The following is a 235,723-nucleotide window of genomic DNA, read 5'->3' as shown; positions in this document are numbered from 1 at the left end:
TCTTAATGCATCGTGTTTCGTGTTTGATAAAAATGGATCTCAAAATCATACAGCCACTGTTGGAAAGGGTTCAAATATGCAAAAAAAAAAAATGCTTAAAAACTGAAGAATCTGCAGGACCTGGAGATTTTTTCTGAAGAACAGAGCTCAGTTTAACTGCTCAGGACAAACAAGAGACTCATGAACAACCATCACAAAACAAACAAACCGTGGATCATGCAGGTAACCACACACAGTATTGAGAACCAATGGTTCACATACTTTTGAATGGGGTTATTTTAATAAATTCTGCTTTTTTTTTTCTTGTGGACTACATAAAATATCTTACTCAGGACAGTACTAAACAACAACAACAACAAAAAAAAAAACATGCATTTTGTATGATCTCTCTTATTTTGTTAAAATTTTGCACATTTTCACAGATTCTGCAAGTGGTTCACAAACCTTTTCTTACAACTGTAGATTCAAAATTACTTAGTTTTAAAAAATAACAGTTTAACAATTTAACTGGGGCACATGAATAAACGTCCTTGTTTAAAAATAATAAAAAACAATATAGCTTCTGTTGCAACAAAGAATACTACATTTACAAGCAAGTCAAAGCACATTGCAATAAACACAATTTCAATATAGTACAAAGACACGGCAAAATGAGAAGTTGGATGAAATACTGTCACTTTGCAAGTTTTTAGATTACTGTAAGCAATATATATATACCTTTATTGCTTATTTATAGCACATAATATAAGCCATGTTTGGATGTCAGGTAGGCCTACTAGGCAATGGCGTAAATGAACCAATGAATCGTTGTTAACCAGCTCATTGAAAAACACCATTTGAAAGAACCGATTCGCAGAAATGAGTCGGACTTCCCATCACTACTCTCCTCCCTTCCAGATGTCGAGCGCAGTCTTCCAATCCGCGTCTCCCCGGAAGGCAGCGGACCAATCAGCCAGCGGGCCACAGGAAACACATTCCCGGAGAGAAGAGAGAGCGTGACGGAAAGTTTGGAGAATGGGAGAGAGAACCTTACACAATTTAAACTGGAGCAAATGTACCGCTTAAAACAGAAACTGTCCGAAATAATAATAATAATAATTCAGTTCTGATAATAAATATAGTGCGCTAAGATTTTTTTCTTTTAGTTTTATAGTGCATTTAACTCGAACACTTAAGTGCGTTATCAATCAACATATCATGTTTGTAAATTAACCTGAAATAAAATAAAGATCCTATAACGTTAATAAGATCGGTTGAAATTAATTTATACTGTTTGTAGTTTGTCTAATTAATGAATGGATTTCAGCAAAGATCCTATAACCCCCATTTTAATGAGTTTGCATGAGATGAGCATTAAAGCAGCTGTCCAGTGTCTAGACTGCTATATTAGCTATTCTGTTACATCATCTTCCTCAGGAAAAGAAGGCACAGGAGGAGAGCGAGAAGCTTGTAGTTATGCATGTTAAACAAGATAGCCATTAACCATCTGTGCTTCGACTGTGTGTGTGTGTGTGGGATAGGGGGAGGGTGCAGACTTTTGGTGTGAACTTTGACCCGACAGACTGTGGCAGGCAGTTCATTCGACACTCCAGGGTAAATTGAATTCTTGAGGCCTTCTCCTCTGTCTGAACTAGAGTATATGTGTTTTACACTGAGAAAATTATTTTAAAAAAATCAGTTTAGATGTTATGAAACACATATAAACTAACATGGTTTTGTTGTGTTGTAGTGAATAGGTAGGTAAAGGATTTTTTTGTTGATTCAACCCATCTTTTGATTTTCTTTTGAAGTGGTTGCATGGAGAAGCTGCAGAAACAACAAAAGGCATATGTGTCCTGAAAGCACACGCTCAGACATGCTGTCCCAAGCGACCCAGGGGTCAACCTCCTCCTCAAAGTAGCACCCGTGCCAAGAACAGGACAGAGCCGAGTTGTTTGCATTCTAAAGAGCAGAGCCGTGAATGAAACATTTCAGAGTTAATCGTAAACCTAAATGCGTGCAGATTCACTTTTAAGCTCCAAGTGTTTTATGATTTGCGTACAATATGAAACACAATGATAAAGAGACTGTCAGCATCAATTAGCTTAAACATACACAAGCTATTCAAGTTTACTGTCTATATGATTTTTTAAAATCTTTTTGAAAGAAGTCTCTTTTGCTCACCAAGGCTGTATTTATTTGATCAAAAATACAGTAGTGTTGTGAAAAAATATTACAATTTAAAATAAGTTTTCGATTTTATTTTTAATATATTTTAAAGTGCAGTTTATTCCTGTGATAGCAAAGCCTAATTTTCAGCAGCCAATTCATTGTCCATTTGCTGAAAACAGTTGTGCTGCTTAATATTTTTATGGAAACAGTAATACTTTTTTCAGGATTCTTTAAGAACAGCATTTGTGTGCAATAGAAATATTGTTACATTATAATTGTCTTTATACTCAAATAAATCCATAATTGCTGGATAAAATATCTTCCTGACCCTAAACATTTAAACAGTATATTTTGTATATTACAGTGTATTATTATATTATTAGCACCATATACATACACTCAGCACAGTGCAATCCTCCAGAGTGGTCTATCAGATCTTAGATCAAATGAAGATCCATGCTACGTTTTGGATCTTTTCCACAAACTACCAAAACATAAAGTGTTAGAAGAGTTGGGAAAATACATGAAAGCAGAGGAAAAAAGGTAATTGCATTTAGACTTGAATTTAATTTTTGATTTATTGAACTTTCTGTTGAATACTGTAGTCACAATGACATCACATTTTCCAACAACTGGTTTAGCTCCTTTAGATATCATCAGATATCATTTTCTGTAAATGCTGGACATCATGACAGGGAATTCTGTGCAACTGAAGGTTTATTTTAAAGGGATCAAACTAGAAACATTGTCCGTGTTTTTCCTCTTCTTTGTGCATTCTAACATATCCGCTGTAAGCTCAAAGTGGAACGTTGTGTCGTGTGTCTATGTGAGTGCATGATTTCTGATCATTACTGCCAATCACGTGTGTACTTAGCAACAGCCAACTGCTTAAAGGACACTTTAGTATTCACTTTAAGAGTCAATGACATCAACAAGACTGTAAATGCAGCAAAGAACTTGTGAAAAGCCTGTTTTAGATGTCAACATGCAGGTTGGACTTAGTGATATGAATATACCTTCACATACAGGATGATGTCTATATCATTGTCGATTATGTAGAGTCTCATACTTTAAGCCTTGTCGCTCATGTATCTCGGCCCATCAAGCTGTTGATGGTAGCAGATGGGTGCAAGGATACTATTCTTTACTTTTGGTAAAGAATATAGCGCCCCCTAGTGGCACTACAGAGAATGCATTTTGAACTGCCATTGTAGGTGTAACATCAGAGGGAATTTTCTTTACCTCAACTGTCTTCGCAGAAAGAACCTGATAGCCACATTCAGTGGTAACTAGCTGTGAAACTTTGCTGAATGCCGATGATAAACATTTTAAACCGGGGGTGAAATCTTTGGTGTTTATGTTGCTTACAGTGACTGACAACTTCTTAAACTCCAATATCCTCCCAAAACATGTGCAAATAAATTACCGCTGATTCATGATGATTCATCTCTTATGAGCCCTCTATTGATTTTTGAGTCCTCTCCCAGTCTAAGAGACTAACGTACAATAATAAGCCCTGGGGAAGTTGTGTAAACACTTTCTTTTTGTTTTACTCTTCAGAGCATTAATATTATAACCATTATTATTGTCACATTGAAGCACAATATAATTATTTTAAGGCATCTGCACAGCACTGTGCAATAAAATAATAAACCAGTAGAAAACAAAAAATTCACTATGTACATTGAGTCTGATCAAGTGCTACTCCACTTGTGGTCCACAGAGCAAGAGGGAGGAGAGTTTGTGTGGGTACGTGTACGTGTGTGTGTGCGTGTGCGTGCACGTGTTAGGCAGTCTCGCCACTCTCGCTATCTCGACTGAAGTAATAGCGCACTGGGGGACCGGGCAGATCTTCGTCACCATCCACATCAGGGGCAAATGACACGGTAAGGTCAACATACTTCCTGCCTGATGAAGGTTTGATCAGTTTATGCATTCTGTAAGGAGAAGAGAAATAGGGATATAGTTATGGAAATACATAAGAGAACCTCAAAGCATTTTATCTTGAAGCTGAATTGTGTATTATTTTTGCAACTGCATTTGATGATGGTCGTCGGACAGAAATGATACACTTTAAAGGTGCTCTAGAACCAGTTTTTACAAGATGTAATATAAGTCTAAGGTGCCCCCTGAATGTGTCTGTGAAGTTTCAGCTCAAAATACCCCATAGATTTTTTTTAATTAATTTTTTTAACTGACTATTTTGGGGCATCATTAACTATGCACCGATTCAGCGCGTGGCCCCTTTAAATCGCGTGGCATATGCAAATATTGGGGTCATACATATTAATGATCCTGACTGTTACGTAACAGTCGGTGTTATGTTGAGATTCGCCTGTTTTTCGAAGGTCTTTTAAACAAATGAGATTTACATAAGAAGGAGGAAGCAATAGAGTTTGAAACTCAATGTATGTCTTTTCCATGTACTGAACTCTTGTTATTCAACTATGCCAAGGTAAATTCAATTTTTGATTCTAAGGCACCTTTAACTGAAAGACAGAAGATTTTACAGGGTAAGATTAAATTTATAATCAAAGTAAAATAGGTCATTTTACAGTTGGGCCTTACGTCAGTTTGAGTCTTTTGTTATGGCCCGGCATAACCGGCACATACAGCATCTTCACTCCGTGAACAACCATAGTGGGCTCAATTCCGTACTTCTCCTGAAATGAAGCATAAAGCATTTTCCTATGTAGTAAGCAATAATGCAAAAAAATAAAATAAAAAATACAGCATATTAACCCTCAGTAACTCATGCATTACTGATGTTTTTTGTTGTTGCTTTTACATATCTTAAATGTGTTTAGGAAGCCACTGATTAAAAAAAATATATATGTTTATGTACGTTTTATATTTACCAAGGATGCATTTATTTGATCAAAACAGTAAAAACAGTACTATTGTGAAATACTATTACAATTTTAAAAACATTTTCTGTTTGAACATATTTTAAAATGTAATTTATTCCTGTGGTGGCAAAGTTGAATTTTCAGCATCATTACTCCAGTCTTCAGTGTCGCATGATCCTTCAGAAATCATTCTATATGCTGCGCTCAAGAAAAAGTAATTTTTCTTATTATTATCAATGTTGAAAACAGATGTGCTGCTTAATATTTTTGTGAACAGTAGAGTATATTTTATTTTAGGTGAAGTTCAGAAACATGTTTTAAAATTACAGTTACATTGCCATTTTTCTGTTTCAATGAAGTTCAGGTTTTTTAATTATCTGTAAAATATATTGTATTATTTCTATCACATTAAGAATTATGAAAAAAGTGTGGTTAAAATTTGTCAGCAGACGATGTTGGGATACATTCTGGGAGTTTCCAATTTTATATATTTTCCTTCCAAACTTGCTGCCATTATACATTCAGACTGTAAGCAGCTGTTTAATCCATAGTTGGTGAAAATCATGATTAAATGTTGGTATTATCTACTTCCAAAAAGTAATTTTTTTGTACAGATGGTCTCGGAAGGTTAAAGTGCCCTTGACATTATTGATCTTCAGGCTCAAGTGCTACTCACCCTTACTGCACTGATGAAATCAGACAAGGTAAAGTCCTCGTGACCAAAGATAGTCCAACGGTCCCAGATAGAAAAGGAGATATCATCTCTGGTCACCACAAAAAGATCAAATTATATGAAGATAAGAAACAGATATCTGTGCCAATCTGTGCATGAGTGTTGCCGTTACCTGATCTGGGTTCTCTTGACTGGAGCGGTTTCTGTAAGCACCATGACTGGAATTGCCAGGTTGAAGAAACAGTTTTTAAACAACTCAAATCCATAACCACCAACAACTTTTATCATCTCCATTGACACCTACAAAAAATGAATAACACCACATTCATAAATACACAAAGAAAAGGACTAAACACAACAGGAATCATCATAGAAAATGATTTCCTTTAGGAATAGCTTTTTTTCTCTCACCAGTCCTGCGACGGCAGCTGTAGATGTGGCGATAGCAGGGATGATTTTACCAGCAATTCGTTTGGTTTGTAGTCTGTCAGCAGCCTCAATGGCGTACATTTGAGCTCGCAGAGCCGACGCTGACGCTACAAAATCCATGTGTCCGTTTGAGTCATCATCCTTTTCAAAGAACTGTGGAGTCATATGTAGCCTCTCTAAAGACAAAAGAAGAAAGGAAAAAGAGACATAAAATAAGAGGGAAAGTATATGGAAATGTTGAGTATCATGGTTTTGCTTATATAGCTGTTGTGTATGAGTGTATGTGGATGAGTTTTAACAAACCAGGTGTTATAAAGCTGGAGTTGATGGCATCCTGTAGCTGTGAGATCGCTTCTCTCTCCTCTTCACTGCTCACTGTCATTTTCAAATGATCAGGCTTCTTAACGGTCTCATCTGTCTCTATATGCTGATACAAATACAGACCCTTAGTTACTTTCTTAAAGGGGAAGTGAGTAATTTCTGCAACTCTAGTGCCATTTGTCTAGCAAATTTTTAAATTGTTTGTCTATTAATACATGCATTCTGCAACATAAGTGATGCTTTTTTACGATGCCATGTCAACTATAAGGGGAAGAAATCAGCAGAGACCTAGCAATGATTTGAAATCAATATTTAGTTCACAATACAATAATAATGCAATTCTATAATCAGAGAATCACAAACTTTTTTTATTCAGCCAAACCCCTTTGACCTAAAATATTTACTTAAAGTACCTCCTGAAATTTTAATTTAATATTTCAATAATTTAACAACACATTCACATATTCACGATCTCTAATGACAGTTAATGGTCACATGACATGTAGGTAAACAAATAATTATTTTCAATGTTTTATTTTATATATAATAATTTATTCCAATTTCATACTTTTTTAATGATTTAATTATTAGCTTTTAAATCAACCCAATTTTCGGAAACCCTGCTTTATGTACACAACCATACAAAGGTTTAGGGTCATTAAGATTTTTTTAATGTTTATGAAAGAAGTCCGTTTTTAGTGGTTGTTGAATACTAAATACATACATAACTGGTGAAAGAACACATACCTTTTCAGCTGGTTTGTATTCGGGAACCTCCACTTCAGCTAAAACACTTTGAACAGCCTCATAGGAAAGTTTCTATGAATTGTTCAACAGCACATAACAAAAAATAAACAACAAAACATTACAGGAATTAATTCAAGAATTGTATTCAGGTACCACACAAGTAAAAAAAAAGAAAGAAACAGACCCAGATTGAGGTGTTAATTTTTTGTTTTACCTCTTCTGAATATGGAATCTTATAAATTCCAGCAAAAAGGCGAGCTGCGCTGACAACAAAACCAAAATGCCTGATGGAGGACAAAGACATTTTTTCATGAACTTCCACACATCACATCTTTTTAAAAGGTTAGTTCACCCAAAAATGAAAGTTATCCCATGATTTACTCAGCCTTAAGCCATCCTGGGTGTATGTGACTATCTTCTTTCAGATGAACACAATCTGAGATATATTTAAAAATATCCTTGCTCTTCCAAGCTTTATAATGGTTGTGAAGGAGGGGCAGATTTTGAAGCCAAAAAAAAAAAAAAAAAAAGCATCCATCCCTCATAATCCATATGGCTCCAAGAGGTTAAAGGTGCCCTAGATTCAAAAATTGAATTTACCTTGGCATAGTTAAATAACAAGAGTTCAGTACATGGAAAAGACATACAGTGAGTCTCAAACCCCATTATTTCCTCCATCTTATATAAATCACATTTGTTTAAACGACCTCCGAAGAACAGGCGAATCTCAACATAACACCGACTGTTACGTAACAGTCGGGGTGTACGCCCCAATATTTGCATAATGCCAGCCCATGTTCCCAACATTATGAAAGGGATTACACAAGGGCAGCCAGTTAACGTCCGGAGCTGCACACAGCCGAATCATCAGACTAGGTAAGCAAGAACAACAGCGAAAAATGGCAGATGGAGCAATAATAACTGACATAATCCATGATAGCATGATATTTTTACTGATATTTGTAAATTGTCTTTCTAAATGTTTCGTTAGCATTTTGCTAATGTACTGTTAAATGTGGTTAAAGTTACCATCGTTTCTTACTGTATTCACGGAGACAAGAGAGCCGTCGCTATTTTCATTTTTTAAACACTTGCAGTCTGTATAATTCATAAACACAACTTCATTCTTTATAAATCTCTCCAACAGTGTAGCATTAGCCGCTAGCCACGGAGGACAGCCTCAAATTCACTCAGAATAAAACTTTAATATCCAAATAAATACTTTACTCACATAATTCGAAGCATGCATACAGCGTGCATGACGAACATCTTGTAAAGATCCATTTGAGGGTTATATTAGCTGTGTGAACTTTGTAAATGCGCTGTAATATAGTCGACAGCTCATGTGGCAGGGAGCACGCGATTTAAGGGGGCGGCGCCGAGTGTAAATCAGTGCATTGTTAATGATGCCCCAAAATAGGCAGTTAAAAAAATTAATTTAAAAAAATCTATGGGGTATTTTGAGCTGAAACTTCACAGACACATTCAGGGGACACCTTAGACTTATATTACATCTTGTGAAAAAGCATTCTTGGGCACCTTTAATAAAGGCCTTCTGAAGTGAAGTGATAGGTTTTTGTAAGAAAAATATCCATATTTAAAACTTTATTAACTATAATAACTAGCTTCCGGCAGACAGCCGTATGCATCGATTTGCAGCGGAAGAGTATCCTCTAACCCAACACATGACGTAATGACGAATGCGGAAGCACAGAGGATAGAGCAAAATAAAACACCAGTCACAAATTAGAAGTCTAAAATGATAATTTTTAAAGAGACATGTCAGAGGATTTTGATATAAGAGAAGAGGAGTTTGTTGCACAGCCCTATTTTTTTGAACCGCGAGAGGCATCTCAGCTTACAATACTCCTACATCCTGCATCATACATCGCATCTGGGGTTACTCTTGTGGTGCAAATCGACTTGCACAGTATGAGTACAGCTGTCGCTTCACTTCAAAAGGCCTTTATTAACCCCCTGGAGCCGTATAGATTGTTTTTTTTATAATGGATGGTTGAATTTTTGGGGGCTTTAAAGGTGCCACAGAACGTCTTTTTAAAAGATGTAATACAAGTCTAAGGTGTCCCCTGAATGTGTCTGAAGTTTCAGCTCAAAATACCCCATAGATTTTTATTTATTCATTTTTTAATTGCCTGTTTTGGGGCATCATTAAATATGCGCCGATTCAGGCTGCGGCCCCTTTAAATCTTATGTTCCCCCCCCCCGGAGCTCGCGCTTGCCTTAACCAGCATAAACAAAGTTCACACAGCTAATATAACCCTCAATATGGATCTTTACAAAGTGTTCGTCATGCAGCATGTCTAATCGTGTAAGTATGGTATTTATTTGGATGTTTACATTTGATTCAGATTTTTCACTATTGTCCTTGCTTGCTTACCTAGTCTGATGATTCAGCTGTGCACAGATCCAGACGTTAATACTGCCTGCCCTTGTGAAATGCCTTCAACATGGGCTGGCATATGCAAATATTGGGGGCGTACACCCCGACTGTTACGTAACAGTCGCTGTTATGTTGAGATTCGCCTGTTCTTCGGAGGTCTTTTAAACAAATGAGATTTATATAAGGAGGAGAAAACAATGGAGTTTGAGACTCACTGTATGTAATTTCCATGTACTGAACTCTTGTTATTTAACTATGCCAAGATAAATTCAATTTTTAATTCTAGGGCACCTTTAAAATGTGGCCCCCTCTTCACTACCATTATAAGGCTTGGGAGAGCAAAGATATTTTTAAAAATATCTCTGATTGTGTTCGTCTGAAAGAAGATATACACCTAGGATGGCTTGAGGGTGAGTAAATCATGGAATAATTTTCATTTTTGGGTGAACTATCCCTTTAATCACTTTTCTCTCTGTCACTGTGAGAAGCAGTCTATAAATAGAATATTTACTCATATACTCACAGAGGGTCACTGAGATCAAACTCTATAGGAGAAGGCGGTCGTTTGGGAGACTGCCAGAATAGACCTGAAAACAGAGGAAAACACTTCAGCTGGGCAAAGACGTGACCGTTGGCTTTTAATACAGTTTCTCTGCACGAGTGAGCAACGGATGTGACTTACTGCCGTCTTTTAGCCGTGTGTCCAGTGGAAATGAGTGCAGTAGTTGTAATGCCTGAAATATTAAAGTAAAAATGGGATGTTGTAAACACATTCTACAAACACACTTTATTTTCAATGAGAAATGTATTACTACTATAAAATAAGAATTTCTGCAAAACAGTTCAAGTACCTTTCTTTTGAAATACTTATCAAATTTGAGCCGAGCGAGAGATAGACAGTGATCCCATTGAGTGGGTCTCCGACTCAACAACTTGATGACCTGAAATGATCCTTCCATACTCTCCCCAGCCATCATCCTCTGCACACACAAGCAATGAAATGAAACTACACCAACAAGGCTAAATTAGTGTGTTTAGGTAAGCATATAGTATACATCCTCACCTGTAACACATCCTGAGGTGATGGATGACTCTGCCAGAACATGTTGTAAATGGAGGGTTTGTGGGAGAAAGAACTCTCAAACTATACACAACAAAAACAAGATCACAAATCAGAACACTCACAGTATTTCCAAGTACTATTAGGAGCTCAAAGGTGATCTGGTCAAACTCATTATATCTAAGCTTTTTTTTTTTTTAGTAATTTTTTAGTCATTCATTTTATTAAAAAGAGTTCTTCAAAACTTGGTGACCTTTTTAAATGTACAATCTGAAAAAAAAAAAAAAAAAAAAATGGATTTCATATAATGAGTCTAAGTTGTCATAAAAGTCACACCTTGGCTGTTTGAGGTGAAAATTGACCAACCATTGGAAATGAAAGAAAAATATGCTTAAACGGAGCAATTATTTTTTTAATAAGTGTTGAATAAAATCACACAGAAAGTGCAAAAGATTCACAAAGAAGGTTCAATGGGGAATTTTTAATTGGAGGTACTTCTGACTACACCTTGAAAATGAAAACTACATCTACATTAAAACATTTATCACATGTCCTAGAATAAAGATCTGATCATGTCCCTGATCATAGGGCTGTCAAACGATTAATCGCAATTAATTGCATACAAAATAAAAGTTTGAGTTTGCCTAATATATGTGTGAGTACTGTGTGTAATTATTATGTATATATAAATACAAACACATTCATTTGAGAAATATTTACAAGCATATGTATTTATTTATATTTTTTATATATATATATATATATATATATATATATATATATATATATATATATATTTATATATATATTTGTTCATAAATAAGATATTTCTCTTAACTATATACATTAATTTGTTTGTATATATATATATATATATATATATATATATATATATATATATATATATATATATATATATATATATATATATATACATAATAATTACACACAGTACTCAAACATATATTAGGCAAACTCAAACTTTTATTTTGTATGCAGTTAATCGCGATTAATCGTTTGACAGCCCTACCTGATCAGCCTTCAAGTGGATTTTGGTATTGGTAATGGTAATGACATTTTTCACTTTTTGGAGAAAAAGTTGGTTAAGCCTTGAACATACTGACACAACAAGTCAGATAGCAGTCAATTAACTTTAAAACAGCTGTAAACCTACAAAGAAATGTATGGTTTCTGAATTAAAATTCGCAAAAAATATTACAATGAAATTGTATTTCTTGCCTTCAAAATGTCACACTACTCTCCTATCACCTCTAATTTCAATGATAATCAAACATATACTTGGAAGAAAAAAAAAAACTGAACTGTCCTCCAAAATACATGCCATGATGGTAATTACAGAAGTAATGTGTACAGCAATTCTTTGTTATAAATAAAATAAAATATAAAAGCACACAAACACCAAATAAATTTAAAGAGGAAGCTTAAACATTTATTTTAAATGTTCCTACTTTTGTTTACATGCATCAAATGTCAAAAAAAAAAAAAAATACTTTAATTTTCTCAAAATATACATTGTACATCACCTAATTTCTCAAAAGCTGTGTCTCATTTCGAAGGCCGCATCCTCCGGAAGTTGCATTTGTCGGTCACATACGTCACTGAAGCTGCTTCATTTCAGTAAACGGACAACTACATTCTAAATTCATTAAGAAATTACAACAATTTACAGTTCACTAGGAATAACGGTCAATTTTACAATGGTTACTGTTCTGAAATAAGACTTCCTTTATGACGTATGCGGCCGACAAATGCAACAAATGCGGAGGACGCAGTCTTTGAAATGAGACACAGCCAAAGAGTCTGAAAATGGACCGTTTGAAGAGTCAGCCAGCCAGCCTACTCTGCTCTGATTGGTCAGATGGCCCAGTCTGCTGTAATTGGTCTACGTGTCAGAAATGAAAAGCCTATTACCATATCTGAATTTTAGCTTCCTCAGTGCTTGCGGCATTTTTCCGTATCAATTCCAGCACGTGTCCTCAACCTTTCGAGGTGCATGCAGTGGAATCACAGTGCTGAAAATAGCATCTGAACAACACAAACCAAACTCTTCCAGGCCTGTGATACAACTACAGTGTTTGAGGGTGGGTCAAAGTGGATGTCGTTCACGGGCAGCCAACGAAGAACGTAGGCTAGCATTATGCAAATTTGTTACTTTGATAAGTAGGTAAGTAACAGCAAGTGAGACTGATGATTCGTTTCAGCAGTTTAAATCAAATCTTTCTTTTAGGAGACAATAATTTTATACATCGTGCACTTTGATCATTCAAATTTTACATTCTCAAACAGCTAAATCACGCACTGCATGAAAGATAATATTTGAAAAGGCATAATATAGACACTTTAAAAAGACAATTGTTCAAATCATCCTAAGAGACAAAAGTTCCACTCACTGAAAAATCAGCCTAATATTTACACCTAGCATTGTGTGTAAAAGTTGTGTGTTACTGACCTTGTCTCTGGCCCACTGTATGGTGTGTTCAATGACAGCAGGAAAAGACTTTAGAGTGCAAAACGGAATCTCCTCCTCCGGTGGGTCTCTCTAAGAAACACAATCACAGTTGGAAAAAAAATATATATATAATTAAACTATAAGGCTATAATTAAACTCGCCTATATGAACACGTATACACACTCACATGGCTGTTGTACGACTCAGTGAGGTTTGGGATGATGATCTCGGTGTGCCCTTTCGTACCCATGGTACCCGAGTCTAACAGAGCTTTCTGATTGGATACGCTCCGACTGTGAGTTCACAAAAGAAGCAAATATTAGTGAAAAAGCAGACATTATACATGGAAAAAAATAATTTCTGCTGTTAATCACGGATTACCTATCCACATATCTCCGAGCCTCCACGTTGTCCAGTGCGGTGACCACCAGGTTGAGGCGGGAGAAGAAAGCATCACTATAAATGTCCTCTGTAGCAGGATACACTTTATTTAAATGAGCATCTATTTGCAGCTCTGGGTTTATGTCTAATGTAGCTGCTGCTGCTGTAGTGCTCTTTGGCTTCTACAGAGAGGGAAGAAAATGGGCAAAAAGAAATGAGAAAAGTAATTTATGAATGAAAGTGTGAAAACTTATCAAATTAATATGATACCTGTATATGCTGTGGTCTGAAGAGAAACTGCCGGTTGAGGTTGGATTTCTCAATCAAATCTGGATCAGTAATGCAAATCTAGGAATAAAAAACATTCTAAGAATTGTACCAACTTCCCATTACTCAAGTAAGTGAGAAGAAAAAAATGAAGAGTCCTATCAGATGTATATCATCCCCACCTCTCCTGAGCATCTGTTCAATCCCACACCCAAAAGTGCCAAATTCTTCAGCATCTCACAGCCAATAGCACCACAGCCCACCATAAAGACCCGACACTTGTGCAGTGTCGAACACAGTGACTCGCCGATACACGCCCTCAATGCATCGTACCGATCACCCCTACAAGCATACATCAAAAACAACACATAAAGTAGTGATCCTCAACTTTTTTGACTCAAAGATCCTCATTGTCCACAACAATATTTTTTGAAGGCCCCATGATTTTTCCAGTGGCTCAAGATTTACTGGATAAAGATTAAGGATACATTATTTTAAAAATACTTTTTACTCACAATTTCTAACTGGCATAAGAAAAAAAAAAGTTAATTCATTATAAAAATGCCCATGGAGGTAAAAGATTTTATTTAATTAAAAATGACTTTTCCAGATCTAGAAATCACACAAAATTAGGCTACCTTACATTTCCAGTGAGAACCATGGTTCTTCAACAACAACAACAACAACAACAACAACAAAAAAGGTTGTTGAGGAGTTGATGGTGGTGTTTTAATGCTTTTGTCTTATTTAAAATCATTTAAATAATTTTGAGGCCTCTTGTAAGTTTGCTGAGGCCCCCTGGTTAAGAACCACTGATGTAAAAGAATGTGTAAATGACAGAATTTGCATTTTTGGGTGAACTATTCTTTTAAGGCAATTTATGAATTAAAATGGAAGTGCTTGTAGGTCAGAAAGAACAAAAGTAAGTTCAGAAATACTACTGCATTCTCAAAATGCAGTAACAAAATACGATAGTGGAGCTCAATACTTGGCGTCATGCTCACCTTGGGGCAAATTCCTCGGCAGAAAGAGATTGGAGGGGCTGAACCACCTCAACTGCATCAAGATAAAACTGTATAAATACACATATAAGAAAGAATGAATATCATGTCTTCATATAAATGTCATACATACACTACCATTAAAAAGCTTGGAGTCAGTAAGATTTTTTTGTTGTTGTTGGCTTCTTTCAAAAACATTAAAAATCTTTCAGACCCCAAACTTTTGAATGGTAGTGTACTTGAAAGTAGGGCTGCACGATATATCGCATGAGATTGTCACGCGCATTTCGTCAGATCACTGAAAAGCCACGCAATATCGCGTTCATTATCGAAGGCGATTCATCTGCGATATGAACGTGATATTGCGTGGCTTTTCAGTGATCTACGGTTCTGTCTATTAAATGGCGCTCCATTTGAAAGCAGGTGATGGCGATTTAGCGGTAATCAGGGAACCGGCCTTACTGACGAAATGCGCGTGACAATCTCATGCGATATATCGTGCAGCCCTACTTGAAAGACAAAAGAACATCTGACCTTTGACTTACCCATTGCTGGAGCGGAGAAAACTTTCCAGTGAGAGCTTTTAAAACCTCCTGACTAGCGATTCCACCCACCGCTGCCGCTAGAGGAGAGAGACATCCCCTCGCACAGCGCGACACGCACCTCACCAGCTCCTGGTTTATGCATACCTGACACCACACATTTTAAATTAAAAGACGGAAGCGTGAAGATGTGCAAAATAGGATGTGACTGTTTGTAAAAAACTGACTTTGTTTTTAAGTGTTTTGCTGATCTCCTCTGTGAACTTCAGGAGCAACTCAGCATCCTGCAAACAACTACACACAGAAGAGGGAAATAATCCATCACAATTTTAATTATCCATGTCAACCATAATCAGATAGAGAGAAAAAGAGAGAAGTTAAATATGCAACATGCAATTTGTCTGTCCACAGACAATGAGAAATAATTAACTAAATGGTAATTGAGGTTGGGTAATTGCACTCCGTATGCCATTGAGGGAGCCGTCTTAAACCATAAATCCAGAAAAATTAAAACAGACAACACAGAATTCCAGAAAAAAAAAAAAACATTTCATAGGTCCCTATAAAATTTGTATTAATTTTATTATTATTTAATTTTTAATTTATTAAAAAGTTTTATGAATTCAATTGACCCTTCGCTAAGCCACGCCCGAAAACTGCCACAGGCCAATCGTGGTTTAACAACCGTTACTAGGCGTGGGAGGTCTGTCAAGCTTTCGAGTGAGGGAACATGTTGTGCCTATGGATTGTGTTAACCTGATACCCGGTATCCTAAAAGTTTGGACGGGGTGGTGGAATTTTTTTTCTCTTCCCGAAACCTAAAACCCAAGGGGAGAAATGCCGGTGTTCTGACAATTTGTGCTACCCTGTCAGATTTTGCTACCTCCCATTGAAACAGTAGGTAACGTTAGCAAAATCTGAAAAAATGCTAACGTTACCTATCAGATTGTGTTTCCAGCGTGATATTAACGTGGTCTATGGCTTTATTAACATCTACACCTACCCCAACACTAAACCTATCCTTATAATAATGCATATACAGTAATTTTGTGTTATTTATCATGACAACAATGATGTAATATGGATGTATGCATATGCAGTAAGCCCAGGTAGGACAATCTGACTGGTAGGTTAGCTAGCTAGCTAACTCAGCACATCATTGCTTGGAAATAATGACGGTTCTTTGTTCATAATACATATATTTGAACGTGAAATAAAATGATTAAAGGCAAGACGGAGTTACGTTAGCCTGGCGTGCTAAAATATAAGCGGGAGAATGTTATCATTGCAAAGTGGTCAGGCTAACATCTTGTGTTTATTCCAGACTTATGGATAAGCTGTTTGATTTATAATTATTAGGTTATTTTCACAAATTTCACTTAACCTGCTGTGGATGAACAAAGCTTTTCCTCAATAAATGGTGTGTTTCCCATTTGAATGGTCAGCGTATGAGGCGGCTGCTGCTCGCGTTGGGAGCTTTAGCTTAAATTTTGATCAAATTATTTTCTAATCGGTTGCATATTATGTTGTGAATATATCCCTTGAATGTATACTCCAGTCCCTTTTGTCTTGCTCTCTCAGATATTTCACCTGTTCGCCAAAAATGACTAATTATCTTCTTGAAAATGTCTGACACCGGTGCATACATACTGTAAATCACTTGCCAGACACGAAAGCTTGACAGGCGTAGCAACAGTAACTAAGGAGGGCGGGGCTTAGCGAAGGGTCCATTGATTAGACATGCTTTTGGTTATTAAAACATTAAAACAGTATATGGGAAAAGATTAAATGGGATATGGAAAAAAAATAGATTTAATTTGGCCCTGTATATTCATGTTGTGAGCATGAAATAGACGCTGACATCTGAAAAATGCTAACTGTTTCCGTCAATGATTTTGGCCCTCCAAAATCCTTCAGCTGCTGAAATTTTGGTGCATCACTAATATAAACCAAACCTTTTCGCCCTGGTTGCTTTATCGTGCCATGTCTAGTGTAGGTCAAAACCTATTCAAAACATAGTGATCTGCTGTTCGCCAGGTTTTGAAATGCAGCTTGAAAGAGGGAAAAAAAAAAAAAAGTTATTTACCCGATGTTGGGGAGTCTAGCATGCTGTTCCAGGAAAGCATCCAAAGACAACATGATAGTATGGAGCTGCAGAGGGACCTGATTGGATAGGGCACATTTATTAAGACAAAAAGTGACTGAATCTCATGTCAATAACAATAAATGGACTCCAACAAATGAGACAGCCTGTGTTTCTGACCTCGGGTTTACTGAAGTCTGGAGTAAGGAGCCGAGGATCAGATAACTGCTGCTCCATCGTCTCCTAAACAGACCACAGATAGAGGAAACAGTTACTAGTTATATTTTACAACTATTAAACAGACCAACTGAAGTTGATGTTAACATACAAAGCTGAAGGTTTTGGGGATCTTGACCAGGCGGAAGATTCCTCCATGAGCATATGGCTGGAATGATGAGGTATCTCCAATTGCAAAACTGTAGGGAGACAGAACTAAACACGCATACAGACAAGAGTGTTAAGTATGCCAGTAGAGTGCATCCTTGACCATGATGAAGGTAGAGTTTGTGTTTGTACCTGTAACTTGGTGTGTGGAACCATTGAGTTCACTCATGCCATTGATCTCTTTAAAGCACACACTCTGCCCTGTCTGGAGGCCATGTGTTCGGCTGTCCATACATGTCACAACACCAGGGCTCCCCTGTGATTAAATGTCAAGCAGGAAGTTAAAAAACGACCTGAAGTGTGAACTTCCATTCAAATTGGTGCGCACCAAACGAGTGGACTGTCTTGTCTCAGTCCACTTCAAAAGGAACTCTGGTGTGATTCAACTAAAAAATATGAATCTAGCACAGACCAAAAACAGCTAAACAAACCAAAAACAGGACATGTCACAAGATGCAAACCTAAAAAGGACAGAATGCTCAAGCATACTTGGTTCTACTCATCGTATGTTGTCCATGACAGTTCGGTACAGGTGTCAGAACTGGAACTGGTGCTGTTTTGACTCCTTTACACATTTTATAAGCTCTTCATGAGTTCTTAGCTGGTATACGTCATAACACACGTTTTTTTTGTTTTACATATTTAGGTTCAGTGTTAAAAATGACAGAGTGAGTGCTAAGCGAACCAGGACCAAATGTATAATTTTCTTTTTTTGGTCTAGAACAAAAGAACTAAGAGAATCGAACTACAAGTGTGAACACACCCTAAATGTGACAAAAGAAAGGATCACATGCCAAGAGAAATGTGAAGGCAATACAGTGAGTTTCTTTTATTACCTGGCTGATGTTTTGGATGAAGACTTCTTTTGGTTCTTCTCCAGTAGGGTCAGACACCTCAAATGTCTCCCCAAAATCACAGAACACTCGCGAGCAGATCCCAAATATATCACAGCCAATGAACTGCACCAAAAAAGCATTTTAAAACATCCAAACAGAGAGTTATAGCTATGTGCAAGTATGTCTGGGAATATCTGTACCTTAATAGGAGGCTGCTGAGAGTGGCAGAAATGGTTGATTCGTTTCTGTAAGCTCAGTCTTGTTTCCGTTAGTACTACACACTAGAGAAATAAATAAAAGAACAGCCACATTAAGTATGATATGAACAAAGTATAATCTAATTAATAATCTAATCGGAATAATGGTAAATAATGTTAAATGCTTGTTGCACTTTGAACTTGAGCTGTTTTCATAGAGACTGACCTGGTATCTCTTCAAGAAGCTGAGGTCAGTGCTTTCATCCAGGACATCAGTGGACACACTGACCTGAACATATGGGTTTAACTCAGCCACTCGCGAATGGACAGCCTCCACCCTTAGAGAGAGAGAAAATCATTGTGATCACGGCACAGCTTTATAGAAATAAATAAAATAAACAAACTAGTATCGGATAAGGCCACAGAGACACTCATGTAGGGTCGTAACTTTATTAAAGGTGCTAAAGAGGATGTTTTGTTTTATACATTTTTGCAATATTACTTGAAACTGTCTTTACTAACTGATAAAAGATATTTATTATTATCTGTGCATGAGGTAGGGCCTTAAAAACATCAGCCAACCGTTTACGCGATCATCGCGTAAACGATTGGCTCTCTGGCTTGTCAATCACTGCCATGACGTTCCTTGTGAGAGATGTGCGCGGCTGCACGCTCCAGTAACTTTCCACACTCTACAGGCTCCGCATGCAATGTTTTTGTCAGGAGACAGGAGTAACAACTGCAGATTATGAGTTACCTGCGGTGAGTCCGACATAATGAATCCACTAACACGACACAGCGAATGCCGGTGGTAAACACTCGTGTTCCAATACTCGTGCACGAGTTTTGGGAGGCGTTCCCTCGAAATGAGCTGTGAAGGAGGGCGGTTGTTCTTACGCATGCGCTCATTTCAAAAACTCACTAACAGTCTTTGGTTTCTCAGTCGACGAAAAAATCCTCTTTAGCACCTTTAAGGGTGGATGATATGAAAAAAAATCATGGTTGTATCATCCCTGTAACAAATGTAACTACAGTGCACCTTTTCTTCTGGCTATGCACATCCTCTTCTCTGATGAAGAAGTTGGTGCCCAGATCCCAAACTTCACATCGCTTACAGTCATGAAGGGTTACTGCCTACAAATATACATGTGCAAATCTCATAACACAGTCATAACACAACTGAAAAGTAACTGATCAGCAAATAGTCCACGTCGCCTATAACAGTAAAAAGTGAGTACACAGTATACTATAGATAACAGGTGTTCAATATTAATATTAATCTCTATACACTACCGTTCAAAAGTTTGGGGTTAGTTTTTAGAAAGAAATGATTACCTTTATTCAGCAAAGATGCATTAAATTGATCAAAAGTGACAGTAAAGATATTTATAATGATACAAAAGATGTTCTTGTTTTCAACATTTAACATAAGATATGTTTCTTGAGCACCAAATCAGCATATTACAATGATTTCTGAAGGATCATGTGACACTGAGTAATGACTAATGAATCATTTTCAGGCTAATGCTGAAAATTTAGCTTTCCATCACAGGAATAAATTAAATTTTAAAATACATTAAAATAAAAAACAATTATTTCAAATTGTAATAATATTTCACAATATTAGTGTTTTTTCAGTATCTATATGTAAAATAAAAGCAGCCTTGGTAAGCATTAGAGACTAAAAAATATTATCAACCTTTAACTTTTGAATGGTAGTGCATTGCATAAAAAAAACAAAAAAAAACAAAACAATTTAGCCATGATATTTTGTATGCCAAGAAAACAAACATTTTTCCATAAAAGTTTATATAGAGAAACAAAGAAAGAAATTAAGTCTAGACATTTATCTTACCTTCACTCCTGCCAGAACAATGTTTTTTGCTGCACATGATGAGAAATTTTTGATTAGAACTTAAGTGATGTGAATTACAGCACTAAACACAAATGACCCAAAAAAAAAAAAAAAAAAAAAGTTCAATCAAGACTGTAGATGAGGTACATGGTATGGAATTTATAACTCATTGAATAAAGAAGGAAAGAGCTTATTGAAGGAAAGACATATCAGATCATGACATACTAGAAACTAGATGCTTTCAATACTCTTGTACTAATTATAGCTATTTACAGTTTCTAGAGATTTAAAGTTGGCATGAATTGGAAGTTGCGATAGTTTTTTCTTCAATATTGTGATGTATACGAGTGAAATCAAAAGACTTCTTGGACAAAATGTAGGGTGGGACTTGATTTTGTCCAAATTGGATTGTTGTGGTTTTAGTGGTTATAGCTGAGATGTCATGTGAGTGACAGGTTGTCCTGCCCTCATGCTGGTAAACACATCATCAGAGAAGAGAACTCATTGAAAGGTAGAGAGGAAGTTATTTTGATTACGAGAGCACATGCATTAAAAAATAATGATGTGGACAAATAAATCATTTATAATAAATACTGCAATATTCAAAAAATATATATAAGAATTGTCAAATATGATTTCATGATGACTTTAAAAGCATGTAAATAGGAAAAAAATGAAAACCCAAATATGAAAAAAAAGTACTGGAGTGGTGTATGAATGGACATAATGGCACCTCTCACCTATTTCCACTCCAAGAGCTCCCATTCCACTGACAAGCACAGTGGACTGAGCCATCTGCTGCATAGCACTGTCCCCCAGCACATACCGCTGCCGACTGCACACACACACACACACACACACACACACACACGATTAGAAGCAGCAAAGTTGGACTGAATCTGATTTTAACTAATTAGATTCTGTACATGACAGAGAGCAAAGCCTTCTATCTCAGAGGCCCTGTTTAAACCTGGTATTAAGATGCGTTTTGGTCGATCGGATCACAAGTAGACGAGGGAGACACATACCTGTTTTAACCTGGTATTTTAATTCATCTCTTTTCTCCACTTTCAACTACTTCTGTCCTGATTTCTTCGAGTGGAGGGTCTATGGGTGGGTAAATGTATGTTCTTTCAATCTAATGGACAAAATAAGCTCACATAACTTACATATGAACATTACCGGAGACGACGGAAAAACATACGAGAGCAGCAGCTTTCGTTTCTGCTCTGATAGCTGCAAGACTACACCAAACTCGGAGAGAGAGTGTTAGAAATCAGGAATGGTGAGAGAACATTGTGCTTGGTACATTTTTTTTAATCTTCTAACTAAATTTGGGTCTTCAGCTGACAAAGTTCAAATCCTGTCTGGCTAGCGAGCTTCCCTTGTTTTTCATAGCGAGCAGGCGGTCTTTATCGACTGTTCAAATGCTTTCGACCACAGGAGTGTCTCCACTACGAAAGCAGTGCGGTCGAATGCGTTTCAACTACCTCTAGAAGTGGTCGAAAGAGAACAAGCTCAAAACATTTTAGACCCCGTTTGCGTCTACACCTGTATTTAGCGTCGTTCACTTGTGATCCCTTCAACCAAAATGCATCTTAAAGGGATAGTTCACCCAGACACGAAACGATCGGTTTGTGCAATAAACCGAACAGTATTTATATCATTTTTTAACTCTAATACACCACTATGTCCAACTGCATTCATCACTCGATTCGTTTGGTCTGATCGCGCTCTGACAGCGGCAGTGATGTCTCGCGTATATACTTCAATGAGAGCGAGACATCACTGCCGTTGTCAGAGCACGATCAGACCTTACTAACGAGTGCTGCACGCGGTTGGACATAGTGGTGTATTAGAGTTAAAAAATGATATAAATACTGTTCGGTTTATCGCACAAAGCGATCGTTTCGTGTCTTAGGACATCAATGTGTCGTCACGAGCCGCAGGGTTTAATTTGGACTTGTCTATGCAAGTTTTATTTACTCTTATAGTAGAAGTTCCCATCCACTAGCATTATTTGACTGACAGACGGCAACGGTTGGAGTTAAAAATCATCATTTGTGTTCTACTGAGGAAACAAAGTCACCTACATCTTGGATGCACTGGGGGTAAGCAGATAAACATCAAATTTTCATTTTTGGGTGAACTATCCCTTTAATACCAGGTGGAAACAGAGCCAGAGTGATTCAGCTTCAGCATTTACAGTGTACCTGTACAGAGAGTCATCTATATCCATGGAGTCAGCCATAGTGGGAAGGGGAGAGGGGGTGTCCAGGTGTTCCTCTGTAAGATTCTGTAGGAGAGACAAAGAGAATCTTTTCCATTTTAGTGATTATACACATTACCAGTATTTACGAATTCAGTGCAGAAAGTTTAGAGCTGCAAACTTCCTTATGTCAAAGATCTGGGTGTTATGCATGTAACTTTTCAGACATAATCTACAGTAGCCCAACATCAACTTGACCTGCTCACGAGCACCTGTAAACCGGTTCGACTGATTCATTCAAAAGAACCGACTCAAAAGAATGATTCATTGACAAATCTCTATGGTTTGATGACATTTTTTTTTTTTATAAAAAAATATACTCACAACTGAAAGAATGAATTTTTAAAATATATTTAATTATAAAACTTTTTTCAGGCTTTAAATGACACAATTTTAAAATCTCCTGTCCCGGTTTTCCTTGAGCAGTTTAGCCATGAATGACTTGACAATTAATTCTGCCTGCAGTGCCAGGTCGTTTTTATGCATTGTCACGTTTCACATAACATACATATACTTATCAAATGATCAACACATTATGACTTTCTAAAAAAGCAATCTGTTTGAGACTTGAAACACGAAATAACACATATTACGTGTATAATATCCTCCATATAAAGACGACAGGCTTTAAATGAAGATCTAAAACACAATATAAATCACACAATCACAAAAACATTTCATATTTAATCGAAGATCGTTAAACATGTCATAGAATCATTAATTTATCATATTGCTTACTCATATCAATGTATCATTAGCACACAGGCTAACTGAGCTGTTCACAAAATTAGCCTATCTGTTTAACTATATACAGATCAATCAAATCTGCAGGTACGACTCTGCTTAATGCGCCTTTACGGCTGTGATGGCTTGATTTCAGTGAGTCGTAGTTTAAAGTAATGTCTGTAGCATAGAAAGAGAGCTGTGAATTAGCTACCTGTCAATGTGCGCGAGGAACGGGAGCAGCACACTTCTTCTACTGCGCGTGTGCGGTGGGGTTTCATGATGGGAAACTATCTACCGCCACCTAGTGGAATGAATTACTCAGAATCATTACTTGACAAATATTTATGTACAGTACACCACTGATCTATATAAATGACATGTCAGATCAGTGGTGTACACACATAAAAAGAATTTGCCTTGGTGACAGAAGAAGCTTCCAGTGCACAGAAACAACAACAATACACAGCTTGTAAAAAATAAAGATAAGTGAATAAAGAATTTGTCTATGTTTATCTTAGTTTTTGATTCACAATGATTGATGGTTGCCTTTTATGTAATAATTCTTCAAAATTGTACAATTAAAAAAAAAAAAGAAATAAAGAAAACAGTCATTTAAAAATAGCTCAGTATTCTGATCAAATATTCAAGCCTCTTATATTTTTTCCTTATACACTTCTTTAAATATCGAATTGGTCAGATGATTTTGTGAAACGGCAGTACCACTGATATTCATGTTGTTTAAAGGTGAAATATATGTAATATTTTCTGTCCGCTAGAGGTCGCTAGAAGCTTATTCAAAACAAAGGCGTAGCTTGACGATGCCAAGTTTGAGTGCAGAATCTTGGGACATGTGGTCTGTACCTCACAACGGGTGGAAATAATCGGGATAGGACTCGGGAAGAAATCATGTTCATGGATGCAATTATTAACATTACTGTAGTATGAAGTAGAGCAAGGCCGAGTGTTGTGGGAGCTGAACGAGGCCGCTGGAGCGATTGCGCAACATCAAGCCTTACGAGCAGCGGAACTTTTATTATCTCACAGTCGCTGGTGCCGCTTCCACTTTTTTTTTCCGCAATTCATTTGAAAACGTATTGAATGATGGAGAAAATTCTGTATTACTGTTAATAAAAATAAAGCTGCATCTGATTATGCTATGTTAGCTATTTGACAAAATAGTGTTTTTCTCTGAGGCATGGTAAAGCATGGTAACGTTACTCGCAAAAAAATCTAGAAAATTAGATTTAAACAATAAGACTAAACGTTATATAACAATAATTAGTTTTCTGTCTATAAATATATCAAAACAGTTGTACACTTGTCTATTAAAACGCATAATATATTAGAGCGTCTTTGGTGTTTCCATGGTTACTACAAAATAAAACCGGAAACCGAGGGTAACGCGGGTATGACGCAATTGACACGCGACTCCTCACACATCTCGGAGCCTTGGTTAAAATTGCCATTTTCTCACGATTTACAAATAGTTGGAAACATTTGGGATATTGTAAGTACTCAAGTGAACAAAATATATAACACTGGCCTAGTCGTTTTTGGATATTTTACTGCAAAAATATTACATATTGCACCTTTAATATAGAGTTGGGATGTTTGATGTGCGTTAATGTATAGGCCTACTCAATATCCGGTGTTTCAGCACGAGACCGCCTAGTTCAGGAACGGACAAAAAATGTGTGTTTGACCTATCAACCATTGACCAGAAACATATGAACACACACACACACCAACTCAGAAGGTGCATAGAAGTGGAGCAGCCTTGAACTGTCAGCCACTCCAGAAAATTATATTCAAAATCAGATCTTGCACCAGTGATTTTAACACATAGGCCTACAGTAACACACACATAAAACTATTTGACTTCTTTCTCTCTTTTTTTGTCATTTTGACATATGTGCTTATAAGTTAATGTCTATATATAAATAGACATTAACTTTTCAAAATTTCAATCTTTTTTCTATTTCTTTTTCAATAAGATCTATTTGGTTAAAGTGTATTTCAGCATTCATTGCTTTTCATGAATTAGCCTACATTACACATTTGCTTTTGACCCTGATTAATGATTGACTGAAACAAAATCAATAGCCATTGATACCAGAAATTGAGACATACACTGCGCTTAGTGGTTAGTTATGGTACTTTGGAATGTAAAACAAATAAACAAACAAAAAACATTTTTATCTTACATATTTGCTCTCTGGCTCAACTCATGTTGTGTGGAGAGACTGAGACTGACACACACACCACCCATTCGTTTCCTCCCCCTAAACTGTCCACACACTGCACTTGCTGCCTCTTCCAGCTTCTGTCTTTAGTTTACCAAATATTGCTCGTAATGTGGTGCAGCAGAACAGCGCTCGGGAGACTGCAGAAGATCGCCCCGTGTACCGTCTCCGGATTTCATCGCGCGATGTCCATGTTACCCAAAGTTTATGTGACGCGCAAGGTGCCGCCGGACGGACTGGACATTCTCCGCAAATCCGGACAGTAGGTTGAAGCAGTCACCATACACCAATTAGCTTCGTAAAACCTGTTTTTAATTCCACGCTGATTATATTTATTTTTATTTTTTGCGTAAAATGTAGGTTATTATAGGCCTATTTAGACCCTTTTTTCTGGCCGCAAAGTTTATAAATAAATAGGCTAAATAATATATTTTTTAAATAACCTATTGATTGAGCAACACAACGTCAAAAATGTTATTTTTAATCCTGATTCAAATGGGCAGCCTAACACTTTACAATAAGGTTTCATTAGTTACATTAGTGAACATAAAGTAACAATGAACAATCCTTCTAGCATTTATTATTCTTAGTTAATGTTAATTTCAACATTTACTAATAGGCTTCAATTTAGATCAAAAGCAGGCCTAGCTGTTAACATCGCAACTGAACAATTGCACTTTTTTTTACTAACATTAACAATGGTCAATAAATGCTATGGAAATATTGCTAATTGCTGTTACCGTATTAACAAATGTTAACAAATTAGACCTTATTGTAAAGTGTTACCAATAGCTTTATCTAAAAATGAAGGTGTAGTGACATTTTAACATTGTTCGGCGAACTTGTTTTGACCGTGACTTTTGTGTGAGCTGTGCTTCATATATCACTAAACTATAGACAATGGACGTTTTTGCCCGCGAAATTTCACCATAACTGTGTATTTAAGTGGCCTTTTTGACCATAGAATATCTTTGGCCCAACATCAAGGTACTCTTCACACCAACACATAATATTTTTTCGCTTATTCAGAGTTACTGAAAAACTATTGATCATCTTGAATAAAACGCTGTACCCTAGAAATGTAATTAATTATATTTACGTGTAGGCCTATGAAACATGGAGACGGCCAAGTTTAGCTCACTAAAGCAGTAATAAGGTACATATTTTCCAAACCAAACACTTGTTCAACATTTGTCAACTGGAAACTCTGCTAAGTTAAAGATAAGTAGACTAACTGAGGGAGAAAAAGTTAATACAAAACCAACTAGCTGAGCATTCTCATTCTGAACATTACTCACAGACTCATTTCTATTTTTGGGCTCAAGAAAACAAAAAATATCATCTTTTGACAATCTGCCATTTCAGTCTGTTCAACTTTGTTTTGAGGATCAGTTTTGATCAGTTTATGGAGATTTAATTGAGCCAAATCAATGAACTGCTCTCTTCTCATTTCTCACTCTTCATAACCTTCTCTCAATTCTACCCACACAATCCCAGGGTGCAGTTTGAGATGTGGGACTCTGATGACCCTGTGCCCCGAGTGGAGCTGCTGAAGAAGGTCAAAGGTTGCGATGGAATACTGTGTGTACTCACAGAGAAGATTGATGCACAGCTATTGGACGCTGCAGGTTAGCTTGCAATGCATGATCATTAGGTTGGAACAAAAACGGACAAATTCAGAGACGTGTGTGTTTCAATAATGCAGGTCCAAATCTAAAAGTCCTCAGCACCATGTCAGTGGGCTTTGATCATCTTTCTCTGGATGAACTCAAGAAAAGGTCAGTTGTGTGAGTAAATTTGGATATGAATTTCTTAAAATGTGCTTTGTTTATGTGGGCTTGTGTGTTTCCAGGGGAATCCGTGTAGGATATACTCCGGATGTACTGACTGACGCTGTGGCTGAACTGACTGTTGCCCTGTTACTCGCTACATCCAGAAGACTCATTGAGGCCACACATGAGGCTAAAACGTACTAAAACTAAAAGCACTCACACATTTGATGGTTAATCATGCACTGATCCATACTGATTTATACTTGTGTTTAGGGGTGGCTGGGGTACTTGGAGAACTTTATGGCTGTGTGGGCATGAACTAGCAAACAGCACAGTTGGCATTTTGGGACTTGGGAGGATTGGTAAGGAATAGAGTGGCCTTATGACTCCATATAATTTTTGAATGATTTATTAGTTCAGGGTGTTGGTTAAACTGAGGTTGTGTGGTGTATATTTGTGTGTAGGTGTGGCTATCGCCGAGCGTCTGAAGCCATTTAAGGTGAAGAAGTTCATCTACACAGATGTAGAGCCGAGACCTGAGCTCGCAAAAATGATAGAGGCAGAATATGGTAGGAAGATCTCAGAACCTTCACAAAACCTTCATGAGAGTTTGTGATACAAGGTAGAAAACAAATGAACGTGTGTGTGTGTGTGTGTGTGTGTGCGATCAGTCTCTTTAGATGAGTTGGCCAAGCAGTCTGATTTCCTGGCCATATGCTGTGCTCTGACTCCAGAGACTCATGGGATCTGCAATTGGAATCTCTTCTCCAAGATGAAGAAAAATGCCATCTTCATCAATACAAGCAGGTAATGCTACTGTAATACACCCCAATTATTTTCGTTATTTATTTACCATTATATAGTATTTATTAATATTTTGAATTATCTTTTATCGTTATATTTGTTATATAACTTTTAGTAATCTTTATGTGCTTTTATCATTTTTTATTAGTTTATTTTTATATTTCTATTTAGCTTTAATTATTTTTATTTCAGTTTTAATAATTTTAGTACTTCAACCTCATTTCAGTTAGTTGCCATGTTTTTAAAGTTTAAGTGTCATCTAATATTTATATTTTATTTCAACTTTATTTCAATGAACTAAAGTGATTTTAGTTTTAGTCAACAATAACAATACTGATTCTTTCTACATTTCTAATACAAATTTGAAGTTTTATAAATTGACAATAACGTATTATGAACAAACATTAATTAACAATGAACAATAGTATATTTAAAAGTTAATATTAAATCGTCAGGATATATAAATGCAAGGTCTAATAAACTGATCAACACACTGTTTACATGTTAAGCTGCCCTACTGCTGTCTTGCAGTGAATATCACTGGAAAGTGAGCATTTGTATGGCCTACTCATGTGCACAAGTCAAAATGTACACTTCTTGTTTTGTTTTTTATGGAATATTGCAGTATTTATAAATGATTTATCCCTGCAAATATATTTTTTAATGTGCCCTCATAATCTTTAAAATAAATCCCTTCCCATTTGCAGCAACATTTCATCTCTTCTTTGAAGACGCATTTACTGGCACAAGGGCGGGAAAACCTGTCACTCATATGAGATCACAGCAATAGCAAGCATTCCAACAATCCAATCAATTCCTGATAGACAAAAACAAGTCCTGCCCTACATATATTTTCTTGTTCATGAAACCATTTCACTCTGATATACAATGGGGAGGAGAAGACTATTGCAACTTCCTTTTCATGCCGACTTTAAAGTAAGCACTGGTGAATGGTGCATGACATATGGGCATCTTTAATACACCCTGTATAAAGACATACATCACTGCCACTTTTGGAATAGTACCCTCAAAAATGAAAGCATCAAAATTAACTAATTTATAGAATTTTTAAGCATTCACTTCAAAGTAACATAACCACAGTACTGGTGTATAACAGTATTTTCAGAAAGGCCCTTGACTGCATGACTCTGTGTTGTTCTTGTAAAGAGGGGGAGTGGTCAATCAGGAGGATCTGTATGAAGCCCTGTCCACTGGTCTGATTGCTGGAGCCGGGCTTGATGTCACCACACCTGAACCGCTGCCCACACACCATCCTCTCTTCACACTCAAAAACTGTGGTGAGCATGCCTGTGTGCATGTATGTATTTTATTGAAGTATTTGATGCAGGTCTTCTCTGAAAACATTCGAGTATTCTGTGTTTATGTTTGTATTTGCAGTGATTCTTCCCCACATTGCCAGTGCTTCCTATACGACACGGAATGCCATGTCTGCTCTTGCTGCCAATAACCTGCTGGCTGGACTCAGAGGAGAACCCATGCCTAAAGAACTTAAACTGTAGAAAGAGACACCATAGAACCAGTTAAGGGAATAGTTCTTGCCAGAGTGAAAATTGTGTCTTTATTTACTCGCCTTCCTGTTGTTCCAAACCTGTATGCTATTGTTTTTTCAAGGAATTTTTGAAAAATCTTCACAGCTCTTTTCTAAACAACAGTATACAGTGACCATAGCTCCAAAAAAAGCCAAATTAATTACTTTCATATTAAGGCCTATAACTGATAAATGGCCTATATTAAAATCCTATTTTATTTTGTCTAAGTGGATTAAAAATAATACACTAACAATTTAAACTAAATGCTTTAAATGTGTTTATATATATAAATAATTGTGATGCTCATTATATATCCCTACAAAAAAAAAAAAAAATCACAACAAATTTAGCCCATAAATGTCACAAGTAGGGCATAAATGTCATATAAATAAGAAGCTACCTGGACATAGTTTACTAGACATAACATAACTGGACATAACAGCAAATGGGTTAAGTATATAGAGACCGAATTGTCATTTTGTGTGAACTTTCCCTTTAAAATAACAATGCAGAACCCACGTTTGTGTTCTAACATCAAAAGACCAGTGTTTGAGAGTACACAGACAAGGTTCACAGTCTGAGATCAATGATCTACAAAGAGCAAACTCAGCAAAGACCAGCAAGATCCATGCAAGTCTTTAGGTTCTTAAATATTTTGCAAGTTTAGTACTTTTTAGTCTTTCCTTTTCAAACCGGACAAAAACAAACACATTAATGAAAACACAGAGAGAATGTCTAGTATTCTTCATGATTTTATTTACCTAATTTTTTTAAACCAGTACAAAAAAGGAGTGTTCTAACAATGTGCGATTAATAGCCATTACACAAACTCACATTAATTCCTTCACTTTTGGCATCTCTAGATCTGAAGAAAAAAAAAATCATTGTGATTTGTGATTCAATTAATTTAAAGGAACAGTCATCTATGACTACTGTTACAGTTAACACATGATATGTACATACATTTAAGGTCATCTTTTTTGTGACAAATAATGTGTAAACTGAAAGTTTAAACTGGTTTTGAATTTCTGATATCCCTAGTATATTTTGATTATACTAGAAATGATGTAACAGAACTGTTGCATAAACACTCATGTTTTAAGATTCATGTAAAAAAATAAAAATAAAAAAAATTACACAATTTCAATAATTTGAAAAAATAAAAGTACAATAATTTATAAACTTAAATGTGTCCATTTTGTTTTAGATTAATGTGCAGTCTTCAGTAAGGGGTTAGGTTATGATTTTCCATATTCAGTCCCTTCGAGTTAATCCAATCAAACAAGATTTCATATAGGGGCAATATTTAGCATAAAAGCATTACCATATTACCATACCAAGCATTACCATAAAAGGCATTACTATGGTCAAATAAAAGATGGCATAAATAAAATGCAAAAATCTACAGTAAGATAGCTTATTTACAGGTTGGAATGTGTTTATAAAAGCAGCTTTTAAATCTTAATGGTTATACTTAAGAGTATTTAAGGACTCCTCTCAGTACAGCATCAAACACATGACAGAAGACAACACTTCTCACAAAATACTAGGACAAGACCATAATATAATATTAACTCTTAACAGTATCCATAAACAACCACTAATACAAAGACTGAACATCTATTTTTATTTACAGCAAATTACGGATCGATTTTAAAATCCTATGATTACTTACTCCACAAACCATAAAACATTACAGCCTTAAAGACTGAAGGTGCAATTTTTACATAAAAGTTCATTTTCTTTCACTAACATTCGCTCTGTGCTCTGGAAGGTCAAAAGAGGCACATGAATGTATTAACACCCTTTTCTAAAGTGACAACCTGACTAATAGCTACCACTTGATTTTGCTCAAATTCTTTAAAATGAACGTAACCACCAAGCATGTGCTTGAGCTAATATGGAAAATGAGTAGCCATAAACATTGTAGTCTATTCTCTCAGCACTAATAGCAGTTTCAGCCACAGAGGCATCAATGTAAGCTTTACCAGAAGCGAAACACGCTGAAAGTCCATCTATGCAATGCTTTGTTTATGCTTTCTATCTGCACAGCCTTTATCAATATAAGAACATCTGAATACAATAGAAAAAGGCACAAATACACAGTGCTATAAGTCAAAATGTTCCTACATTCACCTCTTCTGTGCAAAAGGAAATAGCCTTAATTTTGATCATAATACCACATTTTCACAATATTTTCAAAAATACAAGATAATAATTGTGGTCCATAGAAAACACCAAATAGTGTTTAATCATTAGGTGTTAGTATGAGTTAGGTGTTAATTAGTTTAGAGACATCTGGGCAACAAGGCTTTCGTCACTTTTGATTTATTTCCACATATGGTCAGCCTTACTTGTTTCACATTTTGCCTTATAATAGAAGGCATTTTATTTGACCTTTTAACCGTAAAAGTGTACCAGTAGTGTTTCTGGTAGGCTACTCATCTATTAAACCATTTGCTACATATCAGCGGTGTTCCAAAACCTTGCAAGCTTACAACCTAGACAGTTTTTTAAGGCAGTTTCTTAATGTGAAGGCTGATGATTCTGCCCAAATTCTAAAGCAGAATCACATGAATCCTGCACGACAAAGGCAATACCAGAATGCATTGCGCCAAGCTCACTGGAAGAAAATGCATCCAAAACAGATGCGTGATTATAGATATACTGAAAAAATACTGATTAAAATATATTTAAAAAAAAATGCTATTTAGCAACATTCTAACATCAAACCAAGATGATGTACTCATATTACTATGAACGAGAGAAAGTGCAATGCAAAATATGATGGAATAAGTCCCATCCTTCTAAATAAAAGACCCAGTCGGCAATCGGCTTAGAATAGACCATGCGCACTGGTACCAACCTGAAATCTTTTTTGAAACTTTTTAGCGCTATTTTAGCATAAGAAACAACATTTGGACAGATTCTGTAAAACATATGAATTATTTAAATGTGAGGGGACATCAAGTTGACAGGACTTGATCTAGGAAAATAGCTGCCAAATATAGCTGCTGAGTGAACTGACTTTTAAAGGGTCTTCTAACTTAAAAGAGGACTTTACATCAAAAGTTGACTCCAGTGGACTTTAAGTTATACACAGCCCCTAAAGGGACATGGTAATAGGGGAAAATTAAATAGGAGGAAAAATTATATTTCAGTGCTTTCGTGTTAGCTCACAAAAACTTTTGCGTTCCTCCAAGAAACTTTGCATTCTCTCGCAAAAAGTTTCTGTTTGCCTGAGAAACTTTGCATTAGCGGACACAAATGCATTGAAATATAAGTTTGCAAGTAAATGCAAAGTTTCTCAGGGGAATGAAATGAAAACTTTTGCAAGAACACCACATTTTTGCAAGAGAATCCAAACGTTTTGTGCGAAAATGCAACATTTTTTTTTTTTTTTTTTTTTTGCAGGGGCAAAAAAAAGTTTCACGTGTGAATGTAAGCAGCACTTAAATATTTTTTCCTCCCATCACCATTTCACTTTAGTGCAAGGATGGGCAACTCCGGTCCTGAAAGTCTTCGGGATTACAAGAAAATTACAGGCAGGGGTGTTTGATTAGGGATAGAGCTAAACTGGCTAGTGGCCCTCAAGGACTGGAGCTGCTCATTCCTGCCTTTGGAGCTCTGAAACGTTAGTCGTTATGTGTGGCGCACAAAGCAACTGTCTATGTCCCAATGTGAGGTTCCATTTCAGTTAGGATGCTGCCTTAGAAGACAGTGGACAGCCAGGCAGCTCGCTTGGTTTTGGAACACCGCTTGAAGCAGTGGTTCTCATCTTTTTAGACAATTTTTGAAGGCCCACCTATTTAAGCTGACATGTACTTCTATACTAATAAAGTAAAAAATTAAAGTTTAATGTTGTACATCTTTATTCTAAGTATCTAAGTATCACGATTGTTAATATAACTCAATTTCAATCATTTTAAGGGTTTCCCGGAAGTTTGCAAATTCACCCCGGCTCCCTGGTTGAGAACCACTGGCCTAATGGTAAACAGAAGCAAAAATACTTCAACAATACACAGCTGACAATACAACAATAACTTCCATAGAGGGACTGAAACTCAAAGCTTCTGATCATCATGATCCAGGATTCAGCTACTAAGGTTCTGTCTGACATCTGCTTGCAATGCTTAGAGCAGACCTCTCCATTACCATTCTTTTAAAAAAAAAAAAAATTCACAGTGAACCTAACGGGATAGTACACACAAAAATGAAAATTCTCATGTTGTTCCAAACCTGTATGAATTTCTTTCTTCAGCTGAACACAAAAGATGATATTTTGAAAAACGATTCAACTGTATTTGTCCATAATATTAAAACTGATGTTTACTGTATGGACCAAAAAGAAAAACACTCATACACACTTTTTTTTTTTTTTTTTTTTTTTAAATCTGTGTTCTGCAGAAGTAAGTAAGTCAGGTTAGTTTTGATTTTTGGGTGAGCTATCCATTTAATTTGTACCATCAACGGCATGTTAATTGGAAGCATGTTAACAACATACAACAGTGTTGAAACACTTAAAAAAGTTACTAGAGCTACTGTAATGGTGGATGTGAGATTATGGTGTACAGGTCTGCCCACACAAAAGAGAAACTGACTGGTGGCAACCAGTCATCCTTGTATGGCATCTTTGGAGTGACTGCGAATGTGATGAATTAGAGCAGGGCATTAGACATATCACTGTTCTGCCATCGTAAGCAGGTTGTTTTTGAGTGCTTGTACAAGTGACTAGACTGACTAAAGCGTTTGCCACATTTCAGACAGGCATATGGGCGCTCTCCCGTATGAACTCTGATGTGTTTCTTACAGTCTGTCAGAGTGAGGAACGTCTTACAGCAGATCTTGCAGGCATACTTCCTGGCGCCTTCCACCACTAGCACGTTGTGCTCGGATAGTGCCTTTTTACACTTTGACAGAACATCTGCAGAGGCTCTTGTCAACTGGGGTAGAGGGTTCAAGTTGGAGCTGCCACCGTTTTGACCCACATTGACAGAACCCTCAAAGTTTACTCCATTAAGAAGCATTGAGGAGGATGAGGACGAGGAAGCAACGTCAAGTTGCTGAGGGCCATCTGTAAGCGTTGAAGCACCCCCTGGCGGAACTTTGGGAGCGATGCGCCGGTATGAGTGGCACCCTGCAGCGCCACCCCTGGATGAACGAGAGAACGTCTGTAATCCCAAAATGTTGCGCTGGAACTCGAGCGCAAGCTGGTCCACCGATCCACCACGTGACGGCGTTAACAAAGAGGATGATGCTATTCCATCATGCAGTGGCCGTAGAAGGAGGGACTCTGGCTGCAAGTCAGAGCAGACCTGCGACTCGCCTGGAAGAAGGTGCAGAGAGGAAGATGCAGTGTTGATGGAATCAGTAGGGAGGAAGAAGCGAGCAGAATCGTGGTCTGCTTGAAACTCTCCGGTTGTAGTGTTGGGAACATTATCAACACTATGGGCGAGGTTGGATGATGGCCCTCTGCCAGCAAAGGCCTTTGTGCTGAGGAAACTGGAGATATGCAATCCGGAAGAGGGCTCCAGAGCATCACTGCAGGAGAGGTCCTCTCCTCTTCCTCTGTCTTCCGCTGCTCCTAATCCCTTGTTCCCTTTAATCAATAGCTCAGAGCTGGGCTGGGGATCGGAGAAGCTGCGCTCGCTGCCCTCTGGACTCAGCTCCAGCTTTTCTCCAACTGGCTCCACCTGAGGAAACATCACATTATTACTAAGTAGGGGTGGACAATATGATGAAAATTTTATATCATGATACAAGTAATTTTATTTCACGGTAATATATATCACAATATAGTTATTTTTGCTTTAAATAAGGTTATATCAAAATTGTTTTTGCTTTTTCTTTACCATTGAAATTTTATAATTCTTGTCACCATTTCCAATATCACAAAAATCGAATACTACCCTAAGTAAAAAAAAAAAAACTAAACTCGAGCTTACTGAAGACAAGTAAACAGTGATAAAGAAAGAACAAAAAAAAACTAATAATTACAACCATACAGGAAAACTACAATAGAACAAAGACACAAATGAAATAGACCTGCCTGAAAAACTTCAAGCACTAGATAGGCCTATATAGAAATACCACATAAATTGTTTAAAGTAATCAAATGTATGTATGTATGTATGTATGTATGTATGTATGTATGTATGTATGTGTGTGTATATATAAAATAAAACACTGTAAATTAAATATACATTTATTCCTATTAAAGTTACAAAAGTGATTCAGTCAAGAGCAGTGAGAAATTTTCTCTTTTTTGTTGCTTGATTAACATCAATAACAACAGCAGGTACATTTGGATGCTATCACTTTAAGACCGACTGCACGGATCCAATATACTCGTGTTTTTGTTCTCAACTGTTTACATTCACTAATACATAAATGACTGTATTTACTTGCAAAGACATGGTCACTTTGACATACAAGTGTTTGTGTTTGACTGTTCAAGGCCAATTAGTTGTCAAAAAGCACTCAGTTCAGTTCTCACACGCGGCTTTGTGTGTGCGCGTCTCTCAGACGTCGCTGAGAAACTCTCTGACAGCACGTGCATATAGCGAAATGAGTTGTCTTTTGCTGCTTACTGTGCTTCAATGGTTTAAAATCACTTGTTTTTAAACTGAAATACTTTAAAACGCATGTAAACGATAAGCTTTTGTGACTGCGTACTAGCACAGCAACGTCACGTGAGTGTAACCGCAATAAATAAGACAGTCCAAAATCTCTACTAATAAATCTATTAATCGTGTCTAATCTGTTTCAGTTTATCGCCCACCCAAACTACTTAATAATACTAAGTATTATTTACAAAGTACTAATACTTACTAATACTAAGTATTTACTAAGTAAGTACTAGTATTTACTAAATATTTACCAAGTCCATCTTGGTAACACCCTGGCAACTATTTTCTAAGTAGGCAATACACATAGAAGTATAGCTCCTATCTACTAGAATGGTCAAAAAAAAAAAAAAAAAAAAAAAGTCAAAAACAGTAAAATTGTGAAATAATATTATTAATAATAACTGTTTTCTATTTTAATATATTTTAAAATGTAATTTATTTTTGCGATGGCAATTTTCAGCTCCAGTCTTCAGTGCCACATGATCCTTCAGAAATCATTCTATGTCGCTTTGCTGCTCAAGAAACATATCTTATTATCATGTTGAAAAAAAAAGTAATGCTGGTCTTCTTTACTGTGACTTTTGATCAACTTCATGTGTCCTTGTTGAATAAAAAGGTATTCATTTCTTTCAAAAAGAAAAAATTTACTGACCCTGAACTTTTGAATGGTAGTGTATATATTTTTTTCAGGAACAATATATGAAGAAAATCATAAATTACAGCATTTCCTTTTGAAAATGGTTATAGATCTACAATGAATATTACTTTTTCTAATATGGAAAGGTATGCAGTTTGTTTCATGAGGAAATTCAGGAACCAAAATAGAAAATACTAACTTAGCCTGGACAATTTGGCAAAACACTCACAAATCATGTGTGCCTAAAAATCCAGTAACAAAATATGTTACAGTCCCACTAGCTTAGTATCAAAAACAATTACCTGGTCACTCCCTTCTGCCTGAGAGGTAACATCGCTAGTCTCATCGACAGCCTCGGGAGAACTCAGTGGCTCACTCTTCACCACAACCTGCATGTGCTGCTGCTGCTCCTCTTCTTCCTCACCTCCAGTCTTTATCTTTATCCCCTCGCTATGGTGATGGCTCGCATCAGGGTACTCCTCTTTATGCGGCAACAGCAACGTTTTTTCCGGTCCTGCTCCCCTGCCTCCATCTGACTGACTGGGAAGTTGCATGTCTTCATGGGTCAGTCCCCTTCGGTACTCATCTTGCTCTAGTAAACCTCCATCATCCCCCGGAATGACCCCAGCAATGACCTCATCCACCATCTTACTGTGGGAATCTGGAGACAGAAGCTCCTCTCCACCCTCTCGGCCCTCCGATTCCCCCACAATCCCCTCCATCTGTGAGGAGAGGCGCGGCCTCCCTCGCTCCGGAGCGATCATAGACAAGGGCTGTTTGCGCTTCAGGAAGCGGCGTGTCGGGTGAGAACCATGCTGATCCACTAACCCGCTACCGCACCCTGAACCCGTTCTCCTCCCGGTCCCTGTTCCCCCATCTTCAGCCCCACTCAGGGCAGAACTGACCAAGCTCAAACCGAGCTGTTGCAGCAGAAATGAGCGCTGGAGATGAGAGTTTGCAGCCGCTGCTGCTTGTTGCTGCTCAGCGTGATGCTGACCACCACGGTCTGCCGGAGGAGACATGGGCAGAGTGCGAGTCGTAAGGTAGTGCTTACAGGCTTTCACCACAGCATTTAGATGCAGATGAGAAGCAGCCAACAAGACATCCATAACGTTACTCTCTCCTAGCATCAGCGTGGATGTGTACATCATGTCCATGAGAGCAGCAAATGCTTCAGCCGTCACCACCTCTGAGTCCAGGTGGATCATCCTCGTGCTGGCGTCTCCCTCGGCAGCAGTGAACAGGGCTCGGAAATGCGTACTGCAGGCGGAAAGCACAGCGCGGTGGGCCTTGAAATGACGGCTGCCTACCATGATCACACAGTCACACAGCTGTCCATGCAGCCGCTGGTAGTTCAACTGCTGGAAGATCTGCTCAAAGTGCCCCGGGAAATCCATGACCTGAGAACAAATAAGGAATAGATATGTAAGAGAAATGTTTGAGGTTGTAAATAAAAAAGGATTATTGGAGTATGTCTTGCAAAAAAGTACTTCAGATTTTTACTTCACAATTTCACGTTTAATTTAATGTGTTACTTGCCTTTTGTTTTGTAATTATTTGAAATTTACTAGCAAAATTGTTGAAAATTGTTTCTTCACTGCAATTTTTCAGTGCAGACATAATCCAGCATAGTGTATACAGAATCAGACTTCTAAGCATACCTGTCAACCTTCCTGTTTTTTCCCCAGGATTCTCCCGTATTTTACCATTCTATCCCGTCATCATCCTGTTTAAATATTTTCCCGTATTTCTCCCGTATTTTTAATCTTTCTATAAAAAAAAAAATCCCACTGGGTGTGTTTGATATGTTTGCTACATTTCCCTCCGGTAAAGCAGGTGGCAGTATATAGAACATTAGCTGTTTTATTTAAACACATTTAAAAACGGCCACAGGCTGACCAAAGTGCTGTACAACAATAAGAAAAAGATATACATAAATTATGCAAGAAACAATTAAAAACAACAAAAAAAAACAGAGAAATATACACACATATATACACACACATACAAGCATATATATATATATATATATATATATATATATATATATATATATATTACAAAATGCAAGTGAGAAAAGATGAGTTCAGGCATGATTTGAACTCAGATAAACTGGAAGCCATTCTAATAGAATTAGGAAGATTGTTCCAAAGTGGTGGGCCAGCCACTTCAAAAGCTCGACTACCCCTTGTCTTTAGGCGGGTTCTGGGGATCTTAAGGAGTAATTTGCCATCCGATCTTAGTCCTCTCACCGGAGTGTAAGGGTGAAGTAGGTTAGTCAGATAAGAAGGAGTTAGATTATTTAAAGATTTATAAACAAGTTGTAAGATTTTATCCTCAATTCTGTAATGGGTAGGCAACCAGTGTAGAGATCTCAAGAGGGGCGTAATGTGATCGATTTTTTTACGTCCCTTCAGAAATCATTTTGAAACACTTGTAATCTAGAAATTTGGGTCTTTGAGATACCGTAATACAGGGAGTTGCAATAGTCCAGCCTTGATGTAATGAAGGCATGGACTGCAATCTCTAAAGAGCCCTCCGAAAGGAAAGATTTCATTTTCGAAAGAGAACGAAGATAGAAAAAACTTGAACCAACAACAGTGCTGATTTGTTTGTCAAATTTCAAGCAGTTGTCAATTACCACACCCAGATTTCTCATATGGGGAGAGATAAATGAATTTAATGACTCAAGATCAATTTGATTTTGTGTTCTGGAGTCAGAAGGGCTGAAGACAGTAACGTTCCCTTTCGATACTACACTCCATACTGCATCGTCTGCCGTTTAGGCAAGACGCAACGGGGAAACTCATGTTTTCACAGATTCTGAAGCCTTTTTTAATCAAGCAGTGAAAACTGCATGGCCATTGGTTCGTGGAGTTTAAGAAAAGTACTCAGGTGAGACTCATGGAATATATTAACTCTGAAAACATATTTCTCTGGTGTTTGTTGTTAAATGCCGAACCTCTGAGCGTTTCGCTTGCTGGCCCCACAAGCCGCGTTCATTGACAACGAGCGCTCTCACTATGAGAGCGCGAGCCTCGCCGCATTCACAAACTGCTTTTTCTAAAAAGCAGCTCCTTCCCTCGTTTTCCACTGTTCTCTTCTCTCAAGCCGAGATGAGAAACAAAGGGTTACAGGGCCAGTGAATGGAACTAAGTGAGTTCTCGACGGTCTAGATCCCACGTGTCTCCCTTTTCCTGCAGCAGGGGATTTCCCGGTGCAATAGTCCAGCCGTCCAGCCGGTCACACGCTGTTTAGGGTTCAGCTGAGTGCAGCACTAACAGCATTATTTCATGACAATCTCCCCTGTAACTATTAGGTGAGACTCATGGAATAAGCTTCTTATAAAATAACAATTTCATTGGTGTTTGTGGTAAAATGCAGAATTTCTGAGTGCGTCACTTGCCGGCCAAGCCCCCGCAAGCCGCCTCCTTTGAAGATGGACGCTCTCACCGCGCGGCATTCACAGACCGTTTCTCTGAAGACGGCTCTTCCCCTTGACCTCCACTGTTCTTTTTATCTCTGGCTTGAGACAAAAGATCAATGCTATCACAAAACTGATTGAAAGGGGCTAGGTGAGCTCATGCCGGTCTATTCCCGCATCTCATCCTCCCGGCAGCAAGGGGATTCCCCATCTATGCACGCTATGAGAGCAAACATAGCACTGACAGCACTCAGCTGAATGCAGTGCTAAAAGCTCGTTAATGTATGCAGTGCTAACAGCTCGTTCTCCCTTATTACTAAATGGAGACTCATAACTATTTTGTCTAAAGAGCTTTATTCATGAATATTTATGCCACCCATCACCCCGTTCTGTTCCGAGTGCTGGAGCATCTGTTTGTTACAGATGGCCTATGGGCCTACAATGCCCCATAGGTCTTAGAGCACACTCCACAAGGGGCATGGCCTCTTCTTGGGCATGGTCCACTGGCGTGTCCATTGCGGAAATTTGTGAGGTGGCTGGCTGGGCCTCGCCATCCACCTTTGTCAGATTTTATAATCTAGTGTCCCTGCATTACAAACGCAGGTTCTCTCTGCATAAGCCTCACCAATGTGACCAGCTTATGTGTACCCGTTTATGGCCCTGATCAAAGTCCAGGTAATAACGTATTTTTCCCATTCCCTATATATGCTCTAGGCCCCAAGGGGCTCCAAGAATATATAGAAATGGGAGGACGACTACAGAGTCCTCCTCAGTGCAAGCCCTCCTCAGTGCTCTGCTCGGATGCTCTGTCAAAGACCCCGGCCATTTTGGCGGGGCTAAGCGGGCTCGCACGACTCCCGGCTGGAGTTTTCTTAAACTCCACGAACCAATGGCCGTGCAGTTTTTCACTGCGTGATTAAAAAAAGGCCTCAGTTTCCCCATTGCGTCTTGCCTAAACGGCAGACGACACAGTACTCCATTCTGTATCTAAGGGAACCGAGGTTACGTTAGTAACAGAGTACGTTTTATCTGAATTCAGGAGAAGAAAATTTTTGGAAATCCATGATTTCACATCATCCAGACACGCTGATAGAGTATGTAGAGCACACTTATCTTTCCTCGGTACAGGCGGCAAACGTCAGAAAACATCCAGTGAAGTAATTAGCCATTTCTCAATATGTGCAATCATTGAAGATAATCAATGAACGCGTTGCCTGAACCACATTTGTGAGGCTATTAATGTTTTCTTTTTGTTTTTTTAATAAAACGAAAAGAGGCAGAGTGGTGTTTTATAACTAATTTTGTTTTATTGTTGCCTAAAATATACATACCGAGATAACCGGAGAAGCCAGAGCGAGCTGAGTGACGTTATCAAGTACGCTGCTTTGCAATTTGCAGAATCACGGCAGTTCGTTCTCCTGATTCGAACTTGCCAAGTCCGAACTTTGCGAACTTGGTATTGAGAAACGCCTCTTAGCTGCGTCTGAAACCGCTCACTCGTTCACTAATCCCTATATAGTGTATGGCATTTGAGTGCACTATATCTGCAAGGAGTGAACAAAATGAAGTGAGTAAATTCGAATGCTAACGTATACACTGTGCGTCAGAGAACTGGAGAAAATTTCCCTTATTTACAAATCCCAATGTTGACAGGTATGCTTCTAAGGGTTTGTGGACTAAAGTGCTAACACAATGGTGAGTAGAAAAAAAACATTAACAGGGAATCCTTTTCATTTTGGCTTATTCATATTGGTTTATTATTGGTTTTCTACAGACATAAATATAAAATGTAAAAAAATAGTGCTTAATATGCAAGCAAACGAGAAATATTTCCAAAAAATCCAAATAAAGACTTAAACGTAGCAATATTGTAAAAAAAACAACAGACAATATATCAAATAATCTTACATTTTATACATGCAACAAACACCAACACATTTCCTGTCCTGTTGTAGCAAACACACTAAATCTGATTAAACCACATAATACAGTAAATAGCAAATGACTCAAAACAATCAATGGTTTACTGAAAGATTATTCAGTTTAACTAACCACACTCCTCATTCTCCTAAAAGGGAGAAGAGAGAAAAAAACAACTACATATGGAACACCAGTCTGGATTTCCTATAGTGTCCTACAGTACATAATGATAATGATTTCTAAAAGAAATTTAAAAGTGTGCAGACATGGTTGACTCAGAAAAAGTGTCTGTGATGCAGATCGAGCAATTTCAGAAAATTCATTCATAAACCAACACTTCAAGCAGTCATGCAATAATAACCTTTTATTAACCTTCTACCATTTGTCACAACTACTAATTATGTGAGACTGTCTAACCTGACTGCCTGTGCTTCTGGTTATTATTTGTCTGACACACTGAAAGTTGTATTTTGAAATAAAGGAATGTTACAGAGATGCAATAAGAATTACAACAATTATTGTTATTATTAGGGGCCAAGCACCGAAGGTGCAAAGACACCTGTTCTTGTTATTCTTCCTTCTTTCGCTCTTGAAGTCTATGGCAGCCCATAGAACCACCTCCGGGAAAATGATGAAATTTGGCACACAAGATAGTTGGCAGACTGAACATTAACCACAGCAAATTAGGAGTCTCTAATACTGGCATTGCCATTATTTTTAAAGGTCCCGTTATTCGTGGTTTTTTGAAGCTTTGATTGTGTTTATAGTGTGCAATATAACATGTGTTCATGTTTCGCGTGTAAAAAAACACAGTATTTTTCACATAATTTACTTATCTGTATACCGCTGTTTCCACTGTCATAAAAACGGGCTGATGACTTCCTTGTTCTATGAAGTCCCTCCTTCAGAAATACGTAACGAGTTCTGATTGTGCCAGCGGTTCCTGTGTTGTGATTCGACAGCAGTTTAGCGCATCTTGCCCGGAAAGGTCACGCCTCTTACCATAACGTGGAGATGCACGCGCTCAGTGTTATTGTAAACATGTCTTTAATTTTACCCTATCAATTTGAGCCGGAATCAGACCCGGTGATTGGACTGCGGGATGAAAATAACAGCGTTTCGACGACATGGCGACAAACACACTCTACAAACGCAACTCTTGTGTATTCCTGTGGGCGGAGGTTAGTCAAAAAACTGTTTTAGTGACGTCATTAAAGAAGGAAGTAGAGGGATGTAGTCCAAACTGGCCGTTCGATGTAGGCGACTTCTGTTAAATAAAATATCTCGCTTGGCATTGAACTTTGAGCTTTAAAATTTTACAGATTTTATTTATACTCTAACAACAACATTACACACCAACTAAAGTTTGAAACATGGGATCACGAAGAACGGGACCTTTAACCTTTAGTATTGCCATTCTATCATAGCACCAATATACCGTGCAACCCTACAGTCCACCATTTTGAATTTCATTGAAAACCTACTTTTTCAAACTCCTCCGAGACTGTTGGTCTGATTTCAACCATAATCGGCTTTTATCATCTTCAGACCATGCCAGCAAAAAGTTATTATAAGCTTCTTGATTGACCAAGCTGTTCTCAAATAGCACATCAACAAATTTGATGGCATGGTGCCAAGCTGATTCTGAGGCTGTAAAGGCCCATGTAGACTGCATTTTCTGCAGGCAGTCTGGCGGAAGCTAGTTTTTTTTACTTTATAACGTGTTAAATATGAATATTTTTCTTACACAAATGCATCGCTTCTCTTCAGAAGGCCTTTATTAATCCCCCAGAGCCATGTGGAGTACATTTATGATGGATGGATGTACTTTTTTGAGTTTCAAACAGGTGGTTTCCAAGTACTGCCATTATAAAGCTTAGGAGCATCAGGGTGATTATTAATAATTAATTGTATTAATATTAATTGTATTCGTCTGAACGAAGAAAGTCATATACACCTAGAATGGCTTGAGGGTGAGTAAATCATGGAGTAATTTTAATTTTGACATATCGACACCATAGACTGATTGACACCAAACTCCTCAGACTGACCACACAACATCAATTTGGTAACAACGCCACCTATTGGTCAAAAGTGATAAGCAATTTAATCATATTTCAAGTGATTGTATTTGTTATTTTTCAGTCATTTTGACTAATATAATCTAAAAATGTTGGAGTAGTTGTTGCAGTTGCTCTGAAGCTCCCATGCATGCTTGCTTTTTTTGTGCATGGTCCAATAATTGCTGCTTACAACTATATTTATTATCGTTATTATATTATTATTATTATTTATTATTGAATGTTCCATAAAAGAAAAACAGTATAATGGTAACTAACAATAGTTTACAGCAAAATACCACATTTACTACAATCTACAGTAAACCTACTACACAATATGATGTCTCCACCTTATCATCACATTAAAAACAGTAAGAATCTTTCAGAATCTCTCTGCCATCTTGTTTGATTTGTTTTATGGCAGTAACTGTACAGAGGAAGCTATGGTTACCATGGTGAATTCTGCAAGTGGTAAAGTTATCAGCACATCTACTGACCATCATCAGTAGTTTGCGTTAAACTAAATCAAAGAGCGAAACATTTGCGTCAAAACTCTAGTATGACACAAAAATGTCATTTACATCCTTTTCAAACATAAAGTCACTAGTTAACACAATAAATCCGAACGTTCCGCAAAATAAGACAAAGAACGACTTTAATGTAAAGCTTGTTTGGGTGTCCTATTAACACATTTTATGTGTACAAAAGGAAAACGATTCATATGCAGAGATGCGATCTGACTGATAGCAGCTCATAGTTTAAAGGTGCAATTAACAAATTAAGCAAGTAGTTATGCTGGAGGATCGATGCTACTCTGTTAGCTGCTAGCTCAGTTATCTCACATAGTCCAGAAACACACTTACTTTTCACGTCTATCTCAGGCGTCTTCAGAGAGTCCGGGTTTGTCCTCTTGTTACCATCCAAAAATACATGCAAAAACTGCCCATGATAGTTAGCCTATGGAGTTAGACATACAATAAAGACAGGTCAGGGGAGACCGCATCAGCTGCCCAGGCGCGTCTTCATATCTAGGAGCAACATGAACACGAATCTCATTCCGCCACCTACTGTACTGGAGAGGGTCTGAATAGAGCTCCTGTGATTTTTTTTAAAGAAATAGTTTACCAAAAATGAAAATTCTGCCATCATTTACTCACCCTCATGTAGTTTTCATACCTGTATGACTTTCTACCTTCTGCAAGAAGATATTTTGAAGATTGTTGGTATACAAAAATTTTGGTTACCACTGACTTCGACTGTATAGCCTACACGGAATTTTAATAAGTCAGTCATACTACATAGGCTACTGAAGTCCCTGTTCATTCATTCATAAACTCCTAATTCACACTGTCATTATTTATAAATGATTTTAAAATGTCACATTTGTGTATTTTACTATCATAAAATGCAAAAATCCATCGTTTACATAAAGAAGTAGAAGTATAGAAACTGCCACTGGTAATAATACTCATCTAAACTTTGTCAGTTACACATGCATAATGTAAATATCTCGTTCTACCACATCACAAATATAGGCTACTCTTTTGGATTGAGATCAGGGGCCAGTTGTTCAAAAGTAATCTGATTGGATTTTGGCTATCGAATTGGATTAAATCTTGAAAATGGGTTGTTCAAAAAGATAAAGGGATTCTGAAATCAGATTAAATCACAAAATCCAATCTTGGTTTTGATCTGGATAAAATCATCAGTTTGTGTTGTTCAAATTTTTTTTAGCAAGATTGGGATACATTTGATCAAAAAAAAAAAAAAAATCTGGATTAGACTGATCCCACCAGAAGGGTGGATTTCAGGAACAAAAATGTTATAAAACTTTAAAACTGTATTTTTATCATGTAATATAGCCTACATACTTTATTTTGCTCTTGATTAGTTAAACTGTTAAAGTATAATTAGAATAGACATCAGGCTACATATTTAGCCTTTCGGTAACCTACTGTTTTTGGTGCCATAAAATAACCCTCAAACAGCTGTAAACATCAAACAGAGATATTATATTTGACTCAAAGTGTTTTTAATCACGGTTTGTAAACTACATTGGTGTATGGCGCAATCATAGGAGATGAGACAGTCAAAAGTTCTAAACTCCACGTCATAACGTCACAACGTCACAGGCAGAATCCTGTATAACAGCGAGTGAAACTCTCTCGTGCTCAGAGTTTAACCAGCTTTATACGGTGTCACTTCAATCCTGGTCTTGGGGCACGGCTCTGCACATTTTCTGTCTCTCTTATCTGACAGACTCAGTTCAGTTCATGGAGCATTTAACGAGCTGGGACCAGGATTGAAAACCAATGTCTTCCACTGAAGCACCCGAAGCGACAAGCTGCTATATCTTCTCCACAGCAGTTAAGATCGCCAGAAGAGCAAGAAAAGTTTGCTCAGAGGGTGATGGAGGGTCTCTGTGTTCTGCTCTCTCACGGATAGCTCTTTTGGACGGTGCTAGGTGGTGTCGGGAGGTGTCTATGGGAATGACCCACGGCGTCAGGTGGTGTGGCGCTCTCACTCCCTCAGCACCTTTAACCAGGTGAAGCACTCTTACTCTTACAGCGAAACCCTGCTTTATATCTCTCACAGCAGTGAAGATCAATAGTGTAAGCTTCGCTAGGTGGGTGTCGGATGGGGTCCACTTCAGCTTCCCGTGAGTTGTAGACGCGAGTCCCTCCCTGGCTGTGGTGAGATGGACGCTGGCCCAGGTGATGCTCACTGCATGAATAAAGTTTGGTGCTGTGTGTGTGTTTTTTTAGGGGGGCGGGGGGCAGCAGTAAATGAATAAAGTTTGGTGGTGTGCGTGGGGTGGGGGATTAAAATGTATTTGAAATCTAAAGATGCAGATAAATAAAGTGCAATAAAATAATTGGCAATAAAATTTTTGGGATGTTTTCTTTCCACTAGTCTGAAAATAGACATGTTATGGAAACAAAATAGGTAACACTGACCAGTGCATGATATTGTCTACTGTCTTGCCTTAATCAAATTGTCTAGTGAATGAAATATGATTAGTACACAAGTGAAGTTAACGAACGATTCATTCACTTAAAAGATCAAGAAAGCTTAAACATCTTTATATAAAGTTAAGAGGGTGCTATCATAACCCAATATCAAATCGGATCATGCAAAAGAAGAAGATATACAACTACAAAATACAGAGTTGTTCAGTTCCTGGCAATTTGTTTATTCATCACTAGTTCAGTTCATATCAACATCCTATTGTCACAGACAAAATACTCAACCACATTCAACCTGAAGTATAAACACCATGCAGGCAACAGACAAAAATGAAAACAAGAGACTACTGAAAGTGGCCAAACCTTAGTGTTCAAAAAAAAAAAAAAAAAATTGTAAAAGATCTGTTTTAATCCAAAATACAAGCACTGCATTCTTGATGTGTGATACTAACTGATCAAACCAATAAATCCAGATCAGGCCACTTTCAGATCTTTTATTTGAGGTAGAGTATTCTGTGAAAATATAAAAAATAATCATATTTCTCTAGCTCTTTAAAATGGAACAATAAACAACAACAATAAAAAAAAAAAAAAGTATTTTCAATTTCTTGCGTCACAAACTTCTATTAGGGTTCTATTGCTGTGGAATACACCACTGAAAGAAATATAAATCATTCACAAGGACAGAGCGTAAAAGTGTGCATGTGCTTTAGTAAGCCTTTGACATAATAGTAGCACCAGATTAATACTGTAATCCACAATCCATGGACTGTCCAGTAATGAACATTTACACAATTTAATATCACACTCAAGTCTACTCCTCTTTCCAGTATGTAAACATTCTCTCATCTTTCAGAGATTAAAGCAAACACAGTTTTCTGGAGAACATGGACTATGAAAAATACTTCAATTGCAGATTAAACGAAAACTGTGAAAACTGATTGATTTGATCAAAATCCAACATAAGGAACTAAATGCTGCTGTGACTTACATTGTCAAATTATTCTTCAGGACCAAACTAATGCTTTTCTTGAATGAAATTCCAGAAATTCATTGAAAATGTCCTTTTGTTGTGTGCTTGCACCATTTGTTTGGAATTTAACGGTTTAAAGGGACAGATCACCCAAAAGGTGATTTACCCTCATGTTGTTCTAAACCCACATGACTGACAAACCAAAAATGTGACATTTTTGAAGATTATCCTGGCTGTTATTTTCCATTTGATGACAGTCTTTTAGGACTGTCAAGCTCTAAAATGTCAAAAAAGTTCAAAAAACGAGTCTTGACTTTAGAAGATAGAATATAATTTTATGGACCATAAAAATTTTATGGTATTTTTTGTCATTTTGCTGCAGTCCCCATCTAATTTCACTTTTATTATATGGAAAAGAGTTATTCTTCAAACAGAAAAAAGTCCTGCAAATTTGGACGAGGGTGAGTAAATTGGCAGAATCATTATTTTTGGGTCAGCCATGTCTCAAGAATTCTACAAAATGTGGCTCCTGATGTAAACTAATGTGCTTCACAGAGAAACATTGTTATAGTTATGCTCTCATCTTTAGAGGGATGGTCTACAAAAAAAAAAAATCTTTTTTTTTCAGCAGGAGAAAGAAATACGTACAGGTTTGGAACGATATGAAAGTAAAAAAATAATGACAATTTTTCGGGGAGGACTATCCTTTTAATTAACTACACTATTGTGCCTTCAGATATATAGCGTTGAGCCATCATTGTATGGAAGGGTAAATTGTAGAGGCTTTTCCGTATTCTTGGCCTTAGTGATGTTTTCCACCAATAATCTTTGCGGTATCCAGTCTTCCCTTTCATTTAAGACTTGAAAAGACGCAAGATAACATATGGAGAGCATTAACAAGGGTCCCTTGTATGGTGCCCGATTCAGTCTATAGATAGTTAGTTAGATGCACACTCGTACGTACATACACAGACTGTCAGCTGTACAAACAAGGCATTCTGATTGGTAAATTAAGGCTGGGTGTCGGCTCTGAAAGGTTGTCGAGCACAGTGCATCTTGATTGGTGTGGTCATCTGATATGATCAGATCCTTGCTGGTCCATGCAGAACAGGAACACATTCTGATTGGTCCGTAACGTGAAATGAATCTTGCTTGGTCTTTTTAAAGAAGGATCTGAGCCACGTAGGGTGAGTGTGTGCTGGCCACTGCTGCAAGCAATGGAATGTCACTGGACTCAATCCTGGGAAAGAAAAAAAAAATTATACATTTGACTATATGCAGTTTTATTCTCACACTGTCTGCATTTAGAATACCATAATGTAGCCTATACCTTAAGTGAAAGATTAGTGTCAATTGCTGCGTTCATGCCATGTCGTAATTATTGTAGTCTTGAGATGATAACATGTGAAGTTCTGTTCGGAGTTGTTCACATCCTCTGACTGGGAATTACATGTTTCTATGGCAACACTATCAACACCTGAATGAATCGGCAGCAGTCAGGTGGTACAAGTAGGAGAAGATGTGAATGCTTTTTTCAAGTTGAAATCTCGTAATTGCGGTAATTACAACATGGCGTGAACGCACCTAATAAGTGTGATCTTACCCCAGTGCCAGCCCCAGTTCTTTTACATGGACCCTGGTTTGTCCTCTCAGATATTCTGCTAAGGATCGACTCTTAAAATACACCTCCTGTAACCGGTCCTCCAGATGCATCACACACTGTTTGCATATACACACACAAATCAGAATCTACACTACTGATCAAAAGAAGAATTATTTTATGTCCACCAAGGCTGCATTTATTTGATTAAAAAATAAAAAAAAATAAAAAAAAGGAAGGTAAAAAAAAAAGTTTTAAAAGTAAAAACAAGAATAATGTGAATCATTATTATTATAAATTTAAATTTATATTTTAATTATTTTTTCCATTTTCTATTTATTTTAAAATGTAATTTATTTCTGTCAAAGCCAAATTTTCAGCATCACATGATCCTTCAGAAATCATTATGCTTATATATATATGTATGATATAATATAATAATATGCTTTTTTGGTGCTCAGGAAATATTTCTCATTATCTGTGTTGAAAAAGGTTGTGCTGCTTAATATTTTTGTGGAAACTGTGGTATATTTTTTCAGGATTCTTTGATGAATAGAAAGTTCAAAAGAACAGCATGTGTTTGAAATTTTTCTATCAATGTAAAAGTCCTTAGATCAATTTAATGCATAAAAGTATTAATTAAAACAGTAGTGTGGATAAACATACTGAACACTGCATGTAAAAAAAATGTGAATATGTTTGTATGTGTATGTTAAGGAGACTTACAAAATCGGTTGCGATGTTGAGTGCATATAGCTGCAGAACTGATGTGATGAGCGTGTGTATGAGGTTGGACACCATCACATCCCTGCCCATCCGCCCGCCCTCACACACGCGCCTTTGACTCGTCACCACCTGCACACTCATTCGGTCTGTATCTGCCACAATGCACAGAGCCTCGGCCACTGGTTCATCCAGCGCCGGATGCTGCACACACACAAAGGTACACACTTTTTCCTAATGTCTGGGATAGATCTTAGTCAGATTAGATGACATATTGAATTTAACATAGATGAAAACCAGGCTGTGAGGGATAGATTAAAGGCCCTTTCACACCAAGGATGATAACTATAAAGATTATGATAAATATATAGTTCTAAAAATCTTTCTAAATATAAAAGAATAGCAAAGTCCACACCACAAATATAATGATTATGATAATATAGTTATCTGTACATTTATCATTCTTGTGAACGGGCCTTTACAGTCTTTACAAGCACCGTATATAGGTCATTTATCATGTAACTTTCAAAGCTATTTTATTAAATTTTTGTCTACTGACAAAAAGATGTTTTGTTTTTCTGAAAGATGTTTTGTCAGCTGAACAATCTGTATGTTGTTAAACAACAGCAAAATTCATTGAAAGCACTGTACTTCAATCCCACATTTTCCTCATATTCATTTCTGTCAAAAATGAAATATGGCACTACCCTGATCAAGGTCTATTCGAAAAGCTAAAATTCAAACCTTAAACTAACTAAAAGACAAAACACTGGTGCAAATATTGTCATATGATTGATTGTGACACTTGAAACATGAATCATTTACTGTATGCAGTAATAACTGTAAAATGTAATTGTACTTACGAGAACAGTGTGTTCCAGGTCAGCCATAAGGCACTGTTTGAGCCTGAGATCAGAACTGATGCCATGCAAGGCAAAGTCAGGCATGTACTGAGGACAGTAACCACCCAGCAAAGAACGGCCAAAATGATTAACACTGGCTCGACTCTCTACCTGATAACTACACAGAAACAAAACGCAAATTATTGCAGCCTTCCTTGCAAATGTGCCAAAACCTTTTACTATGAATAGAGCCAAAAGAAAATCGAACTTGATTGAGAGCTATGGGCCAAAAATAAATATTGCATTAAATTCAAACTATATTATATTAAATTTTACTTAAAAAACAAACAAACAAAAAAACACTTTTCTACATTTTAATGAAAAAATAAAGCAAAAACAAAAATGTTAAAACAAAAAGATAAATTAACGTCGTGTTAATATTTTTGATTTGCAATTTTCTCTACTTTCAAAAAGGTCATATCTTTCATTTAATTTCCACTAAAAATGTTATGTTTCTGTTAAAAGCAGGGCAGGGCCGATAGCCATGGGAATGGAGCGAGGTTGGTGGCATGAGTGCTAATGAGCGTCGACTGTGCGCCACACCGGTCTTGAGTCTCGTGGAGGAGCTCCAGAAGGATAAAAGGAGGAGAGAGGACCAGGCCTGGACTTTATGTTGTTGTTTTGTTTTAGTTTATGCGGGAGTTGTTTGTGAGGGGCTGCCGCTTTACTTTCATTTTGTAGTGTTTATTTATTTTGTAAGATACTTTGATCCTTTGCCTGTTCCTGCCTCCTTCATCCCTGAACTTAAACTTTGTTACATTGGTGCCAAAACCTGGCAGGAAGGAGGAATCCGTTGTCACCGCTATGAGGAAATAAATGGTCCAATCAAGCAGGGCTCAGCAAAGTCTGCCGCCATGGACACTCATTGGCACTCGTGCCACCGGCCTCGCTCCATTCCCACGGCTCTTGGCCCCGCCCTGCTTGCCGCACTGTGCCTTTAAGACACCTTTGTAAATGTAAAATGATACAGCACTGTACTGCACTTGCAAGCTGTGTCATTTTTTACCTCTAATATACCACTATGTCCAACTGCCTTGAGCGCAATGAGTAACAATGAGTGATGTATACGCGCGAGAGATCACTTCCAGCGCTTGCGTAAACTACGCCAGAGCGCATACACACCTCACGCACTGGATGCCGTGTGCACGCTCAAGGAAGTTGGACATAGTGGTGTATTAGAGGTAAAAAAATATATAAATACTGTCCGGTTTCTCGCACAAACCGATCGTTTCGTGTCTTAGGACATCAATGTGTTGTCACAAGCCGCAGGGTTTAATTTGGATTTGTATGTGCATGTTTTTTTACTCTCATAGATTTTGTTACCATTGCCATGCATTATACGACTGACAGACTGCTATGGTTGGAGTTAAAAATCATCATTTGTGTTCTACTGAAGAAACAAAGTCACCTACATCTTGGATGCCCTGGGGGTAAACAGATAAACATCAAATTTTCATTTTTGGGTGAACTATCCCTTTAATTAATAAGAGTTTCTAACCTACTTCATCATAACTGGGTGGACCACGTTTGTGAACACTGAATAGGGAAAAATGAGGTGTAGATGTAAACCGTCATGTGTTCAAATGCATTTATCTGTCTGGCATCAAAAAAATTGCAGATGTTTGCAAAAACACAAACAAACAAAAAAAACTCTACGGTGTGTTTTCAAAGTACAACGACTTTCAAAAGGTCAAATACAATTTTATGTCTCATGATAAAACCCCTTAAAATTAAGAGAGTGAAATTAGTTTGCACTTACTTTGGCAGTGGTAACTCATACTCCTTTTGTTCTGTAGCCACGTACAGTTCATGCGGTGATATTTCCTCATCATCACTGTCACCCAAAGCACTATCTGAGCTCTCGTTCCTTCGTATGTCACTCAAAATCCTTTGATGCAACTTCCTGTCCAATCCCCGCCCACACCCCGCCCCAGTAAGACCGCTGGCTTGTCCGTCATTCTCTGCCTCCCTGGGACTGCCAATGTGAAACTGCACCCTATGCAGAAGAGGACTTTGATTGGCCAAAATGTGCTCTAATCCACCCCCAACAGAGTCACTGTCTTCCCCAAAACATTCCTGTCCCATTTCTGTACATTCAGGCCTGGCAGTGGTTGATTCCAAACTGGGAGATGGATTAATTGATTTTGTATCAGTCAAAAGCGTCTGATCATTTTGTTCTACAAAATGGGCATTGCCCAAGCCAGAGTTCAGTGCTTTTTCACTGGTTTCGATAACACTAAGAGAGGGCTTTAATGGGTCTGGTTTTAGGGGAAATGTTTTTTCATTGGTCCTTTCACTTCCAGAGGTGGGGTCAGTTGTTTGAGAGGTGCAGGGATTGGCTGGATTGTTCATTTGTCCTTGAGGTTGTACATGCTCCTGCAGGTCTGAGCAGCGAATGAAGTAGGATAGAACATACAAGACTCGCTGTACCAGCTCCCTCCTGCGTCCCACGACCACCGTTCGACACACTCTCACTGGAGAGCCCAAAGCACCATACAGATCACCTAAACAACACACAACAAACAATATAATACATTAACAAAACTGGTTATTAGTTGCAAATGAAAACAACTGTAGGACTTCCAAATTTTCTTTTTAAAAGACAAATATAACAACATGTCCTTTTTTTATGACGGCTCAACAAAGTCAAGTTATTTTATGGAAATAAAGAGAATGCAAGTATACCATTGGTCTTCAACAGAGGATTGGGGAATTATTCTTTGATCTCAAACAAATTTTTGTGAAAAAAAATGGAAAATATGCATTAAAAAAATACAATATTAAATGAAACTCAACAAAAGTTAAAGTTAAGAAACTAAAGTTAAAAATTAGTAAAAATTAATATTTAACAATAAAGCATATGACATATGAATTGTTTTAATGATGTATGAGAATCATAACGTATGCATATTTTGTTTAAATAGAATTATATCAGATTATACAGAATTCAATTGATGTGCAGAGACAGATGTTGAAATTGCTTCATACTTGGCTCATCCAATCAGAATTATAAATCTGTTTTATAATAATATTATTTTTATTGTTTTTTAAAAGTATTTTTAACTCAAGTGATAATATGATATGAAGCCGTTTTTGCATTGCTGTCACACTTACGCTTCATTTAATGTGAACAATATTATATTTTAGTTCATATCCATCATAAACAGATAAAATAATCAATTGAGTTACTTGCCTTAGTTAAGTTTTCAATTCATGGGATGAACCACATGGTTATTTGAAGAGGTCATATTATGCCCTTTAACAAACTCTTGATTTTGTTTTTGGAGTCTACTAGAATAGGTTTTCATGCTTGAATGTTAAAAAAAAAAAAAGCAGAGCAATGTGCTCTGATTGGTTGGCTGGATCAAAAGGCCTTTATTAACCCATTAACCCACTGGAGCTGTATGGATTACTTTTTTTGTTGTTCAAAATGCAGGCCCCCATTCACTACCATTATAAACCTTGGAGGACTAAGGATATTTTTTAAATATATTTCAGATTGTGTTCATCTGAAAGAAGATAGTCATATACATCTAGGATGACTTGAGGGTGAGTAAATCATGGGATGATTTTCATTTTAGGGGGATTTTTCATTGATGTGTTCATTCCCGGAAGAAAACAATCGAGGCGTTTCAGGGAGTTCAGAAACAGTGCTTATTGATATAGAGAATAACTCCCTTTGGAGTGACTTTGTAACTTTGCAGACTTATGCTCAAACAGCAACATGACACACTAAAGAAAGTTGAAAATGTAAAAAAAGAAGCATAATAGGTCCTCTTTCATTTATAAAACAATTAATTTGTTAAAATTCTAGCTAAAATAACTATGTTGTGATTTGTACAGTTACTGAGACCAATTATTCAAGATTTTGATCATACCACCCACCTGTGCTAATGTGATGTCCAGAGTGAATTGTATGAATATTTGTAGGAGTATATATATTTATGTTTTGAGTGAATTTTTACCTAATTGAGCCCACAGCGGGTTGTATGGGTGAGATTTTGCCAACAGATCCACTGTCTGTGAGGCAGGTTTCTGGCAGGCAGGTTTGATTGGCGGCAGGTTGCTGGGCATCACAGTGGGAACCCAGGCTAAGTGATGCGTAAGAACAGCAGTAAGGAGAGCTGAGAGAAACCTAGACAAAAATGAAAGGAATAGTTCACAAAGGTCCCACCAGAAATCAATATAATAAGGCAATCAAGAGGAAATCACTCATGACTGACTGCCGCACAGACACACCTTGCCAATTGTGTTTCCTGACACGCTTAGGATCAGTGATGGTGATGGAAACAAATAATTGATTTTCCAAATATCCCTTTGATTACACAGTACTAGTAAAAGAACAGGGTTAAAGATTTGAAGTAATATGTTTAGTTGAAAGGTTAAAGATCACTGACTGGCTCTTGGCTCCATGTTCCATCAGCAAACTCATCTCCTTCAGGAAGCGCTGACACAGCAGGTTTCGCTCGGTACTTTGGGATATCATGGACAGCCAGACTGGCTCGCTGATGCGAGGAGCCATGTACAGGTTCCACACCGTCATCCTACAAACCAATAGAGAACCAGATGAGACTAACGCAAATCAATGTTCAAGCTGAAGGATCTCAAACTAACAATATCTTCTGCATCAAGTTGGTCATGAAACAAAGAATGTTTAATACTGTAGGGGGCATCAAGATTCAAAAGGGGCGTTCACATTTGTTCTGTAGTTTTAAAGAGGCAGAAAAAGAAGCCTGAAAATACATTAAAGCATTACTGTAAATTTAAGTACCATGGTCAATTTAGTCATTATATTCACTGCTACAAAAATAGTACATTGAACATTAGTGTTGTCAAAAGTTCCAACTTCGGTAGCAAGTCGGTACTGAAATTTTAAAAATGTAACAATATCAGCATTTCCCCTAAGCATTTTGAGTGACAAAGATGTCTATTTACAACATGTTTTTGGAAGCGTTGATCATTGTAGCCAATCACAGACATATCTGTTGAGTGCTTGAACATAATGACCAATCAGAGGTGTTTAAGAATCTACTTAACAGCACTCAAAATGCTAGGGGGAAATGCTGGTATCGTTACATTTTTTAAATTTCAGTACCGACTTGGTACCGAAGTCAGTACTTTTGACAGCACTATTGTACATGAAGAATATAACACCAAAAATATAATGTAATGCCACTGTCGCCTTTGGCTTGCTTAGTTGGGGACACTTGACATTTGACTTGACATTTGATATTCAACAGTATTCTTGACATTTATTCAACAGTGCTTTGATCTGCCTGCATTGACACTATTCTTGAAGAGCTGCTGTGCAGCAAAAATTATGTACCAGTTATCAATGTAAAGCTGCTTTGATACAATCTGCATTGTAAAAAGCGCTATATAAATAAAGGTGACTTGACTTGATGTAATGATATCAGCACCACATCCCTCTCACTTTCACCTGAATTCTCCCAGTGCTTCCATCACTCGACACAGATAGACCTGCACTCGCTGACTAGACTCTGCTATCCTTCTGCACAAAATCATTGCCTGAAAAACAAATCACACACAGTTTGAACTTTGAAGTACAGTTTAAATATATATAATTTAAAAAAAAAAAAAAAGTAATACTTTTACGCAGCAAGTATGTGAAAAATTCTCAAAAGTGGCAGTAAAAACTTTTACATTGTTAAAGAAAATTCTATTTCGAATAAATCTTGAACTTTCTACTCATCTTCTTTCTACGCGGAAGACTGGAGTAATAGCTGCTGAAAATCCAGCTTTACCACCAGAGAAATAATTACATTTGAATATATATATAACAGTTATTTTAAATAGTAAAAATATTTTACAGTATTACTGTTTTACTGTATTTTTGTTCAAATAAATGAAATCTTGGTAAGCAATGTATAAAACATAAATCTAGGCACCTTGCAGTTGACCTTTGATTCAGGGAGTTACAATCCTATTCAGAATATATTCTCCATACATTTCAATTTTAAAGCAACACCACTTGATTGATATAAGTAACACTTAAATTAGTTTACTCTGATCCACCCATCGAAACTAAACAAGCTGGCATAATAAACCAGTATCAGTCTATTTAGTTGTTTTCTTTGGTCTGTAAATAAAGATTGTTCAGCCCTTTTGCCCTATTTCTGTAATGTTTTTCTTAAAAAAAAAAAAATTATATATATATATATATATATATATATATATATATATATATATATATATATATATATATATATATATATATATATATATATATATATATATAAAAAAAATACATCTTAAATTATGATGATACATTTTTCCATTTTTTGTGCCCTGTCCCTACTTTAAATGTTACTATAACAAATAACTCGCCTGCACTATCACACTTACCCTCTCGATGGCAGTCTTGAGTTTGTTCATGTGAGACTCAAACAAAGGAAAATGGGAGAAGAAAAACTCCTGAAAATTGTGGTTTTCCTCTTCTCTCTCTGGCAGGCTTATAATGATGCTGATGGCGATCTTCTTCCTCCGGATCATCGCAGAGTTGGAGCTGCAGCTCTCGTCAGACAGGTTGAACATTTCTTCAGTGCTCCTGATGCACAGATGTACACAAATTCATCTAACTTATCTGTCCTCTGTATCTTCTGATTTCTTACTTGTGGAACATAAATTCAGGCTTACCAGCGAGGCATGGGGCCATGCTGAAGACTGGTGGCCTGGCTACGGAGCCATCGCCGCTGGTAACTGCTGGCACAGCCGCTGCTGAAGGAGGAACCAGGTGAGGGTAGGGGAGTGGCCAATAAACTGCTCAGAGATGCTGGAGAAAAGGAAAGGGGAGTTCACAGGTACATTTACATTATAGCAAGACTGCATTAAGGATGTTCTGACTTTATAGAACTTTCTAAATGTGTGCATACCTGAGCGAGCAATGCCACTGTCTCCATCCTCACTGTGTCCTCTGCTTGGCATGTCCACTGGATTACTGTGGGCTGGAAAAAGAGAGTCATTACACATTCCCTCACATTCAGCTGCATTCTGAAGAATGTAAAGAAGCGTGTCCGCATTGCTTCATGTTGTGGGTGATTAGGTGGAAGTGTTGGGTTCCCAAGCCCGTTTCGAGAGAGCATGCAGATTAGTATCTCTCACACACACACACACACACACACACACACAAACAACACCTGCAAAAGTGTGATGTACCCATCTGAAAGCGTGTAGTTAACCCCCATAACCTAGAAATCGTGCAGTCTCATCTGTAACTATGGAGCTGACCCACAATGACACTGTTCACACTTGGTATTTGCATCCATTTTAGTGATTCAATCACAACTGTACAGCAGTAAATACATAAATATTTTGTGATCCAATCACAAACCAAATTGTGGTCACAGGAGATGCATATTAGTATCAGGCATAAATAGCATTCTGTCTCAGCTGTTGTGATTGCATCACTTAAGTTTTGTTAATACCAGGTGTAACCCAGTGCCAAAGGCAGAGGAAGTGCATTAAGTGAGGAGCCTAAAATCAATCAAAAGCTAAATAGTCAGAAAGAGCACACAGCAGATAATAATACATAGGTGTGTGCATGTGAGATCAACACATGCTCACGCTGCTTCAGCATTCCACACAAACCTGCAAAGAAAGATGCGCTCCGAGCGAGGCAGAGCAGAGGAGCGCTAGGTACACGGCAAACTCCTAAAAAGAGGAGTGGTATATGGCCATGTTGAGAAACAGTATGTTTGGGTGAAAATCAGAGAAAGATTTATAGAAAGAAAAAAAAAAAAAGAAAAAAAACAGGTGAAAGTGCTGTTCCGAAACCCTGAGCTGCCATGCTGCCTACATATGCAGCTGCTTTCAGCATCTCTACTGAAATGGAACCTCATTTGTGACCAATTTGGAACAATGCATGCTCCAAGTTCACAAATGACTTCAAAAGAGTGCAACAGTCAGGTTCTGGAAATAAAAACATTTATTTTCTCCATAGGGAAACTGATTTTTAATGATAACCCTTTAAACAGTTAGTTCAAAAATTAAATTTATGTCATTAATTACTCACGCTGATGTCGTTCCAAACCTGTAAGACCTTCATTCATCTTCGGAACATAAATTACGATATTTTTTGATGAAATCCACGTTTTTTAATGCCCCACAGAAAGCAATATAAATACCATACTTCAAGGTCCAGAAAAGTAGTAAAGACATTATTAAAATAGTCCATGTGACTACAGTGGTTCAACCTTAATGTTATGAAGCGATGAGAATGCTTTTTGTGTGCAAAAAAAAAACCAAAAACAAAAATAACGACTTTATTCAACTATTTCTTTTCTACCCTGTCAGTCTCGTACACAGTTGACGCAGTGAACGCAGTTCAGCACTTCTGTGTTTACGTTTGAACGCCGGCTCAGTATTGGCTGAGACTGTTCATGTGAGCACCACGACACATGCGTGTGATGCTGACACAGGGGCTGCCAATACTGAGCCGGCATTCGGACGTAAACACAGAAGCACTGAACTGCGTCAAAGTCCCTTTAAGACAAGTCATTTCACTCGGCGGCCATCTTTGAAACGCCTCTCGGGCATCCTGGGCATCATGCAGCTCCTATCTCTTTGAATGGGGAAACATCAAATTCTCCAAAACTGTTCGCCAACCTTACGATTAAATTTCATATTTGAAATCACCAATGAAATCTAACAACAACCAGCTCATAAATTTAGTTTCTAAACGCTCGAATCATGACAAAAAAAAAAAACTGTATTTTTCAGGCTGGATCAAGCAAATGCGCATGCGCAGACTTAAATGCGGGTCTCTTCGGAGGCACGCGTCTGACTGTTTCTATAGAAACCGGTGATTCTAACGGCCGCTGAAGTGACGCGATGACTTTACCAGTCGGCAATTGGCTCTTGGCTTTAGAAGGCGGGACTTATTCCGCCATATTGCGCGTTACACTTTCTCACATTCAAAACAATACGAGTGACACGTCTTGTGTTATTCTATAGTCTTTGACTGCGTTCACTGCATACGAGTCTGACAGGGTAGAGAAAAAATTGTTGAATAAAGTTATTTTTTTTCCGTTATTGCACACAAAAAGTATTCTCATCACTTCGTAACATTAAGGTTGAACCACTGTAGTTACGCTGACTATTTAAACGATGTCTTTAATACCTTTCTGGACCTTGAATGACGGGAGTTGCTTTGCTTTCTATGGGTTAAAAAAAAAGATGAATGAAGGTCTTGCGGGTTTGGAACGACACGAGGGTGAGTACTTAATGACAGAAATTTCATTTTTGGGTGAAGTAACCCTTTAAAGGGATAGTTCACCCAAAAATGAAAATACTGTCAATATTTACTCACCCTTGTGTCATTCCAAATCTGTATGAATTTCTTTCTTCTGTTGAACACAAACAAAGATACTTGGAAGAATGTCAGTAACCAAACAGATCTCACCCCCCATGTACTACCAAAGTAGGAAAAATAAATACTATGGTAGTCAATGGGGGGGCGAGATCTGTTTGGTTACAAACCTTCTTCCAAATATCTTCCTTTGTGTTCAGCAGAACAAAGAAACTCATACAGGTTTGGAACTACTTGAGGGTGAGTAAATGATGACAGAATTTTCATTTTTGGGTGAACTATCCCTTTAAATGGTTGCTTTGTTACGAAGCGACGAGAATACTTATTGTGCGCAAAAACAAAACAGAAATAACGACTTTATTCGACAATTTCTTCTCTACCCTGTCATTTTTAAAGTACTTTGAGAGTGTAGGGAGACCATTACGTCATTCACAATGCTTCATGGGTGCAAACGGTTGCTTAAGACTATTGGGTGCGATTCTGATTGTCACGATTCTCTGATTGTTTGAGATTTCTTTGCACTGTTAAAAAGGATTACTTATATTGAAATAAGTTGAAATAATGCAAGCTGGTGGCCTTAAAGGATTAGTTCACTTTCAAATTAAAATTTCCTGATAATTTACTCACCCCCATGTCATCCAAGATGTCCATGTCTTTCTTTCTTCAGTCGAAAAGAAATTAAGGTTTTTGATGAAAATATTCCAGGGTTTTCTCCATATAGTGGACTTTAATGGACCCCAAACGGTTGAAGGTTAAAATTAAAGTTTCATTGCAGCTTCAAAGCATTCTACGTGATCCCAGATGAGGAATAAGAGTCTTATCTAGAGAAACCATCACTCATTTTTTTTTAAAAATTAAAAATTATATATGTTTGAACCATAAATGCTCATCTTGAACTAGCTCTCTTCTTCTTCTCTATTAGAATTCCGGCAGTGTAGACACTGCTAAGGGTATTACTGCCCTCCACAGGTTAAAGTTTGAACTAATTGTTAAATACTTGCACTAGCATATTGTATATGACAATTTAGTTCAAACTTTGACCTGTGGAGGGCAGTAATACACTTAGCAGTGTCTACACTGCCAGAATTCTAATAGAGAAGAAGAAGAAGAGAGCTAGTTCAAGATGAACATTTATGGTTAAAATGTATAAAATTGTAATTTTTTATTTTAGAAAATGAGCGATGGTTTCTCTAGATAAGACCCTTATTTCTCATCTGGGATCACGTAGAACGCTTTGAAGCTGCAGTGAAACTGTAATTTTGACCTTCAACTGTTTGGAGCCCATTGAAGTCCACTATAAGGAGAAAAATCCTGGAATGTTTTCATCAAAAAACTTTCATTTCTTTTCGACTGAAGAAAGAAAGACATGAACATCTTTGATGACATGGGGGTGAGTAAATTATCAGGAAATTTTCATTTGAAAGTGAACTAATCCTTTAATAAAAGCATATATAAGTTATTGTTAAAAATATGTTCCCCTGTGGAGAATGAGATTTTACAGTCGGGGGCCAGAACTCCCTCCCCCCACCCAACTATAGACTTTGATGTTAGAAAGCCAACTGCTCAATACTCTAAGCATAAAAATACATAACACAGAGAAATGTTGGGTAAAAATAATCCTTCTTAATTACACTGAAGCAGCATAAATACAACACCTACCTTTTGGAACAGCCTTTGTGTCTGGAGCAAACATATAGATTGCTGCCTATGTAGGCACTCTGTAGCTCACTAGGTTTTGGAACAGAGTGTGACACAATGACAAAGAAAGAAGAAGTGTTTGTATTCATCTTACCTATGCTGCTGGTGTGACTAGGAAAAGTTTGGCTCATTGACTCAAAACTGTCTTGCAGCCTTCAAAAAAATAAATAAATAAAAAATAGAGACAATGAGTGATAGAGAGCAGATTAGCAGCAGATTACAGGTGAGAGAAAAGACACGTACGTATTTGTACTTCCAGTGCTGCTGCCAAACCGGGTAGAAAAAACCTTACTGACCATCAGCTGCGGTGGAGACCTGTCACATACACAGTGTTATTGCATAGACACCGCTAAGGCCCTGATTCCTGTGAAATATATTACGTTTACATAAAATACTCACCGAATGTGGTGAATTTTAAGAGTTGAACCCTTGTAGCTCATGGAAACTGAGCCAAACATCATCTCTCCAAGCATGTTCACGTCTGAAGCCGGTCTGGTATACTGAACATACATACACAAGTCAAACATGACAAAGTATTCTGTGTAGCCATAAATACACAGTGCATGTTGGAATTTTATGATTAGAATTTATAGAAGAAATTTGACTAATGGATTTTCATGATACTGACTTAATGCCTGAGCATAAATGTTTTTTCTACGCAAACCTGATATGTAGGAGGCTTGTCTTTCTCACTTGTTTGGCCTCCGATATGGCAAGCACCACTCCGATTGGGGGGAGTTTTGGTTTCATCAGCAGTCTGTAAGATGAATGAAACAATTGGCCACATCACACTGTGCCTCTCAATCTTCAAGGTCATCATAGAATCAAGGGGATTTTCGCTACAAAAATGGGTACTATGTATGCATATTAGAGATGCACCGATGTATCCAGAACGGGCCAGTGCTACATCTTTGTGAAGGTTTATCCTTTGCATGTGGTTTTAAGCCCTACGAATTTAAATATTCAAGCGCAAGAAGACACGAAAAACAACTTAATTCTACTCACTGTGTGAGAAGTTCGCACACATCCATAGCACGAGCCTGGAAAGCGTTTCAGACAGCACGCAAATACTGAACTTGGCTTCTACTAATTCACACAAAATTATATCAAAACGGCTGTCTTGGTGAGTATTTTTGTAAACATAGTTGGTTATGTCTTAAATGAATGTAAACAGCTGTGAAATAAAATGCTTGTGTAACAGTATATTGGATCCGTGCAGCTCTTAAAGTGACAGCAGCCTAATATTCCTGCTGCGCTGCTGTCTGCGTTTTAAAACTTCGAATGAGTGACAAATATCGGTATCGGCCAATAATTTTTAAAATCAGTATCGCCCCAAAAAAATCCTATCGGTGCATGCCAAATGCATATTAAGGAGTTATGTACACTACTATTCAAAATAAGATTTTTTTAAAATTAATTATTACAATTTAATAATTCATTGAATTATTACAATTAGGCTATGAGTGACAAGTACGATCACAGCGGAACATTCAAATCTGAAGTCAGTGCGTTCACGCTGCCGCTGAGCCAAAGAATGAATGAAACAGCTTTTCAACCACACATTATCATTATTTCTGTTACAATAATTCAAATAATCACAGAAGAACTGTCTGGGACAAAAGCTTCAGATGTACACACTGATGTCTACAGTAACAATCAAAAAGATTGTATCAATTACATTGTTACACCAGTAGGTGGCGGCAAGTGACTTAAATTTATTTGTCATTGAATCATTCATTCAAAAGATTCAAAAATGCTGTGTGAAGTCTTTATGAGGGAGTCATTAAATCATTAATTCAAACCGATATGGCATTTTTTAAATAGACTGCAGCAATTAACATTTTGTCAGAACCTCTAGTAAATTATGTTATTTTGTTTAGTTGTCTATTCAAAATAATGTGAGAATCGTGACCGCTATTTTAAACAAACAACAAAATCATGAATTTATCCAGTGCAGTTCTAAAAGAAATAATATTTCTCACAGATATTATGTTGTGCAATGATGTGGGGATAAAATAAAACAAGGAAAAAAATTATGATATGAAAGTGTCTTTCAGTGCAATATTCCACCATAAGAGACAATTCAATAGAAATACACAAGCGCACACACACTGTTATTCTGTCTCTCTCTTTGTGACAAAAGCTGAAGAGCTGAATAAACAGACCAATCATGTGACAACTTACTGACAATAAATCACACTCTGTTCAGAGAGAGTCAGAGACATTCAATAACAACTGTCTAGATGCATGAGTATAGATGGGTTGGCATAAAAAATATAATAAAACTCAATATTACAACAGTGAAAATAAAGTATGCATATTGTGATGAAAAATCAGTTTACACATCAGTTCAAACTTTTGCAGTAAATTAAAGTCTAATTAATTTTTTTTCCTTTTTTGCCAAAAGTTAACTTTTCATGTTTTCTGACCATTGTTCTTTTCATGTGAAATAAGCATCTTTTTCTTTGTTAATAACCTCTTTGCAAAGCCCATGATACATTGTAACATTCTTCTAAAACAATCTGTGCAGAAAAGTGCTGCACAAACTCTTAAGGTCAGAGTAAGACTGATGTGATCAGGGACATTTCAGTGATATCTTTCCTCTTACCCTGAATGTATCATAAAAATAAAATTATAAATAAATTACTTAACATTATCCCATTAAAACATTCTTGACGTGAAAAGTGTATAATTTACAAAAAAAAAAAAAATCTAAATCTAAATTATACCAAAACTTAATTTTAAATCAAAAGTCAGTAAACAGTAATACTAATCCAAGATACAACCCATACACTCACTCTCATGAGTGTAAAACGCTTTGACCCAGTTAGCTGAGCAGTCACACCTGTCATGAGATCCAAGCAAGCTGGATTACAGAGCATGTGACTCCTCCCAAAACAGTGCTCATAGACCCCCCCCACCCCACACACACACACACACACACACACACACACACTAGCAACTTACCGGCTCGGATGCGTCCAGTTTATGTATTGCTTTGGAGTCAAAGAGAACCTGGCGTCCTCTTCTCTCACAGTCTTGATACACAATCAACCTGATCTGAGCTAGATCAAACTCTGCAGATGCCCAACTAAAAAAAAAGAGAGAAACAGAGGACATTCTGGTCAAACATTCAAAAACAGAAAATAATACTTACTGTACAATTTCTACAGACCATTGCAAAAGCCAAAAAAAGAAAAAAAAGAAAAAAAAAATTCAATTCTTAAACAAATAACTGGAAATAGTTAAGTTGAAATGAACTTATTTATTTACAAAGTTAAAGCGACTTTTAAATGAATAACTTACACTACTGTTTAAAAGCTAGGTCATTAAGATTAGGTCATTATTAATGACCTAACCTGTAAAACAGTAAAATTATGAAATATTATTTTTCTATTGTAATATATATTAAAATGTAATTTATTCCTGTGATGCAAAGCTGATTTTTAGCATCATAACTCCAGTCTTCAGTGTCACATGATCCTTCAGAAATCATTCTTATATGGTGATTTGGTGTTCAAGAAACATTTCTTATTATTATCAATGTTGAAAACAGTTGTACTGCCTAATATGTTTGTGGAAACAGTGATACCTTTTCTCTGGATTCTTTGATTAATAGAAAGTTCAGCAGCATTTATTTGAAATAGTTTTTCATAACAATATAAAAGTTTTTACCATCACTTTTGATCTATTTAATGCATCCTTGCTGAATAAAAGTATTAATTTTTCTAAAAAAAACAAAAACAAACAAAAAACATTGCACTGACCCAAAACTTCAGAATGGTAGTGAACATTTTGTTTTTTTCCCCTCACAAAACGCTATTGTATGGCTTCAGAACACTCAGAATATACCATATAAGTCATTTGGACTACTTTTAAGGTGCTATACTTGTCTTCTTTTTTCACTTATTCAGTCATTCACTTAATTCACATTGGAAAAGAGAAGCGTGAACATTCTTCAAAATTTTTCCTTTTGTGTTTTTGTGAAAACACATTTTCCTTTTGTGTTGCTCAGAAAAAGTTTCAAAGTAAATAATTACAACTTTCATTTTTGGGTGAACTATTCTTTTCATTTAAACCATAAAACTGCAAGAACTTTCAATAAAGCATTTAATTGCACCATACCTAAATGAGCAAAAATACATTTTATTCACACAAATACACACACCCTACCTGCTTTCCATCCTGGTGTATGATATCAGACACTCATTTCCAGCCTCCAAGCACTACATTCACATCCAAAATAGATATGAATAACAACCACAAGATGCCCGAAACTGGCCAAGAGAGCAGCTGATGGCACGGAAAGTGGACCATTCACATAGTTGCATGTTTCTTCTATTAAACATCAGAAGATCACCACAGTCTAACAACGGAAAACACAGGCACACCGTCTCCATCTCCGCTTGTCCGGGCTCTGAGTGCACAAGTCACACGAAACCAAACACACACACACACACACACACACACACACACACACACACACACACACACACAGAGTGTGTGGTGTCGGCAGCACCCCTTCTCTCTGGCTGCGTAGACGATGCAGTGTGTTTGTTATATCAGTGTCCATGTGTGAGTTGGCAATCACTATGTGTCTGTTTGCGCTGAGCTTACGGACTTTGTATATGGACTGCTTAGTGTTAACGCGAGTGTGTATGTGCGTGTTAGACGATACATTGCTCAGTCCTTTCTAGCCCAGCTGCTGAACAATACACTGCTATGCACAGGCCCCCTTTATCCTTCACACACACGGAGGGCACAGGCTCTCTTTATCCTCTCCTACTGAGACTTTGCCTGAGTGTGTGTGTGCCAGTATATAAGAGAGAGACAGAGGGATGGAGGGAAAGAGAGAGAGAAAAACACTTGCTTGGGGTGGTACTGCCACTACGCATTCACACAAACACACACACACACACACACACACACACACACACACACACACACACACAGACCCTAGAAGTTATATTAGTAACACTCCTCATAGATGCAATGGGTTTCATACTAAGATAATACCAAATCATAAACCTAACTCTCACAGATACCTGTTTACATTATTAGATTTAAAGCAAAAATCATGTATGAGCCTTTCAAATAGTGAAAAAACACTTCAAATGTCATGACAAGTCTGTTTCGACAAGTTTCACTATGGTTGTGAGGACATTTTCAACCATTTGGCCCTCACGAGTGTGCTAAACCCATACACACACAAACATCTAACTGACAGTGATTCACTTTTAAAAAGAACAATGCCTCATAATAAATTAGCCTTGACACATCCTTTTTGGGATTTTCCTCATACTTCAGATCACATGATCAGCAACCGCTGTGTCACATGATCTGTAGTACACACAAACACACACTGAGACCTCACTGATTGACAGCTAGAACCATTTCAGATTGGCTGAATGAAATCTGTCTGTGTCTATAAGGCTGAACTGGAACATTCGTTCACAAATTCTATATATCCGCCATCCCTTGCGTGTTTGTTGATTAAATATTTTGACTAATTTGATCATGCTTTCACCAAGCACTAACAGTCTAGAATTCTTAAATCCATTTACCATGTTTACTGCTACCAAAAAAAAGTCCAACAAGTTAAATGCATCAACATTACTGCTTCAAGATCAAGCATAAAAGATGGATTAATACAGCACATTTGAAGTGCAGATATATACCACAAAAGACCCATTTACCCAGACAGTTTAATGCTGCACAGAGGCGGCACAAGAAATGCAAGATGTTGCAGTTGAAAAAGATGTTCATAAAATGAATGTTTTAAATGTGAATTATAAAACTAGATTCAACTACAAATTATAAGCTATGAATATATAAACATGAAAATGAATATGAAAACAAAATAAAAATATAAAAACGATTTAATCTATTATTTATACATGTTTAAATATTTATACACTACCAGATTGCAAAATTAAATATAGTTTGCTGCTCTAATGCTGCATTTCATTTAGGTAGAAGCAAAGCAGCATCATCACAGATTCGGATATTAGGGGCTGAGGTGGGTCAAAGCTGCATTTTTTACATTGTTTAGATTTTTTGTTTGTTTTTTAATTTATTTTTAACAGAAGTTGAGAAGTCATAGAGTCTACTCAAAGCAGCCTTAACTCTGCTGTGTAACAATGCCTTAAGAATGTACTACATGTTTCACGCATGCACATGCAAGCTAAACTGGCTAGGTGTCAACCAAAGGTAAAAAAAAAAAAAGATTTGGACCAGATTCCTTTCATAAGCAAACAAAGATGTTACAATATTTGTTTAGTGGCCGAAAAAGCGCACACACACACACACACACACACACACTTAGTGTACCTGTTCCGTGAAGCATCCTCTGGAATGAACAACCACCTTGAGGTGGTTTTCTTGAGACTCTTAATCTTCATCTTCAAAGGTATTCCACTCGTTACACTACAGAGAGTGTGTGTGTGCATACATGCATGCGTAAACTCATCCGGTTCTCCTAAAAAAATGACTTCTTACTTTGTGTAGAAATAAGTTCTCCAAATCAAACGGCATTTATGAAATTAAAAGAAGATGAATTCGAATAGCGGGAAGATTCAGATGGAGAGACAAAAAAAAAAAGAGAGAGATATTTTTGGGTATCATGTGTTCAGAGACTGAGGGGTTTCTACTCTATCTATCTGATGTCAGATTGAATACAGCTCTAAAGTCACATGACTGTCATACACACACTCACACACCCACAAAGCATGTGATCCAAACACAGTCATAGGACACTCTCACTGTCCAAAGTTGCAAACCTCAGCAAACAAACTAACATGTACCCTTTGCTAACACTAAGAATGCATGTTGCAACACATATTCAGTCAGTCATATGCTTCACCCCCACACAAAGAGAGAGTAATCTTTTTCAAAATGTAAAGGTTCACTGTGGAATTTTTCCGGCAAAATAAATAAATAAATAAATAAATAAATAAAGATCATATAAGTAGCCTATTAAAAGCAGTTTTTTACATGGATTGGGTCTCCTCATGGAGGCAGACATTTTGAAATCACATGACGAGCAGAATAATACTTTATCCAATAACAGTGTGTTATGGAGATACTTTCACTCACAGAATAAACAGCGCATTTCTACTGTGGCATCAGGAATTAAAACTTTTGCACTATCAACACCTATAGGTGCACTGTTGTGATTGCTAACTAAAGCAATTAAAATTGAAATGAAGCTGAAATAATAATAAAAAAATATATATATTGTATTGTGAAAAGCGCTATACAAATACAGGTGCTGGTCATATAATTAGAATATCATCAAAAAGTTGATTTATTTCACTAATTCCATTCAAAAAGTGAAACTTGTATATTATATTCATTCATTACACACAGACTGATATATTTCAAATGTTTATTTCTTTTAATTTTGATGATTATAATTGACAACTAAGGAAAATCCCAAATTCAGTATCTCAGAAAATTAGAATATTACTTAAGACCAATACAAAGAAAGGATTTTTAGAAATCTTGGTCAACTGAAAAGTATGAACATGAAAAGTATGAGCATGTACAGCACTCAATACTTAGTTGGGGCTCCTTTTGCCTGAATTACTGCAGTCAATCAGTTTGTGGCACTGCTCAGGTGTTATGAGAGCCCAGGTTGCTCTGATAGTGGCCTTCAGCTCTTCTGCATTGTTGGGTATGGCATATCGCATCTTCCTCTTCACAATACCCCATAGATTTTCTATGGGGTTAAGGTCAGGTGAGTTTGCTGACCAATTAAGAACAGGGATACCATGGTCCTTAAACCAGGTACTGGTAGCTTTGGCACTGTGTGCAGGTGCCAAGTCCTGTTGGAAAATGAAATCTGCATCTCCATAAAGTTGGTCAGCAGCAGGAAGCATGAAGTGCTCTAAAACTTCCTGGTATACGGCTGCGTTGACCTTGGACCTCAGAAAACACAGTGGACCAACACCAGCAGATGACATGGCACCCCAAACCATCACTGACTGTGGAAACTTTATACTGGACCTCAAGCAACGTGGATTGTGTGCCTCTCCTCTCTTCCTCGAGACTCTGGGACACTGATTTCCAAAGGAAATGCAAAATTTACTTTCATCAGAGAACATAACTTTGGACCACTCAGCAGCAGTCCAGTCCTTTTTGTCTTTAGCCAGGCGAGACGCTTCTGACGCTGTCTGTTGTTCAAGAGTGGCTTGACACAAGGAATGCGACAGCTGAAACCCATGTCTTGCATACATCTGTGCGTAGTGGTTCTTGAAGCACTGACTCCAGCTGTAGTCCACTCTTTGTGAATCTCCCCCACATTTTTGAATGGGCTTTGTTTCACAATCCTCTCCAGAGTGCAGTTATCCCTATTGCTTGTACACTTTTTTTCTACCACATCTTTTCCTTCCCTTCGCCTCTCTATTAATGTGCTTGGACACAGAGCTCTGTGAACAGCCAGCCTCTTTTGCAATGACCTTTTGTGTCTTGCCCTCCTTGTGCAAGGTGTCAATGGTCGTCTTTTTGACAACTGTCAAGTCAGCAGTCTTCCCCATGATTGTGTAGCATACAGAACTAGACTGAGAGACCATTTAAAGGCCTTTGCAGGTGTTTTGAGTTAATTAGCTGATTAGAGTGTGGCACCAGGTGTCTTCAATATTGAACCTTTTCACAATATTCTAATTTTCTGAGATACTGAATTTGGGATTTTCCTTAGTTGTCAGTTATAATCATCAAAATTAAAAGAAATAAACATTTGAAATATATCAGTCTGTGTGTAATGAATGAATATAATATACAAGTTTCACTTTTTGAATGGAATTAGTTAAATAAATCAACTTTTTGATGATATTCTAATTATATGACCGGCACCTGTAAATGTCACCTGTCACTTGCCCGTGCCTGTCTCATCCTATCTGTAAACAGAAAAAATGTACTTACATTATCCCAGATGTTTCCAAGAATGTTTAAATCCAGAGAAATAAGCAGTTCAACAAAATATATAACACTGTTCTAGTGGTTTTTGGATATTTTAATCCAGAAATCTTACATATTGTGCCTTTAATCCAATGATTCTTACCTAAATCAATTCTACAAATAGGCAAATCTTGAGCAGTGGCTGTGGAAGTAAATGGAAGGTGATTACATTAGTGGGAGATTCCTTCAAACTTGTTTTTTGTTTTTGTAGACCTACAAATTAACACTGGGATCAGGGTTTTATGTATTATCAGTGAGTACCTATGGAATACCAAAGCTGTTGAAATAATAGATAAATAAAAAAATAAAAAAATAAATAAATATAAAAAAAATAAAATAAATGTCTATTTATATATTTCTTTGCTCATTTATGTATAATTGTATTTTTTTAAACATTTATTTCCACATTTATTTATGTATTTATATCTACATTTATTTATTTCCACATGTACTTATTTATACATTTATTTATTTATTTTAACATTTATTTATAGTTTTTTTTTTGTCCATATGCTAATGAGGGGGGCGTGTTTTACCTCAAACAGAGAAATGAAGCTCAGAGCAACAAGGGAAAAGCTTTGAGGCCACAGTGACACCTTGTGGTGTAACCAAAACAAAATGTAAGAGGTGTGTGGACACCTCTATGCATCCCCCTTTTTTCTGATCTGTCAACCTTTTCTCCTGTCCTCTATACTGCAACGCGGTACATGGCAACTGTGAACTCACAAATTATTTCCAAGAATTTGCTTACAGTGCAAGATAAAAAAAAAAAAATCTATCTTTTCAAGGCTGCTGCTTGTCAATGACAAATCAGAGATTTCTTTATTCATACTAACCATTAAAACTGCAGTTGCCTTTTATGTGATCTAAAACAACTCAGAGGAAAATATGATTCTTGCTTTGATTAGGCCTAACCATTTTAAAACACTTAACGTGGCTTAATGTATGATACAAACTTCAGGCAAGCAGATGAGCCCAGAATATGAATGAAATGTGCTAAGCGATTTGCATTCATATTCTGGGGTCATCTGCTTTCCTGTATAGTTGGCTTATATCTTATATACTTAATTCGGGACTTCATAGGGCTGCACGATTTGGGGATAAATCTAATTGCGATTTTTCTGGTTAAAATTGTGATTTGCTATTTAAACGCAATTTTTAAAACAAAACAATATGAAAAACACCAGGTTTGTTGTACCTGCTTGTAGGGTTGCACAATTTGGCCCAAATAAAAATAAAAAATAAATAAAAATAATTATTACCATTGTAATAACACTTTTTATTAACAAATTAAAAAATACAATATTTAAAAAAATATATATAATGATATAATAATTAAAATAATAATTTTTAATTCTGTTAACATGCAGGCAGTCTATAACTATAAACCATTGGAAAGAAACATTTCAGTACACTACACTGGAGAAAAAATATGGATTATCATGTTTATTTCAAATTTCTTTAGAGAGAAGTATCATTTTTCATATTTTTACCCAAAATAGTGTGAGCATGATTCTTTTTTTTTTTTTTTACATTTCTTTGTTAATTTATTTATGTATTTATTTCTTATTTCTGCAGTACACAGGATCACTTCTTGCTAAGAAACTGTGCAGAATTGTCATGTGACAATGCATTTGGAAAGAGTCCATAATATTGCATTACTGCTTAAAAACATATGTTAGCCAATTGCCAGTGTATAAAATAATGCCAATTTTTTTTTTTTTTTTTTTTGGGCTGAAGGCTAAAGCTTAACATTATCAAATTATAATTGTAGTTTAAAGTGAGGAATTAGTTTTACTAAAAACAATTGACGGCTTTTCATTCACATGCAAGTACTACTATATCCTGGTCTCACTGACCCAGTGGACCTAATTTCTTATAAGATCCAAGGGATCTCATGGAGGCTTTAAGTTGCCATGAATAGGAAATTGCAATAGTCTTTTCTTCCATATTGTGACATATTTCTGACTGAAACGGCTTCTGGAACAACAACAACAAAAAAAGGCAGGACTTGATTTCTTGATCACTGTCCTGAAAATAATTTGATTAAAGATTACAAGGGCAGTTAGGGCACATGCAGTTTCAAAAAATAATGATATGAACGGAGAAGTTGTTTATAATAAATCCTGCAATATTCCATAAAAACCTATTTTGATTTCATGGTGATTTTAAAATTTTAACATTTAACTAAAATGTGTAAATGTAACATTTTTTAGATTTTTCATCATCCCCAGGTGTCACTAGACTACTTATTTTTTCTGAGAACTTTCTATGGCCCTTTGATACATTGTTTTCCTCTAATTTCAGTTGACAGCAGATGCCCAGAAATACGAGAGATTTACCTGTCTGCTTTCTACTTAGTAACCATAAAACCCCTTTAATTGACAACATATTGAATTGAATGTAATATAATATACATTAAAACGTGCGAGAATATAAAATAGTAATTTGTATCAAAAATTACACTAATAAACATTCCTACTTTCTACCCATAACAACCCCTCTCCATCTACTCTGACTATAATAAAGCAACAAAGAGAAAACACAAAGCAGATCCCATAAATGCCAAATAAATGCAATCAGGGCAAAGAAACCTGTCAAATCTTGCAAGTATTGTGCAAGCATAAATGCACCGGAAAAGTTACATAACGCATGGACTCGCGATCAGCTGACTGGACGCGCGCTGCGCACAACTCATGTGTGTGACTCCACAACACCTCTGACACATATAGATCAAGTAACACTACGGCCTGCAATTGATGCCACAAAAAAAATGATGATCATAAATTCGTACATATTTGCACAAACCTCTACTCTTTATTGCAAACGAAACAGCTATGTGCTGCAGAGAGGTCAGCTGACAAGTGTAATATAATAAAACGCTCAGACTGGGACGCGCAGGTGTGAAGAGCGCGTGACTGTATATGCATAGGTGTAGTATCTGCGCGTGCTAATGGTCTTACCACTGCTCCGCTCCCCTCGAGCAGTCCCGGGCGCTGCCGTTACCGACGGCTCTCTTGCTGAAAAGCTTCTGCAGCAGCGTCGGCATGCTCGCCATCTATTCAAAAACACACAATCTGGGATTCCCGTTTCCCCATCATGCTGCTGGAGTCATGTGACATATGCACCAGCTCAGCTGCGACACCAAGTAGACCGCCAATACCCCACGAGCGCTCTCTACTGAGTGGACACGGATTCACAGGCGGCACGTGCAGAACGTGCTTAACGTGCCAACGTGTTTTCCTCTTTTTTTACCCTCTTTTTGATCATTTGCACATAAATTAGTTATTTCTATTAGAAATACATATTAACTTTATTAAATTAAATGATGATATCAATAGAGGACATGAGAACATTTATTCAATACCTTGTAATATTGTTCTCTCTCTGAAAAAAAAAATGGAATTATAACCTCTATAACTAGAAAAAAACATGAATAAAGTGACGAAATGAAATTTAAATAATAAAGAAAAATAAAAAAATATATATAAAGAGAAAGGTGAAGGAAAGCAGATTAAAAAGCTAAAGTGTACAAAAAATGAATATAAAATAGTTATCTGTATCAAAGCAAAACCATCAAAAATATTTTTTTAAGTATGTAAGAAACACATATAAAAAAAATACTACAGCATTGATCATTTTATCGTGTGAATATAGAATCTTAATATATGAAATGATATACCGGCGGAACTCAAATGTATGTAATACACGGAACAAAAATACTGTCGAACCGTTTCAGCGGTCCTTCCCTTAAACCTTTCCCCCATACGTCACACGTGTGAAAGATAGACATTCATATATCAGCCGATATGGTAAGTTTTTAATTAAAATATTTGTTTAATTAAGATTTACTTTTGAATTGTGTCTTTAACAAGCTAATTTCAGCCGAAGGCCGCGAAAGGAAAGGGACAGGTGGAGAAAAAGGTTATTCACCCATACAGCAGAAAAGCTGGATATATGGCAAGAGCTGCCATCAAACAAGAGAAGAAAGAAAAGTAAGTGTATTTCCTTTAAAGAAAAATAAAAAATATTTTGTGTTGCCAAGGTTACTTTTTATAATGTTACACCTGTAAATGTAATATTTGTAAAATCACTTCTAGGTTAAAGGGTGAGAAGGCACGGCGTTTAAATTTGATTGGTAAGTTTGCGTTTGTTTTTTTTTTGTTTTTAAATGACATTGAATAATTGTCAGTATTCCTGTGTTATACCCCAGCTAACAAAATTGTTCTAAGAACGTTTTGCTAACGTTCCCATCAAGCTATGAAAACAGTATTTCTGAACGTTCTCGCTACGTTCAAAACGTCCAGTTTTTAAAATTTAAAGTTTTATTTCGTGGTCATGTGAACGTCAGAGAAAACGAAATTTTGCAAACATTATATAAGCGTTACTTCTAAATGTTCCTTTAGTGATGTATAAATAACGTATTTGTCCCAACGTTTAGAGAACGTTATTAAAGACCAGATAACTTTGAGCGGAGGCTCTATTAACATTACTGGAAGAACGTTTGTTAATAATAACTTTCAGAGAAAACTGCCAGAACTTTAGCCAAAGATCTTTGAACATTCCCTGTTTGCTGCTACATGTCTTTACTTATCTTCTGCAGGTGAAAAACTTTTGTGGTTCCAAAGCCAGCTGGACCCTGACAAGTCAGAATACACCAAACATGATGCTTGTCAAATAATTGAGAGGTACAACAACTCCCAAGCAAACATTCTGTTATAACTTGTAAAGTAATGCATAAACAGCACTATCTTGGGTTTAGAAATGTTAGCTGTACTTTGAGAATGATCTTGGTTCATATAAGATGTCGTCCTTCTCAGGTACCTTCACCGGTTTGATGGAGAGCTGGAGCAGATTGAGTTGGCGAACAGTATTAAAGGACGACAGGGTCGTCAGCATGGCTCTAGAGAAGCTATCATCAATCAGACAGTAGAGCGAGAGAGAGCTCTGTATGAAGGCAGTGGCTTTGGTAAGTTTCCTATTCTCATGAACTTTTGTGTAGGTTTCTTGCCTTGACTTTTATTGGGAGCAATGTTAAAACTGCTTGAATAAATTGGTTTCTTGCATTAGTTGGACAATATTTTTCAAAAACAAGAGTTTAAAATATTTAGTAAAATAATTCAAAACAAAATTGACAATAATTATGCTAATGCTTGTCTAAGGTCAGTACTTAAGAGCAAAAAAGTGCATCCTCCTCAAACAATGCATGGAAAAGACTTTTGGTTTATTCGAAGTCAACCCTTGGTTTTTAAAGTTGGCATAAAATAAAAGTTAAATTATTATATCATTATATGATTAAATATTACAAGGGCACACAAATTAAAAAAATTATCTGCATGGATAAATTATAATAAATTATGCAATATTCCATAGAAAAATAAGAATTGTGAACTTCGATTTCATGGTGACTAACTTTTATTGCCATCCTGTATACATCTTGTGCTTCTAAAGTAATACACATCTTTATGACACTCTAAAAAAAAAAAAAAAAAACTAATCAAATTTACATGGTAAAATATCGTTTTCCATTGAAACAGTAATAAACCATAAAAACAATACATTCTGGGTAATATTTGTCATTTTAAGAAAAGAGGCCTATAGGCTACTCAAACTGGGTAATTTTTCTTGAAATTACGCAGAATGTATTGTAATATACAGAATGCATTGTAATATACAGAAGTAATATACGTAATATACTGTAAAACAGTGTATTCTGGGTAATATTTGTCATTTTTGAGAAAGTAGCCTATAGGTTTTTACGTTATATTACTGTTTCAGTGGAAAACGGTATTTTACTATGTAAATTTGTTGAATTTTTTTTCTTTCTTTTTTAAAGAGTATACGCTTTGGCAACATAATGCTCTGGAGGGTTAAAAATTTTCTTTCTTTTTTCACTTTACAGAAATCCCTGACATTATCAACTCTAAGCATCTGAAAATATTCAGGTAATTATTACATAAAAACATTCTTTTTGTTAAACACTTTTATAGCAAATCATCAGATTTCTGGCACAAAGCTATGTATGTAAAGTTCAACCCAAATTGTAACCTTGTCAAATTCGTTTAACTTTGAGCCACATTTGTTTAACAGAGAGTGGAACGGTGACCTCAAGAAACTTCCCAACATTAAGTGGAGAAAGGTTTCATCCAAAGGCTCTGAGAGCACACCGTCTGCAGTTTCACAAGATAAACACATGGAGGAAGAAAATGAGGAAGATGCATCTCTGAATTCTGATACTGACCTATAGTACTGTGAAATCCTGCAGCTTTAATACAGTACAGATTACTGTAGAGGAATGGACAACACGCTGTGTATTAAGGACAGAAAGAGCAAGACATTGCGTTTTGTGCTGCTAGTGCTTTTTACTAGTAGCCATAGTGTACTGGGTCTCTTGCAAAAATGTCTTGTTTTGAAGAAGAGAGTTGCTCGGATAACACAGTATTATTAATACGTAAATAAACAAACAGAGACTTTGAAATAGTTTGATACATTCACTGGTTTATTGCACTGGCTGATTTTTGCATGTTTCCTTTATAATGTGCATTTGAGTTATGAACACTGATGTTGATCACTAAATCTGACTTGATCCTGATATGCCCCTGGGGGTGTTTAATTATATATATATATTTATTTTAATATATCAAGATCATCACTGCAGGAAATCACAAAATACAAAAATGTTGAATTCTTTCTGAATAACACTCAGCAAAACATGATCACCTCTTAACCTGCATATTAACAAATCTATTTCTTATAAATAAATCAACATTATTCTCCTTCATACACTTCAAAACATACCTCCCCAAAAGCTGCATTAGTTTTTAAAAAGAGCAAAGTTGAAAAAACCCCCCAAAAAACAGTATAGATACAATATATAATGCTTAACTAGGCTATCAGTAAATGATGCATGGAGGAAAACAAATCTCAGTTACCATATGTAACCATTCATTTCTCATAGATTGAGCTGTTTTAGACTGAAAAACATTTTAAAAGTTGCACACAATTACTTTTTTGGCAAGTCCGATAAAGCAAGAATGGGTCCTTTTTATGGGTCCTTTATGAATTTTAGGGTCCTTGTTACATGTACTTATTAATAATATACTGTTATTACTATAATAATTACATGCAACTAACCCCTAACCAAACCCTACTCTTAAGCCTAACCCAATAGTTAATTAATTTTACTTAGATGTATTAAATGACACTATAACAATAAAACAACCTTGAACTAATGTGTAACCCAAGAATGTTTGTTTGAATTGCTTGTATCCACTGCATTCTTATGGATGCTTATTTTATTCAAGTGACTGCAGTAAAATACATTTCACCCACAGAAATGAAAAGGAAACTATGTTAACCAGGATATGAATGGATGGTGCCTTCCTTGCCAACTGTAAACAAACTATAAAACTATAAACAAAATAAATATATCTAGAAAAAATAATACACATCACAGAATCGGTCAATAATTTACAACCGGTCTATACACAGATCACCGAAAACCAAATAAATGTGTTAACATGATAAAAGGATACAAGCTATTTATCTGTTCCCTAGTTTGTAACATATCTTTGGTTCATTTAGGTTCTTTCAAGACTTTTAATGAATTTAACTCTAAGGTGACTCCCTGATCCAAGAGTTCAACAGATGGAGGAAAGACAGCTGAGGTGAGAGCCAAATAGAGGATTGGCTTAAGACAGGTTCCTTGATTTGAATAATCGCTGCTTGTAACTGCCATGTTCACCTCTGGTTCCCTATCACATTCAGAGGTCACAGAGTTCTCACTAATCTACGGTGCAGAGGAGAACAGGTAATCCACTTCAGAACAAGGTACGAATGTAAGAATTTCATTCTCTATTTTGATTGAATCTCACCAGTAATAGTATATGTAGGCTATAGGACAGGGCTGCCAATTGATTAGACATTTGAATCAACTTAGGACACTTTTTTTTTAATACGTCTGTGACTTTTTCAAAAGTCTTCACACGGTGAACACAACAGCAGTCTATGTGGGCTAAGCGCTGGACCAGTTATCATTGCTTTGGTGCAAAATGCATTCAGCGACTGCATCTTTCAAATTACATGAATTCTTTTTTCCCTCAGACACAACCACCGCCAAAACTCTATATATACCTACATAATACAAAACTAAAATAAACAGTAATATGCAGTGTTGTGTTACTCCCTAAAAAAGTATCTAATTGCATTACTTAGTTAATTTTTATGTAAAGTAATGTGTTACGTTGCGTTTGCGTTACTTTTTCCTTATCTGGGCTGGGCTGTTTGGTTGTATAACAACAAAAAATTTCTATCTTTGGCAAATGTAAAGGCCCTTTCACACCAAAACTGAAATGAATAAGCCTCCGGCTGAAGGAAATGCAAATTCACGCCTGTACTGTAGAGGGCACAGTTCAAACAAACAAGACTTTCAGCTGTGCTGCCATTCTGGATTTAAAGGGTTAGTTCAACCAAAAATGAAAATTCTGTCATTTATTACTCACCCTCATGCCGTTAATCTTCAGAACACAAATTAAGATATTTTAGTTGAAATCCGATGGCTAAGTGAGGCCTTCATAGGGAGCAATGGAAACTTATATAAAGGTACATAAAGGTACTAAAAATATATTTAAAACGGTTCATGTGAGTACAGTGGTTCAATATTAATATTATAAAGCGACGAGAATATTTTTGGAGCGCCAAAAAAAAAAAAACTAAATAACGACTTATTTAGTGATGGCCGATTTCAAAACAATGCTTCAGGAAGCATCGGAGCACAGATGAATCAGTGTGTCGAATCTGCTGTTCGGAGCGCCAAAGTCACGTGATTTCAGCCGTTGGCAGTTTGACACGCGATCTGAATCTTGATTCGACACACTGATTCATTTTTGCTCCGATGCTTCATGAAGCAGTGTTTTGAAATCGGCCATCACTAAATAAGTCGTTATTTTGTTTTTTTGGCGCTCCAAAAATATTCTCGTCGCTTTATAATATTAATATTGAACCACTGTACTCACATGAACCGATTTAAATATGTTTTTAGTACCTTTATGGATCTTGACAGAGGAAGTGTATGGCGTTATTTTACTGTCTAATGTCGAGAGCACATTATTGTGACGCGAGAGCATATCAATGTAATGCGCGAGCGCAAATCTGTCCGCTCGCGCGCGGATTTCCTTTGCTCTCGCGCAAATCTGTCCGCTCGCGCGCGGATTTCCTATGCTCTCGCGCAAAACTGGACGCGCGCTCTCAAATATACAGGGCTCTCTCATGAACTGCCTCTCCTCTAGCTCAGATATTGCGTGTGCACACTCAAACTGTTTCCTGCGTGCTCAAACGTGACCTGCGCGCTGAAACTGCACACGTGCGCTCACGAATCTCTCCGTGCTCTTGCAGAAATTAATTTGCTTTTGGATTAAACGCTGTCAAAAGTTATCAACCAATCAGAAGAGACGACTGATCCATGTAAATGATACGTGGAATCTTATTGGCTGAGAGTGAACTGCGCCTGGAATTCTTTCGACAAAAATGGATATTTCATAATATTTATCAAATGTAACCTAGTAACTGCATCACATTACAGGTCAAACCCCAATTTATCTAAACAAACAAACAAAAAATGTTTCTTAAAGTTATTGTGGTCATACGTTTTGTGTTGAAATTTATATAAAAAATAGGTAACATTTTACAATAAGGTTTTTATTTGTTAACATTAGTTAAATGTATTATCTAACATAAACTAACAATGTGCAATACATTACTGTAATTATTAATCTTTGTTAAGGTTAAAAATACAGCTGTTTGTTGGTTGTTTACTTCACAGTGCATTTACTAATGTTAACAAATACAACTTTTGATTTTAATAATGTATTAGTAAATGTTGAAATTAACATGAACAAATATTAATAAATGCTGTAGAAGTGCAGTTCATTATTAGTTAATGTTAACTAATGCAGTTAAATAATGTTAATGAAACCTTATTGTAAAGTATTACCAACAAATATCTTCTGATTTAAGACCGAACAAGATCAGGTCAGATCATCATTCCCTTAATACTTAAAATGTGGAGATCACATATACCACCATAGTCAATTTCTTTTGAGGTCGGGTATAAAACATGACATACAAAAATACTTAAGCTCGTATGTATGCATGATTAATCAAAATAAAACGATCTTATTCCTAAATGACAATGATTCGGTTATGTCTATTAAACCTTTGAAATTACGAACATATTGGAATATTTAAACCTGGTTTTGCATTGCCGCTGAAAGCAGTGGTCATAAACTATATGTTTTAAACAGCTTCACAAAGCGTTTTCAACAACACACTATTGCTACTTCTGTGTTGCAAACATTAAATAATAATGCAAGTATTGCAATAACAATTTATAGTCCGAATATACACTGATTTTAGCAATAAATGACCTTTGAAACTAATGTTATTACACTGTTCTGCCAGTAGGTGGTGACCAGTGACTGTTAAAATGTATTTGATGATCAGAATTATTAATTCAAGAAATTCATTTAAAAACACTGGACGAATCATATCTTCATTAATTTCAAACGATATTGTAATGAATTCATTTAAATTAATACATATTTTTAAATAGGCTTTATAACATTTTACACATTTCTAAATAGACTGATTTATAACATTATTAGTTGTTTAATCTTTTGTTTTTAATTAATGTTTAATTTAATGTTTTGGTCCATGATATTGGCTAATATGATGGTTTTTGATAAATCGTTCAGTGGGGTTTGACCTGTAATGTGATAGCTTATTAATATAGAAAACATCCAAGCGCCCCATTCCAAGCCATTTCTAAGATATGTCCTGCATTTTGATTAATATTATTAAATATTATTAAATTGTAAAGAAATGAAATATCCATTTTTGTAGAAAGAATTCCAGGCGCAATTCAATCTCAGCCAATAAGATTCCACGTATCATTTTCATGGATCAATCGTCTCTTCTGATTGGTTGATAACTTTTGACAGCGTTTAATCCAAAAGCAAATTAATTTCTGGAAGAGCACGGAAAGATTCGTGAGCGCACATGTGCAGTTTGAGCACGCAGGAAACAGTTTGAGTGTGCACACGCATCTGAGCGAGAGGAGAGGCAGTTCATAAGAGAGCACTGTATATTTAAGAGCACGCGTCCAGTTTTGCGCGAGAGCATAGGAAATCCGCGCGCGAGCGGACAGATTTGCGCAAGAGCAAAGGATATCCGCGCGCGAGCGGACAGATTTGCGCTCGCGCATTACATTGATATGCTCTCGCGTCACAATAATGTGCTCTCGACATTAGACAGTAAAATAACGCCATAGAAGTGTCCATTGCTCCTTATGGAGGACTCACGGAGCTATCGGATTTCAACTAAAATATTTTGTGTTCTGAAGATTAACGAAGGTCTTATGGGTGTGGAACGGCATGAGGGTAAGTAATAAATGACAGAATTTTCATTTTTGGGTGAACTAACCCTTTAAGAAGAATAGGATGCAGGAGAAGTAAACAAGTAAATGTATGCTCACATTTAGTCTAGAACTTGTCTAGAATAACCATAACATACACAGCGCACACAACGCCTCTGCATTTACTCCAGATTTCTCTCAATATGGGGACAGGAGAGCTGTCAGTCAATAAATTGGAAAACAAAGTAACTTGCATTACTTATTTGAAAATGTAACTCAGATATTTTGTTGTAAATTTAAAAATAATTTGTTACTTTACTAGTTACTTGAAAAAAGTAATCTGATTATGTAACTCACATTACTTATAATGTGTTACTGGTAATATGCTACATTTCTACACTAATACAATATTGAAATATATTCTGAATCTAAAAAACGAAGTACTATAAAAAATTTGATGTAGCTGAGGTGTTAGTGTTTCAATTTCACATATACATACTGCAGTGAATTCTAAACAGTAGAGAGTGTCATTCTTGATTGTAAAGAAATTTAACCAAGAAATTTTTTTTTTAAGGTTGTTTGAGTGACAAAGTATGTTTGTTGGGTGACAACATTTGCTAGTGACATGGAAGAATGGCTTGATTGAGACGTGTTTTTGTAGTTTTAGTGCATTTTGAACATGAAATTAACTGCTGTGCCAAACTGAAAGTTGGTTTGGAGAATTGTGAAGAGTTTTGAAAAAGTGACCAAAGTATATAAAAACTGTAATGACATATGACTGCGGACTTGCAAAATAAATGAAACGCTAGGGAAGTCCCTTATTACACTATTTAATTATAGATTGGGGGTATGATTATATGTAATAATGTTTTTACACCTTGATTTGGACAATAAATTGCACACAATTAATGTTTTAATTTTATAAACCTCTATGAAAGTCTATACATATAAGGTTATCCACCATCAGATAAACCTACAGGGAAAATAAAAAGTGCTTTTGTTTTATGTAAATCACATCACTTTGGTCAAATACACCTAGAGGAGCCCTTTACTAGACTTTTCTAGGGGTTCAGAACACCAAGCATCCACGGTCAAACAGGAGCCACCTCCACACCTCCTGTGTTTGTTTGTGTCTGAGGTGCGGGAACCTCCACCGCCCCGTGCGTGCCGTTGCTCTGGGTGACCTGGGGTGGCCTGTTCTCTCCGTTGCGGACAGTGTCGGGGCAGTTCTGTACAAAGATGATCCTGTTGAAAGCCTTCAGCCTCCTCCAAAGCTGCAGGTAGACTTTGCACTGAATGTACATGAAGATGAGTCCTCCAGTAAAGCCAACCGCCACCACAATGAGCTTAGTCCAGAACGACCACTCCAGCACCCCTACGGCATTGAGAGGGGACAAACGCAGCAACGCTGTGTGTGCAATGAGAGTATAGCATGGCATTACAGCACAGTATCATTATATTACCATCCATCTACTCTGAAGAAGAATCACATTCTACACTCCTACAGTCTGGGGCTTCCACTGACACATTCAAGCATTACAGTACTATATCACTGCATTAACAGGCTCATAAAGGCCCGGTTTCACAGACAGGGCTTAGCCTAAGCCAGGATTAGGCCTTAGTTCAATTAAAATATTTATCTTTTATAAACGTACACTAGAAAAAAACATTACTGGTGTGCATCTTGAGACAAAACAATGACACTCACAAATTTTAAGATATGTCAGTACAAGTTGCTTTCAGTTAAAACAGCTCAAATATGCATTTTAGTCTAGGACTAGCTTAAGCCTTGTCAGGGGTAAATGTTTTATGATTCCTTGGCTCTTAGTTGCCCCAGTTGTTTTGACCTTTATACACAAACTGGCCCAGATTAAATCATTTTTTGTTTATATATCGCTGCTTCTTCACATTCAATAGCTGTTCAGTTTTTTAGGTTTATGAGACTTGTCCACCTTTTTCCTAGCATACTGTGTTTGATTATGGGAGGCAATTCCGGTTTGGGGAACTTCCACTCAAAAAGACTGAAACAAATCATTTAAAATCATAGTTGAGGTACAGATTATACTACAGATAATCGGTTTGACTGAATGAGCTGTAAAATTTCCTTCATGTTTTATTTTTAGATGTCAGGAGAATAACGTAACGCTTTGTATTTTAAAGGATTAGTTCACTTTCAAATAAAATTTTCCTGATCATTTACTCACCCTCATGTCATCCAAGATGTTCATGTCTTTCTTTCTTCAGTCGCAAAGAAATTAAGGTTTTTGATGAAAACATTCCAGGATTTTTCTCCATATAGTGGACTTCAATGGCCTCCAGACGGTTGAAGGTCAAAATTACAGTTTCAGTGCAGCTTCAAAGGGCTTTAAACGATACCAGACGAGGAATAAGGGTCTTATCTAGTGAAACGATTGGTCATTTTCTACAAAAATACAACTGTATATGTTTTATAAACACAAATAATCGCCTTGCAAGTGCTTCTGCTTTCCGTACTCTTCAAAAAGCTTACGCTGTATGTCCTACGCCTTCCCTATTCAACTTACCGAATGAACACGGCGCCAGTTCTGTTTTTTTCCGTAAGTAGAATAGGGAAGGCGTAGGACATACAGCGTAAGCTTTTTGAAGAATACTGAAAGTAGAAGCACTTGCAAGGCGATCATTTGTGTTTATAAAGCATATACAGTTGTATTTTTTTAGAAAATGACCAATCGTTTCGCTAGATAAGACTCTTATTCCTCGTCTGGTATTGTTTAAAGCCCTTTGAAGCTGCACTGAAACTGTAATTTTGACCTTCAACCGTCTGGAGGCCATTGAAGTCCACTATATGGAGAAAAATCCTGGAATGTTTTCATCAAAAACCTTAATTTCTTTGCGACTGAAGAAAGAAAGACATGAACTTCTTGGATGACATGGGAGTGAGTAAATTATCATGAAATTTTCATTCAGAAGTGAACTAATCCTTTAATGTGACATTGTATAACAAGAATATCTATGGCAGGGGTGCCCAACCCTGTTCCTGGAGATCTACCTTTCTGCAGAGTTCAGCTCCAGCCCTGCTCAACACACCTGTCTGTAATTATCAATTGCTCCTGAAAATCTTAATTGGGTGTGTTTTATCAGGGTTGGTGTTAAACTTTGCAGGTAGGTAGATCTCCAGGAAGATCTATGGCAAGAGCTCTGTTCAGATGCTGCATTTTTTTCCCTTCTGATTATTTTCTTTTGTCTTTTGTATTCCGCTGTAGCAGTATGAAAAAGGACAACATATACTTGCATTTGTGGCCTGCTCTCCTAAAGTAATTTACAGTATATCCCGTGAATAATTCACTTGAATGCACTAAGAATCTCTCGTTTTTCTCCCCAAATCCTCACATCTCTTTCCAGGTTTGTTTTCACATGGATGCTTTGAAATTGTCTCCTACTAAAATTGTCTTCTAATCCCTTTAGCAGTGTTTACTGGAATGTTTCTAAAGCAGGTAAATACAATACTGTCTGTCAAAATGACAGAAATCTCTTTTGAAATATTATCACTCAATGTTCCAGTTAATGAACATTTTTGATTAAGGCAACATGTTACATAATACAGACATATATTACTACAGTGATATTTAACACGTCCGTTATATTGCTTCGGAAATAATTGGGGGTTATTCATATTCTGTGGTAGTAATTTGTTAAAGGGTTAACGTTAGTTCACCCAAAAATGAAAATTCTGTCATTTATTACTCACCCTCATGCCGTTTCACACCCGTAAGACCTTCATTAATCTTCGGAACACAAATTGAGATATTTTAGTTCAAATCCGATGGCTCCGTGAGGCCTTCATAGGGAGTAATGTCACTTCCTCTGTCAAGATCCATAAAGGTACTAAAAACATATTTAAATCAGTTCATGTGAGTACAGTGGTTCAATATTAATATTATAAACCGACGAGAATATTTTTGGTGCGGCAAAAAAACAAAATAACGACTTATTTAGTGATGACCGATTTCAAAACACTGCTTCAGGAAGCATCGGAGCATTATGAATTAGTGTATCGAATCATGAATCGGATCGCGGTTCAAACCCGCCAAACGGCTGAAATCACGTGACTTTGGCGCTCCGAACTGCAGATTCGATACACAGAAACGGCATGAAACGGCATGAGGGTGAGTAATAAATGACAGAATTTTCATTTTTGTGTGAACTAACCCTTTAATGTTTTTACACTTTTAAATGTGCATTTAATGATCGATGGTTGAGTGGTGAATAGGATAATGGCATTTCATCACATCCAGTTTTTGAAAATGCTTATTATTGCACTCATAGAACAAAGCTTGCAGACAGTTTAATGGAAGTTACTCCCATAATTTGCACAAAGCGTCATAGGGCATAGGAAAAAAGGTGGATAGAGATGAATCAGTTTTGTTCTTGAACAAAAATCACATGCAGTCAAATTACACCTAAAATCTACATTTTGCAAGTGCAAGTTGTGCGTTAAATCGTGTTTAAAAGGAGTGAACCTATGGTCAAATACTCTTCTGAGTCGGCCTACAAACTGATGTCATAACTGAACAGCTCTTTACATGACCATTTATCAAAAAAGGACACTCTTACATTTAGTCCAAATGACATTTCAGCCATTTTGGTGCTCTAGAAAGGCGATATGCAAATTAACATGTTATTATTATAGTAATATTTCTGGTTAAACAATGAGATCAGAGTTGTTATTATTATGGTTAACTAAAACTAAAACCATAAAAAAAAAAGATTCTGTTACTTGAAATTAAATAAGAGGGTGACCTTATTTCCAATTAAATAACTTCTTTTTTTTTTTACCACGGTTAATTTAATACTATTTAAATACTATTACAGTATTTATTCATATTTTTAATTAGATTTTTTCATGGAAGTTTTAGAAGTTTTAATTTTAGTTTAATATTTATATAGCTTTCATTTTAGTAAGTTTAGTACTTGCTACTTAAACTTTTTTTCATCTCTCTCTCTCTCTCTCTCTCTCTCTATATATATATATATATATATATATATATAAATTTTTTTTTTTTTTACTTTTCAATTTCAATTACGAAAACATATTTAACACATATGACAAGTTATTTTTTTCAGTTTTTTTTTTTTCTCATTTCTTGTGAGTGTACATAATTTTAAACTTACTTTGTCAAAAATACTGATCATTCTTTTGGACTAACTTAAAAAATTTTTTTTTTTAATGAGCCTAATCAAAGCTACTTTACAACACCGCATTTCCCCACTATATAATCACTAATAAAACTAGATGCTAATTGTTCAATGCAACATTCCAGCTGTACTAAACTAAATTACATGGTAATAGTGGATCACACTGGAACCTGAATAACACTGCATTGGACCTCTTGCAAACATTTATACTTCTCCATAAGAATATTAGCTATTGTGTAAGTTGTGCATGTGACTGTTTACCATTGTTCTTGCCTTGTCGGATCTCTTCAGCCGTGCGGTCAATCAGAACGTAGAGCGACCAGATGACACACACCACAGCCGCCAGGTGAAAGGTCACAGAGCAGAAGATCTTCCGTCGCTCGCTCGTAGACATCTGTAGCTTCTCCCACTAAAGAAGAGACAGAGAACCAGGGTTCATAACTTCTATGAATATAATTATACTTTTCTTCCTGAAATAATTTTTTTAGCCACAATGTGGCAGCACTAGGATATGTGTGTGTGCTCTAAAAATCACAATATTTCCACATTCAGACAAATCTGCACAATAACCCTTGAGGTTATTTTATTAGCAGTGTTTGCTAAGGCCAGCATCATTATTATTACTCCTCATACTAAGGGAATTTTTTTTAACAACCCCTAACCGTTAAACGTTCGTGTGTAACTCGCTCATCATTTGAGCTATGGGCAAAAATGATCTAGTTTTCTTTTTTGATTTTGATGATTTCTTTGTGTTCCATAAATATGCTTAAAAATGATGCAAGTCAGTGAAAGAAATTGCACTGCCATACACATCACATGTCGCTATGGAAGCACAGCAAGCTTGGGAGCTTGGGAGTGTAAATTATATGTGCTTTTTCAAAATACATTGATATTTTGAAGTTCTGAAATGTCCACTGGAAGCTGGGGTCTTTAACATTTTTCAAGCCAAAGACCAATTGGTGTGGGACAGAGGACTGTTACACATTGCATTAAACTGAGTTTGCATTTTAATCCTGCCCTATAATAACATGCTTATATAACCAATAATGCTTATAAATGCTTATATATTATTATATAACCAACAATGCTTATAAATGCTTATATATTATTAATTTATTTACATATTATGATGCTTACACCATTAAAATAACCATTAATGATGTACAGAATCAATTCACTTATTGTGACGTAAGGAATACTGTTTCTGGGTCCAAACCTCTACTTGTTTCACTTGAGAATTCGATTGCAACAGCCTTCATGAGCACTATTTATTCATATTACACATTTAAGCTAAGCATTTAAAAATTTACGGTGTACATTACAGTCTCCATGCTCACGGCATCGCGGACACAAATATTTTAACAAATAATAAAAGATGAATCACTGTCTGGCCATCTGGGATTTCAGTAAGGAGATAAAGGATAGGATCATGATTTTTCATAGTATTACATCACAACGTGAGTGTATATTAGCACCGTTGACTGTTTTCTTTTGGCATCTGAAAGAGCGTTTGGACCCTGAAACGGTGACGCAGAACATCAGACTTAACAAGCTGATTTCTTGTACATTTTAATTTTGCGTAGTATACTATATTGAATACTTATGTTCACCGAGGCTGCATTTATTTGATCAAAAATACAGTAATATTGTGAAATATTATTACAATTTAAAATAACTGTTTTCTATTGGAATATTATTCCTGTGATGCAAGGCTGAACTCTTTAGCAGCCATTGCTGCAGTCTTCAGTATCACATGATCATTCTAAAATGCTTATTTGGTGTTCAAGAAACATTTCTTATTATCAATGTTGAAAACAGTTGTGCTCCTTAATATTTTTATGGATTTTTTTTTTTTGGATAAAGTTCAAAAGAACAGCATTTATTTGAAATGGAAAACTTTTATAGCATTATAAATGTCTACTGTTAATTGTGATCCATTTAATGTGCCTTTTCTGCATGAAAGCATTAATTTCTTAATTTCTTTTTTGTTGTTATTGTTTTTTTTTTTTTTACTTATTTGAACTTTAGCTTCGGTTAATGTTATTATGATACTGTATTATTGTTTAATACATATTTTTATATTTTCACAAAATTTGTGAAGAGGCATATGTCAGACAACTGGAAGCTGGGCTTCTCTATTTGATAATTGGATGATCTCTCAGAGGGGAGGGACTTTATAACCAAGGCAATAATTGAAATTCAAAGGCATAGAGTCACACAGCTAATCGAAATAAGCAAAATAAATTTCTAGTATATTGTAATTTGTATATATTATATTACATTTATACATATAACATATATTCCCCACCCTTGAAAAACACCAGCTGCCACTGGTGTTCAATAAAACAGGATTTGAGCTGTTCACAGAATTGTGTGTTACCTTGCGCAAAGGTTTGAGGTGTGTCTCCATGATGAAGTCATATTTGCACAGCTCACAGCAGCGTGTGTCGGAGCTCTTGATCCACTGGTGCAGGCAGGCCTGGTGCACAAAACGCAAACTTCCGGTACAGTGACACGGGGTGATGAGCGGAAACTCCTCATCACCTTCACAGTGACAGATCCTGCACAAACAAAAACAAATGAACTTCTCACTCGATCCACCTCTCTTTTACATCCATCTCAATTTCATTCAATTTTTCCGTTTAAAAGTACTTTACTGGCATGATTGTGTTTACATATAATATTACCGAAGCATTACACTGTGTACAGAATTATTAGGCAAGTTGATTTTCTGATCATATTTTTTTTTCCAAGCACATTTTACCAATTCCAATCCACATCAATCTTAATAACTACTATTAATATTGTTTTTAATCATTTATAAGTGATATATAATTGTTCATGAAGGCTGGAAATGAAAAATGCCTTATATTCAGGTGTGCAGAATTATTAGGCAGGTTTTCTTTTACAGGCAAAATGAGCCAAAAAAGAGATTTAACTCAGACTGAAAAGTCAAAAATTATTAAATACTCATGAGAAGGACGCAATACTAATGCAATACTAGAAATTGCAAAGTTAAAGCATGACCAAGGGACAGCAAAATGCTCATTGGGTCAGCGGGGTCAGACAAAAACAGGTGGAAAAGAAAAGACACATGTTAACTGCAAAATAATTAAGAATTAAGTGTGAAACCATCAGGAACCCTTTAGTCTCCAGCGCCACCATTTTCCAGAACTGCAACCTACCTGGAGTCTCCAGAAGTGCAAGGTCTCAGGATCTCAGAGACTTAGGTTAGCTAAAGAATCCTAAAAAATGACCCGCACTTGATAAGAATCACAAGCTGAAGTGTTATAAAATACATGAAGACTGGGTTTTTATAGGCCTTATAAACAGACAGCTTGAGAGTGACTCCTGAAGGACCAGCACCACATCCTCTTGTACCACTGTTTGAAGAATTTATCTTCCAGAATCTGGCAGTAAGTTTTGGAAGATCATTTTTAGTCCATCTCTGCAAGACAGACATTTCAGGATAAGAGATGGACTAAAAGTGAACTCAAACACCTTACTGCCAGATTCTGGATAAATTCTGCAAACACTTCAAGCTGTCTGTCTATAAGGCCTATAAAAACCCAGTCTTCATGTATTTTATAACACTTCAGCTTGTGATTCTTATCAAGTGCGGGTCATTTTTTAGGATTCTTTAGCTAACCTAAGTCTCTGAGATCCTGACACCTCACACTTCTGGAGACTCCAGGTAGGTTGCAGTTCTGGAAAATGGTGGCGCTGGAGACTAAAGGGTTCCTGATGGTTTCACACTTAATTCTTCACCTTAATTCTTAATTATTTTGCAGTTAACATGTGTCTTTTCTTTTCCACCTGTTTTTGTCTGACCCCGCTGACCCAATGAGCATTTTGCTGTCCCTTGGTCATGCTTTAACTTTGCAATTTCTAGTATTGCATTAGTATTGCGTCCTTCTCATGAGTATTTAATAATTTTTGACTTTTCAGTCTGAGTTAAATCTCTTTTTTGGCTCATTTTGCCTGTAAAAGAAAACCTGCCTAATAATTCTGCACACCTAAATATAAGGCATTTTTCATTTCCAGCCTATATGAACAATTATATATCACTTATAAATGATTAAAAACAATATTAATAGTAGTTATTAAGATTGATGTGGATTGGAATTGGTAAAATGTGCTTGGGAAAAAAATATGATCAGAAAATCAACTTGCCTAATAATTCTGCACACACTGTATACACAGAACAAGTAATGACAAGAAAAAGAAATATACGACAATAATAAATAACGCTAAAAATATAACAATAGTATTAAAACAAGGTGCTAAGTAATGAATATAAATAACATAAAAAATCATAAATATATTATAAATAATTTAAAATGGACATTTATACTGTAATACAGGGGTTTTCAATATTTTAGATGCCTTGGATACCCAAATATGATCGTCCCCATCCTAAAATATAGAATGGATCCATCTTTTATAAACATCCAATTTATACACTGAAAAAGTAATAAAATGAATCTAAAATTAGTTTTTATTAAGTTACATTATTATATATATTTTTTCTGCTCACTATAGTAATTTACTGTTAAATGTACTATTTAATTTTAAACTATTTTTTATTTATTTATATTGATTAAAATTTGTATTTATTTTAATTTAATTTATTCTTTCACTACTTTTTTATTTTAATCACATTTTTTATTCATCTATTTATTGATTTATTTATTTATTTACATCTAAAGCCCTGTTTCCACTGCAGGATCTTTCCCCAGGAACTAGGGACTTTGGGATGGTACTCAGTATGTTTCGACCGCAGGAACCAGTGTCTAAATGCAGTTCCAGGGAAAGATTTCCCCCTCAGAAAGTATCTGCTCAAGGGGTAGTACTTTTTCAAAGTTCAGGAAATTTCAGGGGTGGGACTTGGGTGCTGAACATGCTGATTGGTTGAGTTCACGCAGCATTTTGATTGGTTGACTCCACGCAGCATTTTATTTCAACCACCATTTTTAAAAGTTGCAGTGCGTGCAGTAAGAGCGGTATGCTATTCGAATCACTGATGGAGTTTAAGAAATACGATTGATGGGCCGACAACGAGGTTTAGGCTTTATTAAGCTTATATGCGGAGGACGAAAACGGGAAAGTCGTGCACAGTCTTATGTCACCGGTCTTATTCTTCATGGTACTTTAGACTGCGATGGTAACGCAGACAGCAATAGGTCTGGGGGAAAAATGTTCCTAGGAAAAAGTTCCTGGGACAAATTGTTCTGGGTAATTTTCTGTAGACTTTTCCACGGAACCCCTGTCACTCGCTTGCGGCCCACTGGGGGTCCCAGTTTGAAAACCCCTGCTGTAACATATGACCATGGATGGTCTTTGATTATATTGATCAAGTATTTGTTTTCTGAGGGTTTGCAGCTCTCTCTTGCTCTTTCTCACCTGCACACCTCTAGTTCATCATCAGTGCATGCATGTTGCATGGTGCCATTTTGATTGGTGGGATTAGTGCATTTACAGGTGGACGGGACAGACATATCTGGGTCTCCTGAACCTCGCTCCTCATATGTCTTTGTAATAGGTTCCTCCTCTTCACTTCCACTCCTACTAGTACCATGATCCCTCCCTTTCCTGTGATTGGCTGCCTGACTTTGACCCCCACGCTCCTTTTTTAACAACTTTTTGTGGGCCTTGGTATTGGGACCCTTGCACAGTGGTGGCTGGTTCTCTTTCTGTCCCTCGTCAGAGTTGACAGACATGAGCTCAATGGCGTCCCGTTCCTCACGGGGATGCGCTTGTGTGTGTCGGCTGCCACTGCGTCTCCGTCTCGCTTTCTCGCGGCTCCAAGAGCGAGCTTCTCTCCAGCGTTGCTCGTCCTCTGAGGATGAGTCAGAGTGTGTGTGCACTTGCTTATGCGATCGTGAATGTTTCGTCTGGTCCACGCACTCCTTGGCACACCCAACTGTCCCGGTGCTCTCCCGTCGCCGTCGAATACGCCGCTTGACTTGCCTCTTCGTGGTGGGGGCGGGATCGGAGGCGGGGTTTATGGGCATGACGGGTGTTGTCTGATCTGAGCCATCTACTTCAAGTTTAGCGTAACCACTAGAGCTGCACAACACACACAAACACACACAAACAGACACACACATACATAGAAAAACAAAAGGGATGAAGAAGACACAACAGGGCATGAAATGATTGATGAGTGAAAAACATAATGGACAAATAATAAGTGAATTTCTTTTGAACTGTGGATTTTTTCCCTCAGTTTCTCCTTGCAATTCACTCTTCAATAATTATTTTTTAATATAGAACCCCAGAAAGAAAATGTGGCATTCAAAACACATATATGCATTTATATACAAAGCCTGAGACTGCAAGTTAAACTTTAATTTAAAGAAAATTTTAATTTCATTTAATACAAAAATGTAATAATCTATATTTTTCTATTTTGCATTCTTAATGTAATTTAATACAAACTATTTTTAAACTATATCATTCTATTTTGTATTCTTAATTTAATTTACTTTAAATTCATAATTTAATACAAAAATACAGTATTAAGAAATTAATATAATTAATAAATTATACTATTCTATTTTGCATTCTTAATTTAATGCAAAATGTTTTATAAATTATATTATTCTATTTTGCATTCAAACTTCATAATTTAACACAAAATGTTTCATAAATTATATTTCTTTATTTTGTGTTTTTAATTTAATACATGTTTTATAAATTATATTCTATTTTGCATTCAAACTTCATAATTTAATACAAAATGTTTAATAAATTATATTCTATTTTGCATTAATTTAATTTAATACGTTTTATAAATTATATTATTCTATTTTTAATTTAAATTATATAAATTATATTATTCTATTTTGTGTTTTTAATTTAATACAAAATGTTTCATAAATTATATTATTCTATTTTGCATTCATAATTTAATTAATTACAAACGGTTTTATAAATTATAATATTCTATTTTAGATTAGTAATTTAATACAAAATGTTTTATAAATTATATTATTCTATTTTTAATTCAATTTATATAAAATGAAATTAGAATCTTTTATTACAAACTATATTATCAACAGAAAACATTTCCTTACAAATTACGAATTTGATTAGTGACCAACAAACGACCAAGCCGAATGCTAAATATTTGTATTCATTGTTCAAAATCTACTTATTTTATGGTTTAAATAGAAAAAGAGATGCAGTGTAAGTTTTTAATTGCAAACTTGTGGTCTCAGACTTTTGGACTACACTGACATTCCAGAACTTATTTCATAAAATCACAATGATGTGCAAACATGAGATGAGCAAAGCACCAATCATATACATGGTCACCCCTGTATCCCACAGCAACGGTCTATGACCACACTCACCTGCATATGTCCTGGGAGGAGGGTGTAACTGATGTTTGAGAGATACTGTTCAGCACGGGTCCCTGGGTGGAACTGCTGGCCTGAAACATCAGGACACAAAAGTGCAAAATAATATACACTTACTTTGTTGTCATTGGTGTTGCTTTGAATAAAGATGGTTTGGGTGTGTGTGTTACCTTAGATATATTGCTGGATCGACTTCCTGATCGCCCGGGTGCCTTCTCACCCTAAAGGAAACAAAGAGGATTAATGGAATGTGCTCTCTCTCTCCCTCATCCACATTAAGGCCATACCTTTATATATATATCATACTACAAACTTAAAGTGTTCAATCAACTGTGACCCCTGTGGCACTTTCACATTTATAATATTCATTTAGCAATGAATGAGTTAAATGAGTTAAAAAACTGAGCATTCTGCCACAACAACAGAGGCTCAACCAATAGCATGAGTTTGTCTGTTGGTCTATTTGACCAATGGCAGACAGGGGGAGTATATGCAAAACCTGTTTAGTACTTTTGCAGTTCAGTTTGGTGAAGCTAGTAGAGCAGAAATTACAAGCACTCTCACACATTACACACAAATAAAAAAAAAAAAAGGCTTTTAAAGCAGGGTTTCTGTCACATGTTTGAACAGATCTTTAATGTGACTGCAGCTTTAAGACGAACCAATCCTATTACTAAAAATAACAGCAGCATCGTAAGACCGTTTGCGTGCACACACATATGTGTGCGTGTTCATGGTAACTAATCAACACAAAGACTTATTTTTTGACAATTTTTCTTGAAAACGTCACCCATTTTCTCACAACTTTAAACACAAAAACAAATATTCAAACTACATTCACAAAACCACTGACTCTTCTGGCAAACTAAAATAATTGCCTCAAAACCATTTCACCTGTTCTCAAAATCAAATAAAGCTTTCAGATCATGCACACATCAGTCAATATATAAACCCTATAGAGAATTCATTAGACACTACATCAGGAAATGTAGAACACAGCATCCAGAGCATGTAGTTACATTAAAAAATAGTATACAGTAAACAAATTTTGCAATTACGTAAAAAAAGTATTGTAATCGCAACTAAGGGGAATATATTGTATACTGTACGTACTGCAATGTACTATTAGTATTGAATTTCTGTATATTCAGCACCTGCATACTGCAAAAATGCAGTAGTCCAACTGCAAAAGCCCAAAAGCATGTTACAGTACACTCAAAAAGTTGTTCCACTGCAAAATCAAAGTCATTGAGAGATCAGCATCATGTCTTCATGTTGTGTCCAGCCTGAGGACATTGTCCACATCACAGGCAATGTTGTCTCTTGCCAGGCAAGCCTTGACAACAGATCCAGCCTTGACAATATTCCACACCTTGCTCTTTTTCATCCTTCTCATCCACCACCTTTTACACATACTCTTCCTCCTTTCCCTCTCAGATTGTTTCCATCCAACATTCAGTTCATCTGTGCACTCTGAACCAGCTCATATTTTGTACAGTTGGTTTAATCACATCATTAGAAACAAGTTTGAATCAGTGTGTATAAACGATGACAACTGTGTTGTCGTTGTGTTTAACTTTTGCCCCTTGTGTTTACCGTTTTCCATCATAAATGCATCACATGCAAAATGTGTTTTAGTGAATGTATTTAGAATTTTGCAAAAAGAATGCATGAATATTCCAAATAGTGTCTTAACTACCTGAACTTCTTTAAGGTTTTGCCAATAGAGTGATTTATTTGACAAATAAGTTTAGGCCACTGAGCATTTGGTTCAGAGAATGGGGTTAGTTTCAGCAAATCAAGATAAACTTCAAGTCCCTGGGTTAGATGATGGTTTAAAAAAAAAAGAAAAAAAAGAGGAGGAATCATTCAGGTCTTCATTCATTCAACTGTATAGAGCTCTTTTTAACGTCAGCATGAAAACCTGTTTACTTAAAGCACATTCCTGGTCTGATTGTGAACAATTAATCCTCTGAACTGGACATATAAGCAGATTACAGCTTTTTCTTTTTAGCAAAAATACAGTAAATGTCTTGAAAATAAAAATATTGTGTGATATTACAATTTAAAATTTATTATCAATGTTGAAAACATATCTTTTGGAAACCATTATGCATTTTTCTGGACTCTCTGATGCATAGAAACTTCAAAAGAAAAAAATCTTACTGACCCCAAATTCTAAAAGGTAGTATATAAACAAAGACTTTCGGTCCCACTTTATAATTAGGTGGCTTTATCTATTATGTATTACATTGCACTTATTGTGTACATACATGTTTTGTACTTTAACTTTAAAAATACCTGCATGCAACTACAGCTGTAATTAATTCCATAATTGTTGACCCTTCCCTTGCACCTTAGCTCAGCCTTAAACCCACCCAAACCACCAAACCTGACCCTAACCTTACCCTAACCTTACCCGTATCCCACCTCAATAGCAGCAAAAGTGTTTTGCAATACAAAATGAACACATTAAGTACATTGTACTTATTTTTTAATGTAACTACACCTAATATAAAGTGTGACCAGACTTTCTTCTGCACAGTTCTGGTTTGGCTACAATGAGTTTAAAATCAATTTAAAGCTCAAATGGCACAAAGGGAATTGTTGACCTTTGATTTTTATTTTTGAAAATGCTGAATGCTTTGTTTTGCCAGGCGTTTGTGAAAACTAAGCTTTATTAGCATTTATTGCTTCCATGTGCCTCAGGCAGAGCTGATTCCTCCTGGGCTTTTGGTGGGTCCACCTTTGCCTCTGGTCCACCCCTGGCCCATTATTAACTTAACTATTTTTCCTTCAAGCTAACATACAACAACACAAACACAAATGATCCACTGGGGATCAATTTAAGAACATGCATTTAAGGAGTTGCAAGCACACACACAACATTTATTTACAAATTAGGCTTATACAGAAAAATAAAGTCAGACTATCATGATTGTAACTTTCAACAACAACAAACAAAGTATTTTTTTACAATAGACCTACAGCTGATGAATGTAACAACTTTAAATTTGTTATTAAGCAAAAAGTTCCAATACGTTGCTATTGTTTTGAATAAAAAAGAAAAAGTCTGTGTTGTTCAGCTGCTGTTAGTAAAGCTAGTATTGAGCTCTGTTCTCTCTCTCCTGGAGCGACACTATATCGCTCTGAATTATTGATGTGAAAGTCGACAGACACCAACATCTGATCAGCTCATAAATATTTTATTCACCCGCACTGTATCTTTAGAGAGAATGCAGGTGCAACTGCATCCTTTGAGAGAAAATGATATTATTATAAACATGTTCTGTGATTGTTTAAAGGGTTAGTTCACCCAAAAATGAAAATGCTGTCATTTATTACTCACCCTCATGTCGTTCCACACCCGTAAGACCTTCGTTCATCTTCGGAACACAAATTAAGATATTTTTGATAAAATCCGATGGCTCAGTTGAGGCCTGCATCACCAGCAATAACACTCCCTTTTTCAATGCCCAGAAAGCTACTAAAAACATATTTAAAACAGTTCATGTGAGTACAGTGGTTCAACCTTAATATTATAAACTAGAATACTTTTTGTGCACCAAAAAATAACAAAATAGCAACTTTATTCAACAATATCTAGTGATGGGCGATTTCAAAACACTGCTTCATGAAGCTTCGAAGCTTTAGAATCTTTTATTTCGAATCAGTGGTTCGGAGTGCGTATCAAACTGCCAGAGTCACGTGAACTATTGAAGTTTCAAAACACTTATGATGTAACGAAGCCTCATTTACTGAAATCATGGGATTTTGGCACTCTAAACCACTGATTGATGATGAACGAAGGTCTTACGTGTGTGGAATGACATGAGAGTGAGTAATTAATGACATAATTTTCATTTTTGGGTGAACTAACCCTTTAACATCAGCACCATATGATGATCATGTTTGCATTCACACCTGAACTACAGCCACCGCATTCCCAGAGGCCCATATAGAGTTCACGCAGAATGCACCACTCAACCAAACATAGTTTTCACCTCACACTTGCAATTACAGGCCATAGAAAAGAAAATCACACTTGAGTTCTCTTTAATATCGTGATTGTTTCTCCGAAACAAGACTGAATGGAGAGCAAATGGAGACTTCAGTTTCCTGCTTCTCCTGAGTAAAAGACCACAGTAATCTCACATCTATCTTCTCGGAAACTTTAAACTTTGCTCAGATTTGCCAAGAAACAGAAGTGTGCAAGTGAAAGTCAGAGATTTCAACAAAAACACAGAGTGCACATTCATTTTATAGCTCTATATTGCTACTCCATCAACTGTTGTCTCTTGTATGTGTCTGTTTTTATTTTTCCTAAGGTATTTTTCGGAGAACCATCTTAAATGAAGCTGACGCTTGAATGAAACATAACTAAAAACTCCATTACGCCCCCATGCTTTGAAAGAACAACATCTGAGCAAATAAAATTACTCCCTCTGGATGCTTTCCACAGGCTTTAGAATTATATTCAAGGCACATGCTGTGGTGTGTAATGCACATAATGGATTCTCTTTCTGCATAAAAGCCTTCTAATCTTCACAGCTTCTATTCTGAATGATGACACTGCTTCCTCGCTGGAAAAACAGTGCTCATTTATCCAGTCTAGAATTTCTATACTCTGACCACACATGTAAAATTACCTTTTTATTGATACTTTCTCCTTATCTATGCAGGATCACAGTTCTTCTGATTGTTTGAATTCACAAATGACAGATTTTCTCTTTCATTCAGAACAGCATATATGGTTGCTTATTACAGAGCTCTATTAAAAAATGTACCTTAATATAAATCTCATTGACCTTAATGTCCCCTTACTATTAGTCAAATCTCTACTACTGCTTCTACATCTGAGAACAAACCTGAGAAATATAATGTACCTATCTTGACTTTGAATAACTTACAGAATCCAGGTCACAGTAAAGTCTGATTAGATTGAAACTACTATAACATTAAGACTAAAATCTCTGTAAAGGTCTAGTGTATGAAACATAGAAAGACCTAATAGGGAGGGACACATATTTTTAGCCTTGACCCTTAAATAGTTAGGCTCAAAGATCAAGTCATTGTTTCTAGATCAAGGTTCATAGGTCATTACTACTTTTAGTCTCTCCAGTCAGTTCTCAAATTTAAATCGAAATGCATCTTTGGTTAAAACAACAACATAAAATAAAAAGTCATTTTGAATTTCAATGAATATTGAAATTGGTAATTGATGTCCCATAAGGATGTTTTGTTTGTTTGTTTTAAGTTTTTTTTATTTACTTTTCTTCTTTTTTATTCTAAGAAATAGATATTTCAACAGATTGGGGTCAGTAAGACTTTTTTTTTTTCAAAGAATGTATCAATTTATAAATTTATCAAAAGTGACAGTACAGACTTACTGTCACGATCACCAGTGAGAGTGCCCGTCATTGCCATCAGAGGGCACTCCAACCCGGACTACTATTATTGTCAAAGACTCCATTACCCATAACCCACTGCCTGGTCTATCAGCCATGATTATTCACAGCTATCTGTCATTAACCTCATTAGCCCTGTCTATGTAAGCCTGTTTTACCATGCGTCTCCCTGTGAGGTTTTGTTAAGCCGAGTTCAGACTGCACGATTTTAGCCCCGATTTTGCCTCGCCGACAGGTTTTGAGAAATCGCCGACAAATGCCCGAAATCACAGGCAAATCGGTGCTCGTTCACGCGAGTGACAATCACGCAGTGTGAATGAGCAAAGACGCGATCTGAGAGAGTCACCGACGCCCGTGAGATATTTGGCATGCTAAATATCTGGACCTGTCGGCGATTCAAACTCCTGCTGTGTGAAAAGTGTTCTGACTGAAAACTACATCAGCGATGACCGACAGCCAATGAGAGAGCAAGATACAGAGCAGCGGGGAGTTCGGGGAGGAGTTATAGACCACAACATCAGCCAGCATGGCTTCATTCACATAAACATTAGTCTACAATTCTATCAAACGGAAACAAAACACAAACATTTGCTTGACCATCCGCAACAGCAGCACATTGAAAAGTTATGTATTTACCTCAAACTCTCGTTGCAGAACACACAATCCACAGTCTACCCAACCATTTCCTCCTCCATATTTTTCTTTTCTTTTTCTTATATTTGCTGCAAATCAGTGCACAGGCAACTCGTATTGCAAGCTTCTTGCGGGCTACCGTTTTTAATAATAATAATAACTCCGGTCCTGCACGCGGGATATCGCGTTGTTTCCTTTTCACATCTCGCGTGTGTTTGGTTGTGAAACGTAGTTTGCGTGCCAGACAGAGTTTTCGGCGATTCTTCCTATTGTAAAGTCATGCAGTGTGAAACCCTCTGTCGCCGATCCATCGTGCAGTTTGAACACAGCAGCGACTGAATGCTGGCCAAGATAGTCATGCAGTGTGAAAAGAACAGTGACCCGACTATTTTGAAAATCGTGCAGTCTGAACTCGGCTTAAGTTGTTACACTGCAGCTCTGAGCATTCTAATCTGGGTTCATGTCTCTTGGTTTTTGGATTTCTTGCCTGTCTTCTGGATTACCCTTTTGCCTGTGTTCCCTGATTTGTTTGCCTGTTTGGATTGCCTGCCTGGATATTGACCTATTGCCTGTTATGGATTGTCCCTTTATTAAAGCTGCATTTGGATCTTCACTCAGTCTCGGAGCAGTTTCATAACACTTAAATTGTTACAAACATTTCTCTTTCAAATAAATGCTCTTTTAAACTTTCATGCATTTAAACTTAAATTCATTAGTTCAAAAAAAGTATCACAGTTTCCACAAACTAAGCAGCAGAAACTATCAGCAGCCATTACGCCAGTCTTCAGTGTCACATGATCCTTCGGAAATCATTCTAATATGCTGATTTGGTGCTCAAGAAAGATTTCTTATTATTCTCAATCAGTTGTGCTGACTAATATTTTTGTGTAATTTACAAATTATTTGTAACATTATAATTGTCTTTACTGTTACTTTTGATTAATGTCCGCTTGCTGAAAACAATTATTTAAAAAAAAAAAAAAATCTGAATAAAACATCTGAAAAAATATCTACATACATGTACATATATAAAAAGTTTTGGGGAACTTTTAAATGGTAGAATGTGTCGCTTTATACAAGTACATATATCCAAAAAAAAAAAAAAAAAGTTGGATATACATTTAGTAGTTAATAAATGCAGTTAGTCATTTGTTTTGCAAACCCCAAGGATTAAAATGCATATCGGGAACCTAAGCAGTTTAACCGAGAAGTTAATTGAAAGCCATGCCATACTTTTATCATTAGAGCCCTAGGCAAGTATAATAAGGTATATAATTTTTAAAAACTCATCTCCATCACATGTACAATCATTAAAAAAAAAAAAAATGTAGAATCATACAACTAGAAACATCCAAACTGACATTCACTTACCCATAAATTCACCCCTGTATGTTCAATGAGCTATCAAATTGCCAATCAGCTCTGCTTGATCCAAAGGCCGATGCATGTACAGTAAGAGCTCACATATGCATGTTTATGTGCTAGGCAGGGCTGGATTAGCTCGAGCTGCTTCTCTGAGGTATAATCTGTAAGTGGTTGGTCTATCTCTGGTCGTGCATTCATTTAGATACACACAGAAATAGGCTAACACATGGTTTCAGTTTTAGATTTACTTGTATTTTTCTGATGTCTGAGGTATTGATTTCTAGCTATACTATCTGAGGTTCTGCCTAGTTTTGACTTCAGTTATTTTACATAAACCTGTCAGTGTTAGATTCATACACACTTACTGTATGTATGCAAGTGCACATACATTGGTGACGATCCCTTGTGATTTGTATTTGTTTAAGAGGCAATGTGCCTGCAGCCAATCACTGACCAAGATTAAAGCTCCGGCTGGCATTCAAAAGCTAACTATAGACACTGGTGCATTATGGGATAATGTGCTGATGGGATACACCTGGTCAAAACTAGTACTCGCGCAGAATCACAAGCATCTACCCGTAGATGGTAGCACACAGATGCAATATTTTGCTGATCCAGGTACATTTTGGAATGGTTAACAAAGTAAACTCTTTAAATTAAAGTTAATAGAGTTGATGTCTCAGTGTGATGAGTAAACTGTTTCTGTGTTCATCATCAGATAATAAACAATCAGATTCTATGATGATCAATACTACCAACAAAACTGTTTTACCAATAATCTGTTTCATTTTGAATTTTTTGTAACACCTGTAACATGCAGAAGTGCCCAATATGATAAACCTAAAGCAGAATCTATGTATTAATATCTTTGCATTCATCAATCGCAGTACAAACCAACAGCTGGCAATAAGCATGTCGGAAGCTGGCAATAAGCATGTCAGAGCCACAACACTGCACCTATTGTATTCGGAACACAAATTAAGATATTTTTGATAAAATCTGATGGCTCAGTGAGGCCTCTATTTCCAGCAAGATAATTTACACTTAAGGTGCCATCGAACGTTTTTTTACAAGATGTAATATAAGTCTAAGGTGTCCCCTGAATGTGTCTGTGAAGTTTCAGCTCAAAATACCCCATACATTTTTTTTAATAAATTTTTTTAACTGCCTATTTTGGGGCATCATTAACTATGCACCGATTCAGGGGCTGCTGGCCCTTTAAATCTCATGCTCCCTGCCCATCGAGCTCGCGACACTATAATACAGTGTATTTACAAAGTTCACACAGCTAATATAACCCTCAAATGGATCTTTACAAGATGTTTGTCATGTATGCTGCATGCATGCTTCGGGTCATGTGAGTATAGTATTTATTTGGGTGTTTATATTTGATTCTGAACGAGTTTGATAGTGCTCCGTGGCTAAAGCTAACATTACACACTGTTGGAGAGATTTATAAAGAATGAAGTTGTGTTTATGCATTATACAGACTGCAAGTGTTTAAAAATTAAAATAGTGACGGCTCTTGTCTCCGTGAATACAGTAATAAACGATGGTAACTTTAACCAACAGTAGCCTACATTAGCAACATGCTAACGAAACATTTAGAAAGACAATTTACAAATATCACTAAAAATATCATGATATCATGGATCATGTCAGTTATTATTGCTCCATCTGCCATTTTTCGCTGTTGTTATTGCTTGCTTACTGAATCTGATGATTCAGCTGTGCACATCCAGACGTTACTGGCTGCCCTTGTCTAATGCCTTCCATAATGTTGGGAACATGGGCTGGCAAATGCAAATATTGGGGCGTACACCCCGACTGTTACGTAACAATTGGCATTATGTTGAGATTTGCCTGTTCTTCGGAGGTCTTTTAAACAAATGAGATTTATATAAGAAGGAGGAAACAATGGAGTTTGAAACTCAGTGTATGTCTTTTCCATATACTGAACTCTTGTTATTCAACTATGCCAAGGTAAATTCAATTTTTAATTCTAGGGTACCTTTACAGATGTCCAGAAAGCTACTAAAGACATATTTAAATTAGTTCATGTCACTACAGTGGTTCAACCTTAATGTTATGAAGCGACAAGAATACTTTTTGTCTGCCAAAAAAACTAAATAATGACTTTATTCAACAATATCTAGTGATGGGTGATATCAAAACACTGCTTCATGAAGCTTCGATGCTTTACGAATCTTTTGTTTTCGAATCAGTGGTTCGAAGCGTTGTCAAACTGCCAAAGTCACGCCCCCCAGTGGTAAACTATTGAAATTTCAAAACACTTATGATGTAACAAAGCCTCATTTACTAAAATCACGTGACTGTGGCAGTTTGATATACAATTGTATACAATGTATGGACAGAAAAGATAGCATCGATTTTACCGTATCAATCCGAGCCCGAGTGTGACAATGAAACGTCTGAAGTAATGGATCAACCAGAAACTGATTCACAATCATGACTGGAGTACGATGTTTCTCTATGGTAAGTGTCACCTTAGTTATTTATAAGACGTAATAGCAGTGTCACTGTTATACTTTATGTAGGTGCACCTGTGGGAACTGGATCAGAATGCCAAGAGAAGCTGAAAACCTCTTACATAAGATAAACATTTAGGCCAGATGTGTACAGACTTTTTCGTCATAACTATTAACAAAGAAAAATGGCTATATCATTGTTTGACATTACAATGGGTGTTTACTGTTAACAGAGAGAATGCTTCAACAAGTTAGTGTAGACTAGCATCTTAACATCCTATTACAATACAGATAGAGCTCCACTCTACTGTAATAATAAAAACGCAGAGGAAAAAAACTGTTCGTCAAGTGTTCGTCGTGCAACATGTCTAATCGCGTAAGTATAGTATTTATTTGGATGTTTACATTTGATTCTGAATGAGTTCGATAGTGCTTGGTGGCTAAAGCTAACATTACACACTATTGGAGAGATTTATAAAGAATGAAGTTGTGTTTATGCATTATGCAGACTGCAAGTGTTTAAAAAATGAAAATAACGACAGTCTTGTCTCCGTGAATACAGTAAGAAACGATGATAACTTTAACCACATTTAACAGTGCATTAGCAACATGCTAACGAAACATTTAGAAAGACAATTTACAAATATCACTAAAAATATCATGATATCATGGATCACGTCAGTTATTATTGCTCCATCTGCCATTTTTTGCTATTGTCCTTGCTTGCTTACCTAGTCTGATGATTCAGCTGTGCACATCCAGACATCCTGCCCTTGTGTAATGCATTGAACATGGGCTGGCATATGCAAATATTGGGGGCGTACACCCCGACTGTTACGTAACAGTCGGTGTTATGTTGAGATTCGCCTGTTCCTCGGAGGTCGTTTAAACAAATGAAATTTATATAAGAAGGAGGAAACAATGGAGTTTGAGACTCACTGTATGTCATTTCCATGTACTGAACTCTTGTTATTCAACTATGCTGAGGTAAATTCAATTTTTGAATCTAGGGCACCTTTAAGACCAAGCGTTTTGTGCATTAAACTCCCCAAGGTTTGAGAAGCGGTCATCAGTAAAATGACAGGAACACAACAAAAGATTGTACTGCTGTGGTATTGTTGAAAAAATGAATTTTCCCTGGCTTCTACGTGCGCAGGCAATATACTAATGTTTCGTTGTGACATCACAACGAAACGGCTTGGGATTCGTTTTACAAACGACTCATTTAATTGACTCAGAGTCGACTCTTACTTTTAAAGACAATAACTTTATATACGATGTACTTTCAGATTTAAAACTTTGCAGTTTTCATTCACTTAGAGCTATGTTACACACTACATGAAAGGTAATTTTCAAAAATCCATAATGGGGGCACTTTAATATAATATTTCACAATATTACTGTTTGGACTAGTAATCTGATTTATCATAACTAGTAGACACAATTTTGTCTGTGTATCGAACTATGTAGAATCCAATTGTAAAGAGCAAGGGTCATGACAGGCCGCCTAGGGAGCCCATTTAGTACCCATCATGGTGCCAAGAGAATGTGCTTATGTGTGTTAGTGAGTGATCACAGGTGGCAGCTCCAGCAGAGAGCACAGTGGATTAGATGCCCGCTAGAGAGAAAAAGAGCAGCTAATTCAAAGAAATGGAACACGTGAAATGCACATCACACACTTGGCTTCCACACACACACACGCACAAATACACCTACAACATATGGAAGGTCTGAGAGTCTCTATATTAAGCAAAACCATATTATAAAGAAAATAATAACTAAAGTGTTTGCTCAGTGCTCAGTTCTTGGTAGGTGATAATGCTTTCAAGAATTCAGATAGCCGCATCATTATTATAGTGCCTGCAAGGCATCACTGTTATGTTGTACCTTATGTTTAGGGTTAAGGATTTACATAAACCCCTAACCTTAAGCAAAAAAGTTCAGCACATACCTTGTTCTACACCATTTGTGCTACTGACATGAATGATAGAAGAAAACTGCTGCATGCTGAGGATAGGTGTCCTAATACTTTTTAGGATTTCTGCCTGTCGGTGGGTTATGTCTTTTGACTCAGGTGCCTACTAAAATATATATAGGGCCCAGAATATCATAGAGACTTGCTCTTTTGACATAGGACCAGTAAGCAACCACCTAGCAACCATTAACTTTGAATGATGAACATTTTTCATTAACTTTGAATGATGGCTTCACAAAGCCTTGTTGGATCTGTCGATCTGAATAGACTTTTCTTCCCTATTTTGATGTGTATGCAAGTTAAACGGCTTCTTAAACAAGAAAAAAAAAATGCAGGATGGGACTTGATTTTGTCCAAGAGGAATTAATTGGATCGTTAGGTCATTGTGGTTTGCCTTTGCTGTGATCTCAGGTGAGTGACAGGTTGTCCTGCCCTCACACCAGTAAACATGTGAAGAGAAGAGAAGAGAAGAGAAGAGAAGAGAAGAGAAGAGAAGAGAAGAGAAGAGAAGAGAAGAGAAGAGAAGAGAAGAGAAGAGAAGAGAAGAGAAGAGAAGAGAAGAGAAGAGAAGAGAAGAGAAGAGAAATTTTGATTACATCAACACACAAGGGTTCAGGTCAATAGGACAAGACCATCTTTAGTGCATCTTAGAAGGCAAAAGACCACTGGGTGACCAACAGGTTTACACAAGATACAACCAATTTTTTTTGTTTTTTGCATAGGACTGTTCAGCAAATGCACTCTAGTCTAGGCAATCCAACAACATACTGATGTTTGCAACAAATGTCCAAAATGTGTTCATTCAATGGCTAAATTATTTGTGGATAATGCAGCCAAAATATACTGAAGATAGCTGTGCTTAACCAGACATTTATACAACATGACCAAATGTCACACTTGAGTAACCAAACGAAGAGAGGATCTATAGCAGTACTCCAAACAAGATAAGAATCTACACAGGGGACCTCTGGAGAACATGTAACAGGGGTACAACGCAAGACAAAGAACTGAACAAACTGAGGCCTGTATATACACACACACACACAAGCAAACAAAAAGGAGCTCAATGAAACGCAGGTGAACTTAGTGACTAACAGGCACACATTAGGAAACTAGGCCAATTAACAATGACAGGGAATATCCTTGCGCCGTAACAGTCCAACTGAGGAGGGAGGGTGGGGGCTCTGGAGGATGTGAAGCAGGCAAATGGCAGAAAACAGGAGAAGGTGCTGGGAGAAACCAGGGCAGTGATGATGGTGGGAGGAGCCAGGGAGAAGAGCAGAGCAGTAGTAGCCAGACAGGGACCCCATGGCAGAGTCGAGGGAGGGAGGAGCCATGGTCGAGACTTGGCTGACAACACCAGGGGGAAGACTGACGGAGACTGAACCGATGGAGGTGGAGACCCACGCAGAGATGAAGAGCCAATGAGACCACACAACACAGATGGTTCGGGAGACAGAGGCAGAGCCACAGTGATAAGCGATGAGCATCTGAGGGAGAGCCAGGGTGCCAGAGGACTGAGGCAGAGCCAGTAGGATTAAGGACCAAGGCGAAGCTGGAGGGAAGGCGGAGCCTGATGGAGCCGAAGGGGTGGAGGGACAAAGAGCAGCTGAAGGCCTGGAAGTCCATGGCACATGCAGAACAAAGTCTGACCAAGGCAGAGCCAGAGAGACGAGGGAGCCCGGTGGAGCCGCAAGGACAATGGTCCCAGGTAGAGCCAATGGAGGGAGGAGCCAAGGTGGAGCCACCTGCTTGACGAGCCAAGGTGGAGTGATGGGCTCGGTGGCTAGAGGCAGAGCCAGGGATCCTCTTGCCAAAGCAGAGCTGGTGACTAGGAGATCTGAGGCATATCCATGCAGCATAGTGGAGTAAACAAAGGAGAAGCTGAGGAGCTGAAGGGAACCAGCAGGACAGATGGACTGGATAGATTTGGAAGGGGAGGTGGGAGGGGGAGGCTGGGTGGGACCATAGGAGATGCAGGAGTCTTGGAGCTGGGCAGGACTAGCAGAGATACTGGAGACTTGGAGCTGGACAGGATCAGCAGAGACACAAGAGACTTGGACTTATTGTCTCTTCTAAATCCTCATATAATTCCACAGAAACCTTGCACAGCTCACCCTCAGCAACGGGAGTATGGATGGGGCTCCAATCCATTCCCTCGAACTCCAAGATGACACCCACTGGTACTGAACGTATTGCCGGCTCACGCACCCGATCAGACGTAATGTTGGACTTAGGCTCCAGGACGAAGTATGGCTCATGTGTTGGCTCTGGCACTCTTCACAGTGGGCTCTGCGGTGGACTCAGGCATAATGTCAATGTTGGGTGTTGTTGGTGGCTGGCTGGAGTGGGGCTGGCATTGTCCTCATCCACGAGGCAGACAGTCATAGGGTAGTAGTTGTTCGCTAACACCCACGCCACAAAAGCAGGAAATGAGGACCTTTATAGGGCAAGCATGGTCCACTCATTGAGGCAAGTATAGTAAAACACAGAGAGAGAGCGGTCTGAATATTGTCAGGCATGCCAGGTCTAAAAAATTCCTTGTGTGGTCCTCGAGGGCACAATCCTCTTGGTCAAGGCAGAGAAGTTGTACTGCAGGTAGATCCATCCTTTAAATCTTTTCTAGGTCTTGCATTTCTGTCAAAGAGTTGAGTCACCAAATAAAGAGGAGAGGGATCTATAGCAGTACATTTTTTAATAAACACAAAACAATGAAGATAATCCAAACAAGGGAAGATCATCTACACAGGGGAACTCTGAAGAACACATAACAGAGGTACAATGCAAGACAAAGAACTGAACAGACTGAGGGCTATATTATACACACAGGCAAACAAAAGGAGCTAAATGAAACACAGGTGAACTTAATTGTTAACAGGCACACACTAGGAAACTAGGTCAATTAACAATTGCTGCATCCCAATTCGCCTACTTATACTATACCCTAAAAGTATGTACTCTTTTTGTGATGGCCTAACAGATCTTTATAGAAGTCCACATTGTTGTTGCAGATGAAATATATCACAGATAACTGTAAATAAATATTTTTATCAGGTTAAATTTTAATTATTAGTCACTCAACCCCTTTTATCTAAACCTCTCTACTTAACCATTGGTCGTGCACACCTGCCATGTTTGTAGTTTTTTAACACTCTTTTACATGTTTGTAGTTCTGAACAGAAACCTCCATAGCGCAATGGGTTGTGGGCAATATTAGCCGTTATAGGGTGCATGGATACCTCGGTCGCACACACCTGCCATGCTTGTAGTTTTTTAACACTATTGGTGTTTGTAGTTCTGAACCGAATCCTCCTCCAAACTACAATGGGTTGTGGGCAATATTAGCTGTTATAGAGTGCACAGATCCACACTTTGACAATCTACTGGAAATAGATGCTTTGGAACACACTTATTGTACATAATATTTAGGATGGATAGTATACACATTGGGACGCAGGAATTTACAGGGAACACAGGCAAACAGGAACAGGGAAAACCAAACTAAAACACCATGAATCTAAGCCAAAACAGAACTACACATTACACTAATGAGTTTGCTTTACTTTTTCATGATGTTTAGGAGGCAAGTTTATCTGAAATAGTTGATATCAACTGTGGGAATTGATATAGAGATGTAACTTAAAACCAAATTGTAATTTACAATTCTGCTCATGGAGTAAGTAAGTGTACTACTAAGTGTCCAAAACAAAACTCTAAATATATTTCAGATTTGATGCCACAAACCTGGAAATATAATAATAAGCTGGCAAATCTAATGATTAGTTGCTCAAAAGGACTGGAGCTGGTGATTTTAGCCATCATTTTTGTGTGTGATTTGCATCAGGAGATCAGCGAATGGACTGTGTATGTGCCATCTGTGCATCATACATCTAATAAATGTCCTGGATATTACAAACATTCACACAGCTGAAACAAATGCATACATGCTGAAGCAATGTGATAGAAGAGCATATTTGATTTAGAAGATACTTGAAAGAAATGTCAATGACCCTGGTGAGGCTGAAATCTATGTAACACTGTCTTACGGTTCTATTTATAGCAGCAATTTCTTTTCCAATACAACACAGTCCAGCTCCTGCTCTAGGCTATATTTCTGTTTACATAAGATTGAGTCATTTTTTATCCTCACTTCTGTAAATTAAATCTGAAGGATTTGCTTACATTGGCACTTAAATCTCACAGATTTATGCAAACTAAATATTAGAAATCTTTTTGCAGGACAATATTCACAACTGACAAATGGACGCCAACCTAAAGAGTTAACCCTAATGAAAATGTACCATTGCCCCACAGAATCCATCAAAATACCAATAGTATTTTCAGACTATAGTAACCACATGGAAAACCATGGATGGCTACCTCTACCTTCAATGTAACTAATTGCTATGAAACAAACTATGGTATTTGTTATGAAAACTCCACATACATTACATATTCTCTATGTTAATTGTAATCACATGTAATGCGTACTTGCCTCATTCTCTTTACTCTTGTCTCTATTCCGGCTGGAGCTGTTGGCATTCTCCTTAGTGATAGGTACAACCGAAATCTGATGCACAGGCATGCTAGCAGTGCTCAGGACTGCGGGATACCTCGCTGCCTTCAGCCCACCAAAGACAACGGACTCACATCATCCTGTGGGTCGGCATGGAAACAAAGAATATGACCCGCTCCAGAGCTCGTATCCGTTGTCCTACAGAGAAATGCATGAAATCAGGTTAAGTATCCAGGTTGAAATCTTAGACTTCAGCTGCAACAGAGGGAAACATCCAAAGAGCTGGTCGTCACATCCCCCCCAAAAAAGCTTAAGCCAACCTCTCTCGTTCTACCTGTGTGATCTGTGACAGGGAGAGAGAGACAGACAGCAAGAGCTCATTTAAATTCTACTCTACCTGAGAGCTGCAATGATGCCTCAGTTTGTGGATGTGTGTGTGTGCGTCTGTTAACCTGACCTGTAAACAAGTTGCTGAGAGGACTTAGGGGTTATTTTAGCTCCAAATCTCCTCCCTCCAGGAGCAGCGTGGGATGGAGCAGCAAGCTAATCAGCTTACAACCCTAGGGGCTTCACAACCTCGGCTACTGGAAAACACACACATGCTCACACGAACATAGGAAGACACACTGGATCAAACAAACTAGCTGGTAACATTTAAACTGTTAAACATTTCATTCATACAAACAGTTGAGGAGAGCTTGTATAGACTCATTATGCAGCAAAACTAAATTATACTGGAAGGACTAGTGTATTAACAACAGACAACCAATCGTAAATGAAACAATGGTTGCCTCATTAAATATTCATGAGCTTTTTGCAACTGCAGAAATTCACTTATCTACAACCCCAAATCAAGAAAAGTTGGGAGATTTTGTAAAACACAATAAAATCAAGAAGCTGTGATCTGTTAATTCTCTTGAACCTTTATTTAACTGACAAAAGTACAAAGAAATGTTTTCAATGGCTGCAACACTCCAAAAAAGTTGAGACAGAGGCAAAATAGTGAAAAGACTACAGAATATCCCAGTTAAATAGTTTTGAAACAGTCCGCAATTAGCAGGGGAATTGGTGATAGGTGAGGGTATCGTGATTGGGTATAAAAAGAGCATCCACCAAAGACTCGGTTTTGCAAGAAAAGATGGGTCATGGCTCACCTTTTTGTGCCAGATTTCATGAGAGAATTGTCAAACCATTCAAAAGTCAGATTACAAATTCCACTTGCAAAACTGCAATTAGTATCCTCAATTAGTATGCTCAATTCCCAAATGACTAAAAAGTGTAATTACAAGGAAAGGTGATGTGACACAGTGGAAAACATGCCTCTGTCCCAAATTTTTTCAAGTGTGTTGCAGCTATCAAAATCAAAATTTGTTTATATTTACGAAATACAATTAATTTGGCCAGTGAAAATCTTTTCTTTATACTTTTGGCAGTTAAATAAAGGTTCAAGAGAATTAACAAATCACAGATTCTTGATTTTATTGTTTTACCAAATCTCCCAACTTTTCTTGATTTGGGGTTGTACTACCATTCAACATTTTGAACACTTACTCCTTATTTTACTTAAAATATTCTACATTTTAGAATAATAGTGAAGTCACCATTCCTAAGTTTGGGAATTATGTATGTGGACAAATCAGACCATTTTAACAGACCAAAATTACCTTAGCATTTTACTTATGCAAATAAGAATATTAAACTACGGTTTACAAATGTACAGTGTGAATCTCAGAACCTGACTACCTATGACTGATTAGTACTAACTCAAAGCACAAACAGTCAAGCATAAACAAATAACCCATGATTATGTTAACCCAGGGTTAAAAATGACCCAATTTTCAAGCTCAAAAGCCCATAAGCCCATGCTATGTTTCAAGTAAATAGCTAGTGTAATCAAACTAATCTAAAAGTGAATTTAGCTGACAAAGTCAATAGTGAAATAAAAATGCCTAGTCTTTTTCATTGCAGCGTCAAAAGAAGCAAGACAATGTTGTCGAAATTAGCGCTGAATACTTGAGGTAATTTTTATGTTACACGGTTTGCTAGCCTGACATAATGATCTCATCGTTAATACTTTTCACCCTTTATTCCGAGCGTACGACCGATTGTTTTCCATATATCCATTTCTTTAAATTATCCTTGAAAAGGGTTGACTTATCAAAAAGTGGTGGCTTTTTCGGCAATTAACTTCTCCGCAATGTCATCTGCCATTTTAAATGCACGAATGGATTCTGATTGGCTGTCAGTGTTTTATGGTTCAACAGCTGGAAAAAATTGTTCTGAAAGTGATCCCAACGATATCGTTTCTCTATATCGTTATCGTTATAGCTGTGGTGTGGATATTTAGAATGATTTTTAGAAACATATCTTTATCATTATCTTTATACTTATCGTTCTTGTGCCCCGTTTACACTAGTGCGTTTTTGTTTTAAAATGCACAAGTTTTGCTACAGTTACGCCTGTCATTTACACTACGCCAGTGTTTTCGAACCTTGAAAATGGAGACTTTTGAAGACGCAGCAGAGAACGTTTTAGTTTGAAAACGCCGGAGTTGTATTTCAATGTAAACATACCAAAACGATGGCGTGGTTGCCCACATTCTGGGCTCTGCGTATCCTTGACGACCGTGTAAACAATAACAAGGAGACTGGACTGCAATCTTTGCTGGTTTTGTTGTAATTTTTTAGCAGCCATTGTGCAGATAAACTGCATTTTTTAATACTGCAGCTACCTACGTGTGCAAGAGGCAATTGTTTACACTTGTATACTCATGCCCAGTGTGCATAAACGGTCATGTGACATGCATTTTCGGCCATGTAGTGTAGACGGAGATCGTTTCTGAAACACTGTGGAAATGCCAGTGTAGATGAGGATCGTTTTCATTTTAAAACACTGTTTTAAAATAAAAACGCACTAGTGTAAATGGGGCCTTAGTCTGTTTTCATTAGTTTCTGTTGTCTTTTGTTTAGTTTCCTGACACTATTAGTTACTATGGAGATTCATTAATGATCACAGGTGTTTGTCATTATTTCTCTCATTTGCTTTGTATTTAAGTTCCAGTCTTTTTAGTGTTCATTTGTCCATTCACATTGTGCTTTGGTTGTGTTTATTTGCCTGTGTTATTTGGAGTTACCTTCTGAGTGGATTATTAAAGACTTTTAACATATTCTTCCTTCATTGTCTGTTTCCTGCAACTGAGCGTGACAGCATGTGAGTTCTGTGAAAGAGATAATATTTTTTTCATTTATTTAAAAGCATTGTTTTTGGTCATCCAAAATTTGATAAAATAAATCTTATTTTTATTCTAATGAATTTATTCTAATGATAACATACTTCTTAATATAGGCCTACAATAATATCCTGAAAAAACGAGAAGCCAGATCCATCTACAGACTATTTTCAAGTTCTAAATAAAGGGTGTTCACTCTTTCTCCTGGGAACTCAGGAAAGTCAAGGTCTTCAGATTCAATTGAAAGTTACAGTAGGGGTGAGAGCAAGGACTGTGCACCCTGATAAATGTGCTAAAGGCCTAACTCTATAAACTTCTAGTAAGAACACTTAATCAGTTCTTACCACCACAAAAGCTCATCTGTAAAACAAGGTGTTTATCAAAAATAAACAAACCCAAACCAAAACAATTTTTTTAAATGTAATATTTTAGTATGAATGGTAATTAAGGATGAGTGAGTTAAAGATGAGAATAGAGATATTTTGATATAAGATTTGGAACATGATTACATTACCTGGCAATCATGTATGAAAAGTGTGGGGTTTAGTTGGCACATGAAGATTAACATAAGAAAAACTGATAACTGATAAATGAAAACAAATAAAGAATGTAAGACTGGTTCAAATAAACACAGAAATCATGCCTTAATGATATTAACCATCAAAGCATTATCTATTACAAATTTGTTTTGAGTGTTTGGTTGAAAAAATACAATTCCACAACATAAATTTAGACATGCTTTATCAAAATTAAGGAAATACCTTGTGACGTGAATGAGCTTTAAGAGCTATACAGTCAGTCATTGTTCAGTGACGGATGGTGAGTTAGCTTGCACAAGAGTATTTTGAATTTCTGACCAATTTTATCAAACAAAATGAATTGTAAATTTTATGTAGCCTGCTTAATACTATGATGTTAAGTAAACAACCAGCAAGAAATAAATTAATATATTTAAATGTACACATAAATTTAAAATAAACTTTTTTTATTGTCAAATATATAGCCTAATTCATGAGCCTAAATGTGCTTATTCCCCTTGTGGTGGTGTATGTTCCTCAACTTAGATTTATGCAACACTTTATTCAGTCATGTAAAATTTTAATAATGAAAAATCTAAAACCTTAGTGAATTACTAGTATGATGTTTTCAAATCTCTTCTGAACGTTTTTTTTTTCTTTTTTCAGAGACAGGTGTAATGTCAAACAAAAGAAAGAGAATATGAGAATAAATCCTAACGGTTAATCTTTTGAGCTTTGCTGGAAAAACAAAATATCCTGATGAGCTGAGCCTGTTAAACCTGTTGAGGCTGGCCAGCAGATCTTAACCAGCATATCCATGTTTGTAATACCATCTTGTCCATCAAAATCTTGTTGCTTCTCTGGTTTAACCAGCAGGACCACCCTGGCCAACTAGCTTTGCCAAAAAGATCAAGCTGGTCAGCTACAACCAAAACAGACTAGCCAGCATAAAGCAGCATTAACCAACAAAGACATTTGGTTTTCTCACCAAGGAAATACTAGTGGGGTCAAACTGAATAGTCAAGTAAATTTATGCGAGACAAGTGGTATCCATAGTACGTTTTCCATGCTATGGAAGTCAATGGTGCCCCACAACTGTTTTGTTACAAACATTCTTCAAAATATCTTCCTTTGTGTTCAGCAGCACAAATAAATTTATCCAGGTTTGGAACTTGAGGGTAAGTAAATGATGACATTTTTGGGTGAACTATCCCTTTAAACTCTACTTGCATTTGTATCTGGTATCCAGGCTAGAACCGTAGTTAGTTAATCTCACCATGCAATATGAGCCACTCATTGTGGTTACCCCCTCATCATATTACATTATCGACTGTATACAAACAAGTGCACACGCACAACCTAATAAAAACTAATGTACAGCACCAGTGACTTCAATGTGGATGCCTGTTTGTGCGGCAGTCCATGTAAGTAAGTGGTTTTATAAGTAAATATGTGTATTTTGCATCCCTGGTCATGTGTTGTTGTAATCCAAACATTTGTACAAGTGCTGGAGTGTTTTGATTTCGGCAGTGTTGCTAATTTAAATCTGTCCAGTTTGAGTTCAGATGAATAAGATGATGTCAGTGGTGTTGCTATAGTATTTCTGCTGCAGTGGTGCTGAGGTATCAGCGATGCCCTGACTTTGCAATAAGTTTGTGTTTGCTCGTTTAGCCGAAGCAGATGGCCTCTCCCTTCACTGAGATGGAGTGGTATACTATTCTCTTCTCTCTGGTAGTGTTCGGTCTTTTTACCCTGCATGGCCTAATACAAGAGAGATATGTGCACACTACAGGTATGAACAATACACATAAACAATACTATTAAATCTGTTTCATTAATGCTCCTGTTGTGTTAAAAAAACTGTATAACTTTTGTGTTGTGGGTCAAATAGACCTGCATTGGTTTCCATTCAATTTGCCAAAAAAACAATTCTATGAAAAACACTAAAGACAGAAACCCATTGTAGCTTGTCAGTGACTAAAAAAATCTAAAATATGTGAGGAATAATTCCCATCTATTTATTTCTATTGTGTTAGGTGTTTTATATTTCTTCAAAATTAGCTGCACAGACAAAAAAAAAATAGATTTTTTTTTTGTTATGACTATTTGTAGTGACAGGATAATAATATTGCCCAGCCCTAATTTTGAAATTTATCATGAAAAATGCTCAAAATTAAAATCAAAGAAAGAGTACAAGAAAAATTAAAAGGTAGTGAATGAAGAGGAATAAAATACAGATAAAATAATGTGCATATGTTACATATAAACAAGTCTAGCTAAAATTATCAAAATAAAATTTAAAACAGAATAAATAAAAATAGTTTACTAAGGCACATTATGAGAATAACGCAGCTGTCAGCTATTATTAGATGGGGCAGGGGGAAATTGGGCTTGTTTTCATTCCTTTTGGGCGGGTTTTAAATGAGCTTTGGGCTGGAAATTTTTCTGGGACCTGGCAACCCTGCACGTCTGTTTCACGCGCAAGGTCCCACCGGCACTCGTTCATTGAAGTCTGCTAAGTTTGTTGTCAGAATATGCAAAATTGAAATACTTGCGGTACTTTCTAAAATTTACAGTTAAATATATAACCATAAAATGTAAGTTATGTACTGAGTAATGTCAGAGGCATTAAACAGCACACCCATCTGTCAACGGCAGACAGGATGATGTGGTAAACGCTTTGTTTGAAGCACTTAAAGGGTTAGCTCACCCAAAAATGAAAATTATGTCATTAATGACTCACCCTCATGACAAGACCTCCGTTCATCTTCAGAACACAGTTTAAGATATTTTAGATTCAGTCCGAGAGCTTTCTGTCCCTCCATTGTAAATGTATGTACAGTAGACTGTCCATGTCCAGAAAGGTAATAAAAACATCATCAAAGTAGTCCATGTGACATCAGTGGGTTAGTTAGAAGTTTTTGAAGCATCGAAAATACATTTTGGTCCAAAAATAACAAAAACTATGACTTTATTCAGCATTGTATTCTCTTCCGGGTCTGTTGTCAATCCGGGTTCACGACTCCGTTATCTAGTGCGCCTGAGCTTCGTTTACAGTCTGAGGGAGACGCACGCTGTATTCAAGCTATTCTACATTGTTTGTATTTTGGTATTGCTATATTTTTTAAAATGGTGCATAAGTGTGCATGTCGCGGATGTCCTAATCGCCAAAAACAACGACGTCAAAGTGCATTACCAACGCCGACAGATGAAAGGATTCAATAGAATCAATTCAATGGAATCAATTCAATGGAAAGGATTCCGGAAGAGAATACAATGCTGAATAAAGTCGTAGTTTTTGTTATTTTTGGACCAAAATGTATTTTCGATGCTTCAAAAACTTCTAACTAACCCACTGATGTCACATGGACTACTTTGATGATGTTTTTATTACCTTTCTGGACATGGACAGTCTACCGTACATAGATTTACAATGGAGGGACAGAAAGCTCTGGGACTAAATCTAAAATATCTTAAACTGTGTTCCGAAGATGAATGGAGGTCTTACCGGTTTGGAACGACATGAGGGTGAGTCATTAATGACATAATTTTCATTTTTGGGTGAACTAACCCTTTAAAGGTGATAGAGAGGATTTTTTCGTCGACTGAGAATCCAAAGACTGTTACTGAGTTTTTGAAATGAGCGCATGCGTAAGAACAACCCCCCTCCTTCACAACACATTTCAAAGGAACGCCTCCCAAAACTCGTAAACACTCGTATTGGAACACGAGTGTTTACCACCGGCATTCGTGTTTTTTGGATTCATTATGTCGGACTCACCGCAGGTAACTCATAATCTGCAGTTGTTACTCCTGTCTCCTGACAAAAACATTGCATGCGGCGCCTGTAGAGTGTGGAAAGTTACTGGAGAGCGCAGCCGCGCACGTCTCTCACAAGGAACGTCACGGCAGTGATTAACAAGCCAGAGGGCCAATCGTTTACGCGATGATCGCGTTAACGATTGGCTGATGTTTTTAAGGCCCTACCTCGTGCACAGATGATGTATATTAATATTATTACTGTCAGTGCACCTAATAAATAGTCTTTTATCAGTTAGTAAAGACAGTTTTAAGTAATATTGCAAAAATGTATAAAACAAAACATCCTCTTTAGCACCTTTAAGTTAAATATAAAACAAAAACATTCTCATGTTTCGGGCAACTTGGATCATATACCTTTCATGTGTCTTTCAGCTCACTCTGTGTCCTCCGCAATTTTCCATATGCGTTTTGTCCACAGAATGTTATTTTATTCACTACTGTAAAGCAACGTGACTGATGGTTTTCGAGCACCGCGCGCAGACGCGACTAATCGATAATCATTCGTTGTCGATTATTTTCAATAATGATAATAATCGATTTTATGGGTTAGTCGTTGCAGTCCTACCAACATTATTGAGACAGTCATGCCTATTCCTTTTAGATGTTTCTTTTTCAAAAACGTTGATGATATTTCTAATAATGCAACAGCAGTATTATTTTTTCTCATATTTTTTCAACAGTAGGCCAATTAAAATCGCTTCTCATCATGGCTTCAAACAAAACATCAATCAGCCATACCATTATAATAATAACACTATAATGTTGTGAATTTATTTATTTATTTATTGTCATATAGAACATGCTTCGGTTTACTTGTGTTCGTTCAGTCATTCATCTTCACCTCATGCAGATATTAGATGTTTCATTTTCGAAACATTGTATTATTGACAATCTAGCTGTTATTTTTTCTAATTATATTTCATATTTTGATAGAGATATTTTCATGTCATATTTTTATTTGTCAACATTAATTTTCGTTGCAGTGTTTTAACTAAAATATTTTCATTAACGCCATGACGAACACGCCCCGCCCCCGAGTAGGCTCGTTTTTTTTTGAGACCTATCAGTATCTTAAATGAAAAATTAACAAAAATGCCCATCCCTAACAAGTATTGCAAATATTTGCATTTAGCCTATAATTGCACTATCAGTACAAAAACGGGTTCAACTGGTTTCAAATGTGACGTGGCATTCTTCGTTTGTTCTCTTCCAACTAAAAAGACAGCGAAGACATCAAAGAAAGACTTGAGGAGCCACTCATCGTTTGAGTCCACCTGCAGGCCTCTACTCAAGACTGATTTCATGCAACATGGTCTATCCAGGATCCAACACGAGTGCGTTGCACACAACCTGACCTGTATGCTACCTTTATTGCGCTTGAAACCTCATCACCTGGACTGGATCCGGCTCCAAACTCAGGTAAACAATAAAGACAGCAAGTGAATGTCTGTAGGTAGGCCTACCTTAAGTATGAAAAGTGGGTTTATAGCCAGCAGTAAGGAAGCAGGAAGAAGTGGACTTTGATTGCTCTGTGTGAGAAGCTTGTAAAAGACGTACAAGCATGTTTCATGCACTCTGTGTGTGGTATTAATGGAATGAGGTACTACTGATGGGTTGAATCTTGTTGAAAGCTAGCAAAACAAGGTATTTATATCCATTTATCTCTCTCTACACACAATGTTAAGTAAATGCTAACTGTAAAATAATAAATTTTGCATTTTACTATGCAATAACCAAATAAAAGTCTATGAAATATATGTTTTATATATAATAATATATATAACACCATAATAATATATAATAATATAATATATGACACCATTTAGAGTACTGATATCATTGAGATACTGTTACAGATTTTATAAATATTTTTAATTAATTTTATTTTCAATTTTAGTTAAAGTTTTAGTAATTTTGTTGTTTTTCACACTTTTTAATATGTCTATATAGTTTTATTGATTTAAATAATGTTTAAAAGTTAAATTAAATAAAATTAGAAATTTTGCCTTGACATCTAGATGAATAAAATGTTTTAATATTTTTTTAATATTTTATTTTATATCATATATTTTATATATAGTAAGGTGTAAGTTTAAAAAAATTGTTTTAGTTAATAACCCTGGATAATACTGTAATTTAAGTTTATGGATGTTTCATATCCAAATGTATGATCTGTTATAATCATGTAATATTATTTTTCACCAAATTTGGAAACATATTACTAACATTAACAATCATTATCTCTTATATAGTGTTGCATTAATTGGTAGGCTTTTTTTAGCTGTATCTTAAAAGCTCTTATACAGTTTATTGCTTTATTCATCAGCACAACTGCACAGCTAAATGTAGTTTATTGATTCTGAGTACATGCAGCTTGTTAATGGATTTTCTCTCTACAGTCAGTCTTGCATTTAAGTGTTCAGGGCCCTGTATATCGCAGCTGCTTCAATCTTTCACACTTATTGTTTTTCTACATTCACTTTTAATACTTTTCAAACCTTTTTGAGAGAAATAACTGTTTAACGCTCTGAAATCATATTTTATATAATGCCTTTATCTCTGTGTGTGTATGTATGTGTGTGTAGGGGTGGAAGTGTGTGTGTGTGTGTCTTTGTTATGGATCTTCTGTTTTCAGGGTTTGAGTTGGTCTTCATCATCATTGCTTTTACTATCATGTGCTTATTTGGCCTGGCTGCAGTCTACATACATAATACAGATCATCAAGGTAAACTAACTTTCTTTATCCACTCACCCAAACACTGAAATGACTAAATCAAAATGTCACCTAACGTCTATATGTGTGTCCTATAGATGACTACATTCAGACAGAACAGAAGATAACACAACAAAAGAAAAACTCAAAGAAAAAAAGAGTTGTCACCAAAACCAATCAAGACATGAACACACAAACATGAACACATTTGATAGAAAAACAGAATCTCTCCATTGGTGCTCATTGGATAAAAGGACTAGCGCACCAAATGCAGTTAACCAGCAGACAAACTGTGCCTGAAGATCTCTGAGACTGAAAATAGACTTATCAAACTCATCTTTTAGCTCACCCTCAAGACACATGCGTTTTCTCTCAGCTGTCTCTGATTGACTTGAATGTCTGATCCCAGTAAGTAATTAACCATTGAAGAAAGGTAAAGAGGATTTATTGAAATCAAAGCCCCTCCCCTTTCCCCATCTAAATCCGCTTAACATTTGTAATGTAACGATTTAAAACCTTTCTGGAGGAGCCTTAATTTTTCACACATATTATGCTTTTGGGGCAAACTACATCTAAAGTCTCTGGGTGGTGGTAGGCTATGGCAGTAAAAATAGGAAAATATATTGCTGAATGTATATTGTGAAGAAAAAAAATATTATATACAATATTTTATGTATTGCATTTTTGGTTGTAATTTATTTATTTATTTTTCCACAAATATTTTATATATTTCAAAATAAAAATTAGAATATTATCTCACACGCATGTTGGGTTTGGATTTTTATACTGTACAAACTCCCTTATCCCTAAACCTACAAATCACAGAAGACTTATTGCATTTTTACATTTTCAAAAAAACATAATTTAGCATCATTTATAAGCTGTTTTCCTCATGGGGACCAAAAAAATGTCCCCACAAGGTGAGAAGATTCTGGTATTGCCATCCTTGTTGGGATCCTAGTGTTTTGATCATTTTTATTGCTCCCCATGGAACATTTTAAAATATATTGGAAACATAGTGTAAATAAGTCACAAACAAAATTCATTTTATGTAGTCAACCATGCTGTTTGCAACTTATATTTACTCCGTGTTTCAAGTATGTTTTGCCCAGTAATAAAATATCATTTTCAGTATGAAAGAGTTGCACTGAACATTTCTACTAAATTGTTGGTTCAGTTAATATGACCCATTACTGTGCCCTTAAGCAAGGCAGTTAACACCACTGTGCTGCAGGACAACTACCCCTGTAATTAGTCTTGTGTAAGTCTCTTTGGATATAAAGATCTGCTAACTAACTGCTAACTCTGGATTATGGCCATTGAAGGATCTTGAAAATGACCGTACATTCTCTCAGTACATTCCTATATGCACTTAATCTTAAAATGTTTACATGACATTAAAATCCACTCATCTAGATTACATTGTCTCAAATTATAGGCCTATATGGAAAGTGAGGTTACATAGTGTCCGGTTTTATGACCGCGTGCGCTTCATGTTACTACAGCTACTCGAGACGCTGCAGGTCAATTTCAAGTGCAACACTTGAGAACAATTTGGAAGGAAATAAAGTTCACAATATATAATTTTATATAATACCCCTATTTAAATCATACTGTGTTGAATTTCATGCAGTTTATTAACCTTTATTGATAAGACAATGCTGCAAAAAAGTGAGGCGTTCATCGTCTTTCCTGTTGTAAACACAGTAAGAGAATATGGGGCGCCCTCTAATGGTAAAAAAAAAAAGGTAAGCAAAAATGTTTTAGCTCTCTATACAACGACTGTTTACTTCAATAAGCCAACCATGCAGGTACTAATTCTCAAGACGTTCTTAAAATTCTTTCCATTCTTACTTTTCCTTAACAGTGATATGCCTTCATGCAGCAAAATACAGATATGTCTCTAAGATTCAGTAACCAATTTAAGACAAAATGTAAAGAAGGCCTACAACCTACTTTCCAAATGAGGCTTTTTCTTGTCTTTGGTCTACAAATTTTTTTAAAATGTTTGTATTTTTAAAAAGGGGAACTGTTGTCTGTATATTCTAAATATATCTGTATATAGCCCATATATGAGGAACCTACATGGGTAAGTTGGAGGAAGGGAGTATGTTGGGGGAGTAGTTTGGGTATGCGCTTCCTGGCAGTAACTACTTGGAGTTGTAAACTGCAGAAGGGGGTATTGTCTCTCGGTGTGTGTGTGTGTGTGTGTGTGTGTGTGTGTTAAAGGGAGGGTAGTAATCTAGTTTTGGAGGAAGAAAGGTTATGGGGAATGCCACTCTTATCTGCTATTGCAACAGTCAACAAAGCTACACACTGATAACACTTCCTGTTACACTGAACCAATCATATACAAACGCACTTGGCACAAACAATCACACTCTCACTTTGAACTCAGCGCTGGGGTAAAAACATGCTTACTGCAAGAAAAAAACGTTATATTTGCTTTTCAAATATCCTGATTATAATCTATTAATATAATACATTTATAAAAAGAACTGAACACAACAGAAATTTTCTCTGAAAAAAAAAGGCCTGCTTTCATTCAATATGTTGCTTTCTTTTTTTGAAGTCCCCTGAACACCATGTTTTTTACAGAGGTGTTCAGATGTTTTGGGTTGGGGGTGCATTATGATTTCTTGTAGAATTTTAATAAGGCTATTAAGGAGGTATTATTGCATGCAGGAAATCAATAATAAATAAAAAAAAGTCTTGTGCCTACCTTACAGACTCAAGTCATGTCTTAATTAGTGAGTCATTAGATAATTCATTCAAATCAATTCAATTCGTTCTGAAACGCTGATTCATTTAAAAACAAAAAAAATGTTGCTCAGAGACGTGAAACATTTCTGATGTGGCTTTGGAACTATTTTCTTTGAAGAAGCAAACAGACAAAAGGTTTCAACATTATTTAATATAAACTTCGTTCAATGATCTGGTCTATAAAATCAATTTCACAATATGCTATTCATGGATAAACACTCTTCTTTGTGTGATATTGTTTAAATATCGTTATAAATACAAAAAAAATCAGGAACTCAGAACTTATTGGGGCTATTTTTTGCCCCAATAATTATATATTACTATTTTTTAACTTGAGTTGTGGAGACATTTTTGTTCATTTTATTAACATTTTTGCCACAAGCCCCTGTTAAGTTCAGACCCATGGTGTGTATCAATCAAGATCAAAGAAGAATTAAATAATAGACAAATTCAGTTTCAAGAAAGTAAATGTAAAATGAAAACAATCTAGTAAGTGCAAAGGTTTGTAGCCCACTATACACTTCACAGTTAAATTCCTTACAGAAGGTTTTCTGATTTAGAATGTATTAATTTCTTTATAAAACAAATGCGTTTATAAACCTTCCCACACCCCTTTGTTATAATATTTCAGAGCCTGACAGAAAGTTTCACAAAAGTTTCTCACTGCCCTTCCAGACCTTTTTATGTGTGCATCAATCTGCTGATTGACACATCATGTGCTCTTGCTCCTGAAAGATGGACTCGACCTCTGCCTGCTGGGACAGGGGTGTTTTTAAGGTCAGTGTGTGTCTGTGTGTGTAAAGATCAAGCAGCATGCTTCATACGAGAATTTTTCCTCTGTTCCGCAGAGATTGTCAATATTTACAAGTTTACATGTAGCATGTCTATACCTTTATGTAGCTATACTTGTCGCTTTGTCTTTGATATATAAAAAAAATTGCACCAGTTACACCAGAATAACACAATTTTAAAATGATACTTTAAGGCATTTAAATTTCTTCCTCAAGATTGTGTGTGTGTCGGTACAGCGGGTGGAGTCAGTAACACACGTCTCTAAGCAGAGGGATTATTTAAGCAGGCAGGTTAATCCAAGTAATGACATCTAATCCCCAATAAAGCAAACGTTACGACGCACACAGACATACACCCACCCAGACCAAGCTGCGTCTGTGATTTCATTACGAGTCATTGAGCATACTGACCCCGACATCTTCTCCGAGCCTGTGTTTTCATGCATGCGATGCATGCGCTCTAGTCTATAGGTATCAGTCTCCATGGATGCCAGGTGGCTCCGAATAAGAATGCAACTTCATTAGCATATTCAGACTGAGGAATAAGGTGCAGGGGGCAATGTGAATCACCAGGGAGAATTAAAAGACAGAATGCATGGCGCTGGTGAGGAACATTTTTGCAAACGCTATAAAGCAATTAATAAAGGTATCTGCATACATCAACACACATGCACACACACTCGGATGGGGTCAAAAGCTGGACTGAAGTGTTGTCCATTAGTTACATGCTGGGTTTTAATCCTAAGTGACATGAAAAAAGCTCATAGGATGTGTAGTCACACACACAGTTGGCACAAATGGATGTTTAATAAGGATGGGCAGCGTTCGTGACAGCTGCAGTATATCAGACCAACCTAAAACACACACTAAAACTCCATGACAGGCCCAGTATATCAAAGAAGAATTGAGATAAATGGTCACACTCATGAGAAAGGTCAAAGAGTGGACACACATATGGCTCACACACTCGGTTTGCACACATATGCACTTCATTATGGACACAAACACACACTTACACTCCAAGAGGTCAACTAAGGCACACTCACACACTCATTCTATCTCTAAATCTCTCTCTACACACTTTATTAAATTACTTTTTAGTATTATTTATGTACTATTATAGTTTTTATTCATATTTTGAATTAGCTTTATTTTAAATTAGAATTTTGCTGTATGTTTTTTTCACATACACATTATGGGGACTTTTCATAGACATAATGATTTTTATACTGTACAAACTGTATATTCTGTCTCCCTACACTAACCCTACCCCTAAACCTACCCATCACAGAAAGTCAAAAAACTTCATTTTGTATGATTTATAAGCTGTTTTCCTCATGGGGACCAAAAAATGTCCTCATAAGGTCAAAATTCACTGGTATTACTATCTTTGTGGTTCCCATAACATAGGGAATACCAGGTAAACACACACATACGACAAGATTTAGCTGAGATACAACTATTTGAAAATCTGGAATCTGAGGGTGCAAAAAAATCAAAATATTTGAAAATCGCTTTTAAAGTTGTCCAAATGAAGTCCTTAGCAATGCATATCCACTCACAAAAACAAATTTTTGATGTATTTACGGTAGGAAATTTACAAAATATCTTCATGGAACATGATCTTTACTTAAAATCCTAATGATTTTTGGCATAAAAGAAAAATCGATAATTTTGACCCATACTGTTGGCTATTGCTACAAATATACCTGTGCGACTCATGACTGTTTTCGTGGTAAAGAGTCTATATATAGTATTATTTATTTTTATTTCAGTTTTAGTTTTTATTTATTTCCATTTTCAGTAATTAGTGCTTCATCTTAAACCTATTTCAGTTACTAGCAAAGGCAACATTTCTAATTTTCATTTACTTTACATTTCTCATCTAATAAATTGTATTTTATTTCAGCTTTATTTCAATTAGCAAAAATGTTTTTAATAATCTTGGTTAACGATAATAACCCTGCTTCATTTACATAAATACTCCTACAAATGATCTGATATTTACTGTCATTTGTTTGCTTGATGGAGCTGCTACGTTATTTGCATATTGTACTAGTTTTAAGCATTGTCTTGCACAGTCAAGCCATTCGCGACTCCAGCTCATTATAACAACGCACATGCGCACAGAGACACATGGGGTATCTGTAAATCTAATAACATTACCATACTGGACCCATAACACACTGGGGTATCTGTCCAGTTTAGTATCACATCACTGAACAGTACAATAGCATGCACACAAAGAAAAGCCATTCTGAGCTACAACTCCCTCTTTCTGTCCATCAGAAAGTGACTCTTACATTATTCAGTCTGTTTTGGGGTAAACAGTCATTGCAACTTTGTCTCCGACAAAAATTTTCCACACTTGTACTTGAGCTCAAGGGAGCCAATGTAGACATCATTCAACGCAATGTTTACATGCAAATGATACATGGGGGTGTCCCTGAATTAACACTGGATCCCTTTAAATCCTAGCTTAACCCCTAATGTAAACTATATTTGTCTTTGTGTGATGAATTATAATTCTAATGCTCTGCCATTATGAGTTGTCTTTTCACTCCATTCCTTGGTTATTTCCACCATGATTTACTAACATTTTATGTTTGCAAAAGTCGAGCTTGATGAGTATTAGACCATGTAAATCTATACTTTTGATGAAAAAGGTGGACATTAGCTCTAACAGACTTTGGCCAGTGTGTAAGTGTGTGTCAGGCTGGCTCTCCTGTTGTGAGGTTTTGTTCTAGGTAGTGAAGTACAATAGTAGCTCATTAGTAAAGAGAGAGCTCATAGATCCAACACTATAATCAGCACTTCACAGCTCGTTCACACACACACACACACACACACACACACCTAACTGACCAGGGCAGCCAATAATTCACACTCCTCTTTGACCAGTGTTAATCTCTAACCAAAAACAGACACACAGCACATATATTATCACAGACCATAAGTGAATATATATTTTTATCCACATAAATCTGATATTTTTCTCTGAAGTTAAAGCTGAAAATAGTCTGAATATACTGCTGTGCACTTATTTGTACTTTTGTGTTTTTGTTGGCATAATAGCATTGTTTTTCTATACTTGTCTGATTAAAAATATTTTTGCTAATTGAAATAAAGCTGAAATAAAATATAATAAATATTAGATGAGAAATATAAAACGTAATTGAAAATTAGAAATGTTGCATTTGCTAGTAACTGGAATAAGTTTAAGATGAAGCACTAATATTACTGAAAATAAAACTGAAATAAATAAATAAATATATATATATATATATATATATATATATATATATATATATATATATATATATATATATATATATATATATATATATATATAATATTTGTAATATGTTTAAATGTTTAAATGATTGGAAAAACATTTTTAATATTATTAAAAATAAATATTATAAAATAATTAAAATAATACAAACTTTTTTCCTAAAACATTTATTTACTTACGTATGTATTAATCAATTATTTTATGTATGTACTAATCAATTATCTATCTATCTATCTATCTATCTATCTATCTATCTATCTATCTATCTATCTATCTATCTATCTATCTATCCTTAATAGTATTTTGGCTAAAAAGATGACATTTCGAAATTTGCCTACATTTTAATACTGATAATATTGTTGATAATATTGAATGAGCAAAGAAAAAAAAGCATTTTGACTAGTAGACTGAGACTCTTTAGACTCCTGTGCACAACAAATAAATTCTTCACACATAAAGTATGATTTCCAAACACTTATTTCAAACTTATTGTTTAGAGTGGTTCTTTCAGCCAGCTCTAATACCAAATTCATGTGGAGTCAATATGTGCAATTCAGTGTGTGTGTGTGTGTGTGTGTGTGTGTGATGTCCCATGTCCCCACCCAGTTTTAGGTCTTCCATACCCCTCCTTCTGTTGTACCCTCTCCTCCCCCTTTCTCTTGTCTGTATAAAGAGGGGGTGAAGCTACATTGTCTCGACTGGACATTTCCACTCATCAGGTCATCGATCTAGCCAGCCTATCCATCCCTCTGAGGAGAGAGAAGAAAGTGAATATCGCTATCTGAAACTTTGGAAAAGTTGGAGAGCGTGAAAATTGACTTCAGCTGCGCATCGACTATAAAACAGCATCTTATACGAGCTCCGAGAAAAAAAATACTGAGACTGAAAGACACTTAAAAGGATTTCTACAGTCCGTTATCTGCATATTCGCAGAATTTGCCCTCGGAGGTACCGGACACATCTGAGGAGAGTCGGGTCTGCGCAGCGGACCAAACCTCACACAGCATCACCATGAGATTCTTCCATCCTCTGTATCTCCTTCTGCTGCTGCTGACAGTCCTGTTCATCACCAGCGCCGAGAAACAAGGTACAAAACCAAAGGAACTTGTTTTTGGGGTAAAGAATATATGAATTCAGCTAGTTTAAATATTTTAATATCGACAAAAAATGATGTTATGCAAAAGGTCAAGTCTGTTGTGTGGTGCAGCACTGGATCAAAACACTTGCAACAAACCCATATACATTAAGAAAAAAGTAACAAGTTAACAAATTATTATTTAATTTTTGTTTTATGTGCTTTTGTTGACTACTGTAGGCTACCTGAAATTTTTAATTTAAAACTTAGGCCTTTTTATCCGATTTTTGCTCAAAATATCAATTCAACTTTATTTAGATAAATCCCTATAATAATAATAATAAGATACTTAAATAGCATAGTAGTGAATCACTACTAAATTTGAATTAGGTCTAAACCAAGTGCGAACTGAATTATTGTGAAGCACCGCACCAAGCCACGGCAATAAACAATTTACTCGAGATTAATGATTAAAAAAAAAAGATTTAAAAAAAAGTTTATAGTGAAACAAAATTATTAAGTTGCGGACAGCACGCAAATAAATAAATAACTAAATTTAAAATTAACATTTAAAAATCTGTGATTCACAGATTCACGAGCAAATGACTCTTATGAACAGGTTCTTTGAATGGTTTGAATCAGTCTGACGAATTGCACCATCAATGAACTCACTGAATCAACATCTGATTCACTCATTAAACTGAGTAAAACAAATAGGTCTATCATTACTGACTGGTTGTTTACAGGGTGTAGTTAAAGATAAATTACTTTTTTTGTGATAATTTTTAATCTAAATGCATATGTAGGTATTCTAACTTTTTTTTATATATATAGCCTAGGCCTATTCGGGTAGCTATACCTGAAAGTTTGTATAGGATTAAACCTCACAAAATTAAATGTATTTATTCATTCACCTATCCATCTGTTTTGCCGTGAGCCACTTTGGATAAACATCACCTCATTAGTAAATTAAGATCTTGTTGGCATATTTAGGTCTGTCCTGGTGGTCATGGCTGATTTAGGGTCACTGCTTTGAGTGGATTTTAAGTGGTGCTTGACGCTTCTGAAAAGTTCAGAGTCTTAACTCCAGAAACGAGCTTGGGTTTCACAAAGACTCCACTTGACCCTTGACTTGGAAATAAATGTTATTTTTTGGCAATTCTTTATTAAATAGGCCTTTATAAATATATCCTACACTTTATGTTATCGCAAAGTTGGAAATGAACCGCAATTACGCGCGAGACCAAGCTATTTTTACACTGTTTACGTAGTTTAACGACGATCTAAACGCTGAGGAATAGCCTATTCGTTTACTGTAACAGTTACTAAATGTAATTTAGCCTACGTGTATACACTCTAATCTCCCGCTGCTGTGGCGGCTATGCGCAATTAATCTGGAGCCCGTGGGCGATCAAGCACCGGCGTTCATTGTTAGTCATGATGTTGAGAACAATAGATATAATGCATTAGCATAGGGTTACTGCGGTGAAAGAGAAAAAGAGAGGGAGGTACATGGAGTTCGCATAGCTTTAGTCAAAGGCAGATATAAAAGCGCCCGGTTCTCCTCCCGTGCGCACCGTGCCATTGTCCCTGCGCCTCTGGGAGAGGATCTAATAGCTGCTTATGGAGGGAAGTGACATGAGCGTTATCACAAGAACCTCTGATTGTTATATTGCCTTCCAGATTGTTTGTTACCAACTGGGGAGACCATTCATTTTGATTTTATTTCAGGTAACACCCCAATTTGGGGAGAGGGTTGGGGGTGTGGGGGGCTGGGATTGGTGTGCACATCTCCCCAACCCCCCCAAAATATCAAATTGTCAAGATTACAATCAATATTGTAATGAAAAGAGTTGATCTCTCTTGAAATGCTGATCTTCAGATTCACACTGAACTAAATTCAACATTTAACATAAAATCAACATTGAACTAACCCAGCTAAAAACACATGCTAGACAAACATCCAACTAACATGGTTCATGAATGATGTATATATTTTTGTGCTAAAGTTTTGAGAACATTATTAAAGACTAGATAACTTTGAATGAACGTTTTATTAACTTTAAGAGAACCTTCCCAGAACGTTAGCCAAAATTCTGAGAATGTTCTCTGTTAACTGGGAAGTTGAGCTGAATAATGACACTATTGTCTTTTTAGAGCTGCCTTACAGCTAAAATTGTATTATTTTTATAATTAAACGATATTAATACTGTTATTTTCTTGTTTATTACCTTGAAGCTGCATTAAAACAATCTGCATAGCCCTATATAAATAAATGTGACTTGACTTAGCATGAGATATAACTGTTCGTAGCCCTGACAAGTGTTTTATTTTCCTCCCTTTCCAGATTTTCTCAACCTGAGGCGGAAATATCGCAGACACAACTGTCCAAAGAAGCGTTGTCTACCTCTTCACTCCAGAGTACCATTCCCTTGAGGTGAGACTTTAGTTCACATGCAGGCTATTTATTCCCTTTTATTACTCTGAGGAATGGGCAAATATTGAAAAAGAGCTATCAAAGGGGAGCATCATTAGCAAATCCAAATTCTGACATTCCTTGCAAGTATTTGCTGACAAATAATCGTGAAATACCTTGAATTACTTTTGTGACTCCTTGACAACACAAAATGATTCCTGACTAACAAGTGCGTGCACTTCATTTAAGAATGGTGTTTACCACTCCATTGTGATCTGTGGGTTTGTGTTCTGGAGAAAAGACGGCCAGATTAATTAACAAACTGTCTGCCGGATCTCTGGTGGCCTAAGCCACAACAGAAACAGACGGAGATACTTTGGGTAAATACCCTGTACTAAATGAGCTGGGACATTATTGGATCTTTATAGCTGTGTGACTTTCTCTCGGACCGGGAGTAAACACAAACACTCCACACCCACACACACACACACACACACACACAAAAGAGTGGAAACCTACATAGCCCGAGCAGAGAACACAGACAGACGAGAAAAGCCCTACCCCCTATAAATTCAACCCATTTTAACTATCTGCCACACACACTGTAAAACTTGGGTGGGACGCCTAGTAATGCCAGTCCTCAGAAACACCTGGTGGCCTTTTCAGTGAAGGGAGTACAGTTTTGAAATGGTTTACCAATAGAATTTTAGACAGAATTGGGGAAAATAAAAAAATGCAGCTTTTGTGATCATTAATTTAATGATTTTTTTAAAAAAATATTTAAATATTCTCTCTCCATGTTTTAAATGTTAGATTGTTGTAGGTTTTTAATAAAAGCCTAACCAGGGACAAGTGCTAATTAGTGCAAATTAGATATCAGCTAAAGCATGAAGTACATCTGAGGCTCAGTGCTGTGAAGTAATGCTATTCAGTATTGTCCCTGTTAAATACATAGTAAATAAAATAAAAAATAAAATAAAAGTCAGACTGAAGAGAAAATACTAAATGATGAGTATCAAATGTACAAATACCACACAAGGGGGGAATGAAGTTTGTTTGTGTGTTTGTGTGTGTGTGGTTCAGGTATATCCTATGTTTTGGGGAGAAAATGTCCCTACAAAGACAGCAATATCAGAAATCCTTTTTTGGTCCCCATGAGGAAAACAGCTGATAAATCATACTAAGTGATGTTTTTTGAAAATGTAAAAATGCAGAAAGTTTTCTGTGATGGATAGGTTTAAGGTTAGCGGATAAAATATAATCATATGTCTAAAAATCATTATGTCTATGGAAAATCCCCATAAAACATGAAAACACAAAGGGCCTTTTTGTTACTTAAAGAGCAAAGCTAAAAAGGTACCAAGTCATAAAGTGGATGTCAAGTACAGCTTGGACTTGGTTCTTTCATAACAATTCATGCGACCCCTCAAAATGATTTATAATTCTTTACTAATACTTGTAACAAAATGTCTTGATATTACATTGGACAGTTTACCTTTCAACATCATAAAATATTTAAAATAACTTTTTACCTGGTTACACCACATACGTCATTAAATGTAAACTTCTGTTGAACATGGCATAAAAGTTTTCCAAAACCATTTGTAACCAACATTAATACAAAGAGTAAATTTAAACTACTTTTTTATCTAGTAAATTATATTGTATTAATGTATTATATTGTAATATGTATTATATTGTACATTACAATACATATTAGTTTTCATTATCTTGACATGATCGTCGAACCATGAGCACATGGTGTTAATGTTGAAATGTGTGTGTGATGTGACACTGTATCTGTGGGGACACACATTCACTGTGACAGCCTACCGGAGCCGCCTACTGTTTTCAGACACTCTGGAGAGGTTGTCACCTTTAACCTTTACTCTGTGACCCCCACACAATGAGCCAGAGCTAGTCTGGAGTTAACAAAACACACAAACAGACACACACACACACACACACATATATATATATATATATATATATATATATATATATATATATATATATATATATAGAAACAATGTCTTAAAGAAAAACCGTACAAAGATCCCACCAAGAACAATAAATATCCATTCCATGGCCTTGCATTGTGGATTAAAACTGTTTCTGTTTTCTTCTCCACCAGGTTTCATAACTCTAGAGGAACCTCTATGCAACTATCCTTATGGTGCTTCGTCAAGCATTAGGAAAACCAAAGACCAGCAATAGATGGAAAAAGTTTCATATCAGACTCCCTGAGGACTGTTCATTCGCCTATATATTGTACCAAAGCCATGTTAGTCACTTCTGTATAGAGGGAGTGTATTGTTTTATGAATGTTAGTGATCATGGGGAGATCCACTGCAACCTGCTGAAAACTCATCGCTCAATCAGTTTGAGTTTGTCAGAATCATTGTAAATAGTAAGAACTGAATGAAATGTTTATATGTAAGTTATGCACTTCAAATGTTTTATTATTATCCTGATTAAATAAAAAGTGTATTGTCTTTTCACCTGGGCTCAACGTGTTTTATAATCCATACGGCTTGTCTTAGAAGTCTTTGAAATTTACAAGCTGCTATTGTATGAAGAGGAAAAAGCGCATGTTATACTGGGATCACTAGACTGCCTGGTTTGACAAATTGCAATTGTTTGAATAGTGGTGATAAAATAATAATGGTGAATTATTTTAGCCTCTTTTGACATGGATCCATAGACGATTTCCAACTATGATTCTTAAAAACAGATTTTCATGTTCAGTAACAATTCGTTGAACAATTATATCCCAACTTTCATGTCACTAAAACTGACCCCTGCAGACCTTCATGACTATATGTCAAGGTCATTAAGTCTTTCCAATTATTAGAATTTTACCTTTTCTTTTAATAGTAAAATGTCATGTGGTGCAACCTGTCAAATATGATTCACAATTATAATATTCATAAATATTTAAGAAAATATCTGATTATAACATGGAAAAGTTTACCTTTCACCATCATAAAAATGTTTAAAAACTTTTCAAATTAATAATTAAGATGTGTACACTTACCTTTATTCACATTCATTCATATAAAAAAAAAAAAAAAAAAAAAAATATATATATATATATATATATATATATATATATATATATATACAGTACAGTCCAAAAGTTTGGAACCACTAAGATTTTTAATGTTTTTAAAAGAAGTTTCGTCTGTTCACCAAGGCTACATTTATTTAATATTTATTTAAAAATACAGTAAAAAACAGTAATATTGTGAAATATTATTACAATTTAAAATAACTGTTTTCTATTTAAATATATTTGACAAAGTTATTTATTCCTGTGATGCAAATCTGAATTTTCAGCATCGTTACTCCAGTCTTCAGTGTCACATGATCCTTCAGAAATCATTCTAATATGCTGATTTGCTGCTCAATAAACATTTATGATTATTTTTAATGTTGAAAACAGTTGTGTACTTTTTTTTTCAGGATTCCTTGATGAATAGAAAGGTCAAAAGAACAGCATTTATCTGAAATACAAAACTTCTGTAGCATTATACACTACCGTTCAAAAGTTTGGGGTCAGTAAGAATTTTTATTTTTATTTTTTTGAAAAGAAATTAAAGAAATGAATACTTTTATTCAGCAAGGATGCATTAAATCAATCAAAAGTGGCAGTAAAGACATTTATAATGTTACAAAAGATTAGATTTCAGATAAACACTGTTCTTTTGAACTTTCTATTCATCAAATAATCCTGAAAAAAAATATTGTACACAAATATTTTGTACAATTGTACACATTAAATGTTTCTTGAGCAGCAGATCAGCATATTAGAATGATTTCTGAAGGATCATGTGACACTGAAGACTGGAGTAATGATGCTGAAAATTCAGCTTTGCCATCACAGGAATAAATTACTTTGTCAAATATATTTAAATAGAAAACAGTTATTTTAAATTGTAATAATATTTCACAATATTACTGTTTTTTACTGTATTTTTAATTAAATAAATGTAGCCTTGGTGAGCAGACGAAACTTCTTTTAAAAACATTAAAAATCTTAGTGGTTCCAAACTTTTGGACTGTTATATATATATATATATTTATTTATTTATTTATTTATTTATTTATTTTTTACTAAGTTACACCACACGTCATTAAATGTAAACTTTTGTTGTTCATGGCATAAAAGTTTTCCAAAACCATTAATAACCAACAAAGAACTACATTTTCTATCTAGTATTATCTTTTCTCTTTTCTTTATCTTGACACGAACATTGAACCATGAGCACATTTGATTCAATAAAATGTGTTAATTTTATTCCCAAAACATTTCAATCAATTTTATTCACAGCGTTTTACATAAAAAGACAGTAGTTCAAAACATGTGTGACATTAAGCATCAGGACTAAAAAGGTCAGTATGTAAGATTTCTGAATGGCTCCAACACATACACACACACACACACCACCAGAAACATTGTTCCAACACATTTCTTTCACACAAAAGCAGCACTGACCCACAAAGCCAAATGATACCCTAAAGAAGCCAAATTAAGTACACAATTAACTCTATCACTGTACCCTCTTACTCCTGCTCTCAGACAAATGCACACAGAGAAACCTAAGTTACACAAAGCTTTTAATTTGATAAGATCACGCTATCCCACAAACTCACGATGAGCATCTTTACAGAACAGAACCTCTGCAGCAGAGGTTTTTGACTTCCTAATTGTGGCCATTGTCTACTCAGACTTGTCGTCATGGAAACACGAGCGTCGTTAGAGAGGTTACCAAGGTTCGTTTCCCACCAAAAGTCTTCTGATCAGTGAGCCATGGCTGCCGATGCCATTAAAGATAGGTGCGCTTGAACAAACTCACACGCAACGCTTCAGACCCCATCATAAGCACAAACAGTCCTGAGTCACTCTCTCTGTTTGCATGTGTCAGGCTCTGATCTGCTGGTCGGTCAGCGTGAGGATCCTCCTGCTCAGAACGCTGTTGTGCTGTTTGAGGTAATCAATCAGGTCCGCCTGCTTTTCCACCACATCCTCCAGACTGGAGCCGTCCCTGTGAGACAAACCACAGAACACATGTGCACCTGTTTGACCTGTCCACAGCACATGGGCTTGAAATGTGAGTGTGTCTCTAAGAAAACACTAGTCACACACACAAAAAAAAACTGAACATTTAGGGATGCCCCAATATGGTCTGTTTTGTCCAATACAGATAACTATATATTGTTCAGTATAAGAGATCAATGTGCATTTTGCGAAACACGAAACATCTACAGTGGAAAACTGCTCTCATTTTAAACAGGTGCAAGTGCAGTAAACAATCTTTCTTATACTACAATCATTTAACTAATTTAGACCTACTACGAACCGCTGGAATAAAAAAAAAAAGATACATGCCTACAGCCCAACTTCCAAAAAAGAAGACCCCCTGTGGTGAAAATCAAGTTTTTAATGTTGTTTATATGTCTATGTGGTGTTTTTAATATGCTTTAAGACAAACCGTGTGTAAATTCATGTCAACACCATTGCAGAGTATTTTCTTCTTAAAACTGAAGTAAACCAAAAACAGTCGCTGAAATGGCTGGTTTTTCTGATGTCACAAAGTACCTTGTAACCAATTACGTCAATGTTCCGGAGGACTTCAGCATATCGTTAAAAGCAAACTAGCAGGGGACTCGAGAGAAGCCAGGTTATCCCGGTATATTTTTCTGTTTATATAAAAAATCTTGTAGATTTAGCAATATGGTGCGTGTATGATGTATATTATGATGTTATGATGAACTATATGCCTTTATCCACCAACGTTCTGAGTTGTTCAAAGTGTTTCTATGGAAAGTAGGAAGTAGGAAGGTAGCTGTCCGACTCTGACATGACGAAAGAGAACATGGTTTGTGTAACATTAGCAACACATTATTAGCTGTTTGGTAACGTAGTCAAGCAAAAGGTTAATCATATTAATTACCGTCATGTGTCCAATGTTGTAAAGAGCGATACCATTGTGCAGCGTTTACCTCAGTAAGTTGACCGAGTGGATCTCTGAGCTGGCGCGAGTGAGTGGAGGCGGGGCTAATTTGCATATTAATTGATCCATGTATACTTAATGAGGAAAGGGTGTAGAGTTACATGCAAGCTATTTTAAGGCATGAAGACATTTTTTTTTCACAGGAAAAAACGTTTAAAGGTGCCCTAGAACTTTTTTTAAAAAGATGTAATATAAGTCTAAGGTGTCCCCTGAATGTGTCTGTGAAGTTTCAGCTCAAAGTACCCCATAGATTTTTTTTTTTTTATTAATTTTTTTAACTGCCTATTTTGGGGCATAATTAGAAATGAGCCGATTCAGGGTGTGTGGCCCTTTAAATCTGGTGCTCCACGCCCCAAGAGCTCGTGCTTGCCTTAAACAACATAAAAAAAAGTTCAAACAGCTAATATAACCCTCATAATAGACCTTTACAAACTGTTCGTCATGCAGCATGTCTAATCGCGTAAGTACAGTGTTTATTTTGATGTTTACATTGATTCTGAATGAGTTTGAGGCTATGCTCCGTGGCTAACAGCTAATGCTACACTGTTGGAGAGATTTATAAAGAATGAAGTTGTGTTTATGAATTATACAGACTGCAAGTGTTTAAAAATGAAAATAGCGACGGCTCTTGTCTCCGCGAATACAGTTATAAACGATGGTAACTAACCACATTTAACAGTACATTAGCAACATGCTAACAAAACATTTAGAAAGACAATTTACAAATATCACTAAAAATATCATGATATTATGGATCATGTCAGTTATTATTGCTCCATCTGCCATTTTTTGCTGTTGTTATTGCTTGCTTACCAAGTCTGATGATTCAGCTGTCCACAGATCCAGACGTTCTGCCCTTGTCTAATGCCTTTCATAATGTTGGGAACATGGGCTGGCATATGCAAATATTGGGGGCGTACACCCCGACTGTTACGTAACAGTCGGTGTTATGTTGAGATTCGCCTGTTCTTCTGAGGTTTTTTAAACAAATGAGATTTATATAAGAAGGAGGAAACAATGGAGTTTGAGACTCACTGTATGTCATTTCCATGTACTGAACTCTTGTTATTTAACTATGCCGAGGTAAATTCAATTTTTGAATCTAGGGCACCTTTAAATATGTCATTTTGGTGATCAAAGATGAGGTTTGAGGGATACAATTATTGACTACAGGGGGACTTTAACTTGAACAATTCAGGATTTCTGCAGGGCACTGCATTTAAGACTTTTTAAAGACCTATTTAAGACTAAGTCAAGAAAATTTAAGGAATAAATTGAAGGGAACACAATGCGTAAATATATTCTCTAAATGTAAATGTTTAAGGAGAAACACAATGAGTTCTATTAGCAACACTTCAGAGTTTGAAAATATAACTTCCAACAGATATCCATTACTTTTTAATTCATCTTACAAAAAAGTAGCTTAAATCGCTCTGCTCTCAAACACTAGAATAATAAGATATATTTTACAGTACCTTCTGATCACACTGCAAAAAAAGTGATGTTCTTCCTCTGTATTTTTGTCTTGCTTTCCATTGCAATTGTCTAAAGATTCTTAAATCAAGATGCAAAATGACATTAAATTTGAATTAGTTTATTCTTAAAACAACAACAAATATCTGCCAATGGGATCACATGAACCTTCCGAAATCATTCCAATATTCTGATTTGGTGTTCAAGAAATGAACAGCAAAAGAACAACATATATTTGAAATCTTTTTCTTTTTTTGGTAACTTTACTGTCAGTTAAGATCTATTTAATGTGCCCTTACTGAATATTAAAATATATTATATTTATATCTTACTGACCATTTTATATTATATATATTCATATTCCAATGGCTTAAGAACTTTCTGCTATTGTATTGGTTTTAAAATGAAGAGCCGTTTCCACTGTACAATAAGTAAATAGGGTAGTAATTATTTATATTACTCATTTTATAATAAACTAATTATATGAATAGCCATCAGTGTTACTGAAATTTTACTTACTAGACCAATATCATAAAAAAAAAGACATTTATCAAATGATATCTTTAAAAAATATTCTTTGATCATTTACTATGTAAAATTTTTGAGTGCGCTACTGGTCGACCGATATGGGTTTTTCTATGCCCAATATGGAGATGCAAATGCTGAAATTAAATACTTATTTACTCAATACTTACTCAAAATGAAAAAGAAAAAAAAAAAACATTACAATGGACAAAAATTCACATTATCCACTTACAATGGCTGTTGGTTTACTTTTAACTAATACTTCTGCAAAGCGGCTTCTCATGATGGTCAAATATAAGCTGATTAATGTGTCTGGTCAATATATTGGTTCATCATCAATGTGTGTTACCTGAAACCTGTCTCGGTGTGCGCTTCGCTGGAGCAGCCATGAGATCGCTCCTGTTCAGTTATATCAGGATGGGGCTTCTTGCTATTAAACTTCAGCACATGTACTGAAACACACAGAATACAAAGAGATAAATATACAAACAATAACACAGGTGAAGTTTTCTCATTTGTTTTCTCCAACCCCCTCTCATTCTTCTTTCCTTCCAATAAGACTGAATATACAGCGGGGTCCAAATGTCTAAGACCACAATGGCTCCTCCTTTAACATGATAAACAGGGAGAGTATTCACCACCACCAAAATGAGACAAGTAAAACTGAGCCAGACAGAAATGTTGATAGCTGTAGTGTGCGTCTGATGGTGCAACGTGAGCTAGGTGTGTGAAGACACACGTTCAGTGTGTGTGAGCAGGAGTCACGTTCAGCGCGGATACTCTTCACCACAAGGTGTGCTAGTAGACGCGTGGCTAGTGTGTGTTTTGGGAGCGTGAGAACGCAGGGCAACTGTGGGATTTCACACGTCACTTCCCTCCTCTCTCGCACCTTTAATGGGTCTCTCAATCAGCAAACTTTTACTTCCTACACTGGGAAGAACAACGAGTTCAAGCTGATTCGATCAGAATCCCAAAGATTCACAATATGTGCATGATGTCAAATAAGGGCAGACTGGGAAAAACAAAGAGAGAGAGAAAAATGTATAGTAAGCAAATCTAAAATATACTGATAATTATTTGGATATCTGGAAACAGTTTAAATGTATGGGTTCAGTCATGAAAAATGAAATTAATCACCGATCCCAAACTTTTGAATGGTAGTGTAACTCTGTATTATTGCCATGATGTACAATATGATAAATGTTTGTTTCCAACGCATTAGTTCACTTCAGAATTAAAATTTCCTGATAATTTACTCACCCCCATGTCATCCAAGATCCATTTCTTTCTTTTTTCAGTTAAAAAGAAATTGAGGTTTTTGAGGAAAACATTCCAGGATTTTTCTCCATATAGTGGATTTTACCGGGTTACAACGGGTTGAAGGTCCAAATTGCAGTTACAGTGCAGCTTCAAAGGGCTCTACATGATTCCAGCTGAGGAATAAGGGTCTTATCTAGCGAAACGATTGGTCATTTTCTAAATAAAAAAAAATTAATCTACTTTTTAACCACAAATGCTCGTCTTGCACTGTTCTGCGATCCACAAACATGACGTAATCATGCTGGAAAGGTAAAGCGTGACGTAAGCGGAAATACCGCGGTAGGGCGAAAAACTCCATCTCATTTTCTCCTCCAACTTGAAAATCGTCCGACATCGTTGTTTGACTTAGTCTTTGCATGTTCGCTTTGTAGACACTGGATCGGTACTTCCGCCTACGTCACACGTGACCTTTCCAACGTGATTACGTAATGAATCCTGGAATATTTTCCTAAAAAAAAAAAACTTAATTTCTTTTCGACTGAAAAAAGAAAGACATAAACAACTTGGATGACATGGGGGTGAGTAAGTTATCAGGAAATCTGAATTCTGAAGTGAACTAATCCTTTAAGGTTGGTCGAATTGTTCAGTGGCCATCTTGCCAACATTGCCAACAATTGAAGCGCATAAAAAAAAAAAAAAAAATTCAGGCACATACCAATGCCAGTTCGCCATTGGTCATTCAAAACAGGTACTATAATGCTACTACTTTAGATTTACAATGCATAGACAAAATGCACAGAAGACCTTAAAGTTTTCTAGAGATCCGTGGCAAATGCCTTATATCTTGAGCGACAATGTGTCATTTTAAAATAATTACATACATCACCTTTAAGATGAAGAGGATAAGCATTAGAGGTTGTGCTATAGGATCAAACATATCTGTCTAAAGATAATCTACAAATCAAAGTGGAAAATATCTCAGGGTCTCTGAATACATTCTAATTACACCATAATCACCTAAAACATTAACACATACATACACAAACCTCAGCGTTGTTCCTGACCCACACCTGGCCAACCCATCACAAACACACCAATCAGATAAAACTGCTCTTTCTTCAATCACCTGCAGGAAATGGGGGCCAACAGGCCATTGAGTTAGGCAGGAAGGAGATCAGGGATTCCCTCTTTAGAGATAATGCACACCTTTTCTCTCGCATCGGAAAGTGTCATATAAGTGTAATATATAATAGTAAATGGAGCTTAAGCATTTATTTGAGACAAATACAGTGTGTACGTGAGTTTAGATATGTAATGTTGGAATGTTATTAAGGGTAATTTGTCAGATGTGTCACCACACATCAAGAAATAGCCTTTAAAGAATGTTTTTAAAAGAGAAAGAGTGACAGTCTTTCTGATATACGTGTCACATTCCTTATATCTTTGCTAAACAGTAGTGCTTCCCTCCACAAAAGACACCGTAAAAATAAACTCCATTACAATAAACCAAACCTAACGGTCAATAATTCATGACATTTGCATTCTAACACAATGTTGCACAGAAGTCCAATCCATAGAAACATTTTTAGCACTTTTGTGAGACATATACATATGCTCTCAGAAGCATTTCATTCTGGAGCTCGGAATGAAAAATACTGTCTACTTTAAATTAATATGTTCCCTCAAGCATCATATTTCTCCATTTTATTCCAATGGCATCCTCGAGCACTTTTGGACATGACGGGGGCCGAGCACATGTTTTCCGTGCGTCGCGGTAAAACAATGCCGGTCCCAATCACCTCCCTCGCCCCCTTTGAAGGGCCCTAAACTTCCTTTGAAGTGCAGAGGCGGCATACGGCCCATACAGAACGCTGCATTCATGTTCAAATGAAGAGAGAGAGGCAGAGATGCAACATCACAGAGGACACTTCAAAGACCCTGGAGCATGACTCTGACCTAACTGCACCTTCCTTTAGGAAGGGGACAGAGAGATGGATATATGGATAGGAGGAGATAAACGGTGGTTAAATGGATAGCGATCACTCGTTAGCACAATAAATGTGCAGAAAATAAAGGGTTTTTGATTGAGACTTGGGGTAATTTTCTGGGAATCATCTCATGTTTCCTAAATTTGTAAATCTAGCAACATCCATGTAATATCTACAGCCATTTTTAATTGAATATATATATATATATATATATATTATATATATATATATAAAATATTATATTATATTATATATATACATATATACATGTGTATATACATATATACATGTGTATATACATATATACATGTATATATATATATATATATATATATATATATATATATATATATATATATATATATATATATATATATATATATATACACACATTTTTTTTTAATGATATTATCAGCATAACCATTTGAAAAGTTTAAAGAATTTCAAATTTCAAACCCTGATATGAAGCAAAAATAGAAATATAAAAGGCACAGAATCTTATTTCATATCAATTGTACATTCGAATTTTAAAAATAAAAATAAAACAAACATTGTAAAAAATTTTATTTCCAGATTTTGAATCAAAGATTTTTGATGTAGACTTTTGAACCTATAATCATTCAAAAGTTTGGGGTCAGTAATGTTATTGAAAGACTCAATTATACTCACCAAGGATACATTTAGTTGTTCAAAATACAGTAATATTGTGAAATATTATTACAATATAAAGTAACTTTTTTCCATTTTAATATATTTTAAAATGTAAATTATCCCTGTGACAGCAAAGCTGAATTTTCTTCAGTGTCACATGATCCTTCAGAAATCATTCTAATATGCTGATTTGCTGCTTAAGAAACAATTAATATTTCTTATTGTACTATCAATATTGAAAATAGTTGTGCATCTTTATATTTTTGTGGAAACCATGAAAAAAAATTACCCCCCAGGATTATTTGATGAATATAAAGTTCAAAAGGACAGCATTAATTATAAATAGAAATCCTTTGTATCATTATAAATGTCTTTACTGTCAATTTTGATCAATTTAATACACTCTTGCAAAAAAAAGTATAACTTTACTGACCTTAAACTTTTAAAAAGTAGTGTATATGCATATAAATACCAAAACAAACAAACAAAAAACATCTAAAACATTTTCCTCACCACATGAATACTTCATAGAGTGATATATGAGACATGAGGTGATATCTGCTGATAGACCTCATTGAGAATAAAGTGAGCGAGTGAGGGTGTGTCTCTATAGATAACATGTGGTCAAGCTTCACTTCACTAATCATCTCTGGAATCCAGGCACTGATACGAGAATGTGAAGTGTGTGTGTGTGTGTCAACAGTAAAGACAATGCCACGGTGTATTAGGGTGGGGTGGATTCAGGTTGCCTTTGGCAAAGATGAGCCGTGTGTCCATAACAAGCCTCTTCCCCCCACATATGGTCCTTCTCTTTGACATTATCTGAAATATTCCCCATCTTTTACCACAGGAGAGCAAAGAGCTATTTGTTATTTTATCATAAGGAGCACAAAATGAGAGAAAAAGAGGCTGAGAGCGACAACAGCTGCCTGGTGTGTTTCTAAAGGGGACAAGGACAGAAGCTTGGGTATTGTAATGCATGCTGGGGGAGGTGTGCATGTCCTTGTGGCAACTATTACTTGCAATTAGCCACCAAAACAAGTGTATTTTTGTGAGCAGTAGAGTTGCAGAGAATAGCTAATATATGATGTTGTAAGCTACACAATGACCAATGTTTTCTAAAGAAACTAAAACTACATAATTCTACTGTCAGAAGGACAACAAAAATCTTTTTTAAAGGGGTCATGAACTGCATTGTTTTATTGTTTTATAATGTTTCCTGGGGTGCACTTATAATGTTAGTATTCTTTTTACATCAAAAATTGTCACAATTTAGAAATAAAAGGCATTTTAGCTGATTTTAGCCCTTATTTGAACGCTCTGTTTTAAGGGGCGTGTCTGCTGTGAGACTTCAGTGTAAACGCCCACTGCTCTGATTGGCTAAGGATTACTCTCTGGAAAACTTTTAGCACATTTTTACTATTACAGCTCTCAAGGTTAACTAATCGTGAAATTGGTGATTATAGCATTACATTTAGATCTATGGCATTATATTTAGATTGTGGCATGGAAGCTTGCAGTGATGAACATTGTAGCTGATCACAGACATGTTGTTGAATCCATGAAAGCAGTGATCTCATCATTGCAACTCAATTTCTGCACACTAACGAATGTGTTCATCATAACCAACAGTGCAAACGCATTGTAACTAAGATATTTGTTGAATTAAATGGGAGTTTTGGCACATCCAGAACTCATTCACTAATAAACTTGCGCTGTTTGATTGACAGCTCCAGCGATTGTAAAGGGAGCGTTCTTTGATTGCTTTCTATATAGAATTTAATCAGCATTCTACTATAAGAGAAGCAATGTGAGTAACTCAGTAACTCAGTTACTTACATGTTGTTGCGTTACTGTCAAGTCCATATTGTAAAAGTCTGTTTGCAAAGCCTGCGCTGAAATGCGACTGATTTACCAAAGAATCCACAGTGAAATGTACCGAATACAAATAATTAAAGCTCAACTGAGACATTCACATTGTTGAAAATAAATAACCATATTCCTAGCATTAGGATCCTTTGAAAGGTAATGTTATTCTTGTCCTGTATTGCTCTTCTCTTCTCACTAACACAACAGTGGGCGGGGCTAACGTTGAAATGATGAAGTAGGCATTGATTTCTTCTGTGGAGGCGGGGTTTCACCTATCTATGACAGGCACATTCCAGCATCAGTCATTCGATGGGCTTGGTATCAATAAAAGCTTTTATTGGACTAACAAGGAAGTTTTCAGTTCTGAAACTCACAGGATATTCTTATAGTACGATGACCTCTTATATATCAAAATCTCAAGAAAAAGTTGATTTCTCAATTCATGACCCCTTTAAATAAAATTGTGTCAAAAAATTATAAAGAAAAAGAAGTTTTATTTAAAAAAAAAAAAGTTTTATAGCCAGTGAAATGAAGAAATTATGTGTGAATGTAACCAGTGTGTGGGAGTACCTGTATATTTAAGCAAGCATATAAGTGACAGCAGTAGTTCCAGACAGATGATGGACAACATAAGATATACAGAGAGATTCTTCACACTTGTATCCAGCAGAGAGGATGGAGCAACTACAGTCAGGATCAAGGCATTACCTACATAAGAGAGAAAAAGAGAGCAGTTCTGCATTAGATCCGCCATTAAAAAACCATAACTCTTGATCACTGGTTAGGAGTGTAAATATTTAATTGATTATGGCTTATTTATTAAATGATACACCACATAAAATCTGCAATTTAGTTGTGGTTCAGTTCGAATCAATTGGATTCAACTGGTATGATTCACAATTATTCGATCAAAAAAATACCATTCAAAAGTTTGGGATCTGAAAAAAAGTCTATTACGCTCACAAAGGATGCATTTATTTGATCGAAAATAGAGCAATATTGTGAAATTTTGTTACAATTCAAATGATACAATTTTGATATGTTTTAAAATGGCACTAATCCTGTGATGGTGAAGCTGAATTTTCAGCATCATTACTCCAGTCTTCAGTGTCACATGATCCTTACATGATTCTAATATGCTGATTTGCTGCTCAAGAATCATTTCTTATTATTAATGTTGAAAACAGTTGTGTTGCTATATTATATACATACACACACACACACACACAGTGGGTACGGAAAGTATTCAGACCCCCTTATATTTTTCACTCTGTTATATTGCAGCCATTTGCTAAAATCATCATAAAATCGTACACACAGCACCCCATATTGACAGAAAAACACAGAATTGTTGACATTTTTGCAGATTTATTAAAAAAGAAAAACTGAAATATCACATGGTCCTTAGAATTCAGACCCTTTGCTGTGACACTCATATATTTAACTCAGGATTGTCCATTTCTTCTGATCATCCTTGAGATGGTTCTACACCTTCATCCAGCTGTGTTTGATTATACTGATTGGACTTGATTAGGAAAGCCATACACCTGTCTATATAAGACCTTACAGCTCACAGTGCATGTCAGAGCAAATGAGAATCATGAGGTCAAAGGAACTGCCTGAAGAGCTCAGAGTCAGAATTGTGGCAAGGCACAGATCTGGCCAAGGTTACAAAAAAAAAATTCTGCTGCACTTAAGGTTCCTAAGAGCACAGTGGCCTCCATAATCCTCAAATGGAAGACGTTTGGGACGACCAGAACCCTTCCTAGAGCTGGCCGTACGGCCAAACTGAGCTATCGGGGGAGAAGAGCCTTGGTGAGAGAGGTAAAGAAGAACCCAAAGATCACTGTGGCTGAGCTCCAGAGATGCAGTCGGGAGATGGGAGAAAGTTGTAGAAAGTCAACCATCACTGCAGCCCTCCACCAGTCGGGGCTTCATGGCAGAGTGGCCCGACGGAAGCCTCTCCTCAGTGCAAGACAAAACACCTGAAGGACTCCAAGATGGTGAGAAATAAGATTCTCTGGTCTGATGCGACCACGATAGAACTTTTTGGCCTTAATTCTATTCTAAGCGGTATGTGTGGAGAAAACCAGGCACTGCTCATCACCTGTCCAATACAGTCCCAACAGTGAAGCATGGTGGTGGCAGCATCATGCTGTGGGGGTGTTTTTCAGCTGCAGGGACAGGACGACTGGTTGCAATCGAGGGAAAGATGAATGTGGCCAAGTACAGGGATATCCTGGAAGAAAACCTTCTCCAGAGTGCTCAGGACCTCAGACTGGGCCGAAGGTTTACCTTCCAACAAGGCAATGACCCTAAGCACACAGCTAAAATAACGAAGGAGTGGCTTCACAACAACCCCATGACTGTTCTTGAGCCCTGACTTAAACCCAATTGAGCATCTCTGGAGAGACCTAAAAATGGTCCACCAATGTTTACCATCCAACCTGACAGAACTGGAGAGGATCTGCAAGGAGGAATGGCACAGGGTCCCCAAATCCAGGTGTGAAAAACTTGTTGCATCTTTCCCAAAAAGACTTATTTTTATTAGATCAAAAGGGTGCTTCTACTAAATACTGAGCAAAGGGTCTGAATACTTAGGACCATGTGATATTTCAGTTTTTCTCTTTTAATAAATCTGCAAAATTGTCAACAATTCTGTTTTTCTGTCAATATGGGGTGCTGTGTGTACATTAATGAGGAAAAAAAATGAACAAATGATTTTAGCAAATGGCTGCAATATAACAAACAGTGAAAAATTTAAGGGGGTCTGAATACTTTCCGTACCCGCTGTATATATATAATATGTTATATTTTTTATATTTTGTGGAAAATGTTATATATTTTATATACAGGATTCTTTGTTGAATAGAAAATGTATAGGAACAAAATGTATTTAAAATATATATATTTTTAGTAGTTAATTTCTTTAAAAAAAAACTTTCTGGAATGGCAGTGTAAATGTTATCATATTAGAATATGGTATGGGTAATAATTGGTATAGGGAACACATTCACTATTAACTATGAATTTAGCCTCAAACTCTTAATTTACTGCTTATTAATAGTTAGTAAGGTAGCTGTTGTAGTGTTTAAGCCTAGGTATGGGGTAGGATTTAGGGATGTAGAATATGGTCATGAAGAATAAGGCATTAATATGTGCTTTATAAGTACTAACAAACTGCCAATATGTAAGCTAATAAGCAACTAGTTAAAAGTTAGAATTGTTCCCATACTAAAGTGTTACCTAGAATACTGACAAAAACAATACACCAGGATTTAGATTGTATTAAGAATAATAATTGAAAGCAACTGTATATCAAATTCATTCCACAATCTAAACCAGGTCTCAACTCTATCCCTCAAGGTCCACCTTCCTGCAGGGGTTTGCCCCAACCCAAATCGAACACAATTGAACAAGCTAATCAAAGTCCTTAGGATTACATGAAAGATAGAGGCAGGTAAGTTTGATCAGGTTTGGAGCTAAACTCTGCAGGAAAGTGGGACTTGAGGGCTAGAGTTGTATATTTACAGTCCCAATGATAGCTAATGTGCTGCCATCTAGTGGTCATTTGTGAACAAACATTTTGGACAGAGTACTTCAACTAGCATTAGCAAGTTATGACAATTCACCTTATGAAGTGGCAAAGAAACAGAGGGAGAAATGTGACATTAACGTGGAGTGAAATATCTTTTCACCTGCAGAGTGAATGAGCAGGGGAAGGTTTTTTATTCCTCGGGTCAACCTGTAGAAGTCCAGGTAACCTCTCCGTCTCACAGCGCCATGGTGATGCTGGACAAATCTGTCATATATAAAGACCATCACCCAGAGTGCAACTTTTCCCAGTAACACCACAGTCTTGGAGTCGATCCCCTGCAATGCCGCAGTGCACTGAGGTGTGTGCTCATCAGTTATCCAGCAAAATACTGTGATTGCAATACACAGCGCCACATAAACCACCTGCAAAACACAAACAGAGAAATGACTCAAAAAGTACACAGTGAAAGTGATTCTCATGTAATGTGTGTGCCACAGGGTTATTATTATAACTGAAACTAGAACTAAAACCATAAAAAAAACATTTTCGTTACTCGAAATAAAATAAACATCAATTGAAATAAAATAAAATATAAAAACTTATTTTATTTCAGCAAGAGGCCAAGGCAACATTTGCCATTTTCATTTGTTTTAACGATGTACTAAAAAACTAAAAATATAACTGAAATAAAAATTACTGTATAGAACTACATGGACATTAAAAAAATGGCAAAAACACAACAAAACTACTAAAATCTTAACTAAAATTGAAAAATATAATTCAACATATTGATATTATAAACTATAATAGTATAGTACCTAAATTATTCTAAATGTTCATGTGTTAAAGATTCAGTCAAGTCTGGAACAACACAAAGGTAAGTAAATAATAACAGAACTGTCATATTTTAAGTGACTTTTCTGTGTGGGACAACATCTAAAACAGTATGTTTTTGCAGTGGTCTGTTTCTATACTCACGTGTAAAAACGAGAGGACACCCACTGCCCAATGAGTGGGCAATTTCTGAAACTCTCTCTTGATAACTGACTCAAGTGCATCTTGGGATACAAGTGGTCCATCAATGAGAGGGTCATCGTCAGTGCTTTGTGTAAAATCTACATTTGTGTTATTCTAGTCACAAAACAACAGAGACATACAGGTTAGATTGTACGTTGTAATAGTCGTAGTATCCATACACTACAGCAATTAACTGAAAGCTGCTTTGCAGACATTAAATGTTACTTTGAAGTCATGCATTTCAAAGTGATAATGCATAAACTGTATTAGGGCCCAATAATGACTCTCTATTCCACAAAAATAAATTGTAAAAGGCCCCTGTCACTAGCTAAACGACCTAGAGAATAGCGCCATTATCAAAACATTTGGTGACATTATAAATAGAGACCAAAGAGGCACTGAAAGAAGGCTTAACTCTTATAATAAGTATAGTGTATTTACTTCTTCTACAACTACTAGCCTACTAACGTTACTACTTCACACACACAGGAAACAAACAGACAACAAAAAACAACAGCACAGATAAACACAAGTGTGTTACTTAAACATACATATTAACCATATACATCAAAGAAAGTAAGTCATATTAAGGACTTTTTGTAAATAAGTAGCTGCTGTCGTGACCCTGCTACCCTTAATAGCTACAAGTAGGAATAACAACAAGCGAAACAAAATGTTTATACGCACGCCATAAGCCGCTGTGCGCTCAGACTCCATGCCTGATCATCACATGAAATGCCCAAAACTCGAGATTTAAGCAAAAAGCTCTGATAAACATTTCTAAATTGGACTTCCGGGTGGCGATATTACCAATCCTACTATGCGAAAGGCTTGGTATATGAATATTAATTACGTTACGTGACGTTCGTGCTACGCTCTTATGTGATTGGCTCGGAGTAGGACGTTAGTAGGCGGGCACCAGAATAATGAACTGTTTCCGGACCGAGAGTCCGCTTTATCAAAAAAAAAAAAAAAAAAAAAAAAGTCAGCTTTATCAGATTTTTTTCTGGACAAAAAGCACAATACCAATACAGTTTATTATAAATTATTTATTGTAATAAGGAAATGTAAAAAATAAATAAATAAATAAATAATAAAATCTCGTTTGTCATGCATAGATTTGATTTATTATATTTAATAATTGTGAAGACGTACCTAATGTAATATAATTTATTGTACATTAAATGTGCATAACGTTTTTCATTGTGGAAATGTTTTTTTTTTCTGTCTTCACCGTCATTTTAGCCTTTTCTCTTTTCTCCTTTAACATTTTATTTTGAATCACGTCATACTAATTTCAAATCTGATTAATTTTCAAGGACACGACTTCCTCATAGTAGTATAAGTTTATAAAATACAACTTTTCCTGCAGGACGTTGCCCCAATAACTATGAAAGTAAATCTGAAAAACCGCTGGATGTCGCTGTTTGAGCAGATACGCTTGTGAATTTCAGCAGCCGAGGAAATGTAATAATGGCGGCGGCCTGTGAGTGGAAATCATGTGAAGAAACGGAAACTGATGCGTATATTGGTAACTTTTTAATATCCGAAACATCATAGATGTCCTAAAAATATTTAGTCATTATTCGTTGATTCTGGTTTATTAATACCACACTTCCATCTTTGTGTTTAATGACCCCACGTGGAAACACCATGCTTGTCTTCAAATCAAACATACTCAGTCGAATAGTTTATATGCTAAAATAGTCTTAAATCGTTGTCAGATGTTTGTTGTTGAGTCGTTTCCATATTTTTAAGTCACAGTCTTGTCATTGTAGTTAAATTCTCTAATGGAGTCGTGAAAGATGCAGAACATCTAGACTTCAAACTCTTCAAACACGAAGATGGACTCAACCCCAGAAAGAAAAACAGACGAATTGTGGTAAATCTACCTACGCAGATTGAAACTATTTCTATTTTAGCTCTTGATACTGGCTAAAGTGAAGTAAATCGGGCGTAATGTGGTGTTTCTGAATATTTTCTGTTCCCTTCTTAGGTTGCAGAATCAGATAGACTTCCCTATGTTGGGAACAACTTTGGGCCTGGATCATTGCAATGTAATAATCTGTGCAGGTGAGGTCATCTGTATGAAGATTGCTTAGTTGAACAATATTTGGATCTCTGAATAATGGGATTGTAATTGTGGTTAACAGGTATTTTGTGGGAGTTCTGGACAAGAGCACTATGCAAATGAAGGTTCATAATGCTCAGCTGTTCAATATGCTGCCTACTATACCAGGTAAATATGGTACATTTGTAATGTAGTGGCATAAGTTTGTTTTTCAGTGCTCCTCATGGTCATGGAAAATATCATTGTTTATAATTGTTATTTTCAGGCTTCAAAGTCATTGATTATAATAAAATGTTACATTATTGTTTTACAGTATGTCATAATAGCATTATTGTATAATATTTGTTGTGAATAATCTGAGTATACATTTTTTTAGCTATGCTCCATACTAAAAAAAAAATTTAATCTTAAAAATGCTTCTTGTGAGTGCTATTTCTGTTAAATTAAATCTTTAATGACTGGAAAATGCATTTATTAGACAAGGTTTGCGAACTCTTTATTTTATTATCATGGCTCCTTTGTAATCTTTTTATGTTCAACAGTAATGTTGTTGTGTACAGTAGATAAAGGAGCCATGTGCATTATGACTTATTTTGTTAGGATGTCAATAAACGCAAAGTTCATTGTTGCGTGTGTCTCTTCAGGCGAATCGGCAGCAGATGACAACAAAAAGCAAGCTGAGACATACAGAGAGAAGGTGAGTAACTGATCAGAGATCAGTCAAATGTTCAGACCATGTACTGTTTGAGTTACATAGTAAAATTAATAAATCATTCTTAATTTATGTAGGGGTCAATGACAAGACAAGATAAACAAAAATGACAAATTTAGATTAAACGTATGTGCTAAGTTCTTAGAAATGTATTTTTTTTTTTTTATTCATATGGTTTTGAAAAACTTTTATACCATTATCAAGTCAAAAGCACTTTTTACAAATATGAATTTATTTATAAATATTATGTTTTTTGGGAGTCACATTTTACAACATGAACTAACCATGTCTTGTTATAAAATGTTCTTCTGAAATATTAAATTTGCATGAAACGGAAGTTTCTATCATGTTTTTCTTCCCTATTTACACACATCCAATTGAAACAACTTGAATTTGTCCATCGGGAATTGATTGGAATCATTATTGTCCCGCCCTCACACCAGTGTTGATGTCATCAGTTTTAAAAATGCTTTGATGATGATTAAAAATATGAGGACACATTAATTTGTTTAAAAAAAAAATGTGCACAGATAAATCATTTATAATAAACACTGCAATATTTCATAAAAAATATATAAGAATTGTTCATTTTGATTTCATGGTGACTTTAAGAGACTTTCATGGTGACTTTAAGAGACTTGCCTTAACCGTGAATCTTGAGGGTCGGCAGAGCATAGATATGTATGTGTAGATGCCACATTCGATTGATTCAGACACAACGGTGTACCCACCGTCTTGGAACAGTCACTGTGTATCGTCACTCACAGCAAGAATTGTCGCCACAACATGGCAAAAACTACAGAGATTTAAATTCCTAAAGAAATGGGATAAATTTTCACAAGTGAGAATGTGTTGGTTTGAGTCTATTGCAGATTTGGATATTCATACATGTGTCTAACTACGGTTGCAGATGCAGTCAACTTGCTTTTGAGTGTTCATGTTCCCATTATTGAGGCATATATGTGTGTATATATATACACACAATGCAGCAGACATCTCTATCATTTCCTGTTTTTTTTGTTTGTTTGTTTGTTTTTTCCTGACAATGGTTGCACCACATGACTTTGAAACAACAACAGTTTTTAAGTATTACAAATGTTTAGACAAAACTGTATGTTTTTCTTTTTCTAATAAATTACGAAATTTTGCAAAACTATGGTTAAGGCTTTTTTTTAAAGAAATTAATGTTTTTGAAATTGAAGATTTTTACTTAATTATGATGAGGACAGTTGAATCACCCTTAGTCACTTGTCTTTGAGTCCCCCAAAAATATCAATGTAATTGTAATAAATGTAATAAAAGGAAAAACATGTGCATCATTAAAAAAGTTATATGTGTGAATTGCATTTATGTATTTTTGAATCAGTCATGTGTGTTTTCTCTGTCTGGGCACAGGTGGATGCTCTCATTGAAGCATTTGGGACGACTAAACAGAAACGTGCTCTGACCTCCAGGAGACTCAATGAAGTGGGCAATGAAATGCTTCACCGGTCTGTGGCACAGGCTGCCAGCAACATCATAGATCGGAAAGGAGTGGAAGGTAAGTAGCAGTATGGGTTTTCACAATTCATTTGACTGAACTGTGCATTAAGAGGATTAATATGAATGGCTCTTCAATTCTGTTTCTAAGCTCTGCGTAATGAAGTGGTTGAGGCTCAGGCAGAGACCACACTCTTCCTCCCCACATGCAACACTGACGCAGACAAAGCAGAAGATGTATACCCCTTTGACTGCCGTATCCTTTTTAGTTCTGTTTATGCTTTTCCATGTTTTACCACTGCTCTCCACATCATTTTTTTGTGTCAAGATCCCTAACTCTGTTCTAGTGCTGTCTGCAAAAGAGTTTAATGCACTGAAGGATGTTGGAATGAAGTTTGCAACGCTGACCCCTGAAAACCTGCAGGAAATGAGAGCTGAGTTTTGGTATGGAGAGCATCATGCCTTTGACAAAAAGTGTTTTTTATGATAACACACACATAGTGTTCAAACGTTTTTGAAAGAGACTCCCTTATAATCACCAGGGCTGCATTTATTTGATCAAAATGCAGTAAAAATATTAAAATAATTGTGAAATATTAAAATAAAATAACTTATTTTAAAGGTACACTATGTAAGATTTCTGATTCACATATCAAAAAAACCATTAAAACAGTGTTATATATATTTTGTTGACTTGTGTACATACATAATCCCAAATGTGTCCAATAATGTTTCAATTCAGAGAAATCACCAATTTGAACCAATGTAACAGCTTGTGTCATTGCGTCACCTGTTAATGATGTCATATCCGCGCTACTCTAGACTTAATTCGATTTTATTAGACAGGTGAGCAATTGTTTGGATACCCTTATTGGGATCGTCTTATTGTTTGAATCTCTTGTTTTCTTGATTTACTGCAAGTAACATGTTTGTATCAAGCCGCAGAGACAATTCTGTTTTGTCAAGTGGCTAAAATAGCATAATGAGAGAGCTTTATTTGTAGTAACGGTGATATAGCATTTTCTCCACCATCATAAAATACATCATCCAGTTTTTATTAATATGATATTCTAATATCGATCTATACTGCAATGTGCAAGAAGTGTCTCATACGAGCCATTGAGTGAACACAGAGTAACGTTATAACCTAATTTTCAACACACTCAAATGTATTTTTGTATGATTTGTTTTGACCAGGTAAATTGCTGCATTACCCCACAATTTTAATTTGTCAAAAATAAAGTGACCTGTATGATAGTAACTCAGCACTTATGGCTATTTCATTAGAATGTAAATTTAAGCGATCAAACATAACTGTGACAAAGTTCAAGTTCAGGGATGGAGGAGGTGGACATTAAATGTAACTTTAATCATAAAATAAACCTAATTAACAAAACGAAAGAAGCGGCAGCGGCCGGCTGTGGCATACAAGCATAATATAAACGAAAACCTACAATGTCCTAGGCTTTCAGCCCCACCCTGCATTATACCACAATAATGTTAATAAAACTTTAATACATTGGCTCATCCATGAACATGATTTCATGAAATCCCGTCGGATTGCTTTCAATCGGCTGTGGAGGTGAAGATGACAACTCTCATGATTCCATGCTCATTCACAGCGTTATAAAGACATGCGTTTTAAAAAAGCGACCTCTGGAGGTGAAACTTACGTACTGTGCCTTTAATATATTTTAAAATATATAATTTTTTTTCTGTAATGGCAAAGCTGAATTTTCAGTATTTTCATTGTCAGTTTTCATTGTCATTATTCCAGTCTTCAGTGTCACATGATCCTTCTAAAATCGTTCTAAAATGCTGATTTGCTGCTCAAAAAACATTTTGTATTATTGTCAGTGTTGGAAAAAGTTCTGCTGCTTTATATTTTTGTGGAAACCATGACCGTTTTTTATATGAATATAAATTTCTAAAACGCAGCATTTATTTGAAATATGTGGGGGTTTTTAATCAGTGTAAAAATCTGCCACTTTTGATCAATTTAATGTATCCTTGCTGGATAAAAGTATTAATTTCTTTTAAAAAATTACTGCCCCAAACAGGATTTTTAATTATCTTGAAATATCAGAGTAAAATTGTGATTCCAGCATTGCTGGAATCACGTTTTGAAAATAATTGTACTCAAATCTTGGTAATTGCTGGAAAGGTCATGGGAATTAATGGGTTTAAAGATGTGGGAACCGTGCTGGAAGCCATTTTGACTATTATTTTTAGCTCCAGATAAATTTATAGAAATTCTTGTTTTTATTCATAAAAATGTGTTCTCTAGTCCACAGACTGTTATTAGACATCTTGAATCACTTCCCAATGAGGCCGCAGCTCGTGACAGACAGTCTCGTTGTGCCTGGTACCTGTCCTTCCTCATCAAAGTCTCACGTCGAAAATGGCTACCCCCCAAATGTGAGTTAAAGAAACAAAGTTGAATTCTTTGGTGTGTCTGTAAGCCAGTAGATGATAGGGTAATAATGAATTGATTCCAAGTATATTGGTTGTATATCTCCATCATGTTTTTGATTTTTCTACCTTTAAATAATAACCTCATTATTTTCATTCTCTTTTGCAAGTTGCTACTGAGAGTGGATGTCCCAAAATCATCTTCGACAAAGTCCGGAAGAATTTCACAGTGGAGAGTTTCCACAACGGCTTGTGTGTATCCTAACGAGGCACAGTCCTACAGCCTATTCTGATGTCATTTTTCCCTTTATCTATTCAAAACCTATGAAATTTCATACAATGGCCGCATATAAATGCAAGTTATGTTTGTCTCTACAGGATCAAGAACACAGTGTCGATGTCCATGCGTATGAAACTGGCTTCTCACTGTTTGGCTTTACTGCTGCACATGAATAATCAGACGGCTGATCTCACACTCTTACACAGAGACCTGAGCATCACCGAAAACAAGTCAGTCAAATGTATTATTTCACATCTTAACCCTGTAAAGCCTGACATATGAAATATTTCTCAATATTTTTTTTGGAAGTTGAACGATTTAGTGAACCTTTAAGGTGATGATACACGGGGCAACTTTTTGAGCAATGTTGCTGGGCAATGTTGCCGTCAACGGGCAACCTGATGAGACACAGGGCAACTAATTAGGGCAACGGACAGTTGGCAGCAACTAATCAGAGAGGAGCAAATCTATTGCCAACTCAATAAATACTTTATTATAAACACTTGTTAGGCACTTTATTTAAACTTTTCAGATATTTTCTTCATTTTTATTAAAAATAAATGCCTTTCCGATCTGATTTGTGATAGGAAAAGGGAGAAGAGCGAGTTCGGCAAAAGGCGGATTCGAACCCGCGTCGATCGCATCAAAAGCTATTCAAATGTCAAACGCCCTACAGCCTACGCTACTGGAGATGTTAAAAAATCTTGTCTTTTTAGTATTTAACTGAAATCATTCAATAGCTTCATTACAGCATACACACATTACTTTCGGACAGTTGTTGGTATTTTAAGCAATATATGAGGTAAATTCCCTGTTTTGGGTTGACGCATGACAACTTACTAGCGTAAAAAGATAAAAGTTCACACTCCGCTCCACTGCCGCTGAGAGGCCGCCATCTTGTTTGAATTTTTTCTGAAATCCCCGAACCAGTCACGTGATCGGCTGCTAACATTCTGATTGGAGGATCTCAAAAAATTGCCCACGACCGATCTAACGTATCCAGATATATATTTGTTGCTCATTCTCAGTGGGAAAGTGCCCAAGCAACGTTGCTCGGCAACATTGCTCAAAAAGTTGCCCCGTGTATCATCACCTTTAGACAAAAAAAAAAAGTTTTTTTTTTTTCTTTTACTATTATGTTTGATACTTCAAGCTTTTATGGTTCATATAGTATGATATACTGTAGGAGAATATATCCAGAGGCTCAAACTAAACAAAAATATGCAATTTGGTGCAGTTGCTGATATTTATATGGGTAAAAACTAAGATAAAATTCTAATAATGTAAATCAGTAAATCTTCATAACAGTATAAACTTGCATAAAATGCATATAAATATCAGTTGTCACTCTATATCTCACAATAATGTCGTAGTAGGATATTTAAAGGTCCCGTTCTTCGTGATCCCATGTTTCAAACTTTAGTTAGTGTGTAATGTTGTTGTTAGAGTATAAATAAAATCTGTAAAATTTTAAAGCTCAAAGATCAAAGCCATGCGAGATATTTTATTTAACAGAAGTCGCCTACATCGAACGGCCTACATCCCTCTACTTCCTTCTTTAATGACGTCACTAAAACAGTTTTTTGACTAACCTCCGCCCACAGGAATACACAAGAGTTGCGTTTGTAGAGTGTGTTTGTCGCCATGTCGTCGAAATGCTGTTATTTTCATCCCGCAGTCCAATCACCGGGTCTGATTCCGGCTCAAATTGATAGGGTAAAATTAAAGACATGTTTACAATAACACTGAGCGCATACATCTCCACGTTATGGTAAGAGGCGTGACCTTTCCGGGCAAGGTTCGCTAAGCTGCTGTCGAATCACAACACAGGAACCGCTGGCACAATCAGAACTCGTTACGTATTTCTGAAGGAGGGACTTCATAGAACAAGGAAGTCATCAGCCCGTTTTTATGACAGTGGAAACAGCGGTATACAGATAAGTAAATTATGTGAAAAATACTGTGTTTTTTTACACGCGAAACATGAACACATGTTATATTGCACGCTATAAACACAATCAAAGCTTCAAAAAACCATGAAAAACGTGACCTTTAAATGCTTAGTTTTGTGGTCAAAGCTCTGTAGTTTATTTTGTGACAATGCAGTGCAATACAATGATTGAGTGAGAAACTGTCCTTAATAGCCTGATTTTAATAAGATTTTTCAAAAAAATTATAAATTGATAATCAAGTAAACCTAATTTACTTCAGAGTGTTATTCTTATGTTTACTTTATAAAAATCCTTAAAGATTTAACTGCAAAAAACAAGTGTACCATGGCCTGAAGGTAGACATTTTTTTTAAATTACTAAAGCCTTTTACTTGCTAAAAAAGTATAAACTATCAATCAGACGACAGAAGGCATGTAGTAGATTGTGTACAATAGTTTTGATCATACAGAGCCTTGAGGGGGGATAATAATGTGAATAGGTTTGTGTTGTAAATTGTTTAATTTGAAATTCGCCCCATGTTCACTTGTGCTATTGAGATGAAATAAAACTAAAACAAACATGTAAAGATTAGGGCTGTCGATTATTAGTTATGGCAAATAAAATATTACCTGTAAAGCCAGAGCAGAATTGTGCGTCTTCGTTTCTGAATAAATCCGCGTTTTGAGCGAATCAATCGGGTGAATCAGTGATTCAATGACTCATTCATAAAGAGAGCCATTTACTTAATTCCTGATGAAATCAGCCGTTTGAATTAATCAAATAAATTAATGACTCAATGACTTGCTTATTTAGACATTTACCTTGAGGAAAATTTGTTATTACGTTGATAATTCCTGTATCAACTAGGCTTTGTTTAATTGTGAAACTAGATTGTTAATTGACAACTGATTTTTTTTTTTTTCTTCTTGTGGTGTAAAACAGTGGTCCAGGGCCCACTAGGCATCCTCAGCAAACTTCCAGGGGTGCCCCAATAAATCTTAAAATTACTTAAATTCTGTTTCAGGTATTCAGTCTGAAGTAATCTTAATTATAATGCTAAAAAACACAAAGTAAAGGTAAATATCAGCTTGGAAAGGAGAGTGGTGGTTGCAAAGAGAGGCATTGGAGTCAAAAATGCTGAGAACCACTGCTCTAAAACCTTATTATCCTTATTTTGACACTGTTTCAAATGATTGTGTGCAGAATGTTGGAGTTGGCCAAGGCCATGGGACTGACCCTGTCCCGTCTGACTGTCATTAAAGATGAAGGGATAAAGGATGAGCACAGGATGGCCTCTGTGGTGCTCCCACTGGTGTTTTGTGATCGACGGGTGGAACGCAGGAAACGCAAGAGGATGAACTGAGCTGTGGACACTAGTATGTTTCTAAGCTGTGTAAGAACAGGCTACAACTGCATTTCATTTTGCAGTTTCACAAATGCGCTCAATTAACAGAGATCTTGTAAGATTGAATTGGAAAATAAAAGACTGTTCAGTAAATGGAAATTGGAATTCCCCTGTATTCCGATTCATTTTACAACAACCTGATGCAAAATCGGTCCAGATTGAGTTTAATTTGTGTATACTTGTGATGACTGTAATTACACGTGTTGATGGACTGTTAATATCTTGCTATTAAGCACAATAATTGTTTTTCCTGTGAAAAATGTCTTGGTTTTAGGAATCAAATCCATATCTATGCAATCTAAAGACAAATTACAGAAATTAGACAGTTTTCAATGATAGCGATTATATTTATACTGCACAACAAGTATAAAAACCATACTGTAAAAATAGGCACATTTTAGTAGATACATATTGCACTTTACAAATCAAACCAGCAGTTGGTATGAAAACATTACTAAAATAATAACAGCCTAACAAAAGATGGCTACCTTTTGATAAGGTCTAGTGTTCTGGAAGGAAATCCCATTACAAGACCCCTTATTTTAGTTCTAGGCTATGTTTGAAATGGCATACTTCCTACTATTCCTGCAGCATGTATACTGTACACAGTGTGCAAAGGTTCAGGACACCCAGTCATCTACCACGTTTTACAAGCAATTCAAGGGCCATGAAGTATACTTCAATTTCCAGTACAATGAATGAACCGAAATTACTGCCAAAAACACTGTCATTATTTGTTCAGACTGCCAAAGGTAGTCATTTTTACATTTTCATTTTCTTTTCTTTTTTTAAATGGCAAAATAACCTTCAGTTTCTGAAGTGGATGACTGCAATCCACTTGCAAGCAATGAGGTCATGTGACATTTATATTCAGACTAAAACCTACTGTTTTATGTACAGTATATACTGTGCAGTTTTTAATAAATAGTAAGCTAGTATTCCATTCTGAACATAGCTGTGGTCTCCTGGGGAAAAACAAAAAAACAACCCAGTTTCAAGCCCTTTGACTACATTAGGAGATCTCCCCAAAGATTGATTTAAAAGGATAGATAGTCCATCCACAAATGAAAATTGTCATTTGCTCACAGGTTTAGAACAACATGAGGGTATGACATTTTTTCTGCTGTAGAACAAAAGAAGATATTTTGTTTTCTATCGACTCCCATAGTATTTTACTCAGATACTCAGATACAAATGTATAGTATAATGCAATGTAAGTCGCTTTGGATAAAAGCGTCTGCCAAATGCATAAATGTAAATGTAAAATGTATTTTTTTTTTGTCTATAGTATGGAAATCATTGGGAAGTTGGGGAACAAAACTTTTTTTCTTACCAGCATTATTCAGAATATCTTCTTTTGTGTCAGTTTTCCTTTTTGGGTGGACTATGCCTTTAAATTACAATTCATCCTTAGTCTCTTGTTATTTTCATACAAGGTTTCTGACATAACATCTCAAAGGGTTTTTATATAATTCTACTGTTTAGCTGGAGCTACAAAGAAGCAACATAAGATAATCTTGCTTACAGTCTCCAAAATAGTAAAACTGCAGGACAGTTTTTGCATATCCCAATATTTAGTAAAACTCATGAATGCTTCAATGATAGGCATATTGAATCAGTGCCTGTGAAATCACATTTAAGATCTTTAAATGATCTCTCCTAAGTTCTTGCAAATTCTCCAAGGGTTGCCAGGTCAGGCGAGAACTAAACCCTTCAGTAATGTGCACAGATACATAAAACTGGAGTGTTTTAATAGGAAAGTTAGATATTGCCATTTGACTAGCTGCATCTCGGTACCCAGTGCGTGCATATTTGTTTTTGTCCATTAAAGAATCTCAGCAGTACTACAATTCCCAAGGTGCACTGAAATTGTTTATCTTCTATTTTCAGCGCTGGTTCTTGTCTTTTGGGAAGAGAGAGGGAAAGCCACGTGACATGTCTCTCTCTTCTACTTCCCCTTGTGTCTCTTTCTCCCACCTGACTTTGTGTGAATGGCTGAAATAACAACAACAGGCTGTAGGTTCACTGGATAATAAAATTAATGTGTCTTACTGAATCATGTAGGATTTCTTTTTAATAAAAATGCGTTGCTATCTTGATTTGCTTTCAGCAATTCTTAGTTTTGTCTCAGGAAAAAAAAATATATCTGACCTTTCCAACACAAACGTGTTCTGGATTGGATGGGGTGGCAGGTTTCAGCTGGATTGCTAGCCAATCCGAATTAGTAAGTGTTCCAGTAAGTTGCTCGTAAACACTGATGCCAGAACAGCTTCACTTCCATTTCAAGACGGTGAAGTGATTTTCAGATCCAAGCAGATCAAAAAAGTGGTCTTGATCCTTTATAGTTTGATTATCAGACTACTAAATGAGCTACCATTGTTTAATCATGTAAAAAAGTGCTTTTAGATTTGAATGTCAAATGGTTGAGGCTTAATCCAATTGTCCATCCTCCAACCCAGAATGCTGAAGCAGTGCCTTTACCTCCTCTATATTCTTCTTCATGTTGAGGGGGAAATTATGAATTTCCATCTGATCCATTGTTGAGCTTTAAAGGTTTAGTTCACCCAAAAAATGAAAATTCTGTCATTTAATTACTCACCCTCATGTCGTTCTACACCCGTAAGACCTTCGTTCATCTTCAGAACACAAATTAAGATATTTTTATAAAATCCAAGAGGTATATGACTCGTCCATAGACAGCAATATAATCAACACTTTCAAGGTCCAGAAAGGTATTAAAGACATTGTGAAAACAGTCGACGTGACTACAGTGGTTCAACCTTAATTTTAATGAAGCGACGAGAATACTTTTTGTGCACAAAAACAACGACTTTATTTAACAATCTCTTCTCTTTCCTGTCATTATCCTTACGCAGGTGACGCAGTAAGCACAGTGAAGGCTTCTGTGTTTATGTCCGAATGCCAGCTCAGTGTTGGCCAAAGCTGCATACGTGAGCAGCACGACGCATGCGTGTGATGCTGACGCAGGAGCCAGCCAATCACGAGTCGGCGTTCTGACTTGGACGTAAACAATGTATAAGAATGACACAAGAGAAGATATTGTTGAATAAAGTCGTTATTTTTGTTTGTTTTTTGCGCACAAAAAGTATTCTTGTCACTTCATAACATTAAGGTTGAACCACTGCAGTCCATATACCACGCAGATTTCATCAAAAATATCTTAATTTGTGTTCCGAAGATGAACTACGGTCTTACAGGTGTGTAATTAATGACAGAATTTTCATTTTTGGGTGAACTAACCCTTTAAAGCCAGGAATTATATACCTCATAAAATCGAGCAAAAGATGCTGCCGTTGTTATGGCAACCGCTTTCTACAGAGGCAGTAATTCTGTTCGTCATGGTGATGGCAAGGTGAGCAGGGAGTGTGGCAGGGGTGACACTAGAGGGGTTACTATTGTGGGGACGAGGAGGTGGATTTTCCAGGGCCCAAAGTGCTTGTGACCTACGACAGAAAGAGTAGTATAGGTCAAAAATATTATACCACATATTATTAGTGATGCATAGAATTTTCAGCAAACAGCTTTGGCTGAGACAAAGGGCCAAAATCATTGACTGAAATGGTTACATTTAATCAGCGCTTCTCGACAGTACAAGATACAACAGGTAAATGTGTAGGGCTAAACACTATAGGACTAGGTTGATCATTTTGATGAACCAAGATATTTTAGTCTATGCTATTTTCAGTTGATGCGTGAACAAAACTTCACTAAACATTACTTGTAGCACACCTACCGTCCACTAATTAGTCTAAGCTTTCAAATTCTCTCAATTTTATAATAAAATTCAACAAATGTCATTTTAACTCTTTTAATGTGTGACAGATATCACTGTAGCCACCTCAGTTGAACCAATCATCTCTTCCTCTTTACTATTAGTTACAGCTCTTGTTAAGATGTCAATAGAAGAGCTTGTATACAATGTTACATTTACCTCAGGAAATCCATTGAATGTCCATAGCTCATTTGTCAGCTAGAGAGGAGCATTTTGTTCAATATATGCACTACAACATTACATACTTCTTATATTTTTACTTAAAGGTGCCCTAGAATTAAAAATTTAATTTACCTCGGCATAGTTGAATAACAAGAGTTCAGTACATGGAAATGACATACAGTGAGTCTCAAACACCATTGTTTTCTCCTTCTTATATAAATCTCATTTGTTTAAAAGACCTCCGAAGAACAGGCGAATCTCAACATAACACCGACTGTTACGTAACAGTTGGGATCATTAATATGTACGCCCTCAATATTTGCATATGCCAGCTCATGTTCAAGCCATTAGACAAGGGCAAAACGTCTGGATCTGTGCACAGCTGAATCATCAGACTAGGTAAGCAAGCAAAAACAATAGCAAAAAATGGCAGATGGAGCAATAATAACTGACATGATCCATGATATCATGATATTTTTAGTGATATTTGTAAATTGCCTTTCTAAATGTTTCGTTAGCATGTTGCTAATGTACTGTTAAATGTGGTTAAAGTTACCATTGTTTATTACTATGTTCACGGAGACAAGACTGTCGTTATTTTCATTTTTTAAACACTTTATTATACACAGTCTGTATAATTCATAAACACAACTTCATTCTTTATAAATCTCTCCAACAGTGTGTAATGTTAGCTTTAGCCACGGAGCACCATCAAACTCATTCAGAATCAAATGTAAACATCCAAATAAATACCATACTTACGCGATTAGACATGCTGCATGACGAACACTTTGTAAAGATCCATTTTGAGGGTTATATTAGCTGTGTGAAATGCTGGTTAAGGCAAGCGCGAGCTCCGGGGGCGGGGAGCAGGAGATTTAAAGGGGCCGTGCAGCCTGAATCGGCGCATATTTAATAATGCCCCAAAATAGGCAATTAAAAAAATGAATTAAAAAAAATCTATGGGGTATTTTGAGCTGAAACTTCACAGACACATTCAGGGGACACCTTAGACTTATATTACATTTTTTAAAAATACGTTCTACGGCACCTTTAACCTGTTATCTTTGTCTTCAAATACTTAATGTTTGTTTGAATAAATCTGTCATGAAAACAAGTTATTACAGCCACCATTTAAATGTTTATATTTAAACAACAAATTATTACTATTTACATATACAGAGTTTTGTATCTGAGACGTGTAAGTGTGTCTAACCTGGGTCTGAGCAGAGAGTTGTTAAGTACAACACACTCCATGTTCTGTGTGTTTGTCCGTATGGGGGTTTTAGTACTCGTAGGGTGGCCCTGATAAACCAGGTTTTCCTGAACAACACCTCGGACCCGCTCCTTCACGGAAATCCCATAACCTCGCAATGCCTGAACGCGATTCCGCAACACCTGCAGAACAGACATCAAATGTCAGCATCTGATAGCAGGAACCTTTTCAGGACTGCAGATCAAACAGTACATGGACAGTGTCTGAAATCTACGGATTTGCTACACAGCCAATGCTTTTGTATGAATGCAGGCTTTAGTGATAACCATATAAATATTCTATCCATTTTTTATAGTCTAATAATTATTTAAATTTTATTATCATTGTCAAAAAATAGAAATACAACTATTAAAAATTCGCAAAATAGTTTATTTTGTGGATTCTTATACAAAAATAATCAGTATAAATACTGGCCATTAAAAAACAACATCTGTTGTTCTCTATTATTAGTAGACAGGTTGTGATGCAAACACCATCTACCTCTGTATACTGCCTGTGAAGACTTTCTCAACCATGTGACAGAGAGATTGAAGCACACTCACTTTAACATCTGCATTGTCCATCACTCGTATTCCAACAGAATTATTTCCGACCACATCATTTTCCACAATAAGCCCATCGCCTCGGAAGCAGACACCGTGACAGCCATTGCCGTAAACCCCATTGCCGCGCAGCTCTACTCGACTCTCTCTGTCCACGGCCACTCCTGTCCAGCCATTACAGAGGACACAGTTTCCAACTAAGCGTGTCAGCTGAGCGCTCTGAATGATAGACATGCCAGCTCCTCTGTTATTGTTCACCATGTTGGCCACCACATTCAAAGGCTCACTGCTCTTCACATACACTCCGACAGCTGGAGAGACAAAGAGAAGTGGGTGAGATGTCAATGTAATCTGAACATGCATGACAGGGATACTCAGGTGAAGCTGACTAGGGGTTTTAGAGCTTTTTGATAGCAAAAGGGCAGCCAGATCTGATGATATATTACATTCTATATAGTACATCTCAGATGTGTGGTTGTTTATATTGTTTCAAATTTGTAAACTGTATAATCCCACAGCACAATATAAAGTTGGATATATATTATAATTTATGCATATGGTACACTCGTGTAAAGTGATATATACTAGCAAATCTCATTTCCTGATCTTTTTATTACATTGCAAAATGTAACTACATTATTGCCCAGATCTTTATACAGTACAGTCCAAAAGTTTAGAACCACTAAGATTTTTAATGTTTTTAAAAGAAGTTTCGTCTGCTCACCAAGGCTACATTTATTTAATTAAAAATACAGTAAAAAACAGTAATATTGTGAAATATTATTACAATTTAAAATAACTGTGTAATATTTAAATATATTTGACAAAGTAATTTATTCCTGTGATGCAAAGCTGAATTTTCAGCATCGTTACTCCAGCCTTCAGTGTCACATGATCCTTCAGAAATCATTCTAATATGCTGATTTGCTGCTCAATAAACATTTATGATTATTTTCAATGTTGAAAACAGTTGTGTACTTTTTTTTTTCAGGATTCCTTGATGAATAGAAAGTTCAAAAGAACAGCATTTATCTGAAATACAAAGCTTCTGTAGCATTATACACTACCGTTCAAAAGTTTGGGGTCAGTAAGAATTTTTATTTTAATTTTTTTGAAAAGAAATTAAAGAAATGAATACTTTTATTCAGCAAGGATGCATTAAATCAATCAAAAGTGGCAGTAAAGACATTTATAATGTTAAAAAAGATTAGATTTCAGATAAACACTGTTCTTTTGAACTTTCTATTCATCAAATAATCCTGAAAAAAAATATTGTACACAAATATTTTGTACAATTGTACACATTAAATGTTTCTTGAGCAGCAGATCAGCATATTAGAATGATTTCTGAAGGATCATGTGACACTGAAGACTGGAGTAATGATGCTGAAAATTCAGCTTTGCCATCACAGGAATAAATTACTTTGTGAAATATATTCAAATAGAAAACAGTTATTTTAAATTGTAATAATATTTCACAATATTACTGTTTTTTACTGTATTTTTAATTAAATAAATGTAGCCTTGGTGAGCAGACGAAACTTCTTTTAAAAACATTAAAAATCTTAGTGGTTCTAAACTTTTGGACTGTACTGTATGAAGTTGGATATATAAGTATGTTCAAATTTATCTGCATACAGTACACTCACATAGGGCAATAAATATTATATAGCTTATCTCAATTGCTTGATTGCGTGTATACTATAGCAAATTGTAACTATATTATTGTCTAGTTGTAATCTGCTAAATGTGACTATATGTCATGAAGATATTAACATATTATAAACATTAACATCATGATACTCTGTAAAGCTGCTTTGAAACAATGTTTATTATAAAAAACGCTACAAATAAATTGACTTGACCTGATCCCCTTATGCAGGACCCCATTACTAAAATATAAAGGCAAGTAGGCAACTATATATTTTCATATAAAAAGACAATAAAGCATGATTATTTAGTATGAAATTGTAAAAACAACATATTTTCATGCTGACTTCAGTTAACAACATTTTCTTTTCACTATTAGTTATGTATAAAAGTACCTAAAGAAACATTTTCAAATTTAAATATATTTGAATAACTCTTTCCACAATAAATATCATTCCAAAGCAGCTTTACAGAGAATATTGCCTCACAAATGTGGTCCTGAAAGGTGAAAGTGGCAAGGAGAAACTCTGTAGAAACTTAAGTCGAAAGAATAAAATAAATGTGATTCATTTTACGATTTTCAACTAGACTTCAGAAAGCAGAATGAACTATCATCATCAGAAATGGTTAACAATTGTGTAAAACATATTTAATAAATTTATCAGCCCTGAAATATTTTTTTTCTCTCAAAAGAAAATTAACATTAATTAACATTTAACATACAAACCCCATTTCCAGAAAAGTTGGGACAATTTGTAAAACACAATAAAAACCACAATCTGTGATTTGTTAATTCTCTTGAACCTTCTTTTTTTTTTACTGACAAAAGTACAAATAAAAGATTTCCAATGTTTTCACTGACCAACATAATTGTATTTTGTGAATATAAACAAATTTTAATTTTGATTGTAACACTCCAAAAAAAAATTGAAGCAAAATAAAAGTGAAAAGATTATATAATATCCAAGTTAATCTGTTTTTAAACAGTCCACAATTAGCAGGTGAATTGGTAATAGGTGAGGGTATCATGTTTGGGTGTAAAAGAGCTTCTCTGTCTTTGCAAGAAAAGTTGGGTCATGGCTCACCACTTTGTGCCAAATGTCATGAGAGAATTGTCAAACAATTCAAAAATCACATTTCTCAATGCAAGACTGCAAAGAATTTACGTCTTTCACCATCTACCATACATAATATTTAAAAAAGATTCAGGGAATCAAGAGATAGATATCTCGGTCTGTATATAGGGCAAGGTAGGAAACCTCAGTTGAATGTGCATGACCTTTGAGCCCTCAGATGGCACTGCATTAGAAACCGTTATGCTATGATATAGCCACATGGACATTGGAAAACAGTTGTCACATAACAGTCTGCTGCTGCATCAAGAAATGCAACTCAAATCTCTGTTACTCAAGGAGAAAACTATGCAGAGATGCCGGTGAGTTCTCTGGGCCCAAGCTCATCTCAGATGGTCTAAAGACAGTAGAAGGTGAGCTGTGGTCAGATGAGTCAATGTTTCAGCTTATTTTTGGAAAAAATGAACATTGAGTTCTCAGTCCCAAAGACAAAAAGGACCATACAGACTTTCAGTAGTGACAGTAGCAAAAAAAAAATCTGCCATCGTATGGAGGTGCATCGCTGCAAACGGCATGGGTGACTTGCATTTGTGTGAAGGTACCATTGATATGGAGGCATATATTTGAATTGTACATAGACATAAACTGCCATCAAGATGACATCTTTCCTGGGTAGCAAGACAAAGCCAGGCCTCATTCTGCATTGATACATCAGAGTGGTTTCTAGACACTCTTACACCGTAGAGTGGATGTGCCAGACTGCCTGCCTACAGTCCAGATCTGACTCTTACTGAAAATGTATGGCCCATCATGAAAAGGAGAATCAGACAACGATGCCCACAGACTGTTGTGCAGATGTCTTGTATCAGGCGAGATTGGGTAAAAATTCCACTTGCAAAACTGCAACAATTAGTATCCTCAATTTCTAAATGATTAAAAATTGTAATTAAAAGGAAAGGTGATGTGACACAGAGGTAAACACCCCAGACAGCAACGTAGTCTGGCCCAGATCCGGCCCACATCTGGAACATGTGGTTTATACACGGACCAGATGTGGGCCGGGTCTGTGCCGTCACTATGTTGCAGTCAGGGATGGCTCTGTCCCAACTTTCTTGGAATGTGTTGCAGCCATCAAAAATTTATATTTGTTTATATTTTGTTCAGTTGTTCAGTGAACACATTGGAAATCTTTTCTTTGTTCTTTTGTCAGTTAAATAGAGGTTAAAGAGAATTAACAAATCACAGAATCTTGATTTTATTGCATTTTACAAAATGTCCCAGCATTTCCAGAAATGAGATTTGTATTATTAAACAACGGTGACATGCCCAAAAAAAAAAAAAAAAAAAATAATAATAATAATAATAATAATAATAATAATAATGAGGCCACAAATTAATAATTCTTTCTTACAATTTATTAATTTGTGGCCAAGTTTTAATTTTTTATTCATTCCCTCAATTTAATTCTTTTAAATCGTGACCATGGTTTTTTTTGGTTAATAGTGACCATATTCAAACTGCATGTGTTCAAATTAGCAGCAAAATTAAAACACAACATTTAAAAGTAGCTGTGTAATTTGAATATCCCAGATGAAGTAAAAGAGACATCATATTTAACAGCAACTAACCTCCGTTGTGGCTAATGCAGTTGTTTTCCACTAGGGCAACTGTGATTGGCCGTCGAGTGGAAAAGCGCTCATCCTCGCTATCGATATCACTTTCCCATGCCATCAGTTCTCCTTCCTCATTAAAGTTCTCCGGCCCTCCTCTGTCCCTGTCTCCAACCCCGACTCCTCTCTCTCTGTCCTGTAAAGAGCGATAGCCCTCTCGGCTCACTGCAGACTCTGTGTCCTTCCGGCAGAAAACAGCCAGCCCATACATGCGGTTATGGGTAATATGGTTTCCAATGAGCTGAGGTAGACTAGATGACATAACCCATACCCCACAGCCTCTGTTGCCTACAAAACACCAGGGATATCAGTTTACATTAGTGTTATAACATTTTTCACAATAAATAGAATGAAAGAATCAAACAATATCACAATAATTCTATTGTTATAATGTAAATAATAATGTAATAATGTCAAACTGATTTTTTTTCTTTTCTGACTTTAATATCGCAATAGCGATGTTTCCATCCACCTATTTTTAGCCGCATTTTGGGATATCACATCAAAAAAAATGCTTGATGGAAATGGCAAGATGCGCTTAACTTCAAAATGCGCATAAAAAACATATTTGCTCAATTGAGGCGGATAAATTGACATGCAGATAAACTACAATGGAAACACATTTACAGAATAAATCCCTCAGTGTGCAGCAAAAAAAACCTCACATGACTTTGCCTCAGCAAAGGATGTGATTGGATAACTGGAATAACCAGCAGACCAATTTCATTGGACAGCATCTCAAATGTTGGATTGGTCATTCTGAAAAGCCTGAGTCAAAGCTTGTCATCAGAATAATTTGGTATTGGTATGAACGCAAGATAACACGACAATGTTTATTCGTCTGTGTGCTCTTAGATGAGAGTCATTTATGATAGGAAAAAAGAGCCACAGTGACTTTCCCAATTGCAGAAACTACCAAGATATTAATCTCAATTACACACATAATTAATTTCTATCACAAACATATTTGCAACAGAATGAAAAAACCTGGATAACATCTGCCAAATGCCTTGAATGCAAAAAGATGAAATATTCACACCGTATATGTGGTTGCCTTCAATGACACCCCTCCCTCTCTCTCCCACCACCACTCCGTCCGAGTAGCCGTAACAGATGAAGTTATTGCGCAGGACTGGGTCACCTCCTCGACGGATATCAGCGCCACCCCACTGATTCTGCCTAATAACATTATCTATCAGAGACAGGAGAAGTAAAGCAGCAGTTAGAATTGATTTAGCTGTTTTAAGAGCAGGAGGAAACAGTTGAATAGAGCAAGGTCTACAGTGCTTGAAGCACCTATAAACTATTTAAATGGAAAATGGTACTGCGGTCAAACGGACCAGTGATCAGTCCTCTTCCGTTCTCATTGACAGCAACGCCTGCTGCAAGACCTTGGAAAATGTGATTTCCACTATCATGAAGAGAGAAAGAAAGAGAAATCAGATCTTTAGTCTTATTAGTTTCATGATAACAAACAGATATATCTAATGGTTCTTGTTATCCAACTTGATTTGCATTAAAACACAAAGACCCCTGGCCTGCACTGCATACCTGACAACAGGATTGCCATTAAAGAGAATATACACGCCAGCTTCCTTGTTGCCGTAGATCTGGTTGCTGCGAATGGAACCTCTCCCGTTGCCCAAGACAACAATCCCGGAACGCAAACCACTGTGGATTCTATTACACTGCAGCCAGGAAAAGAGAAAGGAAAAGAAAAAAACAGTATATACATAGAAAATTATATGGGTAGATAGTAGAAATTACAATATATCTTCTAGACTTCTTTCCACTGCACTGGTTCTAATTTGATTACACTACACAAAATGTTTTTATTCAGAATATTTTTTGTCTTGTTTTTCATTACATTTACACAGATTCCCTTAAAACAAATGTATTTATTTAAAGGTGCAATGTGCAAATTTTAGGAGGATCTATTGACAAATGCAATATAATATACATAACTATGATTTCAGTGGTGTATAAAGATCTTACCTAATGAACCGTTATGTTTTTGTTACCTTAGAATGAGTCATTTCTATCTACAGGTACATACACGGTGAGTCCCTTTACATGTTAAGTCGCCATTTTGTGTCGACATGTTTCTACATGTGGCGAGGGGGGCGTGGTTCAGCGAGGTCTGCAACCGGAGAGAATAGCGGGAGACGCGTGGTAAGTGAGTGGGTTGAATACAAATCACGAACACCTGTTTCTCATTCCAGTGATTGGCGCGGAGACAGGATAAGACGCCGTGAGAAGCAGGAGTGTGTGAGAGAGAGGGGAACTGTTGACTGAGCCGAGCCGAGGTTCGTGGAGTGAAGCCCTTGTGGATGGTGTAAACCAAACTTGGAGAGAAGCCCTTGTGGATAGCGTATGCCGAACCTGGAGTGAAGCCCTTTGTGGATTGTTTATTTTCGTTGTTGTGCGTTGCACAGTCTTTCTGTTGAACCGTTTTTATATTCAATAAAGACTCAGTCAGCAGTTGTTCGCCGTCCCTGACCTCTTCCTTCCCCCACTACGAACTTAAGTCTACTACACTGGTGCCGAAACCCGGGAAGGAAGACGGGAGCACGTCGCCATGCAATCTTCGTCCTCTGCCACATTTGCGGACATCATCGCGTCCCTCGCGGTCCTGCACCGCGAACAACAACAGGCCCTGCTGGAGTTAAGAGGCGACCAGGAGCGGTGTTTCCAAGCCATTCTGCAGACCCAGCAGGAGGACCGCGAGGCGTTCCGGAGCTGGATTGACCGGGAGGTTCCCCGGGAGCCCACCGAACAGCCCGCTGTACCTGTCCACCTGCCCTTAAATAAGATGGGCCCATTGGATGATCCAGAAGTTTTCTTAGACCTCTTCAAGAGATCCGCGGAGGCGTGTAAATGGCCGCGGGACCAGTGGTCGATGAGGCTGGTCCCGCTCCTCTCAGGAGAAGCACAGGTGGCGGCACAGCGGCTCCCCGTCCCGAACCTCCTGGTCTATGAAGACCTACGGCGGGCCATCGTCCAGCGGGTTGGTCGGACCCCAGAGCAGCACCGACAGCGCTTCCGCTCCCTCGACCTGGGTGAGTCCGGCCGGCCCTTCACGTTGGCCCAGCAGCTCCGGGACTCGTGCCGCAAATGGTTGCTGGCTGAGGGAAGCGACGTGGACCTGGTCGTCGATCGCGTGGTGCTGGAGCAATTCATCACTCGGCTCCCGAAAAAGACGGCCGAGTGGGTCCAGTGCCACCGCCCCACGTCGCTGGACTCAGCCATCCAACTGGCGGAGGATCACCTGGTGGCGTGCCAAGGGGGCGGCGAACCCCTTCCAGCTGCCTCTCTCTCTCCCTCTCTTTTGTCCCTCTCTCCCTCTAGACCTGTCCCTCTTCCTAGGTCTCGTCCGCCCGGCCCACCTCGTGTACCGCCCCGAGGGACAGGCACCTTCCTACGGACCCAGAGCCCCACCCAGGGGCCAGCAGTGGCTCTCCGCAACATTTCTGCTAAGAGTGTTGCGGATGCACTGTTTCGCTTAATCTCCCGGGTGGGGATTCCAAAAGAAATCCTCACTGATCAAGGCACGGCGTTTATGTCACGCACGTTACGCGAACTGTACGAATTATTGGGCATTAAATCGGTTCGTACCAGCGTCTTTCACCCACAAACGGACGGGCTGGTCGAACATTTTAATCGCACGCTTAAATCCATGATTCGTAAGTTAGTTCAAGAGGACGCCAAAAATTGGGATAAGTGGTTAGAACCTCTGTTATTCGCAGTGCGAGAGGTCCTGCAAGCCTCCACGGGGTTTTCCCCCTTCGAGCTTCTCTTTGGGCGGGCGCCAGCCCCGTGGGGTGCTGGATGTCCTCAGGGAAACTTGGGAGGACGGACCATCTCAGGCCAAAAGTGAAATTCAGTATGTGCTGGACTTGAGATCAAAACTCCACACTTTGGGGCGGCTATCAATGGAGAATTTGTTACAGGCCCAGCACAGACAGAGCCAACTGTATAACAGACGGTCTAACTTACGTAAATTCGCACCGGGAGAAAAAGTGCTTGTATTGCGCCCTACTTCCAGTTCGAAATTACTTGCAAAGTGGCAAGGACCCTTTGAGGTCACACGGCAAGTGGGCGAGCTCGATTACGAGGTGGTACGGTCCGACAGGAGGGGGGCACGTCAAATCTATCACCTCAACCTCCTGAAAAAATGGAATGAGGCAGAATCAGTGATGCTGGCGACGGTGATTAGCGGGGAGGATGATCTCGGACCAGAGGCGAATATAAAAACTCAATCTCTCGCTCTGGTCCCGGGGGGAGATCACCTCTCGCCCTCCCAGCTCAATGATTTATCCAAATTGCAAACAGAATTTGCAGACGTGTTCTCTCCCCTGCCGGGACGTACCAACCTCATTCAGCAACATGTTGAGACGGAGCCGGGCGTGGTTGTTCGAAGCCGGCCGTATAGGTTACCTGAACACAAAAAAAAGGTAGTTCAGGACGAATTAGAGGCAATGCTGAAAATGGGAGTAATAGAAGAGTCCAGCAGTAACTGGGCGAGCCCGATAGTTTTGGTTCCCAAGACCGACGGCTCGGTTCGTTTCTGCGTGGACTATCGCAGGGTGAATGCAGTGTCGAAATTCGACGCGTATCCAATGCCGCGGGTGGACGAATTGCTTGACCGGCTAGGTGCGGCTCGATTTTATTCGACACTGGACTTAACGAAAGGGTACTGGCAGATCCCCTTGTCGCCTTTATCCAAAGAAAAGACAGCTTTCACGACGCCGTTCGGATTACACCAATTTGTTACGCTTCCGTTCGGGCTGTTCGGGGCACCGGCCACCTTTCAGCGACTCATGGATAAAATTCTCCGGCCCCATGCTGCATGTGCGGCTGCCTATCTGGATGATATTATTATCTATAGTAATGATTGGCAGCGGCATATGCAGCATGTGAGAGCCGTCCTGAGATCGCTGAGAGCGGCTGGGCTCACGGCCAGCCCGAAGAAGTGTGCAATTGGGCACGTGGAAGTAAGGTATCTGGGCTTCCACTTGGGGCATGGGCAGGTGCGTCCCCAAATTGACAAGACGGCAGCGATTGCGACCTGTCCGCGCCCCAAGACCAAAAAGGAGGTTAGAAAGTTCCTCGGGCTGGCGGGATATTATAGAAGGTTTGTACCTAATTATTCGGCCCTCACCAGCTCGTTGACTGATCTAACTAAAAAGGATGCTCCAGATACGGTCCAGTGGACAGAGCCGTGCCAGCAGGCTTTCACCCAGGCTTTACAGCCTTTTAAGTTCAAGGTGGTCCACAGGCCGGGTGTTCGGATGGCTGTGGTCGATTTCCTCTCCAGAAATGGGGGGGGGGGGGGGGGGCCGCAGGCCGGACAGCTCCCCGGCCTGAGTCGGGCGGTGGGGTATGTGGCGAGGGGGGCGTGGTTCAGCGAGGTCTGCAACCGGAGAGAATAGCGGGAGACGCGTGGTAAGTGAGTGGGTTGAATACAAATCACGAACACCTGTTTCTCATTCCAGTGATTGGCGCGGAGACAGGATAAGACGCCGTGAGAAGCAGGAGTGTGTGAGAGAGAGGGGAACTGTTGACTGAGCCGAGCCGAGGTTCGTGGAGTGAAGCCCTTGTGGATGGTGTAAACCAAACTTGGAGAGAAGCCCTTGTGGATAGCGTATGCCGAACCTGGAGTGAAGCCCTTTGTGGATTGTTTATTTTCGTTGTTGTGCGTTGCACAGTCTTTCTGTTGAACCGTTTTTATATTCAATAAAGACCCTTAAAGGTGCTAAAGAGGATCTTTTCGTCGACTGAGAAACCAAAGACTGAGTTTTTGAAATGAGCGCATGCGTAAGAACAACCCCCCTCCTTCACAGCTCATTTCGAGGGAACGCCTCCCAAAACTTGTGCACAAGTATTGGAACACGAGTGTTTACCACCGGCATTCGCTGTGTCGTGTTAGTGGATCCATTATGTCGGACTCACCACAGGTAACTCATAATCTGCAGTTGTTATTCCTGTCTCCTGACAAAAACATTGCATGCAGCGCCTGTGGAGTGTGGAAAGTTCCTGGAGCGCGCAGCCGCGCACATCTCTCAAAAGGAACGTCATGGCAGTGATTGACAAGCCAGAGGGCCAATCGTTTACGCGATTGGCTGATGTTTTTAAGGCCCTACCTCGTGCACAGATGATGTATATTAATATCATTCCTTTCAGTGCACCTAATAAATAGTCTTTTATCAGTTAGTGAAGACAGTTTCAAGTAATATTGCAAAAATGTATAAAACAAAACATCCTCTGTAGCACCTTTAACGGACAAACTGCTCTACAGAGCGAGTTTGCTTGACTGGCTACTCTTTTCTGTCTCTTTGTCCTGTGTTGGCCACCATATCTTCTCTATATTGCAATTCGCAACCTCACCTCTAGATGCCGTAACAATTTACACACTGCACCTTTAAAGGGTTAGTTCACCCAAAAATGAAAATTCTGTCATTAATTACTTACACTCATGTTGTTCTACACCCATAAGATCTTTGTTCATCTTCCATAAATTAAGATATTTTTGATGAAATCCGATGGCTCAGTGAGGCCTCCATTGCCAGCAAGACTATTAACACTTTCAGTGCCCAGAAGCGACGAGAATACTTTTTGTGGGCCAAAAAACAAAATAATAACTTTTCAACAATATCTAGTGATGGCCGATTTCAAAACACTGCTTCAAAGCTTTACGAATCTTTAGTTTCGAATAAGTGGTTCGGAGCACCAAAGTCACGTGATTTCAGTAAATGAGGCTTTGTTACGTCATAAGTGTTTCGAAATTTTAATAGTTCACGTAACTTTAACAGTTTGATACGCGATCCGAATCACTGATTTGAAACAAAAGATTCGTAAAGCTTCGAAGCAGTGTTTTGAAATCGGCCATCATCACTAGATATTGTTGAAAAGTTTTTTTTTGGGTTTTTTTTGCCACACAAAAAGTATTCTTGTCGCTTTATAACATTAAAGGTGCTCTAAGTGATCCTGGGTGGAGTAACTTCCTGTTGACGTTCGAAGTGTTGTCAAACAAAACAGAGGCTAGCTAGACCCTCCCTCCTCTCTCCTCCTCCTCCTCCTCCTCCTCCTCCTCCTCCTCCTCCCCCCCCCCCTCCCTCCCCTCCGTGCTTCCTGAAACAGTCATGAACGCGCATTTAAAATCATTCTTCTCGGTTATTGGCTGGAGCATGTTTATTATGTTAAGTGGTCCAGGCTGCACCAGTTTGTTTTTATTGCCGTTTTCGGAGCTTATGGCGACTACAGAGACCGCGTTTTTTTACAGTGTGTTCAGGGGATAGGCAGCTAGCGGATAGTGAGGAGATGTTTGCTGTATGTGACAAAAAATGTTTTGGCCTAAAAACGCATGACATCACTTAGAGCACCTTTAAGGTTGAACCACTGTATTCACATGAACTATTTTAAATATGTCTATAGTAGCTTTCTGGGCATCTGAAAGTGTTACTTATCTAGCTGGCAATGCAGGCCATACTGAGCCATTGAATGTCATCAAAAATATCTTAATTTGTGTTCTGAAGATGAACAAAAGTCTTACGGGTGTAGAACGACATGAGGGTGAGTAATTAATGACAGAATTTTCATTTTCGGGTCACTAACCCTTTAAAGCATAAACTATTAATATTAAAAATTAATAGTTATATAATACCAATAGCATAAATATTAAATGTTTAAAGCATAAACCTCACTAAATTAGGTTAGAATTATGATTAAGGTAAAAAAATAAATAAATAAATAAATAAATAAATAGTTGCGATAGGAAAATAAAATTCAAGATATATTATCTGAACTAACTCTAATCTAATGCAAATTTTTTAAGTGTACTAAAAGAAATGTGTACCAGTATGATAGGATTAGCCCCTTTGCGGATGTCTAGTCCCGCTTCTCCATTGGAGTGAATGTTGTTGTCAGCAATGAGACCTTGAGCAGAAAGTCGCAGGAACACACCAGACGCCTTGCACCCACACACTTCATTACGCAACATCACCATCTAAACAGAAAAAAGGAGAGAAAGTATAAGAGAGAGAGAGAGAGAGAGAGATTCATGAAAGAGAACTAAAACATGAAAAGAAGATAAAAGAGAGAAGATGATCAGAAACAGTGCAATGTCATGAAATATTTTCTATGACTGCAGATATTATTAAATCTGCTGGTTGTACTTGTTGTGCTTCTCACAAGCATGAAATGGAATGAAAAAAGACATTTCTTTAGAAAATGTAGCAAGTGCTTGCCTGTGCAGAAGGCTCTGACATGACACTAGGGTGTTATGGATAGTTGTCAGGAAGGTGCTATGCCACTACTAAGGTGTTTTGAGTAGTTCCTAAGTATTACTATGCTTGCTAGAGTGTTCTAAGTAGTTGCTTTTTTTTTGCCATTTTAACATCGCCAAGTAAAAATTGTAATTCTGATTGCTGCTTCCCGACAACCTGCATAAATTGAGAAATCATTCATATTTGTAGTACAAACTGTGCAGGATGGGATAAGGCTGGAATACACTACACAACCAAGGACACACACTACCAGACGTTTTTTTTTTCGAACATAACAAACTTACACAACTGTAATGACATGCACCTTGTCACAGTCTGTGCCCATCATATACTGCAAGATTTTCTGTGAAACCTGTCAACTCCAGCTACCCAATATCTGCAGACCGGCTCCGACTTTTGGCAACTAGCATTGACTTTTCCAGACTGTAATTCCGTAAAATCTGGGCAAAGTCATGTAGTGTATTCCAGACTGTATAAGCTAAAATGTAATACTTTAAATTATGCAAATCCAGGCACAACTGGCAAGTGTGAGCTAATGATATTAAAACTCTGGCCAACACCAATAAGCCAATAATTATTTTAACGTTAACACTACAAGTGAATTAAGGCATCAAAACATCATAATGTACAGTATGAAAATGGATATTCATTTTGAGATGTGCAGAAGTGTCAAAAGATCATTTCTTCTGTATTGATGTACATCCGAATGTAGAGGCAGATGCATATAAACTTGCAGGTGTGGGGTTTAAGAAGATGAAATGATTGGAGAAGTCCTGTTTATGTGACCAGAGTAGTAATCACATTCTGATCCCACTTATATTAAGTGTATTAATCTACTATGTACTAACATTTAAATTGATAATTTGATACAATGAAACTACTAGGGGTTTAACAATATATTGTGTCAAAATATATCGCAATACAAAAATGCAACAATAGGTATTATGGATAGTGACAATATGTATTGTGTACAGTTCACCCAAAATGAAAATTACTGTGTGAGAAAAAAATTCAAGTTTAAAAAGTTTTAGTCTCAGTACTACATTAAACTACAATATATAATGTTGAATATAATGTATAATAATGCAATGGGGGAATATTTGTGGGTCTTGATAATGCCAAAGTCATGAATATTTTTATTCTGGTGTCACCATTATCCTGTGCATTGGGTCACCAACACCAAGTCCAAGCACATTCATTTCAACCCCCAGTGTAATATCAAATTTAGCATTTTAAAGGGTTAGTTCACCCAAAAATGAAAATTCTGTCATTTATTATTCACCCTCATGCCGTTCCACACCCTTAAGACCTTCATTAATCTTCATAACAGAAATTAAGATATTTTAGTTGAAATCCGATGGCTCAGTGAGGCCTCCATAGCCAGCAATGACACTTCCTCTCTCAAGATCCATTAATGTACTAAAAACATGTTTAAATCAGTTCATGTGAGTACAGTGGTTCAATATTAATATTATAAAGCGACGAGAATATTTTTGGTGCGCCAAAAAAACAAAATGACTTATTTAGTGATGGCCAATTTCAAAACGCTGCTTCAGGAAGCTTCGGAGCACAAATGAATCAGTGTATCGAATCATGATTCGGATTGCGTGTCAAACCGCCAAACTGCTGAAATCACGTGACTTTGGCGCTCTGAACAGCAGATTCGATACGCTGATTAATTCGTGCTCCGAAGCTTCCTGAAGCATTGTTTTGAAATCGACCATCACTAAATAAGTCGGGGTTTTTTTTTTTTTTTTTGGCGCACCAAAAATATTCTCGTCACCTTATAATATTAATATTGAACCACTGTACTCACATGAACTGATTTAAATATGTTATTAGTACCTTTATGGATGTTGAGAGAGGAAGTGTCATTGCTCTTTATGCAGGCCTCACAGAGCCATCGGATTTCAACAAAAATATCTTCATTTGTGTTTCGAAGATTAACAAAGGTTTTACGGGTATGGAACAGCATGAGGGTGAGTAATAAATGACAGAAATTTCATTTTTGGGTGAACTAACCCTTTAATCAACAGTACATTTTTTGTTAACCATTTACCATATGACTTGGAGTATCGCAATAATATTGTATCGTGAGTTCAGTATCATGATATGTATCGAATAGTGACATGAGGGTATCGTTAAACCCCTAAGTAACTACTTTGTATGTACATGTTTTTACATTGTACTTATATTTTGAAAAAATACCTGTGTATGTAACTGTGCCTGTATTTAATTTCGGTAATTATATCTACAATTACATTGTTGACCCTTCCCTTACATCTTAACCCAGCATAAAACCTGTCGTGCCACAGAACTGCAGTATTTATACTTTTACAGGTAATCAGCCAACTAAAGGCATACTTACAGTCGTCTTTGCACATTAAACTTGGAGAAAGAATTTTAATGTCGATAAAATTACACTTAAAAGGGCATGAAGATACATGTTTTACACACTTTGGCATTCTGGATGCAGCGCACTGCATAGTTGAGCCCCTTGAACACATTGGCCTCCAGTCGAGCTTGACCATGATTGCACAGGTGCACACCACCTTTTCCATCCCGCAGCAGACAGCGACGAAGCAGGCAGCCTTGCACCGATGCGGACAACTCCCGCGCCTCTGCATCCCTCTGCAGCTCTGCAGACAGACTCAACAGTGCAGGAAATGCAGAAGAATCGGGCATGTCCGCTTTGGAGAGATGCGCTAGTCCGTGCTGGTCATATGAAAGCTTTAACCCTGTGCTTTTCTCGCCATCTAGCTCATCATCTTCCTCACTTGACTCACTTGATGTTTCCATGCCATCCTCCTCAATCATTGTACCATCCTGACCTGGAAGAAGACTATCTCCACCTTTCTGTTTTGCCCAGTTTGTTTCCCAATCAACTTCCTGTTTACTCCAGTCCTTTATTGTGTTTACTCCTTCAGAGGTTGCGTTTCCATGACTACCAGCACCCACACTGTCTTTTCCACCCTGGTTAGATATTTCAGCTGACCCATTACTAGTCATCATGGTAAAGGTCTTGGCCAAGGCGACCAGGTGTTTGAAGGCCCAGTTGCGTTCAGAGACCGGAGCACCTTCCACAGTGACAGAGGCAGAATCGCCCCCTGAGAATTCACAACTGTCCATTAAACTGATGGCCACTCCAAGAAAATGGGCAGAGCTGCCCTGGGCAAAAGAGCAGAAACGAGCCTGACACGTCCCTGGACCCCGGATATGCAGCTGACAGCCCTCAAAGTTGCAGTTGTCCAACTGGACATGCCCAGAAGACGTCTAAGAAAGAAACAAGAAAAAAGATGTAATTAAAGCACTATACGAAAACTGACAGTGTTTTTCTGTGTAAAGCCTTTTACAGAGTGGCAGGGACACGATGGATGGATGGATGGATGGATGGATGGATGGATGGATGGATGAGAAATATTAGACAGACAGACAGAAATATTAGATGGATGGATGGATGGATGGATGGATGGATGAAAAATATTAGACAGACAGAGAAATATTGGATGGATCGATGGATGAGAAATATGGATGGATGGATGGATGGATGGATGGATGGATGGATGAGAAATATTAGACAGACAGACAGAAATATTAGATGGATGGATGGAAGAGAAATATTAGATGGATGGATGGATGGATGGATGGATGGATGAAAAATATTAGACAGACAGAGAAATATTGGATGGATCGATGGATGGATGAAAAATATTGGATGGATGGATGGATGGATGGATGGATGGGTGGATGGATGGATGGATAGATGGATGAAAAATATTAGACAGACAGAGAAATATTAGATGGATCGATGGATGGATGAGAAATATTGGATGGATGGATGGATGGATGGATGGATGGATGGATGGATGGATGGATGAAAAATATTAGACAGACAGAGAAATATTAGATGGATGGATGGATGGATGGATGGATGAGAAATATTAGACAGACAGACAGAAATATTAGATGGATGGATGGAAGAGAAATATTGGATGGATGGATGGATGAAAAATATTAGACAGACAGAGAAATATTAGATAGATGGATGGATGGATGGATGGATGGATGGATGAGAAATATTGGATGGATGGATGGATGGATGGATGATGGATGGATGAGAAATATTGGATGGATGGATGAGAAATATTGGATGGATTGATGGATGGATGAGAAATATTAGATGGATGAATGGATGGATGGATGAGAAATATTGGATGGAAGGATGATGGATGCATGAATGAATGAGAAATTACATAGATGATGAATGGATGGATAGATGGATGGATGAGAAATATTAGATGGATGGATGGATGGATGGATGGATGGATGGGAAATATTAGATGATGGATGGGAAATATTAGATGATGGATGGATGGATGGGAAATATTGGATGGATGGATGGATGGATGGATGGATGGATGGATGGATGGATGGATGGGTGGATGGATAGATGGATGAAAAATATTAGACAGACAGAGAAATATTAGATGGATGGATGGATGGATGGATGGATGAGAAATATTAGACAGACAGACAGAAATATTAGATGGATGGATGGAAGAGAAATATTAGATGGATGGATGGATGGATGAAAAATATTAGACAGACAGAGAAATATTAGATGGATGGATGGATGGATGGATGGATGGATGGATGGATGGATGGATGGATGGATGAGAAATATTGGATGGATGGATGGATGGATGGATGGATGGATGGATGGATGATGGATGGATGAGAAATATTGGATGGATGGATGGATGAGAAATATTGGATGGATTGATGGATGGATGAGATATTAGATGGATGGATGGATGAGAAATATTGGATGGAAGGATGATGGATGCATGAATGAATGAGAAATTACATAGATGATGAATGGATGGATAGATGGATGGATGAGAAATATTAGATGGATGGATGGATGGATGGGAAATATTAGATGATGGATGGATGATGGATGGGAAATATTAGATGATGGATGGATGGATGGGAAATATTAGATGATGGATGGATGGATGGGAAATATTAGATGATGGATGGATGATGGATGGGAAATATTAGATGATGGATGGATGGATGGATGGGAAATATTAGATGATGGATGAATGGATGGATGGGAAATATTAGATGATGGATGGATGATGGATGGGAAATATTAGATGATGGATGGATGGATAGATGGATGGATGAGAAATATTAGATGGATGGATGGATGGATGGATGGATGGATGGATGGATGGATGGATGGATGGATGAATGAGAAATATTGGATGGATGGATGATGGATGGATGGGAAATATTGGATGGATGAGAAATGTTAGACAGATAGATAGATAGATAGATAGATAGATAGATAGATAGATAGATAGATAGATAGATAGATAGATAGATAGATAGATGCTGACAATCAGATTTTTAGGGGCACCAAGATGAAGCCCCACTTAATAAGGTCTAGAATGTGTTCAGCATTTATGGATGTATGACTAACTGTTGTCACTTTTTATAGATGAATATGCACAGATGTTACAATTTGCATGCTTTTGATGTGGCTGTGTATGCTTGTGGAAATATCAAGGCTCACCTTATAAACCACAGGTGAAAACCACGCTGGCATGAACACCAGATTGCACAGTCTTGCCGTCGGGCACTGTTGATCAAAGCTCACCAATAACGACACATCCCCCAACTTGCCCATTCCAACAATCTCCACAGGCACCTTGAGGGACACCTCCACCTGTTCTTCATAGACACCCGCATGGAGCACTACCTTATCGTACGGCCCTGCCGCAGCCAGCGCCCCCCTGAGAGTCTCATAGCCGCCCCCTGCCACAGTGCCAACATGCCAAATCCTGCGGTCTTTCCTCCGGCGGAAAAGATGGAGGCAGGCAGACGAGTGGAGGTCCGAGCCATTCTGGGTCCAGGTTCGGCTGGCAAGAGCATGTTGACGGAGAGCCTCTCTCCAGGAAACCGGAGGCAGATGGGGGCGACGGGGCCAATTTGGGTGGCGACATTCAGGGCATCCTAGACAGAGCTGACGCCAACGTGTGCTGTCCAAGCTCAAAATGAGTTCCCGCCAGGCTCTGCACACCAGACAGCATCGACCCAGATCTGGCAGAGGCAGGTACGCCAGGATGAGGCGCCAAAGCTCGACAGGCAGACTTCCCACCTCCATATCTGTCAGTACCAAGCCGCCTCACCTCGGCAGATCACCTTAGTGTAAACAGGGCAAATGCATTTGCTCAATAAAATATACATCATTGTAATAACAGTTTTCTTTCTTGTATTGACATATTTCTGTTAAAATAGAAAGTCTGGGCAGGATGTACTGAAGGATGTATTATCGTTTAAAATAGGCTTTACTCATGAATTACAATTTACTACTTGCAATATGGGATACTCGAATTTAGGGCTGCACAACGATTAATCATGCTCAAAGCTGAATTTATTTAATCAAAAAATACAGTAAATTTTATTAAAATTTAAAATAACTATTTTCTATTTTCATATTTTTTTAAATATTTATTCCAGTGATGTCAAAGCTGAATTTTCAGCAGTCATTACTCCAGTCTTCAGTGTCACATGATCCTTCAGAAATCATTTTTTATATGCTGATTTAGTGCTCAAGAAACTTTTTATATTATTAATGTTGGAAACAGTTGTGCAGCTTAATTTGGTGGAAACCACGGTACATTTTTTCAGGATTTTTTGATGAATAGAAAGTTTAAAAGAACAGCATGTACACTGCTGGGCAAAAAAAAGGGCCAAGCCAAAAATGGCAAAATATTTAGTGGTCTTTTAATGGTCATCCATTTTAATCACAAATCACTGGTCAGGAAATTGCACAATTAATGTAGATAAAGTAACCTGGCATGGAATAGCCTTCCCCTTTGTTTTCTTAAAATGTTTAAGCCATGTGGGTAAACCTGCAGACAGCTTTTCACAGGAAGAAGCCTCTGTGTTGTTCCACTCAATGTTAATGGCTTCAAACAGTTCATGAGTAGTTGAAAAATGTCTCTCAGTTCGTTTGAGTTTAATGTGAGACAAAATATTCACTATAGGGTTCAAACCTGGGGCCTGTACCATGAAGCCAGATTCGCTGCCTAGCCAGGTAAGTTTCAGATTAGTTTGCGCCAGTCCTGGGTTTTAGGTACCATGAAAGTGACTTGGCTTTTAGCGGTGTTCATCACCATAGTAACTTATGCTCCATGGCTAACCTGCTCTGGGGCAGGTTATGTTCTGGATAAGAGATATCAAACTGAAATTGGACCAATCAGATGTGAGCAAAGTGACACTGACACATCTGACGCAATAAAGTCACACCCCAGTTTCTCTTCCTCCAAGTTAAAGGTCATTATATAGTAAAAACAAATATTTAACAATGAAATTGTTTGGCTTTAATGATAATTAGAATTATTTTATGATTTATATATGATTTATATAACTATTATATGATCTATTATTATTAATCCATTACACACAAGCAATTTTAGTTTAACAGTTATTACTAAGCATTCAGTTTAAATAAATATGAATACATACAGATCATATGTAATATAAATAAGCTGTAGAATCAATAGATAACTCTTTAAAAATGACTACGTTACCTCACACGTTTAAGTCTCTATTGCTATATATTTCCAACTATATAAACTAACTTAAGTTTCACTTGCACTGATAGAGCAAGATAATTTCTTTTATTTGTCCTCTTTCATGGACAAGTATTTTCTTTAGTGTAAATGCATTTAAATTCTTTTAAATTTTCTTCAATCTCTAAACCTTCATCAAGAGTTTTGAATTACGCTGGCTCTCTCGCTAGAAGTGAATCAGAGTTTCTCTCTGTTGCAAGGCATGTGATTGGCTGTTTGCCACTGATGTCACTCATTCATGTACACAAGCTCCACAAACTCAGGATCAAAGCCTGAGTTGACAAAGAAAGTTGATGATCAGCATCATGGTACCAACAAAGCCAGATTGGAGTGGTTTGGTTTTGTCAACTTGAAACTAATCATATTACCCCGAGTTTGTTCAACTACCATCATGGTACAGGCCCCTGGACTCTGACCAGGACAAAACATGAGCCTGATGAACTTGTTCTCAAGCCACTTCTTGGTTGTCTTTGCAATTTGAGTAGGAGCATTGTCTTGTTGAAAAATAACATCTGATCATTGCTCTTTAGATAACAACTTTTCATTTGTGAGAAGCAAGCCATTCTGCAAAATTCTCCTGTACTCCAAAGCAGTAAATGACTTATCACAGTGAAGTAGCTCACCAGCAGCTAAAAAGGCTCCCCACACAATGACACCCCTTCCTCCATGCTTCACTGTGGTAGAGATGCATTTTTTATTATATTTCTCACCAGATTTTCGAAGACACCGCTATGGAGCATTACCATGCAACTCATGTTTCATTGTGATATATCACTCCACACACAACTTCCTATATTCTGCCAAAAACTTCATTCTGTCTTTGATGTTCTTCTGAGACAGCAATGGCTTTTTAAGTAGTGCATGTTGCTAATTTCCTGACCAATAACTTGTGGTTAAGACAACTAAAAGCTTAGTGTTTTTTAGCCATATTGGGCTTGGCCCATTTTTTTGCCCAGGAGTGTATTTGAAATCTTACTGACCCAAACTTTTGAATGGTAGTGTATCTGCTAAAGGTTAATTCTGTCAACTTTTAGGGAGTACACATGCATAGCTATTGATATCATATTGATATGTGATCACATTCCTCTAATTTTGAATTCATGAGATCTGATAAAATATTTCTGGCTCAAACATGATTTATAAAAACCTATTTAGGGCTGCATAACATGCTGAAAGGTTCTTTCACTATAGGGTTACAGGTAGAACATTTAAAATAGTTCATTTTATGCAAAAGAATTTGATTTAAAATGGAAATTTGCTTTTACTATTTATCTTTATAGCCTATTATTTTTGTTTCTTATATTCAGTGTCACGAATCCTGTTGCCATTACACGAAAAGAACATTGTATTCCTCACCAAAAAAAAAAAAAAAAAAAAAAAAAAAACATTAGAAGGGTTCAGTATTGAGAATATATTGAGGCATTCTGTGCCTCAAATATTGTCTTTTTGCAACAAAACGTATATGCAATGCTAACATATCTATTCTTGGCAAAGAACGAGACAGTACAGCATCACAATACCCAGACCAGCATGGAATAACAAAGCAACACTGGACGCAATAAGAGCACACGAATGAAAACAGCCATGAATGCATTCGACTGAAGTTCAAAGGAAAGGAAAATATGGCAAAGGAAAATAACACATCCATCGTTTCTGCAGAAACTTCGTATCTGCCTGACAACAACATGTTACGATGCTGCCATCTGATTCAGCGCAATAAAAAAAACAAACGAGCCTACCTCTGACAATACTGTTTCCAGCAAGCATTTTATCAGACGTATAGCTCATCACGACCGTTTTCCTCTTTGGTTGCGAGCAGAAACCAAACACCCATCCGGTGAAAATCTCGTATTTCTTGGCGTATTTTCCTTGTTTTTAAAGGCGTGGAAAACAGGGCTCGTGTATATTCATTCAGAAGGCGGGGGATGTTCTCTTACGAAAGACAACGACAACTTTTCCCTCTTGTCTGACACAGTTGTTAAGCAACATGGCTTTTACTGTGCAACAACAATACACGTGATATTTAGCTTTCGACCCCCAACTCCCCTCTCTCATGCGCATCATGTTGTTGGCAAAGCAGATGATCAAAATCACGCACCGCTTATGTTGTGGGAATTCGTGTGTCTTGTGACCAGACTTGAAGACATTACCACCCTCTATTTCATTATTTATTAGCAAACTACGTTAGTCTTGTAAGGGGTTCTCAGATGATTTGTGTAAAAATGACGATTTTACTAGTAATCTACACTACCACGTCTACTCAACACAAATAACTAAACCTTGACCTTAATTAGTGAAATTTTCTTAAATATCTCCAATTACTGCCTGCACAGGAAATGACAAACGTTCGCATTCAAATTAAAAGTCCTTACTTGGAGCATTGCAGTAAACCTCAGTAAAAGTGTGGAAATGTAAGCCTACAAGCATTTTGAAATACATTTTAATAAGTAAAATTTGAATTGCATTTCTTTTATGATTATGCTTAATGAGTATGCTTAAAGAAGTGAAATATGTGAGAGAGAAAAACTTAATAAACACACACACCAATATGTAAAAACTTGCTTTCCAGTTTGGAGAACACAAGCAGTGCTGTGAAACATCAATTATGTGTCTGTTTGAGTTTTTGTCTCTTGTATTCTTCTCTGAACTTTCTCTGTTTGTCTCCCACAGTCCACTAATTTCTACTAAACATCCCCATCTGACTGAAGTTCTCAGGAAGAATGGAGATACCTTGTTTTATACTCCTCAAACCCCAGGAATGTTTTCCATATTTTTCAGTATCTCACCTCCATCTACATCCACTCCAACCCATGATGGCATTTCCACTTTATTCAAAAACAAATGTACATATGAAATAATAGTCAGAAAAATTATTTTTATTGAACCTTTAGACAATGACGATATGTACATATAGTAGTAAAAAAGACATCTTATTTTTATTCAGAGTCAAATGTAATATATATTTGGTGCAGATGTTGTTATTTTGCCAAAAATGTGAAATTCTGATATCTTATAATGTACAAACCCGATTCCAAAAAAGTTGGGACACTGTACAAATTGTGAATAAAAACAGAATGCAATGATGTGGAAGATTCAAATTTCAATATTTTATTCAGAATACAACATAGATGACATATGAAATGTTTAAACTGAGAAAATGTATCATTTTAAGGGAAAAATAAGTTGATTTTAAATTTCATGGCATCAACACATCTCAAAAAAGTTGGGACAAGGCTATGTTTACCACTGTGTGGCATCCCCTCTTCTTTTTATAACAGTCTGCAAACGTCTGGGGACTGAGGAGACAAGTTGCTCAAGTTTAGGAATAGGAATGTTGTCCCATTCTTGTCTAATACAGGCTTCTGGTTGCTCAACTGTCTTAGGTCTTCTTTGTCGCATCTTCGTCTTTATGATGCGCCAAATGTTTTCTATGGGTGAAATATCTGGACTGCAGGCTGGCCATTTCAGTACCTGGATCCTTCTTCTACGCAGCCATGATGTTGTAATTGATGCAGTATGTGGTCTGGCATTGTCATGTTGGAAAATGCAAGGTCTTCCCTGAAAGAGACGACGTCTGGATGGGAGCATATGTTGTTCTAGAACTTGGATATACCTTTCAGCATTGATGGTGCCTTTCCAGATGTGTAAGATGCCCATGCCACACGCACTCATGCAACCCCATACCATCAGAGATGCAGGCTTCTGAACTGAGCGCTGATAACAACTTGGGTTGTCCTTGTCCTCTTTAGTCCGGATGACATGGCATCCCAGTTTTCCAAAAAGAACTTCAAATTTTGGTTCGTCTGACCACAGAACAGTTTTCCACTTTGCCACGGTCCATTTTAAATGAGCCTTGGCCCAGAGAAAACGCCTGCGCTTCTGGATCATGCTTAGATATGGCTTCTTTTTTGACCTATAGAGTTTTAGCCGGCAACGGCGAATGGCACGGTGGATTGTGTTCACCGACAATGTTTTCTGGAAGTATTCCTGAGCCCATGTTGTGATTTCCATTACAGTAGCATTCCTGTATGTGATGCAGTGCCGTCTAAGAGCAGAACTTTTCTGGCCTCTTATTGCTACCTGTCCCAACTTTTTTGGAATGTGTAGCTCTCATGAAATCCAAAATGAGCCAATATTTGGCATGACATTTCACAATGTCTCACTTTCAACATTTGATATGTTATCTATATTCTATTGTGAATAAAATATAAGTTTATGAGATTTGTAAATTATTGCATTCCTTTTTTATTCACAATTTGTACAGTGTCCCAACTTTTTTGGAATCGGGTTTGTAAATCAGTGATTTTTAAAACAGTATTACAGACTACTTATAAAATGCATTAAAAACAAAAACAGTTGTCACTTTATTTCTACCAAATATTATGTTTTAGTAAGATGAAGCTTAAATGCTAGTTTTATGATCAAAGCTCTGTAGTTTTTATTGTGGGGGGTATAATGCGATGCAATATAACGATGATTGATAGATGTACAAATACATTTTCCTCTCTCTCTCTCTCTCTCTCTCTCTCTCTCTCTCTCAATTCAATTCAATTCAATTCAAATTGCTTTATTGGCATGACATATTTAGGTACATATTGCTAAAACATTGCATAAAGCAAAACAAAAACAAACAAACATACAAACAAGAACATATATAAAATGCATTCATATATATATATATATTTATACGCATATTAATAGTATTATAATATAGATGTGTTCACTCAGTACCTCTTAGTTTGTGGCAATTATAAATATGGTGTGCTAAAGAGGAAGAAGGTCCTTCTTAAGTGAATTCACCAAGTAATATTTTGTTTATCAGTTTCATGAAGTGACTGGAACTCCGGGATATGCTGTATTTGACAGTACAGTGACTCTCTTAAGGTTGTGTATTTATCACAGTGGAGGAGGAAGACGGTCTCTCTCTCTCAAAATTTCAAATTTCAATTGAGCTTTATTAGCATGACTGTGAATCACAATGTTGCCAAAGCATAAACATATTACATATAAATAATAAAATAAACAAACAAACAAAACATACATGTATACATCATGTCATATGTAGCATAGTAAATAAATCCATCTAAGTAAATGAATAAATAAAGCAGGTCTCTCTAGAGAGTTATCCATGTTGTGAATGGCTAACACATATTTTGCAGCTAGTATAGCTGTGTTATCATTTTCACCAAGTATGAAGGGCATTTTCTCAGTATCATCAGTTCAATGAATGATGGAATCAGTGTTTCAGAGAGAGAGAGAGAGAGAGAGAGAGGTGTTTCAGTTCAGGAAATGCTTGTTTTTAAAATGAATAACAATATAAAAGTTATTCTTACATTACTTTATAAAAGTCATTGAAGATTTCACACCAAAAAGACACAAGGTTAGCGTTAGGGTTATGCACGTCTAACCTGAATGTAGACAATTTTAGAATTATACTAAAAGGCATTTTACTTAGACTACTGTATTGATAAATGTCTCTGTTATCTTCTTAATTTAGACAACTATTTTATTTGTTTTGCACCATTACATTGTATGAAGCTAGTCCGCTTTGGTAATATTAATAAAATTAAAATAAAGTACAACTAAATTGAGAGAGAGAGAGAGAGAGAGAGAGAGAGAGAGAGAGAGATATGTTGTCTATAGGAGTGGCAGTGTGCTGCTGCTGGTGACTTCAGTTCAAACATGGCTGCACAGGACGAGCTCAGTAAGTTTAACTCATTCAACATGTTTTATTTCATCATTACGGCATAATTGTTTTCAATACTCTCTTCATTATTGGTTACTCAAATGAAGATTGAGCTTATCGTGCTGTCTGTTTGCCTACCGGTAGTTACATAAATAAATATTTGTAAAGTGAATATCAGTTTGGCAGCTAGTCGGCTAGTATGTGCTTACAGAGGCCCAATGCTCAGTCATGCTCCAAAATGAAAGTGCTTTTATTGGGTTTGTCTAAATTTGAGGACGCAACAACCTTTATTTCTCGTGTAGTTAGTGTTATCTTAATGTCATAGTGGTCCAGTGCTGGTTGTCATTTATTGACAGCGTGAGAAATGAGTATGTAGATAATAAACGTTAACGTTAGTTAGCAGTGAGGCTATGCAGCTCACATGCTAACCAACTAGCGAATTTGAACGTCTATTTTTACTGTTTTTCTATATCTAAGGTTAGTCTTATTGTCTGTTGTTCATTTCAAGCTTATTAGATAGTTATAATGTAAATTGATTCGTTTATTCATTCACGGAGAGCCGGTGAAATGCACTCATGTCATGGAAATGGATTTCATTGCATTCATTCTCAGTTTCACATTAATAAATCTTTTGAATAAATTAGAAGGTTCTTATAATTAAGCAGTGATCTTACTGGAATTATATGAGAAAGTCTTTCCATGCAAATAAATTTTACAAATTTATTTTTTTCATTTTGAACAGTCTGTCTGTTTCTTGCTTACTTTCTCTTTGTTTCCTTATCATAGACCAGTTGGAGCGTGTGTTTATGCGCTTGGGTCATGCAGAAACAGATGAGCAGTTGCAGGATATTATATCCAAATTCCTGCCCCCTGTCCTCCTCAAACTATCCAGTGTGCAAGAGGGTGTTCGCAAGAAAGTAAGTGTGTGTGTGTGTGAGAAAGCTGTTTTTCTACCTACAATAGTTCTGTTCTGTTATTTGTTAATGTATTACATTTATTTGTTTATTTTAGTTTAATCATACTTATGTTTTTATAGTTTCCACGGACCCCCAAGTATTCCCTAGCAGACCTAATTTATACTCTGAAAAATGTATGTTATAAATTTGGAAAATATTTAATATTTTAATTTCCAGGTTATGGAGTTGCTGGTGCACCTTAACAAAAGGATAAAGAGTCGACCCAAGATTCAGCTGCCTGTAGAGACACTGTTAGTTCAGTATCAGGATCCTGCTGCTGCATCTTTTGTCACGGTATGATCGCACACCCACATGTCTCTTTCGCCACTGTCAATACTCCTTGTGACTACCCTTGAGATGGGTCATGTTTTTTATTCCAAGGTTGTATATTCCCATATAAGTGAGAACTTCATTGTCATGGCTGACTGTGTTTGTGCTTGCAGAACTTCACTATCATCTACATAAAGATGGGATATCCCAGGCTGGAGGTGTCCAAACAGTGTGAGCTTGCACCTACTCTGCTCACAGCAATGGAGGGCAAACCTCAGCCCCAGCAGGACAGGTTAGTCTCATATCTTTATTGTAAAGAAATGAAACAATGTTGTATTTATTATTTAGAATGTAGAATTAGAATGTAACTGGATATAAACACATTTATAATATATTCTAAAATTTTATTTAAAATTATAAATGTATATATATATATATATATATATATATATATATATATATATATATATATATATATATATATATATATATACACACACACACACACTAGTTTTCAAAAGTTTTTTTAAATGTTTTGAAAGATGTCTCTTATGCTCACCAATGATGCATTTATTTGATTAAAAATACAGTAACAGTAATATTATTTGAAAATTATTACAATGTATAATAATTTTCTATTGTACAATTTAAAATGATAATTTGTTCCTTTGATAGCAAATCTGAATTTTTAGCAGCCATCACTTTAGTTTTCAGTGTCACATGATCCCTGAGAAATCATCATTTATATATATATATATATATATATATATATATATATATATATAAAATGTATACACACACTAACTATTGTTATTGCAAATATGTCAGTATTGAACAGTATAGATAATGTAGTCTTTTTCTTCTCTCTCTAGTCTGATGCACCTGCTGATCCCTACACTGTATCATATGAAATATCCATCAGAGCCATCTAAAGCTTCCCCATTTGTCCTGACGGAGAGGCCCAAAACTGTACAACTGCTCTTAGAGTTCATGCTTGATGTTCTTCTGATGCCTTATGGGTATGTAAACTAGATGTGTATAATAGGTTGTAGTTGGTAATGGTAATACTGTTTTCTTGAATCTCATTAACTCTCTTTGATATTATATAAAGGTTTGTGTTAAATGAGCCTCCAATTCGTCCGGCCCCCTCGTCCCCACAAGGGGGATCTGGAGCAGGAGCCGCAGCAGCACAAGGTCTCCCTCAGCCTCCTCCAGGAATGAGCGTTTATGCAGTTAAAAGAGTCATTGGAGAAGCTCAGTGGAGCCCAGAGCAACTGGAGCAGGTGAGGTTGCTAAAAAAACATGTTGGTGGATATTTTTATAAATGGGAGATTTCGAGCTGCCTCAGTTCTCTCTATACCAATAATTATTTAAAGAATGAATTGGTTAAACACTTTCTGTGGCATTTTCTTTCAAATTCTTCTTTGAGTAACCTTTTTAGTGTTCTGTTTGCAGTGTAAGCTGGGGATTGTGAAGTTCATAGAAGCAGAGCAGGTACCTGAGGTTGAAACAGTCATTCACTTAGTTGTGGCATCAAGTGACACCAGACATAGTGTTGCCACAGCAGCTGATCTGGAACTGAAAAGCAAGCAGAGGTGAGGCTTTCTGTGAGGAAATGTCACATGAAATCTTGATACAATATTGAATCTCAACTCATCTCTTGTGTCCTGTTTTGTACTGCAGTATTATTGACTGGAACAATCCACTCATTATCAACAAAATGTATAAAGTTTACCTGGGTGATATTCCACTCAAAACTAAAGTAAGTACATGCATTACAATACATCGTTATATCGAGATATCGCAATATATAAATGTGACGATATATTTGGGCATCATAAAAATAATAAATCGAGTGGTCTAATCTAAATACAAGTCTTCTCAGGAGACATGATGGCTTTATATGATGAACAGATTTACAAGATGTTGTAGCCTCTACAAGACATGTTTACAAGATTTAAGATGTTATTTGAATTTGTTTCATTTTTTTAATTTTATTCAAAATATTGTGATACATATCGTATCGTGAACCCAGTATCGCGATATGTATTGAACCGTGAGCTGAGTGTACCGTTACACCCCTATTACACATGGTTGGTCTAATATCATTATTACTTTTAAATTAAGTGAAGTGTTCTACATAAGGTGTGTGTTTTTTCCCAGGGTGCCACAGTGAAGCAGGAGCTGAAGCATGAGCCGGTCAGCACCAGAGTCAAGATGAAGATTCTGCCTCATCTTCTTCGCTCCAGACTGGCTGCTGAATGCTTTCCTGCTAATATACAGGTCAGAGAGGTCAAGTTTGACAGAAAGAAAGTGTACTTGTTAAAGTGATGTCATGGTAACGGTGATTGTCTGTTGGTTCAGGTTGTCTATGATGGACTTTTCGGAGCAAATACCAACAACAAACTCCTGTCCCTCACTCTGCAGTTTGTACATCACATCTGTATGGTGTAAGTCTCAAGAGTCACATAGAAATTCACAATTATTACAATACAAAACCTTTTTGATTGGTTGAAATGTTATAGCCATGCATACAACTGATCGTAACTTACTACCTTCACAAGTACTCTCCTGTTTTGTGTGCATTTGATGTGCATCAGATGGTCTGTTTTGTCAGCCGCTGTAATTGTTATCATGATGATGATTGTTTTAATCTGAAGGTGCCCTGATACCAACAAACCTTTGGGTTTGATGCTACTGAATGGACTTACCAAGCTTATTAATGAATATAAAGAGGTATGAATGCATGCTGATAAATTTAGGTTTTTGTTGTCACTCAAATTATGGCTTTTCTGAAGTTTCCGTCAAAGTGACTATTACTTATTTTATTATAAGGACCCCAAGCTACTGTGTATGGCTTATTCAGCTGTTGGAAAACTTTCAAGGTAATAAAATCCTTTTATAACAAACTAAAATAATATATAACTAAAAAGTCCATGTAATTTCATTAAATAGTTGAATAAATATGTGTAATGTTTATTTTTCACTTTTCCCTTTGTTATAATAGTCGAATGCCTCAGCTTTTCACGAAAGATATTGCATTGGTACAGCAGTTTTTTGAGTCCATGTGCAAGGTTTGTTTGAAACACATTTTATACATGAGTTATCCAGTTATTACTAAATGATTTGTTGTATAATTTAAACCTAGTTTCTCTCAATGGAAACAGGAGGATTCTGATGTGCGACTGGCCATACAGGAAGCCTTGTCGATGATGGTGGGAGCGTATGCTAATCTTCAGGGGGCACTTCTGAACCTAATGGAAGCGCTTGTGGCTGCTTATATAACAAAGGTTTGTTATCTAACTCTTTGTTACAAGCACCTTGAAAGAATGAATACAAATGTCAAAACTAAAAATTAAATGACACACTTCGACTTGAATGATACAATGTTATTTAACATTTGCAATGTGTAATTTCCTGTTGCTTATGGTTTTGTGTTAGCCGGAGGTACAGGTGCGTCAGGTAGCGATGAAGTTTGCCAGCACAGTGTTTGCTCCTGATCACGTAGCCTCTAGATATCTCTTACTGCTGGCTGCAGGAGATCCGTGAGTATATACTTGCACTTCATTGAGTTCTTTCAAGATTTCAATTAAGCTTTGTCATGAAAGTTGTACATTATATGGCCTGTGTTCATAGTCGTGAGGAAGTGTCTGGGGAGGCTCAGCGAGCTCTTAGGTCTCTCCCTTCTACGAAGACAGAGAAAGAAGGATCAAGGCCCATGCCGTCATTCCCTGAGATGGTCAGCTACATCCATGAAAAGGTATGGTGTTTTGATTTGTTATTACTATAGATATCTTCTCCACTGGTGTGTCATGACCCAAAATGGGCCTGTTCTGATGCTAAATGCAAACAATAAAATGCAACTGATCATATAATCATGCATCATTAAGCACCTCATTTATAAAGTTTTGGCAAAGCCCTAGGTCTGTCTGTAATACTCTTTTTAATTCCTCTCTCTGTACATGGTGACAACACGCTACTAATGCAACTCAACCAGGCCTCGCCCCCTTTTTATCGCCTATTCCTTTGGCGGGAATTATTTAAGTGATGATAATGTGATGTGTACATTCTCTGTGAGAGGAACTCAAGACTACAATTGTGGCATTTCAGAGAGTTCAGAAACATTGTTTACTGATATAGAGAATAACTCCCTTTGGAGTGGACTTTGTGCTTTGTAACTTTGCAGTCCTTTTTTATGCTCAAACAGCAATATGACACTAAAGAAAGTTAAAAATGTGAAAAAGCATAATTGGTCCTCTTCAAATATGATTTCTTTTCTTATAGCTTAAGGAATATATAGATACTGACCTTTATGTATGTATCATAGGCTGCACAGAGATTGAAGACTCCTGCAAAATACATTGTAGGTACTTCCACATTGCCTTTTAATCCTGCCACATTTGGAGAGGTAAATTGACAGTCTTTAGAGTTACAATTTTTTTCCAATATTTCATTTAATTAATGAACAGCCACATGTATTTTAAATTGAACAAATGCATTTCTTTACTCTTTTGTTTCCACAGATAGTTCTTTATCTTAGGATGTGTCTATCTTATAGTGCTGGAGCCACACCCACATCTCAGAGCCTGATGGACATGCAGGATGATGCTCCTGTTATTGGACGCTATGTTCAGTCATTACTGTCCAATGAAGCTTCTCCTTCCTCCGCCACTAAAGGAGGAGAGGCCAGTCCAGTTCATATATACATTGACTTACTGCAACAGCTGCTGTCAGCTGTAGGAGGTGAGGGAGATTACAAATAATGGTTTCTAATAGGGCTGGGCAGTATGATAATATCAGGTGGTGGAGATTTTTGCACGGTGTATTCACCAAAACAAAATGTATATTTCCAAAGAAAATAATCAAATCTAATCTAATTTATTGTATTACCTAAAACTGGCATTACTGCATATTATACGGTAATATATTTAATGTGTAGAACATAATCTACAGGAAGTGGATTATCGTACATTTATTTTGTGTGATCTGTTGTTGTGATCTGATTCCTTAATACAGGTATTCCAGTGATGTACTGTCTTTTGGAAGTGGTCTCTGTGTGCCCAGAGAAACTTACTCCCAAGTTTGTAGACAAAATCGACTGGATTAAAGTAATTATTTTATTTTATGATTATATAATATTACTGTTCAAAGGTTTGGGGTTAGTAATGTTTTTTTTTTTAAAGTAATTGACTTTTATTTTGCAAGAATGCATTAAGTTGATCAAAAGTGACAAAGATTACACGGTCACGATTTCCACAAAAATATTAAGCAGCACAATTTTTCACCATTAGTAATAAAAATAATTTATTTTTTATTGAGCACAAAATCTGCATATTAGAATGATTTCTAAAGGATCATGTGACACTGAAGGAGTAATGGTTCCTGCAGCATTGACATCACAGGAATAAATTATATTTTAAAATATTAAAATGGGGCAGAAAAAAATCTTACCAACCCAAAACCTTTGAATGGTAGTGTATATTTTATATCCTCTGGAATGGAGACATTTTACTTAATGTATGTCTGACTATAAAAATGCAATTGGTTCATTACTCATGTTAATTTTGCAGGGTCTCATGAACACTAATAAAGAAGACATGCGTGAGTTGGCAGCACAACTGTACGCCATGGTTGTCTCTACTATGTCTGGAAATGAACTTAAATCTGCTGTACAAAACCTGATCAAGACAACTAAAGACATGCATGTATGGAAAAAAACCCATTTATAAATATTTCATAATTTTTTTAATTTAGAAATTGATTCAATTTTTTTTTAAATATTTATTTATTTTACATATAGAGTCCAGAGACTCAGCATGGTGCCATCTTGGCTCTGGGCTACATGGTGGGCAGATACATGAGTAAGAGGCGAAGCTTAATGCCTTCTGAAGCCACTCCCAAAGAAAATGAGGAACTAATTGCCATGGCCACAAAAATCATCGGTATGTGCCTTTTTAACAAAGAGTTTCACATTTGACACTTGATATTGGGATACTCTTAAATAACATTTCATTAGTAAACATGCTTCATTAGTTAGAGGTGAAATATGTAATTTCTGTGACACTAGTGGCACGTAGCAGAATTACATCTTTTATTACCTTACCAATAAAAGGTCCAACATATTAGGAATAATTTTAGCTGTGTCACTGTGTCATGAGTAAGCATTTGAGTAGACTAACGCTATTTCTAGAGTGAATGCGAGCAACTTGCTTATTATAAACCCATCCAATGTATCTGCAATGTGCAGGTTTTTGACATTACGTGCCACAACAATTTGAGGCTGTTTGTACTGGGCACGTTAAAGTAAACATTATAAACTGGAACATTTGTCTTTCTGAATGGGTGCATGATGATGTTTTATGAAAGTGTCCATTATAGCGCATTGCATCTCATTGCCCCTTTTGCTTTGACATGTTCATGACCTGTTTAATCTTTGAAGGTGCAGCGAAATTAGGCTTCGCATCGCTGTAACCTAAGCTGAATTTCTTTTACCATGTAACGCATCAGTCATGGTCCCACATGGCTAAACACCCTCAGGCTCAGCCTGCTACAGTAGCCACGCCCCAAACTCACGCTATTGGTTGAGCTGGAAAGAGATTGACTGATCTTAAAGGAACACTTTCAATGTTTAGATGGTGCCTGGGCGGCACAATGTTTACACGTTTGGGGGAGATAAACCCATTAATGGCAAACTAATAGAAAATGAACAATAAACTGGGTTAAGAGAATGTATTTTATCATTAAAAAAAAAATCTTACATACTTCATTTAACTATTCTAGCAAAAAATCCTATTATATAAATTTAACAAAAGCTACCAATGTGCTTGTCTGCAGGTTCATTTTTGGATAGCGAGTCTCCTTTGTTGACTGTTGCTGCTGTGACAGCATTGGGTGAGATTGGCCGTAACGGCGTGCTGCTGATACCAGCGGATGGAAATGGCTTCACTAAACTCAGTCTAGTGGATAATCTGCTCGCCAAGATCCCATCTGGCAAAGAGACTGGCAAGGTACAACAAAACACTCAGAGTGAATAAGTATAACTGTATTATTGATGTGTGCATTCTTCATTTAAGTAAGTGTTTCTGTATATGTCAATTTTCACTCCGTTTCCACACAGAAATTATTATAATAAATTTTTTTTTTTCGGTGTTTATGGTACTGATTAGCTATTTATGTTGTCAGATGAAAGAACGTGCCATCCAGACTCTTGGGTTCCTGCCAGTGGGAGATGGAGAATTCCCACACCAGAAGAAAATCCTGCAGGGTCTCATGGATTCAGTAGAGGTGATATTATTGATTGATTGATTGAACTTTATTAATCCCAAAGGGAAATTAAATTGTCATAGCAGCTTAATACAGTCAGTAACACTTTAACACATTTCTTTCCTAGACAGTTGAGTTAAATACTTTAATAGCACTAGGCAGGAATGATTTCCTGTATCGTTCTTTCAAGCAACGAGGCTGAATAAGCCTGTTGCTAAAACTACTGATTAATTTGTCCAGGGTTTTATAAATGTAAATGTATAAATGTATTGTGGATGTACAATGTGTTTTGGCAGCATTAGTGCAGTGAATTCATATGAAAAAATATGGGGGGAAAAAAATTCACATTCTTTATTCCTTAGATGTTTGTTTTTTGTTTTTTAGGCCAAGCAGGTGGAGCTACAGTTTACAGTGGGAGAGGCTTTAACTAATGCTGCTGTAGGAAGCTGCTCTGGAGCTGCCCGAGATGTGTGGACATGCACTGAAGACCAGTACTGCCCTCCTGACAGTAAGTATGTATGGGAGAGACAGAGAGAGGACGCTGTGTGTGTCCAGACACAGGGCTCAACCACACAAGGGAAAGCTTTTCCAGATACTTGTCTTTTGGACAAGTAAAACTGTTTACTTGTCTGAAAACCTAAAATTATTGGCAACATGGAACAAGGCATCAGCAATATTAAGTAACTACACCTTGAGGTTTAAGTTCCATTTTTTTTTTAAGTTCCAGATTTATTACCACTTTGATATAAATGTGATCCCCCTCCCCATGTAAATTAGTTGCCATGACGATCAATTAAAAAGGCAGAAATTCTCAATGGCTCACCTCCAATAACCTTTTTGTAATTTTATTGCTGTTATTAAAGGAAATACTCAATCTGGTATCCCAGAAATGACTTTTTGTTCTGTATAGAGCCACAGCTCTATTATAAAGCTGAAATAATGCCAGTGTAAAGGCACAATGTGTACCTGCAGTTCAGTGTGTGTATTATTTATTTAATATATATATATATATATATATATATATAATAAAAAAAGTATTGGTTACACTTTATTTTAGGTGTCCTTGTTACAGTGTAATTATACATTTAAAAACAGAGTAATATTAATTTAACTACATGTACTTAATTAGGATTAGGGTTTGGTTTAGGGTTAGTTGCATGTAATTATACATAATTTATAGTTATTACTATAGTAAGTACATATAACATGTGTAACAAGAACAATGTGAAATGGTGCTACCACATTATTTAATTAAATTTTTTTTTGTTGACAAGCCTGTTGTTGAGCTCTAAGTTGTGCACTTAAATCATTTTTTTTCTCTTCCTCTAACAGATGTGAAGAATAATGATATAGTGCCCTGGGTGTTGAACTCTGTCTTGTCTAAATACATACCAAGTCCAAACCCTCATGTTCGGCAGGCTGCCTGTATATGGCTCTTGTCTCTAGTCAAGAAACTCAGCCATCACAAAGAAATACAGGTAAATACACATACAAACACACTCTCAGTCTCATTTATACATGCAAAGAAACATTGACATTACAAAATGTCTGTCTTCTCTTTGTCTCTGATAGTCTCATCTGAAGGACATACAGACAGCCTTTATCTCTGTCTTGTCTGATCCAGATGGTGAGTCACGTACTGCTCTTTTAAAGATCACATTACATTTTGACAGAGTATCTAAAGTCTGGGAGCTTGTGGGTAAGATTGATAGTGATGATCTGTGTTTGTAGAACTCAGCCAAGATGTGGCGTCTAAAGGACTCGGGTTGGTTTATGAGCTTGGAGGGGAACAGGATCAACAGGAACTTGTGTCAACTCTTGTGGAAACTCTCATGACTGGTAAAAGGTATTAATAAACTATCTTATTTCTGGTTCCTTTCATTATTGACTTTTAGTGTATGATTTGTCATTAATAGCATTACTAAGACTTACCAAGCTCTTGAACATTACCAAGCTCCACACAGTATCTGAACCCGTTTTACATTTTAAATGAGTTACATTACAGAATGATATATCTTGGACACCTTATACGGTGCATTTAGGCTCCTGACACTTTTAAGAGCTGTGGGTTTTTGTTTTCAGGGCCAAACATGCCGTCTCTGAAGATACTGAAGTCTTCCAGGGGGAGGCTCTTGGTAAAGCACCTGATGGGTATGTCCTTCCTTTAGTTCACTTATTAAATTTCAGGTTGTTTAGAAACAGTTTAGGAAGTACGACTTCAAGATTTCCAGACTAGATGTTTTGTTTCATTGTATGTTGAAAGATCTTTTACTTTGGTAGACAAGGACTCTCCACCTACAAGGAGCTCTGTGCATTGGCTAGTGATCTAAACCAACCAGATCTTGTTTACAAGTTCATGAATCTTGCCAATCATCATGCCATGTGGAATTCCAGGAAGGTGAGCTATTTTAACCACAATGTGATTGTTTCTAACTTGGTAACTTTTTAATAATTTTCAGAGCCTTTTTTCAATAGCATGCAATGATTGACTCTTCCTGTGCTGTAGGGGGCAGCATTTGGATTTAACATAATTGCAGCTAAGGCTGGTGAGCAGTTGGCTCCTTTCCTGCCTCAGTTGGTTCCCCGCCTCTATAGATACCAGTTTGACCCCAACCTGGCCATCAGGCAGGCCATGACTAGCATCTGGGATGCTCTTGTCACAGATAAATCCATTGTAAGAGATTATTATTACTCAGAGTCATGAATTACATTGCTTGAAAGAAATTGGGGACACTAGTTTTAACGATTTGTTGTTATAATTGTATCTTGTCTGTTTTTTGGCAGGTGGAGAAATATTTCAAGGAAATTCTTCAAGATGTTATATCCAACCTCACTAGTAACATGTGGAGGGTGCGGGAGTCAAGGTAAAGTGTCTAGATGGGTTTGGAAGAATCTTCATTTCTACCCATGCTATATCAGGTTTATATCATCAGGGCCCTTCTCATTTTTTGTTCAGCTGCATGGCTTTGAACGATCTCATACGTGGAAGGCAGGCAGGTGATATCATCGACCGCCTGTCAGAAATCTGGGAGACTCTGTTTCGGGTCCTGGATGATATTAAGGTGAGAAGTAAAAAGCTGTTGTTGGTTTTTTTTTTTTTTTTGCTGTGTTCTGGGCTTATGCGTGTGCTTTGCTTCTGACATACAGCTATTTTTATTTGACCGTCTTATTTGTTTCCTGTTGTAGGAGTCTGTTCGTAAGGCAGCAGATCTGACTCTAAAGACTCTCAGTAAAGTGAGTTGCAGCAACAAATACCTGATACCCAATGATTTTCCACACATTGACATCACCGATAACTTAACGCAAATATTTGTCCAATAGGTGTGTGTGCGCATGTGCGAATCGACAGGTGTTACTGCTCAAAGGACAGTATCTGTGTTGTTGCCAACTTTACTGGACAAAGGCATCGTCAGCAACGTGTCTGAAGTGCGGACTCTCAGGTAGAACACTAGCACTCACAAGCCACATGCACACAAACCACAATAAATGTTCAGAGTATAAGTGTGAGTTTTGCTGTGTTAGTATCCAAACTCTAGTGAAGATCAGTAAGACAGCAGGCAGCCGTCTGAAGCCCCATGCTCCTCGACTCATCCCGGCTCTGCTGGAGGCCCTGAGTGTGCTGGAACCACAGGTGCTCAACTACCTCAGTCTGAGAGCCACAGAGCAGGAGAAGGTGAGCAAAGCAAAACAGTCCAAACATTAGTACTGTTTGGTATAGGGGTGGGACAAAATATCGATATGGCGATATATCGTCATCCTTCTCTGTGCGATACGAGAATCGTATCGCTGCGCCAAATATCGATATTTTAATTTTTAAAAAAAATAAAGCGCTATATATAGATTTCTTTGCTCAAAGCGTCCTACTTCAAGGCGGCGCTCGACACATGAATGAGGGAAACGTGAACTTAAGTTAACTAGCCTAAGAAAAAGAGGTTATTAACAGGATGGCGGACAGCAGTGTGAGTAAAATAGATGCCCCAGCCACGTTTAAGTTCAAAGTCTTGACGCACTTTTATACCATTGATGTGACAGTCGTAGACATCTTTGACGTTCTTCACCGAGCGCTTAGATATACACGGGAGCATTTGAAAGCATATATTAGGGATCCTCTGATAGACGCCTGCTTTCGAACGCTCCCGTGTATATCTAGGCGCTTGAAGAACGTCAAAGGGTCTGTTTGCACCTGGTGACTTCATGCATTTTCTCTGATCGGATAGCTATCCGATCGTGAAAAGACCAGGTCTAAATGCCTAAATACGCATTTGAGACGGATTTAAATCTGATCGCTCAAACCACTTCAGGAGATGGTCTGGGACGCATTCCAGTCAAAACTGTCTATGCTTAGTCTAAATGCATCTGGTTGTTGAAACTACATATGTAAATTTTACTTCTCCCAAAAATACTAAAACTGAAACATGTGAGAGTCAGATATGACAACGCTACTGCATCACACATTGCTGCAGATCTCTTCAGCAAGCTGACGCGCAAACTGCCGCATATGAAAGTGAAAGTAAGTCGCAGACGCATAACACACAATTATCTTCATTAAAAGTAATGAGACCTGCTGTTGCCGCTCTCTCCTATTGCAGTCTTTGATTTTGAAATTATCTGATGGTCAATAAAATGCACCTCATATTTCTTGCTTTCGGTGACTTGAACTCTATTAAATGTACATATAAGATCGGATTTATCCGTTAACCTGCACTTAACCTTTTCACGTGCATTTTGTTTTCATATTAAGACCAATATCGCGATGTATCATTATAGGATTGTCTAGCGATATATCGATTATCGCAGAATCGCTGACTCGCGATATTATCGTTATCGTGAGCCATTTATCGTGATCGTATCGTATCGTGAGGTACCCTCCGATTCCCACCCCTAGTTTGGTATCAGGTTCAATTCCTTGCCCTCCTCTGTACAGTTGAGATCTGTTTTACCATGCTCAAGCAGTAATAATAACATTGTTTAATATAACTCAACTGCAATCTGTCCATTAGTGCTACCATGAACCTAACATTCCTCATTCCATTCCAGAGGTGTGATCATTCATCAGCAAAATGTCAATACAATAAATGGGACAGATCTAAAAAAAAATAAATAAATAAATATATATATATATATATATATATATATATATATAATTTTTATTTTTTACAAATAAAAAACTGTAATTAATTCATGTTTAAAAATGTGGCAATTTACAAAAAACATACATCATAAATCATCAACTTTAGGTAAATGTAACAATAAGGCCGTGTGTCCACCAAAGTGTTTTTTCAAGCTTCTAGCGTACTTTTTCAATTGTTTTCAATGGGAACGCTGCATTTTTTAAATGCCAGGAGCGTAATGAGGCGTTGAGAGCTCGGCGTTTTTTACTGGTCGCCTCGAGTTGAAGAATGTTCAACTTTGAGTAAAACGCTGCGCTCATCACTGTCACTTTTTAGCCAGCCGTCCAATCAGATTGGAGGAGGGGCAGGACAAATACTACACCGGCCAACTGTCACAACATTCTTGCTGTACAACGACATTAACAAGCAGAGAACGGAACAAAATGAATGAGAAATTAATATTGCTGGTCTCCGAAAATACATAGCAAGTAATTTCACATTGTGTCAACATTTTTAGTCTGAAACAAATTACCTGCAAAATCAGTTATAAGTAACAGTGCCGTGGATATTCCGTATCATAGCAACAAAGCGTCTCAACGGAAAAAAAAGCTGTGCAGCTGAAGCGCTCTCAAGCGTGCACAGATAGGCGTTTTCAGCTGGCTAAAAACGATTTGGATGCACGGCCTAAAAATAAAACTTTAATAAAATGTTTTCTTTTTTACTTTGTGGCACTCCTAATCCCCTGACCTTACTGTTCTACAGTGAATCACCAAAGAATAAAAATTGACACTCTTTGAGCCCGTCCACAAGGAGATGCGTTTAGCTGTATATGTAAAAATTTTGTATCGTATCAGTGTTTCGTCCAGACGGATCCGGCATTTTGGGAGCCTGAAACCTTTTTTTTTTTTTTTAAACTGGAGAGAATTACAGCGCCACATACTGATCTGGCATCATTTTGAGTCCTTTCAGTGGTTTTGTGTGTACGCAGATATTTCTTGAGATGAGGAAAGAAAAAAAGATCAGATAAGGAAACTTGTGTGGTTGTGGCCTCTGTTAAATGGTCTTTTTGGCTCGGGGAATGGTGTGAGTTTGAGGCGGGGCAAACAATAGCCAGTGGAGGGAGTTTGAAAAATTCATTATTTCTGCAATTTCTTTTGCTGACCATGAGAATGTAACACCTCACACAATATTTATTATTATTTTTTTGAATATTATACTCATTATTTTCAACTTTTTTTTTTCTGCGGCAGAGTGCCATGGATGCTGCTAGGTTAAGTGCAGCCAAGTCCTCTCCTATGATGGAAACCATCAATATGGTAAGACACCATTAAGTCTATCCTTATGATGAATAAGCTGCAATCCGATTCTAAAAGTTAATTTCACTTAACAAATTGGAACATGCCAATCTGTCCTTTAGAGGATGGATAAGCCTAGCATATCCATTATCTAGTTATTTATTCCATATGGGGAATTACATGAGCATTTAATTACATAAACAGATCTATATGCATGTAGCCATATTTACAGGATGTTAAAAAGTGTATTTTAGACTGTGATGTTTATGTGCACTGTGTTTGTATTTTAGTGTCTGCAGCACTTGGATGTTTCTGTGTTGGGAGAGCTTGTTCCCAAACTTTGTGACCTGCTAAAGAGTGGAATTGGACTTGGTACAAAGGTAAACATCACACAGAATGCGTTTGCTTTGAAAAACGCGAGACGCGGGCAGTGAATGCATGGTCTCGGGATGGCGTTTTTAAATGTTAAACTTATCTTTACTTAAGTGCCACGTTTTTAGAACGCAGTGTCATGCACGTTTAAGTAGAAAAACAATGAAAAAGTTGTGCAGTGAAATGGAAAAATGTGTTCTGTTTGAACCGGCCCTAATAGTTGTGTGTGCTTTTATAGGGAGGATGTGCCAGTGTGATTGTGTCATTGACAGTGCAGTGCCCTCAAGATCTCACACCATATTCAGGTAACACACACCGTTAGATCAGAGGAGTTATACTGTTTGCAAGTTTAGTAAGTATATAAATCTTTTACATGTGTTTGGGCGTCCACAGGTAAACTCATGAGTGCACTCCTAAACGGGATCAATGACCGTAGTAGCGTCGTTCAGAAGTCGTTTGCCTTTGCCATTGGACATCTGGTCAGGGTAGGAAAACACACCTAAATACATATTTCGATTAAACTTAAGGCAACTACAGAGCTACAAAACATTACTCTGTTTTCCCCATCAGACAGCCAAAGACAACAGTGTTGAGAAGCTTCTGCAGAAACTAAACACCTGGTACCTGGAAAAAGAGGGTATGAGGATTTTCGTGTACTCACCCTCATGTCCATCCACAACCAAATGACTTGACTTCCTTCCATTGAACACAAAAGAAAAAAGCTGACGTTGCTCCTTATGACAAAAGTGAACAGCGAACATGGACTGTCAAGCTTTAAAAAGGAACTGTGTAAAGAGCAGCTTCAAAACATTTCTTTTTGTGTTCCATGGAAGACAAAGTTATATGGGTTTGGAAGGACATGAAAATGGTGTCATCATTACCTCACCTTCATTATTAAATGAAGTGAAAAAAAAAGAAGAAAAAAAGAATTGTATAAACCCTCTTGCTGTCTAGATTTTTGAAGTGCCTTTCTGTGATTCTCAGAGGCTCTGTACAAGTCCTCGTGTTGTCTGGTGGTTCATGCCATCAGTCACTACAGTCCTGATGTGTTGAAGGCTCATGGTGGAGTGGCTTTGCCGCTCGCGTTTCTGGGCATGCACCAGGAGCCTGAGGAAGAGAAAGGAGAGAGCGCCGAGGCCAACCTGTGGGCTGAGGTCTGGCAGGATCATGTGCCTGGTAGGTTAACATGCACAAACATTAATTCATGACCCACAAATTTCATTTTGAACAAACTAAAATGAATAATTGAATGTGCGGTGTGAATTGATTAATTTAAATCAAATCATTTCATATTTCAATCATATTTGCCAACTCTGTTACCTTATTTGCTACAGAAATTTAACTTAACACTCTTATACTTACAATTTATGAAATGAGGAGGGATCAGTGGGCAAATAAAAAGTACATTTGAGATCATCGATATTCACCATGAATTTTCATCACAAGAAAAATTAGCAATACTGCTATTTAGAAATTCAAATGATACTATGTTAGACATCAACATTTAGCATTTATTTACATATGTAGTTTTTTTCATATCTAAGCTAAATTGACATTTCTTTAGTTATATTTTAGTGTTGAGTTAAATGTCATCAAAAAAAAAAAAAAAAGCAAAGCCTGAGAAAGCTTCATCTGCTAGAAAAAAAGGGTAGAAAAAAATCTGGATGATCACTTACATTGTTATATATCGTCATATCGCTCAGCCCTAAAACTTGTTAAAGCGCTAAGGCATTTTATAGACATTATGACTTTCTGTAAAGCTGCTTGGAAATGAAATATAACTGTGAAGTGCTAATAAATAAATTTGACTTGAATTGATGCTTGGTCATACTTCAAGATGGGATAAATGTGACGGTCATCAATGAATATTCTGGTTGTTTCTGTATATTTTGTAGATAATCTTAAAGTTATCTGGATAACTGTCAGCTGTTACCGTCACACAAACGATACAGAGTTGAGCACTGTAAACTGAATCTAGTTAGGGCCCAAGCGAAAATTCGCGCAGGGCCCTCTTGTTCTTCTAAGGATTATTATTATTTTTTTTTTTTTTTTTTTTTTATTTTTTTTCCGTCTTCCGGGGCTTTTTGGGGGCCTTAACATGCTCAAAAACTCTTGAAAATTGGCACACACATTGGAATCCGCGGCCATTAGGACGCCGGAGAGGCTGGTACCCGGGCGTGGCAGGGGGGCTCGACAGCGCCCCCTTGAAAAAAGTCTGAAAATTTGGTCCATATATTAAACACGCTTGCACGTATTAGTATGAAACTCAGTACACATATAGACCTCATCGGGCCGAACAACTTTCGTGCTCTAAGTTAAACACCACGCCAACAGGAAGTCAGCTATTAAGGGTTGTTTGAAAAACGCATGCTCTGGAATTTGATATACTCCTCCTAGACGATTAATCCGATCGCCACCAAACTCGGTCAGCATGAAGTCAAGACACTGATGATTAAAAATTGCCAGGGGATTTTTGATATCTCGAACGGTTTGGCCGTGGCGAGGCAACGAATTTATGGCGAGAAAAAGGAAACAGGAAATGTGTTATAACGTCTGCATACATATATTGATCTTTATGAAACTTCACGAGTGTGTTCGTTATAGGAGTCTGATCACATGGATGTGACTATTGTGAGTCAAAGTTATAGCGCCACCAACTGGCAGCAGGAAGTGTATCACTTTTTGAAATGTTTTGAGATCACCCTCTTATTTTTACCTGATTTGCTTCAAACTTCATCAGTGTAATGTCAATACACAGCAGATGTAGACCTATGACAGGATTTTTGATATTTGAAATATTGTTGCCATGGCAACAGGTCAAACTGTAATAATATTCTTGAGTGTTTTTGAGGCTCTTAACATGCTTCAAATTGCATGAAACTCGACACACACATCAATATTGTCAACCAGTAGACATGGACAAAGCCATAGAAATGGGCGTGGTGGAGGGCTCAGTAGCGCCACCTTTTGACAAAAGTGGGGGGTTAGTTTTTCCTACAATCACCAAACTCGGTACACATATTGTTCTCATCAAGCCGGACAATTTTCTAATTTACATTCATTAGCTCCGACCAACAGGAAGTCAGCTATTTTGGTTTGAATGTTAATTTTTTGAAAAAACAGGCTATGAATTTTATACTACTGCTCCTACAGGGTTTATCCAATTTACACCAAACTTTTTTTAACTTGTTGCTAACACATTGAAGTTGTTTAATTGCAAACGGATTTTGGATATCTCAAACGGTTTGGCCGTGGCGAGGCAACGAATTTATGGCAAGAAAAGGGAAACAAAGTGTTATAACTTCTGCATACATTAATTGATTTTGATGAAACTTCGGCTTAGTCTTCGTTGTACAAGGCTGATCACATGGATGTGACTATTGTGATTCAAAGTAATAGCGCCACCAACTGGAAGCAGAAAATGTGTCACTTTCAGCATACATTGAGATCACCCTCTTATTTTTACCTGATTTGCTTCAAAATTCATCAGAATAATGTTAAAACTTGGCACATGTAATCCTTTGAAAATGGGCAGGGAGGAGGGGCTCTATAGTGGCACCTTGTAGTGCAGTAAATGTGGAGTGAATTTGACATAGTCCTTTGATGTTTAACCGTTTTAAGTGCCTATTGCCCGCTGTGCACAGTTGCCCTGAAGCCACCGGGGTGGCGGTGCCACCGGGCTTGGGCCCGCCATCGCTGCTCGCAGCTATATTTAAGAACTTGCTACTATGTTTCTATCTAAACTTGCTTTGTAAGGAAAACTGGGTTTGTCTAACATTATCCAATCATCCCCCTTCGTAAAATACAAGGCTCATCATAACGGATGTTTTATCCATATATCATGAGAGAATGAATTAACTCAAAATCATGAATAAATCAGTTTTCTCTCACTTTTTCATTTTTATTTTGCACTCTGTATCTTCAGGCAGCTTTGGTGGAATCAGGTTGTACATGACTGAGCTCATAGCCATTACTCAGAGGGCTCTGCAGTCTCAGTCCTGGAAGATGAAGGCTCAGGGTGCTGCTGCCATGGCAACTATTGCTAAGCAACAAACGGGCTCACTGGTGGCACCTCACCTGGGCATGGTGCTAAGTGCACTACTACAGGGGCTTGTAGGACGCACCTGGGCAGGGAAGGTAATATACTCTCTCAAACACAAACTCTGTGCTAAGGGACAGACTTTATACACCTGGGCAAGACTCTTTTAATAAGACTTGAGAAGCATGATCTCAGTGGTATGAAACTGATTTCTCTATATTTGTGGCCACTGAAGTATAATGTCTTGTATCCCCACAGGAAGAGCTGTTGAAAGCTGTTGGATCTGTAGTGTCTAAATGCAGGTTAGACTCTATTGTCCATTTCTTTCATATACATTTTTTATGCTAAACATCATACAGATCCTGTAAAGTTGAGCACAACTATAAGAAAATCTTAAAGGTGCTCTAAGTGATCCTGGGCGGACTAACTTCCTGTTGACGTTCGAAGTGTTGTCAAACAAAACAGAGGCTAGCTAGACCCTCCCTCCTTCTCCTCCCTCCCCTCTCCTCCGCGCTTCCTGAAACAGTCATGAACGCGCATTTAAAATCATTCTTGTCAGTTATTGGCTGGAGCATGTTTATTATGTTTTGTGGTCCAGGCTGCACCAGTTTGTTTTTATTGCCGTTTTCAGAGCTTGTGGCGACTACAGAGACCGCGTTTTTTTTACAGTGTGTTCAGGGGACAGGCAGCTAGCGGATAGTGAGGAGATGTTTGCTGTATGTGACAAAAAATGTTTTGGCCTAAAAACGCATGACATCACTTAGAGCACCTTTAAATATATGATCTTAAAGGGATAGTTCACATTTAGGGGCTTTTGCACTGGAGAACTTTTTTAAAGTTCCTATATTTAATCGCTTTTTGGCATGTTCGCACCGCAGAAACTGGGAACTATTTTATTTCTAGGCCTTTTGTGGAATATAACTTCATAAGGAGTTATAGGAACATTCTAGGAACACCTTTTGGGGGAACTAAATTAGCTCCTACTTCAAAGTAGTGTCTAACCCAGCACAATAGGAACTACCAGTGACGTAAGTGTACTTTAATTGGCCAAACGCATGCAAAACACCGGCACTCGGCATTTTAAAAAGCAGACCGTTTATAGCCTATATGTTTACTCCGAGAACTAACTCCACGTACATGGAAAACGGCGATAGATGGACCAACACCGAAGTCCTGGTACTTCTCAACTAATGAAGACTAAGAATGGGAGCACTGTATGCTCAGGCTCTGCCATTCTCAGAGCTGTCAAAATAAAAGTCAGAGTGGGTGCATCAATGTCTTCTGAATCGAAACGATAGGTGTGTGTAAGAAAAATACTAATATTTAATCATTCATGAAAGAGATGTTGTGACTCGTTGTGAAGCATGAGAGAGAAGCAGTGGTCCTTTCGTTTCACTTTATAAGACATTGGGTGCTTCTCAATACTCAAATCGGCGCTTCCTTGTTTCCTCGCTCCTCCGTCCTCCAGCTCGTGACCCAGAAACCGATCAAACTCGACCATCTTGAAGGGCATCTCAATTCTCTAATTGCACAACGAGGAATGAGGAAGCTTCCTGAGGAGTCATGAGCGAGGACACAGATTTATCCTTCCCTTGCATTCCTAATGGGGTTGAGCTAAGACACGAGGAAAGGAAGTGAGGAAAGGAAACGAGGATGCACAAATTAGAAATGAGAAGCACCCATTGATTTATCCAGTGGTGTATGGATTAGCGTGACGATCGCTGTGTGGGTTTTCAAGTGTCAACCGAGCAGCAACCATTCGCTTGCATTATATGGATGGATTATTTTTCTAAAAATCTGTTTGTGTTTATCTGAAGAAAGTAAGTCATCTACATCAGGGAAAGCATGAGGGTGAGTAAATGATGAGAGAATTTTCATTTTTTGTGTAAACTATCCCTTTAACAGAAGTACTAGATTTAAAAAAGTTATGAAGTTATATTCCACAATTAAAAAAAATACTATTTACATAAATTTTCCTGTTCATTTTTTTATTATTATTTTTTTTTTATTGCATTTTATGGGGTGTTGCGAGTCTCAGTTGTCCTGACAACATCATTGAACCATTGTGGGAAAATGTGCAGAGATGTTGGGAAACCATAACTCACAATAAAAAGTTATTAGCATCTTGCTGATTCTGGGTTAGTAAACCTACAAGTAGAACCGTACATTTCAATACCTTTTCATATGCATGTGATTTATATCTAGCGTGGAGCTACAGAAGCCTGCAGCAGGTCAGCCAACGGTGAGCGAGGTGCTGGATCTGGTGCTGAAGGAATGCAAGAAGGAGAGTCTGGTTTATAAAATGGCAGCTTTACACAGCGCAGCAGACATCTTGGAGTCGACGCAGGTGGATCGTTTTCAGGAAATCACTGACATTGTTCTTCCTCTCATTAAAAAGGTGCAGTAAACCTTACATGCTCATAGTAAATCTCTCTCTTTTTTTAAAATCCACTCAGCTTTGGTATTTCAGTCCAATTGAATGACAGTGTAACAATATCCCTCAATGTTTTTAATGTTTTTGGGAGCTCCACATCCAATATCCAATTTTAAAAGCATACAATTTGTTTTGTTTTTTTCTTTTTAGAATCAGCCAGCGAGTGCCGGTTCCCCGAGACATGATGATGATGACGATGATGCTAAAGCTCGTGAATTAGAAACAGAAGTTCTACTGTGTGCATTTGAGACGCTTGGAAAGGCTTGGCCTAAAACCATTCAGACACAGAGTAAGTATCAGCTACAAGACTTAGACACACAAAAGGGCAGCAGAGAGATGTATAATGAGCGTGTTTTGTGTTGCAGATCAGTTCCAGAATGAGGTTTGTAGAATAATGTGTGACAGACTGAAGCTGAGCACGTGGAGGGTTCAACTGGGAGTCCTGCGCGCCATGAAGGTCTTCTATCAGGGGTAGTGTACAGATGCCTTTTCTGTGGGAAATACACTTCTGAATGGAAATATATGATTTCTTAACTTCAAAAATGTAATATATAATTTAATATAATAATAATGTTTAATATATAATAAAATTTGTATTTTTTTGGTTGAAATGGCAGTGCCTACAAGGTAGAAAAATAGTAATGTGATAAAGTTGTTTGTGAAATGCTTTACAGCATTCAAAATCTTAATGACTGTATTGTGTTTTTGTGTATGTTCTAGGTTGTTACTGTTGGAAAAGGAACATCAGAACACTGCTGTTCTGACTGAGATGATGTCAGAAACCTGCACTGCCCTGGCATCACCACTAGGTGGAGTTTCTCATGAACTTCTTAACATTATGAAATGAAAATGTACTCCTACCCCCCTCCTCATGTTTGTTCCAAATCTGTATGACTTAATTTCTTCTGCAGAGCAAAAAGACATTTTGATTTATGTTGATTACCAAAGTTTTGCTGACCTATTGGCTTCCAACAGAAATTTCTCACAATAACTTCTTTTATGTCAACATCTTTTTTATTATTCAGACTTGGCTAATGAGAATGATTCTTTTCTTCCTACAGAAAACAAAAGCTATTCATCAGTAAGAACAGAAGCCTTGGTGGTAGTTGAACTTCTTTTGAAGAGGATTGAAGGTAGTGTTTATTTGCTCTGACATTCATAAAACTAGTCGATTAATGGGTTACTACAGAAAGTTTAATTTTATCATGCTTCAAATGTTCCAAGTGTAAAACTAAATTATTTTCAGTAGTGATAGACAACAAGCCAATGCATCTGTTAATAATGTAGTACCTAAACATTGAAGACAATTTTTAAAGTGAATACCTGCTGACTCCGGACCAGTGAAGGAATTTAAGTTAATTTAATTTAAGTTAAAAACGTTTCAGAAAAGTCTGATAATAGAATAGAATGTTTTTTTTTGTTAGCAATATTGTTTTGAATCAACACCAATGTCTTTGGTAACATCCTAAACTGTAAAATGACTACAATCTAAACAACTTTACAGTTCAAGTTGACAAAAAAAGGGGGTTTTATAAAGTGATAAATTTCACATTTCAGCCTAATAAATGATTAGGTATGTTATATATTGTTATATAATTGGTCTGAACAAAAACAGCAGACGGCCAAATGGACTTCACAGTATAGTAGATGGTGGTTATGGGAAAGTAGAAATACAGCGGTTACCCCGTACACAAAGCAGCGTTGCGCTTATGAACACTACTTTATTAGGCATCATACTGTGCTGACTTGCATGAATCATGTGAATGGCCCATTTCATTGTCAGAAAGGTGAATTTTGCTAAAATGTGCAGGTATGAAAGTTGGATAGAAACCTTCTCACTCTTAAGATTTATGCTGCTTTATGTTTGTAGAAAGTGATCAGTGGGAGTGTCTGACTGAGAAGAGCCGGCAACAGCTTCAGCGTTCTTTAGCCACCATGGAAACAGACAGCCGTCCAGACCTGAAGGACAAAGCCCAGACAATGAGAAGAAAAATACAAGCCCTGCCATGAATAACCTGCCCACACACACATTCACAATCACACACTGTTCTGAGAGTCAATTTGGGAATCTCAATTGTACATTTCAGTAATGATCCTCACGGCCATGTCATATACTGTACACCTCAGTTCACATATTTTGCCACAACCAGCTGTGTAGGCCATAAACCCATAAACCTTTAATTCCATGAACCTTTAATTCCATGTATGAACTCTTTGACCTAATGCTTTAACCAATGTGCAAAGACTACATTTGGCTTCAATAAGCCACTTTCACCGACCATTTTAACCTTGTTAAAGTCTCAGTATGTGCAAGTGTGAGAATACTAATAGCTGGGGTTGTGTTTTTTCAAAATACAGGAAATCATAGAGATTGTGAAGCAAAATGCTTGCTGCAGTTATACACATGAAACTGCTTGTTTTGTCAAGATAAGGGTTAGTGCTGCCCTTGTGCACCATATACATTATTACACTCAAAGGGGTTGAGTGACTACTGCAGTTTTCTATGTAAATGCCCCTCCAGTTTGTTAAAGAAATTCTCCCATCCAGATACTGATTGAGAACTGTCTACATAGTCAACCTTTTGCTTTCATTCATTCAGTGCTGTTAGAAAAGGAGGTAAGACAAAGTCAAGCAGGAGGGACAGGGATCTATACAAAATGGAACATTTTTTAAAATGAAGGTTGGTGTAAAGGTATTGTGTGTATTAAAGGGAAGTTTGTAACATAAAGGAAATTGACACCTCAAACCTGCCTTTGCCCATTTTTGCATGTGAATTTTTTTTTTTTTCATAATGGATACCTTTGTAACGAGGCATGTTATACTAGGTCTCATCTCCCCCTTTGTAGTTTGTGCCCCTTAAATTAAAAATAAAGTGCAATTTTTTGGGGGTGTGTATTTGTACAAATCAGCATGAAATGAAAATTTCTCATCCATTTTCTAAATTCATGTTTTTGATCTTATTTTGGTGAAAGGACACTTGTCTCAGTAACACTTTACAATAAGGTTCATTAGTTAACTACATTAGTTAACATGAACTAATAATGAACTGCACTTATACATTTCTTTATCTTTGTTAATTTTAACATTTACCAATACATTATTAAAATCTTGTTAACATTAGTTAATGCACTGTGAACAAACAATGAACTGTATTTCCATTAATGTTAACGAAGATTAGTAAATATAGTAACAAATGTATTGCTCATGGTTAGTTCATGTTAGTTAATACATTAACTAATGAACCTTATTGTAAAGTGGATAAAACTTTAGTATAGGGAACATGTATTCACTATTAACTACAACTTTTCCCCTCAATAAACTCCTAATTTACTGTTTATTAATAGTAAATCAGTTAAGTTTAGACACTGGGTAGGATTAAGAATGTAGAATAGAGTAATGCAGAATAAGGCATTAATATGTGCTCAAGTAGTAATAAATAGCCAATATTCTAGTAATATGCATGCTAATAAGCAACTAGTTAAAATACCCTAAAATGAAGTGTTACTGTAAAGTGTTATCCATATCTCTTGCAACATATCTGACTCATTTAATCCACAATCTCTAAGTAACATCTAGCTGATTTTAGACACCTCAAGAGAGACACAAGTGTAAAGTAGACCACTATTCACTACTTTTTTATCAAACTAATCAATTATCTTATATGTATGTTGAGGCAGGATGTCATCTTGGCTTAATTTCTGAAACCACAACCATTTTTTGACATTTTATTTATATAAAAGTAGCTTGCAAAGTTTCAAAAGGCCAAAAATCACCCTACAAACAAATATACTGAAAGTGTACAGAGAGAGAAAACAGACTCAGTAAAAACAGGATTAAAAGGTAGCATAGCAACTACATTACATAATGTCAATAATAATGTGAAAAGATTTGTGTGTGAATAAAACAGCGTTTTAAAATAAGTAATGGTAAGAAGAGATTTACAGAGCTATTTCACATGCATTAGATGCACAAATCAGATGTGTCCAAAAAGCTTTTAGTACTGACAATTTTAAATATACCATTTCATTTTCTCAACTGAAAGTAATAAAAGCTTAAACATTTGTGCAACACAGAGAGTGTTTAGCTGGCCAGTATCTGTCGCTGGCGTTTGTCCCTAGCTTTCTCCTGGTTGCGCTGGGCCAAAACCTTTCCCTCGTGAGTTTGAGCTGTGCGAGTGACTGTGGAGATGCCGTCCACAAATTTGGTCTTGAAGAGTACGTTTGCATTGGTGAACATTCCATCTTTCAGAGACACCACCACAAACTGCAAAGAAAAAATGGTCATTCAGTTTCTGTTCAAATACAGTCATATTATAGCTTTATATTACTGATGAGCTGGAAAACTAACGTATAGCACAATTATTTTGAGTATGTGTATTACCTGTGAGTGTGTAAAGTGTGTCCTCAGCATCTGTCCGATGTTTTGAGTGTGTGAGAGATCAAGAGCGGCATCCACTTCATCCAGGATGTAAATCGGAGCGGGTTTGAACAGCAACATAGCTAAAATTAGAGAGAGCGCCACCAGAGACCTGAAACGCACAAATGCATCAGGTGATCAATGGGCAGCACATGTACTGGGAAATATGCAGTAATAAGGCTCAGTCCACGATCTGATGCTCTAATGGATCTGTGGCCAAGAAATGGTGACCTGGAGAGCCATAACCAAAATGGCTATCGATTCTAGGAGCGATATGCCACTTTTAGCAAAAGAGTTGTGCAAAGGCTGACCTTTGACCCCCGCTGAGCTCTGTCAAGTTCTCTTTCCAGGTGTTCCCAAGAGCCACTTTAAACTCCAACCCGTCCAGGACACCACACCCCTCGGGTGGAGCCAAACGTGCATTTGCCCCAGGCAACAAGGTGGAGAATATGGATCCAAAATCTTTGTTCACCTGCAATCAAAAAGACTGTACTGAACCAGATGCATCATGGTTGTTTTATATATTTCTTACAAGTTGTGATTACAATTAATTGTAAAAGTTTAATAGGAAATGGGTTGGTATTTTACCTTCTGCCATGCCACATTGAGCGCTTCATTCTTCTTCTGGTCCAACTCTTCAATTGTTTCCAGGATTTTGGCTTTATCATTCTCAACAATTCTCTTTTTCTTCCTCAGATCATTATACTGAAAGAAAGCAGACAAATAATAATAAAACACATGCATAATATAAAATAATTACAATTATTACAGGTATATTGATATAGTTACTACTACTACTACAATAAAATACCAGAGCTGTAACTGGATGAAGGTTTTTGTGAGATTTGACCCAAACACGACACCACAAAATAATAATATTAATAAACGAATGCTGAAAATTCAGCTTTGTCAAAGGAATAATTTAAAATATACTGAAATAAAAGTTTAAATAGTATTTCACAGGCTACATAAATAAATGGAGGCTTGGTGAGTATAAGAGACTTTATCAAAAAATAAAAACTAAATTAGAATTTCCTATTTCTTTTTTTGAGTCTGGAGACCCAGGAATATTCTTTAGATTTACCTCTGCTCTTTTACTTTCATATATGTTTTATGTATTCTTATACTAACAACATCTTTTACAGAGGTCACTAAAGAGGTCAAAGGTCGTACCCTCTCCTCAGCCTCACTGAGCATGTTCATGGCTCTGCGGTTGACGTTTCTCTCCAGCTTGTCTTTAGTCTCCTCGAGTCTCTTCAGCCTCTGTCCAGCCTCTTTGGGATTGTTGGTCTTGAAATCGTAGGCAGTGTTAGGTTGACCGAAGAGATGCTTCTCAGAGGAAATCCAGTCATTCTCAGCTAACATGCGGGCCACCTGAACACATGCAAACATTACATACAGTCGAATCAACAACATACTAGTCTCTATTGGTATCATTCACTTCCTCTGACCTTGGCTGTGGCATCAGCGCTGTCTTTCTTGTGTTTGTTGATGTTGTGTTCCAGCTCTTTGATTTTGAGCTGGGCGTCATTGTTTTGTTCTCTGAGGCGGTTTGCTTCTCCGGTCTTTCCTTTAATCTCTCTCTCCTGTCCCAGAATCACCTCCTTCTGCTGGGACAACTGCTCCTGCGCAACACGCACTGCTTCCTAAACATACAAAATGTGACAGTTGACATACATGGCACAGAAAATAAATGCATAACCTTTAAGGGACATCTTTGTAAGGCAATTGTGGTTATTTCTTTACCTTACTGGCCAAAACATGTGTGGACATGGTGTCGATCTGCTCCTGTATGGCTTTGAAAGCTTCATCTACAGCTTGAATCTGCTGCTCATATCCAGCCTGCTCTCTCTTCAGCTCCTCCAACTCCAGAGCCACTGCATCTGCCTCCTAAACATGATGAGAGTTTAAAACACAGAATTCCCACACCTTTTGACCAACGAATCCTCACAACTTTTGCAGTCATTCATGATTACCGAATAAGGACTTTTCTAAGAACTTACAAAGAGCAATTTCCTCTTAAAAAGAGGAAATTTTCATTATGCTCAGAAGCTTCCTGAAGCATTGTTTTGAAATCGTCCATCACTAAAGAAGTCGTTATTTTGGGGTTTTTTGGCGCTCCAAAAATATTCTCGTTGCTTTACAATATTAATATTGAACCACTGTACTCACATGAACCGATTTAAATATGTTTTTAGTACCTTTATGGATCTTGAGAGAGGAAATGTCATTGCTCCCTATGCAGGCCTCACGGAGCCATCAGATTTCAACAAAAATATCTCAATTTGTGTTCCGAAGATGAACGAAGGTCTTACGGTTGTGGAACGGCATGAGGGTGAGTAATAAATGACAGAATTTTCATTTTTGGGTGAATTAACCATTTAATGAGAAGACAAGCACTTGACTGCTGCAGGTTAGTGGGGAAATATTTTTATTTTTTATTCAAAATGCACAGTTGTAAAGAAAATATATTTATAGGAACATTTCAGCAGATTCAAGATATAATTCATATTAACACAGAGAACATAATTCCTTGTTTTAATCAAATTGACAGCCATAAAATAGTAATAATAACAATTATTAATAGTAATATTAAGCATGAGCCGAACGAGAGTTGCAGGAGTCAGATTCAATTCATCACGAGAGTGAGGAGCTGACTGACAAGATGATTGTGGAAGATTTTTGCAATATTTTGAATTTAATCCCAGTGCTAATAGGAAACCTGCAAATGATGAGTTGTGTTTGTCTAGTTGTTGTGTTTCTCATCAAGAATAATAACCCACCAATTGCCACCCCCGAATTGGCACTAATTTGAAAGCAAAAGTAAAATCCGCACAGGCATTCATAGTCTATTGTTGCGGATCGTTTTCAGTTCATTCCCATGGAACCTCAACTTCCATAGGAATTAACACAGACAAGCCCCTGTAAACACTGAAAACACCTTACGTTTAGCTATCGTAAACAAAAAGTACCTGCTGTTTCTCTTTCAGTCTCTTGTTGAAGGCATCTGCTTTACTCTTGGCCTGGTTGAGCTTCTGCTGGGCTGCTTTCAGTTCTTTCTCTCTCTCGGCTTCAGCGTTTTTCATCTTGTTCTCCAGAACTTTGTACTTCTCCTCTGCCTTCTTCTGAACCTCCTTTGTCTTCTGTAGCGTTTCCTCACACTCCTCTAAAGAAATGGAGCACAAGGATGGTTAAAGAACAGTGAAACCAACAGTTGGTCCTATTGTGTAGCTATACTGAGCCCCGACTTCAGCATGAGAATTAGCGCCATTTCGGCAAAGAGGGGCATTTGTTTGTACCGATGGTCTTGCGCAGGTTCTCCAGCTCCTCCTGTTGTTTATGGAAGGAGCTCTGCTGAAGTTTGGTCTCTAGGATCCGAGCTTCCTCAGTCTTCAGGTCCAACTGCTGCTTCAGCTGACGATATCTGAAGGAGAACAAAACAACATTTAGCCTTCCACCTTGTAGTTCTGATTGGTCAGTGAGGTTTTTAAAGGGGTTGTATATTGGAGAGACTCACTTCTCAGCTGTGCCCTTGAGGCTGCTGAGCTCAGACTCCACTGCGGTGAGTTCTGCCTCTTTAGTCCTCAGACTATCCTGAATGTCCTTTACCTCAGCCAGTTTAGACAGGACAGAGGCCGCCTGAGCACGTGCACCTACACACACACACACACACACACACACACACACACACACACAGTTAACAGTTATTAGAGAACACCATGTTCTACTTTGCCTTGGAAATGTATTCAGACTGTAAACTAATCTGTCTTCTGGATAAAAACCCCACAGGTATCATTATTCTCTTTGTAAATAGTGGTCCACCAATATTTTTCAATGGCTGATGCCAAAAGTGATAACTAGTAAGAATGGGGGTTTTGTATCTTTGAGCAATCCTGTAGCTCAAACAGCAGAATGTTTAATTTCCAGGGTATGCTTGTACAGATAAAATGTAAGATTAGCTAATAATGGAATAAAATCATCTGCCAAGAGCATAAAGCAGAGCCAAATTGCCACATACTAGACACTATACTTAAAGGGTTAGTTCACCCAAAAATGAAAATTCTGTCATTTATTACTCACCCTCATGCCGTTTCCACACCCGTAAGACCTTCGTTAATCTTCGTAACACAAATTAAGATATTTTAGTTGAAATCCGATGGTTCCGTGAGGCCTTCATAGGGAGCAATGACATTTCCTCTCTCAAGATCCATAAAGGTACTAAAAACATATTTAAATCAGTTCATGTGAGTACAGTGGTTCAATATTAATATTATAAAGCGACGAGAATCCTTGGTCCAATCTTTGGTGTGCCAAAAAAACAAAATAACGACTTATATAGTGATGGCCGATTTCAAAACACTGCTTCAGGAAGATTCGGAGCACAAATTAATCAGTGTATCGAATCATGATTCAGATCGCGTGTCAAACTGCCAACGGCTGAAATCACGAGACTTTGGTGCTCCGAACAGCAGATTCGATACACTGATTCATTTGTGCTCCGAATCCTCCTGAAGCAGTGTTTTGAAATCGGCCATCACTAAATAAGTCGTTATTTTGTTTTTTTGGCGCTCCAAAAATATTCTTGTCGCTTTATAATATTAATATTGAACCATTGTGCTCACATGAACCGATTTAAATATGTTTTTAGTACCTTTATGGATCTCGAGAGAGGAAATGTCATTGCTCCCTATGGAGGCCTCACAGAGCCATCGGATTTCAACTAAAATATCTTAATTTGTGCTCCGAAGATTAACAAAGGTCTTATGGGTGTGTAACGGCATGAGGGCAAGTAATAAATGACAGTAATAAATGACAGAATTTTCATTTTTGGATGAACTAACCCTTTAAAGCTTTGAAAATATATATTTGTCAAGGACAATTACGTCATTACGAGAAAGTTTCTCATTATGACATAGTAAGTCGTTAAGAGAAACGTTCTCATTATTATGACTTTTATATTTTTATTATATATTTTTTTTATATAATTATATTTTTTACTCAACTGTGGCGGAAATGGGCTTCCATACAAAAGCCTTTAAGAATAATCAGTGTTGTTGTTAACTAAAACTACTAAAAATCATTTTGATTATTGAAATAAAGCTGAAATAAAATACAATATAAATATTAGATGAAAAAAATTAAACAAGCAGTGTTGCCTTGCTAAATAAGTGAAATTTAAGAAGTATGAAAAATAAATAAATAGCTTTAATAGTAAAAAAAAAAAAAAAAAAAAAAAAAAAGCACAACAAAATTCGTAAAACTTAAACTAAAATTAAAACTGAAAATATAAAAATAAAAGCTAATTGGAGAAAAAAAAATACTATAATGGTAAATAAAAATACAGGTCATAATTCACTACATAAAAGGAAAAAAATATTCAAGAAAAATTCTCTATCAAAATCAAAAGGAAAAAAGGTCAGATTTATGTAATTTGGAATTTTAGTGAAATTATATCCCAAATCAAATAGTTGGAGCTGTAACTTAGTAAACACATAGAATTAATAACAGGTCTGAATCTCATGCAGTTACAGACATTTACACCCATACAAACCTCCTGTTAATGTTCCCTGAGGATCAAACACGTCTCCTCCAAGTGTGACTGTTTTGGTGCTCACACCTTTGTCAAAGGCAACTCTTTTAGCATTGTCTAAACTGTCACAAACCAGTGTAGTGCCAAAAACATATTCCATGGCCTTCCTCAGCTCCGACTCATAACCAACCAATGACAGAGCCGTGTGCACGTTATCTGGCCCAACCTGCAACACAGAACAAATGGGTTTCCTTTCACTAAACAAAACGCTGCTGAGAAAATTTCAAACAAACAGCTCAATAGTAGAGGTCTCACCAAGTTTTTGGCAGCACGCACTACATTGTCATTGAGGGTTCGTGCTGAGATTTTGTTTAGAGGAATGATGGTGTATCTACGTTTCAGTTCACCCTTTTCCAGAAGCTTTTTTCCAGTAACCTGCAAATAGCCAAGTTTAAAATCAAAACATAACTTTGCTAGATACTGACAAACTACCATTCAAAAGTCTGCAGTCTGTAAGATTTTTTAAAATGTTTTTGAAAGATGTCTCTAATGCTGACCAAGGTTGCATTTATTTAATTAAATACAGTAAAAAGAAACCATAATTGTTTTAAATATTATTAAAATTTAATATAACGGTTTTCCTTTTTTATTTAATTTATTCATGTGATGTCAAAGCTGAATTTTCAGCAGTCATTACTCCAATCTTCAGTGTCACATGATCTTTCATAAATCATTCTAATATGCTGATTTGATGCTCATTTCTTATTATCAATGTTGAGAACAGTTGTACTGCTTATTTTTTGTGGAAACCATGATTTTCAGGATTCTTTGATGAATAAAATTAAAAAGAACAGCATTTATATCAAACAGAAATATTTTATAACATTATAAATGACTTTACTGCCACTTTTGATTAATTGAATGCATCCTTGCCGAATAAAAGTATTAATTTCTTTCCAAAATTATATGGACATTATATATAGAACCAAACCTTTTGAATGGTAGTGTATGACAAAAATCTAACCAATAGCTATGCCCACGTGCTTCTTAAAGGAAGACTTACCTCGTTGTCGACCACTACGTTATACAGTCGACCACCTGCAACCACCTCCAGGGCTGTAGCGTTTGACACATCAGTTACAGTGAAAAGATTCGCCACCAAACCCTTCACCTTACTGCGGTCCCAGCTCCTCTCTGGGTCCCTACACAGAGAGAGAGAGAGAGAGAGAGAGAGAGAGAGAGAGAGAGAGAGAGACATTGGATTCACTGTTTAGCTAAATGATGTGTATGAATGGAACTTAAGCAATGAGTCTAGATGAAAACGGCCTGCATGTTCTCACGTGTATTCGAAGCGCAGGTTGGGGAATTGCCCCATGAGGGACTCGTAGGTTTCTCTGAGCTGATTGACGTCCCGTGAAAACTGCCTCTTCTGCTCCAACAGACCCTCCTCTCTTCCGTCTGAACATACAAATAAATGTACTTTAAGAGACTAATCTAATACTTAAGCTCTGAATTCAATTGAATCTGAATTCAACCTGACTTTACAATTCACATTCAGCCATTTATTTTCTTTATCAGATTAGGTAAAATCAGATCTTTTAAAGATTAGGCTTGAATTAACTGCACCTAATTCAACTACAATCACATTCAATACATTCAATGTTTTTATTACCCTCATAGTTGAGTTTCTTCATTTCAGCCTGTAGTTTTTCTATGCATTTTTTCACAGCCTCAAATGTGTCCTGGTCTTTTTTGTAGCCACTGTCCATCTTCTTGACCTGAGCCTGCTTAGACTTCAGCTCCTGCTGAGCATGTTTCAGTTTCATCTGAGCCTAAAACACAGAACAGAGACATTAACAATCACTTTACAAAAAGTATATATAATATAATAATATATACAACTGATCAAAACTGAAAGTAAAAACATTCTAATGTTACAGATTTCTATTTAAAATTTTCTATTTTTAAATAAATTCTTTAGAACATTCTATTTATCAAAGAATCCTGGAAAAAATGAATCATGGTTTCTACAAAAATATTAAGCAGCACAACTGTTTCCAACATTGATAATAGTAAAAAATTTCTTGAGCAGCAAATCAGCATATTAATGATTTCTGAAAGATCATGTGACACTTAAGACTGGAGTAATGATGCCATCACAGGAAAACATTACATTGTAAAATATATATTAAAAATAGAAAAATTATTTTGAACTGTAAAAAATGTATAATATTATTGTTTTTATTGTGTTTTTAAACAAATAAATGCAGCCTTGGTGAGCATTAAAAGACTTTTCAAAAATATTAAAAATTATCAACCCCAAATTTTTGAACTGTGTAGTCTTCGGACATTATTATTTATTAGAGAAATAATACAGCATGGACAGTGAACAAAGTTTTCAAAGTATATAGTAGACAAACATTCCCGTATCACTGATTACTGACTTGCTGATAGTCTTTAAAGGTCATAAAGGTCACCTGTTTGGCCTCTGTCTCAGCTTTACTTATGTCATTCTTGCAGGTCATCATCTGACCACTAAGTGTGGCTTCGGCTCCATCCTCATTGGAAGAGAGACCAGCCGACACTGCCTTAAAATGCTGCTGAGCCGCCTCCAGAGCTTCTGTATCCTTCTGCCCCTCCTCCTGTATGGCCTTCAGCCGCTCCATCGCCTTGGCAACCTCCACTTCCTTAGCTGACATCATCTTTTTATCCTAGTTCAAATAAAGTTAACATTTAAATAATTTACATTAAAAAAAAAAAAAAAAAAAAAAAAAAAAAACATTGATTTCTGGCAACATCATGATGTATAATATCACAATACTTTGAAATACAGACCTCCACTCTACCCTACAGGAAATTTTATATTTAATTTTTCCTTTTAATTTTTATTTTATTTCATTTGATTTTAAGTATTTAAACGAAATCTATTTGTAATAATTTTAATTACATACAGTTTTTAAAAATAGCACTTGTAGTTCAGATATTTATGAATTATTTTTACCTCCTCCATGTTTTTGACCAGCTCTTTTCTCTTCTTGGTCTCATCTTTCAGATTTTGCTTCTTCATATCAAGAGCGCTTTGGGCCTTTGTGTCCACTCTCTGTGCTTCAGACAGGGTCTCTTCCAGAGTCTTCAACACCCCCCCAACCTCCTAGAGAGAGAGACAGACACAGATATGAGACATGATAATGGAATACAACAGGAGACAGAAATATTCAATCAACCGCACACTTTTCTAACAGGTATCAATTTGCATCATAAAATATTCAAATATCTTTTCCCGTACAAAGAATTTAATACTTTTGCCAGTCCATTACCCACCATCCCAATCTCCATTACAGACCTTCAGTCTCCACAGGACAAATACTCGATTACCAAACCTGTTCAGGTAAAACCTGTCCTGTCTACCCATTTAAATGATATGTCACCACACCATTTAGCGGACTGCGGTTCAAATCTGGACCATGAATGGGTTTCATCAGGACCACAAATCATTTCTAATAAATTAGTGACAGTTTCCTCTCCACACAGAACAGTTAAGCCATCTTCACTCTGCAAAAGCTACACAGCAGATGCAGCCGCAGTAACATTTATACCACAATATGGCAAGATTAAATGTGTGATTATATATATTATATATATTATATATATCTCAGTGCTTCCGAAACATAGACTTTACTTGGGCGGGCCGCCCACATATAATAACGGCCGCCCAAGTATATTCGGAGACACATTTTTGCTTTTATTATTTTTATCCTCTTATACTTTTATATCCGCGCAAGATAATGAAACCATCCGCGATCGATTAACTAGTCGTTTCGAACCTGCTCGTTATGTGTGCGTCAGAACTGTTTACTCCCGCTAACATTCAAACGAGCGCTGCATTTTCCAAAGTCACAAGGGGGAGCTGTTGCGAGTTCTACAAGCTCACGCAACAGCACTTCAGACTGCTTCAAAGTGATTCTCAATCAATGAAAAGTGCAGATTTATGCCAAGCGATTGCTAATGAACTCAAGTTGATGAATTATTACAATGTCTACTTTATGGCCTTTATATAAAATGTTTTAGACGATTGTAAGAATCTGAAGGATCAGCCTACAATAGTACAGACATTTCAAAATAAGAGTCCTGGTGTATTTCGGGCTTGTTTATAATTAAAAGTGACACGCTAAGTTTTTTCTTTTTCTTTTGGGCATTATTGGTATTTTGATCACACAATAAATTGTATTTAATTTGATTTCCATTTAATTCATAGTAAATTATTGTAGTCTCCCCCACAGGAAGAAAACACTAAGAACATTATTTGACACATATATATTATTCATTTTATAAATTTTACTAGTAAAATCTGTGTCCCATTCACTGAGAGAGACACTAAACCATTTAAATGCTGTAATTTTGCATAATTTACAATGCATAATAATGCATAATATTAGTATGTAATTAAATGTAATATGTTATGTAATTAAAATTAATTTCATTAAATAAAAATACTGTTAAAAATCCCACATTATTTGTTTGTCACATGTAGTAGACCACTTTTGTGCCGTTCAAACTATTTTAATATTTAACAATAATAAACTTTATTTTTGAAAGCTGCATCCCAAAGCGCTTTACAAAGATAAAAATACATTAAAATAGGAAGACAATGAAAACAAATCAAAATTTAAGAAAAGTATAATATAAAAAAAAAAAAACACACACACACACACACAAAAAATTATATATATGTATATAATCACATATAATGATAAAAACACTAAGGCGGGGATTCACAGACAGGGCTTAGACTAAGCCAGAATTAGGCCTTAGTTCAATTAGGACATTTAAGCAGCTTTTATAAATGTACCCTGGAAAAAAAACATTACTGGTGTGCATCTTGAGACAAAACAATGGCTCTGACATATTTTAAGATATGTCAGTTCAAGTTGCTTTCAATTAAAATAGCTCAAACATGCATTTTAGTCTCGGACTAGCTTAAGCCTTGTCTGTGAAACCAGGGGTAAAGGAGCAAGCATGTCTAATCTCAAGATAATTCAAAAGAAGCAAAAGAAGAAAGGGCCCAGTCCATGAGAATTTTAAAATCTACACCAAACCTAACAGGGAGCCAATGTAAGGACTCCAAGATAGGAGTGATGTGCTCACTTGTCCTGGTCCTTGACAGGATTCACTTGGCAGCTGAGTTCTGCACATACTGCAATTTATTTAGAGAAGATTTAGATTCATCCAGCAAGTAGAGCATTACAATAATCGATGTGGGAAAATACTAATTTATTGATCAGTTTTTCAGCCACAGAGAAAGATAACATGGGCTGCAGTCTTGCAATGTTTCTGAGATGAAAAAGTGATTTTTTAAATTACCTATCAAAAGGCCTATTGCTTGATTAAAGAAATTATCAGTTACAATGATTATTTATAATTGTATATATTTTAATACAGTTAAAACTAAGTGTAGTCTAATGTTTATATTTTACATGAATACACTAGCTTTCAAAAGTACAGAAGAGGATTAGGGCCTAGCAATAATAAAAAAATAAAACCATCTCGAGATTAAAGTTGTTCAATTTCGAGAAAAAACTTGTTTAATTTCGAGAAAAAGGTCGAGATAAAATGTTGAGAATAAACTCGTTAAATTATGAAAAAACTTCGTAAATTTTGAGAAAAAAGTCGAGATAAAATGTTGAGAATAAAGTTATTAAATTACGACATTTTATCGAGACTTTTTTTTCGTAATTTAACGAATTTGTTCTCGTAATTTAACGTCTTTTTTCTCGTAATTTAATGACTTTATTCTCAACATTTTATCTCGACTTTTTTCTCGTAATTTAACGAGTTTATTCAACATTTTATCAACTTTTTTCTTGAAATTTAACGAGTTTTTTTCTCATAATTTAATGAGTTTATTCTCAACATTTTATCTCGACTTTTTTCTCGAAATTTAACAAGTTTTTTTCTCGTAATTTAACGAGTTTATTCAACATTTTAACAACTTTAATCTCGAGATGGTTTTATTTATTTTTTTATTATTGCTTGGCCCCAATCCTCTTCCGTACAAAAGTTTGGAGTTGGTAATATTTTTTTTCTGTTAATGAAATTCTCTTATACTCTTAAATAATAATAATAATAAAAAAAACTAATTCTTTGAAAAATTACAATTTAAAATATAATTTTTCTATTGTAATGCACTTTAAAATGTAACATTCCTGTTTTCAGCAGCTTCAGTTTTTTCCAGTCTTCAGTGTCACATGTTCCTTCAGAAATCATTCTTAGATGCTGATTTGCTGCTCAAAAAACATTTCTTCTTATTAAAACATTTTAAATAATTAAACATTAAAAAATATTTTTGTGGAAACAATTTTTCTTCAAGATTTTTTGATTAATACAAAGTCCAAAATTTTTTTTTAACTAATTTCTTTCAAAAACACAAAATATAACCAACTCCATACTTTTGAACAGTAGTGCATTTACATCGTGCCATTCAAAAATGTAAATATTAAAAGACACCACTTACAGTTCTAAGAGTATTGAAACCTGAGACTCGCACTTAGGACTATGTGCATTGGCTGGTCTAAGCCTGAGAAATAAGCTTTTGCTAATTGAGCATAAGAAACAACATTTCATGTCAGATTTTATTGCTGATTTGAAATATGTAATTTAATTGTGATTTCAGCAAGCAGTTTTTGAGATTTCAGGATCTTCCCATTCAAATAATTAGGACTTGGATGCCTGAAATAGCTGCCTGGAGGTGTTGCAAATATGGCTGTGAGTGAACAGACTTTCCTTGAAAGGGACTTTGTGTGAACTAAGAGGCTGAATACAATTGGCTCAGCAAACAAAAACTGACAGCAATGAAATCTTTGTGCAAAAAACTGATCTAGATGAATAACTTAAGTGACATATTTTGGGTTATAAACAGCTTAGTTTACTGAAAAACTGAGCAGTTTGCATCCCTGAATAAATCATAAGCGATTCAAGTTTCACCTGTCCCACCTTAAACTCTTTGCTTGCCTCACAAATCAAAAAGAACAAGTCACTTCATCACTCATCAGTGGATCTCTTTACATTTCTCAAGATCACAGCATCTTGTATAATATGGGTGTGAGCCCCCAAAGGCTAAAATCGTCCCTGCAATGGTTTCAGATCTCCCACCTTGTAAACGCCACCTAATTAATGCCACTGACATATAAAAGTGCACCAGTCAACATCCAAATCCTTCACCTGAGAATGGTGAGAGTCTAGAATTGCTTAGATTTCCAAATACCTGCAATACTCCAACTCTCTGCCACAGGGAAAAGTGTGTACGCCTGCTTAAACCATGATGTGGCGCTAAACACTTTTCCATGTCAAAGACCGTTTTTATGAATATGAATGTTAGAATGGATTTTAGCATACGCACACTAAGTTCAAATCTATGCGTACACATTTTATAAATGTGGCCCCCTGGCTGCCTGCTCTGCTGCTCACCTTGTCCCTCCTGCGCTCCAACTCCTGTATCTCGGCGCTCAGCTCCTTCACTTTGGCCTCATTCTGTCTCATGTTCTCCTGCAGCTGCGCGATGGAGCTCTGCATCTCTTGCAGTTCTTCAGTAGACTTAAGCTTGGTTTCCTCAGCGCACACAAACAGGTACGCCACATACAGTCGACTCAAGTGCTCGATCTCACGCATGAGCTTCTGGTACTCCAGGTAGGATGCACGTTCCTAAGAAGCAACGGAGAAGGACAGGATATGACAAAAAGTTAAGTACAGTATATATTGCAGAAGTTATACAGTATGTACTTCAAATGGAAAAACAAAATACTGTTCAGCAGCACAAATGTACACAGTAATGTATAGCCTCTAGATTACATTATTATTAATTACACATTTCATTTATTTATTATTTATTCATTATATATATATAATAAAGATGTAAATAATACATGATTTGTAATCTAATATAAACGTACATTAAATTATAAAGTTATTATTCATTATTAATTTACTATTAACTCAGTTTAAGATTTTTTTTTGGTTTCACAGAACAAATACAACCATGAGGATTGTTTTAAACAAAATTTTTATTTACAATTTTTTCTTAAAACAAACAAACAAACAAACAAACAAACAAACACACACCTCCTTCAGTTTCTCCATAGCAGGTGTGATCTCCTCATCCAGGATCTATCTCACACAAACAAACATAAAAAGACAATATCTGAGATTAAACTGACGGTCATTCCAAATGTTGGCTCATTTAAATAAAAATGAATATTTAAATGTACATACAGTCTGAATCTCTTTGAGCTTGGCATCTTTTTTCTCAATAGTTTTCTGAGCACTGATCTTCTTGCACTCATACATTCTGGTACCTGCCGCTTCCTCAATCATGGCCAGAATCTATGAATAAAAACATGCCATAATTATTTTTAAAATCACATAAGAAAAATATAAACTTGTATGCAAGACATTGGATGTTTGTATCACTTCATTCATCAATCAAGTGCAATTTAATGGAAACCTTTATTACTACAATCGAATGTGATTATATCACACATACAGCACATTCAAATGACAACCACATCTCACCTCAGGAGGCTTCATGTTTAAGACCTTGGTGATTCTCCCCTGAAATAAACATAAAATTACAGTGACTGGGAATGTAAACCCTAACTACAGTTGAATCAGGAAATCCAAATAAAAATTGGTCTTAAAATGAACATGACATCCAAATTGACCCAATTTACTTAAGTATTTCTGATGAAAAATGTACCATATAAAAAATAACACAGAGCAGTAGTTCACTGACAAGCAACGCAATATCGCGTTCATTATCGAAGGCGATTCATCTGCGATATGAACGCGATATTGCGTTGATTGTCAGTGAACTACGGCTCTGTCTATTAAATGCCGCTCCATTTGAAAGCAGGTGATGGCGATTTCGCGGGAAATCAGGGAACCGGCTTTACTGACGAAATGCGCATGACAATCTCATGCGATATATCGTGCAGCCCTAATAGGTAAACAGCCATTTACATTCATTTTAAAATGAATGTCCTGTGGTTAAGAATATGAATATCCAATGCTTATAAAAATACAATCCAATACTTAATAAAAATAAATCTTATTAGGCCACACAACTTGAGAAATCTTACATGGCTGTATTATGGTTGTTACCTGCATGATCAGAAAGTGAGGGTTGTTGACATTCAAGCCAACTGAACAAAACAGATCCTGGACTCGCAGGTTGTTTGCGTTCACACCGTTGATGAGGTACTTGTTGCGTCCACCTATGACCACCTGCACACAAGAGCAACACAAGCTGTATTAACTTGCTCCTTCATGTGTTGCTAGCCATCACTGAAATCAGTGATCTCTGGCCGAATACCTGTCGTGTGATGGTAATCTCATCGTGTGTCTCAAAACCAAGTGGACTCTGTTTCTTGTTGGAGTTGTCGAAAGTGATGGACACAGTTGCCTTGGTGATTCCAGCCAGGCCATTTTTGTACACTAGATCTTGGAGATTAGTGGCACGAACCTATAATGTTTGACAAACCAAAACAAGCAGCATTACATTATAGCTTTTGAAATCTGCAATTCACATCTATAATTTATTAAACAGTCAGGCTCCGTGTATGTGTATATATATTTATTATATTATATATGAATACAGATGCAAAAGCCTCTAAGTGCCATCTGAAATTTTCGTCTAAAATTAGCATTTTTATCAAGCTTGTATGTTTATGTTCAGTTATTTCACTTTAATGGCAATGAAAATGACCTATTAATTGCCATTAAAGTGAAATTACTAAACCTAAACATACGAGCTTGATAAAAATGCTCATTTTAAAAGCATTTTTATCAAGCTCGTTTATATATATATATATATATATATATATATATATATATATAACATCTATTGTCTAACTTTTATCTTATGTTCTTGATTTTGTTAAAATAGAACAAGTTTTTTTTTTAAATAAACAAAAATAAATAAATAAAAATAAAGCGCAGCCACTAAAAATAAAAATCATAGAGCTGATTTATAATATGTCTGCGTGTTGATGACAAATGATATGCATGTATTAAAACTCACCTGTGATAAGTTAGATATTCCCAGCAGAAAGCAGATGGAATCGAGTATGTTTGACTTTCCACTGCCGTTCAGGCCAGTGATGGCGTTAAAAAACGGATCAAAGCCGTTAATCTCCGTCCTTTCGGCGTAGGACTTGAAGCCCTCTAATACAATAGACTTTATGTACATTTCGATCCAACACAGTACGAAAAAATACAATAACAACGCTATACACCGCTATAATCTGTGTGATAACAACTTCAAAGAACCTCTGCGTTGCTTTCAGTTCAATCATCCAAACTTGAAATTTGGCGCCAGGCGCGTTTCCGCTCCGCCGTTCAAAACAGGGACAGATGTCAGTTACCAGTAAAACCACAAACAAATAAATTCACTCGAATCCTTCATATATATATAGACGAAATGTTAGTTTATTTTGTGAAAATGCATGGTCGTTACAAACAAGGCATTGTTATTAAAAGTGAGTTAATTTATTATATTGATTCAGGCTATGTTTTAGCCACCCAATTGATGGACCCAAAACATTGAAGCGTGTATGACGTCGACAGGGCGGTTTGGCTCAAGTGTCATTTGATGGTTCAAAAAGAGCAGTTCAGTGCACTTAAACTCATTTAAACTTTTACATATTATTATGGTATTTTATTGTAATATATCCTGACTGGTCAATCGAGGCATTCTGCAGTTAAATATTTTTGTGTAATGATCCTGTATAGCCCGGTTTTTATTTTCACGTAATAAAATACAAATTCATTTAGCAAGTATCAGTGT

At 36.8% G+C, this 235,723-nt stretch overlaps 12 protein-coding genes and 1 long non-coding RNA gene across 21 annotated transcripts; 6 read left to right on the top strand and 7 right to left on the bottom strand.

Moving 5' to 3' along the window:
* Positions 1-2,710: 2,710 nt before the first annotated feature.
* On the bottom strand, positions 2,711-23,943 carry uba6 (ubiquitin like modifier activating enzyme 6). The gene is made up of 32 exons (XM_048197565.1): positions 23,854-23,943; positions 22,861-22,943; positions 21,388-21,482; positions 20,648-20,676; positions 19,832-19,926; positions 19,019-19,130; positions 18,796-18,876; positions 18,596-18,718; positions 17,892-18,015; positions 17,704-17,807; positions 17,556-17,618; positions 17,379-17,455; positions 15,520-15,586; positions 15,296-15,439; positions 14,754-14,821; positions 13,932-14,091; positions 13,753-13,830; positions 13,483-13,664; positions 13,289-13,394; positions 13,102-13,191; positions 10,635-10,715; positions 10,423-10,551; positions 10,254-10,305; positions 10,095-10,158; positions 7,385-7,454; positions 7,171-7,242; positions 6,406-6,529; positions 6,085-6,278; positions 5,846-5,973; positions 5,677-5,764; positions 4,720-4,814; positions 2,711-4,088 (listed from the first exon to the last, which is right to left on the bottom strand). The coding sequence occupies exons 2-32, from the start codon at positions 22,896-22,898 to the stop codon at positions 3,938-3,940; spliced, it is 3,084 nt and encodes a 1,027-aa protein (XP_048053522.1). The 5' UTR covers positions 22,899-22,943; positions 23,854-23,943; the 3' UTR covers positions 2,711-3,937.
* A 1,937-nt stretch (positions 23,944-25,880) lies between these two features.
* grhprb (glyoxylate reductase/hydroxypyruvate reductase b) lies at positions 25,881-30,714 on the top strand. Its single transcript, XM_048197568.1, has 9 exons — positions 25,881-26,147; positions 27,383-27,513; positions 27,591-27,663; positions 27,738-27,854; positions 27,931-28,019; positions 28,122-28,226; positions 28,329-28,464; positions 29,629-29,759; positions 29,860-30,714. Exons 1-9 carry the CDS (start codon positions 25,996-25,998, stop codon positions 29,979-29,981), a joined length of 1,056 nt encoding a protein of 351 aa, XP_048053525.1. The 5' UTR covers positions 25,881-25,995; the 3' UTR covers positions 29,982-30,714.
* Positions 30,715-30,750: 36 nt separating this feature from the next.
* LOC125272600 (zinc finger and BTB domain-containing protein 5) lies at positions 30,751-45,749 on the bottom strand. The gene is made up of 3 exons (XM_048197567.1): positions 45,545-45,749; positions 37,580-38,677; positions 30,751-35,704 (listed from the first exon to the last, which is right to left on the bottom strand). Exons 2-3 carry the CDS (start codon positions 38,672-38,674, stop codon positions 34,670-34,672), a joined length of 2,130 nt encoding a protein of 709 aa, XP_048053524.1. The 5' UTR covers positions 38,675-38,677; positions 45,545-45,749; the 3' UTR covers positions 30,751-34,669.
* Positions 45,750-47,853: 2,104 nt separating this feature from the next.
* On the bottom strand, positions 47,854-75,037 carry fnip2 (folliculin interacting protein 2). Of its 5 annotated transcripts, none has more exons than XM_048197560.1 (18): positions 74,793-75,037; positions 65,839-65,962; positions 63,536-63,628; positions 63,271-63,371; positions 63,115-63,186; positions 62,966-63,024; positions 59,454-59,516; positions 58,739-58,810; positions 58,503-58,638; positions 58,212-58,413; positions 57,286-57,374; positions 56,243-56,389; positions 55,811-55,980; positions 53,605-54,349; positions 51,807-51,963; positions 50,947-51,147; positions 50,224-50,339; positions 47,854-49,860 (listed from the first exon to the last, which is right to left on the bottom strand). In XM_048197560.1, the coding sequence occupies exons 1-18, from the start codon at positions 74,885-74,887 to the stop codon at positions 49,782-49,784; spliced, it is 2,721 nt and encodes a 906-aa protein (XP_048053517.1). In that variant the 5' UTR covers positions 74,888-75,037; the 3' UTR covers positions 47,854-49,781. The 5 variants fall into 5 exon arrangements, with proteins under 5 accessions (XP_048053517.1, XP_048053520.1, XP_048053516.1 ...); XM_048197563.1 differs by having other exon boundaries at positions 63,565-63,628; XM_048197559.1 differs by lacking the exon at positions 74,793-75,037 and adding an exon at positions 69,202-69,601.
* Positions 75,038-75,494: 457 nt separating this feature from the next.
* tma16 (translation machinery associated 16 homolog) lies at positions 75,495-78,307 on the top strand. Its single transcript, XM_048197564.1, has 7 exons — positions 75,495-75,641; positions 75,715-75,824; positions 75,930-75,967; positions 76,433-76,517; positions 76,650-76,798; positions 77,732-77,774; positions 77,920-78,307. The coding sequence occupies exons 1-7, from the start codon at positions 75,639-75,641 to the stop codon at positions 78,074-78,076; spliced, it is 585 nt and encodes a 194-aa protein (XP_048053521.1). The 5' UTR covers positions 75,495-75,638; the 3' UTR covers positions 78,077-78,307.
* Positions 78,308-83,255: 4,948 nt separating this feature from the next.
* marchf1 (membrane-associated ring finger (C3HC4) 1) lies at positions 83,256-113,539 on the bottom strand. Of its 3 annotated transcripts, none has more exons than XM_048197558.1 (8): positions 112,622-113,539; positions 112,144-112,362; positions 95,949-95,999; positions 95,773-95,852; positions 93,818-94,483; positions 90,795-90,975; positions 88,676-88,823; positions 83,256-84,614 (listed from the first exon to the last, which is right to left on the bottom strand). In XM_048197558.1, the coding sequence occupies exons 2-8, from the start codon at positions 112,231-112,233 to the stop codon at positions 84,331-84,333; spliced, it is 1,500 nt and encodes a 499-aa protein (XP_048053515.1). In that variant the 5' UTR covers positions 112,234-112,362; positions 112,622-113,539; the 3' UTR covers positions 83,256-84,330. The 3 variants fall into 3 exon arrangements, with proteins under 3 accessions (XP_048053515.1, XP_048053512.1, XP_048053514.1); XM_048197555.1 differs by having other exon boundaries at positions 83,256-84,647; positions 112,622-113,536; XM_048197557.1 differs by having other exon boundaries at positions 83,256-84,647; positions 112,562-112,629.
* Positions 113,540-117,203: 3,664 nt separating this feature from the next.
* Positions 117,204-123,207, top strand: LOC125272595. 2 transcript variants are annotated; one of them, XR_007185890.1, is made up of 5 exons: positions 117,204-117,335; positions 117,583-117,703; positions 120,955-121,152; positions 122,319-122,458; positions 122,545-123,207. It is a non-coding gene; the product is annotated as an uncharacterized LOC125272595 (long non-coding RNA). The 2 variants fall into 2 exon arrangements; XR_007185891.1 differs by having other exon boundaries at positions 117,235-117,339.
* Positions 123,208-129,799: 6,592 nt separating this feature from the next.
* On the top strand, positions 129,800-135,281 carry apela (apelin receptor early endogenous ligand). The gene is made up of 3 exons (XM_048195522.1): positions 129,800-130,382; positions 132,718-132,807; positions 134,921-135,281. The coding sequence occupies exons 1-2, from the start codon at positions 130,307-130,309 to the stop codon at positions 132,804-132,806; spliced, it is 165 nt and encodes a 54-aa protein (XP_048051479.1). The 5' UTR covers positions 129,800-130,306; the 3' UTR covers position 132,807; positions 134,921-135,281.
* A 1,782-nt stretch (positions 135,282-137,063) lies between these two features.
* Positions 137,064-151,982, bottom strand: tmem192 (transmembrane protein 192). Its single transcript, XM_048197554.1, has 6 exons — positions 151,812-151,982; positions 151,086-151,238; positions 150,268-150,529; positions 147,140-147,277; positions 141,151-141,253; positions 137,064-137,834 (listed from the first exon to the last, which is right to left on the bottom strand). Exons 1-6 carry the CDS (start codon positions 151,839-151,841, stop codon positions 137,711-137,713), a joined length of 810 nt encoding a protein of 269 aa, XP_048053511.1. The 5' UTR covers positions 151,842-151,982; the 3' UTR covers positions 137,064-137,710.
* A 545-nt stretch (positions 151,983-152,527) lies between these two features.
* polr1e (RNA polymerase I subunit E) lies at positions 152,528-163,513 on the top strand. Of its 2 annotated transcripts, XM_048197553.1 has the most exons (13): positions 152,528-152,655; positions 152,903-153,006; positions 153,121-153,197; positions 153,278-153,363; positions 153,840-153,892; positions 155,303-155,447; positions 155,538-155,642; positions 155,734-155,830; positions 157,674-157,804; positions 157,969-158,050; positions 158,177-158,308; positions 161,213-161,385; positions 163,305-163,513. In XM_048197553.1, the coding sequence occupies exons 1-12, from the start codon at positions 152,598-152,600 to the stop codon at positions 161,370-161,372; spliced, it is 1,230 nt and encodes a 409-aa protein (XP_048053510.1). In that variant the 5' UTR covers positions 152,528-152,597; the 3' UTR covers positions 161,373-161,385; positions 163,305-163,513. The 2 variants fall into 2 exon arrangements, with proteins under 2 accessions (XP_048053510.1, XP_048053509.1); XM_048197552.1 differs by having other exon boundaries at positions 161,213-163,513.
* Positions 163,514-164,216: 703 nt separating this feature from the next.
* Positions 164,217-189,819, bottom strand: fbxo10 (F-box protein 10). Its single transcript, XM_048197551.1, has 11 exons — positions 189,254-189,819; positions 185,450-186,078; positions 182,323-183,138; positions 179,436-179,585; positions 173,132-173,268; positions 172,921-172,991; positions 172,620-172,772; positions 171,539-171,868; positions 167,188-167,498; positions 166,586-166,767; positions 164,217-164,878 (listed from the first exon to the last, which is right to left on the bottom strand). The coding sequence occupies exons 2-11, from the start codon at positions 186,038-186,040 to the stop codon at positions 164,701-164,703; spliced, it is 2,919 nt and encodes a 972-aa protein (XP_048053508.1). The 5' UTR covers positions 186,041-186,078; positions 189,254-189,819; the 3' UTR covers positions 164,217-164,700.
* Positions 189,820-193,091: 3,272 nt separating this feature from the next.
* On the top strand, positions 193,092-217,686 carry ecpas (Ecm29 proteasome adaptor and scaffold). Its single transcript, XM_048197550.1, has 49 exons — positions 193,092-193,218; positions 193,987-194,117; positions 194,334-194,450; positions 194,600-194,718; positions 195,299-195,445; positions 195,538-195,709; positions 195,882-196,021; positions 196,110-196,188; positions 196,590-196,709; positions 196,791-196,876; positions 197,087-197,162; positions 197,262-197,311; positions 197,434-197,500; positions 197,594-197,716; positions 197,868-197,971; positions 198,063-198,186; positions 198,754-198,834; positions 198,950-199,169; positions 199,443-199,534; positions 199,997-200,131; positions 200,227-200,368; positions 201,261-201,433; positions 201,609-201,710; positions 202,074-202,197; positions 203,022-203,167; positions 203,262-203,316; positions 203,421-203,535; positions 203,772-203,840; positions 203,970-204,087; positions 204,196-204,363; positions 204,474-204,553; positions 204,646-204,751; positions 204,876-204,923; positions 205,011-205,129; positions 205,212-205,362; positions 208,051-208,116; positions 208,386-208,475; positions 208,706-208,772; positions 208,861-208,952; positions 209,038-209,104; positions 209,452-209,643; positions 212,393-212,604; positions 212,765-212,808; positions 214,712-214,904; positions 215,091-215,229; positions 215,306-215,411; positions 215,661-215,749; positions 216,002-216,073; positions 216,811-217,686. The coding sequence occupies exons 1-49, from the start codon at positions 193,197-193,199 to the stop codon at positions 216,948-216,950; spliced, it is 5,490 nt and encodes a 1,829-aa protein (XP_048053507.1). The 5' UTR covers positions 193,092-193,196; the 3' UTR covers positions 216,951-217,686.
* Positions 217,687-218,651: 965 nt separating this feature from the next.
* smc2 (structural maintenance of chromosomes 2) lies at positions 218,652-235,248 on the bottom strand. Its single transcript, XM_048197547.1, has 24 exons — positions 234,959-235,248; positions 234,251-234,400; positions 234,040-234,162; positions 233,452-233,490; positions 233,152-233,262; positions 233,002-233,046; positions 232,351-232,584; positions 227,888-228,037; positions 227,364-227,597; positions 226,559-226,718; positions 226,227-226,344; positions 225,950-226,088; positions 225,202-225,321; positions 224,908-225,112; positions 222,874-223,009; positions 222,656-222,780; positions 222,329-222,522; positions 221,103-221,246; positions 220,808-221,002; positions 220,530-220,730; positions 219,945-220,061; positions 219,668-219,828; positions 219,321-219,468; positions 218,652-219,203 (listed from the first exon to the last, which is right to left on the bottom strand). Exons 1-24 carry the CDS (start codon positions 235,124-235,126, stop codon positions 219,021-219,023), a joined length of 3,600 nt encoding a protein of 1,199 aa, XP_048053504.1. The 5' UTR covers positions 235,127-235,248; the 3' UTR covers positions 218,652-219,020.
* Positions 235,249-235,723: the final 475 nt, after the last annotated feature.

This window comes from Megalobrama amblycephala, linkage group LG7, assembly GCF_018812025.1.
Source record: "Megalobrama amblycephala isolate DHTTF-2021 linkage group LG7, ASM1881202v1, whole genome shotgun sequence".
In the NCBI taxonomy this organism is placed as follows: domain Eukaryota; kingdom Metazoa; phylum Chordata; class Actinopteri; order Cypriniformes; family Xenocyprididae; genus Megalobrama; species Megalobrama amblycephala.
This window is presented reverse-complemented; position numbering and strand designations above follow the sequence as displayed.

What these genes read in the sequence shown, in the direction of transcription:
- uba6 (XM_048197565.1), bottom strand. Translation starts at nt 22,898, where the DNA reads ATGGCTGACTCCATGGATATAGATGACTCTCTGTACAG. An exon ending in TTGTTCTGGCAGGAGTGAAG is followed by an intron (nt 19,927 to 20,647) that starts GTAAGATAAATG and finishes GTATATTTGTAG; the next exon opens with GCAGTAACCCTTCATGACTG. An exon ending in CAGCTGCCGTCGCAGGACTG is followed by an intron (nt 5,974 to 6,084) that starts GTGAGAGAAAAA and finishes CATTTTTTGTAG; the next exon opens with GTGTCAATGGAGATGATAAA.
- grhprb (XM_048197568.1), top strand. Translation starts at nt 25,996, where the DNA reads ATGTGGTGCAGCAGAACAGCGCTCGGGAGACTGCAGAAGATCGCCCCG. An exon ending in ACAGCTATTGGACGCTGCAG is followed by an intron (nt 27,514 to 27,590) that starts GTTAGCTTGCAA and finishes TCAATAATGCAG; the next exon opens with GTCCAAATCTAAAAGTCCTC. An exon ending in TTTGGGACTTGGGAGGATTG is followed by an intron (nt 28,020 to 28,121) that starts GTAAGGAATAGA and finishes ATTTGTGTGTAG; the next exon opens with GTGTGGCTATCGCCGAGCGT.
- LOC125272600 (XM_048197567.1), bottom strand. Translation starts at nt 38,674, where the DNA reads ATGGATTTCCCGGGGCACTTTGAGCAGATCTTCCAGCAGTTGAACTAC. An exon ending in AGGCAGAAGGGAGTGACCAG is followed by an intron (nt 35,705 to 37,579) that starts GTAATTGTTTTT and finishes ATGTTTCCTCAG; the next exon opens with GTGGAGCCAGTTGGAGAAAA.
- fnip2 (XM_048197559.1), bottom strand. Translation starts at nt 69,320, where the DNA reads ATGCACACACACACTCTCTGTAGTGTAACGAGTGGAATACCTTTGAAG. An exon ending in CTTAAAATTCACCACATTCG is followed by an intron (nt 63,187 to 63,270) that starts GTGAGTATTTTA and finishes TGTATGTGACAG; the next exon opens with GTCTCCACCGCAGCTGATGG. An exon ending in GAACTGGGGCTGGCACTGGG is followed by an intron (nt 49,861 to 50,223) that starts GTAAGATCACAC and finishes TTTCTTTCCCAG; the next exon opens with GATTGAGTCCAGTGACATTC.
- tma16 (XM_048197564.1), top strand. An exon ending in AAACAAGAGAAGAAAGAAAA is followed by an intron (nt 75,825 to 75,929) that starts GTAAGTGTATTT and finishes AATCACTTCTAG; the next exon opens with GTTAAAGGGTGAGAAGGCAC. An exon ending in GTATGAAGGCAGTGGCTTTG is followed by an intron (nt 76,799 to 77,731) that starts GTAAGTTTCCTA and finishes TTCACTTTACAG; the next exon opens with AAATCCCTGACATTATCAAC.
- marchf1 (XM_048197555.1), bottom strand. Translation starts at nt 112,233, where the DNA reads ATGCCTGTGCATCAGATTTCGGTTGTACCTATCACTAAGGAGAATGCC. An exon ending in TCCTCCCAGGACATATGCAG is followed by an intron (nt 94,484 to 95,772) that starts GTGAGTGTGGTC and finishes TGTGTTGTGCAG; the next exon opens with CTCTAGTGGTTACGCTAAAC. An exon ending in ACCTCAAACCTTTGCGCAAG is followed by an intron (nt 88,824 to 90,794) that starts GTAACACACAAT and finishes TCTCTTCTTTAG; the next exon opens with TGGGAGAAGCTACAGATGTC.
- apela (XM_048195522.1), top strand. Translation starts at nt 130,307, where the DNA reads ATGAGATTCTTCCATCCTCTGTATCTCCTTCTGCTGCTGCTGACAGTC. An exon ending in CACCAGCGCCGAGAAACAAG is followed by an intron (nt 130,383 to 132,717) that starts GTACAAAACCAA and finishes CTCCCTTTCCAG; the next exon opens with ATTTTCTCAACCTGAGGCGG.
- tmem192 (XM_048197554.1), bottom strand. Translation starts at nt 151,841, where the DNA reads ATGGAGTCTGAGCGCACAGCGGCTTATGGC. An exon ending in CCTGCTCATTCACTCTGCAG is followed by an intron (nt 147,278 to 150,267) that starts GTGAAAAGATAT and finishes TCTCTTATGTAG; the next exon opens with GTAATGCCTTGATCCTGACT. An exon ending in ATGCTTGCTTAAATATACAG is followed by an intron (nt 141,254 to 147,139) that starts GTACTCCCACAC and finishes TGTGTGTTTCAG; the next exon opens with TACATGTGCTGAAGTTTAAT.
- polr1e (XM_048197553.1), top strand. Translation starts at nt 152,598, where the DNA reads ATGGCGGCGGCCTGTGAGTGGAAATCATGTGAAGAAACGGAAACTGAT. An exon ending in AGAAAAACAGACGAATTGTG is followed by an intron (nt 153,007 to 153,120) that starts GTAAATCTACCT and finishes TTCCCTTCTTAG; the next exon opens with GTTGCAGAATCAGATAGACT. An exon ending in CTGAGCATCACCGAAAACAA is followed by an intron (nt 158,309 to 161,212) that starts GTCAGTCAAATG and finishes GATTGTGTGCAG; the next exon opens with AATGTTGGAGTTGGCCAAGG.
- fbxo10 (XM_048197551.1), bottom strand. Translation starts at nt 186,040, where the DNA reads ATGGAGGTGGGAAGTCTGCCTGTCGAGCTTTGGCGCCTCATCCTGGCG. An exon ending in TTTCACCTGTGGTTTATAAG is followed by an intron (nt 183,139 to 185,449) that starts GTGAGCCTTGAT and finishes TTTCTTTCTTAG; the next exon opens with ACGTCTTCTGGGCATGTCCA. An exon ending in GCTGCATCCAGAATGCCAAA is followed by an intron (nt 179,586 to 182,322) that starts GTGTGTAAAACA and finishes TTTTCTGTTTAG; the next exon opens with ATGGTGATGTTGCGTAATGA.
- ecpas (XM_048197550.1), top strand. Translation starts at nt 193,197, where the DNA reads ATGGCTGCACAGGACGAGCTCA. An exon ending in CTTGGTAAAGCACCTGATGG is followed by an intron (nt 203,841 to 203,969) that starts GTATGTCCTTCC and finishes TTACTTTGGTAG; the next exon opens with ACAAGGACTCTCCACCTACA. An exon ending in TAAAACCATTCAGACACAGA is followed by an intron (nt 215,230 to 215,305) that starts GTAAGTATCAGC and finishes TTTGTGTTGCAG; the next exon opens with ATCAGTTCCAGAATGAGGTT.
- smc2 (XM_048197547.1), bottom strand. Translation starts at nt 235,126, where the DNA reads ATGTACATAAAGTCTATTGTATTAGAGGGCTTCAAGTCCTACGCCGAA. An exon ending in AGCTCAAAGAGATTCAGACT is followed by an intron (nt 233,047 to 233,151) that starts GTATGTACATTT and finishes TGTGTGAGATAG; the next exon opens with ATCCTGGATGAGGAGATCAC. An exon ending in GCGCTGATGCCACAGCCAAG is followed by an intron (nt 220,731 to 220,807) that starts GTCAGAGGAAGT and finishes GCATGTGTTCAG; the next exon opens with GTGGCCCGCATGTTAGCTGA.